This window comes from Mytilus edulis, chromosome 4 (assembly GCF_963676685.1).
Source record: "Mytilus edulis chromosome 4, xbMytEdul2.2, whole genome shotgun sequence".
Taxonomy (NCBI): domain Eukaryota; kingdom Metazoa; phylum Mollusca; class Bivalvia; order Mytilida; family Mytilidae; genus Mytilus; species Mytilus edulis.
In genome coordinates, this window is record NC_092347.1 from 13,712,150 (window position 1) to 13,958,717 (window position 246,568).

The window sequence follows — 246,568 nt, forward strand, 5'->3', positions numbered from 1 at the left end:
GATGTTAGTTATATTACCTAAATTTTAAATGTTGAATAAACGAAAAATACGTTTCTCTTTCCAATGTTTTACTCCCCCCTTCCCCAAATTTCTTTGTATCTACTGTATTAATTTTTAAAACACGTCCATCTAAATGAAGTCTGATTGATCCTCCAGCTAATCTACCTGCTTTCAAACAAACTTAAATATGATCCCCTTAAAATTCGATCCAAAAATATGGGGAATAGATATTCAAAAAGTCGTTATAAATTCCATTGAGTCTAAAACTAATCCAAATCAGATTTCTTTTATTCGGATATTCTTAGATACATTTCGTTTTTGGCGGAAATTACCAAAAAATGTTTTAACTATCTTTCTGACTTTAAAACACTGATTTAAGATTTATGTTGTACGCAAAATATAATAAAACATTTAATGTTCAAGCTAAGATGTAAAAAAAAGAATGAGAACCCTTTCTTTTTTCCTATTTTGAAACTACGATGTTTGTACAAAGTTCAATTGTGTCGTAATTTCAAGGCAGATGGCGGATTCGGGGTGGGGACGAACATGTCGTTCACCCTAGGATTGGACAAAGTATCGTGTTTTGCCTTAAAATCGTCAATATTGTTTTTGGTCTCGCTACACTCGGTGATATATTTTTTTAATTTGATAGAATAACGCCCCTTTCAAAATCTAGGAACCGCCCCTAAAGGTAAAAATAGATTTGAACTGTGCAGTATATCTGAGGTAGTTAATGCACACCTTTGCTGTGTATTATCCAGATTATAGCACAGTAAAAACAAAGTGATTTTACCCATGTCATGTGTTAATTTATTTATATTTCTCGATCAAACAGTATGTTCAAATTTAAAATTTTAAAGTTTCAAAAAAATATTTTCTTGTGCCAAAAACAACCCTTATAATTGTTTGAGCAGTGAATTAGATATTGACAATTCACTGAAACTCAACACATGCTACAACGACATTTATAGGAGGAAATCCTTGAAAATAATAGACTCTTTTTTTGTCCTTTCAATTTTAACCAAAACTGAAGAACTAGATCTTCCTTGACTGTTTTGAATACCTAAATTACATAAGTGTCCTTACAAACAACGTTAAATTACTGGGTTCTCTAAGTCCTTCCCGAAAACTCTTTCTAAATTATTCACATCAATCAAAGCCGAGCTTCAAAGTTATTGTGAAATTAACTATTCTAGAGGCGGCATGAATCCTATGTGGGTACTATCTAAGACTGTTTCATCTTATAGTATTCTCGATAAAATTAGAACATTTGACTTTTCTACACCTTACCTCCCTATCCCATAATTGAAAGGATTTGTCTTGCTTTGCTTGTTAAAAAATGGCCAACGTAGGAACACGTATATTGTGAAAAGGAGGAATTTCTTTCTCTGTTAAAAAATCCACTCTGATTCAATACAAAATTTCTCTAAAACTGACATCATCAAGATGCTTAATTTGTTGATTGATAAAATATTTGTCATATTTGGAGAACGCGTTTATTATCAAATAATCAGCATTTCAATGCAAACCAACTGTGCTCTTCTTCATAACAACATGATTCTTTATTCATGCCGGAGCTTTTTATGAAGAACCGACAGATTAACTACTTATCTTTTTACTGCACATTACGTAATATAGATGATGTCCTCTCACTACAAAGTCCATGGTTTTGTGACTATGTTGAACGCATCTATCCCATCGGACTTGAAAAAAAGGATATAACATAAACAGTTATCTTGACTTACATCTATAAAAATCGACCAACATCTTGAAATGACTTACATCTGGAAATTGACATATAGGGTTGGTTACAAACAAAACTTGCAACAAAAGTTATTATAATAGCTTCCCAATTGTAAACTTTCCACTTCTATGTACACTGACGGATTTATTTTTTAACCGAATCAAGATTGATTCTCAAATAACTACTATTCATGCTTGCATACTTCTTTCTGTTTAGAAAAAAATCAACATCCGACTTTAATACCTGTGGTTTGTGAAGATACCGGTTTATTGAAGTCGTACGAATTTCTTAAGCGAAATGTGAGACCTTTTTTTTTTTTATTGTAAAACAATTATTTCAATCCATACCTATATTTAAATCAGTTTTAAAATGTTGCATCTCCATATTGCAAAGACTTGGCCATGAAAAACAGAATCAGCTCATAAGAATATTGCAGACAGGAACACAAGAACGGGTTGTTACTAGACAATTTGAAGTCAGACACTTGTCTTACTGTCCTTCCAATACCGATACAGGCAGACAGGATTTGTTGATGACCATCAATGACCATACATATCAATACCCAGTGACAATGCCACGTCAATAGAATTTGATTACGCAATTTAACGCCATTTACGAGACATATGTATGGCCGCGCTACCATCTGCTTATAAAATTGTAACATTCCATAGATTAGCACACATATTCATGCCATGAATGTTTCCCATTAAATAGAATGCCAACGATTCGTCTGCAGAAAAAAACTTCTTAAAAAGTCCTAAACTTCCAGGGATTCGGTGCATACCACATGATCTGAATATTTCTAAAAATGACGTAATCAATTCCACTTTCGAACTGCAAATGTTTTTTTAGACAATGAAGTAATGAATGTTATTGATGTTCAAACATTTAGTTTAAGAAAAATTGCATATTTGAAAATGGTGATCAAAAAGATCATTCTAAAGTATGTCAGTATTGTAGCAACATTTCAACAGCGCCTGCAAATGAAGTATACATCTCCCAGGTAATGGTATATTTCAGGGATTGTATTTCCCATCATTAGTTTTTTTTCATTGAGGATTGCTTAGAAGCTATTAATTAATTCAATAGTTCCAAGTGGTGAAGTTGAAATCTGTATATAGCAATAAACATGATAAAGATCAACAAGGTCAACAAGTAGGTAAGTAGGTGATTATGTAGTTCATGTAAAGTCTACTGCAAAAGTGATTACTTGTAACGTTAGATTAGTCTTGTATTTTGAGATTGATGGGAAAACATAGCATACAAGGAAGTACAAAATGTACATTAACGATAATTAAATCATCGATTATCTGTAGACATCGATCTATTCTACACGATCTGATTCCGAAGGTTCAACTACCTTTACAAAATTTAAAACATGTTTATAAACAATCCGATAATACGAGGCTGGAAAAGTAACAGTATGTTTTACAATGAAACTAGACTTAAGCGTAGACAAGAACAAGAACACAAACTAGAAACTTTTTCATGGAATTGTTTATGTTAAAACATACGTCTTTATTTCTACTGAATTATGAATCCGTATTGATTAAGTATTTGTTTTTCGTTACAAGATCGTACCTCTTATGGGAACTGTCTTGAAATTAAAACAAAGTACTGCTAACAGTTTTTCTCATAGAAAATTAAAACATATATATTTGAAAATAGAGGAAGAAAAGACAAAGAAGACAATCAATAAAGGTAGAAAACCCAGACAATACCATGACCAAGAAGAAAGAAAAACCCAAAAGCAGTCTACAAACACTAGCCAGATTGAGAAAGATAAAGACTGAGCAATACAAACCTAAGTGATACTAAGAAGTGTCTCGTGATCTCACATACTACAAAGGTAAGCATAAGACTGAGCAATACAAACCTAAGTGACAATAAGAAGCGTCTCGTGATCTCACAAACTACAAAGGTAAGCATAAGACTGAGCAATACAAACCTAAGTGACAATAAGAAGCATCTCATGATCTCACATACTACAAAGGTAAGCATAAGACTGAGCAATACAAACCTAAGTGACAATAAGAAGCGTCTCGTGATCTCACATACTACAAAGGTAAGCATAAGACTGAGCAATACAAACCTAAGTGACAATAAGAAGCATCTCATGATCTCACATACTACAAAGGTAAGCATAAGACTGAGCAATACAAACCTAAGTGACAATAAGAAGCGTCTCGTGATCTCACATACTACAAAGGTAAGCATAAGACTGAGCAATACAAACCTAAGTGACAATAAGAAGCATCTCATGATCTCACATACTACAAAGGTAAGAATAAGACTGAGCAATACAAACCTTAGTGACAATAAGAAGTATCTCGTGATCTCACATACTACAAAGGTAAGCATAAGACTGAGCAATACAAACCTAAGTGACAATAAGAAGCGTCTCGTGATCTCACATACTACAAAGGTAAGCGTAAGACTGAGCAATACAAACCTAAGTGACAATAAGAAGTGTGTCGTGATTTCACATACTACAAAGGTAAGCATAAGACTGAGCAATATAAACCTAAGTGACAATAAGAAGTGTCTCTTGATCTCACATACTACAAAGGTAATAATAAGACTGAGCAATACAAATCTAAGTGACAATGAGAAGTGTCTCGTGATCTCACATACTACAAAGGTAAGAATAAAACTGAGCAATACAAACCTAAGTGACAATCAGAAGTGTCTCGTGATCTCACACACTACAAAGTTAAGAATAAGACTGAGCAATACAAACCTAAGTGACAATAAGAAGTGTCTCGTGATCTCACATACTACAAAGGTAAGAATAAGACTGAGCAATACAAACCTAAGTGACAATAAGAAGTGTCTCGTGATCTCACATACTACAAAGGTAAGCATAAGACTGAGCAATACAAACCTAAGTGACAATAAGAAGTGTCTCGTGATCTCACATACTACAAAGGTAAGAATAAGACTGAGCAATACAAACCTAAGTCACAATAAGAAGTGTCTCGTGATCTCACATACTACAAAGGTAAGCATAAGACTGAGCAATACAAACCTAAGTGACAATAAGAAGTATCTCTTGATCTCACATACTACAAAGGTTAGCATAAGACTGAGCAATACAAACCTAAGTGACGATAAGAAGTGTCTCTTGATCTCACATACTACAAAGGTTAGCATAAGACTGAGCAATACAAACCTAAGTGACAATAAGAAGTGTCTCGTGATCTCACATACTACAAAGGTAAGCATAAGACTGAGCAATACAAACCTAAGTGACAATAAGAAGTGTCTCGTGATCTCACATACTACAAAAGTAAGAATAAGACTGAGCAATACAAACCTAAGTGACAAAAAGAAGTATCTCGTGATCTCACATACTACAAAGGTAAGCATAAGACTGAGCAATACAAACCTAAAAGACAATAAGAAGTGTCTCGTGATCTCACATACTACAAAGGTAAGCATAAGACTGAGCAATACAAACCTAAAAGACAATAAGAAGTGTCTCGTGATCTCACATACTACAAAGGTAAGAATAAGACTGAGCAATACAAACCTAAGTGACAATAAGAAGTGTCTCGTGATCTCCCATACTACAAAGGTCAGCAATAGACTGAGCAATACAAACCTAAGTGAAAATAAGAAGTGTCTCGTGATCTCACATACTACAAAGGTAAGAATAAGACTGAGCAATACAAACCTAAGTGACAATAAGAAGTGTCTCGTGATCTCCCATACTACAAAGGTCAGCAATAGACTGAGCAATACAAACCTAAGTGAAAATAAGAAGTGTCTCGTGATCTCACATACTACAAAGGTAAGTATAAGACTGAGCAATGCAAACCTAAGTGACAATAAGAAGTGTCTCGTGATCTCACATACTACAGTAAGCATAAGACTGAGCAATACAAACCTAAGTGACAATCAGAAGTATCCCGTGATCTCACATACTACAAAGGTGAGCATAAGACTGAACAATACAAACCTAAGTGACAATGAGAAGTATCCCGTGATCTCACATACTACAGTAAGCATAAGACTGAGCAATACAAACCTAAAAGACAATAAGAAGTATCCCGTGATCTCACATACTACAAAGGTAAGAATAAGACTGAGCAATACAAACCTAAGTGAAAATAAGAAGTGTCTCGTGATCTCACATACTCCAAAGGTAAGCATAAGACTGAGCAATACAAACCTAAGTGACAATAAGAAGTGTCTCGTGATCTCACATACTACAAAGGTAAGCATAAGACTGAGCAATATAAACCTAAGTGAAAATAAGAAGTGTCTCGTGATCTCACATACTACAAAGGTTAGCATAAGACTGAGCAATACAAACCTAAGTGACAATAAGAAGTATCCCGTGATCTCACATACTACAAAGGTAAGCATTAGACTGAGCAATACAAACCTAAGTGACAATAAGAAGTGTCCCGTGATCTCACATACTACAAAGGTAAGCATCAGACTGAGCAATACAAACCTAAGTGACAATAAGAAGTATCCCGTGATTTCACATACTACAAAGGTGAGCATAAGACTGAACAATACAAACCTAAGTGACAATGAGAAGTATCCCGTGATCTCACATACTACAGTAAGCATAAGACTGAGCAATACAAACCTAAGTGACAATCAGAAGTGTGTCGTGATCTCACACACTACAAAGGTAAGAATAAGACTGAGCAATACAAACCTAAGTGACAATAAGAAGTGTCTCGTGATCTCATATACTACAAAGGTAAGCATAAGACTGAGCAATACAAACCTAAGTGACAATGAGAAGTGTCTCGTGATCTCACATACTACAAAGGTAAGCATAAGACTGAGCAATACAAACCTAAGTCACAATAAGAAGTGTCTCGTGATCTCACACACTACAAAGGTAAGAATAAGACTGAGCAATACAAATCTAAGTGACAATGAGAAGTGTCTCGTGATCTCACATACTACAAAGGTAAGCATAAGACTGAGCAATACAAACCTAAGTGACAATAAGAAGAGTCTCGTGATCTCACATACTACAAAGGTAAGCATAAGACTGAGCAATACAAACCTAAGTGACAATAAGAAGTATCTCGTGATCTCACATACTACAGTAAGCATAAGACTGAGCAATACAAGCCTATGTGACAATAAGAAGTGTCTCGTGATCTCACATACTACAAAGGTAAGAATAAGACTGAGCAATACAAACCGAAGTGACAATTAGAAGTGTGTCGTGATCTCACATACTACAAAGGTAAGCATAAGACTGAGCAATACAAACCCATGTGACAATAAGAAGCGTCTCGTGATCTCACATACTACAAAGGTAAGAATCAGACTGAACAATACAAACCTAAGTGACAATAAGAAGTGTCTCGTGATCTCACATACTACAAAGGTAAGCATAAGACTGAGCAATATAAACCTAAGTGAAAATAAGAAGTGTCTCGGGATCTCACATACTACAAAGGTAAGCATAAGACTGAGCAATACAAACCTAAGTGACAATAAGAAGTGTCTCGTGATCTCATATACTACAAAGGTAAGCATAAGACTGAGCAATACAAACCTCATTGACAATGAGAAGTGTCTCGTGATCTCACATACTACAAAGGTAAGCATAAGACTGAGCAATACAAACCTTAGTGACTATAAGAAGTGTCTCGTGATCTCACACACTACAAAGGTAAGAATAAGACTGAGCAATACAAACCTAAGTGACAATGAGAAGTGTCTCGTGATCTCACATACTACAAAGGTAAGCATAAGACTGAGCAATATAAACCTAAGTGAAAATAAGAAGTGTCTCGTGATCTCACATACTACAAAGGTAAGAATAAGACTGAACAATACAAACCTAAGTGACAATAAGAAGTGTCTCGTGATCTCACATACTACAAAGGTAAGCATAAGACTGAGCAATACAAACCTAAGTGACAATAAGAAGTATCCCGTGATCTCACATACTACAAAGGTAAGAATAAGACTGAACAATATAAACCTAAGTGAAAATAAGAAGTGTCTCGTGATCTCATATACTACAAAGGTAAGCATCAGACTGAGCAATACAAACCTAAGTGACAATAAGAAGTATCCCGTGATCTCACATACTACATAGATGAGCATAAGACTGAACAATACAAACCTAAGTGACAATGAGAAGTGTCTCGTGATCTCACACACTACAAAGGTAAGAATAAGACTGAGCAATACAAACCTAAGTGACAATAAGAAGTGTCTCGTGATCTCACATACTACAAAGGTGAGCATAAGACTGAACAATACAAACCTAAGTGACAATAAAAAGTATCCCGTGATCTCACATACTACAAAGGTAAACATAAGACTGAACAATACAAACCTAAGTGACAAAAAGAAGTGTCTCGTGATCTCACATACTACAAAGGTAAGCATCAGACTGAGCAATACAAACCTAAGTGACAATAAGAAGTGTCTCGTGATCACACATACTACAAAGGTAAGCATAAGACTGAGCAATACAAACCTAAGTGACAATAAGAAGTGTCTCGTGATCTCACATACTACAAAGGTAAGAATAAGACTGAGCAATACAAACCTAAGTGACAATAAGAAGTATCCCGTGATCTCACATACTACAGTAAGCATAAGACTGAGCAACACAAACCTAAGTGACAATCAGAAGTTTGTCGTGATCTCACACACTACAAAGGTAAGAATAAGACTGAGCAATACAAACCTAAGTGACAATAAGAAGTGTCTCGTGATCTCATATACTACAAAGGTAAGCATAAGACTGAGCAATACAAACCTAAGTGACAATGAGAAGTGTCTCGTGATCTCACATACTACAAAGGTAAGCATAAGACTGAGCAATACAAACCTAAGTGACAATAAGAAGCATCTCGTGATCTCACATACTACAAAGGTAAGAATAAGACTGAGCAATACAAACTTAAGTGACAATAAGAAGTGTCTCGTGATCTCACACATTACAAAGGTAAGAATAAGACTGAGCAATACAAACCTAAGTGACAATGAGAAGTGTCTCGTGATCTCACATACTACAAAGGTAAGCATAAGACTGAGCAATACAAACCTAATTGACAATAAGAAGAGTCTCGTGATCTCACATACTACAAAGGTAAGCATAAGACTGAGCAATACAAACCTAAGTGACAATAAGAAGTATCTCGTGATCTCACATACTACAGTAAGCATAAGACTGAGCAATACAAGCCTATGTGACAATAAGAAGTGTCTCGTGATCTCACATACTACAAAGGTAAGAATAAGACTGAGCAATACAAACCTAAGTGACAATAAGAAGTGTGTCGTGATCTCACATACTACAAAGGTAAGCATAAGACTGAGCAATACAAACTTATGTGACAATAAGAAGCGTCTCGTGATCTCACATACTACAAAGGTAAGAATCAGTCTGAACAATACAAACCTAAGTGACAATAAGAAGTATCTCGTGATCTTACATACTACAAAGGTAAGAATAAGACTGAGCAATACAAACCTATGTGACAATAAGAAGTGTCTCGTGATCTCACATACTACAAAGGTAAGAATAAGACTGAGCAATACAAACCTTAGTGACAATAAGAAGTGTCTCGTGATCTCACATACTACAGTAAGCATAAGACTGAGCAATACAAGCCTATGTGACAATAAGAAGTGTCTCGTGATCTCACATACTACAAAGGTAAGAATAAGACTGAGCAATACAAACCTAAGTGACAATAAGAAGTGTGTCGTGATCTCACATACTACAAAGGTAAGCATAAGACTGGGCAATACAAACCTAAGTGACAATAAGAAGCGTCTCGTGATCTCACATACTACAAAGGTAAGAATCAGACTGAACAATACAAACCTAAGTGACAATAAGAAGTGTCTCGTGATCTCACATACTACAAAGGTAAGCATAAGACTGAGCAATACAAACCTAAGTGACAATAAGAAGCGTCTAGTGATCTCACATACTACAAAGGTAAGAATAAGTATGAGCAATACAAACCTAAGTGACAATAAGAAGCGTCTAGTGATCTCACATACTACAAAGGTAAGAATAAGACTGAGCAATACAAACCTAAGTGACAATAAGAAGTATCTCGTGATCTCACATACTACAAAGGTAAGAATAAGACCGAGCAATACAAACCTAAGTGACAATAAGAAGTATCTCGTGATCTTACATACTACAAAGGTAAGAATAAGACCGAGCAATACAAACCTAAGTGACAATAAGAAGTATCTCGTGATCTCACATACTACAAAGGTAAGAATAAGACTGAGCAATACAAACCTTAGTGAAAATAAGAAGTGTCTCGTGATCTCACATACTCCAAAGGTAAGCATAAGACTAAGCAATACAAACCTAAGTGACAATAAGAAGTGTCTCGTGATCTCACATACTACAAAGGTAAGCATAAGACTGAGCAATATAAACCTAAGTGAAAATAAGAAGTGTCTCGGGATCTCACATACTACAAAGGTAAGCATAAGACTGAGGAATACAAACCTAAGTGACAATAAGAAGTGTCTCGTGATCTCACATACTACAAAGGTAAGCATAAGACTGAGCAATACAAACCTAAGTGACAATAAGAAGTATCTCGTGATCTCACATACTACAGTAAGCATAAGACTGAGCAATACAAGCCTATGTGACAATAAGAAGTGTCTCGTGATCTCACATACTACAAAGGTAAGAATAAGACTGAGCAATACAAACCTAAGTGACAATAAGAAGTATCTCGTGATCTCACATACTACAGTAAGCATAATACTGAGCAATACAAGCCTATGTGACAATAAGAAGTGTCTCGTGATCTCACATACTACAAAGATAAGAATAAGACTGAGCAATACAAACCTAAGTGACAATAAGAAGTATCCCGTGATCTCACATACTACAGTAAGCATAAGACTGAGCAATACAAGCCTATGTGACAATAAGAAGCGTCTCGTGATCTCACATACTACAAAGGTAAGAATAAGACTGAGCAATACAAACCTAAGTGACAATAAGAAGCGTCTCGTGATCTCACATACTACAAAGGTAAGAATCAGACTGAACAATACAAACCTAAGTGACAATAAGAAGTGTCTCGTGATCTCACATACTACAAAGGTAAGCATAAGACTGAGCAATACAAACCTAAGTGACAATAAGAAGCGTCTAGTGATCTCACATACTACAAAGGTAAGAATAAGTATGAGCAATACAAACCTAAGTGACAATAAGAAGCGTCTAGTGATCTCACATACTACAAAGGTAAGAATAAGACTGAGCAATACAAACCTAAGTGACAATAAGAAGCATCTCATGATCCCACATACTACAGTAAGCATAAGACTGAGCAATACAAGCCTATGTGACAATAAGAAGCGTCTCGTGATCTCACATACTACAAAGGTAAGAATAAGACTGAGCAATACAAACCTAAGTGACAATAAGAAGCGTCTCGTGATCTCACATACTACAAAGGTAAGAATCAGACTGAACAATACAAACCTAAGTGACAATAAGAAGTGTCTCGTGATCTCACATACTACAAAGGTAAGCATAAGACTGAGCAATACAAACCTAAGTGACAATAAGAAGCGTCTAGTGATCTCACATACTACAAAGGTAAGAATAAGTATGAGCAATACAAACCTAAGTGACAATAAGAAGCGTCTAGTGATCTCACATACTACAAAGGTAAGAATAAGTATGAGCAATACAAACCTAAGTGACAATAAGAAGTGTCTCATGATCTCACATACTACAAAGGTAAGAATAAGACTGAGCAATACAAACCTAAGTGACAATAAGAAGTGTCTCTTGATCTCACATACTACAAAGGTAAGAATAAGACTGAGCAATACAAACCTAAGTGACAATAAGAAGTATCTCGTGATCTCACATACTACAAAGGTAAGAATAAGACCGAGCAATACAAACCTAAGTGACAATAAGAAGTATCTCGTGATCTTACATACTACAAAGGTAAGAATAAGACCGAGCAATACAAACCTAAGTGACAATAAGAAGTATCTCGTGATCTCACATACTACAAAGGTAAGAATAAGACTGAGCAATACAAACCTTAGTGAAAATAAGAAGTGTCTCGTGATCTCACATACTCCAAAGGTAAGCATAAGACTGAGCAATACAAACCTAAGTGACAATAAGAAGTGTCTCGTGATCTCACATACTACAAAGGTAAGCATAAGACTGAGCAATATAAACCTAAGTGAAAATAAGAAGTGTCTCGGGATCTCACATACTACAAAGGTAAGCATAAGACTGAGGAATACAAACCTAAGTGACAATAAGAAGTGTCTCGTGATCTCACATACTACAAAGGTAAGCATAAGACTGAGCAATACAAACCTAAGTGACAATAAGAAGTATCTCGTGATCTCACATACTACAGTAAGCATAAGACTGAGCAATACAAGCCTATTTGACAAAAAGAAGTGTCTCGTGATCTCACATACTACAAAGGTAAGAATAAGACTGAGCAATACAAACCTAAGTGACAATAAGAAGTATCTCGTGATCTCACATACTACAGTAAGCATAAGACTGAGCAATACAAGCCTATGTGACAATAAGAAGTGTCTCGTGATCTCACATACTACAAAGATAAGAATAAGACTGAGCAATACAAACCTAAGTGACAATAAGAAGTATCCCGTGATCTCACATACTACAGTAAGCATAAGACTGAGCAATACAAGCCTATGTGACAATAAGAAGCGTCTCGTGATCTCACATACTACAAAGGTAAGAATAAGACTGAGCAATACAAACCTAAGTGACAATAAGAAGCGTCTCGTGATCTCACATACTACAAAGGTAAGAATCAGACTGAACAATACAAACCTAAGTGACAAAAAGAAGTGTCTCGTGATCTAACATACTACAAAGGTAAGAATAAGACTGAGCAATACAAACCTAAGTGACAATAAGAAGTGTCTCGTGATCTCACATAGTACAAAAGTAAGAATAAGACTGAGCAATACAAACCTAAGTGACAATAAGAAGTATCTCGTGATCTCACATACTACAGTAAGCATAAGACTGAGCAATACAAGCCTATGTGACAATAAGAAGTGTCTCGTGATCTCACATACTACAAAGGTAAGAATAAGACTGAGCAATACAAACCTAAGTGACAATAAGAAGTATCTCTTGATCTCACATACTACAAAGGTTAGCATAAGACTGAGCAATACAAACCTAAGTGACAATAAGAAGTGTGTCGTGATCTCACATACTACAAAGGTAAGAATAAGACTGAGCAATACAAACCTAAGTGACAATAAGAAGTATCTCGTGATCTCACATACTACAGTAAGCATAAGACTGAGCAATACAAGCTTATGTGACAATAAGAAGTGTCTCGTGATTTCACATACTACAAAGATAAGAATAAGACTGAGCAATACAAACCTAAGTGACAATAAGAAGTGTGTCGTGATCTCACATACTACAAAGGTAAGCATAAGACTGAGCAATACAAACCTATGTGACAATAAGAAGCGTCTCGTGATCTCACTAACTACAAAGGTAAGAATCAGACTGAACAATACAAACCTAAGTGACAATAAGAAGTATCTCGTGATCTCACATACTACAGTAAGCATAAGACTGAGCAATACAAATCTAAGTGACAATAAGAAGTGTGTCGTGATCTCACATACTACAAAGGTAAGCATAAGACTGAGCAATACAAACCTATGTGACAATAAGAAGCGTCTCGTGATCTCACTAACTACAAAGGTAAGAATCAGACTGAACAATACAAACCTAAGTGACAATAAGAAGTGTCTCGTGATCTCACATACTACAAAGGTAAGAATAAGACTGAGCAATACAAACCTATGTGACAATAAGAAGTGTCTCGTGATCTCACATACTACAAAGGTAAGAATAAGACTGAGCAATACAAACCTAAGTGACAATAAGAAGTATCTCGTGATCTCACACACTACAGTAAGCATAAGACTGAGCAATACAAGCCTATGTGACAATAAGAAGTGTCTCGTGATCTCACATACTACAAAGGTAAGAATAAGACTGAGCAATACAAGCCTAAGTGACAATAAGAAGTGTGTCGTGATCTCACATACTACAAAGGTAAGCATAAGACTGGGCAATACAAACCTAAGTGACAATAAGAAGCGTCTCGTGATCTCACATACTACAAAGGTAAGAATCAGACTGAACAATACAAACCTAAGTGACAAAAAGAAGTGTCTCGTGATCTAACATACTACAAAGGTAAGAATAAGACTGAGCAATACAAACCTAAGTGACAATAAGAAGTGTCTCGTGATCTCATATACTACAAAGGTATGCATCAGACTAAACAAGAACAATACAAACCTAAGTGACAATAAGAAGTGTCTCGTGATCTCACATACTACAAAGGTAATAATAAGACTGAGCAATACAAACCTAAGTGACAATAAGAAGCGTCTCGTGATCTCACATACTACAAAGGTAAGCATCAGACTGAACAATACAAACCTAAGTGACAATAAGAAGTGTCTCGTGATCTCACATACTACAAAGGTAAGCATAAGACTGAGCAATACAAACCTAAGTGACAATAAGAAGTGTATCGTGATCTCACATACTACAAAGGTAAGAACAAGACTGAGCAATACAAACCTAAGTGACAATAAGAAGTATCTCGTGATCTCACACACTACAGTAAGCATAAGACTGAGCAATACAAACCTAAGTGACAATAAGAAGTATCTCGTGATCTCACACACTACAGTAAGCATAAGACTGAGCAATACAAACCTAAGTGACAATAAGAAGTGTCTCGTGATCTCACATACTACAAAGGTAAGAATAAGACTGAGCAATACAAACCTAAGTGACAATAAGAAGTGTCTCGTGATCTCACATACTACAAAGGTAAGAACAAGACTGAGCAATACAAACCTAAGTGACAATAAGAAGTGTCTCGTGATCTCACATACTACAAAGGTAATAATAAGACTGAACAATACAAACTTAAGTGACAATAAGAAGTGTCTCGTGATCTCACATACTACAAAGGTAATAATAAGACTGAGCAATACAAACCTAAGTGACAATAAGAAGTGTCTCGTGATCTCACATACTACAAAGGTAAGAATAAGACTGAGCAATACAAACCTAAGTGACAATAAGAAGTGTCTCGTGATCTCACATACTACAAAGGTAAGAACAAGACTGAGCAATACAAACCTAAGTGACAATAAGAAGTGTCTCGTGATCTCACATACTACAAAGGTAATAATAAGACTGAACAATACAAACTTAAGTGACAATAAGAAGTGTCTCGTGATCTCACATACTACAAAGGTAATAATAAGACTGAGCAATACAAACCTAAGTGACAATAAGAAGTGTCTCGTGATCTCACATACTACAAAGGTAAGAATAAGACTGAGCAATACAAACCTAAGTGACAATAAGAAGTGTCTCGTGATCTCACATACTACAGAGGTAAGAACAAGACTGAGCAATACAAACCTAAGTGACAATAAGAAGTGTCTCGTGATCTCACATACTACAAAGGTAAGCATCAGACTGAACAATACAAACCTAAGTGACAATAAGAAGTGTCTCGTGATCTCACATACTACAAAGGTAATAATAAGACTGAGCAATACAAACCTAAGTGACAATAAGAAGTGTCTCGTGATCTAACATACTACAAAGGTAAGAATAAGACTGAGCAATACAAACCTAAGTGACAATAAGAAGTGTCTCGTGATCTCATATACTACAAAGGTATGCATCAGACTGAACAAGAACAATACAAACCTAAGTGACAATAAGAAGTGTCTCGTGATCTCATATACTACAAAGGTAAGCATCAGACTGAACAATACAAACCTAAGTGACATTAAGAAGTGTCTCGTGATCTCACATACTACAAAGGTAAGAATAAGACTGAGCAATACAAACCTAAGTGACAATAAGAAGTGTCTCGTGATCTCACATACTACAAAGGTAAGAACAAGACTGAGCAATACAAACCTAAGTGACAATAAGAAGTGTCTCGTGATCTCACATACTACAAAGGTAAGCATCAGACTGAACAATACAAACCTAAGTGACAATAAGAAGTGTCTCGTGATCTCACATACTACAAAGGTAATAATAAGACTGAGCAATACAAACCTAAGTGACAATGAGAAGTGTCTCGTGATCTCACATACTACAAAGGTAAGAATAAGACTGAGCAATACAAACCTAAGTGACAATAAGAAGTGTCTCGTGATCTCACATACTACAAAGGTAAGCATTAGACTGAGCAATACAAACCTAAGTGACAATAAGAAGTATCTCGTGATCTCACATACTACAAAGGTAAGCATCAGACTGAACAATACAAACCTAAGTGACAATAAGAAGTGTCTCCTGATCACACATACTACAAAGGTAAGCATAAGACTGAGCAATACAAATCTAAGTGACAATAAGAAGTATCTCGTGATCTCACATACTACAGTAAGCATAAGACTGAGCAATTCAAGCCTATGTGACAATAAGAAGTGTCTCGTGATCTCACATAGTACAAAAGTAAGAATAAGACTGAGCAATACAAACCTAAGTGACAATAAGAAGTATCTCGTGATCTCACATACTACAGTAAGCATAAGACTGAGCAATACAAGCCTATGTGACAATAAGAAGTGTCTCGTGATCTCACATACTACAAAGGTAAGAATAAGACTGAGCAATACAAACCTAAGTGACAATAAGAAGTGTGTCGTGATCTCACATACTACAAAGGTAAGCATAAGACTGAGCAATACAAACCTAAGTGACAATAAGAAGTGTCTCGTGATCTCACATACTACAGTAAGCATAAGACTGAGCAATACAAGCCTATGTGACAATAAGAAGTGTCTCGTGATCTCACATACTACAAAGGTAAGAATAAGACTGAGCAATACAAACCTAAGTGACAATAAGAAGTATCTCGTGATCTCACATACTACAGTAAGCATAAGACTGAGCAATACAAGCTTATGTGACAATAAGAAGTGTCTCGTGATTTCACATACTACAAAGATAAGAATAAGACTGAGCAATACAAACCTAAGTGACAATAAGAAGTGTGTCGTGATCTCACATACTACAAAGGTAAGCATAAGACTGAGCAATACAAACCTATGTGACAATAAGAAGCGTCTCGTGATCTCACTAACTACAAAGGTAAGAATCAGACTGAACAATACAAACCTAAGTGACAATAAGAAGTATCTCGTGATCTCACATACTACAGTAAGCATAAGACTGAGCAATACAAATCTAAGTGACAATAAGAAGTGTGTCGTGATCTCACATACTACAAAGGTAAGAATAAGACTGAGCAATACAAACCTATGTGACAATAAGAAGCGTCTCGTGATCTCACTAACTACAAAGGTAAGAATCAGACTGAACAATACAAACCTAAGTGACAATAAGAAGTGTCTCGTGATCTCACATACTACAAAGGTAAGAATAAGACTGAGCAATACAAACCTATGTGACAATAAGAAGTGTCTCGTGATCTCACATACTACAAAGGTAAGAATAAGACTGAGCAATACAAACCTAAGTGACAATAAGAAGTATCTCGTGATCTCACACACTACAGTAAGCATAAGACTGAGCAATACAAGCCTATGTGACAATAAGAAGTGTCTCGTGATCTCACATACTACAAAGGTAAGAATAAGACTGAGCAATACAAACCTATGTGACAATAAGAAGTGTCTCGTGATCTCACATACTACAAAGGTAAGAATAAGACTGAGCAATACAAACCTAAGTGACAATAAGAAGTATCTCGTGATCTCACACACTACAGTAAGCATAAGACTGAGCAATACAAACCTATGTGACAATAAGAAGCGTCTCGTGATCTCACTAACTACAAAGGTAAGAATCAGACTGAACAATACAAACCTAAGTGACAATAAGAAGTATCTCGTGATCTCACATACTACAGTAAGCATAAGACTGAGCAATACAAATCTAAGTGACAATAAGAAGTGTGTCGTGATCTCACATACTACAAAGGTAAGAATAAGACTGAGCAATACAAACCTATGTGACAATAAGAAGCGTCTCGTGATCTCACTAACTACAAAGGTAAGAATCAGACTGAACAATACAAACCTAAGTGACAATAAGAAGTGTCTCGTGATCTCACATACTACAAAGGTAAGAATAAGACTGAGCAATACAAACCTATGTGACAATAAGAAGTGTCTCGTGATCTCACATACTACAAAGGTAAGAATAAGACTGAGCAATACAAACCTAAGTGACAATAAGAAGTATCTCGTGATCTCACACACTACAGTAAGCATAAGACTGAGCAATACAAGCCTATGTGACAATAAGAAGTGTCTCGTGATCTCACATACTACAAAGGTAAGAATAAGACTGAGCAATACAAGCCTAAGTGACAATAAGAAGTGTGTCGTGATCTCACATACTACAAAGGTAAGCATAAGACTGGGCAATACAAACCTAAGTGACAATAAGAAGCGTCTCGTGATCTCACATACTACAAAGGTAAGAATCAGACTGAACAATACAAACCTAAGTGACAAAAAGAAGTGTCTCGTGATCTTACATACTACAAAGGTAAGAATAAGACTGAGCAATACAAACCTAAGTGACAATAAGAAGTGTCTCGTGATCTCATATACTACAAAGGTATGCATCAGACTGAACAAGAACAATACAAACCTAAGTGACAATAAGAAGTGTCTCGTGATCTCACATACTACAAAGGTAATAATAAGACTGAGCAATACAAACCTAAGTGACAATAAGAAGCGTCTCGTGATCTCACATACTACAAAGGTAAGCATCAGACTGAACAATACAAACCTAAGTGACAATAAGAAGTGTCTCGTGATCTCACATACTACAAAGGTAAGCATAAGACTGAGCAATACAAACCTAAGTGACAATAAGAAGTGTATCGTGATCTCACATACTACAAAGGTTAGCATAAGACTGAGCAATACAAACCTAAGTGACAATAAGAAGTGTCTCGTGATCTCACATACTACAAAGGTAAGAATAAGACTGAGCAATACAAACCTAAGTGACAATAAGAAGTGTCTCGTGATCTCACATACTACAAAGGTAAGAACAAGACTGAGCAATACAAACCTAAGTGACAATAAGAAGTGTCTCGTGATCTCACATACTACAAAGGTAATAATAAGACTGAACAATACAAACTTAAGTGACAATAAGAAGTGTCTCGTGATCTCACATACTACAAAGGTAATAATAAGACTGAGCAATACAAACCTAATTGACAATAAGAAGTGTCTCGTGATCTCACATACTACAAAGGTAAGAATAAGACTGAGCAATACAAACCTAAGTGACAATAAGAAGTGTCTCGTGATCTCACATACTACAGAGGTAAGAACAAGACTGAGCAATACAAACCTAAGTGACAATAAGAAGTGTCTCGTGATCTCACATACTACAAAGGTAAGCATCAGACTGAACAATACAAACCTAAGTGACAATAAGAAGTGTCTCGTGATCTCACATACTACAAAGGTAATAATAAGACTGAGCAATACAAACCTAAGTGACAATAAGAAGTGTCTCGTGATCTCACATACTACAAAGGTAAGAATAAGACTGAGCAATACAAACCTAAGTGACAATAAGAAGTGTCTCGTGATCTCACATACTACAAAGGTAAGCATTAGACTGAGCAATACAAACCTAAGTGACAATAAGAAGTGTCTCGTGATCTCAAATACTACAAAGGTAAGAATAAGACTGAGCAATACAAACCTAAGTGACAATAAGAAGTGTCTCGTGATCTCACATACTACAAAGGTAAGCATAAGACTGAGCAATACAAACCTAAGTGACAATAAGAAGTGTCTCGTGATCTCACATACTACAAAGGTAAGAATAAGACTGAGCAATACAAACCTAAGTGACAGTAAGAAGCGTCTCATGATCTCTCATACTACAAAGGTAAGCATATCATGCTACACCAATGACAACCGTATTGAGTCATCAATAAAGCTAGTGCATGATTGACATAGGAAGAACTATCCACCAAAGTTCCAATAAAGTGGATGTCTGCAATTATAGGCAACCGTACAGCCTTTAATAGTGAGGAAAACTCATACTGCAGGCTCGGTTTTTAAAGACCCTGGCATGAAAAACATGAAACAATTCAACTGAGAAAACTACCGGCATAATTTATAACAAAACAATATAATATTAAAAAAAATAGATATGTAACACAGTACAATGTAACAAATGACAACCACTGAACTACATGCTCTTGACTTGGGACAGGCACATAAAGATTGTCTCGGTTAAACATGTGTGTTAGCGTTCAACCCTCCCCTAACATGGAAAAGTGGAACTATTTAACGAATGCCTATATATTTTTATAGCTACTTATCAATTTGAGTTTTGCTCATTATTGAAAACCGTACGGTGACCTATGATGGTACCTTCTTTGTCGATTGGTCTCTGGTGGAGAGTTGTCTCATTGGCACTTATTTCATCTTCTTTTTTAAATGTTTGACGTTTGAAGGAGTTAATGTCATTGCTAGATTTGAAACTACAAGAAGACAACATTGGTCATTGGTAGCAAACATACCTGAAAGCGCTTTCTAATTATAGACAAAAAAAAACAGGTATTTTCATATCTAAAATTTGCCGTTAATAAATCTGAATTATCATTTCAAGCATCTAACTAGTACACCCCTATATATATTTTGGCTTCTTGTTTAATAGTCGTTAGGTGGTATACTTGCTTCAAATCAAGGTCGAAGGGTTTAACAAACAAGACCGTGGTTATTTAAAAACATAACATGTTTTATACTTTAAATGTTAAAATTTATATAACCTACACAATGTATATTTGTATTTATGAAAAACCGTAAACAATTGACAACATGATATTAACATGATATGATATCAAAACAAATAAAACACAACTAATGAGTGAGAAGGTTGATGATTATGGGACAGTACATACACATGTTTAAGGATAAAACTAGTTTTTACCCGTTCTTACCCAACCAATCCACTTTTAACCACAAATAGTTGAATAAAAACAGGTACTTAAAAATAAAAGAGTGCTCAATAAAAATCCTAACAGGTCAAATACTTTAATATAAAGAGACGGTAATGATTATAGATAATATATAAACACAAACAAGTACAATTTGAATCCGTTCTAAAAATTTCTCTTCAGAACAGTCAGAGTAATCATGTTGTAGACAATCTGACGGGATTAGTAATGTGATAGAACTGCCAAATCTAGTAGGTTATAAATGTAAATATTAATTCTTAATCTATGATTGAACTGTCTTAAACTATTTAAGGATGGAAATGTCAAAATAATTATGTTAATATGTTCTTGGGTAAAACTGTAAAATTTAACTATCAGGATTTAGAACACTTCCAAATGAAGCCAGTTTAAAGGGAGGCCCTCTGGTCATACAACTATTGATTTAGCCTTAACGACTCCTACGTCCCTGCCATAATTTGGAATATTTTGTTGGTGTCTCCTTCTCTCTTTCAGACGATATTATAAAGACACATTTTTACGGTGGCAGAATGCGGCCATGAAAGAAAAAAAAAGTATGTTGTTCCCTCAAGATACTATGTCGTTCCCTCAAGATGCTATGTCGTTCCCACAAGAAAGTTATCTCGTTCCCTCAAGATAATATGTCGTTCCCTCAAGATACTATGTCGTTCCCTCAAGATAGTTATCTCGTTCCCTCAAGATACTATGTTGTTCCCTCACGATAGTTATCTCGTTCCCTCAAGATGCTATGTCGTTCCCTCAAGATACTATGTCGTTCCCTCAAGATGTTATGTTGTTCCCTCAAGATAGTTATCTCTTTCCCTCAAGATACTATGTCGTTCCCTCAAGATACTATGTCGTTCCCTCAAGATAGTTATCTCGTTCCCTCAAGATACTATGTCGTTCCCTCAAGATGTTATGTTGTTCCCTCAAGATATTTATCTCGTTCCCTCAAGATACAATGTCGTTCCTTCAAGATGTTATGTTGTTCCCTCAAGATGCTATGTCGTTCCCTCAAGATACTATGTTGTTCCCTCAAGATAGTTATCTCGTTCCCTCAAGATTTTAGAATTGTATTGATATATGATTCATTTCGCCCTTCGAAGCATAACTGTAGACGTGGCCAGATTCCAAAAGTAGAATATTTGCATAATAATAATGATACAATAATTCTGTATTTAAAGAGAATAACTGAGAGGGGATAGGAGGGGTCCTGGTCCAGAAATCCCGGGCTTAAAAACACGAAATCTCGACGTCCCGTAATCCGAAAAAAAAAATTCCCGGATCCGAAAGGGTCAACCCCGAAATCCCGAGCTTAAAAACACCCGATCCCGGAGTCCCAGTAAAGGTAGCACTCCACAGTTAGTTGTGTAGTTTCGCATTTTGGCCCCTGAGGATTTTTCAAATATAAGAGCTAGTGTGCAATAAAATTCATTTTTGGATAGCTGAGTATTAACATAGCCTTCGTATTGGGTTTATATGAACATCAAGATCATATAATGTATGTAATATAGGCTGTTTTCTGTATGACAGTCCGTATTTGTATGTCCATACCATACATTGGTCCGGCAATTTTTGTAATGTTTTTTTCCAACTTTTTGTCGCACGAACTTTGTGATTAGATGTTACGAAAAAATTAGGCGAAAGACACCCAATTTTTATTTGATCATGAGGAATATTAATGTAAACAGTTTCTAAAAAGGTATCACTCAAAAGCATTGAAATTCTAATTTGATCCAAATTTTGGGGGGATATGTGACATGCATGTTTACCCCCTTTTTGCAATATTTTATGGTAAATAAATGCAGAATGTTGACATGGATACACAGAAAAGGAATTATTTTTCACCCTTTTAACATTCGAAAATTAAATCTAAGGAAGATACTGATTACATACATATGCACATGTACAACACAAACAGTTAGGTTAATGTATTAGAAATCCAGGAATAGGAGATGATAAAACATTTTGTGGCTCATTTTCAATTTTATTTTCTAAGAGGGTGGTAAAGGGTTATTTTCGTACAACGTTTTCGGCCTTTTCATTTTACGTGTTTTCGTGATTTGGTGTTTTATTTCTCGTTTCTCGTGTTTGGTTCGATGTGCGTGCTTCGTATTTCCCCTTATTTATTTTCCGTGTTTCGTGTCGGTGGTCTTAATTTCTCGTTCATGCATTGTTCCGCTTTGATTAAAAAGTGAATTGGAAGTAACTCCACGTCTTTACTCCACCGTTTCGAAGTTGAAATAAAGAATAAATCAATATAATTGTATTGCTATGTTGAGGGAACGAGATAACTATCTTGAGGGAACGACATAGTATCTTGAGGGAACGAGATAACTATCTTGAGGGAACGACATAGTATCTTGAGGGAACGAGATAACTATCTTGAGGGAACGACATAGTATCTTGAGGGAACTAGATAACTATCTTGTGGAAACGACATATCATCTTGAGGGAACGACATAGTATCTTGAGGGAACAACATAACATCTTGAGGGAACGACATAGTATCTTGAGGGAACGAGATAATTATCTTGAGGGAACGAGATAACTATCTTGAGGGAACGACATAGTATCTTGAGGGAACGACATAGTATCTTGAGGGAACGAGATAACTATCTTGAGGGAACGACATAGTATCTTGAGGGAACGAGATAACTATCTTGTGGGAACGACATAGCATCTTGAGGGAACGACATAGTATCTTGAGGGAACAACATAATTGTTTTTCTTTCATGGCCGCATTCTGCCACCGTACATTTTGGATAAAAGATTGAAGATCAAAAATATTTTTTCATTTTTGATGCCGCTTTTCTTGGACTGAACTTCAAAAGAGAATATATATTCATAAAACATAGATTTATAATACATATATACTTTAAAACTTATTAAACAGCCATAATATATACATGTATAATCAAGGGTCGAAATTAGCGCTGGTCCGGTGGTCCGGGACCAGTAGAATGTGCGTCTGACCAGTAGATTTTGTCAGCTGGTGGTCCGGCGACCAGTAGAAATTTGTCGATAAAAATCACTGATTGCATCGCAATCTTCATTTGTACAGTATAATCATACGAAAAAACATCATAACGAAAATAAAAAGGACAATTATTACACTGGGTATCGTGATCTAATGCCGAAGAGCATTTCACGAAAAGCTTGTTACGTTGGGTATATATATGTACATGTAAACTTTGGAACCAAGGTCTTCCGTGGATTTAAATCCAGATTTCACCTACTAAACACTCTGTGCATTACTTACTCATCAGGATTCGAATTCCTCTGTTGATTTAGGATTAGACACCCTTTAAAAGAATATTTCGTATCACTACGGTTTCTTTCTGGAATGTCTTGCATTATATAAAACATTGTCTTGGAATGCCAACCAATAAAATTTGATATATGTTGTTTCAATTATGATGAATGTATTTTTAGTAATTTGAATTATCAGAAATATAGTAATGTATCACAGGCACTTGTTTCAGAAATAAACATCCTATTTACCTGAATTTTTGTTTCTGAGACAAGTGCCTGGGATATGTATGGAAAATCATTTTGTACTTTATAGATGTACGTGTCGTTGTTTACCTTGGATATTAAACGAACATTAATATTTGTACTTTTAAGCTTTCAATTAAAACACATTTTCTAAAATATAAATATCCGTACATGTACTTCAAAGCTGTAATTGAGGAAATAATTATGTTTAAAAATGTTATTTAAATAAGACTACGAGTGGGAAGATATTTTGTGATGCTTTTCTTTGCTCTTCCCACAGATGCTCATAAAATGTTTATCATAATAAAAGCCCCTTTAACTTAAATACACATAGGATATGTTGATTTGTACACTTAAACGCTTATGAGGACGAAACGCGCGTCTGGCGTACAAAATTAGAATCCTGGTACTTTGATAACTATTATTTAGAAATTAAATTATGGTGGCCGGTTAAGGCCATTTCGCGTTTTCGCGTTTTCGCCTTTCATGTTCTATAACGCGAAAAGGCGAAAAGGCGAAATCGCAAAGTCGAAAACGCAAAAACGCGAAGGCGAAATCGATTTTGCGTTTTCGACTTCGCCTTTTCGCGTTTTCGCGATTTCGCGTTTTTCGCGATTTGCGTTTTTCGCGATTTTGCATTTTCGTGATTTCGCGTTTTCGCATATCATTATAACGTAACATTTTAAATATTATTAGTTACATAGTGTGCTAGTGACCTAATACGGTATATATGGGGTCAGTAAATTCCATATGGGACCCCATATATACCGTATTAGGTCACTAGCACACTATGTAACGAGTTTATCTCACCGACTATCTTAACGTGTGAAATTTAGATCTATCAAAATGAGCAAGTCTTTAATGCTGTTAGCATTAAGAAAATACTTCCATTGATCTTACAAAACAGATACCAACAACTAGTATCTCAATTGTTTGTAAAACAATTACAAACAATTGAAAGGTCTTTCCTGTAAAAGTGATGTTTTCGTAAAGTACTTTGTACGACCTTTCGTTTGAGATGCGACAAGCATACCTTATGAAACTTTTCGCTTTTTACACTTAATGACCTCATCCGCCTACATTTTCGAGATCGGAAGTATGATATATGTTACAAAGATTTGATGATCTTTGAAGTTTGATTTTTGCACTTAATAACCCCATCTAGCTATTTTGTTGAGGTCAGGAATTTGATATTTCAAATGTACACATCGTGACCTTTTATTTGATATACAACAACCTTATCTTAAAACAAAATTTATTTTTTGTACTCAATGACCCCATCTAACCAATTTTTGGTGGACGTCAAGTAGAAATTTGAAATTTACGCTTTATGTTCTATCATTTGATATGCGACAACCTTACCTTATGATAAATTTGAATTTTTGCATTATTTGACCCCACCCTCCCACCTGGGATTAAAAGGGGGTTTACAATTTTCATTTTTAAGTAGAGTTTATTGAGACCCTCAGTTTGATATATCGAATGACCCCCTTTGACCAAGTGCCAAAAATGAATGCAATATCAACTATTTAAATAGATGTTATGAAACTTACAAAGTCAATGCAAAACATGAAAATTTCAAATTGATTTTTTTGTGTTTTTTTCCATTGAATGGTTTGGGTATTTGATCAACCATATAACTATGTTAACTTCTGCAATTTCGAAAACATTTTAAGTGGTAAGCTGTTGTTGATTCAGAAATACATGCCTCCGCTCGCAAAATTTCAAACTGCATTATCTCAAAAACGACAATAGATTTTTCAAATATGTTAAATGATAAATGATCTGTAGTTGAAGGACAACATTTTAAAAAATTTGGGACAATTCCAAAGTTCATCAAGGTCACAATGAATCCTCAAATATATGATGCAATACAAAACTTGAGAACCGGAAGTCGTAGAGAGATCGGACTGCCAGCATTCAACTCAGCACTACTAGACCTTTCAAATATCTGAAGGTCAAGGTCATAGTACACTTTGAAGATCAAGGTAAAATTCCATCATGACCTGACATTGATCTCAAATTGAAAGTCTTATAATACTGTTCATTTTTGCAGTTTATAGTAGGTTGCTATCTGTTACCTTTAAAAAGATATTCAAACAATACTATACTTTTAAGAATCATCTCGTTGTAAGTTTTGAACAGACGGTTGGCCATTTTTGAGCTTAATGTATAAAATGTAGAACTCGTCGAGAGGAACATTTTATATGCAGTATGTATGCAGCAAACTCTTATCGTTTTCTTTATATGTAAGCTTGAAATTGCAGCGTAATTTTTTTTGCACTCGGTGACCTTTGACCTTGAATGCAAATTAAAGGGCACATGAACTAAAGATTATTGGTGAAGGTCCCAAGTCTCTACGACTTCCGGTTCTCAAAAAACAAGTTTTCAAAAATTGTGTATAATTTTTCAATGGAAATAACTCCTTTAAATGATTGATAGCAAATAATTGTTTATGTTTATTAATATTGCCATCTGTTCTTGTACATGCTGCCATTTAGAAATCGATTCTATCTCAAAAACTTTTTAAGAAAAATACAAATAAAAGAAATTGCTTCAAGGGGATATAACTCTCTAAATGGATGATGAAATCCTACACAGCCTCATACGGTAATACATCATGATGAAATATACCTATCATCCAAAAAAGGTAATGATATCTTTAAAAACAACGAGAGGGGCCATGTTGAAAAACAACAATAAAATGGAGATAACTCATGAAGGGGATGTAGTACTGCAACTGACATCGAAAAAGACGCTTAGTTAACGAGTTTAATGGTCCGGAATAACACACGGCTGCAAATTGTTTTAAATGATAGAATAATATCTATATTTTAATTTCCGTCGGGTCGTAAAAAGTTTCTATGGTCACATTTTTGTATTTTATCCCTTTAATGGGGGTACCCCTCAATTTACGGTTTTGGATAGTTACCTTAAAATCCAAAAATATATTTTTTGGTTAAATTTCCCGCTATTTTCGTAAATATTTTCTATGCACATATCATCAAGGATCATCGGAATGATGAAGACATAAATATTATACTATCTCCAAGTAAAACTTTCAAACTTAAAGTTGGCTGATTTTTTAGATAGAAATTTAACGCGTTTTTCTTTAAAAAACGAGAAAACATATGATTCAAAAACAGTATTTGACATTTGAGAGGACTAAACATATTATTGCGATACTGCATGCAAATTTTGTTGGGCAAATTCCGAACAATTTTGTCAAAAAATCAAAAATAAAAACATCATTTGTACCTTTTTTAATTACGGAAATTTCCTATCCGTCAATCAGCTCCACCATTTATTTTTTCCTTCACAATCAATTTGATAGTTTCGATGTGATTATGTAGATTTTGTAGGAGAAGTTAATTTATTTTTGAGTGATTTGAATATATATAGTAGTTCTTTCGTGTATTTTCTGTAAAAAAAGTTATATTTTTGTTAATAAAATTTTGACTTTATATAAAAGTTAACCAAATCCTTCGGATAAGAGATTTTTCCGGATAATGACTATAGTTGACATTTTGTGAAAATACATTGTATGTCAATGTTTAACCTTAGAGCAATTAATATGCATGCAAGTGGTCGGGGGAAAAGTACTATTGAAGTTTCGCAGAGATTTGGTGTGTGATAAGGTGATGCTAAAACCAACTTCTTTTGAAATTCTGCTTTCCGTGGGCGAATCATCAGTGGTGTTATGAGACTTGCACCAGAAGGCAAACTGGGTGTGCATCTTTAAATTAGATTGATTGATTGATTGTTGGTTGTTTAACGTCCAGTGGCAAATATTTCATGCATGTTCAGGATGAGAACAAGTTAACAATAAAAACAATAGGTAGGTTTTGCCATAATAGAGGCCATTCGGGATGATGATCGGGAAAATTTAGACTGCCAATGGAAAATGATGGTATATTGGATTGGGACAAAAATTGTCCATTGCAACATGCCACCTACGGACCCCTCAAAGAGTTGATGCAAGGGTTCTTAACGTGCAAAGAACGTGACACTCCCTTTACACGAGGCATCGGATTTAACGTCCCCATTCTGACCGGACGTGACTGCGAACTTGATACATCCCGCACAGCCAAACGGACGCCCCACTTCGTTTTACTGCCGGTCGGGGGAAGACCAAGTGACCATATTTCGTTTTTCCAGTCACCCTTGGGGAACTTTAAATTAGAAACAACAGAAATCCATATATGTGATCAAACTAATCGACATGTATCCTCACAACCTGACACTTTTATACGATCTCGCGCTCAGTTTCTTCCTTGTAGTTTGGATATGAAAACAGGGTTTTTGTGTAAAAGAAAAACCTTTAAAAAAAACCAGAAAACTACGCAAAACTGAATCCTTTAAACGTGTTGACGGTCTTTTAAGTTGTGCTTATTAATGTGAGTAATCATTTATCCATGCATAACCAAGTACTTATTGAAGTCAACACCTGTGCAATTAAGTAAAACAGTTTCTGAAAAATTAGAATTTGAACTTGCTGTCAGTTCATTAATAACGGTTGTTAGTGATGTGATTTGTTCTTCCAGAAGAAAAAGCCTTTCTCATGTAGCACATCCTCTATATATACCGATCAATTTTATCCAATATTTTCTCTGATGCTTACCAAACTGCCAAACTCCAGAACTAACTAGATATTCATTGTGACACCTTACAATTCAGACACAGTGGGGCCAAGGGATATGAAATATAGAGTTTTAGCTCTGAACTCAATTTAGGGGATGCCATATCTGCTGCAGGAACATTGAGGTCTATGTTAAGACTTTCAGAATTACACCAAGGTGTGTCTGAAAATATCAAGGATACATTAAAAGAAGAACAATTACTTCACCCTGCCACCAGTGCTCTTATGAGCTATGTCCTCGTTTTGGTATTTCTATGGAAATGATGCCCGCATAGCTTGTTAATAGATATAGGAAGATGTGATATGAGTGCCAATGATACCATTAAAGGTCACGATCCGGTCTTCAACACGGAGCCTAGGCTCAAAAATTCATTTGTTAGTTAATTGATGAAAAATAACACAAAGGCGCTTCTGAACCGTATATTGTCCCTAAAGATAACAAAAATTCGTAAACGTATGGCTATTACAAAATCAATCGTTTCTGTAGCAACATTCGCCCCATTACATTTGGGATTGGCAGTGCAGATACATCATGCACATGTATATGGGAATATGGGTCACGAACATTGATCGAAACTTTTTACTCACATTTCTTTTGTGTTTCCTATGCAAAGGTAAGACTATATCTGACGAGTTTGACCGAATCATGACGGTATTTACGCTCCAGATAGCATTTGTACTCAAAAACTGTGTTTGCTTTGAACAAACTCTGTTCTGCGCCTAACTTGTTCTTATAAAAAAAAAGGGACCTCGCATTCGCCTCGGGGGACTATAGTATATTTTGTGTTATAACTGCTCTGTCCAGACTTTGCAAAAACACAATATGTATTTATCTATAACTAGATACTAATTTTCACAAAATACACAACCTTTAAGATGCAAAATTAAAAAACACTGTTTCAGCGCTTGAATTTTGTTTTTTTCAAAGATAGAAAAAATATTGAAATAATTTGATAAAGTGGTGTTTTATACTTTAGAAAATAATTCTGTAATATACTATAGTGAAATACTATACACAATATGAAAGTTTATGGATGTGAAAAGGTCAAGGCCACTTCTTCTTTTGTTATGTCTTAAATGGAAAAAAATCAGAAGGTTCCAAATCAACGCCATTTTGTAATGGCAGCTCTTCATATAAGTAGTCAAATTTGTCGTTTTAACATCGTTTATAGCATATGCTTATGATTGAATCGTTTTTGTAGCATTCTATTGAATAAATATCAGAATATTTCTCCTTTTTGTCCTTGTGGTTGAAATATTGATATTTTAGGTCTGACCTTTGACCTCAATTTGACAAAATTGTGACCACTCTGGATTTTTACGACCCAACTTTTCTTATTGTACACGTTTTCCTCTTTCCATCAATATATAATTTAGGTGTGTGTTCTTCCGGACCATTAAAGTTTTAAAAAATGAACTCTGGTTGCAGTACTAATGATGAAATCCTTAACAGGGTCATCTGGTAATACCTCATGATGAGGTCTATCAATGGTCCATATTTGGTTTTGATAACTTAAAAGGAAACGTGCGGAGGCCATGAAAAAAAAAGATAACTAGTATCTCAATTGTTTGTAAAACAATTGAAAGGTCTTTCCTGTAAAAGTGATGGTTTCGTAATGTACTTTGTATGACCTTTCGTTTGATATACGACAAGCATACATTCTGAAACTTTTCTGTTTTTATACTTTATGACCCAATCCGCGTACATTTTCGAGATCGGAAGTATGATAAATGTAACGTAGACTTGATGATATTTCATTTGATATGCAACAACACCATGTTTTCGAAAGTTTGATTTTTGCACTTAATAACCCGATTAAACTCATTTTTGGAGGTCAGAAATTTGATATTTGAAATGCACTCGTTGTGACCTTTCATTTGATATACAACAACCTTATCTTAAAAGATAATTTATTTTTTGCACTCAATGACCTTACCAAACCCATTCTTTCGGGACGTCAATTTGATATTTGAAATGTACGCTTCATGGCCTTTCATTTGATATGCGACAACCTAACCATATAAAAATGTTTAAATATTTTGCACTAAATGACCCAACCCTTCCCCCTGGGATAAAAAAGGGGTTTTAAATTTTCATTTTTGAGTAGAGCTCATTAAGACCTTCAATTTGATATATCAAATGACCCCATTCGGCAAAGAGCCCGAAATGACGCATTATCAATTATATAAATAGAACTTATGAAACTTACAAAGTCAATGCAAAGCATAAAAATTTCCAATGCAATTTTTTGGTGGTTTTTTTCAGGAAATATCAGGTGGTAACCTGTTGTGGATTCAAAAATACATGCCTCCGCTCGCAAAACTTGAAACTGAATTATCTCTAAAACTGCAGCATATATCTCAAATCTGTTAAGTGATAAATGATCTGCAGTTAAAGGACAACATTGTAGAAAAAAAATTTGGACAATTCCGAAGTTCATTAAGGTCACAATAAATCATCAAATATATGATTCAATACAAAACTTGAGAACTGGAAGTCGTAGAAACATGAGACGACCATCATTCAACTCAGCACCAATTGACCTTTCAAATGTCAAAAGGCCAAGGTCATAGTACACATTGAAGGTCAAGGTGAAATTTCATCATGACCTGACATTGACCTCAAATTGAAGGTCTTCAAGTACTGATAATTTTTGCATTATATATAGTAGGTTGACATCTGTTACCTTTTCAAAGATATACACACAATATTATACTTTTAATAATTATCTCGCTGTAACTTTTGAACAGACGGACGGACTTTTGGTCTTAATGTATAAAATGTAGAGCTCGTCGAGAGGAACACTTTATACACAGTATGTATGCAGTAAACTCTGATAGTTTTCCTAATATGTAAGCTTGAAATTGTAGCGTAAATATTTTTTGCATTCAGTGACCTTTGACCTTGGGTGCAAATTAAAGGTCACATGAACTAAAACTTATTGGTGAAGGTCCCAATTCTCTACGACTTTCGGTTCTCAAAATACCAATTTTAAAAAATTGTGTATAATTTTTCAAGGGAAATATCTCCTTATAAAAGAGGGACGAAAGATACCAAAGGGACAGTCAAACTCATAAATCTAAAACAAACTGACAACGCCATGGCTATTTGTTATAAGGGTTGATAACACAAATGTTATTTATGTTATCAATATGGCCATCTGTTACTGTACATGTTGCCGTTTTCAATTTAAATCTATCTCTTATACTTTTTAAGAAAAACGCAAATGAAAGAAATTGCTTCAAGGGGATATAACTCTCAAAATGAATGATGAAATCTACCTATCGTCCATATAAGGTAATGATATCTTCAAAAACAACGAGAAGGGACCATTTTGAAAAAAATCAATAAAAGGGAGATAACTTATAAACGGGATGATGAAATCCTTAACAGGGTCATTCGGTAATACCTCATGATGAGGTTTATCGAAGGTCCATATTTGGTCTTGTTAATTTTTAAAGAAACGTTGGGAGCTCATTACAAAAAATGCTGTAAGAAAAAAAAAGAAAAAAACTAGTTTCTCAATTGTTTGAAAGGTCTTTCCTGTAAATGTGGTGTTTTTTGTAATGTACTCTTTACTACCTTTCATTTGATATACAACAAGCATACCTTCTGAAATTTTTCACTGTTTACCCTTAATGACCCCATCCACCTAAACTTTCTGAGATTCATGTATGATATTTGTAATGTAGACTTGATTACCGTTCATTTGATATGCGACAACACCATATTCTAGAAAGTTTGATTTCTTGCACTTAATAACCCCATCCATCTCATTTCTGGAGGTCAGGAATTTGATATTTCAAATGTACACATCATGTAGTTTCATTTGATATACAACAACCTTACCTTCGAAGACAATTTATTTTTTGCACTCAAAGACCGAACCCAACCCATTTTTTTTTGGGACGTCAATTTGATATTTGGAATGTAGGCTTTATGGACATTCATTTGATATTCGACAACCTAATTATCTGAAAAGTTTGAATTTTTGCACTAAATGACCCCACCCTTCCCACTGGGATGTAAAAGGGGTTTGAAATTTTCATGTTTGAGTAGAGCTCATAAAGACCTTCAATTTAATATATTAAATGACCCCATTCGGCAAAGTGCCAAAAATGATGCAATATCAATTATATGAAACTAAAAGATGAACATTTAAAATTGACTTTTTTTTAGTTTTTCATGGAATGGTAATTCGTCAAACATATAGCCACGTTAAACTCTTCAATTTCTGAAAATTTCAGGTGGTAACCTGTTGTTGATCCAAACATGCATGCCTCCGGTCGAAAAATTTCAAACTAGCATTATCTCTAAAACGACAATAGATATCTCACATCTGTTCAATGTTAAATGATCTGCAGTTAAACTTCTTGGTATCCATATTGATAAAAATCTATCATGGTCAATTCACATAGATAAAGTATGTGAAATATTTTCAAGCAGATTATACCTGCTAAAAAGATTAAAACGATACTTACCCCGCAAAGGTCTTATCCTTTTTTATAATAGTTATATATTACCAATAATTGATTATTGTTGCACCATATGGGGTTTTACCGAAAATTGCAACATTGAGCAGATTCATAAACTACAAAAGCGCACAGCAAGATTAATTTTGAATAAGCCTTTTGATTATCCATTAATATCAATGTTTAAAGAACTTAATTGGATGACCATTTTTACTCGGATAAAATATTTTCAAGCCAGTTTAATATTTAAATGTATGAATGGACTAGCGCCCGATTATCTTGCGAGTAAATTTACTGCGTGCAGTGATCTATATACTTATTCTCTTAGGTCAACAACATCTGGACATCTTCATATACCAAGGCCAAAGTCTGAATACTTTAAAAAGACTTTTCAATATTCTGGTCTAATCATTTGGAGTAATTTGCCAAATGATTTAAAGGATTTAAGACATAAAGAAAGCTTTAAGATGAAATGTGCTAATCTCTTTATCATAAAACAAAATGAGTAGACAAACTTTTTTTATGGCATTCTTGCCATGCTACTTCTACAGTCTGTTTTCATGCTTGTATATATATATATATTTGTAGTTGTGTACATATCTATTGAATATTGTTCTATATGCATTGATTGTTATATGAATTATTCATTTAAATGTGTGAAGGCCTTGTGTGAGATTAACAATTGTATGTTAAATGAGTTACCTTCGTTAAATAAAGAAATTATTATTATTATTATTATAAAGGACAACATTGTAGAAAAAGATTAGGAACAATTCCGAGTTCATCAAGGTCACAATGAATCATCAAATATATCCCGCAATACAAAACTTGAGAACGGGAAGTCGTAGAGACATGGGACTACCACAATTCAACTCAGTACCACTTGACCTTTCAAATATCACAATGTCAAAGTACACTTTGAAGGTCAAGGTTAAATTTCATCTTGACCCGATATTGACCTCAAATTGAAGGTCTTCAATTTCTGATCATTTTTACAGTTTATAGTAGGTTGATATCTGTTACCTTATAAAATATATACACATGTTACTATAGTTTTAAGAGTTATGTTGACGTAACTTTTGACAGCTGGTCAAGAGGAATATTTCATACGCAGTATGTATGCAGCAAACTCTTATCGTTTTCTTAATAAGCTTGACATTGAAGCTTAATTTTTTTTTGCACTCAGTGACCTTTGACCTTGGATACAAATTAAAGGTCACATGAAAGAAAGAATATTGGTGAAGGACCCACGTCTATACGACTTTCGGTTCTCGAAATATAATTTTTCAAGGGAAATAACTCCTTATCAGGGCAAATAACCTTCTAATTTTTAACCGGATTTTTGTGACAAAAAAGGTCGGTTATTGATTTGGGGATGTACGTCGGGCGGTCGGGCAGTCGGGCGGTCGGGCGGGCGGCAACCAAATGTTGTCCGTGCATTTACTCATGACCCGTTCGTCCAAAGCTTTTAAAATTTTAATATGTTGTTACTGACAACAAAATGAAGGTCAAGTTCAAGAATGACGATTTTGACTTTTACCGTTCAGGAGTTATGGTTCTTAAGATTGAAAAATGGCGTTTCCAGTCGTGTCCGTGCATTTATACATGAACTGTTCAACCAAAGCTTCCCAAATTTTAATATGTTGTTACTAATGAAAAAATGGAGGTCAAGTTCAAGAATGACGATTTTGACTTCTACCGTTCAGGAGTTATGGTTCTTGAAAGATTGAAAAATGGCGTTTCCAGTCGTGACAATGCATTTACGAATGAACTCTTCAATCAAAGCTTCCCAAATTTTAATATGTTGTTACTGATGACAAAATGGAGGTCAAGTTCACGAATGACGATTTTTAATTTGACCGTTCAGGAGTTATGGTTCTTGAAAGATTGAAAAATGGCGTTTCCAGTCATGTCCGTGCATTTACTCATGAACTGTTCAACCAAAGCTTTTCAAATTTTAATATGTTGATACTGATGACAAAATGCAGGTCAAATTTGATATTGACGATTTTCACTTTCACCGTTCATCACTGAGTTAGGGTTCTTGTGATATTGCCAGGACACAAATAAATGTTAATAAATCCGGTTTGCTGTCGTTGTGACAGCCTCTTGTTTATGTTTATTAACATTGCCATCTGTTCCTGTACATGTTGCCATTTTCAATTCTATTCTATCTCTTATACTTTTAAAAAAAATTGCAAATATTAGAAATTGCTTCAAGGGGATATAACTCTCAAAGGGGATTATGAAATCCTACACAGCCTCATCCTTTAATATGTCATAATATAGTCTATCGATGGTCAATATTTAGTCTTGATGACTTAAGTACGTAGAAACGAGGGGAGGGCATGTCAAAAACATGCTGGAAAAAAAAACATTAGAAAAACAATAAGGTCTTTCCTCACGTAGGGGAAAGACCTTAATAACAACTTGTTAGGTTTAGGTGTGTTTTATGAATTTATTTCAATCTCCATCATCAATTTCTTCCTCTGTTGAAACCTTTATGTTTTTATCTCAGTTCCGTTTTGTTTTTATAAAGAGACGAAACACCACTACTAACCGTGTATGTAATAAGCCCCGCCTCCCTACTACCTTATATGGAATATAAAGGGACGTAACACATCTACTAACCGTGTATGAGATAAGCCCCGCCTCCCTACTAACCTAATATCAAATATACACGGTCTCCACGAGGGTGCTTTTAACCACATTCCTAGAAATGTATAGGAGGTAAGATAAAATTGGAGACAAGACTACAAAGTGTAAGTCATTCAAGTGATTGCCATATAAATTTCATATCTGTGGTTTACTTTAAATATTTTCATAAATTAGACAATTCCTTAAATACATTCTTTGTTTCAAATACAAATAGCTTTTTTTTTCACAAAAGCATTAAATGAAATATTATGTATTTTAAGTAACCATGGCGATGATCATAATTAATTTCATTTATTTTAAAATGTGCAAACTATAACTTCCAGCAAGTTGTATATTCAAAGGTATTTTATACAAATGCATCTGTTTTCAAATTTGTTCAGTAATTGTCATCAACAAAGAATGAAAAGAAATTGTCTAATTCATGAAAATATTTAAAATACGTCACAGATATGAAATCTATATGACAATCATTTGAATGACTTATACTTTGTAGTCTTGTCTCCAATTATATTTAAAAAGTTATGTTATAATAACATGTATATCGTAAAACGTGAAAAGGCGAAATCACGAAAGCGCGAAAGCGCGAAATAACGAAAACGCGAAATCGAAAAGGCGAAAACGCGAAGTCGAAAACGTAAAATCGATTTCGTATGTTCGACTTCGCGATTTCGCGTTTTCGACTTCCTGTTTTCGCGGTTTCGACTTCGCGATTTCGCGTTTTAGCGTTTTCGCCATATAGAATATGAAAGCCGAAAACGCGAAACCGCGAAATGGCCTTAACCGGCCACCATATAAAATGGATAAATTGCTAAAGTTGTTTTAATAAACATTATCTTCCAAACTTCTAAAAAACATGAAAAAGTCCTTTTAACTTAAATGTTTTAATCATTATAAATAAGAAAATGTTGTACGAGTAGAAATGAGACAACTCTCCATCCAAGTCACTATGCATAAATAGTTTACAATTATTATTCAAAGTACAATATATGGCCTTCAAAACAGAGCCTTGGCTCACACCGAACAGCAAGCTATACAGATTCCCCAAATTACTAGTATAAACCAATCAAACAGGAAAACCAACGGTCAAAACTATTTAAAAGAAACGAGAAACACTTATGAACCACACCAAGTTAACAAACGACAACCTCTGAGCGGGTTTAAACGTTAAAACAATCGCCAACCCTCACCCTAATCTGAGATGTAATAAATGAGATGTTGGAACAAATATTATACATGTAGCATTATTTTTATATTGTTAGGCATGTATATTTCTAACAAATTTTTCGAGGGGAATTCTGTTAACGTATAAGTATATGGTTTTCTCTAAATAGATTTTTTGATTAAGCTTTTGAAGTTTAAAATAACGCTCAGTGTCAGTACAGTTAGGCTGCCATACGTTATGAAAGTACTTTACAAAACAAACAAAAAACAAAACCATTAAGATATCATTGATTGTCATTAATTTCCTCTTGTTATGCCTTGTTTAATGTACATAATTTATCATGTTTTATACGTCTGGTATTTTGTATACTCAATGTGCTTTATCCATCAAATTAAAGAATTGAATATGGTAAATTATGATATATGAAACTGTTATTCAGTGGTTGTCGTTTGTTTCTTTTTGTGTTACATATTTGTTTTCCGTTCACTATTTTGTACACAATTATGCCGTTAGTTTTCTCATTTAAATTGTTTTACATTTGTCATTTCGGTGTATTTTATATCTGACTTTGCGGTATGGGCTTTGCTCGTTGTTGAAGGCCGTACAGTGAGTGAGCTATTATATAATTGTTAATTTCTGTGTCATTTGATCTCTTGTGGAAAATTGTTTCATCGACAATCATGCCACATCTTTTTATACATGATGCATATAGCTTTATGATTTATGTCCTTTATTATAACTTAATTTAGCATAAGTACAAATTAGTAGACTAAGTTTACCAGCACACATTCTAATTGGTCTTTTTTTTTTTTTTTTTTATTTATTAAATACGTTTTTAATGTTAATAAAAAAATAAAATTAAAAAAAAAATCTTTGAATGCCACCTGTAATTTGTCGGCAGATTCAGGGTCTAATTATTTATGTTTATTAAAATTAAATGCATTCAGTTATATATCTATTAAGGAACATGTCTTAAAAAAAAATATAAGATAGACCTTTATAGATAGAACTGGTAAAACCTTATTGATTTTAGAACTATCCGAAAATGTTCCTATGACTTCCGAAGCGCGAATATAAATGTCTTGACTCTTACCCCTGGTATAATACATTTATTGTACTATGAAATAATGTTATATATCGTTTTAAAAATATTTTCTAACGTCAGGTACGAGATCCCAAATTAAACTTGTTCATAAAAATCCCCCGTTAATGACTTCAAAGGAGAGTCGAAAGATACCAGATGGACAGTCAAACTCATAAGTCGAAAATCTACTGAAAACGCCATGGACAAAAGAGAAAAATACAAACAGACAAACACCAGTATTCAAAACACAAGATAAAAAACTAAAGACTGGGCAACATGAATCCCACAAAAAACTGGGGATAATCTCAGGTGCTCTGTTAGGGTAAGCAGATCCTGCTTTTCATGTGGCACCTTTCGTATTCTCATGTAAGTAATTAAATCCGGTGAAAAGTCTAATATGACAGATAACCTTGGACGAAAGGAAGTTACGACAATTGGAACATCATATGTTGTCATCTGTGAAACGGATATTCCATAACGGTCAACCAACTCATGATGGCGTCTATCAAATTTACGACGGTATGATTTCAACTTCAGCACTTGAAACTTTTAGTTTAAAAGTGTCGTTGTGAGCATCATCCCTCCATCCAGGAAATGATGATAGAAATAACAAGCCCTGTGATATTGTATCAACTGGGAGATAAATTATTTAAAAACAAATATTCCGTATGCAGGCGCTGCTTATATATTGCTACATAGAAATGAAAAATTCACAATTGGGAAAGTGAAATCGTCATTTTATTTGTAAAGTTTTGTTTTTAACCGATCCTCATTGTCAATTTCTAGATGTAAGTCAAGATATGAGGCAGACGTAACTGTATCTGTAGTATCCCTTATTTCAAGTTCGATGGGATAGATGTGTTCATGTTTTACTTCTTTAATCAGTAATTGTAAAATCGCAAGAAAATGGTCGTTCTAAAAATATATTCTAAATTTTCAGATGTAAATTTTTATCGGATCAGAACACATAATAGAAAGTGCAGAAATGCATCATATGGCAAGTTTCCGAGAAATATTTATTATTTTCATTTAAAGGGTTATTCTAGTAGAAACAGATAAAATGTGCACTGCAGTGTGCAGAAGTGTGTTTTCCAACGAAAGTACAAAAAACATTTAGATGAAGTAATGAAATAGGAGGGGCAAAAGTTAATCATTTTAGTATTTAGTATTTTAGTATTGTCTATTGTCAAAGATTTTATAAAAGTGGTATAGGAACAGAAGGTCAAACAAAGTGGGACAGTAGGACGAACGACCTGGTGGACGAACGAATGAACGGATTGACACCTCGATAACTATCTAAATATAGATACCAACCGACTAAAAAAGTAGGGGTATAAATAGCTATATTATACAACAGATTGTTATTTATAATTCATTATAAAACAGTGTCCTAGTAACACAGAACTGTCAGTACCCGATAAGTTAAAAGTTCAAACACGAATCAGGAAATACAATATCTAAAAATAAGTTTTTAACAAAGCAAAGATTTCTGTATCATGAACACCGTGTAACAGTGTACGTGATTATACATTTACAAAGGACGTATGACCGAAATACTTTAAATGTCCCCAACAATATAATAACTTTTTGCAACGAGAAGTAGTTGTTAACAATGATATTTCTGCAACACTGGCGGCACTCAATTACAGAATATATGAAAAGTAGCTGTAGTCTGGTTATGATGTCATCGTTGTGAACATTAAAAAAAAACAAAACTAGTTGTCTCATTTATTTTATATCAATAACGTGTTTTATTCGACTAAAACTGTTAAAGCCAAATGTGTCTAAACCTTTTCATTACTGAATCTATTATACACAATTGAGTTATTTCCTGATTGGTTCCCAGTATATGTTTCATGACTCAAAATGGTCTGATTGTGCTTTGCCTTAGTTTTAAAAATGAATCAGGATACTTAAATCAAGTATGTATTCCTGTATCATTTAAAACTGATACTAATAGAAATGGGAGGAAAGTCTTGCTTTCCATGCATTAAGCACCAGTCACACTGTCACGTTTCAAGAGCTACGTTTTACTACGTTCTGTTTAGCGTAGCGAAACGGGAATATACGCAACGAAGCGTATCGAAGCGTAGTGATCCTTTGTTCAAAACGGGACCTGACCCGTATGTTTTGAAAATTCAACAACAAACCTAGCGAAAATTTAAACGAAGTAGAAACTTAGTAAATACGTATCAAAGCCTAGTGGAACGTAACAAAACGTGCTTACTACGTAACGAAACGAAACGTATCAATGCGTGGTGGAAACGTTGGGTCTACACGTAATTATACGTAGCAAAACGTGATAAGAACGTAGCACAAACCTTGTAAAACCTAGCTTTCAAAATAACGACACATTTTTCATTCAAAACGTAGTTGAAACGTAGCGTTTTAAAACGGAATAAAACGCAACAGTGTGACTGGGGCTTTACTTGTCATAAAATAGCCACGGTAATATACACTACCCGTTGACAGGTGAATCCAATATTGTGCTGGCCAGAGGAAGTTATGATAGTAGACACAACCCCCTTGAGAGTTGAATCCGGTATTATGCTGTCTAGAGAAAGTTGCGGTAGTTAAAACAATTCCCTGCGAGGTGAACCCGATATTTTACTGTTCCTATCGCAATCGTTTAAGAGGCGTTACGAGTATCGAGATGTCTGGAGTAAGTATCAACAATTACACAACCTTTTGAGAGAGGATTCCAGCATTGTGCTGGCTGGAGAAAGTTGCTGTAGTGAAGTCAGGACACAATCTATTTAGAGGTGAATCGAGTATCGAGATGTCCTGAGTAAGTAACAGTGGACACAATCTATTGATATATGAATCCAGTATCTTATTTTTATTTTATTTGGCACTGTACATTCAGTCTGAACTTATTGACGTTTTTAGTTTTGTACAAGTTTTAAAAATGTTAGTGCTTCCATCTGATTTTTTCAACATTAACATTATAATATCAAAACTGCATATAGCAATGTATATCTGTGTGTCAACATATCATTATATTACCATGTCTCTTGAGATGTTACACAACTGATGAAATCAATCATCGCAGGTACAATGCCACTGTGTATTTCCTGATTCCAATCAAAACCTTTTACCACAAACGCATGACATATATGTCTTGTTAGTTGTTGTATTTCTCTCTTGACGGTTTTTATAATTTGGACATTTTTTATGGAGCTTAGAATATGGATCGTACTTCCATTTAAGAGAGCATAATCACGTATTGTGCTATCTGAATGAGTTTATGGTAGTTAACACAAAAAATTGGGAGTAGACGCACATATTGTGCTGTCTGGATGAGTTTATGGTAGTTAACACAAACAATGGGGAGTAGACGCACATATTGTGCTATCTGAATGAGTTTATGGTAGTTAACACAAAAAATTGGGAGTAGACGCACATATTGTGCTGTCTGGATGAGTTTATGGTAGTTAACACAAACAATGGGGAGTAGACGCACATATTGTGCTATCTGAATGAGTTTATGGTAGTTAACACAAACAATGGGGAGTAGACGCACATAATGTGCTGTCTGGATGAGTATCCGGTAGTTACACAAACAATGGAGAGGGGAATCAGATATATTGTGCTGTCTTGGGGAGGTTCCGGTAATAAGTACGTCAAATAGTTGTGCTGCCAGGATGAGGATGGTATAACAATCCCTTGAGGAGAGTCGGGTATTATGCTGTTTGAAGGGAGTGGAAATGACCCATGGAGAGGAGAAAATCAAGTATTGTGCGGTAGATATAATCTCTTGAGAGATTAATCCGGAAATTTGATGTCTTAAGAAAGTTACGGTATTAGACAGTTTAAAGACCATGTATTGAAAACCTTCAATGGTAAGTCAATCAATTTGTTTGCAGCTGTATATGAGCGTTTTCACCTCTAATTTAAATAGAGAGAATATAGGTCTAGTTTTTGTTAATTCACTTTGAGACGTTTGCATAGTTTGGACGTTTAAGGTTGAGATTGAGTATTCTGACACAGAACCACGTATACAAGGTCAATGATAGTTCATATGCAGTCGTTTTAGCAATGACATATCTATTTTTTTTTATTAATCACTGGAGATGTGAACCAGGCATTGTGTTGTCTTGAAGAAGTTACAGTAGATGATGCTTTATCTTGAGATGTGAATCAGGTATTGGCCTCAGATCACAATTATTATTCTCATTGGTTGCAATGCATTTTTTTGGTAAAAATGAAATTGAATTAAAAAATTTAATTTTTGCACCGCATCAAACATAAAATAAATTTAACTGCTTACAGACCATAATTATTTGAATAAAAAATGCTTGTCCAAGGACAATCCATTGGCTTTTTCTTTTGACATATTAACATACCAATGGTATGATTTTAATCTTGAATAAATGACGAAGGCTAATTTGTACCATACTTTAATTTTGACCAACTCACTGCCTTCACTTTCAACAATAAATGTTTTCCACATGTTTTACTTTAATATATATGCAACTGACAGGACTACTTAAATAGTTAACATTTAAAAGAAAACAGTAGTTAGAATACTAAGGAAGAAATGCCCCATATATTATATTCCTGACCACTAACAAAGGAAATTAATTGTGGTCTGAAGCCTATTGTGCTGTCTGGAAGAAGTTACGGTAGAGGACGCTTTATCTAGAGATGTGAATCCGGTATTGTGCTGTCTGGAAGAAGTTACGGTAGAGGACGCTTTATCTAGAGATGTGAATCCGGTATTGTGCTGTCTGGAAGAAGTTACGGTAGAGGACGCTTTATCTAGAGATGTGAATCCGGTATTGTGCTGTCTGGAGAAAGTATAGGTAGAGGATATAATCCCAAAAGAGGTGTATCCGGTATTCCGTTGTCTAGAGGAAGTTATAGGGATGGACAAGTCCTTAAATAGACGAATCCGGTATTGTGCTGTTTGATGGAAATTATGATAGTAGACGATCCTGTGAGAGATGAACCTGGTATTTTGATGTCTGGATGAAGTTACGACAGTTGACACATTTCCTTGCGATATGATACAAGTCTTTGCTGTCTGGAGGAAGTTACGACAGTTGACACATTTCCTTGCGATATGATACAAGTCTTTGCTGTCTGGAGGAAGTTACGACAGTTGACACATTTCCTTGCGATATGATACCAGTCTTTGCTGTCTGGAGGAAGTTACAGTAGTGGACATAATCCCTACAGATTTGAATTCGGCATAGTGTTGTATAATTATTAACACCACTCATTTCCATAGAGAAAATATAGCTCTATGTTCTCTGATGAACGTTAACACCTCTCATTTCCATAGAGAGAATATAGCTCTATGTTCTCTGATGGACATTCCGCTCATTTCAATAGAGAGAATATAGATCTATGTTCTCCGATGGACGTTCCTGTCATTTCCATAGAGAGAATATAGCTCTATGTTGTCTGATGAACGTTAACACCTCTCATTTCCGTAGAGAGAATATAGCTCTATGTTGTCTGATGGACGTTCCGCTCATTTCCATAGAGAAAATATAGATCTATGTTGTCTGATGGACGTTCCGGTAGTAGATATAGTCTCTTGAGAGATGAACCATGTAGTTTGCTGTCAGGAGAAAGTTACGATAGTGGACCATCCCTAAAAAGGGGAATCCGACATTGTACTGTCTTGTGAAAGTTGTGTCAGTAGATATAATCTCTTGAGAGATGAGTCCGGTAATTTGCTGTCTGGAGAAAGTTACGGTAGACAACATTTTAATCCCAGCTTAAGGAAAAAGGTAAGTCAATGATATTTTTTTTGCAGCTGTATAAGCATTAACATCTCCCAATTCCATAGAGAGGATATAGCTCTAGTTTTTGTTAATTTACTTTGAAGCTCATAGTTTAGGCGTTTAGGGTTGCGATTAAGTATTCTGACTGAACCCCGTATACAAGGTCAATGGTATTCCGTAGGCATTTGTTTTGTAATGACATATCTTTTTTTTTTATATTAATATTTTATTTTGCATATCACGGTTAATGTTAAAAATATTTCACAGCTTAAATGTTTGTAATGCCATCTTAATTTTTTACACTAGCATTATAATATTAAAACTGCATATATGCGAGGTACATCTAGGTGTCAAAATATTATGAAATTGTTTATATCTCTTAAGATATCCCATAACTGATGAAATCAACCACCACATGTACAACATTTATATTTAAAAATCAGTGTTAGTTTTTCCCTGATACAAATAAATAATAACGTCGATTCCGATAAAAACTGATGACATATATGTCTTGTTTATTGTTGTTACCCTCTCTCTAGGTTTTTGTTTTGTTATTTGGATAGTTTGATTAATAGTAGGGTGCTCAATCAACGTTTTTCATCGATTTGGGGTTAACGGAATAACACACAGCTATATTTTAATTCATTGGAAAGAGAAGAACAAGCCTCACGAAATACCGTTGTCGTCGTTATCTGCAGTGGTCACGTTTTTCTTTAATCAGGGTCAAAGGTCAAAGCAAAAACTCCAGGAAAATGCAGAGTGGAATTAAGATAGCTTGTTTCTCCTACATATATGCGTTTGGGTGCAAATAAATACAACTAATTTATAGAATCTTTTTTGTTTCTACATTTAGAACTTAATTTATATTTTAACCTCCAAAAATGACTTTAGAATGACTTTTTTACGTATAGGGTGCAAATTTTAACTCGTTAACTAGACCCCTTTTTCGATACTGGGCAACCTACTAGAAGATTATATTTAATATCGTACTACCTGTGTACCACTCTTTTTTTCTGAATCATCTGATTCGTGTTCGTTCTGTTTTCCTCCATCATTCAGCCAATTTGTAAAGGGGCAATAGTATAGAGGGCGGTTCTAATTAACTACCTGACTTCAACTATTTTGAAAGTATTAATATCAATGTAAATAAAATAAAATGTAAACATGAAATTAAAGGGAGATCAGAGCATGCCATAAAGTATGCCTTGTATATATCCACATGCGATGAAATAAGCCGTGTATCAATCCGCATGCCATGAAATAAACATCAAATATTCCCGCCCGTCTGTAAGACTGATACCTACAACATTTAGTAACGATAGACAGTATCACATTTGCACATCCTGTTAAATTGGCATCAGCTACGAAATATAAAAAAATATGTTTGAAATCAAACAGACCTTTAAAATCCATTTGCATGTGCTGCTATCTTTTTATATTTATCATGTTTGTATTCATGTTTATCTGCTCTTTGGTCGGGTAGTTATCTCTTTGACATATTCCCCATTTTCATTCTTAATTTTATTATATCGGGTTAGATGAAAGTCGGTAGTTTTCGAGGGTCATCTCGATGGTTATGATAAGATGACGTCTAGACAAAATACATGCGAAATGATGTTACATATCATCGAGTCCATGCATTGTTAATTGTTCATTTTGGACTGTTTAAAATAAGGATAAACCTTTTATCTGGTTATATTAGAATAGCTTAATAGTACGGTATAAGGTAACATATTTGTAACGAAGCGTACAAACCAAAGAATAAAAGCTACAGCTTTCGGTTTTTCATATCATGATAGCATCTCTCTCTCTCTATATATATTTTTATTCTAAATGGTGATCTTTTCAGAAATATATGTTAACTCTAATATGTCAGGCACGCGGATCTATTTTTGTAATATTATTTATTTAAAGATTAAAAATAGTATGACAAGGTTGTGCGTTCTAGGAATATCACAGGTACAAGTATATATATATGTGTAAAAAAAAATCTTACTTGGAGTTATGTGTCATACAACATTTAATAAAATGTGTTATAAAAGTAAATTATTCGATTAATAGTAACAGTTATTTAAATTTAAAACTGAAAATAGACAAAAATATATACTGTTCTCAGTAGGTATTCATTCGATTCAGTTATCTTTTATGATTCATTTTTATCGCCGATTTAAAGATGATATTTATTAACAATTTTTGTCTGTGTGCATGTATAAATATACCACCGTTGCACTTGATAAACCTCATTCGTATTTAATACTACGATTCATTCACTCTTATTTGTTTGAAATCTTCTACCTATTTTACCCTATTTAAAGGTGATTGAATATTAAAATCTTTTATTTAACATACACAACAATAGAGCTTATACTTACTAACACATTACGAACAATTATACAACATTTAAATGGAAAACCATATTTAAGGTCAAAAACAGTATATTATCGTGTATACATACTACAAACAGTGTCGGTTGTACATATTTATTTTTAGGGTAAATTGACCTACAGAGGATGAACTTGAAAAGTTAAATGTGTCATTAGGATTGTTTGTAGGCGGTTCTCGGAGGAAATATTGATTCGTATATAAAATATTTTACGCGTAAAATGGAAATATTATCTATCAGAACACCGAGCTTGTTGCAAGATGCTTATTGATTTAATATACAGCGTGTATTCGTACATCTACAGTTGTAATGTGTTGTATTGGGGTCTGGTTATTGTTGGCTGCTCTGCAATAGTCCATGTGCTTATAAAGTTTTGCTGGAATTATTATATTACCCTGTGGTGCGTGACGGACAATGAACTCAGTCATCTTCCGATTCCACCAGGAACACTAGGATATCCATTTATTGGAGAAACTATTGAATTTATTAGAAAGGTAAGACATATACGACACATAGGACCCCGATTTTCCATTGCGGATCAAGGGGTTAGATATATACGACACATAGGACCCCGATTTTCCATTGCGGTTCAGGGGGTTAGATATATACGACACATAGGACGCCGATTTTCCATTGTGGATCAAGGGGTTAGATATATACGACACATAGGACTCCGATTTTCCATTGCGGATCAAGGGGTTAGATATATACGACACATAGGACCCCGATTTTCCATTGCGGATCAGGGGGTTAGATATATACGACACATAGGACCCCGATTTTACAGTGCGGATCAGGGAGTTAGATATATACGACACATAGGACCCCGATTTTCCAGTGGCTGATCAAGGGGGTTAGGCGTGGAGGCCTGATATATGCACCCCTTTGATTAACATAAAAAAAAATCGTTTGTTTACCCGACAAAATAATATATAATTTTAGTTTAAAATCGTCATACTTGTTTTTTCGTCTCGCTCCGCTCGGTGGTATGTATTAATAAATCGTGAAATAAGCCCAACTTTTCAATGTCCTTGATCCGCTCCCGACTGCACTTTGACTTCACTTAGACTCGATCTTTATTTAAATTGATAAAAACTCCAGTCCATGTTTACATTTGCACAAGAAAGATCGATATCGATCTTATAAAATCTAGTACGTTTACACTCATAGAAAACAGAAACCGGTCTGACCTAATGACCTTACATTAAAAGAAAACATAATGATCCTAAAAGACGTGTTCATATTGAGAGAAAAATCACACACTGCAAAAGTCAGCAGGAAATAGATAAACTTTGGTCAATAGTTAATACTTATCGTTTTGATTATCAAGTCATCAAACAACGAAATGTGAAGAGACTCTTAAAAAAAGAAGGTCAATGACATTGAAGGTGAAGAATTTGCTGCAAAGAAATAGGATTTATCGATTCGTAACCCATTTATTTGAATGCGTTATCTTATCCTCACATTGTAGGAAAGGAGGAAATAATAATAATAATAAAAATGGTTAACTTGGCCTGGTAAGAAAACTTTTCACAACACACTTTGAAAACGTGTATTCTGCGGCAAAAATGCAAAAAACAATTGTGAACAAAAGTTAAAAATATTTTTCGTTCGACTAAAAATTAAGCTAAAGTATCTAACAACGGATGAAAATGAATATCCTTTGTAAAAATCCTCCCCCCCCCTTCCCCAACCAAATCCCACCACAAGAATATCAAATGGTGTCATCCCCTTAAATGGATATGCGACTCAATATATGTCCTCCAAACATGCAAGAGAGAGAGTTACATGTACCATTATCTGAGAAAACCGTTGTATTTTCGAAAAAGTAAAAACCTAATATTTGGAAGCACAAGCTTGTGTTTAATAGATATAGGAAGATGTGGTATGAGTGCCAATGAGACAACTTTCCATCTTAGTCACAATTTATAAAAGTAAACCATTATAGGTCAAGGTACGGTCTTCAACACGGAGCCTAGGCTCCAATATACTGATTAAAGCTGTGAAAATAAAATTAAAATCAGTTTTGCAAATGAACTGAAAATTGTGGGAAAATAAGATAGGTCCGCGATGTTATTTAAAAAAAAAAGACATTTATTGATTTTTCATATCAGTTGAACTCAACGTACGTTAATGAAATAAGAAGTAAATAAGATGCACAGCCTTGAAAAAAGCCAGCGGGAACTGGCCTTAACATGTTAACACACTTCTGAAGTTATTCATTCTTTTTGTCAATGTGCAAATTATGGTTTATCTCAAGGGCACCACATATCTTCTACATATAAAAGATACCACGCATGCTTATTTATTTGAGTTTAAATACGTATTTGCCTCCTATTGCTTCCAAAAACGTATTATACAAAACATGTGAATGCAAGATACAAAATAAAGAATCATAAACCTCATCTGTCTATATCCATGGAAGTATTATATTGTCAATGTAATACTTCCATGTTCTATCTTATTGTCGTATGACTTGTATGACCATGGAAGTATTATATTGACAATATAATACTTCCATGGTATGACCAAGACCAGATATTAACAAAAAGAGGAGAATACAGCTCATTTGTCTATCTTATTGTCGTATGACCGATATTAGAGGTCTCCCAACGACGATATTTTACAATCAATCAGATGGGAGGCTGATAACAAAATGAACTGGATTGATCCTGCATATTTATTTTCGCTTGGAACATTGAATTCGCTGGTGAATAGATAGTCTCATTCGACAAAAAGGATGATTGATTCCCTTTTTCGTATTTTGTTTGTTTGTTTGGGAATTTGAATGTCAGATTTACCCCAAACGTCATTTACGAGGATGGCGCTAAATCGAACATCCTTTCCATTCATCGTCTTAATATTTAAATATCGTGATTAACGAGAACGGTTGCTTAATTTCTATATTATTCCATCCATTCGTATTTTTGCCTGCATTAATAAATATCTTGTACATGGAAGGCATTACTCATGGTTTAGGAAGAAGAGAAAAAAAAAATGAAAAAAAGAAAAATCATTTTATTAAGAAAAAACTCTCTGATTATAGTTATCAAAGGTACCAGGAATATAATTTAATACGCCAGACGCGCGTTTCGTTGACATATGACTCATCAGTGACGCTCAAATCGAAATAATTATAAAGCCAATCAAGTGCAAAGTTGAAGAGCATTGAGGACCAAAAATTCCAAAAAGTTGTGCCAAATACGGCTAAGGTAATCTATGCCTGGGATAAGAAAATCCTTAGTTTTTCGAAAAATTCAGAAGTTTTGTAAGTTAGACAGGAAATTCATAAAAATAGCAACTAAATGGATATTCATTCAAGTCAACACCGAAGTGCTGACTACTAGGCTGGTGATACTGACGTCAAGGAGCTTGCTTTTTGGGGAGAAATTTGTTACTAAATCACACTAGATGACATAGTTAAAATTTAACTTTTTTAGAAGATAACCATCTTACGCCTACATTGGATTAACTATTTTAAGTTGAGCATTATTGTTAAATGGGTAAATTTAACCTTTCTTTTTTTTCTATCATCATTATTTCAAAATTTAAATGAAAGATATTAACTATACACGTAAGCAATGTAAAAAAATTCAAGGAATCTGAGTAATAATATTCCATTTCAAGATGGATTTATCAATATATAGACATTTTTATCAAACGTGGGTAGTATTTAAAAGCTCGAGATTTAAGTAACTTAAAGGTCGATCTATTAATTCGTGTAAGTGCACAGGCACTTGTCTCAGAATTTTTTTTTCCTATATACCTTAATATAACACATATTAAGGTATATAGGAAATTTTTTTTCTGAGACACCTTAATATAACACATATTAAGGTATATAGGAAATTTTTTTTCTGAGACAAGTGCCTGTGTGTAAGTGGTAATTTTTCTTGAATTTGTAAGATCACGCTGATCGTGCAAGTGCGAAAAAGTCTAATGTAATTTTATTAATAAGATCATGTTGTTCGTGCGTACTGGAATAGCTAGGGCCCAATCAATGATGGATTCACGGCAAAACATTGTGCTAAATTTTATAAAATGAAATAAGTTGAAATAAAAACAAAACTTTCATTTCGTATTTTCATTTCCCTCCTCACGCAGCAAACGAAGAGTACAGAATGTTTCTATGCGAATAAATTCCTGGTGTACAAACTTCAATTTATATTTCGACTGGCTGTATACCTCCCTGGAACATGTTGATTATCCGTATATTTACACAGCTAAATCCGAGAAAGTCAGAGGGAAATCCAGAGGAATCGATTGATATGCCGCAAAGATTTAAGTTCCCAAGCAGATTCAAACGGACATTATCGCGATGTAAACATTGAAAGTGAATAGATCGAGGAGACCGCAAAATTAAATCAACTATTGCTATATATTTTTGCTGCCAAATAAGAAAAAACAAACAATTGTACATGATTGGAGCGAAACAACAAACATGTTCTATAGTGACATAAAGTTAAATGTTTTTATTTTATTTTCAGAACGACAGGTTCTACAAATCACGTCAAGATAAATATGGTAGTGTATATAGGACACATGTGCTTGGAAGACCAACTATCCGTGTTTCGGGGGCACACAATCTACGCAAAATCCTAATGTCAGAGAACTCTTATGTGTCATCACAATGGCCACCGAGCATTCGGAAAGTGCTCGGTCCTTATGCACTGTCTATGATGGACGACATTCACGAGCACAAAGAAAGGAAACGATTACTTATTAATTTATTTCTACCTGATGCATTAAATGATCATATACCAATAATTAGAAAAACAATAAAACATTTCATAGATGAATGGTGTCAAAAGGGTAAAATTCTTGGATACCCGCAATGTAGAAATTTAGCTTTTATCATGGCAGCCAAATGCTTGGCCGGTTTTGAATGTGACGATGAAATGGGAAACGAACTTAGTACAATTTACCAATCAATGATCCATAACATGTTTTCTTTGCCGATTGAGTTGCCTGGATTTGGACTTTACAAGGTAAGAACATCAGAATGCTTAAATAATTACAAACCCACAGTCTTTAACATTGAACTGTTTATTGGTTATTGTTCTTGTTCTATGTTCAGAAAACAACGAACCATACAGAAACATGGTTCATAATGGGTAATGTGACATTTGATATTTGAAACTATTTTTGCTTCAAGGCAATAATTTCTGCAATCCTGGATGTGTCAACAAGTAAAATGAGCATTTATAGCTAACTATGCGGTATGGACTTTGCTCATTGTAGAAGGCCGTACGGTGACCTATAGTTGTTAATGTCTGTGTCATTTTGGTCTCTTGTGGACAGTTGTTTCATTGGAAATCATACCACATCTTCTTTTTTATATTGTATCAAATCTTGGCATTGTATAGCGCTGAATATAGGGAAGAATTCAAACTTCTGAATTGGGCCTGCACATATACAGACTGGGGCGGGACTTAGCATTTTTTGGTGTGTAATCAACACCCCCTAACCAGATGATGTAACAGCACACCATTTGAACAACTGTAAAAATGTGTTGCAAATGACTTAGCTTAAAAGATTGGTAATACATGTACACCAAAAACGACTTACATAAAAACAATGGACACAAATCACCGAAATAAGGAGTACTCGCAGTTGCTGAGAGGTAGTCCAATTTGAAAGTTAGTTTCAACAAATAAATGAATCATGTTCTCCAGACATAAATTGCACCTTAGTTTTTCTGATAAAAAACTCAAAACTACTTTTGTAGCTTATAAATAGTCTACATTTTGATTGTCGTATATCAAGGGCGTTACAATCTCAGTCAAGTCCTTCGTGATTTTCAAAAGCATGTAAAACTATTCAAATTAAGGTATTAGACAATAATTTACTACCAAAACGTCTGAATTTTTATCATACATGTAAAGACAAAGATTTTTGAGTTGCTATTGCGTAATCTGATGAAGTCATATTATCATTATATAACTTGGCCTTGTCTCACCTTTCTACACTATCATTTCCTCTTATTTATATAGTGTTTCATTATTTACTGTGTGAAATGAAAAACCAATGTGAATAGATTTGCCAAGTCAGTATGTATATAGCTGATTAAGGGATAATGGCATGGTATCATGTTTAATCGTATTTTTGGATTTGGTCCATTTAAAAAAAATTTAAAGATTTTAGGACGGATCTGCCTTATTGCGGGTGATTCAGTCTTGTTTTTCGTCGATAAAACAGTACAAAAGTTACTATAAACGATGACTTGTTACTTTTTCTCTCGTTGCCTTTTTTCCTGTTGTTTCTGTATAAATCATTAATGTTTCATTTTGATCTACACCCATAACATTAACACGCATTTGTATAGATTATTTGTAGAGAACTAGTATCATGATGGTCTAGATATCTCTTTCGTTCTCAGCACTACATTTCTAAAGGTTAATTAAGAAGAAGTTATTGTTCTTTTACACTGGACGTATAATAGAAAAACAAAGGATATGGTGTATCCATCCGTGACACAAAATCAATGCGGTCTTTTATTGCTTGCTGTTCGATGTGAGCCAAGGTTTCGTGTTGAAGGCCTATAATGGTTTACTTTTACAAATTAATACTTTGATTGAGAGTTGTCTCATTGGCATACCGTATCTTCTTATATCTACACATAAAAAAATCAATGCTTCACGTTTTCGAAGATTCAGACATTCCCACAATATATTATTAAATCTTTCCTATGTTATCAACCTGGTAGATGACAGCATCCTGATAATATACAGAAATAAGCAACTATAGGTCACCGTACGGCCTTCAACAATGAGCAAAGCCCATACCGCATAGTCCGCTAAAAAAAGACCCGAGATGACAAATGTAAAACAATTCAAACGAAAAAACTAGCGCCTAATTTATCATTTATGTACAAAAAATGAACGAAAAGCAAATATACCTGCTTATATTATTGTGATAAACTTTCTTTTGATGATTATAACGTCTTCATTAAGCAAATAACAAATTTATTTGACGACTTCAACACAAATTTTAAATTTAATTTATTGAGTTGTCAATGTTTTTATTGGAATGTTTATTTAGCTCAGAAAATACTTACCAGATCATTCGATTAACATCTCCTTCCATTTCCAACCACTTCAATATTCTAATTTAAAAGACTCCTATATTATAAAGAAATGTTATTTTTATAATTTTTTTTTTAGGCGCTCAAAGCAAAAAAGCAATTAATCCAAAGAATTTCTGAGAATATTCAAAACTTACAAAATATTCCGGTAGATGATAGAAAGGGTGTAAGTGCTTTAGACTTCCTTCTCCGAGAAGAAGACGAAAACTGTCGATTCAAAACATGCGAATCAATTGTTGAACTTATGTTTGCTAGCCATGATACTACTTCGAGTGCAATGTGTTCTTGTCTGATGTTTCTGGGGAAATACCCAAATGTGATTAAAAAAGTACGAGAGGAAATAGGATCAGACGATTTAGATAATCTGACTTTAAATGATCTTCCAAAATACAAATATGCGTACAACGTCACCAAAGAGGTCCTTCGCATGACACCCCCTGTTGGAGCAGGATATAGGAAGGTGCTTAAATCATTCCAATTAGAGGTACACATTTTATTATTTGAAATTATAATTTCTGTCCGTTACTCGTGAGTTCCGGAAATTTTTCATTCAAGTCCGTTTAAGAATGAGGGCCAATTTCCCCCTAACTTAATTTTCCACCATTTATTTTTTAATTTATAGTATAATATTTTAGAATCTTTGACCAAATATTATACGTCTAAAACTGGATCGAAGCTGCAATCACGAAATTAACATTCGCTTGCTATTCATGAAATTGGTACTTAATTGTGAAATAATATCATACTGTATACATGTATACTAGTAAGCAAAAAAGCAAAACAGAGAGCAAAAATGCATTCAAGTTTATTAAAAGAATTTTGTGTTTATTTCATAGTTTTAAACGAAATGTAGTAATTAATGGGTTTACTTAATACCTCTACTTTCAGTAAGAACCGGCTTACACTTACCAATTAGAGAGATTATGCGTTGCTCAAAATATTTACAAAAAAATAAAACAGCCAGAAGATTTACCCTACTTTTTATTTGTAACCTTTCTTATCGATTCTTAACTTTTTTCCCATTTACGCGCAGAATTTTGAACTTTAATTTTTAAGGACATTGGTCCTTCTTTGTTATACAACATTTAACAGTTACGGATCGTTTGTTACACATGTATACATACAATTTTCGAGAAGTTTAAAGAAATTAGAAATCGGTTAAACTTTATTTCTCATTATAACGGCATTGAAATATTTTAGTGTCTTTCTATGTCAACATTACACTGACTATTGAACATATATATGAATAGTACTTGGACTTAAAGGGACTAATGGTGTCCATTGTCACATCCGTCATTTATATATAGAACTATATATTTTTTTCGAAATTGAATTCACATAAATCTTTTTATTTTTTATACAATATTTTTGTTCAGATAAATCATCACATAACGATTTTATACAATTTAAATGATGTTATATTATATTTTCAGGGTTATAAAATCCCGAAAGGTTGGACTGTTGCCTATGGTATACGAGATACCCACCATACGTCACCACTCTATACGAATTCCGATGTATTTAATCCAGATCGGTGGGATGATCTGCCTAATTTCGATAGGATAACTCCAGATAATTTAGAGACCAGATATAATTATGCCACTTTTGGTGGTGGTCCTAGAACTTGTATAGGGAAAGATTTTGCTAAATTAGTATTAAAACTTTTTGTTTTGCACGTGTGTAAAAGTTGTGACTGGAAACTTGAGAATAAAGACGCTGAATTGTACTATATCCCAGTACCCCGAGCTGTAGACGGTCTACCTTTAGTTGTACAAAAACGGAAAAACGATCATTAATCCAATACAAAAGACGCTAGTTCTCAAAATATAAAAATGTCGAAACGGACTTTGACCATAGATAGGTCTCTGTTATATACGATGTGTGTTTCTAATTTACTGTACTTGTTAAATAAAATGTTATGTATTTGGAGCTATTAGTCAGAGTTATTATCCATATCCTTTATGTTTAACCTTTAATGATATAAATAGAGTGTTTTAACAATGTGTTGTCCTCGAAATGTAACTGAAGACGTCGTTTAATATACAAAAAATACAAGCCAAGTCTAAATATACATACAGTTACTAGACTTAAGTAATCAAATGTTATGGTTGGTAGAAAATATTTGAATTAAATGGATTGTCATTGAAAAATCTAGGTAATAAAAGCTATTTTTGTTGCCCATTCCATAAATTGAGGTGATGTACGGATAAGAGACAAACGTACAAAACAGGAAAGGTAAAGTGTTATATAAAGTAACAACATATATTGATTTGATTAAATGCAATGAACCACCATCCTGATATCGCAAAATAAAATGAACTCTATTGTTTTAAGTTTTGATATGCTACATTTATTATGTTTATAAAAATTGCCTCACTTGCCACTCTTTCATGGTATAGTATGGCCACACCAATTTGATTCCTTGTTCGACGGACCCGCACGCACCTATTTTTTTCAAAACAGATTTTTTTTATTATTTTTATATTCCCGCATCCCGCATCCGGAAATGTAATCATGTCTATTTCCCGCACCGTTTTTTTGTAAATCTTATAAAAAAAATATCAACATTTGTTTTTTTTAAATCACAGTCTAACCTGTATATAACGATTTTAAACCTATAAGCACCCCATCACACTGTGTAAATATCTGTGAAAATATTTGTTTCAGCATGAAAGCAATTTATCCCATGTGGATGTGCTCCGATAACAAAGTCAAAGATCAGCTTTCACAGGTACTTGTCTCAGAAGTTTTTTTTATATATACCTCTACATTGTATATAGGATTTTTTTTTTGCTCCGAAATAAATACATAACAGCAGAAATACCTGTACAGAACAAAACATTGGTTTCTTTCCCTTTACTTATATTCCCTTTTAAAACATGTTCGTTGTAAGAACTTCTGAAGGATTTGCCTTCAACTGCAATTATATTGTATGCTGGCGAAACAAAACTATACATAGCCGCTGCATGTGTATGCACCTGTCCTGATTGATTCAGTGGCCTGTTGTTCAGCAGTGCTCGTTTGTTGATGGGGGGCATTGGTATAATATTTCCCGTTTGGATATATAAATTAGATAGTTGGTTTTCCTGTTCGAATTGTGTACACTAATAATTTTGGGGTCCCTGTTTGGTCTGGATCAAAGCCCTGTGTAAAAGTCTGTACTTTGACCTTTTTTTGTTATTATCAGGTTTGGAACAGCCCTCCCTCAGACAAGGGGTCATTTTACTGTTGTAGAAAAGGAAGTAGAAATACCAAGGATTTGTATATTGCTACTATACAAAACCTTTGAAAACTTAGAATTTTTTGCTCATGACAAGAAGAGTACATCATATTTTAAACAACTTTTCTAAAAGAGGGTCCACTTATTTTGAATAATATTAAACTGTTAAAGTAAATGTTTTAATATTATAAAATTCTTGGACATGTTTTCACCATTTAATACACGCTAGATATATAGTTCTTTGGGAAAATATGAGCCCTTTTGTACTTAAAAGTGTTTTTACAAAGAAATATATTACATACATAAGTTATATTGACCCCTCATAAAAGATCATAAAAGAGATATTTATAACATTAAGGGGTTGTTCCCAACCTGATTATGACTTGGATAGAGAATTGTCTCATTGCCAGTCACACATACATAGACCAGATTTAATTATACAATTATTTCTTGGTGAACAGGGAAAAAATACTTCATAAATTAAAGAAATGTCAAAGTACAAGTGATAAATCAAGTTTCAATATTTATGATATTGTCAAAACCTACTATTTTATGTTTACAAAAAAAAATTATAATCGCTCGCCTTTACTTTTCAAGCCTCGCCTCAAAAATTTGCAAATTAATTATTTTTTTATTAAAATTTTCAAATCGCTCGCTCGCCCCAATTTTTGGAGTCCAAAAATCCGTAGAACAAGAAATTAATTGGTGTGGCCTAAGTAAATTAACCTTGCTTGTTTACTTATTATCCATGCATAAAGCCTATTTTATTTTCACCTTTCGCGAACTATGTATAGCACAGATAGATTATAATGTTATAAATGATGTTCTGTTAGCTTCCAAATTAAAAAAGAGACGATATATATATCATAAAACTATGAAATAATTGTGGTCTACAGACAATTTTACCTTGCAGAACCTGGCACGATTTAAACATCCCGCGAGTTTTTGCAATCAAGTGACTACGGCAATCGTTTTATAACACTCGTTTTCTTGTAACACTGAAATTTTCTATCAACTGATGTGAATAAACTCATTATATTTACTAGAATTGAAATTGAGTACGCCACGCGCATGTTTCGTCTTCAATTACGCTCGAATACAAAAAGTTGAAAAGTCTAAATAAAGTACAAATTTAAAGAACATGATGTACCGAAAAATTATAAAAGGTTTTGCTTAATACAGGGTACTATGAATTATTTTGAAATGTTTTACAAACAGTTAATTTATAAATATCCCTATATTTATGATAATTCATGTCAAGTTGTCTCTGCTGAACTTCAGTGTGTGCAGGCGACCTCATGCCAAATAACGGTACTTCATGTCAAACAAATTTTCGATTGACTGACACAGTGTATACACTGTAAAAATCGTGCTTAGAAATCAAACACTTGTGTTACATGTTTAGATCTAAACGTGTTTAGGATTGTGTATAATTTCTCAACACATTTCTCAGTAGGAACATAATATCTAAACGCGTTTAAAAATGAAAGTGTTTAGAAATTAAACACATTTCTAAACTAAACACGATTATAAACACAATCCTAAACACATTGTACTGAGACACGTTTAGACATAAACATGTAAAAAAAAGTGTACCTCATGTCGATACTATATATGATATTATAGTGCGATGGTCACAGTTGACCACATGTCATGACTCAATCTATATGGCAATGGTCACAGTGTAGAAAACATGCTCCTCATTTTCAATCTTTATGGCGATGGTCATAGTGGACCTCGTGTCAATCTATATGGCGATAGTCACAGTGTACCTCATGTCAATCTAAATGGCGAGTCACAGTGTACCTCATATCAATCTAAATGGCGGTAGTCACAATGTACCTAATGTCAATCTAAATGGCGATAGTCACAGTGTACCTAATGTCAATCTAAATGGCGGTAGTCACAGTGTACCTCATGTCAATCTAAATGGCGATAGTCACAGTGTACCTCATGTTAATCTAAATGGGGATAATCACAGTGTACCTAATATCAATCTAAATGGCGATAGTCACAGTGTACCTCGTGTCAATCAAAATGGCTATAGTCACAGTATACCTCATGTTAGTCTAAATGGCGATGGTCACAGTGTACCTAATGTCAATCTTTAGGATTATATAGTGTACCACATGTTATCGTATAAATTATATGTTGACGGTCACAGTGTACTGTATGTCGATCTATATGGCGATGGCTCCTGTCTATTTCTTGTCAATCTATGTGACGACTGCCACAGTGACTGTATTTCGACCTATATGGCGACGGTCACAGTGTACCCAATGTCAATTGATAAGGCGATGGTCACATTGTACCTCGTGTCAATCTACATTTGTATATGGCGACGGTCACAGTGTACCCCATGTCAATGTATATGGCGACGGTCACAGTGTAGCTCAAGTCAATGTATATATCGATGGCGACAATGTTAAGCATTTCAAGGGAAATTAAATCGTGTGAAATATAAATATAGTTTGGGGTTATTATAAAATTGAGAATGGAAATGGGGAATGTGTCAAAGAGACAACAACCCGACCAAATAAAAAACAACAGCAGAAGGTCACCAATGTAGCGAGAAATTCCCGCACCCGGAGGCGTCCTTCAGCTGGCCCCTAAACAAATATATACTAGTTCAGTGATAATGAACGCCATACTAATTTCCAAATTGTACACAAGAAACTAAAATTAAAATAATACAAGACTAACAAAGGTCAGAGGCTCCTGACTTGGGACAGGCGCAAAAATGCGGCGGGGTTAAACATGTTTGTGAGATCTCAACCCTCCCCCTATACCTCTAACCAATGTAGAAAAGTAAACGCATAACAATACGCACATTAAAATTCAGTTCAAGAGAAGTCCGAGTCTGATGTCAGAAGATGTAACCAAAGAAAATAAACAAAATGACAATAATACATAAATAACAACAGACTACTAGCAGTTAACTGACATGCCAGCTCCAGACTTCAATTCAACTGACTGAAAGATTATGATTTCATCATATGTACATCAGGCACAATCCTTCCCGTTAGGGGTTTAGTATCATACCATCATAACTTATATGAGAAGAACATAACCCGTGTCATGCCAACAACTGTTTTTAGAATAAATGTGTTTAGTTCCGACGCAAAGACCTTATCAGTGACTCAATATTAACGCCAAAATATGCAATCTTTAATGACTTGACAACAGTATCGTAATTATATCCCTTCTTAATAAGTCTATTCAAAGGTTTTTTAAGTTTCTGAGGTGAATACTGACACCTTTGTGCTTTATAAAGAATATTTCCATAAAAAATTTGATGTGAAATACCCGAACGTATAAGAAGTCTGCATGTTGAGCTATATTTACGAATGATGTCTTTATACCGATGATAAAATATGACTGTTTTGGAATGTCTATGCTAGTTTTTTTCCTTTAGTTTTGAAAGATTTTCTTGTCGCTAGTCTGACAAACAGAGCAAAGTAAAAGATCTGATTTTAACGTAAACGTGATATATCATTATGATGAACCCATCAATTATTGGTCCTTTCATGTTTAACAGGTGTTTGTAGCTATCATATACATGTAAAAGTGCAGATTACCCTTGACATATCTAATGATCCAATTATTACTGCAAACATAGAAGCCTTCAACTTCAAGGATACTTGAAATAGCAAATTTCAGTCGTTGCAAAGAAGCAGATGAAAGAAAAAAAGGAAGCAAGGAAAGACTATTTGTTCAACAGAAATTAAGAATGTGGTACTCCTATTATAAGTAACATTTAGAACTCTACCATTGTGTATGATAGGCTAAGCTACGATTTTAGTCAGCCAATCAAAACTTATAAGACTTAAACTTCAGAATAACAGAAATTACCAAACATATTGGACAGCACAACTAATAATAAACTACAAACAATAAAGAGACTAACAACCTAAAACAAACATCAATGAAAAACACATGTCCAGAGAGCCTCACTTGGAATGTCATAAAATGTGGTGGGTTTAATCAGTTTTACGTTGGAACAAACCTTTCCCTTTACCTGTCAGTACCATAATATTATCTCGGAAAACAAAACACCTTTATAGTGGAGCTTTTTATCGAATGACCAATAACGCGATCAAGGATTTAAAAGAAGGCAAGCAAGTTTGACAACAGGGTCAAAATATTATTGCTACTGCTACTACAGGAATCTAGCCAATGGCTAGAAAGCAGGGTCAAAACGTGCTCGCTTCTACAGGAATCTAGGTTTGAAACAGGGTCAAAATGTGCTCGCTACTGTAGGAAACTAAGGGTTGAAAGCAGCTTCAAAATGTGCTCGCTACTACAGGAATCTAGTAGATGGTCGGTCGGATACTGCCGCATATCGGTTCAAGCATTTCATTCACTTCTCGGTGTCTTTCAATAGCTTTCGACATCGATTAGATGATCCTTCGGTTAACAAGTGAAATGGAGGTCTTATCAAAGATACGTGCAGTCAAAAAAGTCATAGCCCTAAAACAAGTGTCCTCGGGGTGATATATCTTGTTTCTTTTTTTCTAATATATTTTTTTCTGCTTATTTTATTTTGCTTATCTTTATTATTACTGCATGTACCAAAGTGAAAGTTTATTGACGCACAAATGTGTAAAAATGTGTTTAGAGTGCAAAGCTTTTTGTTTATGTTTTTACCTCTTTCATTTAAGAATTAATGTATGATAATATATAAGAAAGTCACATTGAAATGTAGGAACTTTCATGAAGAAAAATATTGAAATCGGTTCATATGAGTAAAAATATTAAGATATGCAAGCCTTCCACGGAAAACTGTACCTATTGCTTATAACGATTATCTTATTTTTTTGAATGTCTAATTATATTTGTCTCATAACCTTCTGATCCCTTCGCAACAAAGTTTTTTAGGAGATATTGCAAGGAATGTTTGACCGAGTACATATATGTGTAGACCAGAGTGAAATTAGTAATAAATGTGATCAAATCTTGATCATTGGACAAATCAGTCGAAAATAATGTGATGTATTTAGCGTTAGAATTTACAGATTTTGCGTGGGTCTAGTAGGAGTATCCTGTCAAAAGGCGTACAGTAAATGGTACCAGATTTTGAGACTGATTGTAAATAAGCAAATGGTTCATATCACGAAATTTTAATAGTAATATGGTGGATGTATGTGTTTAGTGATTGCGTAATGATGCATTACCACCTACCAACATTAGATATTAATGCGTAAATCAAAAGTACTTTATATTACACAAACAAAATAAAATATTTCATAGGTTTGACTGTACAGCTGGTTACAAGTATTATATGCATTTCTTACAGCTGTCGACTTTTACTTGAAAGCCAGTGACAAATCCTGTCGTAAATACAGTTTATGCATCAACATCATAGATATATATAAGAAGACATTTTTTGCATAGGTTTATATCTTAAAAGTTTGATCGTATCTCACTTCATACAAATACTGCATCAAGTAGTTTAAAAGATTAACTTCGAGAACTCTCAGACCAGATTGTCAGTGCAAAACAGCCGTTTGCCGTCAGAGCAATCTCGGAACTAAGCTGGTTTGTTTGAGTGTAGCATAATACAAGCGAATTCCAGTTTATCTCGGAACGGCCCCAGCTTGTCTGTCAAAACAGGCGTCGGACTAAATTCCGATATTGCTCTGACGTCTAACGACTGTTTTGTCAGACTAGCAGGGAAAGTTCGAGATTACCATGACGTCCAAGGGCTGTTTTGTTCGCGGTTCGGGGGCAGGGGGGGAGGGGAGGGTGCACCAGCTTGTCTGGCAAAACAGCCGTTGGACGTCAGAGCAATCTCGGTCTAAGTGTAATAAACCTTTTGTTAGTTGTGTTTGTTTGTTTTGTGCCAGTTTATAAGTTCCGAATTTTCTGTAGGAACAAAAGCCAAAGGTTTAGTAAATATAGATTAATGAAAAGTAAATTTCCTCAAACCGAAACAGAACTTTTGATATTGCTATTATATTCGCTTATATATTTCAAATATAGCGTAATACTATCCATGCTACATAGTTATATTAACTTGAAACTAGGACATAGCATTAGATATTTACCACTGCGATCAAGTCAACAATCTCATATATTATAAATGTTTTTGTTCATTGTTGATTTATTTAATGTGAGAGAGAGAAAAAAACCATAAGAACTCATTAAAACAAACTAATAAAACACGTTAAGCTCTCGACAAAGTATTTGTTATTATTTCATTTAATTTTGATATAGAACAAAGCTTCGACTTTTAATTATTCGATGTCATTTAACTATTCTTGTTATTAAATAGATGACAATTATGAATATTGTCCATAATTTATAATACACAGGTGACAGTTTTGGAGGTAGCAATGGTTATCCCTTTACATCAAAGGACCAAGATAATGACAATTGGGCGGCTAATTGTGGCTTCCACTGGGGAGCATGGTGGCATGACGCGTGTTCTGACGGTAACTTGGATGGGAGGTATTATCAGAATGGATCAAATACTGATGTAACGGGAGGCCTGGTATGGAAAACCTTCCACATACTTTATTATCTGAGAAAAACCGTCGTGATGATCAGAAGAATTTAGTAAACGTCACACAGATGACCAGCGCTTTGACCACAAACTTTCAAGCAAGACAACAAGCAAAAACCAGTTATTTCAAATAGCTCTTAAGTTAGAATATTTCTTGTAATTTTATTTGTAATGTGAGATTGTTTTATTCATGCAAAATTTGCACTTGGTAAAGAATATGTTATAGTAAATATAGAATCAATCAGCAGTGGCGGATCCAGAAAAAAATTTGGGGTGGTCCCAAATGAATATTGAATGGTATGAAAAAGATTAAAAAATACCTTCGACATTATGGAAGATCATGAATTTGGACAACACCATGCAATGCACATATTCCTAGGTGAAGGAATTTAAAGACATGTAAAACTGATTTTTATTTAAGACTCTTTACAATATCTTGCAATCTAAAATAGCACAACATACAACTGTCATCTAAATTAGGCAAGCTGTAAAAAAAGTTTAGCTAAAATGTTCCGAATCGGTAAAAATAGTTCTACGTAAAATTGGGTAACAATAAGTCTTTTATCAGGTCATTCAACATCATGCGTCGGGGGTGTTTCCTTGCAAAGTGATCTATAATTTGTTTTATATTTAGTTCCGAACTGTAGTGTACATGCATCAACGCAAGTCCGTTTAAACGCGATTGTCCCATTTTGTTCTCAGGTAGGTTTTTAAAAGTGACTATATGAAGGTTTAACAATTGTATCCAAAAGTGACTCCTCAGATGAGCTCCCTCGACTATGACAAACTTCATCTAGATTTGAATTGTGACGTTTTCTAAGCAGAAGATAGTTTGATTAAAAGATAACGCAGCACAAAGTTCGATAACCCATACTGAGATTGAGAAATACACGAAACACTTTCTTTTTGCATGTTATTTTCTTTTCATCTTTCCAATTATTACGAGTTTTGACGTATGAGGTTAGTATTGTGTCGTGTAGAAATGGTTCAAGTTGCAAACTTGATCGCAAAATATCACAACTATAGATGGACATGTGTGGCTTTTGTTATGAATTGTCCATTTTCCGTTTTCTTGTATGGGTTTTGCTCAATAATGAGGGTCGGACAATGATCTAAAGTACCAGCATGTGCCTCATTTTGTTTCATTGTCCTATTGCATGTATATAACATGTATACAACATCTCTTTATTGGTCACACCATACTTTGATGTTTCGTCTATTCTTCATACCAACTCGCAAAAACAAACAATAATGGTATATTATGCTGTTTAACTTCAATGTTTTAAACAGCAAATAATATATATATATATATATCAGTAGGGTATAAGTCGAAGATAGACAACACAGTTGCAGAAAGAAAAGAATAAATTAGACAAACTGCAGTCCAAAAACTCTTATTATATATAAAGAAAAAAAGAAGATGTAGTATGATGCCAATGAGACAATTCTCTACAAGAGAAATGACACAGAATTTAACAACTATAGGTCATCGTACGGCCTTCAACAATGAGCAAAGCCCATACCGCATAGTCAGCTATAAAAGACTCCTAAATCACAATGTAAAACAATTCAAACGAGAAAACTAACGGCCGAATTTAAGAACAAAAAATGAACGAAAAAAAATAATATGCAACGCATAAACAAACGACAACAACTGAATTGCAGGCTCCTGACTTGGGACAGGCACATACATGTATACGAAATGTGGCGGTGTTAAACATGTTAGCGGGATCCAAATCCTCTCCTAGCCTGGAACAGCAGTGAAACAGTACAACATAAGAACGAACTATACAAATCAGTTGGAAAGCTTGAACTCATCAGATGGATATTTATATGGTAAGGAAAGAATCCTATTGATTTTTAGGACAATGATCAATATATTAAAAGGCAAATTCAATGTTATTGAAAAAAGCAGATTTTCAAAAATGGTTTTCAGATGATAACGCGAGTTTCAATTGCTTGTTTATTAATATGAAACTTATACAGATAAAAAAATAGGACAAGGGAAAGGCGTCTATTAAAAGTATGGACAAGATGACTGTTACTAAAACTATATTTTCTTGAATGAAAAATGGTTTCTATATGGTAATGAGTTACCCTTAGTTTTTTTGGATTGAAAAGTTCACTAGTTTTTTGAAGACTTTGTTGAATTCAATCATAGATTTTTCTCTCTCTAATTTTGCGAGTTGTGTTGTTTTGTTGTTTCGTCTATCCGATGAGTCCTGAAAACCTTTTGCTTCAACTTTTCACAATCCGTTAAGTTTTATGTTTAGAAAATTATCAGGTATTGATTGTTTAAAAATTTGGAACTATCTTTTACCAATTTGCGTTTATTTGAAGTTTCGAAAGTTAACATTACTTTTCTGAAGATTGACATAAGGAAATAGAAATGTGTCGTTCCAAATTTCGAAATTTACTGCATGGTTTTGATTAATTGGGTTGTGATAAATAAACTCATCATAATATGATAGATATAAATTAGGGAAACTCAAGTTACCAAGTAAGTAGTAGTGAAGAAACAGAATGTTATAATACCATATTCATACATTATATTTTGTATCATCGACAACTGCTTTAAAGTGAAAGACAATAAAAACTCATTTTACAATTAAATTGATTTAATATTATTTGCAAATCTAAGCAAACGAACAATTAAGGTACATGTAACATCAAAAATCAAACCATATACACACTTGAATACCAAAACAAAAATCATTATTAATGCTATCATATTGCAATAATGTGTCTCATTTCTACATTACACATACTAGGATATTAGATATCAAAATTAATAAACAAAAACGCTAGACAAAAATAGAATTTAAATATAAAACTGTAGTATAGCTTACATTTGTTGTGCAGATTGTTCATACACTCCTCCTTATAATAAAAAAATTATAAAAATAGTTTCAAATTAATTAACATGTTTTCTATCATAATCTTTAACAGCCAACTATGCTGAAAATTATTAATTGTTAATAAGTACCAACAACTAGTTAAACTAATCTAAAAAAAATCTTATCCAGCAATCTACTCCTGTCCATACTATATTACTCAGACTTATCCAAAATTAACTGTTTAAACATATGATCGGTTTGTTTATCGTATGAATACCTATGCAATATCAAAACACCGAAAAGGGCTATACTTAAACAATGATGTAAAATAAAGTGCATGAATTTAATTGTACAAAAACATTAATTGCAATGAAAATATTATTATTCTCATACTATACTTTAAAAGAAAAACAGAATAATATAATCTACATTACAAAAATAAAGCAAACATGATTACTATAAGAAAAACTTCAATTGAGAAAGTCAGCCAGGATGAATAATAACTACGTTTACTAAACCATGATGTCTATAACATAAGGACAACTGTAGTACGTTTCCACCATATATGCGAAAGAACTAGGCTAAGCATTTTCTGAATTTGCTATGTTTATATTCTAGGACAGGAAATTGGAACGTGATAAAAGTACTATATTAATTGTTTATTAAAGAAATTGAAGTAACGTTGTGGCATTACCATTTTCATATTGAGTTTTTTTTAAATGTTTCCATAGCAACCGTCATTCACATAAAATTAAAGAAAAATCATAAATACATTCTTATAATATCTATAAATTCTCTAGTATATAATAAGTAAAGGGAATTTCAAACATGAAGTGCATCTTCGAGAAAAATTTCCACATATTCTTAAGGTAAATCATTTATAATGAAAAAGTTATACTTATAAACTTTTATGAAATGTATAAAACGTACAAAATATATATAAAACATTAACCAAGACAATTATATTAATGTAGAAATTCAAATGAACATTTAAGTAAGTCTTTCTTATATCAATATACTAATCTTTCCCACAGGTCAATGACCTTTGTAAACTTCCTAACCGTTTAAAATACAACCATCATTAATGTGTGTATGTGAAAATGAATTGCAATGATATTTGGACTATGTAAAAAAGATTTTCTTCAGATATGATCAAAGTACAAATAACCTATTGCTGTATCTGGGTCTCTACCGTGTTGTTAGCGTCTTTTAAACGTTAATTTTAACAAATATTTGACTCATTCTCATTGGTGCAGATGTAACAACATTCATGTATTCTATTAATATATTACAAAAAAGACAATAAAAAAAATAACGTGATCTACTCAGCATAAACCAAAATCAATTCTATAGTACTAAGCGAAGTCCATATATGCAAACGGTTTCTTCTAAATTCCACCTACAAGCTTTCACCATCCTTACATCTGAAACAAAAACATGTCTGATGTAATAGTCTGAATCTGTTAGTGTTGAAGCAATATAAAATCATTCAAACGTTAATAAGTGAAGACATCTAGACCAGTGTATTACTAGGAAATCTTTAATATTATCCCACGAGGACGTGGTGTGTCAGTGTATTAAGATCACCCCCTATGGCCGGAGGCCAGAGGGTGATCTAACACTGACACACCAAGTCCGAATGGGATAACTATTTTACATCCCAGCTGTTTTAGATTAGGGAACTACCATTTGATTTTTATGGGGTATTTAAATTATACGTCAGTTACATCCGATGCTCCTTCAACATGAGGTTGTGAACCATTGAAGTGAGATACTTATATCCCTACGGGAATGTAGTTATTAATAGACATCAGCATCGTTCAGGTTGAGAGGTTACAAACTTTCTGAAAAAAAAGAACCCAAAATATCGTCCACCGTCGAAAATAAATTGAAAGGGTGTTGTCAGGTCGTAAAAGATGCTGATCCATCAAGATTTCCGTTTCTATTATAAAAGGTGGCGAAGACGAGAGAAATCGGACAAAAAGAATACGTACTATAGAAAGAATTTATATTTTGAGATCAAATCAATTAAAAAGACAAACAGTCTGAGTTTGACTAAAAGTGTTGCAACCTTAGTTTTAGAAAATAAAATTATTCATGCACCCAACATGGTCTTAATCATGTTGTTATCGATTACCAAGTTCATGTATATATTGAGTTAAGAGTACGACTATATATTTTAAGAATATCTCTTGTTTTATAGATACAATGTAAGATAAGCGCTCTGACAATTTCTTCAAGTCGTATTTTACTCCCAATTGCCATTTTACTCACCTTCAGAGCCTGTCAGAAACATACTCTACAATCTTGTGTGCTAGTTTAATTGCTTGACCTGCTTTTGCTTTGTCGAATTCATCTGCGGGTATCCTGGGAATAGAGTGACGGTCTGGGTATAACAATCCAGCGTGGTTTCCAAGTAATGTCGTCAAAGTAATTACCATATCCTGAAGTTCAATATTCATGCCAGCGACCAAATTTTCTAAGCAGTTTGAATTCGGAATAGTGTTTGAATCCATGTTGTAGTGCATAGCTTTCAATATCTTCTCAACAGACTGGTAATATATAATGTTATAATAAACTTGAAGAAAGTCGTAACACTATTTCTTCTTGAATATAATTTCAGCTTTCTGCTTCTATTACAAAATTGTTTTAAAGTCTGTTTTTAATTTTTGTACCCTTACAATTTACAACCAAATCCAACTTTGAAAATCAATCATAACTGCGAGTAGTGTGTCAATAAATATGTTGAGTCGGACTTATCTCCGAAGTAATAATGTTTATCATTTTTTTTTTATTAATTCTGATCTGACGGTGACCAAAGACAAATGGTGTTGTTATCATAAAAAAAAACACCTGACCATTCAGATATATCAATAATGAGATATTTATCCTATCATAATAGTTGTTAATAATAAATGTTGTCACAATGTGAGCTTATTGAACGAGTTTGGTGTGATGACCGGATAATAAGCTTCATATTGTGACTCGCAGTTGAAATTTACAGTATCAATTAATGTGTACAAATCCTCATAAACAAACATTCAAATGAAAACATAGAAGAAAAAGGTGCGATTTTCTGGTGAAAATGAAAATGTTATATATATATATATAGGTTTAGGTTCTTTTGAAAATTTTACTCAATTGCATAGATATTTATTGTATCACAGTAGATAGTATTACATTTCTTTAATGTTTATTAAAATTTGGATATTCCTTTTGCATTTGTCAATATAATGGAATTTGATGCGGCTTCATACAAGAGGTTTAGCTAGCTATAAAACCAGGTTTAATCCTACTTTTACATGAACAAATGCCTGTACAAAGTCAGGAACATAACAGTTGTTGTCCATTCGTCTGATGTGTTTGAGCACTTGAATTTGCCATTTGATTATGGACTTTCCGTTTTGAATTTTCTCGGTGTTCAGTATGTTTGTGAGTATACTTTTTCAATAGCTAGCTAAACACAGCCATATTATTCAAAGATCCATACTCTACAATACTCCTGTGTGTGTTTATCCAAATTGGATAGCAACCATGTTAAAAAAATAAGGACTGTTAAATAAATAACTATATCTTTTCATTACCTGATAACAAATAAAACATATCCAGTTGAAATTGTGTCCTACTTCCGCTGCTTCCAAGAAATTACTGGCTGCTGTAACATCTCGTTTAGCTTGTTGCATCCACTGATTTGCTTCAGCTAATGATGGAACAGGTTCTCGCATTTGTCGGCCAGCTGTATGTCCTTGAGTGTTACCGCCACCATTGGTGTCAGTCGAGTCACTTTCAGAATTATTAGTTGCATCGTGGTCCCATGTCTGAAAGTGTGACCAGAATGCTGAATTTCTAGAAAAATCAAAATCCTCCGCATTGTTATCTCTGATGCCGTGTCCTCTTTCTAAATTTAAAACAGCTTTTTTGATAAATTTGAATACTTCTGTTGACGCAAGTTCATTTCCATGATTTTTGTCTGGATGCCATTTTTTGTACAACCGTTTGATTAATTTTCGCCTTTCTTCTTCCGGTAAAGTCCACGCTGCAAGAATAGTAGCTTCTACATCCTGACATATGCTTTCCAAGGGTCTGCCGTCAGTAGAGGTATTGGTTATTTCGATAAAAGGTACCAGCTCTTGAGTAGTTTCCTGTTTATTCCGATTAAACTTAAATATATCAAATGCATGTATTTCTTGAAGACGACCATGACCGACATGTACCCTGTACTTTCGTAGAGTACTTCTGATAAAAGATGATGTATTTTGGATAGGATCGCATTTCTGTAAGATCTTAGCATACAAGTAGACTGCTGGGATGTACATGTCGCCTTCATACCTTTCTTCACTCAACAGGACAGCTACGTATTCACCCTCGTCAAACTCTGTAAAATTGTTGTCCAAAAATCTGTACCAATTTGGGTGCACGGTTGTACCAGGAGGTGGAAACAAAGATGACTTGCATTTGATAGAAATAGAAAATTCGTCAACATTTTCTTTGTCTAATAATATTGACATGTCTTCCAATTTGTCGATTTTCAGTAGAGTTTTTACAAGCAAGCCTCCAACGTCGACAAATTTCCTGTCACTACAATGGGAAATTGCATAATCAATAACCCCACTATTTTGAACCAACCAGTCCTTCAATACAGTATTTTGTAGTGCACAATATAGAATATTCGAGTCGTTGTCTTTCTTATGGTAATAACAAGTAACTTCTTTTGATCCTACCTTCTTGTCTTCAAACATTAAATCAAATTCGATCGTTTTAACTTGTAATATCTGTATTTTCTCCATATTTCCAATCCACTGATTAACAATGTTTTCATTCAGATCTAACGCACGTAATCCTTCGAAGCGTTTTCTTGCGTACGTAGCAATACGGAATACTGCTTTATGAAACTGGGAGGCATTTAACAAAGTTGCAATTAAATGTCCTTTTTCATCCATCGGAACGATTTCAAAATTGTCTTTTAATCTTTTTTTTATCATGTGCGACAAAATGTTTGGCTGTAAATGCTTTGGTAATTTTTGAAATTCTGTTGAAAAAGAACCTGTGATTCCTACTCCAAGCTCTTCAAGGTTTACCAGATAGGACAACGTCATGTCACTGCCTATTTCATTTTCAAAAGCTTTATTATCGGAATATACAAGACGTTTTGAATCACATAAGCGGTGTTCTCTTGACAACATATGGAACGTTTTTATTTCTGAAAGTTCTTTGTATTCAACATCGCCAAACAATGGATATCGTAAATAGTTAAACAAATTCTGAACTGCTTGCTGAACAGCGCGTATTTCTTCATAGTGTAGCTCGTCTCGTTGTCCAACATCCGTTTTTAGTTGATTCAACACATGAATGAAACTACAAACATTCACCTGTCTTTTCATACCAAGGCATTCAAATAAATCAAAATAAGAGGCGTATTTGCTCGGAGCCTCCACCAGATATTGCTTTATAACATCTTCATCTTTTATGAATCTGACTACTTTATTGCATGTGACAAACAGTTTATATGCTGGCAGAAAAAGAATAGGTTTTCGATGAAGTGTCTTCATGAGGTCATCTTTATTTGATTCATCATTCATGTTTCCATGCAACCATTTGTAAATTCCAGTCATTAAATGTTCTACGCTGTAGGCAAGTATGTCATCCGTTTGAATTTTGGAAATAATTTCCTTCATTTTGTCACATATATTCTGCACATGTCGAACAACATCTATAAATCCTGGCTCCTTGACTAGTTGTAAATGTGTAAATATTGCATCCCGTTTCTTCATACTTATATCATATAGGTATAATGGATTTGCCCATTCTGGAATTAGTGAACATCTTGTCCAACATATATCTTCCTGTCTACTGAGAGTTGAATTCTGAAAACTGATCAATTCTGCGTCATGTGCTTGTGAGCATATACTTGATTTCCACTTTTCAATAGTATGCACAGGAATAAATTTTATGCTTCTTAAAGAACTCAGCATGTTTGTATCTACATCTTTTTGTACCTCTAGCTGTGTAAAAATATGCTTCACTAACAAACTTGATTTTGATTTCAAATCCTTTATATTCTCTTTTGTTAAACCATTTCGTCCGATTCTTTCAATATCACTTGCAAATTGTAGGACCATTTCTGGTGTAATTTTAGATTGTAGACCAATAATCGACAAGAAATAAATCCACTCATTTTCATAATATTCTGATGCTGGGAATTCCTCGTCTGGAAGCATTAATCGCATAAGCTCATTCGTCGGATCTTTAAACATAGACGCGGTATTTAAACCCCCATTTATATCTGGAACGAACTGAACTCTTTTTAGTATCGATATGAGATCTTTTTGCACTTCATTAAATGCTCCACCAAACGGTTTTGCCAACAAAACATCTCGTGTGTATTGGATGTGCGTAAGATGGTGAACAATAGGTAAAAAACCAAACTTTGGTAATAAATGCTTTCTATAGAGATCAATACTTTTCAGGTTTTCATCTGTATAACCTAACTTTTCATAAAGCTTTGTGAGCTTTGAACTTGTCTGCAGAAGTAATGTAGAAGATGCTTCTGCCCACTCTTCAATTCCATCATGGATCACTATATCCTCTACAATCAGCACGCTTTGGCCGGTTTTGATGTTACAATGCTGTCCTGTAATGCTGACATGAAGTGGTATTTCTTTCAATTTTTCTAAAATTTCTTTTTCTGAATTGTTGTTTAGAAAATCATTTAAATGTTCTGATAAAAAATCCATTATTTCTTTGCAATATACTTTTTTAATTTGTAGACTTGCAATAGTATGTCGCTTTTCAAATAATAAATTCAGCAAAGATATTGGGCTATCTCTTGTGACGACCAAATGTTTTAAAATGTTATCATGCCCAATACGTATTTGTTTGTCAAGACAGGGTATCCTTAATTGATTTACTGCCTCTTTGAGAGTACCGGTAAATGTACTGACGTCTAGTACAAACCGTGCTTCACCGACAGGCATTAACATTTTGCTTTTTGCTTCATTTTCTTGAACTGACGGAACTAAACTCCAGTATTGGAGTTGGTTGAGCACTTTTAAAATGAATTCTTGCGTGATATCTTCAGCAGTGTTTGAATCTGTGTTGTTTGTCATCTGCAGTCTATCATGTCTATCATACACAGCTGAATTAAGAAATTTCCACGTCATTTCTATCCAACAAGATTCTGGAACACAAGAACTATTTGGGTCCCATTCTACGGGTGTATTCATTGTTCGGTATTTCTCTAATTGTAAAGTGTTTGGAAGGTTTTCAACAAAACCATTGATATCAAATGTCTTCAATCCTTTATCAGATGGACTAAAATTGTAATATAAATCGTTATGTAAAAACTGATTCGATGAATTGGGAAGGAGACTAGAGTAGAGTGAGCAAAATACCGGCTGCGCAGTTGAAAATGCTCGTAAGACACCATCATTAGTCAGATTCAAAGGTAAACCTTCCATAAGGTCACCAAAATTTGCGTTTTTCATCTTTTTACAATACTCTATACAAATGTCAAGATTCTGTATTTTACTTATTTTAGTTTCTACCAGTTGCTGTCCCATGTTTCCAATCTTACAACTATCTTCGTGTTCTTCATTGTGTGATCTAAGGAAGGAAACGAAAAATTCTGGTGTTATCTCTGTAACTTTTAGATCAGCATCCTTCATACTTTTCAAAATATGTTTCGGGGATTCCAACAATTTGATTCCTATATCTTTACATATTTGTATTAACAATGATAATCTTTGCAATGCTCTTTTATCAAGAGATGCCCCTGAATGCTCCAAACTTGTAACGCGCTCAGTAATTCCTTGGCTAGTGTGAGAAACAGTCTTGAGGTCTGTTGCTATTGTTAAATTCTTTGTTTTTAATGTGTTAAAGACACAAGGAAAATTAAAGGTTTTACTCACAATCGGGTAAAACGTTGTCGAAACATCTGTTTTTGTAACAAGTTTACAAACAGGAAATATAGCTTCTTCTTGATTGTAAATCCATCTGTATAAACTGTGCGCAAGGAACTTAAAAATGCCTGTAATCTTTGAAGTGTCTGGGAAAAATCTATGATATTCTGCTAATGTTTTCTTCATATTTTGTGCATTAGTTGGTTCTCCAGTATTGATATTAAAATTGGTCTTCAAAGTATGCAAAGCACGGACATAAGATGGAACTATCACGTCTTCCATTAAACATTTGTTCCAAGATAATCGATACCCTTCTTTGTCATCCGACCACAAGTTTCGTCTTGCTTCGTGATCTAATGCGAAATGTCCATTCACGTGAACAGGTAGTCCAGTTTTAACAGGAAGTGGCAGAAAACAGAACGCCTTACAGTTTTCCTTTTTGTTTTCCCCTTCATCAAGTGATAAAGCTATACCTCCTCTTGGAAGCAAGCCAAGATTTCCGTTTCTGTATGAACTGAGAACTTCTTCTGGTAGTTTATGTATTCCTGAAAATCCCATTCGACGAACTATTAACCATTTTGAACATGCACCATTGCAATCTCTGATGTCGGCAAAATATTTAGCTTCAGTTGGATCGATCGAGTCTGGTTCTTGACAATCCCGAATGCGTTTAGCTCCTGTGTCTATCAAGTTATAAAACTGTTGTCTCATTTCTGCATCCTTGTCTGACATTTCCAAATGAACAGAGTATACAGGTTGTAACTGTCCTTCTATTATTTCTGAAACCTTGATCGATTTAACATGGTTGACAAACAGCAACATTTCTCCCATTTCATCTTTGAAGCCATTAACAAGCTCTCTAACATCATCTATGGTTAAGTGTGTTTCAGAAATAGTTGAGCTAAACTGCGATGTTCTTATTGGGAGCCTGAAAATTGTTCCAGTTTCTTTTAGTAGAATTTGATCATGATAACAGCTAAAAACATTAGGATGTTCTTCTTTTAATACTTCAGTATTTATATATTCCCTACCTGGGCATTGAATTGTTGCATCTGGGACATATTTGCAATGTGGATCCATTACACAAAGAACTTCGCCAGTTTGAACTTCCGGACCTCTTGTCAGAAATGAGGGCACGTCTGTCAGATGGTACACAGCATTGAATCCAACTCCATACTGTCCAGTCTTTGTTGGATCTCCACTTTTGCTGCCTATTCCAAGCCTTTGGATACCTTCTATATCAGACTCAGAAAAATAACTGTCATTACATACCAGAACAGCAGGTCCTTGCAAAGGCTTCCATGTTTCGGAAAGTAAATTGTCTGTTGGATGCATAGAAAAGTCCATGACAATATGCACTTCGGTAGCCTTAGCGTCATCTGCATTTTGTACCATTTCTTTCAGAACACCAGAGTCACAAGGATAGCCAGAGAGTAAACGGTTTATCCTAGTGATCAGTTCTTCATGCTGACCAAAGTCTTTTGAATAAATTTTCGTTGGTCTAGAACAGTCGGCTACCTTTCTTTGTCTTTTAGTATTGATTCCTAATGGCACTGCAATTTCAGGTGAGATACTTTGATGTGTAAATCTCATTGAATCTGTGGACTTTGTATCGATGCTGTCAAGACACAACGTATGAATAGGGCTCAAAACTCCATCAGCATCTGGAATATGTAGCTTCCTCAGAGTATCACTATCTACTTCATCGCTGTTTAGTGAATCAACTAAAACCTTCAAAAGTCTAACATAAAGTCTCACTTCATTCTCCTCCATTATATCTGATCCTTGTTTAGACTGATATGATAGTAACTCGTCTATTACCCGTCGGGCAGGACATTGCTTTTCAATTTTAAAGAGATCTACAAATCCTTTTAATTTTCTGATATGTTCTGTCTTTTTAAGGCTGTACAGATACGGAATACAGTCTTCGGACATATTCATAAACACTTGACTAGGTTTTACAAAACTACCATCAAGTAGTAAAATGTTTTTGTCCATATAACACTCAGCTATTCCATGTAAAAGACTAGCCTTCTCTTCTAAATGTAAGTTGTGAATGGAAATGTCATTGATGTACTTATATACACTCAGTGTTGTGTTGTTCAACATTTGTGCTCCATCACCAATTCCATTCTGATAAACATCATTGCTAAGAATGGATAGATTGTCTAATGATTGCCCAAGATCAACTGTGTTATTTACACCAAGTTTTGTAAAAAGTTCGTGGTAACTGTCGCGTGAAAAATAACTTTCATCCAAAACCGGAAAAATACATCCTACAATATCAGTCAATGTTGCGGAATAAATTTCAATTGGACGTTCAAAAAGTACAGAGGTATCTTGTCTGTGCTTCTCATTACAACATGTATAATGCTTACATTCATCTTCAGGGTGTGCAAATGTATCCGCAGCCCAAGTCCATTTCCAGTCATTTGGTTTAGATTTGATTGGCAAAAACTTAATTGACTGCAATTTATTCAACAGTCGTTCGTTTTTTATGATACTCGTGTGCATCTTATTCAGATATTTTACAAATTGTGCACAGCGATCTAGTGCACATTGAGAGCAGACTGTAGCCAGAGATTGTATTGAAACTGCTCTATCTTCAATTAGATCGTCTGAAAGTTGGTCTGTTATCATTCCAAGTCTTTTCAAAGTAGTCAATCTATTTGATGCAGTGTACTCTGTCCCAACCACAAACCGTTCGTCTTCAACACTAAAAAGAACATTCAAAGGTCCTGTTTTGTTTACTATTTCACTAGGACGTCTAAAGAGTTTATTTGGAGCTGTCGGTATGGATGCATGATTTTGCAACAGCCCAAGTAACTTATCAGATGCATTGTCCAATGCATGAAGCATGAGCTGGTCTTTGATTTGTTCGTCCCAAATTTTATTTGAAGAGAGATGAGGTAAAACTAATTCTGAATAAAAGGTAATGATTTTTATTATTCTTGGTTCTATTACTGACTCACAGCCTGCATCTTTAAAACATGAACCTAATCTGCTTGGTAATTGCATCATTGTAGTTGTATCGTTTTCAAGAAGTTGAATACAAACAGCAAATGCTTTGTCACCAAATTCTGTTTCAAGTATCTTCGAATCAAGAAATTTACAATGGTCAATTGATGTAAAGTTTTCTTCTCTCCTAAATACTTCATTACCTTTCTTTTCATCTGCTATTTTTTGATAAAATGAAACTTGCAATTTACCAAAGTTGGTTTGGTTTTCCTCTTTCTTATACTGTACAGGCCATTGTTTGTGAAACTGTTCTTTCGTATCAATGTTTAGGTGACGAAGATTTTTCAGGAACAATATATAGGCATTACAAACTGCATCCATCATCAAAGCTTCATTCCAGTCGCTCTGTAAAGAATCTTTATCGTCTGTTGTTTTACATGACAGTCGTCTGCGATCAGATGTTACAGCAAAAGAGCCATTGATGTGAACTGGAAATTTTGTTTCAACAGGCAATGGGAGGTAACAGAAGACATGACTGGTTTTGTAAAACCCGAAAGGTAATTCTTTCAATTGGCAAGTCCTGTACTTGTCCCCATGTATGTTTTCTACTGGGCAAGCCACGCTACCTAGAGGCAGCAAACCCTTAACAGCTGAATCCATTGCAAGAGTTTTGCTTCTATCTGTACCAGTTGCCCATGTAACAAACCATTTCGTTGATGAAGAACTCCCGTGTATCCCAATATGAGCTAATCCATCTGTTGTTTTGACTGATATTTGCAGTAAAATACTGAGTTCAACTGGAGACAGGTCTTTTTTGGGGTCTTTTCTTACGTCTTCAATACTTGTTGAAAGTTCCTGTAATACTGATTTCCTGCTTTCCGCAGAGGTTATTCGCATGGGTCTTTCAATTAACTGCAAAGTCTGTCTTTGTAGACTATATAGAAGAGTAGCATTTTTAGGATCCTTTTCATTTTCCGGTAGATGATAAAATTCGACGGTGGTTACATTTTGTGTGAATAATAAGAGATTTCCACCAGCCTCTGCAAATATTCTCATCAGACTTATCATCTGCTCATTGTTGTATGGTTTGTCACTTATTTCGCTTAATGATGCTTGTTGTCTAGTTCTTAGTGGCAGCCGAAACAAAGTTCCATTATAACATACATTATCTTGCTGAACATTCAGATTACATCCAAATAAAGGCAACAGTAGTATACCGCTGTTCAAAACTCATAAATCCATGGACAAAAAACAAAATCGGGATAACAAACTAAAACCGAGGGAAACGCATTAAATATAAGAGGAGAACAACGACATAACACTCAAATGTAACACATATAGACAAAATCCCACGAGAATAACAAATATAACATATATATATAACATCAAAACCAAATACATGAATTTGGGATAGACAAGTACCGTGACACGTCTTATCGCAATGTGAATTTACACTCAAAAATAAGAGAAAACAAACGACACAACGTTATAATGTAATACACACAGAAACGAACTATAATATAACAATGACCATATTCCTGACTTGGTACAGGGCATTTTTAAAGGAAAAAATGGTGGGTTGAACCTGGTTTTGTGGCATGCCAAACCTCGCACTTTTATGGCCATGTGAAATATAACATCAAAATGACAACACAGGACTACAATATAAATAAATTGGAGAACACAATTGACAAAGAATTACACGAACAACAGCCAACACAAGGCAACAAGTTCAAAATTTTAATACCCCAGAAGTGTATTTTGTCCACACAAGACCTATGTGTGACGCACAGATACAAAAGTTTGAAAGCCGAAACGAGTACAAAGTTGAACAGCATCGAGGACCAAAAGATCAAAAAGGTTGTGCCAAAAACGGCAAGGGTTTTCCGTTAAGTTACCAGAAAATCCCTATAATTTAGAGTAATTTATACTTTTGCAAACAGTAAATTTAATAAAATGAATATTCAAAAGATGTACATGATAAAGCTGAAGTATTAACTAATTACAGGAAACAACTGAAATACATTTACATAACCAGACATTTGAAACACAAAAGTAGACACATCCGAATACGTTTAAACCTCTACGCCAAGTGACGTCCTATTTGAAACTGAAAAATGACGAAAAAATGACGTCATTAGAATTAGTAAAACAGAGCATCAAAAAATGAAAAATGACGAAAAAATGACGTCATTAGAATTAGGATTAATTTAAGATTATATATTTGAACTAAATACTGATATTGCATTTAATAACAAAGCACATTTTAATTCTTATTAATATAAAACTGAGGTAGCAATTAACTATATTATAAAACTATGTCAGGTTTGTTATGAATCTAACTTCAAACGTAAAATATCGTACTGATTACTTTGAACGAAATCAAATCTGATAAATGAAGGCGGTGATTAATTTTCTTTACCATAACACAGAAATATAATAGAAAAGACGTCAACACATTTGACAAAATCCGATGAGAATTACAAATATAACATTAAACATTTAAACTAAATACATGAATTTGGGATGTATAAGTACCGTACCACGTCTTATAGTAATGCGAGTTCACACTCGGCAAAACATTCACAATCGGGAATAAGTCACGTTTGGTAATTAAAAGATTAGACGACATTATGACAAAACACAATCTACCATGTTATTATATGGCTCGAACTGCGATCTTTTTCTTTCTAATATTTTTCTATTTTTCCGCAAATCAATTTTCAAACCAGGTTGCTTTTTACGCTTGAGTGCATCCCCAAGATAGTCATAGTGGGGATCAAATATCACCATTTGGTCTCCTGTAACAAAACTTGGAACCTCTGTCAGGTTGTAGACTGAGCAAAATCCAAGACCAAATTTACCGATTTTAGTTGTGTCTGTTTCTTTCGTAGCACCACTGACTTTCGTTATACTCTTTAAGTCTTCACCCGAAAATTTTGCGTTGTTGTACGCCCAGAGTGCTGGCCCCTGACATTCAAACATATTTTTATCTAGTAACATCCTCCCATATGTTTCACGATCCCTTTGATCGTACATAAAGCAAACCTTTGTTGCTCCCGCATCATCAGCATTTTGAATAATTTCTTTTGGTACTGAAAGTCCATCTTTGTACGCTCCCAGTAGATTTTTTATTCTTCTGGTCAGAGGTTCACTCTGTCCCCATTCTTCAAGAAGTTCCGCATCTTCGAGCAAAGTGTCTGTCACCGATTGCACACCTAATTTTTCAGCAGTATCAACTGGTACATCATGATGTACAAAGTGCTTTTCATCTCCATATATGTCATCATCATCTTTCGAATAATTGCATTCTTTGGGAGGTTTCAATACGACCTTCAATTTATCTTGTTGCTGGATCGGGAACAATACATCTTCAACCTGATCGTCCGGAGCATCTTTAACAATGTTCAAAATATTTACAACGAGCTGAAGATCTGTTTTTACCCTCTCAATTGTTTTGGTGTTGTTCTTGTATTTTTCCTTGATCATAGATTGAACTCTGATCAATAATCTGTTGTTCTGCTCCTCAATGCAATTCATTTTCCTGAAGAACTGTAAAAAAACAGAATCTTTTAATTCAACCGGCAAGGGTACTAAATACGGAGTGAGGTTGATATCAGATGGTTTAGTTGTCAAATAAACACGGTTGGGTTCTTTAAATCCATTTCCTGTCCAGATCCATTTTTTTGTGTATAAATTCTGAAAGAGAGTGGTTCCATCATAGTGTGATGCCAAAAATCTGTAGATATCATTAATGATAGGTAACAGCTCAGGTTTGTTCTGGTCCTTATATTTCTCAGTAATAATGAGTAGCTGGTTTACTACATCGGACACAGTGGGCTCTACTGTCCAACCAAAACAACAGGCCAAATTAGTCGTAAAGTCACGGTTCAAAACTGGCCTAACACTTCCTACTAATTTTGTGTATTTTGCGTCAAGCAAATCACTAGGTCGACAAAAAGTAATCTCGGACGTTTCTGTGTACCATGGTAGAGACCAGGGGAATTCACATCTCCGCTGGCTAGGCTCGACAAATCGTAAGTTTGAAAGATGATGTGACAGCTTATATCCAGAAATGTTATTATTCAACAGTCCACTAAATCTCTGTAAAAATTCCAACAATTTTTCTGATCGTTCTTTCTCTACGTGTTTGTTTGAGTTACTATGGATGTGTTGTGCACAACAAAGTACATCTTGTGGAGTGACATCGTTAACTGTCTTTAAACCTAGTTTTCTCATTATTTTAAGTTCAACAATTAAATTTTGTTCCTTCGGAAATCTATTCGAATCTAGAATAATCATTGGTAAAATAGTATCTTCTGGATCAAATAATTCTGCTGCTCGTCTCCTCCGTCCATCATTGCTGTATACAAACGGGATTTTTTTAGCAAGGTTCATCATTTGTTCGCTCTTGTGGTAATATGAAATATTGTTCAAAACATATTTCATCATATTTTCCGTATCACTCTCAGAATATTTGCTACTCAAATTTTGCAAAATGTCAATAATAACATCTTCTCTGTCGATGAATGTAGCATTCAGCAATTGTGCTAGCGATCTGTATTTTGAGTCAGAACAGTCTAAAGTTTCCCTAAAGTATTTCAAAGGAAGACCATCAGTGTCAGCAATAGATCTGACTTGGTTTAACGACACAAATCGGCGTGAAGTGTTCTCAACAAACAGTGCCAAAGAAGAAAAAAGACTAATCAAATGGCTGTTCATGTTAGAATATCTTGAAATGTATGTAACAAACTGTGTTCTTTGAGAGTTCGTAACTGCTTCATTGAACTTTTGAATGAATTGGTAAACATTACCATTTGTTTGAACTTTTGTTAACATCTGGAATACATTTTCCACTGTCGGCAAATAAATAAAGCTGCGAATGCTTCTGTGACTTTCAATTTCTGAAGGTATAAAATCAAGAACAACAATATCCATGTATTCCAAACAGCAACACACATCCGAAGGAATATCGAACGATCCACTTGATTTCAAAAGAAATACGGTGGATATTTTGTAAAGTCCGTTGGTCTTGGTATGTGGTATCAAATGCAGATGACTAAAGCAGTTCAGATCATATTTCTGAATGTAAGACCAAACCCTCTTTAGCCAGTCCATCCCTACCGGATGTGATTGGTCCCAGTGGATACATTTTTTGGTTGTCGGTCCAATGTACTTCGCTATAGTCGTTTGTATTAGGTTTGCAACATCGCGTTGTTCGTGAAGAAGTGCTAGCTGAAAGTTTCCTGTAATAAACCATATTTAAATTAATTTATGATATAATAAAAATAAGACTAAATTGTTAATATGAAATATGTTAAACTACGTCCAGATTACCAGTTTCACATTGTCATGTTTTATATAACTGGGTAGAGTTTTTTTTTTTTGATTGGTTAACTATTTTGCCCAATATTCAGTTGAGTAGAAATAGACTATGGACTAAAAGTGGAGTGATCAAACAATTGAAAAAAACCATATTGGAGTGATAAATCTCTAGAATAATCAAGAAATTGCACGTGTTGTCGATCTTAGCATATCCCACTCGTAACTCAAAGCATCTGGCAGATTAGAAAAAAATCGCGTACAATTTACAGATTCAAATGTTTATTTATATAGTTTTAAGATAGATTAATAAATAAACATGCAAAAAAGGGTAACTGTTGTTCAATAAGGGGTTAACTGACGATTTTGTTTATGTTAATTTCTTTGTAAATCTAGCCAATCAAATCATGTATGCTACTAGTACTTGATGTTCTCTCTTTCTGTCATAGTTTCAAGGCAGAACAATTGGTACCGTTAATGTTAATATACTCCACTATGTGAAGTATTTCTATTTGTATCTATCTGATGAGTTAAGCCTTTTTCATCTGATTTTTATATTTCGTTCTTACATTCTAATGTTACAGCACTGTCCATGGTTTAGGGGGAGGGTTCTGTTCCACTAACATGTTTTACCCCGCCACATTGTGTATGTATGTGTCTGTCCCAAGTCAGGAGCCTGTATTGCAGTGGTTGTCGTTTGTTGATATGTTACATATTTGTTTTTCGTTAATTTTTTGTAAATAAAATTGGGACGTTAGTTTTCTCGTTTGAATAGTTTTACTTTTGCCATTTCGGGGCCTTTTATAGCTGACTATGCGGTATGAGCTTTGCTCATTATTGAAGGCCGTATGGTGACCTATAGATGTTAATTTCTGTGTCATTTTGTCTCTTGTGGAGAGTTGTCTCATTGGCAATTATACCACATCTTCTTTTTTATAAAGATACCGTGAAAAGGGAAAAAACGCCACTTAGAAAACAATAATTCGTAAAAGAAGACATCGGACAATTTTGATGTAAACAGATAAAATGTATATCTAATCATTCTGCATATTTTTACCCTTGTAAGATGTTCACTTTATATAGCGGATACATCTTTTAAACTAGATACACCAATGATGATTGTGATCGAGTTTGATAAAATTTTGCCGAAACTGTAAACCAACTTATTTTTGCGTCTACCTCTTTCTAGCCCACATTTCGGCGATTTAATTTCGCATTTTTTTTTAAATTTTGGTGAGTATTAAAGAAAGATTTAGGTTTTTAAATATTCACGATGATTTTTATTCACGTTATTTCTCGTGAAAATCGCGAAAATAGATTGCTCGCGAAAATCAGTTAGTTTACAGTAGTTATACAGTTAACGCATGTGTGGAAAAGAAACTACTGTCAGAGCTCCTGCTTTAATTTTGATTTGTAGTTGGGAGTCAAGTTGATATATAAATATATCAAGCTTGTTTCTTTGAACTATTACATTTCATGTATAACTACCTTTGCTCGCCGCTGTGGAGAGTTTGTTGTAAACTTCGTCCTTCAATCCTTGTCTAACAAACTTCTCCTCTTGTCCAGGAAATAAATGTACTTCTTCTTTACAAACAAACACGTGATTGTTCTGGTTTCTATGATTATACGAACAGAAGCAACCATTGGTCAGGGGAAGTAACTCTAAACCATGTAATATGGAGAAGCCGCTATCAGATATAAGATAACTTAAAATGTCCAGTTTTTCCTCGCTTGTGCAGGATTTGTAAGCTGAATTTGACTTCATGCTCTGGCAAATAAAAGCCGGGGACACAGTTTGAATGGAGAGGTGTTTGCTTTTCAGTACACCAACAATGTGTTCAGGTACATCAACTAAATCAATGTTTAATTTCTGCATTAATCCAAAAATCGTTTTCTTCACATCTGAAAAGTATAAGAAGACAACAATTGTTTTAATTATTCAAGAAACAAGATGTTTTTTTCTGTGCCAGAATGCATCTGTAATAAATTCATTAGATTGGGAAGTTCAGCGAAAACTGATGAACAATCATAAAAGGATGTATATGTATAACACTGGCCACCTCTAGCAAATAATTCCGCTCAAACAGGATGCAAACAGGCGCTCAGCCTGAACCTGTATCAATATGTAATATTTTGCTAGTTGTTGTAGGCCTCGTTGTCGTTTTGATATCAAAAACAGCAATTAAAGCTAGTTTGAGAATGGATTATTGAATTCTATTTGTGGGTGTTAGTTGTAGCAAGCACTATAATGTTAATTCATATGAAATTCAGTTTAACCTGCAGAAATATTGTTTGAAATCTCAAATAATAATACTAAAAAAAATAAGGAAATGTCACGCTTACATTTATACGGTTTGTCACATTATCGAATGTTTATGAGTAAAACCACGGTTGCCAATAAATCCTGGATTTACATTTCAATGTAATAACTATTGAATTTCGGGCCGGGATCACTATTCAATAAGATGAATATTGGCCTATCACTTCAATTCAATGTATTGCATTTCGGCCTGGGACGACAATTCAATGAAGTAAAATTGAAAATGGAAATAGAGAATGTGTCAAAGAGACAACAACCCGACCATAGAGTAGAGAACAGCCGAATGCCACCAATGGGTCTTTAGTGCAGCGAGAAACTCCCGCACCCGGAGGCGTCCTTCAGTTGGTCCTTAAACAAATATGTACATCGGTTCAGTGATAATGGACGTCTTACTAAACTCCGAGTTATACACAATAAATTAAAATTAAAAATCATACAAGACTAACAAAGGCCAGAGGCTACTGACTTGAGACAGGCGCAAAAATGCGGCGGGGTTAAACATGTATTTGGTGATCTCAATTCTCCCCCTATACCTCTAGCCAATGTAGAAAAAAAACGCACAACAATACGCACAGTAAAACTCAGTTTAAGAGTGAAGTCCGAGTCCGATGTCAGAATAGGTAACAAAAGAAAATAAAAAGGTGCATTTTTTAGAACAACAAATCAGCTTGTTTTCTCAGAATTAAAATAAGTCCCCTTTGCATTGGTGGCGATCTTTTTCGAAAGTTTGGCAGATAAATGTTATTATGTAAATTCTTAATAAGGCACCAACATGAAAGCTATGCTTGACATCAGATTCTTCATTTCTGAAATATGATTTCAACTTAACCATGTTAACTATACTTACCAATGGAAACATCACAGCTAAATATCTTAAAGACAGCTTCTTCCGGACGAATCCATTTTCCTCCACAACTATCAGAGAACAAAAATGGTGTCCTAAGAAGTACATCAAACAAAGGATCGGCAATCAGATTCCAGTGACTAGTTATTAGTCTATGATCGGGGATTGTTTTGTACACAAGGTTCAGTAGCTCAATAGTATTTCCATTGTCTTTGCATGTCTGTATCAGATCTCGGATAACTTTATCATATACATCTACTAGAACTTCTTTTAGTAAGCATTCGTTCCACCTATTCGACTTGTCTGTGTGTCCCTTCATCAATGTTTGATCAGCAGAGGGCCATTTGACATGTCGTCTGTTTTGACTCAACGCAAAATATCCATTCACGTGAACCGGATATCCAGTCAAGCTTTCATTTTGTAGGGGTAATGGCATCAGACAAAAAACATGACCTTTGAACTCAGGGTCATTTGTTATAGGCACGGCTATGCTGATATATGGACTATATGACAATGATTCGTCCTGTGAAAGTTTTACTAATTCTTCTGACAGATTTCCACCTTTTAAGCAATGCAAAACGAACCAGCTCTGATCTGATTTGTCTACAGAACCTGTTTGCGTTTCGACTTTTAATTCAAACTTTGTGGAGAACGTTTTCGCTGCAATATCCCGACCAATTTTTATCATGTACTTGTGTAATTCAGACCTTCTTTCGCGTACTTCATCCAGACAGCTTTCTGCAATTTTCACAGTAAAATGGGGTCTGTCTGAAACATTTAATCCAGATGTATCACCCATAAATAGCTCTATTTTCTCAAGACATTTCAGAAATAACAGTTCCACGGATGCCTCTGCTTGAAAAGCATTGAAGAGATCTAATATCTTCTCTTTGTCATACACATTATCTGACAAGTTGGTTTTCTGCTCCCTAACAGGAAAACGGAATAGTGTGCCATCAAAATCTCCAGAATCTAGTGTTCCTTGGGAGAATCCAAACAACCCATCTAAGGCATTCAAACAGTGAGAAACATCAAGATACTTTTTATATTTATGGAGTTTGTTCAGTTTCATATTGATGCAGACACTGTCAGCACTTTTATGAGGGTCAAGCACTAGCATTCGGTTGCCACTTATTATCATAGGATAATCTGAAATATATTTTACATACAAGTATAATCAAAGTAACTGACAGCTTCTGGCAACTTTTTTTAACAGTTACCTACTTAATTATCAAGCACAAAAACAGACACAAAAATCATCTTCACAAACTTTATACCTCGACAATAGGCCAGCTGGTTTAATAGTACAAATGGTCAAGATTCTCAAGAGCGTATCATAAGAACATAACATTCTACTCTACTACACCAAAATATAGACACTTTACATGTAACAGGTGGGCATTCAATACTATAGGTTGCTAATAAGCTTCTACTTGTTAGATAAACAGAATTTTTAACCATGGCGTTGTCAGTTGGTTTTCAATTTATGAATTTGACTGTTTCTCTAGTATCTTTCGCCCCTCTTTTAATGGATTCCACATTGACAGAAAGCAATGAAAAGGCGTAAAAAAAGCAATAACTAAACCTTTGAAAAAGGGATCATAGTTGGATTTATGCAATCATAATGCAATAATCCCTTGCACCCGTAAGGTAGTGTTTAAATATACAATATACTCTGACAAGTCAATATTGAAAAATCATTTTGTCTAGAATATATATCAACCTTACTACAGAATTCATTCACAAAACATAAGAAACAACAAATATACCAAAAATCAAAATAAATCATAAATGGAATTTAATAATACATTATATCACCTGATGCATGAATATAGATTTAAAATCACTGTTCTGCACAAAGTTTGATACGATATTGAGAATAACAATTTAAAACATGAGATTTGCATGTGTTATATGATACAGAAATTTAAATTTTAGTCAGGAGATTTCATGAAAATTACACTTTCTGCAAAATAAAAACCTTTTTTTATCCCTTTATATCCATACCTGGATAAAAGTGCCACTGATTTAGTACAATAGAAAGGAGTTATCTTTTCTTTCCTGCTATATAGAACTCTCAATAAAGTACAAATTGAAAGAAACCATGTGTTAATCACGTTTTTTCTTTTGAACACTCAATTGGGTTTAAATTGAAAGCAATTATTCTATTCTAACCTGTTATATGGAACACAGACTTGAATCCCAGTCCAAACCGTGCAATCTTTACAGGATCAAACTCTTATCTGTTATATGGAACACAGACTTGAATCCCAGTCCAAACCGTCCAATCTTTACAGGATCAAACTCTAACCTGTTATATGGAACACAGACTTGAATCCCAGTCCAAACCGTCCAATCTTTACAGGATGAAACTCTTACCTGTTATCTGGAACACAGACTTGAATCCCAGTCCAAACCGTGCAATCTTTACAGGATGAAACTCTTACCTGTTATCTGGAACACAGACTTGAATCCCAGTCCAAACCGCCCAATCTTTACAGGATGAAACTCTTACCTGTTATCTGGAACACAGACTTGAATCCCAGTCCAAACCGTCCAATCTTTACAGGATCAAACTCTTACCTGTTATATGGAACACAGACTTGAATCCCAGTCCAAACCGTCCAATCTTTACAGGATGAAACTCTTACCTGTTATATGGAACACAGACTTGAATCCCAGTCCAAACCGCCCAATCTTTACAGGATGAAACTCTTACCTGTTATCTGGAACACAGACTTGAATCCCAGTCCAAACCGTCCAATCTTTACAGGATGAAACTCTTACCTGTTATATGGAACACAGACTTGAATCCCAGTCCAAACCGTCCAATCTTTACAGGATGAAACTCTTACCTGTTATATGGAACACAGACTTGAATCCCAGTCCAAACCGCCCAATCTTTACAGGATGAAACTCTTACCTGTTATATGGAACACAGACTTGAATCCCAGTCCAAACCGCCCAATCTTTACAGGATGAAACTCTTACCTGTTATCTGGAACACAGACTTGAATCCCAGTCCAAACCGTCCAATCTTTACAGGATGAAACTCTTACCTGTTATATGGAACACAGACTTGAATCCCAGTCCAAACCGCCCAATCTTTACAGGATGAAACTCTTACCTGTTATATGGAACACAGACTTGAATCCCAGTCCAAAACGTCCAATCTTTACAGGATCAAACTCTTTAACACTGCTGTTAATCATCTGTATTCCTTTCCAATCATCTTCTGTAAAGTTGGCATTGTTATAAACACACAATGCTTGACCCTGTAAAAATTTTATTTGTAAATACACTAAACGCTTTAGCCATTAAAGCCTACACGGAAAGCCCTTAAAGCATTAGCCACGATATATTGAAGAAAAAAATTTTTTTTTGTTCAATCATTACTTTATCTAAGTAAAATAGTAATGATAACTCGCTTTAAGCAGCCAGTTTTGGATTGTATAACCGTCGCCCGCCTTCGGATATACTTTTTTTTATATAAATCAGGCCGTTTTGATCTGTTTTGATCTGTTTTGAATTTTCCTTTCAGGGCCTTTTAACTTTACGGTATGAGTTTATTAAAGCCGTACGGGTGCCTATAAATGCTTCCATGCACTTCATTTGCATAGTTGTGTCATTGACAATTGTGTCACATCTTCTTAACATTAGTTTTTGAAAATGCATTTAAAAATCTTATCTAGATATAAGAAGATGTGGTTTGAGTGCCAACGAGACAATTCTCCATCCAAGTCACAATTAATAGTAAAAGTACACCATAATAGGTCAAAGTAGTACTGTCTTCAACACGGACCCTTGGCTCACACCGAACAGCACGCTATAAAGGGCCCCACAAATAACTAGCGTAAAATCATTCAAACGAGAAAAAAAAAAAACAGACTAATCTATATAAAAAACGAGAAACACTTATGAACAACATCAACAAACGACAACTACTGAACATCAGATTCCTGATATAGAACCGGTGTCCTATAACCATGTTTCCCTCATGCCAATTTTTCCGGGGGGAAACACTGGATTGATCCAATTCCCCCCCCCCCCCGGTAAAATTGGCATGATCCAGCTTTTCCCCCTCAGTGTGATGGGGGGAAACCAGGATCAGGCCAATTCCCCCCCCCCCTAATAGCACGAGAAGCTATGTTTTCCCCCTTGTAATATAACGTCGGCGACGTCAGACTGGTTGTTCTTTTTTTTAAATAACGAAATAACTACGATTTCTTTATGTATGAGACAATCTCTAGTTCATATAAAAAAAAACACGCAGATAGACATTAACTGCGAAAACATGTCTATTTAGTATGGTTGTGAAACGACAGTTTTTCAACCGGAGATATATAAGACTATTTAATTTTGAAGCTTTACTTGCATCAATGAAATACAAGTTTACTCGTCATACTAGCCTGTTGTCAGAAAAACTAAACCTGCAACGTGAATTTTTGTGGCGAAACATATTAAAAATGTTCCTTGAGTGATAATGAACCCCAACGAAAACTGTGTGGCATTTCAAAGCATGAGGGTATTAGTATGGAGTATACACCTACATGTAGTCAGTTGTCAAGTCAAAAGAATGCATCTAAATGTCAGCATGTTGAAAATTCGAACGATCAGACAAAACAACACAAAAAGGCAATTACAGACGGGTAAAAATATAGACGAACTGACGGACATGTAGGCACAATATGGTAAAAATATAGACCGGCTGGTAGTGTAGACATGTAGACAGATTGATGGACACATACACACACTGGTGGAAATGTACACTGACTGGTAACCATGTAGATAGACTATTGAACACGGAGAAGACACTTGTGGACATGTAGACAGAATAGTAGACACAAAGACGGCCTGGTGGATATGAAGTCAGACTATTGAACATGAAGAAAGACTAATAGATACATAGACAGACCGTTAAAAATGTAGACGGACTAATGGACATAGACAGACTGGTAACTATGTAGATAGACTTGTTGACACATAGCCAGACTGTGGAGAATGTAGACAAACTAGGGGACTATTTGAAAGACTGTTGAAAATAAAGACAGACTAGTGGACACATAGACAGACTGACGAACAATTGTGTAATTTAAATGTAAATTGACAATAATATTTGTTAGCATAAAAATCTAATTCTAACTCTGTTGGATCTAATTTTCAGACTTGTATAAGTATAAAGAAATCTATCATATGGGGGAAAGATTGGCATGGGGGAAAAGTGACTATATGTATACGTATTGCCATATTTCCGCGGGGGAAGAACTGCAATAATCCAAAATTTCCCCTTGGGAAAAATTGCCAAAAAACTGACATGGGGAAGAATGGCTATATAACACCGGTACAAACAATTGCAGCGGGTTTACCTCTTCATTAAATAATATCGAAAGAGGGGTTGAAAGTACTGTACCAACGATGGAACTGTTTATTATATATTGTAGAAGTTGAAAATTAATATAATGGACTGGTTATTTTTAAAATAAGAAGATGTGGTATGGTTGCCAATGAGACAACTCTGCACAAGAGACTAAATGACACAGAAAATAACAACTAGAGGTCACCGTCAACAATGAGCGAAGCCCATACCGCATAGTCGGCTGTAAATGACTCCGAAACGACAAATTCAAACAAACCAAACGAAAAACTAACGGCCTAATCTATGCAAAAAAACAAATATGTTACATTGCAACAAACGACAACACCTGAATTACAGGCACTCGTCTTAGGACAAGTACATACAGAATGTGGAGGGGTTAAACTTGTTGTTTCTAAATTTCGAGCTCGGTAAACACCCCAATAAAAATGTGCTATCCCGATCTAAATAAGTTTTTTTTTTCAAAACAAAACTTTAAAAGAATTTAATAATTGGAAGGTTTTAAGTTATTTAGGTAACGAAAACCCTTATTTTATATATCAACAGTTATACATAGATTACGTTCATTAAAATCAAAACGTCACAACAGACACGGGCATAGTGAACGAGTTGTGATATATAACCACCGTAAGATGGTTTCAAAGGAACATTCTCGTCCAACGAAAGGAAAACTAACAACAGGGAACGAAAAAATGTTTCCTTTTGTCGTAAATGTTGAGAAGAGTGTCCTGTATAAAACGAAAACAAAAATGTTTAACAGACTAGTTGTCTGCTTAAGATAGTTTGATTTGAACTACTTGTGATAGACAGTTTGACGAGTATCGAGGCTCTGCCACGCCCCCCCCCCCCCTATGATTTTAAGTAAGTACGATTTTTGAAGCCCTGGCCGCTAGGCCACGGTCGTCGCACCTTACCGGATAGTAGGAACGGACTGCAAACGGATGAAAAAAAAGTTTCCCGTTGACAAAAGAGTTATCCGTTGGGAGTCCGTCGATGTACTGACCAAATAAAACGGACGTGTAACGAATGCATTATGGACACACAACGTACGAGAAACAGAAACGTACCGGACAGAACGGAGGTCGAACGTTCATTCAACGGAAGAGTACCGCTTTAAAAAACGGATAAACAAGATATGCGGAAAAATTACAGGCGACAATAATGATACATTTAAATCGCATCATATTCAAAAAGTTTCCGTGTAACTGTTTTTGGTTCGTTCTTCAAAAAGCCGCAAAAGGGTAGGGTGAACTCAGCATTGTTCTAAGATCAATAATGAATAATAGGAATTCATGACACTCAAGACATCTGACATACCAATAATCGGCATTTTTTACTCGATTTTTTTATTGGTATTTATCCGTTTTATGTCCGTTAATCATCCGTTTTATCCGTTATAAGTCCAGCAGAAGCCCGTTTCACTTCGTCTAACATCCGTTTTATCCGTTAACGTTCAGTAGAAGTTCGCTGGTGAATTTATCAACCGGACCTCTAACGGATGAATAACGGACAAGTAACGGATACAAAACTGAAGCTGAACGGACGAGTACCGTTAAAAACGGACACCGACCGGTTGTACAACGGACACTTCATCCGTTGAACTTCCGTATCAAAGTTTTTAACATGCTCAAAATTTTCCACCGGACGGAACGGACGTCGACGGATAAAACGGACGCTGAACGGACATTAACGGACGCTGAACGGATGAGAACGGACGTCTAACGGACATGAACGAACTGAAAAAAAAATTATCCGTTCGACGTCCGTTCGCGCTATCCGTTAAGGTGTGACCGGGGCTTAAGTTATTTTGATATGAACTACTGGTGATATTCTATTTGCAATTGCATTGTTATCAGTACAATGTGACGACTATTTATGCTAGCATGACGAAAAAAACGCGGATAACTGATTATTTGAGAGATTTTTTTAAAGTAAAATTTGAACTTGATCTGTAACTCAGGGTTCTCACTTAGGCGAGTCCATGAGTCCTGGACTTATCAAAATCTGTCTGGACTCACCATTTTCAAAACTGGTGAGTCCACAGCTGCATCAAGATTGAAATATTTTGTATAAACTGAACAGTTAAACACAAATATCATCATTTTATAGCAAAAGTTTAACAGTGATCTGATTTTAATGTCATTGCATTGCTCTGTTAGGAAATGGAGACTAAAATATTACATTATATAGCAATAAAATATTTCTTCTTGCTGTTGGACTCATCATGGCCAAAAATGACGAGTTTCTGGACTCACCTTCAAAAATCCTTATCAAGAGAACCCTGTTAAACTTGTCAGTGCAAACCTAAAATCTCTTTCGACTTTGTCGGTAGGGGACTAGATAGACGAAATGACATCATTCTAGTATAATCAATGTTCACTTTGAAGCATGTTCATATACTGGAATATAAATGTATATTATATAATGTCACCATTTTGTGCGTATGTCATATTATCCAAGGCCACAATTAAAAATATTTCAGTTTGCCCAAACCCGACCCATGATGACTGGGTGTGGGTAGGTAGGTAGGCAAATTCTTTTTTTTTTTTTTTTTTTTATCAGAATTTGCATGAAAATATTAAAAGATCTTAAAACAGTATATCTTTTTTTCCGTCAAACCTTTGTAGAGAAAACCAAAAGCCATGAATTTAAAACCTCTATAAATAAATTAGTCTACTATATGATTTGTATCCTGAGATGTTTATAACACTGACAATTGCTAGCTGTGTGAAAGGGCTGGTGGATTTATGAAGTGATTTTCAACAGTTCCATCAACACGATGTTTGTGTAAAAAAAATATCAGCTGATTATGTAATGATTAAATTTGTTTGCAGTTATTAAATCCTATTTCTATTAAAATAGATTAAATGTCCTAAAATATTTATATGAATAATTATCTACCATCCTTAGTTTGTGTCTTTTTTTATGTTTTGAAAACAAATTTGTATTTACATTATCACACAGGTAAACTAATTTGGCTATAAATAGATCAAAGCATGTTCTGTAGAATTTCCAAACTAAAAACGTATTTGTTATAATTTGATTTCTTTAAAAAATCAAGTTAAAATTTTTGAAAATAATCATTATTGATAAAATATAATTGCATAAAGTTAACGTTTTCTGAAGACTATTTATTTTTAGGTCATGGTTCTAGAGGCTTCCTCACAAATTTGTATAAAAATCCAATATGGCGTCCATAACATGTTTTTACTTTTGCACATGTGAAAAAAATATTTCTGTCAAAAGTCAGATTTCTCTTGTCAAAAGGGATTTATATTGCAATATGAATAAATTATTCAGAGGGAGTTACATTCAGTTAAGATTATATTTCTGATTCTGTGAACAATTAGTTTTATCAAATTCTCCCAAACAGCAACGTACTGATCTTGTCTAATGAGCCTTGTAAATTTGAACTATTTGAATAAAAGGGCATCTAATTTACATGATAAAGAAAGATTATAATTAAAGACAACAATTTATCAAGAAATAATTCCTTTTTATTCAGTAAAAACAAAATCTTCTTGCAAGATTGTAAATTCGCAACTTCCGGATCCATTTCCTTTCAGAATAACATTGAAAATATTCGATTGCACATGGTTTTGAACAAATCTACCTGAATATTCTTATTAGATATTCGATAACACGATGAAATTAACATTGAGCATATACATGTAGGTAAGGGTTTGGTAGTACAGACAACTACAGCGTAAAAAAAAACTGTGCCACTTCACATGTTTTACTTTACGTTCGTTGAATTAGAAGATAAAAACAGAGAACATCGAATATCGATTAACTGCGTCTCTTATACGCTTTCTTTTAATCTTATTCACAGTTGCTTTCAAACGCAAAGACGACAAACATTAAGTTTTGTACGATGACGGAGCGGACCCAAAAAAAATCCGAAAAAAACTCGGCGGGTTTATTTTGGGTCGGTCGCGTTTGGGCAAACATACAATCTTTTTATTTTGGCCCAATGAATATGAGATATTCATATCAGTTAGATGTTAAACTAGGAAAGCACTTATTTATTTCATTTGGTTAGAGTATCTTATAACTCATATGTCCCGGTTTCGAGTCCCGGGGGAGACAATATGATTTTCAATAAGAAATGTGCTCTCTCTTTACGATCAAATAAGTTAAAGCACAAAAAAAGTTCCGTATAATAAATCAGGTTAATCGTTGCCAATTTCAGAAAAAAAATACCTAAATAAAATTGAGAATGGAAATGGGGAATGTGCCAAAGAGACAACAACCCCACAATAGAAAAAAACAACAGCAGAAGGTCACCAACAGGTCTTCAATGTAGCGAGAAATTTCCGCACCCGGAGGCGTCCTTCAACTGGCCCCTAAACAAATATATACTAGTTCAGTGATAATGAACGCCATACTAATTTCCAAATTGTACACAAGAAACTAAAATTTAAATAATACAAGACTAACAAAGGCCAGAGGCTCCTGACTTGGGACAGGCGCAAAAATGCGGCGGGGTTAAACATGGCTGTGAGATCTCAACCCCCCCCCCCCCCCCCTTATACCTCTAGCCAATGTAGAAAAGTAAACGCATAACAATAAGCACATTAAAATTCAGTTCAAGAGAAGTCCGAGTCTGATGTCAGAAGATGTAACCAAAGAAAATATACAAAATGGCAATAATACATAAATAACAACAGACTACTAGCAGTTAACTGACATGCCAGCTCGATCCAGACTTCAATTAAACTGACTGAAAGATTATGATTTCATCATATGAACATCAGGCACAATCCTTCCCGTTAGGGGTTTAGTATCATACCATCATAACATATGACGGCGTGCACAAAGTTGACGGCAACTATAAAATACGCTTTTAAAAGTAGTTTTATACAACCGTGTTTAAAATATCTTTTACATGGGAAATTTTTTTATGATAAAATTTTGAATACTAGCCATTAAAATCCAAAATACTAGTAAGGCTATCAAAATTGAATCGTTAAAGTATGAAACCAACATAAAGAAAACGGCAAAAATATGTGAAACTTGTAACATTGATTAAGCTTAAAATAGAGATTCTGACATAAAATTTATACAAATTTAACACATTTTCCTTAATTTTCGTATAATAGAATTTTTCGGATTCGGACTATGACGTCCTACAAAATTCAGCGCAAAATAAATCAATAACGACCATCGTTAATGCGTTTAGAATGTAGTAATGTGTAAGAAGTAGTCATTTGGAGGGATTTATATTCGAAAATAGAAGAATCGATAAGCAAAATTATGTGATTGCATTTTTTTTCTTCGAATAACTTGATATTCCAAATGTGCATATCAAGAGGTTTAAAAAAAATCTGCAAAATCTGAATGATTCGATTGTCTGGGCTGAACACCTCAATTTTTTAAATGTCCAGTTATTATGTTACAATTTAAAGAAATGTCGTTTTAACGCTATTTTCTAATTAGGGTCCACGGCATAGTCGCTTATTATTTCCATTAAAGTGCTCGTAGCTTATATCTATTCATATTTTCAGAATGTGCATTTGCTGCACTTTTTGTTCGTTAAAAAAGCAATATGTTGATTGTTTATGTTAAAAGTTATGTGATAAACTGAGTGTCTAGTGTTTTTGTTATGCTTATACTGTCTGGGGGAAAATGACGACGTCGTAAATGATTTTAGTTATTTGAAGACGTTACGTTTGTGGACTCAGCTTTGTGCACGCCGTCATATATGAGAAGAACATAATAATAATAATAATAATAATAAATTCTTTATTTAAAGAGGGTAACTCAATTAGAAAAATTCGAATTTTCATTGAGGCCCTCAAACAAAATACATGCATACAGTTAACATTGATACATTAAATTACAATATATATTACTAGTATATACAACAATTCAATCACTAAAATATACAAAGGGTAATAAATGACAATATTTGATATAGTTTTGTTAGAGAAAAACAAATTATTTGACTTGCATATAATTTTCAAGAAAATGATTATAACTATGTTTCTTGAATAATTCCACATTAGGACATTTTTTTATTTCGAGTGGTAAATTATTCCATACTTTGGTTGCAGAGTAATGAAAAGATTTTTTATAAAAATTTGTATTTGGCCTTGGAACAAAAAGATCATTATTAGGGACAGATCGTAGGTTGTGGCGTTGCACATCATCAATATTTAGAATTGCTAAGTAATCAGGTGTTAGCCCATTTACAATTTTATACATTAAAATTGATTGTTGGTATTTTATTCTTTTGGTAAAAGATAGCCATTTTAAAGAAGAAAACATGAAATTAGATGGAATAGAAATATCGCATTCCAGTATAATTCTTGCTACTCTTTTTTGAAGTTTTATGATTCTATCTGAATCTTTTTGTAATAAATTTCCCCAAACTGAACTACAATAGTCTATATATGGTAGAATATATGCATTATAAAATAGTTGCCTTGTGTGTATTGGCAAATATACTTTAATTTTATATAAAAGTGATACTTTAGAAGAGATTATTTTACATACACGATCAACATGATCTTCCCAGCTTAAATTTTCATCAATGTCAATTCCAAGTAATTTGAAAGAATGGACATTCTCAATACATGTTTCGTTGACGGTAATGCATAATTCTGATAGTTGTTAAAGTTTTGGTTTTGAACCCAATTTCATACACTTAGTTTTTTGTGCATTGATTTTCATACTGTTATTGTTACACCAAGATTGTATAGCATTTAAATCATTTTGCAATATGCTGTTTATTTTTTTCAATGTTTTTATCATGAAAATGCAATGTTGAATCATCAGCATATAAATCCATATTGGATTGTTTAACATGAAGTGGTAAATCATTTATATATATTAAAAATAACAGCGGACCTAAAATAGAACCTTGAGGCACTCCATACTTTACAAACGATTTATCAGATTTAATGTTAGCGTATTGGACTTCTTGTTGTCTGTCAGACAAATATGATTTTATCCAATCTATTATATGTTTTCCGATATGATAAAATTTTAACTTTTCTAAAAGTATGGCAGGGTTAATAAGGTCAAAAGCCTTACTGAAATCTAAAAACACTGTACCAACTATTTCTCCATTATCTAAATATTTTAACCATTCGTCAATTAGTTTAGTTAGCGCTGTTTGGCAGGAATGACCTTGTCTGAAACCTGACTGGGCGATATGTAACAATTTATTATTGTTTAGGAATTCATATAACTGTGTACATACATGTCTTTCGAAAATTTTAGATATGGTATTCAAAATAGAAATTGGACGATAGTTTGAGGGAATATCTCTTGGTCCTCCTTTATGTATAGCAGTTACTCTTGCAAGTTTTAATTTTTGCGGAAAACGATTTGAAGTTATACTTTTGTTTATTAAAAAAGTTAATGATGGGGATATTATTTCTGCACTTAGCTTTAAAAATTTGGGACCAATTCCATCTAAACCTGCGGATTTATTAATATTAAGATGTTTTAGTTGAGAACACACCTCTCCAACGGAAATGAGTTTTAAATGAAAACATAACCCGTGTCATGCCAACAACTGGTTTTTTGAATAAATGTGTTTAGTTCCGATGCAAAGACCCTATAAGCGAATCAATATTAACGCCAAAATATGCAATCTTTAATGACCTGACAACAGTATCGTAACTATATCCCTTCCTAATAAGTCTATTCAAAGGTTTTGTTAGTTTTTGAGGTGAATACTGACACCTTTGTGCTTTATAAAGAATATTTCCATAAAAAATTGGATGTGAAATACCTGAACGTATAAGAAGTCTGCATGTTGAGCTATATTTACGAATGATTTCCTTATACCGATGATAAAATTTAGTAAATGCTTTGACTAGTTTGTGATATTGAAAACCCTGGTGTAATAATTTTTCAGTAATACATAAATTTCTCTCGTTAAAATCTAAAACATTGTTACATACACGAGCGAATCGTACAAATTGAGATATATAAACACCGTAAGATGGTGACAAGGGAACGTCACCATCTGAAAATGGATAATTAACGATAGGAAATGAAAAATCATCTCTTTTATCATAAATTTTAGTATTCAGCTTTCCGTTAGTGATATAGATATCAAGATCGAGGAAAGGGCAGTGGTCATTGTTAGTATTAGCTTTATTTAAAGTAAGTTCAACAGGATAAATTTCTTTAATATACATACTGAAGTCGTCATTATTGAGAGCCAAAATATCATCCAAATATCTAAAAGTATTATTAAATTTGTTTATCAGATGTTGTTTCGATGGGTCTTTGCTTATTTTTGTCATAAATTGTAACTCATAGCAATACAAAAACAGGTCCGCAATAAGTGGTGCACAGTTAGTCCCCATTGGAATTCCAATAATCTGACGATATACGGAATCCCCAAAGCGAACAAAAATGTTATCTAGTAAAACTTCAAGGGCATATATAGTATGAAAGCATGTCCAATTGACATAGTTTTTTTGTTCATTGCTACTAAAAAATGACCTAAAAGAGTTTGAACATATATATTCACATTCTGACTTTTTAAATGCCCATTTAATTAGGTGTGTGCATTTTTTCTTAATGAGAATGTGAGGCAATGTGGTATACAGGGTAGAAAAATCAAAACTTTGAACAGATTTAAAATCACCAATATCACCGTGTAGAACGCCACATGCGGGGTGTCGGCTATGTTTGACATGGGGTGGCAATTTTGAAGCGACGAAAAAGTAACAAGGTAAGTTCAAGCATCAAAATTTCTTTTTTTTAGAACTCTCAGTACCATATAATGTATTGCACGGAAGGAACCGCAAAATAATCTATTTCCTGAAAGCAGAAGCAGTCGTTTTCAATGCTCAGTTTTCTCAAACACTTCGCCCTAGTTTTCCGTGTTGCAGATTTTGAGGCTTTATATGCCAATTTTGGTATAAAAACTACTTTACACAGCTACCCTCCGTATCATTTATATAGAATTGTATTCCTCTCATTGACTTATACCAAATACCAGTTTCTTAGTTAAAATTAATTGGTTTTAAAACTGTTATTCATCAAAATATAAAGTGTCGCTCGGGGTGTCAGATTTTGCGTCGCAAGGGGTAGAGGCTTGTCATAAAAAAGAATACATTTTCTTATAAATCGATCTCTATCTGATACTTTTTAATTCAAACACACCTACACTTTTATGATGACAAATTACAAACTTAAGGTATGTAGTTCTGGCTGGGCAATTACGAACGAAATAACTGTCTTGAATCATATTTTCTTGAAACCTGTTCCGTTATATATATTTGTGAACAAGTCGTTGTTTTCTCATTGACAATTGTAGTATCATCGTCTTCAGGATTACTTGAAGTTGTGTTGTCATTCGCTGAAAAAGATGCCGGTGAGTGTTTCATTGGAGAGAGTGTTCTAATTCTTTTAGGAGTGATGGTTTTTGGCGGCGTGCACGAGTGCTTTTTAGATGAACCTGGTGATGAACTATGATGCATTTTGGCTGGTGGAGGACTATTTTGTGATTTTCCATCATGTTTTGGTTTATTGAGCCATAGCCTTGCCTTTTTTTACCATGATAGTGACTGAAAAGGAAAAGAAATCGTTTACCAGCTTGGAAACTAAATATTTTGAGCCATTTTTTACTATGAATGAAATCAAAATCACATGTTTTATAAGACCAAAAACAGGCAAAATGAAAAACCCTTATTTTGTCATGGTAAAGTAGATGTGAATGAAATCAAAAGCATATCTTTTATAAGACCAAAAACAGGCAAAATGAAAAATCCTTGTTTTGTCATGGTAAAGTAGATGTGTTTGAAATAAATGTATCATATGAAGGCTAATTTACATGCAAATATGTATTTTTTTATGACAAGCCTCTACCCCTTGCGACGCAAAATCTGACACCCTGAGCGACACTTTATATTTTGATGAATAACAGTTTTAAAACCAATTGATTTTAACTAAGAAACTGATATTTGGTATAAGTCAATGAGAGGAATACAATTCTATATAAATGATACGGAGGGTAGCTGTGTAAAGTAGTTTTTTATACCAAAATTGGCATATTAAGCCTCAAAATCTGCAACACGGAAAAGTAGGGCGAGGTGTTTGAGAAAACTGAGCACTGAAAACGACTGCTTCTGCTTTCAGGAAATAGATTATGTTGCAGTTCCTTCCGTGCAATACAATATATGGTACTGAGAGTTCTAAAAATAAGAAATTCTGATGCTTGAACTTACCTTGTTACTTTTTCGTCGCTTCAAAATTACCACCCCATGTCAAACATAGCCGAAACCCCGCATGTGGCGTTCTACACGGTGAATATAAGCATGCAATTTATCAAGTACTTCCAACGAGTTCTTGACACTCCAAAAGTAATTAATTCCACTATTTTCGAAGGCCTTATTTGAACAATTTATTATCAGGTTTTTAATTGTACCAAGTGTGCTGGTAAGAAGAATAGACAATTTAGAAGTGGAACAATGGCTTGAAGACGAAATACATCTATATTTGTAAGGTGTTTTGTGTAGCTTCGGAAGCCAGTACATAGTTAGGACTTTCATTGTATTTGGCTCTGTTTGTAAAGCGGTAGCTAAAAGTTTATGTTTGTTACAGATGTCGTTTTCTGAAAATGGAGTCAGTTGGAATGTTGGTGAATTGGTGATTCCTTTTTTCAGAACTTCAATGTAAAATTTACGTCAAACAACAATAATATTATTAGAAGCTTTATCGGCCGGGACAAAAACAAATTTCTTTGCTAGTTCTTTTAGTTTATGTTTGATACGAGAAATAGGTTTTTTGTGGTTATTGTTAATAGTAAAATGTTCTTTAAAATGTTGAATACGTATATCAACTATCTTCATTACTGAATTAAAAAAAGAGTCCAAAGATTTTTTGTCAGCTTTTTCCCGTTTTATCTATTTCATACAGTAAGTATGGAGTGAGTCGTGGATGATATTACGACACTCATTCCAATTAATAATTGACGGGGGACGATATTTAGGTCCTTTACTGAGGAATGATTTTAACTCTCGGTCTTGAACGATGTTAAGATCTCCTGTTATAACATGGGAAATGGGTCCATAAATATATTCGGAGGTACTACAATTACATGAAGTAGGTGTATTTTCACTGATATTAACATCTTTACACAGTTGACTATAATTAAACACAAATTTCCGGGTAGATTTCTTGTAAATATAACAAATAAGGTAGCTCAGTATTGTCAAAATATCCAGGAATTTGTTCTTTAACAGAATGGTCGTTAAATATACCGGCAATATTTACAAAATCAAAACCTTTATTGGCATACTTTATTTTAATAAAATGTTTTTATGATCTTCAGGGCGATCAATTTTGGGAAATAGTTTAGAATAACAATATACCATAATAATTTGAACAATTTCATACTTAGGACTGCTATATGAAATTGTGTTGCAATCCTCCAAAATTTTATTTAACTTGTTAACCGGTAATGAACAGAGTTTTGTTAACAGATAATGTCTGCCGTTGTTTTTTGAAATAGAAATAAGGTCCGAAATATTAGTATGATTGGTCCGAAATTTTCTTTGATTGCGATTTGTCCTACAACCGTGAGAACGGTTTTTACGAACAGTTTTAGAAACTATATCCAAAATGTTAACGGAATCGGTTCTAGATATATTACCAATTCCCATGATATTATCATTAAGACTGAGAGGGTAGACTGTCTGTAAGTTTTTAATCCAATTTAATTCAATTATTTTCCGTACAAACTTTGAATGAGATTCACCAGGCTGCTTATTTACTACTTCTAAAGGTTGAACTGCTACATATTTAAAAGGATGGTTGTGCTTCTTAAGGTGTTGGTAAATGATACTTTTGAATTTATTGGGTCTTTTAAAACGATACAGATGTTCTTGAGTGCGTTTAGATAAATATCGTCCAGTTTCTCCTACGTACTGAATACCACATCCCGGTTTGTTTCATGTGAGTAAATAAATGATTCTGTTTGTTTTTCAAGTTATATCAGTTTCAAAATTCAAAGAAAATGTGCGACCATTAAACGTGGACCTAACCGTATTGTTGGTGGAAAGACGGGGACATGTAAGTCATTTTTTGGCATGACATTTATCGATAGAAGGGTAACCACGATTTTTATTGTTAAAAATGTTAGCGATGGTAGTATTTTTAGATAACCGATTTTGAAGATTGAGACGTGTAGATACATGTACCCTTTGAACAAGTTTAGTATTTAATATTTTTCCATTTCTAAGCTTCATAATTGTTTTTTGTTAGTGAATTATATTATAAAGGAGCAAAGACTGGCGTCCAGAATATGAACCAGCATACAATAATTTAAGTTATGTAAAATTGATAAATCTGTTCGGCTAAAAATGTCAAACGCTATCAGTATTAATTACCCGAAAAAGATAGGGTATATCAGGGTAGGACTGATGGCTGACTAAATAGTAGAATGGGGCTGAATATTGAAATACTACTTTTTGATAAATATTCCTAAAGTAATGAACTAGAGCAGTTCTCGCTCGGACACACACTCCATAATCTAGTATATTATAAGAGCATAAACCTGAAGCACGGGGAGGCACTCTACTGCCTCCACACGGCACTAAAGACAAACTCTGTAAAAAATATAATTGAGAATGGAAATGGGGAATGTGCCAAAGAGACAACAACCCGACCATAGAAAAAAACAACAGCAGAAGGTCACCAACAGGTCTTCAATGTAGCGAGAAATTCCCGCACCCGGAGGCGTCCTTCAACTGGCCCCTAAACAAATATATACTAGTTCAGTGATAATGAACGCCATACTTTAGATGTCGTCTGACATTTTAGTTTTTACATTATACCGTAACAGTAACGTTGGTGCAGTAAAAAAAAGTTTTAGGATGTATAAAGATAAAAATTTAAACTACAGGCTCTAAAGATCATGTGTCGCTCACCTTGGTCTATGTGCATATTAAACATAGGACACAGGTGGATTCATGACAAATTTGTGTTTTGGTATTGGTGATGTGTTTGTAGATCTTACTTTATTGAACAATCTTGCTGCTTACAATTATCTCTATCTTTAATGAAATTGACCCAGAAGTGACAGTAGAAAATATTTTGTAAAGATTTACAAAAATTTACAAAATTTATGAAAATTGTTAAAAATTGAATATAAAGGACAATAACTCCTTAAGGGGTCAATTGACCATAATAATATTCAATATAATAACCAAAAGCTGCAATTTTTTTTTTAAATTACCAATTCAAGGGCAGTAGCCAAACAACAAGTTGCCCGATTGGTCTGAAAATTTCAGGGCAGATAGATCTTGACTTAATGAACTATTTTATTCCCTACAGATGTTCTCTACATGCTTTGGTTTCAGAGATATGAGCCCAAAACTGTATTTTACCAAATGTTCTATTTTTAGCCATGTCGGCCATCTTGGTTCACGGGCAGGGTCATCGGACCTATATTTCAAACAAGATACCCCAATGAAGATTGTGGACAATTTTGATTAAATTTGTCTTAGATGCTTCAGAGGAGAAGATTTTTGTAAAAGATTACAAAATTCTTCTCCTCTGAAGCTTTCAAGACAAATTTAATCAAAATTGTAAAAGATTACAAAAAATTGTTAAAAATTGACTATAAAGGGCAATTACGCCTTTTAAAAGGGGTCAACTGACCATTTTGGTCATGTTGAAATATTTACAGATCTTACTTTGCTGAACATTATTGCTATCTACAGTTTATCTCTATCTATAATAATATTCAAGATAATAACAAAAAACGGCAAAATTTCCTTAAAATTACCAATTTAGGGGCAGCAACCCAACAAAAGGTTCTCCGATTCATCTGAAAATTTCAGGGCTGATAGATCTTGACCAGATTTACAATTTAACTTCATGTCAGATTTGCTCTTAATGCTTTGGTTTCAGAGATATAAACCAAAATCTACATTTTCCTGCCATGTTCTATTTTTAGCCATGGCGGCCATCTTGGTTGGTTGGCCGAGTCACAGGACACATTTTTTAAACTAGATATCCAATGATGATTGTGGCCAAGTTTGGTTTAATTTGGCCCAATAGTTTCAGAGGAGAAGATTTTTGTAAAAGTTAACGACGACGGACGACGACGACAGACGACGACGACGGATGAAAAGTGATCAGAAACGCTTACTTGGACCTTCGGGCCAGGTGAGCTAAAAATTGAATGAATATACTAGTATTTACCTTAAAATATTTTTTGAACTTCTTTTCTTTAGTTCCATCTTCACTGTTCACCGACCTTTCATCGAACAGGATTTTCATCTGAGACGCCTCAGCATCCTCAGCGTTCTGAATGATTTCCTAAAAACGAAAAAAAAATTATCGATGTGACATAGTTAGTGAACACTGACACAAGAACCCAAAAAGATTTTGGTCGTACATAAAGAGTATGAAACAAGAATCTTCATGCATAACTCTGAAAAACAAAGATGGATACCTCCACAGTGACACACAACAAAAGCCGCTATTCTGAACAACCAATTCAACTCAGTTTACCCACAGGAAGATCTTAACAACATGCCAGATAAAGGTTCAAGCCCATATCCAACCTTGAGATCAATAAAAGTAATTAAGCCAAAACGGAGCTACGCTAAAAGAATGGGAGAGGCAGTGGCAAATGTGTTTCCAGCCAGACAAATGTGGAGTCATCCGGGTCTCTAGACAACGTTAATAACACCAGATGTCCTACTCACTTCATGGACACAGATTAGAAACAAAAGCCAGTGGGAAATATCTTGGGCTCGCCATCTGCAAAGAATTCCATTAGTCAAATCACAACCAGATAACCAGATCATAGCAAAAGCCTCCATGACTCCTGGATTCTTAATGGGAAATTTATGTAGGTTTACTCCAGCAACAAAAGCAACAGCTTACTCCACGTTAATAACTAAGAACAACCCTGGAATATGCTTCCCCGGTATGGGATCCTCACCAAGTTACCATCATACCTGACATAGAGCAGGTACAGAGACGAGCATCTCGCTTTGTCTACAGTTGCTACCAGGACAACTCTCCTGGGTGCGTTACAAAGCTACTCGACCAACTTCAATGGGAATCACTGCAGCACAGACAATGGAAACAGAGTCTGGTGGCGTGTTACAAGTCTCAAAACCAGATGATTGCCATTGATCCAGCCAAATTCTGCTATGCATCAGGTGACAGTAAGACCTGGGGCAACCACAAATTTAGACAGACAAGAGTGAAGAGGGACGTCTACTATCACTCATTATTCCCAAGAACAGCTATAGATTGTAATAAACTCCCCGAATCTGCAGTGGAGTCCTAATCACTAGATGACTTCAGGGCCAGAGTGAACACCATCTTCTGGACCCAGCCACATGTTAAATAGACAGCAGGATAACCAGTGTATATAGTTGTAATTAAGCATATTTTATTGTAAATACCATCCAGTTTTTCCTGGTGTTTTACTTTTGGCCAGAGGAATGGCCTCCTGTCTGTTTGAGATGCGCCCGAGTCAATTTCACTTTTTTTTAAACTCTAACCGGGATTACAGTAGCGGAACCAGAACTTTTTCTAAGGGGGGGCTCTGACTGTCATAAGAGGACTGCTCAAGTCATGCTTCAGTGATTCCCTATATAATCAACCAATTTTTTCCGCGAAAAAGGGCCGGGGGGGGGGGGGGGGGGGGGGCTATGGGGAAGAAGAAGAGGAGATTGAGATTACTAACAAAACTGTTCATTACTTGATCATGCCAAAAGTGGAAATACTTATGAATATTTTTGCAATTGGAGCAGTAATAGGTGTCATTTAATGATTGTGGGACTTTGACGGAATTTTGCAAATAACGTTTGAACAGTTTACGGAACTGAGAACATGATTTTCTAAAAGTTTGGATTGTTAACTGAAGAAACTGTTGTACATTTTAGCACTACTTTGTTTCTTATATCTATACAGGTTTGTTGAATTTTTTTTTATTACTTATTCATCCAAGTATCACACTTCGTTCAGGTCGGAAAATAGTGTGAAAAGGGGGGTCATAATTTTTCTGTACCCTCAATAGGGGGGACTATTTTTATTCACTCAGAAGGGGAAATATTATTATTTTCAAAGAAGAGAAAAATGATTTCTAACGCTGAACACCTCCCTGATAGTAATTGATAAGCCCTAATTATAAACCTTGATAATCTGGCCATCATCCGGGTACTCGTCTAGTATTTTCTTCAGCTGATCGATCAACGGTGGTTGAAAGATTGCATTGTATTCAGGATTATCTTCAGACGACTCATCACTGTCCTCACTTGACGCCATTTCTGTAAAATAAAAACTCAAACATTTTTAGGGTTATTTAATTACTAGTAGCCTTTTTTATCATCGCTTTCATTCTCATCTTGACCCTTGACTGCTGAATATTACGAATAAAGTTAATATAAATTTTTAAATTTTAAGTTTCCATATAATTCTATGTAAAAGGGAGCTTTGATTAGAATTTGAAAAACGCTTCCACTTTGAAGCTTACATTTATTCTTATTCTGTCATGACTGATCATAAAGGAAAGCTTTTGTTTTATCTTTAGAAAATTATCACATTGGCTATCTTGTTATCAGGAATAACAAAATATGCGCTTCGATATCTCTAGATTGTGTCATACTTTAATTTTGTTTTCATGTATGCCATCAACCCCTTTGAGGTATAACAGTGGCACTGTGCATAATTTTCAATCAACTAATTAAACTATTCTTTATACATAAAAAGAATAACAAGAATGAAAATAAATACTATACACATCAAGCTGACCATACCAACTATTCATGCGAATATAAGAGCTATATTTTTTATATGTAGTCTTGTAGTATATTTGTATGTTTGTGTATAACCAATGTTTATTTTCTTGGTATTAATCCTGTAATTTTGGATTTTAAACCAAAAATTATATCTTATCTTATCCATTGTCCGTAGGGGGTCAGTTGTAGCAAACCATATAACTTATTTTAGGGATCAAAATTATTCGGACAAAAATATTATTATTAGGGATTAGGGATCAAAATTATTCGGACAAAAGTTTGGGAATTATTTATAAAAGACATTGCTGAAAACAATCATTTGCCAATCAGGTAATGTCACTTACATGTATTATCTAAATAAAAACCAATTATGATGGAAAAAGCATGTATTTTGAATTTTCTGGTTTCGATTCTATTAGTCCGAAATAACTTTGACGTTCAACGGCCCCAGCTTGTCTGGCAAAACAGCCGTTGGACGTCAGAGTAATCTCGGACTAAGATTCTATAGATCTTTGGTTTCTATACATGCATCGGAATTTTTTGGTTTCAATTCTATACATGTCATGAATTGAAATTTTCTTGTTACGATTCTGTACATAAATACAAGAAAATGTTGTATGAGTGCCAATGAGACAACTCTTTATGCAAGTCACAATTTGTAAAAGTAAACCATTATAGGTTAAAGTACGATCAACACGTAGCCTTGGCTCAAGTTGAACAGCAAGCTAGAAAGGGCCCCAAACATGACAAGTGTGAACTCATTCCAACGGGAAAACCAACGGGCAAATCTATATAAAAAAACGACAAACGTGAAATATTTTTCTTTATTCAATCTAGTCCAAATAATTATGACGTTTTGAAAGGCTATTATAATTTTTTTCTTTGACGCCTTACTTCGTGAAAGGCTATTATAATTTTTTTCTTTGACGCCTTACTTCGACGTAAGGCGTCAAAGAAAAAAAATGTAATAGCCTTTCAAGACGTCATAATTATTTGGACTATATTCAATCCTGTGCATTAATTGGGTATGGTTTTTTTTTGGGGGGGAAGGGGGTCAATTCTTTACATGCACTGAAATATTTTGGTTTCCATTCTGTATGTATACGGATTACAACTTTCGGATAACGATTCTGTACATGTATGCATTGAAATTTTCTTGTTTCTATTTAGAATAATTTTGTACATGCTTTGACAGCAGTATAGTTGTTTAGAGATCACCCAGAGATCAAGCTATATATAAAATTATGTTTATAGTTTTATGTTTTACTCAGTCGAGATATTCAATTCAACAAAAAAAATCTTAATAACTTTGATTATTATATCTCATTTACAAAGGCATTTGTCAAATATGTATGCTATCAACTGTACGATAATCGATTGTTCATATCCTTTAAAATCTTTTAAATATTTTAAATATTGGAAATGATCCTTAACAGTGTTCTATATTAATATAAATATACCTTCACCATGCATTTATTTTATCCTCATAAAATATCAGTTAGTCCAAGAAAAACACCACGTACACGTCGTACAGTTATCAATTGCTAATGTAGAATAAGTTCAGTCTCGGAAATTTTCTAAATAAGTCACGTGCCACTGCAACTGAAACTTCCCGCATGTAATTTTCAAGAAACTTGTTTCGAAAAAATGAAAGTGAAAATAGATTCAATTTTATCCTAAATTTCAGTTTGTTTTCGTGCAACATTGAACTTATCTTCTGTTTATATATTAACCTATTTTGAAGAGTTCATACAATCGTTACAATAGATAAAAACTCACATGTAATAACGTGCACGTGCAAGTTTACCTTTACCTTTAACTCCTCTCCAGAAATTGATTAATGCAGTACATAGTATAATATCCGAATATAGTTAATCATGAAAACAAAATGGTGTAAAGAGGTGTATTATACGATATACAATAATAATACATGTATATGTGTAGTGTGGACCGATTGACCTTGTGCAGTACATCATTAAATTCGTTACAAAATATTACATACAGTCATTAATAAAGGTTAAATTAATTTTCAACCATAAAACTAGCTATAGATTGTTATCATACAACAAACATAAAAATTAACCACCATTGAACTAAATAATATGATTTTGTTTTTGTTTAGATACAAGTGCCTATGGTATAGTCCATTACTAAATCAATGATAAAAAAAAATATTGACCCTACGTGTTTTGAACACTAAAATCAGGGTACGTATTTTTTGTTGTTGTTTGAGTCCGAAAATTTATTTCTAGTTTTTCGTCCCTATCAATTTCAAAAACGGGAAAATCTAGATTCAGAATATTTTTTTGGTCATCAAATTGAGGATCAGAATATATTTTAGGAAAAAACATAACTCACCCCTTAAATTTCATTGTCGTTCCGTTTTTTTCTGCAACTAAAACAGAATACACGTAAAAATGTAGTATCTACTCATATTTTACAGTTATAATAAATATTGAATAAGTGCAAACTGAATGGTATGGTCCGTATATTGTACGTGTGCACCAATATGTCGTTAAGGAAGTTCGCTACTCAGTTTCAAAATAACAAGCTTTTTTAACGCTAGTATATATTGATAGGAGACCCATAATGGAATCGAAAGAGTAAAAATAACGTATATGGCAATGTACTTGTTTTCGAGATATATAAGCCATTGAAATTTTGGCGGGAAAATGGTCTCTCTTGATTTTTCATAGCTTAATCATTGACAAGTCTAATTAAGTTCTCAAATACTATTAAAAAATAACAAAGATTTTTTAAGACTTTACAGATGGCTTATAATGATACATGTACATGTAAAAGATTTATAAAAAGAAAAATAGGGGTCAATGGGCAAAATTTTGTAAGGCATTCAAATGGATAAAACCAGAGGATTACGAAAAACTGACAAAAAATCAAAAAACATGACAAGCGAACTTCCTTAATGAAATTGGATAGTTCTCTGTATTTATCATGCTCTTTAATAAAAGATAGTCATTTGCTGAAAGACCCTGTTTCTAAGTTATTGAAAACAATATATCTATCAAGTAACAGATACAGACAATATATTCATACTTTTGTTAACGTTATACGCGATTTAATATGCTGAATATAACTGAACATGTACATCTTATGCATGATTGTTATACCTTTTCTCTTGTAAAATATTTTATAACAAAAAAAGGAAATAGTTTTTGTTCAAACAACAGGTCCACTTTCTAATTTGCACCAAATGAAGCTTCCTTGTTCAAAGTTTTATCAGTCAATGATATGTCACTTTTTATTTGTTTTATATATAATAAATGTTATCTAAATATGTCGTATTTAGATAAAGTAAATTTAATTTAGTACAGAAGTCACGGTTGGCATATAAACCTAGCTAACCAAACAAGCTTTCATGTGTGCTTCATATGGTTGTGGTGTGAGGTTAGGACCCTGTGATGAGCCCTCTTCCCCTAAATTCTCTCGTGCTATTTGAAGGTTGCTTTCTTCGTTCCAAGGAATTGGGGCTCATGTAAGGAAGAATTTATTTAAAACTTAATACGATATCACACTTTACAAGCAGACTTATAGGATCTGGTACTTCAAACATGCATAACACATTCAAAAAGTTTGTAATAAATGTTCAAAATGTGTTTTGATTAGTTTTCTACTGAAAGTTCTCTTGTTTTTAGTTGATAAAGATGCTAAAGCCGAGTCTCTGCTCGGCCATTTCTTTACGTCTGACATGTTTTTGAATGTATCCCATGTCACGGCCGACACTCGGCTAACCGAGAGATTGGTCGGTTAATCTATATTGAGTATGCGGCTATATGGGCGATTAGTCTGTTAATCGGGTTGGTTATACGTCTGTTAAGAGTAAAACACACAATTTAATGTTAAACTATATTAAATACACAGATTTTTGGCATATTATAAGAACCAAATAAGAAAAAGAAAAGTGTCTGACAAAATGATATCTATCATAGAACATTTTCCACCTGTAAAAACATTCCTTAGTCTGTGCAGTTTTCAGTAAAACTAAAAGGCGTCGCGCAAGTTTGTACATGTAGTATTTATGCTTATACGCATATAGCATTTTTTTTGATAAAAGGCGAAACAAACAATATTAAAGGATACAAAATAGTACTTTGGTTCTAAAAAGTAAATTGACATTAGTAAATATTTCATAATTGCAATATAACGTGAATAATACCACGTTTTAGTGTAAATTATGGGAATAAAATCTGTTAATGGGTTGGACAATTGAAATTGTGTCAGTTAAGAGTTATTTAGCCACGACAATAGTTTTGCTAACTTTATATTTTCCCATTGAAAAAGTTAAAAATGAAATGTTCTTTATATGTAACTTAATATAGGTATATAGGATTTATTTTCTAAGACAAGTGCCTGTGGGTGCAAAAGTATTCTTCTAGTAAGAGTATTTTCATTTTGACTTTCTTTTCATTTTAATGAAGGGTGTGTCACTTCAATATAGCGTGATATGGATTGGCCGCTGGAATATGCATTAATTTATTATTAACGTTTTCAATCAGCCTTAATTTTTGTGTCTGTTCAAAGTAGCACGTTCTCAAATCCGACTGAAAGTGTCTCTCTAATACAACACAGGCCTACACATAACGTGTTGTCGTTCTCGTATGCACATGATATTTGTCACTGGACGTTAAACCCTATAGCTAATTCGTCAGCACCATTCTTTGGTTCTTTTCTTCTATTAATTAATCATATGTTGTTTACAAATCATTCTAAAGAAGTAAATGGAAAGGAGCGAATGCAGCTAGATTTTGTTATCTTAAGTTTTAATTCATTTTATTCCGTCTAGTTCCATTCTGCACAAGTGTAGAGAAGAACTGCAGTTGTCCGCATGTAATCTTCTAGAATTTGTCACCAATATGAGTACATCGCAATCCCTTACTGTTTCAACACCCATGTTTCATGTCTGTATTCTTAAACAATTATTTGTTGTCTCTCTTTTTTAGCAATGCATCACTCTCTACTGTCCTTATCTATTATTCTATATTCTGCGTCTCGATTTAGTTTCTCGTGTATATCGAGAGGGTCCGGATTGGGAGTATTGTTTATTTCTGTATTCTTTAAATTTTTATGTCACTTTTCTCGACATTTTATTTATCTTGCACATTATTCTTTCTCTATTCATTATATTTTAGCATCCCACTATATTTTACTTACTAATGTTTAGTTACATTACGACGTTCATCTCCGCAGCTGATTTATATACTGGTTGTCAATGTAGATGACAAATCAGTGGTGTCATTAATGACAATTATACAGAAACCACATGATGTATGCGACCATTCTTGGATGAAATTAATATTACTTTAGTATTACACTTTTTGAAACCATTGTTATCAATTTTCAGTTTCCATTGTCTAAATTTTTCATTGTTTATGTGTTGTTTCCGTATATCTTATGTTTCATTGTTTATGTGTTGTTTCCGTATATCTTATGTTTCATTGTTCGTGTGTTGTTTCCGTATATCTTATGTTTCATTGTTCAAGTGTTGTTTCCGTATATTTTAGCTGCTCTACATGAGCATACCCATTTGATCCGATAACACTCCATATAGCAATAAAATTGATCTTTTATTGCATTCATAACTCTTAACAAACCTATTAACAGACTGGGTTTTATACATCCGACCCATTAACAGACCAGGTTTTAAATACAAATTGATTAATGTCACCAAAATACAGATTTTCGAGTAGATTTTTCACACAATGATATCAATATGGTTTAAGCTAGGTTCACACTGCCGATCAGATAAACTCGATGATCCCGATTGTCCAAATTTCCACGACCAAGCGTGACCAAATTCTTGATCGGCCCTATTTACGACTTCTACCCGACTGCTATCCGACTGCACACGACCTTAAACCGACCATTCACGACCCCTTAACGACTCCTTAACGACTCCATCACGACTCAAACCCGACCGCTAATTGAATGCTTATTCGATAATTCCGACCAATTCACGATCTCTACACGTTTTTTACTCGACTAGCTAGACCAAATCCGCTATACTCGATCTAAGCCTTATCTCGGCCAGACTAGATCGACTTGATCGTATAGGGGTCGTAGGGATAGTCGGGCATTGGTTGGGTATGTTCAATTTCAAGAAAACATCTGAATTTGTTTTATATCACCAGGACACTGCAGCGCAGGAGTCATTAAGGATGTACACCTCTGAGGAGCCAAAAAATTATAGAATTTAACTACTGCAGCGGAGAAGGCATTAGGGATGTACACCTCTGAGGAGCCAAAAATTTCTACAATTAAGCTTTTTTTCTAAACTTGATTTTTGGGTTGATATGACTGTAAAAAAAATAATTGGTGAAGAAAAAATCATACGGTGGTGCACTTCTTTTTTTGCTACGGCCCTTCGATTTTCCAATTTTTCATCAATTTTTACCTATTTTTTGGCTATAAAAATGTCAGAAATCACAATTGCACAATTAAACTTTTTTGTCATACTTTCAAAAAAAAGATGAAGGGGACCAAACTGAATAAATTTGAAATAAAAAAAAAACTATAGGTTGGTGTTTATATAAGAAAGTTTTATCATATTTTGATGTTTTTTTGTGTCAAATTTACCATGTTGTCAATTTTGTCAATTTTTTATTTTTCTCCGTTTTAAGTACAAATTGCATATTTTTTCAACTTCTTTGTTATAAATGAATGAAAAAATACACATTTAAGAAATTTGAAAAGAAAAAAGGGATGTTGAAGGTACATGTTTCTGGTAAAATCATTTTTTTTTATCTCTCACCCATTTTCTTAAAACTTTGACTATAAAGACTGACTTGATTGGTAATAAAATTTGAAAAATTAATTACTCAAAAACCTCATTGGAAATACCCAATTTTTTCACAGAGTTAAGTTTGATTATATATTTTTTTTTTAATTCATTGATATTTTCCACTTGTATCACATATTTTAGAGCTAATTCAAGAACGAGATTTCAACGAGACTGAAACGTCAGAAGAATACATTCGTAAGTGTTACCCTTGTCCGTCCGTGAGTACGTATAAGAAAGTTCCAACAATTAGTTTCCGTTCTCTAATTCTATTTTGCCTCAACCAAATTTTATGGAACACAATACCATAATACACGAATTTAGGTGGCGTAACTTTTACCATTCTTGAGTAATGACTCTTTATATCGTTATATGCAAGCTGGGGCATTATCTGTGTCCAATGGACACGTTCCCCGTTTATTTGGTAAGATTCAGTAATTCACAGGAGATCTGAGTAACATTTACATTTTACAATAATTATCTACACGGAAATCAAGCAGTTGGATTGTTTTGTAAAGTGGTTAGGGCTCAGATAGACATGTTGATAGCTGTGACGGAGCTTGAAGAGAGCGTAGAAAACAATCAAAAAGGTGCAGACAGCAAAGGGTGCCGAAAATCTAGATATGCAGTGGCTGACGAGGCGACCACTGTGTGGTCAGTATTAAAAGTAATCATAAAAATAATGAACTCCCTAATCAAATGGCAAAATCATAAGTATGAGATAAAATTGAGAAAGGAAATGGGGAATGTGTCAAAGCGACAACAATCCGACCATAGAGCAGACAACAGCCGAAGGCCACCAATGGGTCTTCAATGTAGCGAGAATTCCCGCACCCGTAGGTGTCCTTCAGCTGGCCCCTAAAAATATGTATACTAGTACAGTGATAATGGACGTCATACTAAACTCCGAATTATACACAAGAAACTAAAATTAAAAATCATACACTAACAAAGGCCAGAGGCTCCTGACTTTGGACAGGCGCTAAATTGCGGCGGGGTTAAACAAGAGACTTGCAGGAGCTGAACAAAGAGGACCCCAATGGTTATAAAAACTTCCTGAAAGTAGAGTGGGATGCTGATTTGTTAGAGGAGTTTTACTGGTCTTTTCTGCAAAATGAGATTTGTCACTGCCTAAGTACTGATGTTAGATAGCAATATACATAAATATTACCATCCCCCGTTCCTTGCTTTCTTACAAATTAAGCCTACTGTTTGTGTCATATATGTGCATATGTATGTAATCAGTATTTTCCACAGATCTGATACCCAGTAGTTGAATGGTTCAAGATATTTATTTTTGGTGTATCCTTGGCAGGAATCTGCCTTTTTTACTAACAATATTGCAAAAAGGGGGCAAAGATGACACATATTTTTCCAAAATTCGACTTGTTTCAATCCTGTTTAGGATATCTTTTCTGAAACAGTTAACATATTTCTATCACGACTTCAAATAAAAATCATTTGTCTTTCGTCTCATTTTTTAATAAAATTATTTCCAAAAGCGTATGAAAAAAAGTGTTTGTAAACATTCGACCGTACGGTGATATATATAGTTGTTAATTTCTGTGTCATTTCGTGTCCTGTGAAGAGTTGTCTCATTGGCAATTATACCACATCTTCTTATTTTTATACTACAAAAACGTCTAGACATTCGGAAAATAGAGACAGTCAAACAAAAAGAGCCCATTAGCCTAAAAACTAAATTCGAAGGCTAAATTAGTCATAAAAAAAATGAATTTTAATGCATAAGTTTTTTATACCAGGTTTTATTGGGTTTCGTGTTGCTATGTTTTTATTTTTTTGTTTGATATGTTATGTTCACTTCTGTTTGTCTTCTCGGCGGCTTTCGTTTTTCGCTATGCCTGTGTCGGTTTGAGCTTTGGGATTGATTGTTCCTTTGGTATCTGTGTTCTCTTTTTAAACTTTTACACCTCCTTGCAAAAGTACAGACGCGTATTGTACATGTAGGAATTTTACGTACAGTTATAAATAAATAGTGACAAGATATTTTTGCAGAAGCAAAGTTATGAGAGTTAATCAGAGCTGCACACATTTTTAGATAATCGTGCAGTCATGTATACTCGTGTATGGCCGAGTAGAGATCGAAGAGTGGTCGAATGTGGTCGCGTAGAGATAGGGTATTAGTCGAGTTGATCTGGGATGAAAAACATATAGAAGTCGCAGTGATCATGAAGCAATCGGGTATTATTCGAGTTAATCTTTACCACATATCGTACAGATTGTCGTTGGTCGGGAATTGATCGGATATTAGTCGAGCAAAGATCGAAATGATCGGTAAGCTATTTGTGTTCCGACCAAACTCGACCACTACATGATCCTTTCACGATCAATTCGACCGCTACTCGACGAATTCTCGACCTCTTCTCGAGGGACTGGCTTCTCGATCCCTACTCGAATATTTTTGACATGTCAAAAACTCTCGGGTAGAAAGTCAGATCGATGACGACCAAGGTAGACCACCCCGAACATTATTGTCGATTGAAACTGACCAGTCTCTCGATCGCTTAATTTTGTCTTGATCGAGATTGATCGATTTGGTCTGGTCAGCAGTTTGAACCTAGCTTAACAAACATAATGCCTGTCTTTTTGCGATGTTCAAAATATTGCATGCAAGTAAATTCAACCACTGTGTCATTTTGTGTACATTTTGTGCGTGTAAAATGTGTACAAATTTATGATGAGTAACCTGCCTTTTCATTTTATAGATCGTACATCGAAGCTAGAAAAAAATAATTACACCACTGGATTCACAGTAAATTGAATTGTTTTGTTAGACATAAATATTTTTTATGATAAAAATATATTTTAAAAGTTATACAATGAAACATGTTGAACTTACAATGATTTTCTCGATAACACCTGATTAACAGACTTTAGCCAACCCGATTATCAGACCAACCTCCGATCATGATAGCCACATACTCAATATAGATTAACCGATCAATCTCTCGGTTAGCCGAGTGTCGGCCGTGCATATTTAAAAAATTACGCAAATTTCTGTGTTACGTTTCCATGAATCGGTTTCTATACACAAGAAAGAATGTCCACAGGATGAGCCGCCACTGAAATGTCAAATTTAAGTATTTAACCAGTAGTCAAAATAATTTACTTCGAACTCCATGTCATTGAAAAGCCTTACGGTGCTCAAGAGAACAGTAATTAGATACGTGAAGTACAAAGCCGGGTTAAGATGATTTGCCTGCTATAGAATGAAATTCAAAACAGTGTAGCTGTGGCCATTGATTGACACATTGAAATCATCCATTGACTGGGACAATTTAGGTGAACGTTTGTATGTAACGACCAATGCTCACTATGTACTTTTTAAAGACACTTAAACTGTGGGGTCACCAAAGGTTCTCAACACCTAAATAAAGTAATTCGAAAAATTAATCAGAAATAACACCATATTTTGATTTATATCAATTATATAAATCAAAACACAAAGGTTATTCCTGATTAATTTTTCGAATTATTTTATAATTAAAGGCGTTAAGAAACCTTTGGTGACCCCACAGTTTAAATGTCTATCGTAGGTACGTCGTGAACAGTGGTCGTTACAGACAAACGTTCACGTAAATTGTCCCAGTCAATGGATGATTTTAATGTGTCAATCAATGGCCACAGCTACACTGTTTTGAATTTCATTCTATCAGAAACACATCAAGTATTTTTTAATGATTAGTATTTATATATACTAAGGATTTTCTTATCCCAGGGATAGATAACCTTAGCCGTATTTGGCACAACTTTTTGGAATTTTGGATCCTCAATGCTCTTCAATTTTGTACGTGTTTGGCTTTATAACTATTTTGATATGAGTGTCATAAATGAGTCTTATGCAGACGAAACGCGCGTCTGGCGTACTAAACTATAATCCTGGTACCTTTTATAACTTTTTTTAAATTAGTTTTTTTGGGTTCAAAGGCCAAGAAATGTACATGGATGTTTGGTTTCTTATACATGTATGGTCAGAAATTCCGTCACAAGTTAATAGTTCATTAAAGTGGAACGGCAAAAGCAATCGAGTTGATATGACCAATGATAATCTGTTTATCGCAATTTTCCCTAGAAAGACGTTGTTTATTTCCTTGACAACGGCTTGTGCTTCCTTAGTTTATATCGATAATTTTTATATCACTTGACTCCGTTGTCATATCACTCAACTCCGCTGAGAAAGGAAATTATCAGTCAGCAAGATCAAAGAAAAAATTCTTAAAACAGCGATAATCATTACTCTATATTCGAAAAGCACACGCACAACACTACTATTCTTGTCCTACCTAGTTTTTTTGGGAAATCTATCCACAATGATAAAATCTCATATCTATTATTCGCATTATGGTAAATAATAACAAGTGTGAATAATAAAATAAAGGGTGTTATCGGACCCAAAATAAGGCTTGGCAGGCATAGAGTAGAGTATGTTATAAAATTATGGTATACAAATGGAAAGTTGGATATTCAGCACAAATATTGAGTTTTTTTTAAATTGTTTATCCACATCATATGTCCAAGCGGCTGTGGACATTGAAGTATGCGGGCTACGATAGATTTGAAGTTTAATCAGATTGGCAAATATAAATGGCATTCTCATCTCAAAATGTGTTGATCGCATTTATGTCATTGAATTCAATAAAAGATACAACATTAAAATTAAATCTGTTACAGTATCTAACTAGAGTTTTAAGTAAAGAGAATGACAATAAATGTCGCTTAAGAACTTGGCTCTACGATAAAAAAAAAAAATAAAAAAATTCAACAACGCCTACATATGAAATATATACATATAACCATGATAACGCTTCCGCGCTTCATACAACTTGTACTTCGGTCAATGCTTTTACACCCCAATGAAGTTACAAAAAGAAGCATTCAATTCTTAAATGTAACTTCACGTGTACTCCATTTTGTATTCGCCATGAGTGATATGACGGTAGACCTCAGAGAGATAGACACTAGCAGACCATGAACTTACTGCTTACCTAACTGGTAGCTTTGTTTTTAAGGGATTTCAGTGTTGTATTTTATTTCTACTTCTATAAAGTTGTCAAAGTCTGGTCTAAAATTTGTCCTAAAAAAAATGTTTTTTCATTTCCATATTGCTCATTTGGTAAGGTTAAGGTTACAAAATTGATTGTGACGATGATTTACAAGGAAGGGGCGAAAAATATCAAAGGGACAGTCAAACTCATAGATCGAAAATAAACTGAAAACGCCATGGCTGAAAAAGAAATGGTGATCGCAGGTGCTCCGGAAGGGTAAGCAGATCCTGCTCCACATGTGGCACCCGTCGTGTTGCTTATGTTATTACAAATCCGGTAAATAGTCTAATTCGATATAAATTTGGCGTTATCTTAGGGTTAAAAGGCAATTTCATCAATCTACTATCATACATGTATATATGATGCATTATTCCCTGTTACATAATTTGTGGGACTCATCAATATATAGATAAGAAGATGTGGTTCGATTATCAATGAGCCAACTATTATACCAACCACAGTTCAAATTAATTGCAGATCAACTACTAAGGGTCACCATATGTCCTTCAACAATTATAAAAACCAATATGGTCATCTATGAAAAATCTCCAACAAGACATCATGTGAAACAATTCAAACAAGAAAACCAAAGGCCGAAAGTAATTTTTAACAAAACTTTACGAAAAATAATTATGACAGATATGGAAAAAACCGTGTACTGACATAGAGGCGCCTGGGTTATGACAGACACACATAATGAAGCGTGGTTCAAACTTCTGAACAGGACCAACATGGCGAATGTCTGTAATTTGTCCGTCTGGAACACACAGGTTCACACCAGTTGTGGATAGGGTTGGTCAGGCTTTACCTCTCTGTGTAGTGTTATATCAAATTTTATTTGACTTTTCATTGTTTTTTTATTTAGCCATCATGGTATTGTGTGTTTTTCTTCGATTGATTTGTTTTGATTACCCCCTTGATATATTTTAACTCCTTTATTCAATGTTTTCAAATCTTATTCAAACTTATACGTCCGAAATACTGAATTCAATCTTTTGCAGATATATAATTGATAGTTGTTTGGCTTCTAGTAGCAAATACCTGGTGCACGTTTAATGCATGACAAATAATACGTGAAATAAGTAGGATTGTTACTTGATAGTCTGTTGATTCCCGGGTTGTTGCTGAGCGTAGCATGCTCTCACTTATTCGTAATTAAGTCGCTTATAAATATCAAAATGATGCCATTTGGAAAAGTTATCATATTATCGTGAATGGACATGGATTACCGTTCCTTGAAACGATTGTAATGTTATCCCACTATAATTATCCTGGCTGAGTGAAATCATATCGGTCTGTGTATCAGAAGAAATGTTTCGTCTGTTGTTAAACTGGAAATATGAAAACTATGCATATGAATATGAGATGAAATATGACACGTTACCGATATATTTCCACTAATAAATATTTGTCATAGCACATTGTGGACCTTTGTTTATAAATGAGACATTTACCACTTGAGGATAAAGATTCCTGATTTTTGATGAAATTACTCTGATTTCAATATTGCATCATTCCGGTTGTCACATAAAAGTAACAACTATGGGTCACCATAAGTACCTTCAAAAATGAGCAAAGCAAAGCCCATGCCTCGTCAATAAACTAACCAAAACCTGATATTCCCTGTTAGATGAAGTGAGGTAACTATGTTCGTTTTTTTTATTTGGTATACAATATGTGGAAGACAAGTTCTATTAAATTTTATTTTTAATCATATAAACAACGATATCAAACAAATCAAATATATTATTATGACTTTTGCATGAAACTAATTAACAAAACCTATCCATAACCAAAAATAATTGCTTCACATTTCTCTGTGCAAAGTTATATAAAAAAAAACTATACATTTATATTAAGAAGTAAATTAATATTTCTTTTTTTGAAATAATGCAAATTCTAGGGCTTTCCTTTTCATCAAATCACTAATATATTCATAAAAAGGTATAAAGGCTGAAAAATCAAAGTATATAAGTGGAGGGAGCCTGCCAAAATTACCAATATTTTGAAACAACTACAAGTTGATAAAAAATATTGTTAGTAATTATATAGCAATTAGTTGAGATTTGAAAGAAAACTGAAATGCATGACTGTCATAATTTTTTGTGTTACATGTATTTATTGAGTAATATATAGTTTTCCTATTAGATGATCAGAAAAAACCAATCTTATTATACCATAACAATTATTAAAAAAAATACACGTACATGTGAACAGCAAGTAAACAACAAATATATGTGTTAAACATATTATATGTATGAAATCATATTAATAGCATCATATCAATTAAAGTGCAAGCACACCAGAAAGAAAACACATACAATTTGTTAAATCACTGTCATTCCTCAACTGTGTAAAAACCACATACATGGATGGGGTATTGTATTTTTGTCAAACATCTGCAAGTTTAATGAAGCACTGTAGCAATAAAACAAATAAGAAACATTATGTAGTTCAACCGATTTTTGATATTTGATATAAAAATAGAAAACAAGTGCCCTCCCCCTCCCCAATGTCATTGTGTCTGACAAACATTACACACAACATCTGTAGTCAGGTTGTATGGTCTTTCATGATTTCAATACTTCTCATCCTGTAAGTTTGCAGTTTATATATTCGTCTTATTTTTTCAAATCTACAAAAAGACATATGTTTTACAATACAGATGTTTCAATGTCAATGTATATAGGTTTTAAAGGTTTATATTTTTTACTTTTTACTTTCTAAATATCCAAAAATCTCTCCACTTTTAAAAAAACCAACACCACAGAAAGCGGGAAAAATAATTGTACAATGAAACTAGAGGCTCTAAAGAGCCTGTGTCGCTCACCTTGGTCTATGTGAAATTAAACAATGGACACAGATGGATTCATGACAAAATTGTGTTTTGGTGATGGTGATGTGTTTGTAGATCTTACTTTACTAAACATTCTTGATGGTTACAATTATCTCTATCTATAACAGTACTTTCTGTGGAAAATTGACTATGAAGGGCAATAACTCCTTAGGGGGTCAATTGACTATTTTGGTCATTTTGACTTATTTTTAGTTCTTAATTTGCTGTACATTATTGCTGATTACAGTTTATCTCTATCTATAATAATATTCAAGATAATAACAAAAAAACAGCAAAATTTCCTCAAAATTACCAATTCAGGGGCAGCAACCTAACAACCAATTATCCGATTCATCTGAAAATTCTAGGGCAGATAATATGTGACCTGATCAACAATTTTACTTCCTGTCAGATTTGCTCTAAATGCTTTGGTTTTTGAGTTATAAGCCAAAAACTGCATTTTACCCCTATGTTCTATTTTTAGCCATGCAGCCATCTTGGTTGGTTGGCCGGGTCACCGGACACATTTTTTAAACAAGATACCCCTATGATGATTATGGCCAAGTTTGGTTAAATTTGGCCCAGTAGTTTAAGAGGAGAAGATTTTTCTAAAAGATTACTAAGATTTACGAAAAATGGTTAAAAATTGACTATAAAGGGCAATAACTCCTAAAGTGGTCAACTGACCATTTTGGTCATGTTAACTTATTTGTAGATATTACTTTGCTGAACATTATTGCTGTTTACAGTTTATCTCTATCTATAATAATATTCAAGATAATAACCAAAAACAGCAAAATTTCCTTAAAATTACCATTTCAGAGGCAGCAACCCAACAACAAAATGTCCGATTCATCTGAAAATTTCAGGGCAGATAGATCTTGACCTGATGAACATTATTACACCTGTCTGATTTGCTCTAAATGCTTTGGTTTTTGAGTTATAAGCCAAAAACTGCATTTTACCCCTATGTTCTATTTTTAGCCATGCAGCCATCTTGGTTGGTTGGCCGGGTCACCGGACACATTTTTTAAACAAGATACCCCTATGATGATTATGGCCAAGTTTGGTTAAATTTGGCCCAGTAGTTTAAGAGGAGAAGATTTTTCTAAAAGATTACTAAGATTTACGAAAAATGGTTAAAAATTGACTATAAAGGGCAATAACTCCTAAAGTGGTCAACTGACCATTTTGGTCATGTTAACTTATTTGTAGATATTACTTTGCTGAACATTATTGCTGTTTACAGTTTATCTCTATCTATAATAATATTCAAGATAATAACCAAAAACAGCAAAATTTCCTTAAAATTACCATTTCAGAGGCAGCAACCCAACAACAAAATGTCCGATTCATCTGAAAATTTCAGGGCAGATAGATCTTGACCTGATGAACATTATTACACCTGTCTGATTTGCTCTAAATGCTTTGGTTTTTGAGTTATAAGCCAAAAACTGCATTTTACCCCTATGTTCTATTTTTAGCCATGGCGGCCATCTTGGTTGGTTGGCCGGGTCACCGGACACATTTTTTAAACTAGATACCCCAATGATGATTGTGGCCAAGTTTGGTAAAATTTGGCCCAGTTGTTTCAGAGGAGAAGATTTTTGTAAAAGTTAACGCCGGACGACGGACGCAGGACGACGACGGACGACGGACGACGGACGCCAAGTGATGGGAAAAGCTCACTTGGCCCTTCGGGCCAGGTGAGCTAAAAAGTAACGCATTGTTCGAAGACAAGTTCACAATCCGCTTATTATTTCTTTTAAGAATTGCTTGATTATTTTTGTAATTCCTGTGCAATCGAAATAAAACCACAAATGCTAGTAAACTAGGCAATTTTTAGCATGTGAAATTAATTCTTACTATTTGGTATTTTAAACAGGAACTGCTTATCCTTCTTTATGCTATTTAACGTGATGACAAATGTTACATACATATACATGCCAATGAAGATGTAGTATCACCTTGGTATGGGTTTTAAAATATTAAAGGAGACAAGGGTACTCCTGAATAAATAATAGTTTGGTTTGTACATATATAATGAATTAGTGATCAGTCATTCTAAATGTAAATATTGAATCTGAATCAGGTAAAATCGTTTAAGTAATGACACTAAAGTAGTGACCATGTTTATCATTTTTAGTAAATGAGTTGTCTTGACAAGGGGTCAGACAATGCCATGAATAAGGAAAAAGACACATAATCAGTGAAAGTTCTCTCCAATGTGTACATTCTTGTTTTAGTCATGATCAGCACATACATAGTTTGTGTGTATCTAAAAAAAGACAGACATATTTTTTAGTTGAACAGCGAAAAATAAATTTATGGACTATTTTACCATGATTACAACCATAACATCACTATGTCATTACATGTACATGTGCTTATATTTTGACTAATCTGCATTTTCCTACATTTTGTATATTTTTTTTTATCATTTTGCATTAACCATAGTTTTATTTTTACTATTTTGATGTAAATCAAATACACCAAATCGGACTAAGCTCTAATATGTGTATCTTATACCTAATAATTATACATTTATTCTAAATAGAAGATTAGATAAAAAAAAAAAAAGGATTATTGAGTAATTTACCTTTTTTTATAATCGTGCTGTAGAAAATTCCAAGATTTCTTCAGTAACATCGACCGAACTCGTCGCAGTTTGTTTATTGAAGGCATCTGCGGGTACTTTAGGAATATCCATGCGATCAGGGTACATAGTTTTCTCACGTGGACCTATAACGTCTACCAGAGTTTTCACCATCACTTGTAAGTTTTGATCCAAGCTGGCAGATAGCTGCAGCAAATTACTTGTACTTGGAACATCATTACAGTCTTTGAGGAAATGAAGAGCTTTTAAAACTTTTTCGACCGACTAAAAAAATACAAATAATACACAAGAAACATTTATTCTACAAAAGTGTTAGTCTAGATTTGATATCACACACAATATTGAATATCAAATACAAATTAAAACTGTTGATTTCATACATAATATACAAGTTATTGATGTGCCTATGGACTTAAAATGTTCAATACCACATGTTTGTATTCCAATGACTCAAATGATTTTAAAATATGTATTGTCTTCTACATTAATATTAAAATATCAAAATCTTCTGCAAATATATATTTTTTTTTCTAGTAGGTTTTTCGACAATTTTGAAACTTAAAAATTTGTAAAAGCCATTCCGAAATGCAGCATATTTCAATGTAGTATAGATTCTTTTGCAATATCATTAGTTACATAGTGTTTTTTTCTTTCAAGATATTGTAATTATTCAGCTTGATGTATACGTTATTGTGTAAGTAACTATAACTCGTTAACATAAACTTACGGTAACCTTTAATTGTAAACCTCTACGTCAATAGCAATCATACCACATTCTAATATTAAACATCGAAATTATTATAACTGTAGTATTAAGGTATACAATTGACTGTAGAATATTTTTTTACCTGATAACACATGATGCATATCCAATTAAAATGAGGCCCTGTTTCTGCACTCGGAAGAAATTGTTTAGCAGCAGTAAAGTCTAGTTTTGCTTGTCTCATCCACTGTCTTGCCTCAGCTACTGAAGGAACTTCCTGTTTATGCTGTCGTCTGCCACTGCTTGTTCCACATCCGGATGATGATTGGCTCCTTTGTTCACTACAGTTTTTATCTTCAGTAGTATCACGCTCCCATGTCCTGAAATGTTCCCAAAATGTAGAATTTCTGGGGGGTTGTTTAAAGTTGGAATTAGTGTTGGCATCAACGTCTTCTCCATTTTCCATTTGTAAAACTAAATTTTTAATAAATTTGAAAACTTCTGTTGCAATTTTTTCGTTACCATGGTTTTTGTCTGGATGCCATTTCTTGAAGAATCGTTTTATTATTTTCTTTCTTTCATCTTCCGGGAGAGTCCAAGCTGCTTTGATCTTTTCTTTAACGTCTTTCAAAATATCATCCAATGGTCTTTCATCTTTTTGTGTGTCTGAAATATCAAGGAATACGACAAGTTCATTGGATGTCTCTGGAATACTACAGTTGAATTTAAAACAATCGTAAGCCCGCTTTTTTTCAATACGTTGGTTTCCAACATCAACCAAATAATACCGGAGAGAATTTCCAATGATCGGTATGGTTTCCATACTTTCAACTTTCCCAAAAACAATGGCATAAATGTAAACAGCTGGAATAAATTCATCTCCATCCATTTTCTCTTCGCTCAACAACAAAGCTACGTAATCCCCAACATCAAAGTCAGAAAAACTATTGTCAAGGAAACAGTGCCATTCTTCATGAACAGTGACCCCTGCTGGTGGAAAAACTGAGTTCCTACTTTTCTTTGATACGGAATACTGTTCGACCCGTGCTCTATCCAAGGCTTTTGTTATGCTATTTGGATTTTCTATAAAATTTAATACAGTCATTAGGAAACCTTTGGTATCACAATACAAGTAATTTGTACATTTTGACAGTGCTTCGCTTATGTTCAGAAAACTTTCACTAAGCCATTCCTGTATTTTGTATTCATTGAAAGCACAAAATAAAGTGTGTTGAGACGTTTCGTCTTGTGATTGACAGTATGCTGTTAATTGGTCTTGTCCAACCGTTTTACCTTTATATGTCAACCTTTGTTTGATCGATTCTACCTGTACTATTTGTATGTTTTCTATTCCACTGACCATGGCTTTGATATCATCTTCTTTCATTTTTGGAAGCTTTAAATCTTTTCTGCAGTGTACAGATATCCGAACAATAGCCTCTTGAAACTGAGCAGAAGCTAAATATTCTCTTAATATTTGCCCTCTACGGTCATTAATTTTTGTAAATGATTCCTCGTCTATCTCTGATGTAATCATATCTGAAAGTATGCATGGCTGCATTTTCTTGGGAAGTTGCTTGAATGACGAAACGATGTTTCCATGAGCTAAAATATCAAGTCTGTCAAATCCCATCATATATGGTTTACCTATGTCATTACCTATCTTCTCTTCGAAATCTTCATTGTCCGAAAAGACTAAATCTGATGCATTCATTAACAATTGGTCTCTTGTCAATAGATATAATGCTTCCATTTTTTCAAGTGCATCTAATACGTGTTGGTCAACATCTGCTCTAAAGGACACAATTTCTTCTACTGAACGTTGAACGATTTTAAGCAGGTTTGGATTAAGTTTTCTATCCCCAATATCATGTTTGAGATCAATTAATACTCGAACATAAGTAGAGAGGTCTGTATTCAAGGTCATACCAAGAGTCTGAAAGAGTTTAAAGTATTTCCCGTATTCCTCGGGTGTTTCCAATAGATAAGGTACAATGTCGTGTTCTTTCTTTTTATCTAAACTTTTTACTGTTCTCACGCATGTTATAAACAACTTGCGTTCAGAAATAAAGACGAGTGGAGTATGATTAAGACTCTTCTTGAAGTGATCAATATCTTTACTATGGTTTTCGTTTAGCCAGTCATATACTTTTAGCATCATTTCTTTTATCAAGACAATGCTAGCATCCTGGATGAGGTTCTTGTCTGCGAAACCCTTCAGTGCATCGCATATATTTTGAACATGACTGATGACACTCCGGAATGGTGGTTCATTTAATATACCAAGCTGTGAGACAACACTTTGTTGTTTCTTGTGATCCATGCTGTAGTAAGGTTTTGCCTTATCAGGAATAATATTGCAAGTTGTCCAGCATAGATCAGCTTTATGTCTAGGTACAGATTCACGGTAACACACCGTCAGGCCATGCTTTTGCGGGAAAATCTTATTTTTCCAGTCTGTTATTTTACATGGAACAATAAATTTAATGAAGCTTATTTCATTCAAGATACCTTCCTTTTCAATGTTATGTCGGGAAAGTACATGCTTTGTCAGCAGTTCAGATTTTTTTGAAATTTCTTCTGTAACACCTTTTCGTCCAACTTCTTCTTCAATGCTCCTAGCAAACTGTAAAACCATGTTTGATGTGACCTGTGTTTGAATTCCAGCAATAACTAAAAACTCCAACCAACAATTTGCACTAAAAACACCACCTGGAAAATCATTCGGATCACACATTAGTTTCAGTAATTCATAACGCGGATCTTTGAAGTGAGAGGCCGTAAACAATATGCCATCATTTCCTTCAACAAATGATACTGTTTTTAGAACAGCAATAAGATCGTTTTGTTGCGTATTGAACACAGACGATTTCGCTAAAAGTGTATCTCGAATAAATACTAGGTGTGCTTGATGATTTTCTTTAGGCAAACAGTCAAACTTTCGCAGTAAATGATTGGTATACACGTCAATAGCTTCTAATTTCTCTGCTGTAAACCCAATTTTGGCATACAGTTTTGTCAAATGATGCGTTGCTTTCAGCAAAATGGTATCTGACGTATTCGCCCACTCCTCAACACCATCTAGTACTATCTTATTAGACACATAGTCACTAAGCACTAAAACACTAGCATTAGAATCTAAGCTGATGTTATGGCCACTGACATTAACATGAAGAGGTATTTGTCTTATTTTGTCCAGTAACGCCTCAATGTTGACGTTTTCTGATATTCTTTCAATGTGTTCCGAAAAGTATTCCAGAATATCTGTACAAACTTCCGGTGTTATGTTTCTGTTTCTAATTTCTTCCTTATATTCATACAAAAAGTCTATGAGAGCACATGGATCCTTGTCAGAAACTAACATCGCTGTAAGTATAAATCTCTTGTTCACTTTAAATGACGGATCAAGACATGGTAATGCGAGTCGTTTTAGAGCTTTCTCTATCGATCCATTAAATGTTGACAAGTTCACAGTATATCTTAGTTTTGAGACCGGAAAAAGAACATGTTCTATAGTATCTTCTACAAAAGGCTGTACTGACTGCGTACATGGAATAAGACACCATGGCATTAAAGGATTCATCCTTTCAAAAACCGAATCCAAATTCCTTGTATCAAGTGGAGCGGATTTGTCAACGTTTTGCTGAACTGTATGGTTAATGAAATCCCAAACTCGACTAAGCCATGTCATATTCACAACGGAATCTATGTGTGTGCTCCATACCACTGGTCTGTTATGCGTCCTATACACTTCAGAGGCAAGTGTAGCAGGTAGGAACTCAGCAAACGCATTCAAATCTAATTCCTTCAATCCGTCATGTGTTGTTGTGAATAGTTCAGTGAGGTCATGGTGTAAAAACAAACTAGCACTTTCTTTAAGTATTGTACTATAGTTTGTACAAAATACGGGACTTTCTCGTTTGAATGTTCTTAGGATCCCGTCCTCGGTAAGGCAACATGGCAAACCATTCAGATGTTGTATAAACAAATCGCTTTTTTTACAGTATGATATGCAAAGGACTAAATGAGAAACCTTTTTGAATGTTGTTTCTTCAATGCTACAATCAACTCCACCTAAATTACATGTATCTATTGCCGATGCGTTGAATGATTTCAGGAAACACATGAGAAACTCCGGATTTATTTCACAAACTTCTATTTTGGCCTCTTTTATACTTCGAAGAACTTGTTTTGGTGCATCAAGAAGCTTTATGCCAAGCTCCTTAAATATATGAACCAAGGAAGGCACTCGATCGTCCCTTGTTTTATGGGCTTCTTCCTTCAAACTCGCAATTTTTTCTGATATCCCACTACCAACGGCGCCGATAGTTGCAACGGTTGAAGAGGAAATCTGTTGTTTTTTCATGGTGTTAAACACAGATTGAAATGTGTTTTTGCTGCAATAGAGGGGGTAAAAGTTTACATGTGCCTCAGAATTACTGACCATTTTTGCAGACGCAAAAATTGGAACTTCATTACTGTTGATCCAGCGGTAAATGCTGCATATAAGAAATTTAAAGTAATCATTTTTAGCATTTTCAAAATCTGGAAAATATCCATGAAATATTGACAGTTGTTTATGCAACTGCAACTCATTCACTTGACTGTCAGTCTCGAGGCCCAATAAATCCTTCATTTCAAGCAACCCAGTTGTATAGGATGGAGCAATGACGTCTTCCAACAGATGTTTATTCCATACTACATGATATCCTTCTTGATCATCAGTGTAAAGACTGCGCCTGGCCTCATGATCAAGAGCAAAATGTCCATTAAAATGAATAGGCAGACCTGATTCTAGAGGCAGTGGTAAAGAGCAGAAAACACGTCCATGTTTCATCACACATTCCTGATCTTTTTCAAATATAGGTAATGCCACACCCCCTCTAGGTAATAATCCTATATCGCCTTTCTGATAAGCTTTCTTGATAGTGTCTGGACATGTTCCTTTTTTAGAGAATCCTAGTCGACGGACTATCAACCATTTCATCATTTTCCCGCAACTATCATTAATTTGTACTTGATATTTCATTTCAGTAGACGAAAGGCAGTCTGGGTTTTTAGTTTCGTTCATTGTTTTTGAGGCTTGTCCTATCGCATTGTTAAATTCAGTTCGCTTTGATTCGTCGGCAGATGACATGCTCAACATAACTGAATAGATTTCTTCGAGTTTTCCTCCTACAATTTCAGACAATTTAATGGATTTTACATGGTTTACAAACAATAGCATTTCGCTCATTTCCTTTTTAAAATCATCCAGAAGCCTTCGTACGCCTTCCGCAGTGACTATGCTATTCGATATTTGTGACTTATTAGTAAACTTTTCTGTTCTTAGTGGAAGTCTAAAGATAGTGCCTTGATTGTGCATCAACAGGTTATCGTGATAACAGCTGAAAACATTTGGATGGTCTTCTTTTAATGTTTTGGTATTTACGTATTTTCTCCCGGGATTTCGGCCTGAAGCCTTTGGGACGTAATGACAATGAGGATCGAATACACAGAGGACTTCTCCAGTCTCGACATGTTGTCCTCTAGATAAGAACGATGGTACATCAGTGAGGTGGTAAACTGCGTTAAAGCCAACACCATACTGCCCAGTCTTCGTAGGATCGTCCCCCTTGCTTCCTACACCAAGATTTTGGATACCTGTTATATCCGCTTCTGTAAAATAACTATCATTAAACACAAGAAGTGCTGGCCCTTGTAAAGGTTTCCACATCTCATCAAACAAATCATCTGTTGGGTGATTATTGAAATCAACTACAATGTGAACTTCAGATGCTTTGGCATCGTCAGCATTCTGTAACAATTCTTTCAGTATGCAAACATCAAAGGGATACCCATGGAGAATTCTCTTTATTCTTGTTAAGAGTTCTTCATGTTGTCCAAAGTCCTGTGAATATAGGTCTTTTGAGCACTCTTCAACTTTATGTTTTCGTTTAGAGTTAATTCCGAGAACTTTTGCTATCTCGTGTGATATACTGTCATGAGTAAAGTGCATAGTTTCCGTGGAATTTACTGTACTTTCATCAAGACATACATTCTGAATAGGGTGTAAAATTCCCTTAGTGTCTGGAATAAACAAGTCTTGTACGCTATCTGCATTCAAATGATCTAACTTCATGGAACTGACCAACACTTTCAGTAAGCGTACATAAAGCTTGACCTCATCTTCATTCATTTCTTTTGAGCCGTATTTTGTTTTGTACATCTCAAGTTTAGACAGAACTCGTTCCGCTGAACATCTGTCATCGATTTGCAACAGTTTCAAAAGACCTTTCATTTGTTTCAGGTTGGATGCAACATTTAAACCATAGAAATCAGGACTACAGTCCTCTGAAATGTGTACAACCACTTGGCAAGGTTTGACAAATGTTCCATTAAGTAAAAGTATATTTTCGTTCCGAAAACGATCTGCAGTTTGTATCAAACTCTGTTGTGCTTTTTCGTCGGAATGCATTAGCTTGGTGAATGTTTCATTCAAGAATTTATAGATTGCAAAAACGGTGGAAGCAATCGATTCGGATTTTGTTGACCTTTTCTCAGTTTTGCCAAAATCAGTGCTGATTACAAGTAAGTTCTCAAGAGCCAAAGAAGGTGAAACGTTATTCATTACCCCTAGTTTTCCAAAAAACTGAGCATAAATATCCATAGGTAGGCACAATCTGTCCAACACAGGCCGAATTGAACAAACAAGTTCCAATACCGTATTGGAATATAGTTTTTGTGGACTTTCAAATTGAACTGAAATACTTTGTTTGTGATTTTCATTACTACACTTATATTGAAGTCTTCTGCTTTCGATACTTTTCGTGATACTGTCCCCTCCCCATGGCCATTCCCATTCTTTTGATTTGCTTTTCACTGGTAAAAACTGTATGGACTTTAGCTCCGAAAACAATTGATGATTTTGTTCGATGCTTGTTATTTCTCTGTTAAGGTATCGAACAAACTGTACACATCGATCTAATGCACAATGTGTACAGGTTGCCGCAAGGTTTTGTATTGATTTTGCTCTATCAATCAGAAGATTTTCAGAAAGTTTGCTTGTTATCATTCCAAGTCTTGCCAATGTCGTCATTCGGGTAGGTTTACTATAAGTATTGCTGTCCAAAATAACAAATCTTTCATCTTCTTCTTTAAACAGGCTGTTCAACAATCCCTTTCTATCTACCAGTTCTGATGGATGTCTTAAAATTCTGTTTGGAGCTGTTGGAATACATTCATGTTCTTTAAGTAAGTTGCACATTTTATCTGATGCATTGTCTATTGCGTATAACATGAGGACATCCATTGTATTCTGAGCCCAGACGTCATCAGTCAGATGTGGGAACACCAACTTGGAAAAGAACGCAATATTATTCAAAGTTCTCTGTTTGACTACATCTACACAGCCAGCATCTTGGAAACTATTTTGTATATCTCTCGGTAGCTTCATAATTTTCGTGTTGTCATCTTCTAAAAAATTGACGCAAACATTAAATGCCTCTTCGCCAAACTTCGTTTCCATTAAAGCAGAATCTAGAAATTGACAATATGTAATGCTTGTAATCTTATCATCTCTTCTAAATACTTGTGCATTCCTATGTTTATCTGAAATTTGTTGGTAAAAGGCAGTTTGAAGTTTTCCAAAGTTTCCATCTTTTCCATACTGAAACGGCCAGTGTTGAAAGTATGGTTCGTTTTTATCTAGGCCTAAATGAATCCTATTTTCTAAAAACAGTATATAAGCATTACAAACAGCATCACCCATAAGAGCTTCGTTCCAGTCACTGTCAAACGAGTCTTTGTCATCAACAGTTTTACAAGAGAGCCGCCTACGGTCTGACGTCACCGCGAAAGAGCCATTTAAGTGTACTGGAAAACTGGTTTCAACTGGAAGAGGCAAGTAGCAAAAGACATGACTGCTGCGGTAAAATCCAAATGGCAGGTCTTTCAAAGAACACGTTTTGTAAAGTCCATCTTCAGTTTTTGTAACTGGACAGGCTACACTTCCTAAAGGTAACACCCTTTTAGTTGACGACTTTAAAGCCAAATCCTTGCTCCTGCTGGTCCCAGATGCCCATGTGACGATCCAAGACGTTGATGAAGAACAGCTAGTTATTTTAAAGTTAATCAGTTTGCTGTTTGCTTCAACAGAAACTTGTATCAATATACTCATGTCTACCATGGATGTAATTTTCGCAACACCTTTCTTCACATTTTCGAACTGAAGCGTCATCTCTTTGAGCACTGAGAATGTATTGTAAGGATGTGCTTGATGAATTGGTCTTCCAATTGTACGAACAAAATCTTTACGCACGCTGAACAATTTTACAGCATTTGTTGGGTCTTTTTCATTCCTTGGAAGGTGATAAAATTCAACTTCAACAACATTTTGGGAAAACAACAGAAGATTGCCACCAGCCTCAATAAAGATTTTCATTAAACTAATCATTTGATCATTGTCATATGGTATGTTACTGATCTCACTCGAAACGGCTTGCTGTCTTGTCCTCAGTGGTAACCGAAATAATGTTCCTTCGAAAGTAATTTCCTTTTGACTTGTATCAAGATTACACCCAAATACGCCGTTAAATGGCTCAAACTGCGAGTGTTTCCTGATCATAATTTTCCTATTCTTTTGCATATGTATTTTTAGTCCAGGTTGTTTCTTGTGCTTTAATGCATCTGCCAGATAGTCTGAGTGAGGATCAAATATTACCATGTGATCTCCTGTTATAAAACTGGGAACTTCAGTCAGATTGTAGACAGAACAAAAGCCGAGTCCAAACTTTCCAATTTTTGTTGTGTCTATCCCTTTGGTTGCACCGCTCACTTTTGTTATATTAAGCAAATCTTCATTCGTAAATTTGGCATTGTTATATGCCCACAATGCTGGTCCTTGGCATTCTAACATGTTTTTGTCCAACAATTTTTTCCCGTAATTTTCTTTCTCCCGTTCATCATACATGAAACAGACTTTCGTGGCACCTGCATCGTCAGCGTTTTGAATTATTTCTTTAGGGACTGACAATCCATCTTTGTAAGATTCTAGCAAGTTTTTAATTCTACGTGTTAATGGTTCACTCTGGCCCCATTCATCCAGTCGTTCAGCATCTTCAAGAAGAGTGTCGGTCACTGAAGGGACACCGAGTTTTTCGGCAGTTTCAGGAGACACGTCATGATGTACGAAACATTGTTCATCTCCAAAAAGTTCGTCATCATCTTTGCAATAGTTACACTCACTAGCTGGTTTCAATATTAGGAGTGTCTCATTATCTTGTTTGATTGGAAGAAGAACTCCTTCTACATTTTTGTCATCTTTAATAGAGTTCAAGATATTCACAACAAGCTGAAGATCAGCCTTTGCCGTTTCTTCTGATTTGCCACCACCATAGTATTCCGCCTGTATCATTTTTTCAACTCTAATTAGTAAATTTGTATTTTGACGCTCCAGACATTGTATCTTTCTAAAGAACTGCAACAAATTTGACCCCCGAAATTCATCTGGTAGTGGATATAAATATGGTCGTAAAACGAGATCTGATGATTTGGTTTGCAGGTAAACCTTTTCTGGTTCCTCAAATCCAGTACCTGTCCAAATCCATTTCTTGCTTGACAATCGTTCGAAATCCTGACTGTTGTAGTGATTTGCCATATAATGATAGATGTCGCTTATTACAGGAAGAAGTTCTGGCTTATATTTATCTTCGTATCTCTCAGTAATAATCAGTAATTGGTCTATCACATCCGTTACAACTGGTTCTCTTATCCAACCAGCACTCGCTATTAGAGACGATGAACTAGGTGAAACAACTGGCTTCACACTACCAATAAGTTTTGTGAACTTTGGTGTAGATAAATCGCACGGTCGGCAAAAGAAAGAATCTGCTGTGTCGGTATACCATGGCAGTGATTTGGGGAAATCATCTTTACGTTCACTTGGTCCAATAAAACGTAAACTTGAGAGATGGTCCGATAGTTTTCGCCCACTCACATAGCTGCCGAGAAGTCCACTTTTATTAACTAGCACTTTTAACAGTTCTTCGGAACGTTTGTTTTCTGTACATCTATTTGAGGTATGTAGATACCTTGCACAACTAAGTATGTCTTCTCCAGTAATATCTTGTAGTGATTTCAAACCAAGTTTCCTTAGCAATTTAAGTTCAACTGGCAAATTCTGTACGTTTGGAAATCTATCATTATCAAGTATAATCATTTTCAAAGTATCATCCTCGGGGTCAAACAAATCTGTAGCTTTTTTCATCTGTCTGCCGCTAGTAAATACAAACGGTATTTCCCTGGCAATACGAATCATTTGATCTTTCATATGAAAGTATGAAAGGTTGTTTAGAACATATCTCATCATTTTGTTGATATCAACAGTGCGATACTGATCATTCAAGTTTGTCAGAATGTCAATTATCACATCTTCTTTGGTAATTGTTTTAGCGTGCAGTTTTGTGGCAAGATCTCTATATTTCTGGTCAGAGCAGTCCAGAGTTTCTTTGAAATACAATACTGGGAGCTGATCAGTATCAGCAATAATACTTACTTGACTTGTCGATACATGACGACGTGAATTCTTCTCAGTAAAGAGATGCATTGCTGACAGTAGATTGATTAGCTGGTTGTGAGTTATAGAATATCCAGATATGTATGTAACAAATTGTGACCTTTCTTCTGCAGTGATTGTAGTATTAAACTTATTAACCAAGTGATTAACATTTCCACCAGCTTGAATTTTGATTAACATTCGAAAAACATCTTCTTTAGTAGGCAAGTACACAAAATTTCGTATGTTCTTGTGCTCTTCGATGGCCGAGGGTATTTGCTCAAGAACAACAATGTCTAGGTACCTTAAGCAATCGCATACACTAGACGGTATACCATTGTGTCCTTTTGTCTTCAAAATAAAACCAACACATACTTTATACATCTCATTTGTTCGTGTATCTGGCATCAAATGCAGGTTGCTAAAATAACTCAAATCATACCGCTGAATATAAGACCAAACTTTCTCTAGCCAATTCATTCCAACTGGAGCTGATGATCGCCATTGAATTTCTCTATTAGAAGTTGACCCAATGTACTTTGTTATAGTTGTTTGGAGTAAGCTTGCTATCTCACTAGCTGGCTGGTTTTGAAGAATAACTACTTGGTAAAGTCCTATATAAAATAAAATGAATAAACTCATCATAGATGAAATGAAGGTAGGTGAAAATTAAATAGTGCAAATGACAGAATGAATGTGACATTGTGACAATACAACATTCAGTCTATTTCTGGTATTCTGTATTAGAATGTAATTTGACAATGCTCATTGGCGGATCCAGTAGCGGATCCAGATTATTTTGTAAGGGGGCCCGCTGACTGACATAAGGGGGCCCGTTCCAGTCACGCTTTAGTGATTCCCTATATAATCAATCAAATCCCCCTTTGATCCACCTATGTATGTGCATGCTACCCGCATCAGGTAAACCTAAGCTTGGCAGTTAGATGTTCATTTATTTTAATGAGGTTCTAGGGGAGGTAGAGTTTAGGATTTTATATAACTTGTTTGATCAAACAGATAAAAAAACAGATATACTTCTTGTATATATTTGAATAAAACTTTTTTTTTAATTAGAGTTGTAAACAACGATTTGTCACAAGAAAGAAAAAAACAACCCCAACCCTACAAAAGATAAATGTCGATTTGTGCACAACGTTTTTCTAAAAAGTATAACATGCATTTTAAAGACTGGGGCAGATTATGTATTCTAATTTAATTTCGTAAATGCAATCATGACTCCAAAATAATACAGCGTGCTTACAATAAAAAGCAGAAAATATAAAATGTAAAGTCATCTATTTGACCTGTCAAGGGGTTGAGATTTCTTTATTAACCTTTGCTTCATCAACAATATTTTTATGTAAATTAGGAGCAAGGGAGAAGATTTTCATCTCCTTACGAGTGAAATAGTTCTTTAAAATGAATAGTCACAATGTGGTTCCGTAAATGAATAATTGAAATAAATACCTTTGGATGCCATCATGTAAAAGTGGTTGTTCATTTCATCCTTCAGGCCTTGTTTGATAAACTTCTCTTCCTGTCCAGGGAATAATGCCACTTCGTCTTTACAGATAAACACTCGATTGTTCTTGTTGTTATAAAATGTACAAAAGGATCCATTTTCCAGTGGTAGTAATTCCAACCCACTTAATATTGAATAATTCCCATCCGAAACAAGAAAGTTTAGAATGCTAATTTTTTCTTCACATGAAAAAGATTTGTAAGAAGTGTCTGATGTCATGCACGTTCTAATGAATTCTTGAGACAATGTTTGTACTGAGTATTTTCTATGCCTCAGTACAGCGACAATGTGTTCAGGAACATCAACTAACTCAATGCAACATGCTTGCATTAAACGACAAATGGTTTCCTGGGTAACTGAAAGATAACAAAAATTACCCTTAAAACATTTTAAAATCATTACCGGTATAAAACAATAAACTTCATACACACACACACATAACAAACACGCACAAATAAATCTTGCATCTTTGACACAGAGACCTTTAAAGCACTTGATGGATCATTTATACAAAGTTACATTTATATTTCACATAAGCTTTCATTTAGAATTTGATACTATTGTTTTCCCTTGAAAAAGATTTATTCGGCAAACTATAAAGGGCCCCAAAAATTACCAGTATAAAACCATTCAAATGGGAAAACCAACGGTCTAATCCATATACAAAAACGAGAAACAAGAAACACTTATGAACCTCGTCAACAAAAGACAACTCCTGAGCATAAGATTCCTGACTTACGACAGGTGCAAACAATTGTAGCGGGTTTTAAAATCTTAATGGTAACAAACCTTCATCCTTATCTTCAACAATAGAAAGACCCACTATAAAGTATCTATTGATATGGATTAACTCAATCAAAAGACATATAAACACAAGTGAACATAAACTGGACGAATAAGTTTGATATATGATACAATGAAAATAAAAGTTCATTTAAATAAGGGGTGAATGATGAAAGCAACATATCTATATAAACATGCAAGATGAAAAGGCTAATGAAAAACAAATAGTAAACTTTGAGACATTGAAAATTGTCCAACTGAAAATACAATGTGTACTTATAAATCAAATGCTAGGTAATCACCAATGTTCTACTAACCTTCAGAAACATTTGGGTCAAATATCTTAAAAACAGCATCTTTTGGGTGAATCCACTTCCCTCCGAAACTGTCAGAAAACAAACATGCCGTCTGTAAAAACGTCTGGAAGAAAGGTTCGCAAATAAGATCCCAATGACTAGTTATTGTTCTATGGTCCGGAATCGACCTGTACAAGCGGTCAAGGTCTTCTTTTCTATTTCCATTGGCCTTGCAGGTTTGCAGTAGATCCTGAATGACGTCATGGTAAACACCTGCTAGTACTTCTACAAGTAAACAGTTGTTCCATCTAATAGACTTGTCAATGTGGGCTTTATTTCGTACCTGGTCAGCAGTGGGCCATTTCACGTGTCGTCTGTTTTGACTTAACGCAAAATGTCCATTCACGTGGATAGGATATCCAGTCAAACTTTCATCTTCTAGTGGCAATGGCATTAAACAAAAGACGTGACCTTTAAAGTCTGTATCCATGTCTTTTGGCACTGCTATGCTGACGTATGGACTGTTTGACAGTGCTTCATCTTGTGACAGTGTAGCTAGCTCTTGGGACAGATTTCCCCCTTTCAAGCAATGCAAAACGAACCAACTTTGATCCGCATTGTTTCCAGAACCCGATTGAGTTTCAATTTTCACATCAACTTTTGTGGAAAACGTTTGCTCTGCAATTTTTCTGCCAACTGACTGCATGTGAGTATGAAATTCAGATCTTTTTGCTCGTACATCATCAAGACAGCTTTCTGAAATTTTCACAGTAAAAAAGGGGGGTTCGTCTGATTTATGGAGTTTATATCCATCTTTATCATAAAGTTCGATTTTTTCAATACAATTCAGAAATAAGAGTTCAACGGATGCCTCCGCTTTAAATGCATTGAAGAGATCTGATATCTTGGCTATATCATAAACATTATCTGATAGGTTCGTTTTGACGTCACGAAGAGGAAATCGGAATAAAGTTCCATTGAATTCTCCGGAATCAAGGGTCTCTTGTGAAAAATCAAACAATCCATCTAAAGCATTCAAGCAATATGAAATATCAAGTTGCTTTTTATATTTATGGAGTTTGTTCAGTTTCATATTGATGCAGACATGGTTGGCATTTTTCTGATGAGGGTCAAGCACTAGCATTCGGTTACCACTTATTATCATAGGATAATCTGAAAAAGATGTAATGGTTCTATATATATCTATTATACTATTAAACTAGAAGACCTCATCATGCCTCTGTGTTCTATAGGTACAAATGTACCATGAATAGTCTTATCTGTCATTCATTTTTATGATTATTCAGTGTAGGTTATTTTGGGAGGAAAACGTAGCAAAAGGCGTCCGGATTTTGTTTCCGTCATCAGACCGACTTTTAAGTCATACCCAAGACTTCCGAATTTAAACTTTAAAAGAGGGGGTAAAGGGTTATTTTCGTGCAACGTGTTTTGCCAATTTTTATTTCACGTGCAGCCGTGAAAAAGGTTCGTTTTTCCCCGTGTTTCGTGAAATCGGTAAAATAATCAACGTGCGAGACATTTTTAATTGTTTGTTCATCGTGAAATGGAAATTTGATTTCGCGTTCTTCCGTAAATAAACCCCCTTTACTCCCCTATTTAAACATAATTTTCATAATTACTCGGGATAGGACAATTATTTTCGCCGGTTATTCTGCATTTATACTATGATTATAATCCTATAATATTTAGAGATTCTCTATATAATATAGCATTGATCGCCGTGGAGAAGAATCTTGGAATTGATAGTTAATAGCAAATACACTTTATTTATATTTTATGTATGTTCATAGTATACAGAAACGCAAAAATCATGGAAAAAAGGGAGAGGGCTTAAAATAATTGTCCTGTATCTAAGTGCCTATTACTCAGTTTTATACCTTTTCTGAAATTCTCCAGACATAAAACCTTTTACAAAAATTCATTCTACAACAGTTTACATACTTTCAACCAAGCTCTAAAATACCCGCAATTTCGCTGGTGTGTTCTAGTATATATAAAAGTGCTGTCGGTTTTTTTCCTTCTTTCCTATACATTTAACAGTTGCATAGAGCTGAGCTTCCAAGAACTGTGTGTCTCTTGCGGACAGTTGTCTCATTGGCAATCATACCACATCTTCTTTTTTATATATATACTATAAAGGAAATGTATCTGCTGTTAACTATCAATTCCACCTTTATTATCCAAGCCAATTTAGTCATTATAGAGACTCTCCATATATACTATATCATTGACAGCCGCGGATAATATATATGGAATTGATAGTAAATAGCAAATACACTTTAAATTTGAGTATATGCATAATCATAGAATACAGAAAAACGCGAAATAATTGTCTTGTCCCCAAATACTGATGAAAATTATGTGTAATTTTAAAAACAATTTTTAACGGAAGTTTTGCCCATCATGACTTAAAAGCCCGTCCGTTGACGGACACAATATTCGGACGCCTATATTTTCGTTTTTTCTCTCCCAGAATAACCCAAAGTGCATAAGCGATGACAAATGTAACTATGCAAGGTACCCACAGGACACAGAGGCATGATGATTAATCTATTTTGGAAGGAAGAGAAGCGACACACAAAATGAGGTCTCCCATTTAATAGTATAGATATAATTTAAGTTCAATTTTTATAGAAGTCATCGATGTTGTTTAATTTTGCCAACTTAACCGATCCACTTATTTTTACAACACATATATGGAATGTTTCGTCCCACAAATTGTCGTTGTTATGTAAAGTTAAGCAACAGATATATAATAGACACAAAGAAAATTTACTAATCAAAGTTTGAATTGTAAAAACCTTAATAATTTAACATTTCTGTTCATTCAACATGCATCGTGATTAAAAACCGCACGTACAGTATGATGAACAGTGTCGATTCATACGTCAAAGAAAAAAGAAAATAAAACATCAATTAGAATGTTAAATGTATTATGATTATTTATTTAGATAATTTAAAAGAAAAAATTATTCCTTTCTTATTGAAATATATTCTCATCAAAAGTGTATTTGGAAAAGTTATACCAAAGTTCTAACATGAAAGTAATTGAAATGTTATAATGACGAGTACGCATTCAGTAACACCATATCTATACTATGTAAAATGTATATACCATTAAATAGGCCAGGGTTTGAACTCAAAAGAAAATTCTCAATTTGACTTATCCAAACATTATAAAAAACGGCTAAATTGAAGGTTATTGCTCATTTATATATGATACCCCAAATATATAAATATTCGGTAAATAGGAGGTGGATGAGTATAATAGGTTCACGTAACGGCTTGAAACCAGATTTCTGAACCTCTGGAACATCTTGAAATAAAGCAGACGAAGAAAGGCGAAGAAAGGCATAACTCTAATATCGAAAACTGTATGTCAATAGTCTAGTTGGTAACGAAATATATGTCGCTGGACACATTGTCTGCTGATTTGTCACGAAGTTATAGAATCATGGACTCAAACCCTGCTAAGTGAATAACAAATTTTCTATTGCATATTTGCAGGCCATACATTGTCGGGCTAAATTATATAAGGTATTATATACGATATGTGTAGTTTTAATACAGGTATAGTAAATAATTTTGGTACATGTAATCAATATTTTGACATACCACTGTCCTTCTTTCATGCGATGTTTTTACCTTAATCCGCCAGAGTAAAATTGTATGAATTTGTTCTTGTGCAAAACTATCAAATGTTTAACAAGAACATAGAGGTCACCAAGGTATACGCATACAGATATCTTACATACAGAATTGCATTCAAAGGGATTGAAACCTACAATTGCAACGAATACCCTACAAGACAACCTGCTACATTCCCTATTAATCTTATCCGGAGACATCAAATTCAAAGAAAAGAAGTATGCAGAGTAGGCCGATTCAAACAGAACAGAGTCACTTAATTTAGCTTCGTCTGCTGGAGTCAGTTTCACAAAAAATATTACGACTAAATTGATCGTAAGTATACTGAATTGTTCATGACTTACGACCAATCTTAGTCGTAAGTTTTTTTTTGTTGTTGTGAAATTGACCCCAGGAACTTATTACTACCAAACAGTTTCAAAAAGATTTACTTTTGGGTGCATAAACATTTCGCGTACGATTATGGTCAGCCTCTGAAATATACCAATCAATATACTTGATTTGGTTTTCGAGCACAATTTTGTTATTCAAGTACTAACAAATCGAAAACTAACTCAAGTCCAAATCAAATGATTAAGATTTCTCATACATCGATACACGCATTGAACAAAAGTCGAAGTCTAGATTGTATATTGGTGACTCCTAAATCCTAGTCCACTGGAAAAATAGATGTACCCTGGGATTATTTTACTATGTTCCAGATGTACATGTAGATTTACTGGAAGAAAAGATATCATATGCCCTGTAGATTTCAAACTCAATATTTCAAATGTAAAGAAACTATTATTCTAATGCAACAACGTGTGTAACGTTCATTTTGATTGGATAACATCACTTATTTACATAGCATCAATTGACAATTGGACTAGTCTGTTTCCCGGCCGTTATTGAAATTCTTGACATTTGTATATTCCGAAGGCATACTGAATGTTTTACGGAGGGGACCAACCTACTATTGGACGTACGCGCAAGCGAAGACGGCATATGACATATTTTCAATACATGTTTTAACGTTGTTTTCTGTCAGTCTTAGAATGGAGATAACAATATTGTATATTATAACGCGTCGCCAGTAAACTTATTTTGCGACCATCAAATCCCCAATGGATCCCATCGGAGCTTAAAATACAATACAGTTATCTCCTAATTTGATTTCTACCTTGTACGTGGAATACCAATTTATCCATTTTAATAATCTTATTATAACCTGTTATAAAGAACACTGACTATATCAGTGAATGTTAATCCTACCTGTTATATGAAACACAGACTTGAATCCTAGTCCAAAACGTCCGATCTTTACAGGGTCATATTCCTTCACACTGCTGTTAATCATTTGTATGCCCTGCCAGTCCTCTTTTGTAAATTTAGCATTATTATATACGCACAACGCTGGACCCTGTAAGTAAAAATACTTTTTTTTTGCAAAACCAGTTGATTGTTGGTTCTTTTTAATTCTTTTTTTTAGGGAGGGGAGGGGGAGGGGGGGGGAGATAAAGATTTCTTCGTCAGTCTCGATCATGCTTGATTAGTCCATCTTAAATAGAGATAAATAACTGTTCCTTTTTTTCCAGATAATTTCATTGAAAAACAGTAACTATTCTATCAATGTTATTTATAACTTTAAATGTCTTCTGTGATTTTTTTTAGTAACTACAATGTATACGTTACCACTAACCTTAGTAAAGATAAAAATTAATATTAAAATTCAGATGGCCTTGACATTAACAATCTGTAATATCGGATCAAATCCTATCAATATATTCACCTTGAAATATTTTTTGAACTTCTTTTCTTTAGTCCCACCACTCAGTTCACTGTTCACCGGTCTCTCATCGAACAGGATTTTCATCTGAGATGCCTCCGCATCTTCAGCGTTCTGAATTATTTCCTAAAATAAAAGCAAACAAATTTCAACGAGATTGATCTAAAACGAAACTGTTCATTACTTGTCCATGCATATAAGAATATGTCTGGCCGTTGACGCAGTAACCTTTCTCGTTTGAGACCGTAAATTGACCACCACTTTACATTTTTATTATATATGTCTATCATCTTCCTTTTATTATATTGTTGAGATAGGCGATATTTCCAGATTATCAAAGACTGCAATCTGCTCTTCAGAATTAGCAAATGTAAGAGTTTTCATATAATGTTGATTTCAAATTTATGTTAGATCAAAAGTTTCATCTGCATTGTATAGCAGGTTTTAGCAGCTAAAACGTTTGAACTTGTGCGATTTAAGATAGCTCTCTTTTCTGTCAATATTACCAAATATGTTTACCTTGAGAATCTGACCGTCATCTGGGTACTCGTCTAGGATTTTCTTCAGCTGTTTGATGAGCGGTGGTTGAATGATTGCATTGTATTCGGGCCCATCTTCAGCTGAGTCGTCGCTATCTTCACTTGACGCCATTCCTGTAAAATAATGAACTTTTTGGGCCCTTTAATTCGAAATAAACTATATTCTATCATATGCTATTCTGTTCTATTTTTAAACGTGTAGACCGCCACTTTTATTTTCCCTTGTTCTAATCAAACCAAAAAGAGATACTGCATACCACGAATAAATTACTAAATTTAGAATTTTAAGTTTCTAAATTTTTACAGTAAAAGAATGTTTTTAAATTCCTTTAACCATGCCGGTAACAGAGGTTGACTATTGAATTCAGCCTTAGGATATTAAAGGAAAGTTAGAGGTTGGTCCTGCAATTTGTGGGGTTTGTGTTGCACAGTCTTCAGTTTTCTATTTTGTGTGTGTGTACTATTATTTGTCTATTGGTCTGTTCTCTTTTAAGCCATGGCTTTGTTACTGAATTTTCGACTTATGAGTTTGAGTGTCCGTGATCTCTAGTGTCTTTCATCCCTCTTTACAGTGAAATGCAGTGAAGTTTAGCATTTGATAGTTCATTGATAACATTCTGGCGTATCATAAACAAACAACTTGTAACGTCTCATTTCATTGGCCGAAAGATTCAAATACAACAACAATGTAGTCAGTGTGCACGTGAATTGACACAGGTGACCGACAATGGAATTTACTATGTTAATATACGAACGTAAAAACAAGAATTTGTTTAGTTTACAAACCTTTGGTCAAAAGAATTAAATACATCTTTTGAATTGTTAACTTCAAATAGTGGGGTCGAAATATTATACTGATATTTTGTATTAAGTAATATTCTAAGTTCTTTATGCATGCAGCAACTCAATTATCGTGTACCGCATAATGAGAAATTTAAGGTTAAAATAAAATGCATGTGCCGCTTTTATACGAATGAATATATGAACCACTTTTAATTTCTTTCATACTGACGATAGGTTAATTATAATCCTAACAATGTCGTAGTCACTTATAATAAGTATCTCATAATACTGATCCATTACAATAATTAATGATGGGTTGCACTGACATTCCTCTTTTATTATTTGCATGCTATAAAACATACACACAGCAGCTAAGCGTAACATAAACGGAGGAAATTGTCCCCCAAAATAGAAACAAAATAACTTTAATCGTATCATTTGTGAATGAATTCAGTGAAGGCATGTTGTTGTAATAAATTGAAATGCTACATCGGCGAAGATTATTTCCTTTGCATGTGTTGAACAAAATAATAAATTAATACTTGCGAGAAATGTCGTAGTTTTTAAGGAACAATTCTCGTTTGAATTGTTTTACATTGTCATTTCGGGGCCTTTTATGGCTGACTTTGCGGTATGGGTTTTGCTCATTATTGAAAGCCGTACGGTGATCTATAGTTGTTAATTTCTGTGTTATTTTGGTCTCTTGTGGAGAGTTGTCTCATTGGCAATCATACAACATCTTCTTTTGTATATGTATTTATAGTATACAAGCTAGGTATTATCCCGCAGTTATGATTGTCACTTTTTAAGAACACATCCGTAAAAAAACGGACGCCCACCGGACAGAAGGGATCAGAAGGGCAATCATACCACATCTTCTTTTTTAAATATAAATGTACTGTTTTCGATTTTAAATGGATGAACATCTAATTTTTAATTTTATACTGTAAGAATAGAGCTGCATAACGTTGTTGAACTATTCGCTAAAGTACATGTAGTATATATATATGTATTCGTATTTAACATGAAATACAAAACGAAACATGTATGATAAAATGATAAACAAATATCAAGAAATTAAGAATGACTAAATGCATGTATAAGAAGAAACTCACCTTTCTATTTACATGTACATATTTACAATATACAATTTACGTTCGTTTTTCAACCGAAAATAGCAAAACCTCATGAAGTATATCGCTGGAGTTTATTAACTACATTTAATTCCCCTGTGCCATGGTTTGCCATCTCCGGTTTTTTTTTTTAACAAAGCATGGTTGGTTACATGTTAAGAATTTACTCAAGTAAACGGAATCAGAAAAAAAATCACCATCCTATGTCGAGTACCTAAAACTTGTCAAAGAATATGAAAAGTGTTTGTAGAATAGTACGGTTTCATTTTTCAAGTACAACGCTAATTCGTCGAGTCCATTGAGTGAAAAAAGGCAGGATGAGCAACATGGAGGGGGGAGGGGGGAGTCAATGAAAAAAATATGTGGATTGAGTTTTTTTTTAAATTTTTCATTGAACTTTTGATGTCGTCCCTTGATCCAGAGGACACATTTGAATTAAATATTTCGATGTGAAACCTGTTAAGATTTTAAAGTTTAAAATGTTACTATCAATTATTGCAGAAAATTATAAAACCAATGAATTTCACATGCACATTTATAAAAGCTAGAATTGTGATTGCCTAATCAAGAACACAATCATGTACGCAAATACGACGATGGAAGCTTTACACGACCTTGACCAGCTACGTGAATATTGATCAGTCCATTCAACGTTATAGTACGTGTGTTCTATTTTCGCAGGTGTGAGGTCGAAGGTTTGAATTGACCAATGAAAACGATCATTCATTAAAGAGTTAATCTAATAAAGTTTGTTTGACTGATTACGTCGCAATACCTTTCGCTAAGCTTTACCGCATATGAGTATAACTGGGGACCAACTGACACTACGTACGATAATAACGAGAACCTACTATTGAGTAAGCTTGTCTTCTCAACTGAATGATGTTGTGTTCATATTTTTTTCTTCAAATTTATGCTTATGTTTAGTTTTTATTTAATGAATGACTATTATTTATTTTGAATTTATTGAACCATAAAATTAATTTTTTAACTCTTCTCATTAAATAATCCGCGAACCATAAAATTAATTTTTGACTCTTCACATTGAATAATAAATTCAAAATAAATTATTGCCATTCATTATAAATAAATTTCTATCAAAAATAAGGCTCAAGGAACTTTTTATTTTATTCATATTAACAATAACAACGTACGTACACACATGTTGGCGTATGAATACACAACGTCAGAGTGGGCGTGTCGCCATAAAAATTGACAACATTGAAAATAAAACTAGTACTGTTAACCAATCAGAAGATTTATTTATAAAGGTATGTCTCTAAACAGGAACATACACGTATTAAAGATAAAGATTATTCGTTTGTGATCTGCAAATTAAATGTATCATATTGGTAATCAGGTTATAGAAAGTTTGACAAGGAAGTAAAGGGGTGTCTGCACTTTGATATCTCTATATTTATGTGTCATACATGTACTTTCAATTTTCACCAATACTGCCCACATTTTTTTATAAAATTAAATGAGATTTTTTTTTAACTTGAAGATTGGAGCAACAGCAAATCAAAGTAACCCAGTTGCTTACATAATGTTTATAGTATAAGAATCTATTCTAAAATACTGGAAATTAAAGTTAAGGACAGTAATTTGATTTCTTGGATGAGGTGAGGGCAGAAGTATTTTGAAAATAATAAACTATCTTTGTTAGAACTGAAAATGAATAATCTTGCACAAGACTAATGTATAATGTGTGAAATCAATTTCTAAATGACAAATCATTACGCATGCGTAGAATCAGATGAAATGAATTATTCGTGCTTGTTATAAAGTCTGTATTCTAGACTTTAAGATAGTGCGGGTGTAGATAACAAACTAGAGGCTCAAAAGAGCCTGTGTCGTTCACCTTGGTCAACAAAGGACACAGATGGATTCATGACAAAATTGTGTTTTGGTAATGGTGATGTGTTTTTGGATTTTACTTTACTTAACATTCTTGCTGCTTACAATTATCTCCATCTATAATGAACTTGGCTCAGTAGTTTCAGTGGAAAATGTTTGTGAAAATCTACAAATTTTATGAAAATTGTTAAAAATTGACTATGAAGGGCAATAACTCCTTACGGGGTCAATTAACCATTTTGGTCGTGTTGACTTATTTTTAGACCTTACTTTGCTGAACATTATTGCTGTTTACAGTTTATCTCAATCTATTATAGTATTCAAGGTAATAACCAAAAACAGCAAAATTTCCTTAAAATTACCAATTCAGGGGCAGCAACCTAACAACAGGTTGTCCGATTATCTTGACCTGATAAACAATTAAACTCCAATCAGATTTGCTCTAAATGCTTTGGTTTTTGAGTTTAAGCCAAAAACTGCTTTTACCCCTATGTTCTATTTTTAGCCATGGTGCCATCTTTGTTGGTTGGCCGAGTTACGGGACACATTTTTTAAACTAAATACCCCAATGATTATTATGGCCAAGTTTGGTTAAATTTGGCCCAGTAGTTTCAGAGGAGAAGACTTTTCTAAAAGATTACTAAGATTTACGAAAAATGGTTAAAAATTGACTTTAAAGGGCAATAACTCCTAAAGTGGTCAACTGACCATTTTGGTCATGTTGACTTATTTGTAGATGTTACTTTGCTGAACATTATTGCTGTTTACAGTTTATCTCTATCTATAATAATATTCAAGATGATAAACATAATTTTATAACGGCAAAATTTCCTTAAAATTGCCAATTCAGGGGCAGCAACCCAACAACCGTTTGTCCGATTCGTATGAAAATTTCAGGGCAGATAGATCTTGACTTAATAAACAATTTAACCCCAGTTAGATTTGCTCTAAATGCTTCGGTTTCAGAGTTATAAGCCAAAAAATGCATTTGACCCCTATGTTCTATTTTTAGCCATGGCGGCCATCTTGGTTGGTTGGCCGGGTAACCGAACACATTTTTTAAACTAAATACCCAAATGATGATTGTGACCAAGTTTGGTTATATTTGGCCCAGTAGTTTCAGAGGAGAAGATTTTTGTAAAAGTTAACGACGACGGACGACGCCGGACGACGACGGACGCCGGACGCCAAGTGATGAGAAAAGCTCACTTGGCCCTTCGTCCAGGTAAGCTAAAAAGGGCAAAAAGGGACGGGGGACACCCGGCATTCCTATGATAATAGTTATACTTGTAAAAGGTCTATCTAGTATTTTTCAATATGTAGCTCTATAGCGGAGCTGGACCCATGTTCCCTCTCCCCCAATAAATCCGGCTCTATAAAGTTTAGGTTATTAACAAATATTACAACTGAACTAATTTACAATTGATCGTATATATAGTCATACACTAAGTAAATTAATGTACCATGAGAGCTTTCTTACAAATTGACGAAAGGTACGAACGAACGTAAAGGGAGCACGTATTTCATTTTTACAAAAACAGTTAAAAGAGTCTTTGTTTTATCCAGTAAAACAGCATTCTTTTCTAAATCAAGTTTATTTTTAAAAAAAATAATATCGCAAATAATACACGATTATAATATAATCTAACAGAGAAAAAAAGTGTCAAATACACTTACGTCCGATACGTTATTTACGTAAACCACGAGTACACACATTTCCGCGGGATTTTTTTAAGCACGAGTTTCACGATTAACAATTCAATGACATTATTGAAGATCGTTAGTCTAAATTTAACGACAAGATTCACATTTATTTTTATTTGTTACAGTACACTTTCAGCAAATTATCAAAGTGGAATATCGAGATTTGCTATAAAATGATAATACAATTATTTTAAAAAGTAATGTTGAATAAATCTAAAAAAAAAAAAAAAAAAAGGCTTTGTATATCAAGAAATGAATTTACAGTTTTACACCATAATATATTGTGGATTTTATAATGACGATTTAACAGTACACATGTTTGGAAGATAGACACGAAGTTGTCACTTATCGTCCAGTGGCTAATATTTCATGAATGTTCAGGACTTAGGCAAAACGCAGTTATACGCTAAAATAACCGTTCCATTGCTCCGGTGTATCATATATCACATTAAGGCGATGGTTCAAAAGTTATGAAATGAGCACCAGCATATGGAATAGTATAAAGATCATCCTATTTTTTTCATTTTATTATTTTAAGCGTTGCAAATTATGAATCAAGGAAGTATTTGTATTTCTGTTAGGGAAGAAGACATTTGTATTTGCTTTGATATTTTCTTGGGTTAAACGGTGCAACATTGTAATATTAAAAGTGGGGGAGGGGTCGGTTTTTAGTTTTCTAGGGGGACATTTTTTTCGTCTGACAACTCTATATTTAGAATACTTTGTAGTGTTACCTCCTCCGACCTGGTGGTATCAATAATCATATTCTAACCTATCGTACGTCCCGAAATCCTAAATATATCTCAAGAAAAATCCAATTTAATAAGTGTCGTAGCATGCACGATTATTGTCCGAAGTTCCACAACTATTGTATAAATGTGTCAAAATAAAGGATCCCTAAAACGAGTCTTACGTATGATTCGTCAGGCATACGTACCTTTCGTCAATTTGTAAGAAAGCTCTAATAGGAACACGTCTACAGGTAGAAAAAAAATAAAACATGTACGATGTATAATACTATCATATTAAGATCTATTAATATAAACATACCAATACTTTATCAAAGAGGATGTCAGTATGTAAAATATATATCCACCTCAGTTAACATTGCCAATGTTGTATGAATGTGCACAGCTTTGATACGGTTTAGTAACTGTCAGTCAGTAAAGTGGCGTGTCACCACCACGACTAACCCGTTCCGCAGATAATTTTCTAGAAAAACATTTTCCGAAAATATAAAGTGAAAGTAGATCTATTTCAATTAAAATGTCGTCCATGCTAATCAGTTTAGTTTAACGTACGATCTGATCAGTCTGGGAATTCATGGCAAGCCATAACTCTACAAAGTTATGGTAACCCATAACCTTTCAATGTTTTGAGATACCAATACCTAATCCTCTTTCATTTTATTACGGTGACGTCTTCATTATCGCTTTCGTTATATTCCGGATCTCAAACCGTTACCTCACCGAAGTCGGTATTTTGTTTACATTGACATCCGGGTCACCGTGTAAAAATGGACGAACAACAACCTTCGACATCGCATTCAAGGGGTACGTAAATACGCCGACTGCGGCAATATTATATGTTACACATGAATGAACCTGCATGTAGTGTTATACAAATGATTAATTTACATTTTACAATACTCAAATACGCAATTACGCTTTTATTTAAAGAAATTACGCTTTTTCAAACTCGTTCAAAAAATAAAATATACACGAAAGTTATGGTTAACCCTAACTTTTTTCACCTGAATGGTTACGGTTTACCAAAACAAAAGAAAGGTTACGGATATCCGTAACTTCAATAGGGAGCAGTTGTTTATTTCATTGAACAAGCTGAATGAATAATTGACAAAATGATTGATACCCATAACAGATAAAGGCAGTTCTTGTCTCAATGAAAAAAAGGGGGGTGGGGGTTGCCAACATGTAAATAAAAATGAAATACAGCTCATGTTATATATTCATGGTATCTTGAAGAGTAAAATTTCAAAGAAATACCGGAGAACAGAAAACGTTCAGACTATTAGTATTTTATTAATTTTTAATTTTATTACTGTTAAATTTAGAATAAAATAGCCCTAGATAGACACCTTCATATATATATAGCTGATAACCGTCATCTGATGCAATTGTGATATTTGCACATTAACCGTCACAGGTAACATTAATGTATTGGCACAAATGCAAAGCATGCAAACCATAGATAAACAAACAGTGATATAACTGTGAAATTTAGAGTCAACTAGCCCAAGATAAACATCTTCATATTCAGCATGGCATATTGCTCTCTTAACACAGTCAGCCATTTATCGTCCCCTTCCGACAGACTATCACAGGTATTTGTTTCAAAACTTTAAAGAGGAGGGAATGTACATCCTTTAGGCAACGTAAATCGTTCTCTATTAAAGGAATGTGCAAGAAGATTATATATGAATGTAAGATTTTTTTTCTTTTTCTTTCAGAAGCATGGCACAGCAAGAAAAAGATATAAGACACTACAAGACATTCCAAGTGATTTTGAATAAGACAATTGATTGACTTTTTCAATGTATTCTTAAATAAATCAAATAGTTAATGTAAAATGGTGTTTTGTTCTCATCTCTTAAGCCAATTATCAATGATTATTGACTTAAAATTTACCCCTTTTAGAAGTGTAACGTTTTAGTTTAGAAAGAGAAGTTATAATATTGAAAAATTTGAATTTGGGATACAAGTTTTAGTCAATGTAATTTCAACTTAATGTGTATAATGTTTGCATAATGTCCAATGGCAAATATGGTATGCATGTTCAGGTATTAGATAGGTAATAAAAGTTGAGAGTGAAAATCTAAACATTATACCATTGTGGTAGGAATGTGGGCTTTCTTGCGGTGTCTGTCGTCTGTCCACCTATATTTGTCGATTTTGTCCAACAAATATTTTCATTACTGTTTTTCCCAAAACTGCTGATCAAGAAGAGTTTATATTTGATAAGCTGCTTGATAGTGATGAACTGTGATGTGTGAACATTTTTGTATCTGACACCTGTTTCCTGTTTGCTTATACATTGCATTTCAAAATGTTGAATGTTCTCAAATTTTTCATTACTTTTATTAGTAATGCTGCTGAACAGAATGACTTAATATTTGGTAAGTGGCTACCATGATGAGTTGTGTCTGCCATTTTGGATTAGTCAAAACTTGTAGATATTTCTTGTTTTTAGCATATGCTTAGCAAAACAACTGATTTATTCTTGTTTGTATATAGAATGAATCACTGTGTATAAATTAAACTAATGATTTGTTATTTATTAAAGCAGGAAACTCGATCAAAAGTACAGAAATTTTTATATTGATATGATCTAGATCTCAATCAAAAACATCTTCTAAAAACATTTTGAAAACATTTTTATGGCACAGTCTCACTTGAAAGAAAACATTACAAAAACATGTTTAATAACATTATTTGATATTCATGATGTTTTTCCAACGTTCAGAATTTTTTTTCTAGAAAAATATATTAGAAAACGTTTTAGCAATATACATCCAACCATCCATTTTAAGTTTTTCTCACGTTTTTTTGTGATATTTTCATGACATTAGACACAACATTTTAATAACATTTTAAAGATGTTTTTGTGTTTGCTGGGTTTATACTCCAATCAAATTTTATAGGTTATTTTCTCTAATAATTGTATTGTATTCTGAAACGGATGCCATGATCAGCATGGATCAGGAAGATACGAAATATAGCCTTTTGTTTATGGTATGGACTACCAAAACCTTTTTATGACTGAAGGTTATGATAAACCCTAACTAAAAAGGTAATGGATGGCCATAACCTTATCAAGATAAATGAAAAATAATTTCTCCCACCCTCAAAATGCACAGTTATGGATATCCATAACTATGAAGGTTATGGGTTACCATAACATTGTAGAGTTATGGCTTGCCATGAATTCCCAGACTGCTGATTGTACTTCAAACAACTGAGAAAAAAAAATAGATTAATAATAATTCTTTATTCCGTAAGCAAATATACAGCTCATAGGATTAAATATATACACAAATTTAATACAGTTTACATAAAATATCACCTTTTTAAGTTAGAAAATTAGTTCATCTTTATATTGATTCATGGTGCGCAGTGGCGGATCCAGGGGGAGGGTTCCGGGGGTTGGAACCCCCCTTTTTTTTGGACGATCAATGCATTTGAATGGGGACATATAGTTGGAACCCCCCCCCCCCCTTTTTGTCCTGGGTTGGGAACTCCCCCTTTTTGAAATGGCTGGATCCGCCCCTGGTGCGGTATAGCAAAACATGTTAATTTTGATTGAACAACAATTAAATGATTTATTACGATCATAATTATACGTTTAGTTACAATCTCTTCTGAAATCTGATATTGACAAATTAAACATTCTATTCGAAGAAAATATCCGAAAATACAGATAAATGTAAAAAAAAAAATATACAATTGTTTATACTAAAATATAGAGTTGCCTCTTTAGATAAAAATGACAATCAAAAAAGATGTATACAATAAAACAAACTTTATGTGTGCATTGTGGTTGAACTTATGCATTGGATCATTTATTCTTTCCATAATTACAAAGGTTTTTATCAAATTTAGACCAGTAATCTTGATTATAACCTATAAACAAAGACACACATTAAATACACATCCAGATATGTAGCAAAGCAATTGAAAAAGGTCAAAAACTTAAGCAGCGTGTCTAAGTGTTGTGTGCACTACAATTTATAATAATTATACGGACGGAACTTTAACATGTTTAAAAACGCAACACTTTTTTTGTGAGTTTCAATTTGAAATGTGCAATACAAATGCCTCACTGTGACTTTAAGATGAAAGATAGAAAAATCAATTAAGGCGTGCTCTTCCTTTGCTATGTGTGTTCTTTGCTGTGCTGTATACGGATTTTGTATCATGGATAGATATGCCACAAATTCTGTCTTTTCTTAAGTTCTTGAATATATAAAAATTAGACCGTTGGTTTTCCCGTTTGAATGGTTTTACACTAGTAATTTTGGGGCTCTTTATAGCTTGTTGTTCGGTGCGAGCCAAGGCTCCGTGTTGAAGGCCGTACATTGACCTATAATGGTTTACTTTTTTAAATTGTTCTTTGGATGGAGAGTTGTCTCATTGACACTCACATCACATCTTCCTATATATATAAATTCTTTGAAGGAAGCGAATGACTGTTATATTTTTACATTTTATAATGGGTTCTCAACTGCAAATTTTAATTCTGATATGCCATAACAGAATTATTTGACAAATTAAAAAAATTTAAGGCCAAATGAAAATGTTGTATTCTACTACATTTTTCAATATTTAGACAAAATGTTACTGCCATGTTCCATTAACAATAACAAGTTTGTTTCTCTATGCAAAACAATATTGCACATTTTCGGACAATTTTAACAGGATGAGTACAGAATTCAGGTTAACATGGCTATACCTTGTATGACCACCTCTGGCATTTATGAGCGCCTGACACCTCCGTCGCATTGAATGAATAAGACGTCGAATAAAGTCTTGAGGGATGTTGTTCCCTAAAAATAGCTGTTCGGAGCTTGGCGAGCGTTTCCGGTGGATTTTCGGCTATTTCTGACACGAAAAAAAGAAGTTCATTTGATGACAAATCTGGAGACATTCCTGGCCATGGCAGCACACAAATATGGTTATTCTCCAAAAAGGTCATCAAAATATGTGCCACGTGACAACGGGTGTTTTCTGATGAATAACATGGTTAAAACGATGTCTTCGGAGAAACAACGGAGCCAGAATTTCGTCCCTATACCTTGTTACATATAGGTTACCAACGATGATTGTGAGCTCTGTGCGTTCCTGATAGGTTATTCAGCCATATACCATAATTCCGCCAAACCGATCTCTTCCTGTATGCACGCATCAGAAAATCGTTCATTGCGCCCCTGGCTCTGTCGTCGCTAAATTTCAAGTTGAATTTAGATTCATCGGTAAAATGAACCTGTCTCCATTCCATCGAATCCGTACCCGAGTCCATTGAAGTCGCGCCATTCTGTGACGCTGCGTAAGAATAGATGCATTAAACGGCTCTTAGACAAACTTGACGCAATTGGCTACGAACTGATTGAGCAAATATTCTGTTGTTATGTCTTCCGTGGGTTTGTCGTGCAGTTTGTGACGCGTTTACAAATCTATTCAGGAGATGAATGATGCGGATGTGCCTGTCGACGTAACTTCGTTTCACTTAGCCTGCCAATACGGGAAGCGATCATTTGTCGTACCAGTATCTCAGTCCCACTAGACCACGATCGCACCACGCTCACCGCGATCCAAAATAAATTTAGATCGTGGTGAGGTCGCGGTATGAGCGGCATGAAAATGTAAATTTTCGTTGCTTTCACGATGCTACTACGTCCTCTCTACGCTTCTACAAAGATCCCGCTACGATTATACCACGTTCTCACCGCGCTTATTCTGCACCCTCACTACGCTTATCAAGATCTTTCTACGCTCTTTACGTTCTCACTACGACCATACCACAAGTTATCCGATTGCAACACGATCTTACTGCGATTATTACACGTTCTTACCACGATTATACTACGTTCATAGCGCGATCTTACTACGTTCTCAGCAATAACGTCAACATTGTGTTCCATATCAATACAGTTCAATTCCTTCTATTTCTGATTAAATCGTAGATTTCTCGGAAACAAAACAGTCATGCCACCAAAATCTACCAGAACACGTGGGCATGGTGGTAGGAGTTGATGTAGAGACAGAGGGAGCAAAGTAACGAATCCTGATCAAGCAGAGATGTCGGACCGACCAATCCAACCTAAATTACAACCTATTGCTGGTCCATGAAGCTCAATGACGATATTTTAGTGAACGATAGCAGAGATGACAAAGATGTATCAATATATATAGGAACATGTGGTATGAGTGCCAATGAGACAACTCTCGATCCAAGTAACAATTTATAAAAGTAAACCATTATAGGCCAAGGTACGGCCTTCAACACGGAGCCTTGGCTCACATCAATCAGCACGTTATAAAGGACCCAAAATATTACTAGTGTTAAACCATTTAAACGGGAAAACCAACGGTCTAATCTATATAAAAACGAGAAGCATGGTTGAGCCGTTAGAGCAAATGGATAATTACATTCAAACAAAAACAAAATCTAGGGAGCTTTTCTTATATATTTTATGTGAAAATGACAATGAGAATGATGGTCGTAGTGTGAACGTAGTTAGGTCGTAAGAAGAGCGTGATGAGGAAGGCAAGGGCGTGCTAGAATCGTACTATGGTCGTGAACAGCGTGGTTAAGTCGTAGTGGAAGCGTAGTTGGGTTGCGGTGAGAACGTGATGGTCGTAGTAAGGTCGTGATAACGTCGCTGTACGATTCTAGCACGCCCTTGCCGTCCTCATCGACCTTACTACGTTCACACTACGACCATCATTATTATTGTCATTTTCACATAAAATATATAAAAAAAAATCTCCCTAGATTTTGTTTGTCTGAATGTATTTATCCATTTGCTCTAACGGCTCAACCATGCTTCTCGTTTTTATATAGATTAGACCGTTGGTTTTTCCCGTTTAAATGGTTTAACATTAGTATTTTTTGGGGCCCTTTATAGCGTGCTGTTCGGTGTGAGCCAAGGCTTCGTATTGAAGGCCGTACCTTGGCCTATAATGGTTAACTTTTATTGATTTTTACGTTGATGGAGAGTTGTCTCATTGGCACTCATACCACATCTTTCTATATATATTGACACATCTGTGTCATCTCTGCTATCGTTCACTAAAATATCGTCATTTGGGCTTTATGGACCAGCAATAGGTTGTAATTTAGGTTGGATTGGTCGTTCTGACATCTCTAGATGACAAGTATTATACTACTTATGTGTATAGTATCAGTTTAATTGAAGTCTCTGAAGCTGGTATGTCAGTTAACTGCTAGTAGTCTGTTGTTATTTATGTATTATTGTCATTTTGTTTATTTTCTTTAGTCATATCTTCTGACATCAGACTTGAACTTCTCTTTAACTGAATTTTAATGTGCGTATTGTTATGCGTTTACTTTTCTTCATTGGCTAGAGGTATAGGGGAGGGTTGTGATCTCACAAACATGTTTAACCCCACTATTTTTGCGCCTGTCCCAATTCAGGAGCCTCTGGCCTTTGTTAGTCTTGTACTATTTTTAATTTTAGTTTCTTGTGTACTATTTGGAGTTTAGTATGGCGTTCATACTTTGCTCCCTCTGTCTCTACATCAACCCCTACCACCACGCCCACGTGTTCTAGTAGATTTTGGTGGAATGCCTGTATTGTTTCCGAGAAATTTCCGTTTTAATCAGAAATAGAAGGAATGGAACTATATTGATATGAAACACGATATTGACGGTATTGCTGAGAACGTAGTAAGATCGCGGTATGAACGTAGTATAATCGTGGTAAGAACGTGCTATAATCGCAGTAAGATCGTGTTTCAATCGGATAACTCGTGGTATGGTCGTGGTGAGAACGTGAAGAGCGTAGAAAGATCTTTATAAGCGTAGTGAGGTCGCAGAATAAGCGCGGTGAGAACGTGGTTTAATCGTAGCGGGATCGTTGTAGAAGCGTAATTAGGACGTAGTAGCATCGTGAAAGCAACGAAAATTAACATTTTCATGCCGCTCATACCGCGACTTCACCATGATCGTAATTTATCATAGAGAATAGATATAGGAAGATGCGGTATGAGTGCCAATAAGACAACTCTCCATCCAAGTAACAATTTATAAAAGTAAACAATTATAGGTCAAGGTACGGCCGTCAACACAGATCATTGGCTCACATCGAACAGCAAGCTATAAAGGGACCCCAAAATTACTAGTGTAAAACCATTCAAACGAGAAAACCAACGGTCTATTCTATTTTGTAGTTGTGAGATTGTTTTGTACACTTTTTATTTCTGTTTTTACCATATTTCAAAAAAAATGGCTGAGGAGTAGGTTCAGTAAGACCCCTTTTTGGCCCAAAAATTTAGCAGTTTTATAAAATTGTTAAAATGTAAACTTTGAGTTATTTATTGGAAAGAAAATGCTTCTGCTACATAAATATGGGCTGTTTTTGACAATACAATGCTCATATATCGGGTACTAGCATCATAAGTCATGCTAAATTACTGAAATCTTCACAATTTTAGCAACCAATTAGTTTGGGATGCTGGCATTCTAAAATATGGTGATTCTGGCATCCCATCATATTGGGGTGCTGGCATTCAAATAGTGCTTTGGGATTACGGCATCCTTACCATTCAGAAACACCTTCATTTCTAATATATAATGTACTCTAGATTCTACTGACGAAATGACAGGTATCACCAGGCCATCGAAAGCTGAATGTTTAGTTCTAGCAGCAGAGTCGTAAAGAGCGCTGGTCACGATACAGGCAGTGTTGGCTCGATAACCCAATAGCATGATTTCGAATCCCGGCGCGGGGAAACAAAAATTTGCTTCCGTAAATTTGCAGATTTAAAGTGGCACTCGCTGTCAAATTCATATTCACCGATTTGACTCAAATTCTCATGTTAGATTTATAACAATGTAAAACATTTATGCAAATTATACGAAAGTCTAAAATAAACAATTTACAGGGCAAGGGCTCGATAATATGTAGCTTCATTTCGTATGTATTTTGTTCTAGACGCCATCTAATAAGGTATCGAGATGACCCCGAAAACAAACGCCGGTCACACAACACGATATCAAAATATGAAACATACATTATAGATATATGGACCTCGTACAATTGTTTTTTTCTGTGTCTGTTTGATCTAAATTTTAAGGTTTACAAAAAAAGTTAATTTCCGATGTTTATACTTCAATTTCTCTTGCAAAATGCACATGCGAATTGACGTGGTGTTGTTGTTCCGGGTTGACCTGGTCATTGGTCTCGTCTGTCTGTTCCGAACTTGTAAGTACTGAGAGGATCGAATTTCTGACATAAAATGTCTAGCAACAACATGATGATATTGACTTAGACATGTATTACCCAGATTGAAACTACACTTTTTTTGTCGCCTATTTTTGTTACGCTTGATTTGAAACTTATGCATGATTTTTTCCTGTTTTTTTCTTCTTCGTAAAAAAATTATATTTGGTATCTATGCAATGGAAATCTTAATAAGCAACAAGAATGCAGCCATGAACATATCTGGTGTTAAGCAGGTATTGAAGTGCTCTCGTTGGAAAGTTTAGTAAGCATAATTTAAATAGCAACAATATGAAAATCTTTATTGATTTAAAAAAAGCCGGTCAGTACATCTAAATAGTCTATTAAGTATGGATTGCATTGCATTCTATAATCTGCGTTTGTATTTAAAGGTCATGTTACTATACGCAATTTAAGGTAACACATTTTTAAAACATTGACGTAATACATTAATCATTTAACATTTTATCTCGTAATCAAATATTTCGAACCAAAAAGCAATTTATTATATAGGTTAGACCACAGGTACAATGTACATATGAATATATAAAATGCACTAAGTGTACCTTGTATTCAGTTTATGTCGCATGTTTATTTGTTTTACGAAGGGAAGTATCGATCGCATATAATGAATGCTTCACACAAAATTTAGAGTCATATGAAACGAATGACTGGTGAAAAATAATGTTTATCCATTTTTTGAACCAATGCATGTATATAATTATCATAAACTTAATCTCTTGTGCACGATTTTATCATTTATTACGCATCCATATCGTTTAATCGTAAAAAAATATTTTTTTCTCGGACTGTTATGATGTGAAAATATAGAAGCTAATTCATTGTCGTGTTTTGAAGCCGTAGTTTACAGATTGTCAACTTATGTAAACAATTATCAACAAAGAAGCATGGGACTTGAGCACGTGTATAACATGTACAGTGAGCTAATATAAGGCCATTAGTTTTCTCGTTTGAATTGTTTTACATTGTCATATCCCCAGGTCATATCGGGGCCTTTTATAGCTGGCTAGCTGGCTATGCGGTATGGGCTTTGCTCATTGTTGAAGGCCGTACGGTGACCTATAGTTGTTAATGTCTGTGTCATTTTGGTCTCTTGTGGACAGTTGTCTCATTGGCAATCATACCACATCTTCTTTTTTATAATAGTTTATTTTAATGATAGATACATGCGTATTGCGATCACCGGATTTTTACAATAAAGGTCACGATGAGTTCACTACATACGGAAAACATGTCGGCGAATTGTTTACTGAAGGCAAATAATTTAAAAAATGTAATTTCTTCTAAGTTTTATAATAAAAACTAGCCATTTAGTTATAAAAGACATATGCATATTTTTTTTTAATTTGAAGTTTCATATGACTTTAAAAAAGATATAAAAACAATATCAAAGATACCAGGCTTAATATTGTAAACCAAACAAAGATAATAGGGGTTGACTGACCCATCCACGTTCGTCTCCTTACACTTTCGCCCCTACACGTTCGCACCCAAAGTCCATTTTTGCACCCTACACGTTCGCGCCCAATTCTACCGAGTTGTAGGAAGTGTATTGCTATAAATATTTATCATTATTTCTTAATAGTGTGAGATTTTGACAAGGTTTTTTTTGTATCATGGTAAGTTTATTGCTAAAAAAAAATCATTGTTTTTAATTTAAGTGTGATTCTGACAATATTAAAAGTATTTTATTCATATGTTGGATAATTCTTAATCATGTTTTGGTTAGTGCATTGAAATAAATGATTTTTTCCCCATTGTTTTCAGTCAATTAAGTGCAAATCTGCATGACAACATTTTGAATAAATGATAAGCAAAGTAAGTGTATTGCTATAAATATTTTTTTTTATGTGTTGGATAAATCTTAATCATGTTTAGTTATTAGTAAAGGTTTAGTGTATTACAAAAATGTACTCTCTATATATTTTTCTTCTTGGTTTCTAAATAAAGGGAGATTATGAAAACATTTTTATGTGTTTATAAAATCTTAATCATGTTTTGGTTAATGTATTGCTATAAATATTTCTTTGTCATTGTTTCAAAAGGAATTGGGATACTTACAGAGTTTTGTTATGTGTTGAAAATAGTTCACAAAGTTATCATCGCAACCAATACAAATTGGGCGCGAACGTGTAGGGTGCGAACAGACTTCGGGGTGAACATGTAGGGTGCGATAATATATTGGGCGCGAACGGACCTGATACCGTCTTACCACATAGCCGTACGTAGCTGCTATCAATATCTAGCACTACGTAGCAGCTACGATATTGAACGCGACCCAGTTTGCATGCCCTTTAATTGGCAATGTAGGTGAGCTAAATATTAATCAACATAATGGTCATTTGAGGGCAATAAATCCAACGTCTTGTAAAATAACAGTTCCGGTCATATTCAGTTGCGGATCTAGGATTTTGATTGTGATTGATTTGTTTTTACGCCACTTTCAACACTATTGTTCTATTTGTTGGCGGTCAGTTTTTATTGGTGGATAAATCTGGAGTAACCTGAGAGAAACCCCGACTTTTGGTGGAGGAATCTGGCGTAACCCGAGAGAAACCCCGACTTTTGGTGGAGGAATCTGGAGTAACCTGAGAGAAACCCCGACTTTTGGTAGGACAACTGACATTACTAGTCAAATTAGATTGGAGTCGAATGCACATGCCACGTGCGCGATTCGAATTCCCATCAGTGTTGTCAGGCTAGTAGTGATACAGAAGTTCGACTACTTAAACCACTCGGAAAACGAGGCCTCCTCTAGGATTTTGAAATGGGAGAAGGAGCAGCTATGGCGACGTTCGGAGTACATTGACCATATATATGTACCACTACAGTATTACATTATTGACCAAAATAGAAAAAAAAACACAGGCAAAATTGTCACTAATAAGCCCGAGGATTGGACAAGGGTGTATCAACACAACAAAAGACTTAAATGTATCTTGTTTGTCTGTTTGTCTTTTTCATTTTTAGCCATGGCGTTGTCAGTTTATTTTCGATTTATGAGTTTGAATGTCCCTCTGGTATCTTTCGTCCCTCTTTTTACAGACTAGATAATTATGCTTAATAGTTTTTCTTTTGAATATGAAAGAAATTGTTTTCAACTGTGCGTTTATATAACAACATTCGACAGGTCAATAAATTAGGCATCTCTAGTTTGAATCTATTATATAATATTCAATATTAAACAAGTAGTAATCCAAGCCTGCTAAAAATAAAGATTGTCATAATTTTGTCAGTTTTGGATAAAGTCAAAAATACCTTTTTATGAAAGATTTTTTAATACAAAAAACATATTTCAATCTCAATCAACTACAAAATGTTACATAACATACAAGAATAACGTGCTTCAGGCTTTTTTATATTATAAATAAAAATACTATAGTTTAAATTTTCGATTGCAGAGCTTGACACATGATTGTAAATACACCTGTCTTATCTTTTAGCACATACGTTGACCTTAAAAAAACATTGGGTTACTCTTCTTTTGTGGTGCATCCAACATTAAATTATACAATACACTCTGTACATGTGTTTATTTATGATCTCAATCTGTGCACCCACTTGATAACCTAAACACATATTCAATGTGATTTCAGTAAGAAGTTATCATAACATAAACACATATGTAATGAGATTTAGGTGAGAAGTTATAATAACATAAACACATATGTAATGAGATTTAGGTGAGAAGTTATAATAACATAAACACATATGTAATGAGATTTAGGTGAGAAGTTATAATAACATAAACACATATGTAATGAGATTTAGGTGAGAAGTTATAACATAAACACATATGCAATGAGATTTAGGTGAGAAGTTATAATAACATTAACACATATGTAATGAGATTTAGGTGAGAAGTTATAACATAAACACATATGCAATAAGATTTAGGTAAGAAGTTATAACATAAACACATATGTAATGAGATTTAGGTAAGTAACAATAATAACCTAAACACATATGTCATGTGATGTCAACACATATTCAATGAGACTTAAGTCAGTAATTATAATAACATAAACATATGTCATGTGATGTCAACACATACTTAATGAGACTTAAGTCAGTAATTATAATAACATAAACATATGTCATGTAATGTCAACACATATTTAATGAGACTTAAGTCAGTAATTATAATAACATAAACACATATATCATGTGATTTAGGTAAGTAACAATAATAACCTAAACACACATGTCATGTGATGTCAACACATATTCAATGAGACTTAAGTCAGTAATTATAATAACCTAAACACATATTATCAGATTATTACATGGCATTTTTCATATCGCATGCATGTATTATCAGCCCTAGGTTCAATATCAGCCCAAGAGCCGCATGGCTCGAGGGTTGATATTGACCGAGGGCTGATAATACATGCGATATGAAAAATGACATGTTATGATCTTTTTATCATATGCTTCAACAATGGAGAAAAATAACAGATACATATATTGATCCTTTTACGTGGTTCCCAAATAGAAGTTCAAAGAGTGAAAAGTTCACGGACGTCGGACCCCAAATTAAGTACATTCGATATGAAATCTTTCTATCATATGCCTCAACAGAGAAGAAAAACATTTGAATATGGACGAATCGACAAAAAAAATAATTCAACAATATACATAATGAACACTGGTTGGAAAAGTAAACTTTTTTTAAAGCAACTTTCTAAATTATGTTTGAAACTTTTAAAAAATGCATTTATTTAATAATTTGTTTGGTGTTTTTTTTTGCTTTTTTGTGTAATATACATTCCAGTATCCAAATAATTGTTTTGTACACTACTTTGTAAGGTTTTTCACTGAAAACGTAGCATTGAGGTGTATTTTCCGGAATTTGCCGAGTATCACCGGAATGCCATGCGATAACGTTACGGAAAGGCATGTGATAACAGTCGAAGTATGTGATAAACTTTTCATATCAGCCCGCTAAGCACCAATTTGGAAAATATGAAATTTACGTTAATTTAATGCTATTATCATACAGTAAAAATCATATGTTATTTAGTCTAGTAAGTATATGATAATTAATGTTATCTCAGTAAGTAATTATAATAACCTAAACACATATCTAATGCAATCTCAAATACATAATATTTTACAATGTCTATACAAATTTTTGAAAATTAAACCTTTGAAAATGAATTGTGATGTCATAGAACTTTTCTTACAAATCTTCAATTGCTGGTATAAAAAAACTTACTACCTCCATGCAATATGTTTAATGTACTTCTATTATTCATTATGATAATTAAATCAAGAAAACATTATTTATCTATCATACGTTTATGGAGTAATTCAAGATTAACATATGACAAAAACTTTTTTCTATATCAGATAAAGTCTAATGTCTTTTCAATGAACGATTTATTTCCTTAATTTCCTATTTATTTAGAAAGTAGATATCTATTATAACATATTCAACTGAAATATAATTTATACACTACAACTATTTATAAATACATAACACTATGTTGTTAATCTTAAGACTAAATACATATAGTCAATCCATTTCTATCATAGCTACCATCTATAAAGTGTTCTTCTTCTCTTGTGCTAATTATTTAAACGAATCAAATAACCAAACATGAATAGAATGTCATAAGTTTAAAGTGTATCAGTATGTTTCTACAAATGTCTAATAAATACATTTGTTTTCTGTTTTCATCTGTGAAAACCATTTAAAACCTGCAAAATAAACTGTAATATTTAAGATAATTTAATTGTTAAACAAAATACAGCATTTATAAATATATCTTAAAGGTAAAATATAAAAAAAAAAGTTCCGAGTATTTACGGAAAGATAATCTGGTGTTCAGTGATATTAACATACACCTTAAATAATATATCAGCACCTACAGCTGACATAGATTTTTTAGTGTCATTATAGAAGCCTGTTCATGTGCATGTTTTTTTCTAATAAGTCAGTTTTCAGTGAATTAACTCTTCTACTGTTTTGTAACTATAATGCATAAATTAAACATCAAAGCAAAATACCAATTAATGGTCTATACCTATTTACATACAAAGATACGCAAGTTTTAATACAAAGTTTTTAAGACTTTCAAAAACAAGGTCCACATTGCGATAAACAGCATAAGTTGCTATCTGAATTCCATATGACAATAGGAAGTGTGTTTTTTTTACCGGTCAGTTCAACATTTACCATTAGTTTGATAGAGGGACATAATTCGTGCTCATACATTACACGAAAAAGAGGTGCGAAAGATAGCAGAAGGGCATACAACCTGTATCTAATAATAAAAAGGATTTTGTTCCAGTTACCGTACCGTACAAATACGATTGTACTTCCTCAGCAATAATTGCACTACTGCTACTGATATCACCCGAGGACTGTTTGGGTTCTACCACGTACATATGCATGTACAATAGTTACGATAGCAGTATATGCTTAGGATTAAATATGCAAACAGTCATGACATATGTAAAATGTACAAAATATATTACCAACATTTTTTTTAATGAAGCAATTATGTATCTAAACTACCCCGGCATAAATGTTTAGAGTTGCAAATGTCTAACTTCCAGTAAGTCTCAGATCACCATAAACAGCTATACAGTGTACTAGTATTATTAAAAGATTTCAAAATCATTTTACCTTTAAAGTTATAATAAATCTGCAGCAAACTCAAGAATTTCCTTGGTAATATCTCGAGTGGATTCTGCAGTCTCCTTAGTATAAACGTCTGCAGGTATTTTCGGAATATTCATGCGCTCTGGGTACATTGTTCTATCACGTGGTCCAACCAATACCATAAATTGTTTCACCTTAGTCTGAAGTTCCATATTAAGGCCAAACAAAAGTTTATTCAAATCGTGTGTACTAGGAACGTTGTTGCAATCCTTCGTGTAGTGCATAGCTTTCAATACCTTTTCAACACACTATAAACAAAGATAGAATATAATAAGTAATAATGACCTTTATTGGCCTCATTTAGAAAAGGGCAAACTGTTACCGGAATTATTCTCTCCCACACATCTTTGTATTAAAATGTGACAAGTTTCAAATTCATATATGTATAAAAAAAAAAAAAAGAAGATATGGTACGATTGTCAATGAGACAAAACTCTCCCCACAAGATGACCAAAATGATACAGAAATTAACAACTATAGGTCACCGTATGGCCTTCAACAATGAGCAAAGCCCATACCGCATAGTCAGCTATAAAAGGCCCCAAAATGACAATGTAAAACAATTCAAACGAGAAAACTAACGGTCTTATTCATATAAAAAAAAAGTAAACGAAAAAAAAATATGTTACATATAAACAAACTGCAACCACTGAATTACAGGCTCCTGACTTGGAACAGGCACATACCTACATAATGTGGCGGGGTTAAACATGTTATCTGGATCCCAACTCTCCCCCTAAACTAGGACAGTGGTATAACAGTACGACATAAGAACACACTATACAAATCAGTTGAAAAAGTTGTTACACAAGTGCTGTTTAATGATGATTATCAAAGAGAGATGAAAGATACCAGAGAATTGATGGAGTTTAAGATTTAAGGCTTTACCACTAGAGAAATCAGGTGAACTTTGAAACTAAAAAAAAATGCAAGAAGATGTGTGTAGATCTGACAACAATATACTCAGCCGCCATAATCGCCCAGCATTAATTTTGATACTTTATCATTTATAATTAGTATTATAGAAAAATGTTTCTTTTTTTTGCTTGCCGTTTTTGAAATATTTTATACAACATGTTTTACATCTAAAAAGTACGCATGTTTGCTTCGCTGATTTTTTATTGTATGTTTTTCTAGGTATTGATATTGAAATTTTGGCTCACTAATTAATGAGAAATACAGTAGCTTTGTTTTGTAATTTGTTGCAGAGTTTGTTATTTAGTTACGGGGATTCGTCTGAGGGACGATATTTTATTTTGTTTTTCAATGCTCATCAACTTTAAACTTGTTTGGCTTTCTAACTATTTTGATCTGAGCGTCACTAACGTCAATACCTTTACTAGAATTTTTAAAGACTACAGTAAATTAGAGGGGAATATAATACTGATAAACCATTAAGGATGAAACTTCACTCTTAAAATTTGAAACTTCTTTAGGAAACGTTTTGTAAATACCTGATAGCACATAATGCAAATCCAATTAAAGTGTTGTCCTAATAATGCGTGTGGGAAAAATTGGTCAGCAGCTGTATAATCCATTTTGGCTTGTCGCATCCACTGTCTAGCTTCAGCTACCGATGGAACCTTTTCATCTCTTGTTTGATGTCTTGTTCCTCTTGACCTATTCCCTTGACTGCTTCTGTAGTAACTATCTTCCCATGTATCATATTCCCATCGTCCAAAATCTGACCAAAACGTCGAGTGACTTCCTGCATACCTGCCAGAATTGTCATCTGAATAATGTCTAAAATTCGAATAGAATTTTGATCTGCTTCTGTCATTTGAATGATAACTCTTGAAATTTTCGTAGAAGTTAGATCTGGAGCTTGACGAATCTGAAGTTTTGTCACTGTCAATATCTTCTCCTCTTTCCAGTTGCAAAACAATCTTCCGTAAATATTTGAATACTTCTGTTGCTATTTTTTCGTTACCATGGTTTTTATCAGGATGCCATTTTTTGTACAATCTTTTGATCACCTTTCGTCTTTCATCTTCGGGTAGTGTCCAAGCTGCCTTAACTTGCTCTTTAATCTCCTTTAAAATATCGTCAAGAGGTCGCTCATCTTTTTCTGTACCGGAAATCCCTACAAACTCTTCAAGTTCTTTTGACTCACTGGGTTCTTGTCCGTTAAATTGGTTACCATCTGCGTTTTTACGATTAAACTTGAATAAGTCGTAAGCTTTCCTTTGTTCTATGTTGCCATTTCCAACATCAACCTCGTACATGCTAAGAGTGTTTCCTAGAATAGTATTTGACGTATCACTTTCTATTTTTTTGACAATTATGGCGTAAATGTAAACTGCAGGAACAAATTTTCGATTGGTTACAGTTTCCTCGCTTATTAAGAGAGCTACATATTCTCCGATGGTGAAATTTGTAAAGCTACTGTCAAGAAAACAATGTCGATTTTGATTGACAACTGTACCAGCCGGAGGAAACAAATGTTCATGTGCATTACGAGCAAATTTGTATTCTAGTATACCAGCTTCGTCCAATGCTTTTGATATGCTACTTGGTTTGTCAATCCGTGTTAAGATCTTCATCAAAAGACCACCGGTGTCCTCGAAGCGATCGTCAGTGCATTTCTTTAAGGCTAGCCCTACTGAATCATAGTTGTCGACCAACCATTGTTGTAGACTCTTTTCTTTGAAAGCACAATACAGAACATGCTCATTGTTTGTTTCATCACTCTTCATCTTGAAAAAACATGATTTTTCGCTATGTCCAACTGTTTTGCCATTGAACACTAATCTTAGTAAAATGGATTCTACCTGTACTATTCTTAAACATCTAATACCCTTAACTAGCTGTTCGACCTGATCCTGATTAATATTTATCTGATTTGCTCGAGGATGTTGCTTGCAGCAATGAACGTATATTCTAACAACACCTTCTGTAAACTGATGAGACGTAAAGAAATCTTTTAACCCATTTCCTCGCCCATCTTGTACTCTTACTAGATTGTCGGCAGTAAGTTCTTTAGATATCGTATCAGATAAAATGTTAGGTTGCATCTTTTCAGGTAACTTTTTAAGTCTTTCTGATATACTTCCTTGAATAAAAATGTCAAGTTGACTGAATTCCATAACATATGGCATTCCGATATCGGATCCAATTTTTTCTTCGAAGTCCTTGTTGTCAGAGAGAACAAGAGTTTTTGCATTTTGCAGTGTTTCTTGGCGAGTTAACAAGAACAGAGTGTCCATCTTCTTCAACGTTTCTGTATCAGAATTGCTGACATCCAAAAGATGTTTCAGTAGCTGTTGAGAAGCCATTCGTACTATCTTTAGCTCGTTAATGTTTAGAGGTGCGTCTCCAACTTCCGAATGTAAATACTCGAGTACTCTTACGTAGTTACAGACGGACGTACTAGTTGACATACCAAGTAACTGAAATAATTTGAAAAATTCTCCATATTCATCTGGAACTCGCATAAGAAATGGTCTGATTTCAGTCTCATTTTTTTGATCGAATGATTTTACAGTCCTATCACATGTGACAAACATCTTTGAATCTGGTATAAAAACCACTGGTGTTTTACTGAGATTTGTCAAGCAATCAGAATGTTTTTTCATTTTACCTTTGAGCCATTCGTAAATTTTCTTCATCATGTCTTTGATGCAAACGACATTTGAATCCTCAATAAGATTTAAATCTGCCATTGCATGTAATGCATTACAAATGTTTTGTACGTGTTGTATTACACTATCAATTGGTGGCTCATTGTGAATACCTAGCTGGCTCTGTATTTCCTTTTGTTTTTTGTCTAGGTTTTGTCTGTCTCGACATAGGTCGGCTTCTTGTGGAAGAACGGAACACGTAGTCCATCCCAGATATGCTACGGGCTGAGGTACAGAATCACGGTAGCATATTAGCCACATATTTTTCTGTTTGTATATTTTGTTTTGCCAATCGTCAGCTTTATATGGGAGTACAAATCTTATTGTGCTTATATCCCGTAACACACCTTCAGTTGCTACGTTTTTACGAGACATGATATGAGCAACGAGCATCTTCGACTTATTCCGAACCTCTTCAGTGATTCCATTTTCAGCTAAACGTTCAACTATGTGTGCAAAATCTACGACCATCTTAGGAGTCACTTTGAATTGAATATCAGCAATCTTCAGGAATTCATTCCATTGTTTGTCTGAGAACGGTGCAACTGGGAACTGATCAGGGTTACACATTAATTTCATTACAGTATTAAAGGGGCACTTAAAATGCGACGCTTTGAATATCTTTCCGTCTGTAGCTGGTACAAATGCCGTTTCTTTCAAAATTGAAATCAGTTTGCATTGCTTTGTGTTGAAGATCTGTCCAACAGGAACAGTCAAAAGTTTGTCACGTATAAATACAAGATGATTTAAATGGTATTTCTGTGGCAAACAGCCAAACTTTGGTAATAAAAAGTTAGAATACACATCTATAGCCTCGTATTTCTCTGTTGTGAATCCCAGCCTTATATAAAGACTTTTCAAATGTTGTGTGGACTTCAGTAATATTGTGTCCGTTTTTGAAGCCCAATCCTTCAATCCATCAGTCACAATGTCTTTAGATACATACTGATCCAGTATAAGCACATTGGAAGCTGTATTCAAGCTAACTTTCTGACCACTTATTGTGACATGAAGCGGCAATTCTTTTATTTTACTCAGCAAATCGTCTTCCATTGCGTCTTTTAGAATCTCGTCTAAGTTTTGAGAAATAAATTCTAGTATCACCAAACTATCCTTAGACCTTATGGTTTTATCTTTAAGGTCATTTCTGTATTCATGAAGGTAGTACACTAGACTTCGAGCATTTTCAGTCGATACTACTAGTTTGGAGAGTATGCTGTCCTGTTTTTTGATAAAATTTTCATCAAGACATGGTAATGCAAGACGTTCAAGAGCAATTTCTATTGGTCCTTTGTAAGATTGTAAATCTAAAACATATCTAGCTCTGCCAATAGGAAATAGAACATTAGTTTTACTACCTTCAATTGAAGAACAATCTGATTGTCTACAAGGAACTAAACACCAGGACAGAAGTGGATTTAATAATTTTGCATATTCTTCTGGATTTGACGGACCAGTGATGTACAATTGAGCAGTTTCAGAATCAATATAAGTCCAGACATTTTCCAACCAGTTCTTATTTGGAGTGTTATCATTTTCAGAATTCCACGAAACTGCAAGGTTGTGTGTTTTGTATTTTCTCGCTGATATAGTATTTGGTAAAACTGAAGCAAATGCGAGTAAATCAAATTTTGCCAGACCATTCAAAGGTAGTGTAAAAAGATCATAAATATCATCGTGGAGGAATCGATGGCTTGATTCAGGAACAATACTGCTATAACGCGACCAAAATATAGGTCTTTCACACTTGAACGTTCTTATAAATCCATCACCAGTCACGCAGAGTGGTAAGTCCTCCATTTCATCGTTGAACGTGTCACTGTCTTGACAATACTTTATGCACTGTTCCACATTTACTATGTTCTGGAAAACAGTTTCATTAACCATTTTGTCTACTGCCTTCAGCTGACAAGAACCATTCTCTGTTGAGTTGTATGACTTCAGGAAGGAAATAACGAAAGTAGGTGATATTGCTTGAAATTTGATTTCGGCTTCCTTTAAACCACGTAATACGTGTTTCGGAAAACTGAGTAGTTTGATTCCCAACCTTTTGAATATCTGTACTAAATCACATTGATTAGTTGATGATTTTTCCTGAGATTTCAAGATTTTTAACCGATCTGATATTCCGCTGCTCATATTGCCAGCTGTTTTGAATGATTCCTGGTCTTCAAAATAATTATACACACAGGGGAATGCCGCTTTGTCGCATGCCAGCGGAACAAATTGCACAAAGGCCTCATCTTTGCCATCCGATGTCATAAAGGAAAACAGAGGAATTTCTTGCATATAGACCCAGCGGTAAAATCTGCAAACAAGCAAACGGAAATATTCATTCTTTGCTTCTTCGTAATTTGGCAGATAGCTATGGAATAATGTAAGCTTCATGTCTAACAACTGTTTTCTATACGATCTTTCTGTGTGGATATCCAGAATATCTCTCATTTTCCGCAAAGCCAATGCGTAAGATGGAGCTATTATGTCATTTATCAAATGCTTATTCCATGCTGAACGGTACCCGTCTTCCTCATCTGTCCACAAATTTCGTCTAGCTTCGTGTTCTAATGCGAAATGCCCGTTCACGTGAACTGGAAGACCTGTTTCCAGTGGTAGTGGTAAAAAGCAGAAAATTCGTCCACGAGTCATACTATTCTTCTTGTAATGTTCTTGTATTGGCACAGCTACGCCCCCTCGTGGAAGTAAACCAAGATTTCCGTTTTGGTACGCATTCTGTATACTCTGTGGACATGGTGTGTTCAGTAAAAATCCCAATCGTCTAAATATCAGCCATTTACTCTTCACCCCGGAACTATCATCTATGTCAGCAATGTAATTTATTTCGTCTTGCATAAGGCAATCAAACGTATGGTTTTTACGAAGTAATCTTGAATTTTGTTCAATCTTTTTATAAAATTGTAGGCGATCGTCTTCATCCAGTTTAGAAAGATTCATTTTGACTGAATACATCTCTACTAACTCGCCGTCAGAGATTTCAGAAAATTTAATTGTCTTAACGTTATTGACAAATAGGAGCATGGTCGACATTTCATTCTTAAAATTCTGTAAAATTTCATATGCAAACTCTTTGGTAATTTCATGCTTTGATATTTGAGAACTTTCAGTGAATTTCGATGATCTAAGTGGTAATCTAAAAATAGTACCCTGAGCTTTCCGTTTTCCTTTCTTTTTCTGAGTCATCAGTAAAGTATCATGATAACAATTAAAGACATTCGGATGGTCTTCTCTCAAAGTCGTTGTGTTGATAAATTTTCTTCCAGGATTTCTGCTTGTAGCTTTAGAAATATACTGACAATGTGGATCAAGCACACACAGTATTTCTCCTGTTTCAACTTCTTTTCCGCGTGTAAGAAAAGACGGTACATCAGTAAGATGGTAAACTGCATTGAATCCAACCCCATATTGTCCAGTCTTTGTTGGATCTTCTACTTTACTTCCTATCCCTAGATTTTGAATCCCCTTTAGATCCGCCTCTGAAAAATAACTATCGTTGTAAACAAGTATGGCTGGTCCTTGTAAGGGTTCCCACTTCTCATCAAACAAATCGTCAGTAGGATAACTATTATAATCAAGTACAATGTGAACTTCTGATGCTTTAGCATCGTCTGCATTTTGAAGCAATTCTTTCAGCACTCCGGCATCGCATGGATATCCTGTCAAAATTCTCTTGATTCTGGTTATTAATTCCTCATGTTGACCAAAGTCTTGTGAAAAAAGATCCTTTGAACATTCTTCTACTTTGAATTGACGCTTTGTACTGATTCCTAGAGCTAACGATATTTCATGTGATATACTGGCATGTGTAAAATGCATATTTGCAGTTGAACGGACATTACCATCAATACAAACTCTATGTATGGGATGCAGAACTTCTGTTGTATCAGGAATGTAAAGATCCTTTACTGCACTTGCTTCCAACTTTTCTATCTGCATTGCCTCCACTAGTACCTTAAGTAGCCGTACATACAATTTTACATGAGCGTCAGTCATTTCTGTCTCACCAAAACGACTCTTGTAGGACCTAAGTTCTGACAACACTCGTTCAGAGGAACATCTTTCCTCTATTTGCAGACATTCAATCAGTCCATGCATTGACTTTAGTTTGTGTGAATTCAATGTATAGAAATGAGGACTACAATCTTCTGTACTATGAACTACTGCTTGGCTTGGTTTAACAAACATATCATTCAAAAGTAATATACTTTCATCTTTGTAACGTTCTGCAATTTCTGGTAAGCGTTTGCTACTGTCATTCTGGTGTTTTAAGAACTGCTCATTAATGAACTTGTAAATTGCAAACACTGTACTGTTTAAGAGTTCCAAACTACCAGACATATTATCATCACAAGAAGCACTTTGACTTATCGCTAACAAATTTTCCATTGCAAGAATTGGTGATACGTTTCGTCGGACACCTAACTTGATAAAATTTTGGCGATCAATATCTGTAGAAAAACAATTCTCATCTAAAACTGGTTGAATTGAACACACGAGTTCCCTAATCGTGTGCATATACAGTAATTGTGGTTTTTCAAATCGCAGTTCAAACTTGTCGTTGTGATTTTCAGTGTTACATATGTACTTAACTCCTTTCAAATCTTGTTCCCTTGAAACTTTGTCACCTCCCCATGACAAAAGCCAGTCATTTGATTTGATCTTAATTGGTAGGAACTGTATTGACTGAAGTTTCCTAAATAAGTCTGACTTCTTTTGGATTGAAGGTAGTTCTCTATTCAAATATTGAACAAATTGTATGCATCGATCTAATCCACAATGTGAACATATGGCAGCAAGTGACTGTATTGAAACTGCTCTGTCAATAAGTAGTTCGTCAGAAAGTGTTGCTGTTGCCATACCCAACTTATTCAACGTCTTTAGTCGGCTATCCTTGCAGAACATATTCTCACCATCAATAACAAATCTCTCATCTTCATCTTTGAAAAGCCCTTTTAGCTCTCCTTTTCTGTCTATAAGTTCTGACGGACGTCTAAACAATCTGTTTGGGGCTGTAGGAATACATCTGTGTTCTTTTAACATATCACTCATTTTACCAGAGGCATTGTCTAGTGCATGCAATATGAGCATATCTGTTGTGTGTTCATTCCAAACATTATCCTTCAAATGTGGGAATACTAGGTTTGAAAAAAAATCTATTCTATGCATTACTCTTTTCGCCACCACTTGTGCACATTCTGCAGCCTTAAAACAATCCTGAATTTCCTTTGGTAATTTCATCATTTTAGTGTTGCCATCATCTAGTAGCTTTACACAGACACTAAAAGCTTCTTCTCCAAACTCAGTTTTCATAATTTCATTATCTAGAAATTTACATGGACCAATGTGAGTTATGGTGCTATTTCTTCGAAATACTTTCGTTGGTTTTCTTGTATCTGACACTCTCCGATAAAATGACGTCTGCAGGTCTCCAATGCTGGTATCTTGTCCATACTGCCCCGGCCATTGTTTGTAATATGGTTCATTTTGATCGATGTTATAGTGAGGCAGGTTTTCCAGAAGTAAAATGTACGCATTACATACAGCATCATTCATTAAAGCCTCATTCCAATCGTTGTCAAAAGAATCTTTGTCATCAACAGCTTTATAGACAATATTCCTACGATCTGAAGTAACGGCAAAAGACCCATTAATATGAACTGGATAGTTGGTTTCAACTGGAAGAGGAAGGAAACAAAAAATATGACCTTTTCTGTAGAACCCATCTGGTAGGTACTTTAGATTCAGCGTCTTAAATGTCCCGTTTTCCGATTTTTTAAGCGGACACGCTATACATGCCAATGGTATGACTCCCTTTTTAGATGATTCCAACGCCATATATTTACTTTTGTCAGTGCCACTAGCCCATGTTGCAAACCACGGTGTTGTGGAAGAACTTGCCTCTATTTTGAAATCTGATAACTTGGCATGTGTTGTAATTGATATTTGAAATAATATACTTTTTTGGACTACTGGTATTTCCGTTGCATTTTCTTTCTTTTTATTTACAAGACATTCTGCCAAAGATTTTAGTATTGAAAATGTACTTTCTGAAGACACTTTGCTGATTGGTCTTTCAATTGACGGCTCTATATGCCTACGTACAGTGTACAAAAGGGTAGCCTTTGTTGGATCTTTTTCTGTCCTGGGTAGATGATAGAATTCAACTTTAGAAACGTTTTGTGTAAACAACAAAAGATTTCCTCCTGATTCCATCAATATTTTCATCAAGCTGATCATTTGCCTATGATCGTATGGTACGTCACTTATTTCACTGACACCTGATTGTTTTCTAGTTCTTAGAGGCAAGCGAAATAGAGTTCCATCAAATAAAATTTCATCTTGCTCCACATTTAAATTACAACCGAATACTCCATTGTATGGCTCAAACTGAGAATATTTTCTTTCTAAAATGTTTTTGTTCCGTTTGAAGTCAATTTTCAATCCCGGTTGCCTTTTACGCCTCAATGCATCTCCAAGATACTCATAGTGAGGATCAAATATTACCATTTGATTTCCTGTTACGAAACTTGGAACATCTGTTAAGTTGTAAACAGAGCAAAATCCGAGTCCAAATTTTCCGATCTTTGTGGTATCTGCTTCTTTTGTTGCACCATTGAGTTTTGTTATATTTTTCAAATCGTCAGTGGAAAACCTAGCATTATTATAAGCCCAAAGTGATGGTCCCTGGCAATCAAACATATTTCTGTCCAGTAATTTTCGACCATATTTTTCTCCATCACGTTCATCATACAAGAAACGCACCTCTGTTGCCCCAGCATCATCAGCGTTTTGGATTATTTCTTTTGGAACTGACAGACCATCTCTATAAGCATCAAGTAGAGTTTTGATTCTCCGAGTCAGAGGTTCACTTTGTCCCCATTCTTCCAATTGTTCTGTATCTTCAAGCAATGTGTCGGCTACAGACGGAACACCGAATTTTTCAATAGCTTCACGGGGTACCATATGGTGCACAAAATCTCTTTCATCTCCATATATGTCATCATCATCCTCACAATAACTACATTCTTTTACAGGTTTCAATATAACTTTGCGCTCATCGCGTTGTTGAATTGGAAGCAAAACAGATTCAATATCAGCTTCATTTGCATCTTTCAAGATATTTAAAATGCTAACAACAAGTTGAAGATCTGTCTTTGCCTTCTGTACTGTTTCTCTACCTCTTTTATATTTATCTCTGATCATTGTTTGTACCCGCATTAATAATCTTGTATTTTGATCTTCTATACAATTCATTTTTCTAAAGAACTTTAATAAAACTTGATCGTGGAACTCAGTAGGCAATGGGAACATATACGGATGCAGGTAAATATCGTTCGGACCAGTCTGCAAATAAACTTTATCTGATGATTCAAATCCATTTCCTGTCCAAATCCATTTCTGAGAAGTTAATTGTTGAAACGCATTCTTTGGCTCAGACCGAGAAGATAGAAACTTGTAGATGTCGTTTATAACGGGGAGAAGTTCTGGTTTATTTCTGTCTTCGTAACTTTTTGTAATAACAAGTAACTGATCGATCACATCAGTACAATTCGGTTCTTTGTTCCAACCAAATCTGTCTACTAAATTGTCAGTAGAACTAGTGTTCAAAATAGGTTTAACACTTCCTACCAATCTAGTATAGTTACTGTTAATCATATCACAAGGTCGATAAAACAAAGTTGATGACGTCTCAGATAACCACGGCAGTGATACTGGGAAATTATCTTTTCTTGGACTTGGTGCAATAAATTCAATGTTTAAAAGTTGTTGAGACAATTGTATGCCATCCACATTGCTATTGAGTAGCCCACTTGCTTTATGTAAAAGTTGTAACAATTTGCCCGATCGTTGTTTCTCGTCTGAACATTTTGAATTTTCTTGTATGTGTTTTGCACAAGAAAGGATGTCCTCTGCTGTAATACAATGCCATGATTTTAAACCAAGTTTTCGAAGCAGTTGCAGACTAATCGGTAAGTTCTTTGTATCTGGTAATCTTTTATCGTCTAGTATTACCAGGCTTATAATTTCATCCTCCGGATCAAACAGTTGTGATGCTTTTTTCTTCTGACCAACTTTGTTGTTTACAAATTCTAAGTGTTTGGCTATACCCAGCATCTCTTCCTTTTTATGAAAGAGTGACAGATTGTTTAGGAAATATTCGACCATTGTGTTCCTGTCATTTGAATCATATTCTTTTTCCAGATTCTTCAGAATTTCAATGATAACATCTTCTTTGTCAATGATTTCAGCTTGCAATAGCTTTGCAAGATTTCTGTATAAAAGATCAGAACAGTCTAGCGTTTCTCTGAAGTACCGTACTGGTAGATCATCGGATTCAGCAATCGTCTTTACTTGATTTATCGACACAAATCGACATGAATTCTTCTCTTTAAATAGATTCAGATCAGACAGAAGGCTGATCAAACTATCGCTCATTTTCGAATAGTTCGAAATATATATTACAAACTGCGATCTTTCAGTTTCTGTTACAGAGGAATTGAATTTGTTTACAAACTGTCCGGTATTTTCACATTTCTGGACATTTGCTAAGGTTTTGAAAACATTTTCTACGGTTGGTAGATATACAAAGTTACGAATGTTTTTATGATCCTCAATTTCATCAGGAATTTCATCAAGGATAACAATATCAAAATACCTCAAACAATTACACACGTCAGACGGGATATCACATGATCCATTTGACTTCAAAAGAAAGATGGTAGATATTTTGTATAACTCATGTGTTCTAGTGTCAGGAATCAAATGCATATGACTAAAATGACTCAAATCATATTGCTGAATGTAAGACCATACTTTCTTAATCCAGACCATTCCTACTGGGTCTGTCTGTCGCCACTGATAAGATCTGTTAGATGTCGCTCCTATGTACTTTGCTATGGATTCCTTAAGTAAGCTGGCTATATCGGTCGGAGAGCGATCCTGGAGACTAACTAATTGGTAAAGACCTGAAAAATTACAAGAACATAATCAGTATAACAGACTCAAGACAAGCTTATGCTAGAATGGGTAAGGTCTGAATTAAAAACGATGATGTTTTAATACTTTTCCTTAAAGTACTTTATGTTGTGTGTAAGCCAACTACATTTTGTTCAAGCTACAAGTTGTGTAAAATAGTCAAATTATGTCATGGGAATAGTATTTTTGTTTAAAAAGACAGAAAACTAAATGATAAAATTTAAAACAAAAAATATGAGAAGATAGCCTTCAAAACGTGTTTCCATGAAAAAAAGGAAAAGTAGGGGTCTCCTTCTGGTTTTTTAGCTGCATATTTAAAAAAAAAGGGACATTTACTGTTTATTCGTATAAAACAAAAAGTTCGGGGTAATCTCTCCTGATCTAATTAAGTTTATTTACTTTTTCATATTCATGATAATATTTTATTTTCCCGTTAAATAAAATACACTGACCTTGGATAAAATCGTATTTTTTTCCATTCCAAAAAAGTCAAATTTTGCATCAAATGTGTTAATTTCATTAAAGATAATATCCAATTATTTACAGCTATTATATACAAATAAATATAGACCACAAATAATATTCCTTAATCTATTTCATGTGTCATTACAGTTAAAATTATTATTTAACGTAAATGATAGCTTTTATAAAGACGATACTTCAATTGAAGTGTGTTGTAATTTAAATGAGTTTAAGAAATAATTGATGCAAGCTATACTTTATTGTAGTTTTAACATGGGTAGGCATTATATTCGTGATTATTTTTACCCGAGCGAAAGTGAGGGCTAAAATAACACGAATATAATGCCTACCCATTTTAAAACTAAAATACAGTATTGCTTGCATCAAACATTTCGATTCTGATTAGGACAATTAAGGTAATTTCTATGTCCGATGTTTTTAATTGTGGACCTTTGTGTAGACTCTTCCATTAACCTACTTTTTTGTATATAATCACTAAACGACTGTCAATGTGATTTTTCAGAGCGGAGAGTTTTGAACAGCCAGCTTTACCGGTTGTCGTATCATGTGAATTTCGAATTACAACATCGTTTACAGTCATAATAAATGAATAAGTAACAACATGTGCATCATATAAGAGGTTGGAAGTGATTTAAGTTAAACAAATATATTAAATGCATGCCAATTTGATAAAATTCATTATTCTGCAGTAGTCAATATACGCATGTGCATACAAATTTTATTGGACTTAGAGCATGGGTTTATTAACAACGCGAATGAAGAACGTCATATTAGAATTCATCTTTAATCTGTCAAAAAAAATTTATGCTAAGATAATCCCATCAATGTATAACATTATTTGAATTGATTTATTAAGTGTTTTTTCTGTTTATGGCGATGACTGGTAAACAATCATCAATTAGTGCATTAAAGGCTTTACAGTGTCTGTATCGCGTACCTGGCATGTTTGCATACAACTATTAAGGTAGCAAAGCACAGTTAGAAGTGTATCTTCCCATTTTGGTCGAGATGAAATTTTCACATATAATGATGGACATCGTGCAATAAAAAGTATCTTCTGATGGTTGAAGAATAATATATCCTTAAAAATGGGTTTGGTTTTTATACGTTTGATATATTATTTCGTGGTTTGTCCGACCGTATCCACATATCAATATCCGATATTTGTCCTAAAATTATTCTTAATACGTTTACAATCACTTTTTCACGCAAACTTTGAAAACACTTTATGACAAAATGTGGCGAAAGGCATTTGATTTATACTTCATCACTTGGTAAATACATGTATTATTAAATTGTTTTAGAAAAGTCAGTACTCAAATGCATTAAAGTTCTATTTAGGTCCATCTGTTAAAAATAGCCTGAAATCGGCATGTTTTTTGCAATATCTCTTTAGAAGATTGTTGTTATGGATAAACCAAATCGATATTATGTTTACATAAAATGGGAGTAAATTGCTTACTACAGTTACTATCTATTATACTCAGTACTATTTCTGCATTAATCACAAAAAATGGATCGAAATGAGGTTGGGGGCTGATGATTTCAGTCATGTTAAATGTGTGTAATTCTTGATCTGCTGATAGGTTTAGTTAGTATAAGATATAAATTAAACAATAGAAGAAACGCACCACTAAACAGTTTCTTTCTAAACTTTCTAAAGTTTAATTCTTTCTAAACTTTTCTCAAATATAGTCCAAAATGTGGGTTAAATTTGTCACTCAATGTCAATTACTTTCTAATATTTAGGAGATAAATGACGGTATCGGCCATGTAGCCTCCGTATAGAAATTGTGCTGTCTCTCTATCTTCTATATGTTTCATGACAACATTAAAACAGAAAAATATGGATAAAAATCATCATTTAAGAGCAATAACTCTTATAATGAGTGATCGTTTAGTCTTAGTCATATTTAACAGTCGACATTTTTAAAGTATATGAACTGTCAATTTTTTTTACGATCATAACGTGTAATAGACACAACAAAACTTGTATAAAGTAAATTCACAAAAATACTGAACTCCGTTAGTTTTAATATATTGCTTGGCATATTATATAGACACCAGGAATGAGTTCAATATCGTAGCTGCTATCAATATCTATGTAACAACTAGTCTATATTTTTTTCGGAATTTTGGATCCCCAATGCTCTTCAACTTGTACTTGTTTGGCTTTCTAAATTTTGATATGAGCGTCACTGATGAGTCTTATGTAGACGAAACGGTTACGCGCGTCTGGCGTACTAAATTATATTCCTGGTACCTTTGATAACTATAGCTACACGTTCAATAGTCAAATTCTACGTAGCACTACGTAGCTGCTACGATATTGAACGCAGCCCAGTTAATATTTACAACGGCATGTTGACTTCTACGTTGTTTTTTTTTTTTTTTATCTTACTCATTAATGGATTAAGCATAAACTATAAGTCATATTTCAGTGTCTCGATAATATCATTTTGAAAGATAAACTGGCATACTTTTTTCCGACTGAAAAGGAAGTACTATTCGGTATAAAAACACTAGAGACTCTAAAGAGCATGTGATGTTCACCGACATCTTCGACAATGGTCACTTTTTTTTTAAATCATCAGCTTACAATTTCGATCATATCGACTGATTTGTAGATCTGATCTTGCTGATCTTTTTGTTTCCTTTTTAAAGTTTTCTTTTTACTATTATAGTTTTCAAGACGATAAGCATCTTTTTTTAAATTACTATTAAAGGCCAATAACTCTAATAGCTAATCTACTGTAGATGCTGGCCACTATGGTTTATTTGTGGTTTTTGTCTAGCTGACCTTCGTGCTTTTAAAAGTTTCTATCGATCTATTACAGTTTTCAAAATAATAGGCAACAATGGGGAATGGCGACGACGACAAACGTCGGATGTCAAGTGGTGAGAAAAGCTCACTTGGCCTTTAGGTCAAGTGAGCTAAAAAGTAGAAAACAAAAGAACTCTTACCTTGCTTAGCCATTGTCCAAAATTTGTTGTAAATTTCTTCTTTCAGTCCAACTTTTACAAACTTATCTTCTTGACCAGGAAACAGTAATACCTCTTCTTTACATACAAATACACTGTTCGTTTGATTCTTCTTAGTGAAGTCACAGAAAGTGTCGTTGTTCAAAGGTAACAGTTTTAATCCTTTTAATCTTGAATAATCGCCATCAGAAATCAAATAGTCTAAAAGGTTAATTTTCTCCTTGGTTGAAATGCTTTCGTATGAAGAATCTGATTTCATGCAGCTGCTTACGAATTCTCTTGACAATGTTTGTACTTTTTGAGTCCTCTCTGTCAGAACAGCAACAATATGACCAGGAGCATCAACTAAAGCTATGCTGTACTTCTGCATTAAATTGTATATTGTCTGTTTAACTTCTGAAATGTAAAATATAAACTTGGTCAATTGGATTTCTTTGACATTTACATGGATATTTTTCGATTTCTGCATTTAACATACTACATTCCTTTTCGGTTTTAATGATCAGGGTATAAACATGCTCGGCTGTGATGCATAAATTCGTGACTTCAATTACCTATCTATATAATCGCAATCGGCGTTTAGGAGTACTGGAGAACAAACAATATTATACACTGGTCTATCCAAAAACCGTATTTGTATCGGATAAGTAACATATTTCCTGAGATTCAGTTTGTTACCGTGTAATAACACGTTAGAACGAATGGAATGTAGAGTTACTTGTTTCCCTTATTATGAACAAACAAGAGGCTCCTTAGTTCTATTTCTGCCATGCTGGTTGGCAAGCAGGGTCTTCAGGCATTTCTTTTAAACAAAATACCCTCGTGATGATTTTGGCCAAATTTGATTACATTTGTCTCATTTGTTTTTGAGGAGAAGACTTTTGTAAAAGATAACAAATATTTACGAAAAATGGTTAAACATTGACTTTTAAGGGCAATAACTCCTTATGCGGTCAATTGACTACTTTGGTCATGTTGACTTATTTGAAGATCTTGCTTTGCTGCACATTATTGCAGTTTATCTCTTTCTATAATAATATTCAAGATAATAACCAAAACCGCAAAATGTCATTAAAATTTCCAATTCAGGGGCAGCAACCCAACAACGGGTTGTCTGATTCGTCTGAAATTTTCAGAACAGATAGAGCGTACATGTAACCTGTTGAACATTTTCATCTACTGTCAAATTTGCACTTTATGCGTAAGTTTCAGAGATTTAACAAATTAAACAAGAATGTGTCCATAGTACACGGATGCACCCCAATCGCATTATCATTTTCTATGTTCAGTGCACTGTGAAATAGGGGTCAGAACTCTAATTTGGCATTATAATTAGAAAGAGAATATCATAAGGATCATGTGTACTATGTTTCAAGTTGATTGGACTTCAACCTCATTAAAAACTACCTTGACCAAAAACTTTATCATGAAGCGGAACAGACAGACGGACAACGAACGAACGAACGGACGGACGAACGAACAGACGCACCGACTAGAAAACATACTGCCAATTAATGGGCCATAAAAACTGAATTTTACCCCTATGGTATACTTTTAGCCATGTCGGCGATGTTGGTTGGCTGGCAGGGTCATCGGACAAATTTCTTAAACTGGATATCTTAATGATGATTGTGATTAAGTTTGGTTAAAATTGTCTAAGTAGTTTCAGAGGAGAAGATTTTTGTAAGATTACAAAAGTTTACAATTTACTATAAAAGACAATAACTTCTTAAGGGGTCAATTGACCATTTTAGTCATGTTAACTTATTTGTAGATCTTACTTTGCTAAACATTATCGTTGTTTACAGTTTATATATATCTATAATAATATTCAAGGTAAAAACCAAAAACTGCAAAATTTCCTTAAAATTACAAATTCAGGAGCAGCAACCAACAAACGATTGTCCGATTTGTCTGAAAATTTTAGGGCAGATAGATCTTCACATGATAAGCAATTTAACAACATGTCAGATTTGCTCTACATGCTTTGGTTTCAGAAATATAAGCCAAAATCTGTTTTCAACCCCTATGTTAAATGTTTAGCCATGGCGGCCATCTTGGTTAGTTTGCCGGGTCATCGGACACATTTTTTTAAACTAGATACCCAAGAATGATTGTGGCCAAGTTTGGTTAAATTTGGCACAGTAGTTCCAGAGGAGAAGATTTTTGTAAAAGTTAACGGACCACGACGACGGACTACGGACGCCAAGTGATTAGAAAAGCTCACTTGTCTCTTTGGGCCAGGTGAGCTTAAGGAAGTACACCACTAATTCATGGTCCCATTACTTTCTATGTTAAATTCCTCCATTTCAACCAGGCACACCTCTTTCATTTTAAGTTCAAATAAAGTGGCAATCATTGCACGTCAAAGCAACACTTTATGGTGTCTTCTACTGAAAAAATCAACATACTTTACATGGCATATAAGAAAGAACTGGTTCCCAGAACTTCGGATGTACCAAAACAGGTACTTCAGATCTGACAAACAGACCAAATGTACCCTCTTTTCAAAATTTGCTGCAGTTTTTTAAATATTTAAAATTAAAAGTCCAAAAGTGTTCTACAATGATCACCAGTCCTTCAGCTTTCATTTGATGTCAAAACTACCTAAATATCCTACATATTTTGAAAGTTACACTCATGCGTAGGAACTATTTTGCGTTAAATATGTACTACTTTCTGGTATGTGCTTTCTGGCCGGGCCAGAATTAGTGGTGTTACACCTATAACAGAACCAAACTTGCTATATTGACTTGAGCATTACTTTATTTCATTCTATGACCTATTTCAAGCAATAAAAAACACATAAAGCTTTAGTCCAAATAGTATTTTACTAATTTAAAGCTCAAATTGGACTGGTAGTAATATTTGGGATATTCAAAGAAAACTGCAAAAGGATATTAGATTTTGGTCAATATACTTTTTTATTCTCAATATCATTGTTTTATCTATTAATATCTTTTAGGAAGGCTATGTGCTTACCAATAGTCATATTCTTATCAGAAGTTCTTCATTAAATAAAAATATATTAGTCCAAAGTTCAGACATAATTGAGAATATTGTCCCCCCTTTTTTCTTTAATTTGGAAAAAGGCATTTTTTTTGTATAAACCATACTTATGTGGTTAAACATAGATTATTAAGAGCAATTTATATATCCCTCAGCTAGATAACTTGCTTAACTGGTTCAAAATTGCATGTACAGTAAGATTTTGGAATTCTAATATTAGTATATACCATTTGCTTAGATTGTAAAAGGCTACCATAAGAAAAACAATAAAACTTAAAAATTCATAGGATTATTTGATCAAGAGCCTTTTTTGTACCATATACAAGTCATAATATACATGTTTTATTGATTTCAATCACAAATAATGCTAAAATATGAACTTGGAGTCAAGTCTTAACTGCATGCATGTTGTATGACCATAAAAGGCTAAACTACCTTAGTATGCCAATTTAAGAGCTGAAATTTCCCTTAAATAAAATTGTTAACCAAAAAAAGATGACTGAGCATGATTACTAACATCCAATTTGACTTGTTTTCATTGGAATAGGTACAACTTCTAAAATTTGGATTTCTGATGATTCTCTGTAATAGGAAGTACACCACTAACTCATGGTCCCATTACTTTCTATGTTAAATTCCTCCATTTCAACCAGGCACACCTCTTTCATTTTAAGTTCAAATAAAGTGGCAATCATTGCACGTCAAAGCAACACTTTATGGTGTCTTCTACTGAAAAAATCAACATACTTTACATGGCATATAAGAAAGAACTGGTTCCCAGAACTTCGGATGTACCAAAACAGGTACTTCAGATCTGACAAACAGACCAAATGTACCCTCTTTTCAAAATTTGCTGCAGTTTTTTAAATATTTAAAATTAAAAGTCCAAAAGTGTTCTACAATGATCACCAGTCCTTCAGCTTTCATTTGATGTCAAAACTACCTAAATATCCTACATATTTTGAAAGTTACACTCATGCGTAGGAACTATTTTGCGTTAAATATGTACTACTTTCTGGTATGTGCTTTCTGGCCGGGCCAGAATTAGTGGTGTTACACCTTAAAAAGTGTTACGGGGAGGATAAACTAATGCACAGATCAGAAAAGAAATGGTATCTACAATTCTATGCAATGCACATCAAAACAAAAAAGAAGCATTCGTCCCCTTTTCGAAAATGCTTGGTTCGCCAATAAAAAACATTATAAATAAGCATTAACAATATAAATGAAAATGTCGCAAATTAAAGATAAAAGATCGAACATTTTAAATACACGATATTTAGGATATCATTATGGAAAAACTTACCATCTGAAACCTCGCCCTCAAAAATTTGAAATACAGCTTCATCTGGACATATCCATTTCCCTCCACAGCTATTAGAGTATAAAAACGGTGTCTTCAGAAGTTCCTCGAAGAAAGGGTCAACTATAAGATCCCAGTGACTAGTAATATTTCTATGATCGGGTACTGATTTGTACATAAGTTGCAGTTGATCCGCGGCATTTCCATTTTTTTTGCAAGTTTGAATGAGGCCTTGAATAACTGCATGATAAACATCTGCTAAGACTTCAACAACTAGACGTTTGTTCCATCTGATTGATTTATCTATGTGAGCTTTATTACGTGTCTGGTCAGCAGTTGGCCATTTTACGTGTCGTCTATTTTGACTCAAAGCAAAATATCCGTTCACGTGAACAGGATATCCGGTCAAACTTTCATCTTCCAGTGGCAATGGCATCAAACAGAAAACATGTCCTTTAAAATTCTGATCTGTGTCCATCGGAACAGCTATGCTGACATATGGACTGTATGACAATGATTCATCTTTTGAAAGATCAGCCAGTTCTTTCGACACATTTCCTCCTTTCAGGCAATGTATGACAAACCAGCTTTGTTCCGTCATATCGCCTAATTCAGCTTTGGTTCCTATCGTTACATTAAAAGTCGTCATCATTGTCTCATCTGCAATATTTAGACCTACCGATTTCATATGACTGTGAAATTCTAATCTTCTTTCGCGAACTTGGTTGAGACAGTTATCTGTAATTCCAACAGTAAAGAAGGGTTCATCAGATGTATAAAATCCATCTTCATCTTTGAAGCATAGTTCTATCTTCTCAAGACATTTCAGAAATAAGAGTTCCACGGATGCCTCTGCTTGAAAAGCATTGAAGAGATCTAAAATCTTCTCTTTATCATACACATTATCTGACAAGTTGGTTTTCTGCTCCCTAAGAGGAAAACGGAATAGTGTGCCATCAAAATCCCCAGAATCTAGTGTTCCTTGGGAGAATCCAAACAACCCATCTAAGGCATTTAAACAGTAAGAAACGTCCAAGAGCTTCATGTATTTACATGTATGTAGTTTGTTCAATTTCATATTGATGCAGACTCGGGTAGAATTTTTCTGATGAGGGTCAAGAACTAGCAATGTATTGCCACTTATTATCATAGGATAATCTGTAAAATATAAATGAAAAGTGGTATAAAATACAGACGACCTCAGTAAATCAGTTTAGGAATATACCGAGAGCGGATTAAGATTATTGAAATTTATTTTTTATAGTCAGCAGTTGCATAATCATATTAACACATACACACATAAAGAAGACACAAAACTTAAGAAACACAAAAAAATACTAATATCAGGAAACAAACTGAGATTACCTATACACATTTGACCAAATTTAATGAAACTATAACATGTAGGTAGTTGTAAATTTTCTACAAACACATTAAGGATTCATTTATAACATACTAAACCGTATCTCCAAATTATAAAATGTCTAAAATATACAATTAACAATGCATGTGCTCGATAATATGTATCAATATTTCGTGTGTACTTCCGTCTAGACGCAATCAAATTAACCATTGAGGTGACCTCGAACATTGCCGACGGTTATATAACCCGATATCAGCATAAATATAGATATATAAATATATATGTAGAGAGCGAACTCGTGCAATTAGATTTCTTAATTAATATTATAGGTTAAAAATATATATTAACCATCGCTTTTACCAGTATCAGAATAAGTTTTTGTGGATCGAATCAGTCAATCAAATGGTTTACCTTTGTTTGATTTTCAATGTTAACATTCTTTTCCTACCTGTTATATGGAAGACCGACTTAAATCCTAGTCCAAAACGTCCAATTTTTACAGGATCAAATTCTTTAACACTGCTGTTAATCATCTGTATTCCTTCCCAGTCCTCTTTTGTAAAGTTAGCATTGTTATATACACACAATGCTGGACCCTGAAAATAGTCACAAATATTTAAACCGCTATCTTCTTATATAGAGAAACCCCAAGAGGGACTAGGGAATAGAATTATGATAACTCTTTGACTTCTTCCGACGGTCAGTAAAATCCTTGCCAAATTAACGACGAAAAAAGGTTGTTGAAAGGCTAGATTTCTATCCCTATCCAACTTACCCTCATATAATTCCCAGCACCTTCATCCTGGTCAATCCCTATCAAAGGTCATACTAATCTATTAGTAAGAGAATTATTGATTTCACGTTGATAATGATATATACACAAGAAGTTTTAATTAAGCCTGATGTTATATGTTCATATAAAACACATTCATCGTAGAATTAAAAAGTTTCTGCAGTTCGTTCCTGTCATAATAAACTATCAAAGTCGTAACAAACATACCGAATTAGCTGTATTTGACATTCTTTTCCATATTAACACTCTGACAGGACCCGTTTTTTGTTAAGTTAAAGATATATATATAATGCGATATTTAAAAATAGAGAGTCATAAAATATCATCAACCAATGTGTCATTCACATATGTAGGCAGATCACTATCCACAATTATTGTGGAGATGCTGTATAACAAACCTTGAAGTATTTCTTGAACCTTTTCCCTTTAGTTCCATCTTCAGTGTTTACAATTCTCTCATCAAACAGGATTTTCATCTGAGACGCCTCAGCATCTTCTGCATTCTGTATGATTTCCTAAAACATTTCAAGGAAGTTCGCTGCTCAATTTCAAAATAAATAGATTTTCATAACACTAGTATATATTGATAAGGGATTAATTGAGGAATCAAAAAAGCAAAAAAAAATAAAGGGGTCAATGTGCTTGTTTTCGAGATATTAGCCATTGGAAATTTGGCGGAAAATCTTCTCTCTTGATTTATAGCTTTATCATTGACCAGTTAAAGTTCTCAAACACTATTAAAAAATAAATTAGATTTTATAAGACTCATACAAATGGCTTATAATTATACATGTAAAAGATTTACAAAAAGAAAAATGGGGGTCCATGGGCAAAATTTTTTAAGGCATTCAAATGGATAAAACCAGGGGATTTCGAAAATCTGACAAAAAAGACCAACACATGACAAGCAAACATCCTTAAGTATTGATTTCAAGAAACTGTCAACAGTTTTCATTGATCAATTGTAGTTTACTTTTCTAAATTGTGACTTTGATGGAGAGTTGTCTCATTGGCACTCATACCACATCTTCTTATAACTATTCATTCTTGTATTTCAAGTCAGCTTAGATAAACCTGGCCTTCTCTTCTCTATTTTACGAATGCACAATTTTTTCTATCTTCAGTTCGTACATTTATATGCAATAAAGCAGATTTTAAGTTGCCAGTTGTGACAGACGGATATAGTTATTGTAAATAAACAGCTGCGCCATGAGCGCATAATACGCCCTTCGTATTGTGCGAGAAGGTGGCACGGTAGTATTTCCTGGCCCATAAGGGATAATGATAGCCTTTTTAGAATTTTCACCACTTTCTAACACTGCAAAAAATTCTACATTCACAGTTAACTGAAGTACTTTCATTTTACTATTCAGAAATGAATTTGAATATGTATCATGACCGTTTACTTTTTTTGCTATTTTTAAAAACCTAAGGCCACTAGTACTTTTAGGTATTTTATGGTGCAGTGAATACAAAATTAAAAAAAATTCTCAAAAATTCATTTTCATCTGTATGTAAAATTATTTCATATTTTTCTACACCTGATTCATCCCTCAGTTTGGGAAAGTATGTTCAGTTGATACTGTATTTTTTGTCCAATCACACTGTTTAGATACATTTACCTAAGTAGGGTACACAAAAGAGCAACCTAAATTCTGGAATGCAAATACTACCGTGCCACCTTAACCAAGACATAACAAACTTGAAACCAGTCATGACACCTATGATTCATAGACTTCTTACTTTGGAACATATTACAATAAAGAATACTAGTCTGCACTCATTTCTTACCCAAAAAAATGAAACATTACATCCCTACCCCATCTGGCAGATTTTCACTTTTTTTTCATTTTACCATTTTTACTTAAGGAGTGAACAAAACCCAAATATAGTATGTTTCAAATCAACACAGAAGTCAAACGTGGTGATTCAGGAGGAATTATTGGATTGCCAACTATGTTTATGGTTAATCTGACTAAAAGAAACAGTTTAAGCACCAAATCATGAAAACTGATATTAAAGTCCATTCCACATTTTACAGCATGCCTTATATTACTTTAAACATTTCCAGATTATGAGGGCAATACAACAAGAGTCTTTAGATTGCAGTTAACTATTATTCCAACATCTGTTTGACAATACATGTACTAGAATACATCTCTAAGTTGACTGTTTGTCTATTTCTCATGTATGCATAAAGTTAAATTATGTCCCCTTACATAATCAATTTGCCTTTATTGTGCTTTTCACTGTCAGAAAATATTAACAACTAATGGTATTTGCATGGAAAATGAATAAACCATTTAATCTTACTGATATAGCATCATAAATACATTCTTTGTCAAAAATAATGTCTAGTTAATGTACAGAAACCCCTATTTCTATCTCTTTTTCAGACCAATATGAGAGATAAATGACTAAGTAAGAACCCCTTAACCACTTACTGGTTCCCCAAAAGCTCCTTCTGGTGTCATTTTACATTAGAACTACAAATTAAACCTCAAGAAAACTAGTATAGCTGTACTTGTGTTGAAAAAAATAAGAAATTATGCAATTTATTTATTTCGGTGAAATTAATAGGATGTACATGCAACGAAGAATGTCGCGTCTCAAATTTCAGTGGTTGCACATGTGTCAGACACTGCGAAAAGTTAAAGCGAGCATTTATAATTAAAAATATTTTGCAAGTTACATAAAAATAATGAAGTTCTACTTTCTAGGTAAATTTTTACATTATTACCTACACATCAGCCAAAATTTGCTGAATCAGCAATTTTTACTCTCAGGGGTGGAATTTAAGGCTTGTTTTTATCATAGTTGCTCTTAATCAACTTTTTATTGATAAACTTACAAATTGCATGGGTAAAAAAAGTTCCTTTATTGATTTAGTGTAAAAATATATATCCCCCTTAACCAAGACATAACAAACTTGAAACCAGTCATGACACCTATGATTCATAGACTTCTTACTTTGGAACATATTACAATAAAGAATACTAGTCTGCACTCATTTCTTACCCAAAAAAATGAAACATTACATCCCTACCCCATCTGGCAGATTTTCACTTTTTTTTCATTTTACCATTTTTACTTAAGGAGTGAACAAAACCCAAATATAGTATGTTTCAAATCAACACAGAAGTCAAACGTGGTGATTCAGGAGGAATTATTGGATTGCCAACTATGTTTATGGTTAATCTGACTAAAAGAAACAGTTTAAGCACCAAATCATGAAAACTGATATTAAAGTCCATTCCACATTTTACAGCATGCCTTATATTACTTTAAACATTTCCAGATTATGAGGGCAATACAACAAGAGTCTTTAGATTGCAGTTAACTATTATTCCAACATCTGTTTGACAATACATGTACTAGAATACATCTCTAAGTTGACTGTTTGTCTATTTCTCATGTATGCATAAAGTTAAATTATGTCCCCTTACATAATCAATTTGCCTTTATTGTGCTTTTCACTGTCAGAAAATATTAACAACTAATGGTATTTGCATGGAAAATGAATAAACCATTTAATCTTACTGATATAGCATCATAAATACATTCTTTGTCAAAAATAATGTCTAGTTAATGTACAGAAACCCCTATTTCTATCTCTTTTTCAGACCAATATGAGAGATAAATGACTAAGTAAGAACCCCTTAACCACTTACTGGTTCCCCAAAAGCTCCTTCTGGTGTCATTTTACATTAGAACTACAAATTAAACCTCAAGAAAACTAGTATAGCTGTACTTGTGTTGAAAAAAATAAGAAATTATGCAATTTATTTATTTCGGTGAAATTAATAGGATGTACATGCAACGAAGAATGTCGCGTCTCAAATTTCAGTGGTTGCACATGTGTCAGACACTGCGAAAAGTTAAAGCGAGCATTTATAATTAAAAATATTTTGCAAGTTACATAAAAATAATGAAGTTCTACTTTCTAGGTAAATTTTTACATTATTACCTACACATCAGCCAAAATTTGCTGAATCAGCAATTTTTACTCTCAGGGGTGGAATTTAAGGCTTGTTTTTATCATAGTTGCTCTTAATCAACTTTTTATTGATAAACTTACAAATTGCATGGGTAAAAAAAGTTCCTTTATTGATTTAGTGTAAAAATATATATCCCCCTTAAGGTGGCACGGTAGTATTTCCTGGCCCATAAGGGATAATGATAGCCTTTTTAGAATTTTCACCACTTTCTAACACTGCAAAAAATTCTACATTCACAGTTAACTGAAGTACTTTCATTTTACTATTCAGAAATGAATTTGAATATGTATCATGACCGTTTACTTTTTTTGCTATTTTTAAAAACCTAAGGCCACTAGTACTTTTAGGTATTTTATGGTGCAGTGAATACAAAATTAAAAAAAATTCTCAAAAATTCATTTTCATCTGTATGTAAAATTATTTCATATTTTTCTACACCTGATTCATCCCTCAGTTTGGGAAAGTATGTTCAGTTGATACTGTATTTTTTGTCCAATCACACTGTTTAGATACATTTACCTAAGTAGGGTACACAAAAGAGCAACCTAAATTCTGGAATGCAAATACTACCGTGCCACCTTAACCAAGACATAACAAACTTGAAACCAGTCATGACACCTATGATTCATAGACTTCTTACTTTGGAACATATTACAATAAAGAATACTAGTCTGCACTCATTTCTTACCCAAAAAAATGAAACATTACATCCCTACCCCATCTGGCAGATTTTCACTTTTTTTTCATTTTACCATTTTTACTTAAGGAGTGAACAAAACCCAAATATAGTATGTTTCAAATCAACACAGAAGTCAAACGTGGTGATTCAGGAGGAATTATTGGATTGCCAACTATGTTTATGGTTAATCTGACTAAAAGAAACAGTTTAAGCACCAAATCATGAAAACTGATATTAAAGTCCATTCCACATTTTACAGCATGCCTTATATTACTTTAAACATTTCCAGATTATGAGGGCAATACAACAAGAGTCTTTAGATTGCAGTTAACTATTATTCCAACATCTGTTTGACAATACATGTACTAGAATACATCTCTAAGTTGACTGTTTGTCTATTTCTCATGTATGCATAAAGTTAAATTATGTCCCCTTACATAATCAATTTGCCTTTATTGTGCTTTTCACTGTCAGAAAATATTAACAACTAATGGTATTTGCATGGAAAATGAATAAACCATTTAATCTTACTGATATAGCATCATAAATACATTCTTTGTCAAAAATAATGTCTAGTTAATGTACAGAAACCCCTATTTCTATCTCTTTTTCAGACCAATATGAGAGATAAATGACTAAGTAAGAACCCCTTAACCACTTACTGGTTCCCCAAAAGCTCCTTCTGGTGTCATTTTACATTAGAACTACAAATTAAACCTCAAGAAAACTAGTATAGCTGTACTTGTGTTGAAAAAAATAAGAAATTATGCAATTTATTTATTTCGGTGAAATTAATAGGATGTACATGCAACGAAGAATGTCGCGTCTCAAATTTCAGTGGTTGCACATGTGTCAGACACTGCGAAAAGTTAAAGCGAGCATTTATAATTAAAAATATTTTGCAAGTTACATAAAAATAATGAAGTTCTACTTTCTAGGTAAATTTTTACATTATTACCTACACATCAGCCAAAATTTGCTGAATCAGCAATTTTTACTCTCAGGGGTGGAATTTAAGGCTTGTTTTTATCATAGTTGCTCTTAATCAACTTTTTATTGATAAACTTACAAATTGCATGGGTAAAAAAAGTTCCTTTATTGATTTAGTGTAAAAATATATATCCCCCTTAACCAAGACATAACAAACTTGAAACCAGTCATGACACCTATGATTCATAGACTTCTTACTTTGGAACATATTACAATAAAGAATACTAGTCTGCACTCATTTCTTACCCAAAAAAATGAAACATTACATCCCTACCCCATCTGGCAGATTTTCACTTTTTTTTCATTTTACCATTTTTACTTAAGGAGTGAACAAAACCCAAATATAGTATGTTTCAAATCAACACAGAAGTCAAACGTGGTGATTCAGGAGGAATTATTGGATTGCCAACTATGTTTATGGTTAATCTGACTAAAAGAAACAGTTTAAGCACCAAATCATGAAAACTGATATTAAAGTCCATTCCACATTTTACAGCATGCCTTATATTACTTTAAACATTTCCAGATTATGAGGGCAATACAACAAGAGTCTTTAGATTGCAGTTAACTATTATTCCAACATCTGTTTGACAATACATGTACTAGAATACATCTCTAAGTTGACTGTTTGTCTATTTCTCATGTATGCATAAAGTTAAATTATGTCCCCTTACATAATCAATTTGCCTTTATTGTGCTTTTCACTGTCAGAAAATATTAACAACTAATGGTATTTGCATGGAAAATGAATAAACCATTTAATCTTACTGATATAGCATCATAAATACATTCTTTGTCAAAAATAATGTCTAGTTAATGTACAGAAACCCCTATTTCTATCTCTTTTTCAGACCAATATGAGAGATAAATGACTAAGTAAGAACCCCTTAACCACTTACTGGTTCCCCAAAAGCTCCTTCTGGTGTCATTTTACATTAGAACTACAAATTAAACCTCAAGAAAACTAGTATAGCTGTACTTGTGTTGAAAAAAATAAGAAATTATGCAATTTATTTATTTCGGTGAAATTAATAGGATGTACATGCAACGAAGAATGTCGCGTCTCAAATTTCAGTGGTTGCACATGTGTCAGACACTGCGAAAAGTTAAAGCGAGCATTTATAATTAAAAATATTTTGCAAGTTACATAAAAATAATGAAGTTCTACTTTCTAGGTAAATTTTTACATTATTACCTACACATCAGCCAAAATTTGCTGAATCAGCAATTTTTACTCTCAGGGGTGGAATTTAAGGCTTGTTTTTATCATAGTTGCTCTTAATCAACTTTTTATTGATAAACTTACAAATTGCATGGGTAAAAAAAGTTCCTTTATTGATTTAGTGTAAAAATATATATCCCCCTTAACCAAGACATAACAAACTTGAAACCAGTCATGACACCTATGATTCATAGACTTCTTACTTTGGAACATATTACAATAAAGAATACTAGTCTGCACTCATTTCTTACCCAAAAAAATGAAACATTACATCCCTACCCCATCTGGCAGATTTTCACTTTTTTTTCATTTTACCATTTTTACTTAAGGAGTGAACAAAACCCAAATATAGTATGTTTCAAATCAACACAGAAGTCAAACGTGGTGATTCAGGAGGAATTATTGGATTGCCAACTATGTTTATGGTTAATCTGACTAAAAGAAACAGTTTAAGCACCAAATCATGAAAACTGATATTAAAGTCCATTCCACATTTTACAGCATGCCTTATATTACTTTAAACATTTCCAGATTATGAGGGCAATACAACAAGAGTCTTTAGATTGCAGTTAACTATTATTCCAACATCTGTTTGACAATACATGTACTAGAATACATCTCTAAGTTGACTGTTTGTCTATTTCTCATGTATGCATAAAGTTAAATTATGTCCCCTTACATAATCAATTTGCCTTTATTGTGCTTTTCACTGTCAGAAAATATTAACAACTAATGGTATTTGCATGGAAAATGAATAAACCATTTAATCTTACTGATATAGCATCATAAATACATTCTTTGTCAAAAATAATGTCTAGTTAATGTACAGAAACCCCTATTTCTATCTCTTTTTCAGACCAATATGAGAGATAAATGACTAAGTAAGAACCCCTTAACCACTTACTGGTTCCCCAAAAGCTCCTTCTGGTGTCATTTTACATTAGAACTACAAATTAAACCTCAAGAAAACTAGTATAGCTGTACTTGTGTTGAAAAAAATAAGAAATTATGCAATTTATTTATTTCGGTGAAATTAATAGGATGTACATGCAACGAAGAATGTCGCGTCTCAAATTTCAGTGGTTGCACATGTGTCAGACACTGCGAAAAGTTAAAGCGAGCATTTATAATTAAAAATATTTTGCAAGTTACATAAAAATAATGAAGTTCTACTTTCTAGGTAAATTTTTACATTATTACCTACACATCAGCCAAAATTTGCTGAATCAGCAATTTTTACTCTCAGGGGTGGAATTTAAGGCTTGTTTTTATCATAGTTGCTCTTAATCAACTTTTTATTGATAAACTTACAAATTGCATGGGTAAAAAAAGTTCCTTTATTGATTTAGTGTAAAAATATATATCCCCCTTAACCAAGACATAACAAACTTGAAACCAGTCATGACACCTATGATTCATAGACTTCTTACTTTGGAACATATTACAATAAAGAATACTAGTCTGCACTCATTTCTTACCCAAAAAAATGAAACATTACATCCCTACCCCATCTGGCAGATTTTCACTTTTTTTTCATTTTACCATTTTTACTTAAGGAGTGAACAAAACCCAAATATAGTATGTTTCAAATCAACACAGAAGTCAAACGTGGTGATTCAGGAGGAATTATTGGATTGCCAACTATGTTTATGGTTAATCTGACTAAAAGAAACAGTTTAAGCACCAAATCATGAAAACTGATATTAAAGTCCATTCCACATTTTACAGCATGCCTTATATTACTTTAAACATTTCCAGATTATGAGGGCAATACAACAAGAGTCTTTAGATTGCAGTTAACTATTATTCCAACATCTGTTTGACAATACATGTACTAGAATACATCTCTAAGTTGACTGTTTGTCTATTTCTCATGTATGCATAAAGTTAAATTATGTCCCCTTACATAATCAATTTGCCTTTATTGTGCTTTTCACTGTCAGAAAATATTAACAACTAATGGTATTTGCATGGAAAATGAATAAACCATTTAATCTTACTGATATAGCATCATAAATACATTCTTTGTCAAAAATAATGTCTAGTTAATGTACAGAAACCCCTATTTCTATCTCTTTTTCAGACCAATATGAGAGATAAATGACTAAGTAAGAACCCCTTAACCACTTACTGGTTCCCCAAAAGCTCCTTCTGGTGTCATTTTACATTAGAACTACAAATTAAACCTCAAGAAAACTAGTATAGCTGTACTTGTGTTGAAAAAAATAAGAAATTATGCAATTTATTTATTTCGGTGAAATTAATAGGATGTACATGCAACGAAGAATGTCGCGTCTCAAATTTCAGTGGTTGCACATGTGTCAGACACTGCGAAAAGTTAAAGCGAGCATTTATAATTAAAAATATTTTGCAAGTTACATAAAAATAATGAAGTTCTACTTTCTAGGTAAATTTTTACATTATTACCTACACATCAGCCAAAATTTGCTGAATCAGCAATTTTTACTCTCAGGGGTGGAATTTAAGGCTTGTTTTTATCATAGTTGCTCTTAATCAACTTTTTATTGATAAACTTACAAATTGCATGGGTAAAAAAAGTTCCTTTATTGATTTAGTGTAAAAATATATATCCCCCTTAACCAAGACATAACAAACTTGAAACCAGTCATGACACCTATGATTCATAGACTTCTTACTTTGGAACATATTACAATAAAGAATACTAGTCTGCACTCATTTCTTACCCAAAAAAATGAAACATTACATCCCTACCCCATCTGGCAGATTTTCACTTTTTTTTCATTTTACCATTTTTACTTAAGGAGTGAACAAAACCCAAATATAGTATGTTTCAAATCAACACAGAAGTCAAACGTGGTGATTCAGGAGGAATTATTGGATTGCCAACTATGTTTATGGTTAATCTGACTAAAAGAAACAGTTTAAGCACCAAATCATGAAAACTGATATTAAAGTCCATTCCACATTTTACAGCATGCCTTATATTACTTTAAACATTTCCAGATTATGAGGGCAATACAACAAGAGTCTTTAGATTGCAGTTAACTATTATTCCAACATCTGTTTGACAATACATGTACTAGAATACATCTCTAAGTTGACTGTTTGTCTATTTCTCATGTATGCATAAAGTTAAATTATGTCCCCTTACATAATCAATTTGCCTTTATTGTGCTTTTCACTGTCAGAAAATATTAACAACTAATGGTATTTGCATGGAAAATGAATAAACCATTTAATCTTACTGATATAGCATCATAAATACATTCTTTGTCAAAAATAATGTCTAGTTAATGTACAGAAACCCCTATTTCTATCTCTTTTTCAGACCAATATGAGAGATAAATGACTAAGTAAGAACCCCTTAACCACTTACTGGTTCCCCAAAAGCTCCTTCTGGTGTCATTTTACATTAGAACTACAAATTAAACCTCAAGAAAACTAGTATAGCTGTACTTGTGTTGAAAAAAATAAGAAATTATGCAATTTATTTATTTCGGTGAAATTAATAGGATGTACATGCAACGAAGAATGTCGCGTCTCAAATTTCAGTGGTTGCACATGTGTCAGACACTGCGAAAAGTTAAAGCGAGCATTTATAATTAAAAATATTTTGCAAGTTACATAAAAATAATGAAGTTCTACTTTCTAGGTAAATTTTTACATTATTACCTACACATCAGCCAAAATTTGCTGAATCAGCAATTTTTACTCTCAGGGGTGGAATTTAAGGCTTGTTTTTATCATAGTTGCTCTTAATCAACTTTTTATTGATAAACTTACAAATTGCATGGGTAAAAAAAGTTCCTTTATTGATTTAGTGTAAAAATATATATCCCCCTTAACCAAGACATAACAAACTTGAAACCAGTCATGACACCTATGATTCATAGACTTCTTACTTTGGAACATATTACAATAAAGAATACTAGTCTGCACTCATTTCTTACCCAAAAAAATGAAACATTACATCCCTACCCCATCTGGCAGATTTTCACTTTTTTTTCATTTTACCATTTTTACTTAAGGAGTGAACAAAACCCAAATATAGTATGTTTCAAATCAACACAGAAGTCAAACGTGGTGATTCAGGAGGAATTATTGGATTGCCAACTATGTTTATGGTTAATCTGACTAAAAGAAACAGTTTAAGCACCAAATCATGAAAACTGATATTAAAGTCCATTCCACATTTTACAGCATGCCTTATATTACTTTAAACATTTCCAGATTATGAGGGCAATACAACAAGAGTCTTTAGATTGCAGTTAACTATTATTCCAACATCTGTTTGACAATACATGTACTAGAATACATCTCTAAGTTGACTGTTTGTCTATTTCTCATGTATGCATAAAGTTAAATTATGTCCCCTTACATAATCAATTTGCCTTTATTGTGCTTTTCACTGTCAGAAAATATTAACAACTAATGGTATTTGCATGGAAAATGAATAAACCATTTAATCTTACTGATATAGCATCATAAATACATTCTTTGTCAAAAATAATGTCTAGTTAATGTACAGAAACCCCTATTTCTATCTCTTTTTCAGACCAATATGAGAGATAAATGACTAAGTAAGAACCCCTTAACCACTTACTGGTTCCCCAAAAGCTCCTTCTGGTGTCATTTTACATTAGAACTACAAATTAAACCTCAAGAAAACTAGTATAGCTGTACTTGTGTTGAAAAAAATAAGAAATTATGCAATTTATTTATTTCGGTGAAATTAATAGGATGTACATGCAACGAAGAATGTCGCGTCTCAAATTTCAGTGGTTGCACATGTGTCAGACACTGCGAAAAGTTAAAGCGAGCATTTATAATTAAAAATATTTTGCAAGTTACATAAAAATAATGAAGTTCTACTTTCTAGGTAAATTTTTACATTATTACCTACACATCAGCCAAAATTTGCTGAATCAGCAATTTTTACTCTCAGGGGTGGAATTTAAGGCTTGTTTTTATCATAGTTGCTCTTAATCAACTTTTTATTGATAAACTTACAAATTGCATGGGTAAAAAAAGTTCCTTTATTGATTTAGTGTAAAAATATATATCCCCCTTAACCAAGACATAACAAACTTGAAACCAGTCATGACACCTATGATTCATAGACTTCTTACTTTGGAACATATTACAATAAAGAATACTAGTCTGCACTCATTTCTTACCCAAAAAAATGAAACATTACATCCCTACCCCATCTGGCAGATTTTCACTTTTTTTTCATTTTACCATTTTTACTTAAGGAGTGAACAAAACCCAAATATAGTATGTTTCAAATCAACACAGAAGTCAAACGTGGTGATTCAGGAGGAATTATTGGATTGCCAACTATGTTTATGGTTAATCTGACTAAAAGAAACAGTTTAAGCACCAAATCATGAAAACTGATATTAAAGTCCATTCCACATTTTACAGCATGCCTTATATTACTTTAAACATTTCCAGATTATGAGGGCAATACAACAAGAGTCTTTAGATTGCAGTTAACTATTATTCCAACATCTGTTTGACAATACATGTACTAGAATACATCTCTAAGTTGACTGTTTGTCTATTTCTCATGTATGCATAAAGTTAAATTATGTCCCCTTACATAATCAATTTGCCTTTATTGTGCTTTTCACTGTCAGAAAATATTAACAACTAATGGTATTTGCATGGAAAATGAATAAACCATTTAATCTTACTGATATAGCATCATAAATACATTCTTTGTCAAAAATAATGTCTAGTTAATGTACAGAAACCCCTATTTCTATCTCTTTTTCAGACCAATATGAGAGATAAATGACTAAGTAAGAACCCCTTAACCACTTACTGGTTCCCCAAAAGCTCCTTCTGGTGTCATTTTACATTAGAACTACAAATTAAACCTCAAGAAAACTAGTATAGCTGTACTTGTGTTGAAAAAAATAAGAAATTATGCAATTTATTTATTTCGGTGAAATTAATAGGATGTACATGCAACGAAGAATGTCGCGTCTCAAATTTCAGTGGTTGCACATGTGTCAGACACTGCGAAAAGTTAAAGCGAGCATTTATAATTAAAAATATTTTGCAAGTTACATAAAAATAATGAAGTTCTACTTTCTAGGTAAATTTTTACATTATTACCTACACATCAGCCAAAATTTGCTGAATCAGCAATTTTTACTCTCAGGGGTGGAATTTAAGGCTTGTTTTTATCATAGTTGCTCTTAATCAACTTTTTATTGATAAACTTACAAATTGCATGGGTAAAAAAAGTTCCTTTATTGATTTAGTGTAAAAATATATATCCCCCTTAAGGTGGCACGGTAGTATTTCCTGGCCCATAAGGGATAATGATAGCCTTTTTAGAATTTTCACCACTTTCTAACACTGCAAAAAATTCTACATTCACAGTTAACTGAAGTACTTTCATTTTACTATTCAGAAATGAATTTGAATATGTATCATGACCGTTTACTTTTTTTGCTATTTTTAAAAACCTAAGGCCACTAGTACTTTTAGGTATTTTATGGTGCAGTGAATACAAAATTAAAAAAAATTCTCAAAAATTCATTTTCATCTGTATGTAAAATTATTTCATATTTTTCTACACCTGATTCATCCCTCAGTTTGGGAAAGTATGTTCAGTTGATACTGTATTTTTTGTCCAATCACACTGTTTAGATACATTTACCTAAGTAGGGTACACAAAAGAGCAACCTAAATTCTGGAATGCAAATACTACCGTGCCACCAGAAGTAATATGCAATTATTATAAATAGTTTCTGAGAGACGGTGCACCATGTGAAAAAAAACTCAATAACTATAAAATAAAATTTTGAATCATTACTAAAAAATAAACTTTAGATCTTTAGATTAATATAAATAAGAAGTGTGTAAAGTTTTAAGCAATAGGCACTAATGGATTTTAAGATAAGGTGCAAAATGTGAAAGCTCCCCCTCTTTTTTACAAAAAAATCAATTACTCCAAAATAAATTTTTAAATCATCACCAAAACGTATACAGATCTTTAGATTAATATAACTAAGAAGTATGCAAAGTTTTAAGCAATATTCATAAATCGTTTATGAGATAGGGTGCGATATGTGAAAACCCATCCCCCTTTTTTACAAAAAAAACTCAATAATTCTAAAATAAATTTTTGAATCATCACCAAAAAGTATACAGATCTTTGGATTAATATAATTAAGAAGTGTGTGAAGTTGAAAGCAATAATCAGAAATCGTTTTTGAGATACAGCACGACATGTGAAAAATACACCCCCCTGTTTTAGTTATAAAATCCAGTAACAAGTTTAAATCCTATTTTCACCAAAAAGTATACAGATCGTTTGACTATCATAAGAAACAACTATGTTAAATTTGGATAAGCGGTTCTCAAGTTATGGTGCGACATGTGGACGCTGGACAGACAGACGGACAGACGGACGCCGGACATTGTATACCATGTCAAAATTTTGACGGGCGTATAAAAAACAAGACAACATCCTAAACATTCTGGACTGGAAAACAAACTTAGCAGATCTAACATAAAAAGGAACAGTACCTAAAGTTTTACATACCTTAAGAATCTGACCATCGTCTGGATACTCATCTAATATTTTCTTAAGTTGATTGATTAGCGGTGGTTGTTTTATAGAATTGTACTGGGGACCATCTTCGGAAGAGTCTTCACTCTCTTCACTTGACGCCATCTGAAAATAAGACGTAATGTATAATAGCCATTACAAGGTAGGGTACTGGGCTAATACAAAATAAGACGTAATGTATAATAGCCATGTCACGGTAAGGTACTGGGCTAATACAAAATAAGACGTAATGTATAATAGCCATGACACGGTAAGGTATTGGGCTAATACAAATGCGTGTGACCATCCACAAGAACTCAGGGCCGTAAATTGCCTTCCCTATAAGGGGAGGCAGTTGAGGTTCGCCGAACGGAGCGAGGCGAAAATTTTGTGGACCTTTTTATGCAGAAAATGCAATGTACTTCCCCAGAATTCACCTCTTGTTAAATTTATGTAATATTTCAATAAATAAGCGCCTGGAATATATTGAAAATATTTATTATCCAAAGTTAGATAACGTGTGCGGTTAAAGTAAGATTTTTTTATCCTTTGTCCTACTTTATGACTCTTCAAAAGCTATTATTACTAAGTTTTAGGGAACCAATTTGCGTACTTAAAATGAAATGCCACTGAAGTTGACTATTTTTTTATGGTTTATCAGGTTTTTTGGCTGTCCAAATGGAGCTATTTTACTTCATTTCAGAGACACAGTTTTCAAACCTTAAAATGAAAATGCATACTTAACAAAACTTTAATTATCAAATTCAAATTATTATAGCGTCACACAGTTTGTTTACACTGAAAGTTTTATTCGGTTAGGCTTTGTCATTCAAATGCTGAAAGGATTTTTCTGTGCCTGGTCGAATCCCATCTCTTTAGCACTTGTACGCATTCAATATTGCAACATTGTGACTTCTATGTAGATACGGTATGGTTTGCATAGAGAGACTACACAATCTGCTTTCCGTCATTGTTCACTTGTTCCATGTTTTAATTGCATGACAAAAAAAAGTTGCGTTTGAATGCTTGCTCTATCGAATATGTTTACCCAACCTCCTTAATAAGCGTAAGAGTAACAACCAGTACTATTAAAATAAAGCATGATTTAAAAGTCATAAGAAACGAGTGACTGGTGAAAAATAATGTTCATCCAATTCTTGAACCAATGCATGTATATATCATAAACTTAGTCCTCTGTGCACGATTTTATATTTTTTTACTCAAATATATCGTATAATCGTCAATTTTTTTTATATCTGTCTGTTATGATTTAACAAATATCATAATGGCTACTCATTAAATGCCGCGTTGTGAAGCCGAAGTTTACCGATTTATAGTAAATAATCAACAAAAAGCATGGGTATTTAGCACGTGTTTAACATATACAATCAGGTAATTGTTTATTTTAATGACAGACTCATGCGTATTTCTATCACCAGATTTTTACGAGGAGGGTCACGCTTAGGTCACTATGCATACGGAAAATATGTCGGCGAATTGCTTCCTGGCAGCAAGCAATTAAAAATAAGTAAACTTCTTCTAAATGTGGACAAATTAAAGAATTTTCCTCAGAAAAAAGTTTATATACATAAGTTGTATATTAATGAAAACTATCCATTTAGTTTTAAAAAACATATGCATATTTTTTTTTAATTTGAGGTTTCATATACTTTAACCATTTGTTTGGGTTTTTTTCAGTGTTTTTTTCTTTATTTTTTCTCTCTTTTTTTTTCGGTTTGCAATAGGAGGCAACTGCCTACATGCCCCTATGTAATTTACGGCCCTGCAACTTGCGGACATCCGATGTTCAGTACTTCAGTAATTGGATTACTTTTGTGATGGTTTGTCAAACAGTGAGGCTATTTGTTAAGATTCTATCTTATTACAAACTGATCAACCTCTGAGAAATATTATATACATGTTTAGGTCAATATTAAAGTAATGGCGTCAAATTCCGTCAATAGAAAATGCCGAAATTGTTGATTGTAGACACATACACGAATTTCTGTTGTGCATCTTGATTTTTCTGCGATTAATAAATCTTACAGAAGTGAAGCAGTGGCGGATCCAGGAATTTATATAAGTGGGGGCCCACTGACTGCCTAAGAGGGGGCCCGCTCCAGTCACGCTTCAGTGATTCCCTATATAAGCAACCAAATTTTTTCCCAAAAAGGGGGGCCCGGGCCCCCTGCCCCTACTAAATCCGATTCTGTGAAGAATGGTCTATACTTTACTCATAATTACAACTTAAGCCTTTATCTATTAAAATTAGACACACATGATAGATTTATATTTCAAAACTAAGATGCTCGATCTTAAAATTGGTAATCTGGGAGATGGTTTAAAATACAGACAAGAAAGAATGTTGTGTTTGTAAAAACTGTTTGGGTTACGAACTTCCTTATTTATTTCTTCAAAGCAAAAGCGAAATTAAAATCAAAAATCTTCGAGCTAGATACATATATATATTTACCATATTGTGATCAAATAATCATTGGGTATAATAAAATGAAGTGGTTGTTATCTTGTGCATTATAATAATGATTGTAAAAAAAAAATCTGCTTTTTTGTAATAATTCATTATTGATTTGTGATTATCTGATACAATAATACAACTATACACCTACTTTCAAGTTAATAAATGTTCAATTTCCAAAACACGTCCATGTTTTTTAAAGCTTGTAATAAAGCTTGTAATTATCTAAAGGGTCTACTCGATTATTTCAGTTGTTATCGTTTTGTTTGTTTACATGTCCGTCATCTGATTATTGTATATATTTATATGATTGCCGACTTTTTCGTCTACAAATCATAACGAATTTAGTTGTTGGGGAATAGAGTGTATGTCTGAGTACCGACAAAACTGTAATTTTAAAAGTTTTAAAGCCTGGCAGAACCTAGATAAATGAATGTTTCATCCAATTTATGTTCTGGTAAAATAAACAAACACCTGAAATTTCTTTGATACGGTCCACTCATTTACACTATTTAAATCACCTTTGTTGTGAGAAGATTTCTATCGTTCCTCTGTTGTCCCTGAGCTTGTTAGAGTGGCACTAGCTGTCAAATTCCTGGTCCCCGATTTGACTCAAATTCTCATATTTGATTTATACAATGTAAATCATTTATCCAAACTATCATAAGTCGAAAATAACCAGTTTACAGAGCATGGGGTAGATAATATATAGGTTCGTTTCGTGTTTATTTTAGTCCAGACGCCATCTAATTAACTGCCGATTTGACCTCAGATGACCATATAAGCGATGTAAACATAAATAAAGACATGAATAGATTAAACCGACACGTGCAATTGGATTTTTATAGGTCTGTTTGATTTTATTTTATAGATTAAAAATAGATGTTTCTCATTGTTTTTAACCGTATAAGAATGATTTTATGTGCATCGAATTAGAAATCAAATGATTTATCGTAGTTTCACTTTCATTGTTGACATTCTTTTTCTTTAAATAACCAGTAAACGTACAATGCATGCGTTGTCAATTTCTAGCTAGGGGTTAATTTGAAGTTCACATGAATACGGATTTAAAGAGTTCGACTCATTCACTTGCAAGTGAATATCTAATTATCAATGTTTCTTAGCGTAATTTGACAAAATAACCTTTTTGGATGCAAAAAGCGAATTGTTATTTCATTATTTCACTTTCCTTATTGATTGAATAGAAAAAAATCAAACTTTAGATTTTTTATATATCTCGTAGCTAGTGCCCCTTTTTAAAGAGGGACCATCTCAAAGATTTAACCAATCTTTGTTCAATTTTACACCAACTGAGGCAAGGTAAGAAAATGTTTAGCTAAATTCACGAAAGTTTTTTATCTTTTTAAAACACAAAACGAATACAACTTGTATATATCTAGGTGCTGCCAGGCTTTAAAACTGTTCAAATTACACAGTTTTGTCTGTACTCAGAGAAAAATGCATGGTGTAAACACAGCCGTTTTTGTCAAAGTGTATAGATAAACCGGCTATTACAGACTACCATGCCCCTTTTTATCCTCAAATCCTTTGTAAGCCCTTGTGTCTTGTTATAATGTCTTTATTCGGGAAAATGTGCAACATGTCTAGTTGGACATTGATTCCTAATCGCATGTTATAAAACCAATGAACTAAATATTTTTTAAGAACATACATAAATAATATGAAAATGTTTTGTCGTGAAAAATACATATATTATATATATGGGTAAACCACTCACTAATATTGATGCACTTATACGAAAATTGTGTTTGCGGATTGATGTCATTTATAGCATACATGTATGTGATGAATAATTGTAAGGTGTCATATCTGTCGGGTAGATATCATATTATCGCCTGTCATTCATAACAAGGGGTCATCCGATGTTCAGTACTTTCATAAATTTTGTAGGACCGTAGATCGATGTCTATGTTTCACCAAATTTTATCACATGTATAAACAGCTACACTAACGCTTAATAAACAATAGGACAAATAAACTCATCATAGATACCAGGATTAAAATTTCATATTACGCCGACGCGCGTTTCGTCTACAAAAGACTCATCAGTGACGTTCGAATCAAAAATGTTTTTAAAAAGGCAAAATAAAGTACGAAATTGAAAAGAATTGAGGACCAAAAATTCCTAAAAAGTTTTGTCAAATACAGCTAAGGTAATTTCAACAACAACAAAAATAAAATAAAACGGATTGATTTGAATCATAGTTGGGGGGCAAGGGGTTTAGCTGTTATGCTGTTATGGTGCATTTTAATTCTTTGTTATCTGTTATTCTGAAAATATATTTGCTGTTAGCTGTTATTGTCTTATTCTTTGTTAGCTGTTATTGGGCTTTTATTTTTTTTGTTATCTGTTATTGTGATAATGTGTTTGCTGTTAACTGTTATCGAAAATTGGAATGTTAGCATCAAGTTTTTGACAGCCACGAACGAACATATGAAATTAGAACAATTCTTAATATGACAATAAGGAAAACATATGGCCAAGAATATCTGACAAGGATCTCAATTATGGACTAGGTCCTTACATCCAGTTAACCTTTTATATTATATGTTACATAGACTCAGCTCTTTTCATAGCAGAACCAAATACATTGTACAATGAAAGATCCCACCATGTACTGGGTTCCGAAGCTGCACATAACTCATTACAAACAAAGATTTATTTCGACTTCAAGCCATCGTTCCACTACTAAATTATGTATTCTACTTATTAGTAGACTTGGTGCAATAAAAAACCTGATAAAAATTGTTCAAATAAGGCAATTGAAAACTGGAATAAGTTACTTTTGGAGTGTCAAAACTGGCTTGAGGTACTTGATAAATTGCATGCTTATAATTGGGGCTTTTGATTTTTCTACCCTATATACAACTTTGTCTCATAGTCTTATTCAGAAAAAAATCACACACCTCATTAAATGGGCATTTAAAAAAGTCAGAATGCAAATATATATATTCAAACTCTTTTAGGTCATTTTTTAGTAGCAACAAACACAAGAACTATGTCAATTGGACCTACTTTGATACCATAACTGTCCTTAACTTTTTTATTAGATATCTTTTTTGTCTCTTTGACATATTCCTCATTTTCATTCTCAATTTTATTACCATTATTATTCACTATTTAAATTACAAGCATGTGTGAGTTTCTATAACTGTACAAAAAAAAATGCTGAAAAATGTATACTATAACAAATAAACAGCTACGCCACGAGCTCATGATAAGCCCGTCACCTTTTTGAAATATTCAATAACTTCTCAATGTCATATCAGATATTTATAAAAATCAGTCAATATATATCATGTATATAAACAATATACCAACGTTTCATGAGAACTGCTGAAAACATTTTTGAGTTATTGTCCGAAAACTGGAAAATACCATCTTTTTTAATGAATCAACCCATTAACTGAATAACATAAAATCGAAAAAAAAAATAAAAATCGAAAGGTTGCTTACAACAACAGATATAAACAATTCAGCAAAGTTTCATGAGAACTGCTGAACACGTTTTTGTGTTAATGTCCGAAAACTAGAAAATCCCCCCTTTTTAATTAATAAAACCCTTAAACTCGGAAACGTAAAATCTAAAATTTATAAAAAATTGAAAGGGAGCTCATGTCATTAGATATAAACAATTCACCAAAATTCCATGCAAATTTGTGATAGGATTTTTGAGATATTATCAGAAAACTGAAGAAAAAAAAACACCATTTTTATTGAATAAAACCCCATTACTCAGAAACTTAAAATCTAAAATTTATAAAAACCGATAGGGAGCTCACGTCAATATATTAAACAATTTCCCAAAGTTTTATGTAAATTGGTTAAAGAGTGTTTGAGTTAATGTCCGACATGTTGACGACAGACGGACAAGAATAGTATACCAAATACATATCTAGATACATAATTCTAAAAACCATGTTCATACAAAATGGAATTCATTACAAAGGATTATACCCGTAATAAGAAATACTGGATTTGTCAAGTCGACTCTACTTATTTTAATATTTCATTTACTGTTATCTGTTTTTGTCCATTTAAATTCCTTGTTATCTGTTATAAGCCAAATCAATTTGCTGTTTTGCTGTTATTGGAACCCCCTTGCCCCCCCCCCCCTCATAGTTATATATATGTATAAACAGATTACTTACCGAGTTTTTTCAAGTAACGGTTGTTAATAAAGCAACTCGTCCAACTTTTCCATTATCTTAATAATTCTATAACCTCCTTTGTTGTTGTTGTCTAGACACTTTTAGCATACACGTAGGCCTTCTGTTTACATTGCGGAAGTTTAATTAGTTTAGATTTTCAGAAAACTAAAAGTGAAACTAGAATATAGATAGTAGGTTATTTATTACCTGTTACTTGAAAAGACTAATGACCAAAAGAAATTAAACGAGGCGAACAGATCTATATATATATAATAATTATAATATTGTCAAGCAAAAATCTATAAATGCATTAAATGTCGCACTCTACATATTTTGAAATACATAATTTGCATACATAATAGGTCTTTATCATATTCAATCAATAACATACACTTATTATCAGACCTGTTTGAAGGAGTTTATCATATTGTAAACACCGAGGGTCAGCATGATTTGTACACATGTGTAGGCCACGCCAATTCATTTCCGAGGCTTAGAACGGAGTACAATTAAACTAAGGAATTATGTGTGCCTTAAAAATTCTCTAATTTGAAAATCATACGCCTCGATTAAAGACAGACCCTCCCCCCTTTCCCAAACACACACCCTACTCAGAAAGAAAAAGAGAGAACATAATTTATAGGTGAAACCAACAGCCATCTATTTATGAATATTTATTTATACCTAGTTATTATAAATGGTTTAAGATAAATATTATTGATAAAGATCAGCAAAACATGGTCTCCTATTTCTAATGATCGAGCACCCCCAACTTTTATTAATGTGGCTGCATTACCCGCATTAGTCCTATGACTTTCATTTGTTTACGTTTTGAATATAGTCTGTACCTGTGGTTTATAATGTACTCGATGTAAATTCCCAATGCTTATAGAAAGATGCAGAGATCTAGCTTCTTTGATATTAACAGTTATCATGATTGGTATATTTTAGATCCTTAAAAATTCTTTTCCAAATCTAAAAAGTATATTTTAATTAATTTCTATACGTTATAAATAGATATTTTTTCATATTATATGCTCTATCTTATAAGAGAGAATTAATCATCCATGACTAAGTAAGAAAGTAAATAATTTATTGACACGGACCAAACATGGAACACAAATTGTAAAAAAAAAAACTGCAGTACTAGAAACAATATGACGAATCCTCAAACGTTTAACGTTTATAATGTTTTGCTATTAAAATTATAGGCCTTCAAGTTAATCGGTAAAACATGTGTTTTGCTTTCAATTGAAAACATGTAAAGATATTTTACAGGTATTATATAACACACAAGTGCGTATACACGATCAAAGTTCATTAATTTTTATTAATGTTACTTTCGTTTTCATAAAAATGAAAGTTATATAATCATAGATTTGTTCACAAGCTTCTACATACATGTATATATGGCGAATTACCGTAACGTATTGAACAAAGAGTATAAAGTAAGTTCCTTTTTCATTTCTACACTTACTGTCTCCCTAAGGAAAAATATTTTTACAAGACCCAGAGGACGAATTTGTTCCTTTCACTTTTATTTGTTTGTGGTAATTAGTGAAGTTAGATATAAGTTTTTTTCTATACAATTGGTTATTTCAGGCTTTATGGTTACTTTATAAAATTCAATGTCCGATGCACTACTTCCCTGATTCTAAGTTTTAGAGGAAAATTTGAGGAATTTAAAATTTTCATTTCTTCTGTATATAATACATTGCTTTTTTGCTCTGCTACCATTGGAGGGTATTGATTTTGTGATTATATACAAAAGTTAAAGGAGTTGGGGTGCATATATCAAAGAGACAGAGATCAAACGACAAGGAAGTCAGTTTAGACCATACTCGCATTGTTACAGTATCAATCAACAGATACGCAATGAACTGATATATATATATATATATATACAACTCGTCTAAACATCAACCCAACAATGTTAGATCTGTAAATTTGCTTTCGCAAATTTTTGGTTCTTCCCTCGCCGGGATTCGAACCCATGCTACTGTGATATCGTGACACCAAATCGCCTGCACTGCAGCCGTCCCGCTAGACCACACGACCACCTGGGCTCTCATAAAAGAGCTTTCGGTGGGCATGTGTTACCTTTCCACGTCAGTTTTAATCTAGCGGCGTACTACAGTACATGATATATAAGGCATGAAGATGTTATTGTTACAGATCAGCTAAATTATCTATGGTAAAGGATCCTACAAATTAATGTAAGATACAGTCACAGAAAATAATTATATTCATAAGTACGTCTGAGTCAGTGACAACCCTACAACAGATGTATCCATCGGATCGCCATCAATGATGGTGATACATGGCTGTGTACATAATGTATATACAACTCGTCTAAACATCAACCCAACAATGTTAGATCTGTAAATTTGCTTTCGCAAATTTTTGGTTCTTCCCTCGCCGGGATTCGAACCCATGCTACTGTGATATCGTGACACCAAATCGCCTGCACTGCAGCCGTCCCACTAGACCACACGACCACCTGGGCTCTCATAATATATCATTATCACTGAACTAGTATATATATTTGTTTATGGGCCAGCTGAAGGACGCCTCCGTGTGCGGGAATTTCTCGCTGCATCGAAGACCTGTTGGTGACCTTCTGCTGTTGTCTGTTCTATGGCTGGGTATATAATATATATATATATATGTATTTTGTACTGTATTTTATCGATAGGAAATAATATATCATATCATTGATGATCAATTATCTCCTATATTTATGACTAATGAGATTAAATCCCAAATATTTTCTTTTCATAAGAAATACTGTAACAGTTTAAATCTCAAAACAGTGTTATGATATAACTTTATTTTTTACGATAATCATTATTCGAATATCATGGCATTTGTTTTCTTCCAAACAATCTGGCTTGACATAAAATTGAGAATGTAAATGGGGAATGTGTCAAAGAGACAACAACCCAGCCATAGAACAGACAACAGCAGAAGGTCACCAACAGGTCTTCGATGCAGCGAGAAATTCCCGCACACGGAGGCGTCCTTCAGCTGGCCCATAAACAAATATATATACTAGTTCAGTGATAATGAACGCCATACTAAACTCCAAATTGTACACAAAAAACTAAGATTAAAAATAAAACAAGACTAACAAAGGCCAGAGACTCCTGACTTGGGACAGGCGCAAAAATGCGGCGGGGCTAAACATGTTTGTGAGATCTCAACCCCCCCCCCCTTATAACTCTAGCCAATGTAGAAAAGTAAACGCATAATTATACGCACATTAAAATTCAGTTCAAGAGATGAGAAGAGTCTGGTGTCAGAAGATGCGACCATGCAAAGAAAATAAACAAAATGACAATAATACATAAATAACAACAGACTACTAGCAGTTAACTTATAGCTGACTATGCGGTATGGGCTTTGCTCATTGTTGAAGGCCGTACGGTGACCTATAGTTGTTAATGTCTGTGTCATTTTGGTCTTTTGTGGATAGTTGTCTCATTGGCTTGGCAATCATACCACATCTTTAATGACCTAACAACAGTATCGTAACTATAGCCCTTCTTAATAAGTCTATGTAAAGATTTTGTTAGCTTTTGAGGTGAATACTGACATTTTTGTGCTTTTTAAAGAACATTTCCATAAAAAAATTGGATGTGAAATACCTGAACGTATAAGAAGTCTGCATGTTGAGCTATATTTACGAATGATATCCTTATACCGATGATAAAATTTAGTAAATGCTTTGACTTGTTTGTGATATCGAAAACTCTGGTGTAATAATTTTTCAGTAATACATAAATTTCTCTCGTTAAAATCTAAAAAAAATGTTACATACACGAGCGAATCGTACAAGTTGAGATATTTAAACACCGTAAGATGGTGACAAGGGAACGTCACCATCTAAAAATGGATAAATAACGATAGGAAATGAAAAATCATCTCTATTATCATAAATTTTAGTATTCAGTTTTCCGTTAGTGATATAGATATTAAGATCGAGGAAAGGGCAGTGGTCATTGTTAGTATTAGCTTTATTTAAAGTAAGTTCAACAGGATAAATTTACATAGAAAAAAGAAAACATGTTTAAAATTGAGAATGGAAATGGGGAATGTGTCAAAGAGACAACAACCCGACCAAATAAAAAACAACAGCAGAGGGTCACCAACAGGTCTTCAATGTAGCGAGAAATTCCCGTTTGTTTTTATAGGGTAGTATCATAACACAATGTTGACTGATGTACCCCTATTTTCTTATCAAGATCGAGGAAAGGGCAGTGATCATTGTTAGTAATACCTTTATTTAAAGTAAGTTCAACAGGATAAATTTCTTTAGTATACATACTGAAGTCGTCATTATTGAGAACCAAAATATCATCCAAATATCTAAAAGTATTATTAAATTTGTGTATCAGATGTTGTTTCGATGGGTCTTTGCTGATTTTTATCATAAATTGTAACTCATAGCAATACAAAAAATGTTCGCAATAAGTGGTGCACAATTAGTCCCCATTGGAATTCCGATAACCTGACGATATACGGAATCTTCAAAGCGAACAAAAATGTTATATGAATATTAATAGGTAACTTGTACTTGTTCTAAATCATTAAAATCACATGGTCAGAGAGTCATTTGTAAAAGTAATTTTATGGAATTTTTAATTTGTAAGCAAAACCTGTTCTATTTTCAGCTACCAGTTCGAATATATTAAGTTAACAAGTATTTGAGTATTGAACATTTGCATTTACATTTTGCCATGTATTGTTTTGGGGTTTTGAACATCATGTTTAAATTATTTATTCCCTTTTGCAATTCTTATTATGGTGTTCAATATGATAATTAAAGAAAAATAAACCATAGATAGCCTGAGCAATTTTCAAGACTTCGCCTCAGTTGACAATGTTTCCTGGGGGGCAACAATCTTCTCATCACCCCCTCAGCTATGTGTTGCAGGCTGTTAATGTTAATGGGTTCCTGAAACCCGTGCGAGATTTTTACTGCCAATTTGACACATAACCCGTTCTTATTCTCTCTTCTATATGACTGTTTTCATTGGTTTATAGGAGAAATAAGGGAAATCATAAATTATTATATTTACAATCCATATCAGACGTTACATATAAAATGAAATAGATGAGGTGAACTCTGAAATCATCGCGCGTTTCTTAGCTACCTAAATGATATGTACATGTATCTAGCGCAATACATAACATATGACTTGAAACTATAAAATAAAAACAGTTTTTTGGCAATCTTTCTAGCCAGGCATAATATATTTTATAAAAGTGTTTACCATTTGTTAGTCGTATATTTCAAATAATATTTATCTCAAATTTGTTTATTTCAGCTTACAATGTACATGTAGAAGTAACGCATATTTTATAAAGATCATTTTTATCCAACGACAACGTAAACGTTGAAAATGGCTTTTTCGGTAAGTTTAAACTGTTGGAACAAATTAATCGGACACATTCGCTTAAGTTTTATGTTTGACGTAGTAGAGAATTGATAAGAACATTTATATTTAACTTAATATAAGTTCAATTTAACTTAAATGTGTAGTTATCTTCCCTTTTTATTACCAGATTTTGTATGTGTAAATGATTATTTCATTCAATGTTGAATCCTAACAAATTATTAATAATGATTAGATTTTAGTATTACAATTCATTCATATATAATAGACATATAGCTAATATATGGATTTTTTAAAATCTTTTTTGGAAAAATCTTTTTTTTTAATTACCTTTAGAAACCTTTAATATTTACATATTTAGTATTTAGCAACCTAATGATCAAATACCGACCGTGCAAGGGCTGTATAGACAGTCAAGGGCGTTACAAACTTCCATTTGTTGTTTGTATGATGAAACCAATGGCCCGTTTGATTGAATTTACAACACACATTCTAATTGAAGTGTAAAATTCACAACAACACCACTTTACTAAACACCAGTTGTTGATAAAATAGATACTATGATTGGTCATAATTGAAATATTATATATACATTTTGTGTAAACTGGTTCCCTTTTATTTTGTTTTGATTATTTTAACGTTATTGCATTTGTCATCCATTGTCAATCAGTTATTGAACTAGTATTATTTGTGGTACGCATCCTAAAACCCAAGCAGAATTGCTTTTGCTTCAAATGTACAATATATAATCATGTCAATTTTGCAATGTTCCTGTAAGCTGTTCATAACCGTAATCGTCTAGTCGTTGGCACCGAAAGAAAAAAACTGTGATATTAACAGTGCCAAGTTCAAGCCTAGTACCCGGAATGATTATTTTTTGTAATGTTTTTCTCTACCAAAATATGTTTTTAATCTTAGAGGTATCTATATTTCATGTTTACTCTAAAATTGACGATTTTGTTTCTGGTTTCATCGTCATTCAAAGAAGTAGTTTTACAGTCGTAGTTAATCACACTTTATTCACATAAGAGTCAGTTAAATGTTGATGTATATTTGAACCATTTATAATCAAACAAAGATTAACTAAGTGATCATAATGATATCATTATATTCATAAAACCAAAAGATGATGAAAAGGGAAAGGCCTTGTACCTTAAAAGTAATAAGTGTAATGTGTACATGGATGTTTATTTTATCAAGGAATTGTACAAGTAAGTAATATATACAATTCCTTGATTTTATAGTGTTTATTTATTTAATTAGATAACAAAAAAGACAGAAATACAGTTTATTGACATGCATTGACAGATATACGCTATAAGAGTGATATTTAAATAATATTTTATATCAGCACTCGTGGTCTAGTGGTATCATGCATAGACTACAGACTTAAGTGTCGAAAATACGCGCGAGTGCGAACCTATATAATTCACTTTTTTTTAGAGGATAAAATATCGTAAGTTAAAAGTTATGATATAAGTTAAGTAAAACATGGTTGTCAGTGGATTCTTTAAAAATAATCCACCGTTAGAACAATAGACTGACGTCAGAGAAATGGGTTTATTGTTAACAACCCTACAAGTAGTTTGTATTTGTAGTACACTGTAAAAACAGCGTTTAGATTTGAAACGGATTTACAACATGTTTTGGTCTAAACGTGTTTAGGAAAGCGTTTAGGATCTAAACGGATATTTATCTAAACACATAAAACCCTAAACGTGTTTAGAATTTAAACGTGTTGCAGGGTTATTATCAGTGAATGTTATCATTAAGCTAAACATTAAATGGCATCTAAACACTTCTGAAACACTTTCCTAAACACCTAAACACTTTATAATATTTCAGTACTGGTTCCACCTTTTTACCCGATGTTCCTACATATTCCAGCATATTCTGTGAAACTATGATATCGTGGCTGTCTTGAAATTAAAATTATTTTCAAACTTCAGTCCCAACCCAGTATGCGGAGCTTCTATATTTATGAGAACAAATCATATCATCTTCCCAAACTGAGTTTCCCTTTTTTGTGTTGTAAGATTATTAAATTACTTTCAATTATTTTTTTTATAAGTTAAGCAATTAGTTGTTTATACCAGGGACATATACAATAATCTTTTATAGTATTTATAAGGAAGATGTGAGTGAAATTTTCTCTAATTTCCGGAGTCGTTGTCCGAATATGATCTTATACTAATTAACGAACAGAGTTATCTATCGTGGTAATTTGATACGGACGCCTTCGGACCCGCCAAAGACAAACAACATTTAAAACAATGGATCCCATCTATCAAGTATATATATCTATTGACGATGCAACAGATACAGAACTTCATATTAGAATATTGGCGGAATCAAAAGCCATCTTAACAGTTATTACAGCAGCGGAAGGTAAGCAGATCCAGATTTCGTAAAAAGGGGGAGGGGCACAAATCATAATTTATCAGACTAGTAAAAGGAATATGTGCGTTAAACTGTTAACCTATGCTATTTCAAGTTCACTATTGTGGTATGAATCATATAATATACACACATAATCAGTCTCAGGGACCAAGCATAAAATAAGAATGAGCTTGTTCGAAAATTTAAAATGAGATTAAATAGTCTAAACTGTCACTGTACATAATGTCATAAAATCATAGTTTCAAGTATTAACTTTGCAGGGAATAAGATGATCTGATCCCAATGGTCCATAGAACAACATCCTTCACACAAACACTGAAATTATAGTTTCACTTCATTTGTAAAAGAGAAACAAAGAATACCAAACATCCAAAAGGACATTCAAACTCATTACTTGAAAATAAACTGACCACTTCATGGCTAAAAATTTGAAAATAAATTGACTACGCCATGACTAAAAAGTTGAAAATAAAGTGACATTCAAACTCCTATGTCAAAAATAAACTGTCAAGTTGGTCTTTTTCATATAAACCTATAATAATTATTTGTATGTATGCATTTATAGGACTGTGACACTGTACATGTAGTGGGAATGAAAAGAGCTAGAATAAATCCATATCATAGATCAAATTGAAGAACAGATCAGAAAAAAAGCAACGAAGAAAGAAAAGGATGACTTAATTTCAAGAGCAGATGTAAGTAAAATATATAAGTATATTATTATGTTGCCAATAGAACGTACTATACTATATGATTGAAAAAATGGAGGTTAAATCATCCTCTAATATTTATCCTGTTGAATAGGTAAAAAACAGGCAATTTGAAAAAATATATATTCATAATATTAGGATAAAATAGGAAAAACAGGCTGTAGTTCTCAGAAATCAAGGATTTTGTTTTATAATATTATAAAAAAACTTACATGCTTGTTTGCTCTATATATTGTTCCCTTTGATTTGTTTGTCTTTTGATGTGTACATTTGTACAAGGTGTAAAGTATTGTCTTTTAACTACAATTTGTATTTTTCTTTTGTAAGAATCTTTTTTCAAGAAGCTTGTTTAATGTATTTTAATAAACATGATCTAAGAATAAGTGACTGTTGCATACAAATGTACATGAAGGTTTAATTTTTTCATTTCAGGATACAAAAGTTCACCTGACAACCAAAAGGAACTGCACACCTAGAGCCTTTATCATTCAAAAGAAGATTGTTCCGCAATGAAAAATTCCTGTATGATAGAAGATGGACTGAACTGACAATTTCTGTTTTGTTGAGGATAAAAATCATCAAATTTTATAATTTTATTTTTTGTTTGCATTTAGTGAGACTTAAAAATAAATTATTGAAATATCAAATTTTATAATTTTATTTTTTGTTTGCATTTAGTGAGACTTAAAAATAAATTATTGAAATAATTTGAATAGATTGTATGTTATGTTTAAGACTAGATCAGAAAAAACAAAAACAAAAGAACCAGACTCCAAGTTGTATAAAAAGGTGGAAGGTCCGGTCCATGAAACATAAAAAAAATCAAACGCTTGACTACATAAACAATCAAAAGGAACGGAAAAAAAAGTCCTATTCCTGACTTGGTACAGGCTTTTCCTTACAAAAAAATGGAGGGTTAAACTTTGTCTAATTGTTTACAGACTTTTCAAAACTTGGTCTTATTGTTTACCACAGACTTTTCTTAACTTGATCCTATTGTTTACAAACTTTTCTTTGGTCTCCAGGAAGAATAAAATGTGTAAACCTATTATTGTTAATATTATTATTATCATTACTGAAGTTTTCCAGCTTTAATATACTATATAGACAAGTCAAATAATTTTATTATGGTAAAACTCATTGCAAGAACATTAAGCAGAAATGTGCACGTGCATTGTATATTCTACAATACCGTGTGGACTATGTACCTGGAATGCTGTACCAGAAGTAGTTCCTGTGAAATCATAGTACTAGTAGGCTAACTGTTGGAAGGTCTAAACACCATAAATTTCTAAACATATAACATCTAAACACTTGTTGAAATCTAAACACTTGTTAAAATCTAAACATGTTTAGATGCTAAACGCGTTTCAAAACGTACACAGAAAAAGTGTTTAGATAAGTGTTTAGGATCTAAACACTGTTTTTACAGTGTATTTGTATTTAAATCAATCTGATGAGTTAAGCCTTTTTCAACTGACTTTTATAGTTAGTTCTTATGTTATGCTGTAGACCACTGTCCCAGGTTAGGCGGAAGGTTTGGATCCCGCTACGATGTTTAACCCCTCCGCATTCTGTATGTATGTTACTGTCCCAAGTCAGGAGCCAGTTATTCGGTGGTTGTCGTATGTTTACGTGTTATATATTTGTTTTTCGTTAATTTTTTAACATAAATTAGGCCGTTAGTTTTCTCGTTTGAATTATTTTACATTATCATTTCGGGGCCCTTTATAGCTGACTATGCGGTATGGGCTTTGGTATTGTTGAAGGCCGTACGATGAACTATAGTTGTTAATTTCTGTCATTTTGTCTCTTGTGGAGAGTTGTCTCATTGGCAATCATATCACCTCTTCTTTTTTATATCTACAACACACATCAGATATTTTATTCGACTCTTCTGGCATAATTTCGCATAATCGGCATTTTCCTCAGCCAAAGATAAAAATAGAGGTTGGTGTGTTTTGAACCCCGGCTGATACGGTTCAATTTTGAAAGAACATTTAATAATGCTCTGCTGCTATGTTATTATCTCCCCTTGTTATACATCACAGTGTTGACAACAATGATAGGGTTAATCTTATCACTCTGTCCAAACACTCACAAAATGACCTTATGAACTCAATAATGAAAAAAAACTAATAAATAGGTAATACAAATTTTAACATGATTGTTTAATTACTGTTGATACAAATAAAAATTAGTCAATTATTTCATTATTATATATGTCCTTATTTTCATTTCATACAGTTTTGTTTCTGTTTCTGTTTCTGTTTCTGTTTTGTTTTAATTTTATTAGTTACTTCTATTATCATTAAGTCTGATTATGTATACATAACTTGTAAAGATTGTTTAATATCTCGGGATATAAAAATATCTAACAATGAATAAAAACAACCTTTCAGAAGAAAGAAACTCGTTCACTGCTTCAGTAATCAACACTGATTTATTATTCTAGAAAAGATATAATATAATTGAAGAACTAAACTTCCGTTTTCAAGAAATCTAGTGTTGTCGACTTTCGTCAGGATTTCTGGAAATGTTGGCAAACTATTTTTTTGATTTAGAACTTATCAAAGGGAATTTAGGTCGTGACTTTTCATAATTTACCAATGAAATCCCTGTGTCCATGATATAGAGGTATGGTTGTTGATAAGGTTTAAATATAATTAAAATAATTCTTACTTCATATTCGCTGAATTTTTTTATATATATATTTGATATTTTTTTCAGTCACCTTTATACCAACAGCCATTTCTGAGCCGGCAACACAAAGTTGTTATACCTTACTCAAAGCTTGGTAAGTTTCATCTAAATTAGATATGTTTTTATGTGTTTTGATATAAAACACGCAAAAACTTAATACGGTAGCATAATTCGTTTATTTATTGTTGTAAATATAGTTGTTTTCGGGAAATTGAAGAATACTTTGGTATGGCTTAAAGGCGAGTCGGTATTATTTCAATTTTAACGCCTTTTTTCTTTATTCTATTTATTTTTACCATTTATTTCTATTATTAATAATCTAACATACCATTCTTTTCTTTTCTATTCTTATTTTATACTATTTTCTTTTTCCTTTTTTTATTCTGCTCTATATTGTTTTTTCTTCCATTAATTTTTTTAACCCCATTCAGACCTGCAATAAGACTTTCTAAAAAAAAAAAATAATAAGACTGAACTGACTTGTAAATAATGCCATTGGCGAGTTTTCAGTTTTATGACAGTGTTTGTTTTGTTTTGTTTTGTTTTGTTTGTTTTTTCGCTTTACCTTTTTTTTTTTTTTTTACAATTAAGAGATGTTTTAAACTTGTAAACTGCTTATTTTGATAAACACATCTTGCTCAAAATCCTACTTTCATATCCCAGTGATTGTCAGAGTTAAAACAGATAATATCTGTCGCACAGATGAAGTACTCCTTCGTCATTCTCGGGGTTTTTTTTCCCGCTCAAATGTCCTATGCTTTTTTTTTTTAAATGTCCTTAAACTCCGACACTCAAAGGTCCTATACTTCAATATAAATGGCACTGAAACGTTTGTATTTTTTGTCGCTCAAATGTCCATTGTCGAGATAGTACTATATATTATATTAAAATACACAAAGCTGTTATTGTGATTTATATAACACGAACTTAGCAAATCATGATCACTTTGCAATGTAATTACTCACTTCAAATATTTCTTCATTATTACTGTGCAAGAGTTTTGTCATTTCAAATATTTCTTGGTTGAAGTTCTAGATAGCAGTAAATAAAAAAATCATAAATTGTTGATACCTTATATAATGAATGGCCGTGAATGCGGCTTTCTGTCTCAACGTCTGCCGTGCGGTCTTTTAAGCGCCCTCAAGTGTACAATTCTTGCAAGATTTGTTTATCAAACATTTTCATAATGTCTCGGACACTTTCCAAAGTTCGTGCCGATTGTCGTTCTAAAAAAAATGTAGGCTCCTCCCTTGGAAATATCATTTAAATGGAAAATTGCATTGTAAAGGTTCCAACGTATGAATTTGTTTTTAGATTTTATTGTCTCTTTGGCACTCATACCACGTCTTCTTATCTTTGTTTTTAAAATCAACATTATATCAAATGGTTGTATCAGCAATGTATCAAACAAGTCCGAAAATAAACGCCAATGATCTTTAAAAAAACAAGCCTCTTGGAAATATCATTTATATATGGAAAATTGTATTGTAAGCGCTCTGAAATGTACAATTCTTTCCAGATTTTATCAATTTTATATCAAAGGTTTTATATTCTAGCAATATCTCAAACAAGATTGAAAATCGGAACAAATCAAATATTTTCAAAAGATCTATGCACCTCGTAAATTATGTCTGAAAATTGCATTGGCGGTAAGTGCTCTTCAGCCAACTACATTTCTATATTTGTAAAAGTTTTTAAGAATCCCCCAAGTCTAAATACTTATGGATTGCCTCTAAAAAAAAGAAAACAAATACATGTACGTGCAACGTGGGGGAAATCGAATCTCTGTTTTGTCATGGTTTCTGTATTGGCGGGTTACTGTCTGAGTGACGTGTTTCCTACACCAGAGTGACAAGCTTGTTTACCGTTGAACTATTAATGACCTTTCATTTGATTTGATTTGTCTGCTTCTTATTAGAAATCCTCGACCTTTCACACTTCGGTCGACTTTTCATTGGCTATTTATTCGAAGACGCCGTCGCATTTCATTTGCACCAATCTAAAAGAAAATATATGAACTTTCATTTGAGCCAACAAAAACCCGTTGTATGATTTATTCTGAGAACTACTAGCATGTTGTCATTTTTTAAAGCTTGTATATGGAAGATACATCTGCATGGATTGGTATACAGGTAGAACTCATTGATTAAACATGCACTTTTCATATGCAAAGGTATTGTTGCACCCTAGTCAAACCAAGGATAAGTTTTATGAATCCTATTTTTGAATGTGTTTATCTGTATCAAAATTGGTGCAAATGTCGTACATGTACTTATTAGCGCAACTTGTAAAGGGAAGCCACATGTACGCCCTGTACAAGTCTTTTTCTGGTGTTAAATGAAACCGTTTTAATACCGTTTGAGGAGAAATTGAATTTTGACTGAAGTTTGCTCTTTTGTAAGTCAGTTATAAAATTTATAATTAGCAGGGTGCTTTTATTAATTCGACACAAACTGAGAAGGTTAGTTTATGTTTTTTACCTGGCGATCCACTTGAATTACAATCCCCAAAATTAAGCATTAAGACCAATAATTGCCTCTATCATAAACAATAGTATACGTATAAGTTTCCGTCTGACGTAAACATTTAGACGGGTCTTTAATATACTATATGACATGTTTCTAGGTTGTGAATACATTAATGTAATTTTTAGAAAATCTATTTTATAAAAATTCAGGACAGAAGAGAAAATCAAACACATCGGTTACATCTGAGTTCAAGGAAAACAAAAGAGTCAGGTTTAATGCAAGTCAGCAGTTTTGCATGAACAATCACGTAGGTGGTTTATTATAGTAAATTAAATATTTTCTTTCTACCAGGTGACAATCATTTGTTTCTCTTCTCTTCCCCTTTTTTCTTCATCGAGATGACCGTGATAGGGACATTCCGATGTATTGCTGTTGCTTAGATTTCCATTACGTAACTTTCGTGTTTGGTTTGTAACCGATCTATACATTTGATAAATACGCGGACATGAACGAATGCAAAATTCTTTATCGTTTGTTATAAATACATCTCTACAATGATTACTGATAAAAAATGTTTTGTTTAGAACATTAATAAATAATATGAAAATGTTTTGTCGTTAGATATATATATAGAAGAAGAAGAAGAAGAAGAAAAAGAAGAAGAAGAAGATGCTTTATTTCCATAATATATATATATAAGTAAAATATCATTGATAATATCTGTGTTCACGTACCGAAAAAAATTGTAAACGCATGCGGAAGAATATCTCAAGAACGTTTTGCGGCAATCCCCTATGCAGAGTCACTGGTCCTTGCTCTCTCTCTCTCTCTGCATAGAAGATTGGTTTTGCGGGAAAATGTGAATGGCTACTCAAATCTAATCTGTTAGAAAAAAATCGATTTTTACAGAAGAGTGTCCACCATGCACTTGCACTGCACTATTATTAGAATAGAATAATAGAGTGATATACACATGGATGAATATTATGTAAACATGTAACTGTTATATTAATATAATATAGAACAACAAACCAGCGTATATATTATACTGATTTGTATCACCACAATATAATAGTTATTACGGTGAGGTTGGATTTCCTGTCATTTAGTCATCATCCAAGCACAAACTTGTCCTAGAAAAAATATTTATCTGTACACTAACCTCAGTTTAAGGTATAGAGATGTGATTTTTTTCTGAGACAAGTGCTATTGACCATCCACAAGAACTTGCGGCCATCCGATGTTCAGCACTTCAGTACTTTGAGTAACATTAGATATATAACATTATTTCTTTAAACTAATTGTGATGTTACTTCAGATGTAAGAAGGCAGTTATAAAACAAACATGACATTGGATCACAAGTGAAATAAATATTTTACATTTTGTGTAAAAGAAGTTTACTTTTAACTTCCTTTTAGTGAGATTTTGTACATTACTATTGTAAAGTTAAAATATAATGTATTTAACAAGGAAAAATTAATTCATTTTATGGGGGAAATCGTGTGTCCTCTTTTAACGACAAATATTACCGGACAAGTAAGTATTAATTTTGTTTATTTAATACTCAATTTTTTATTTTTTTTAATTGACCGCGAGGACCGTTTACAAACGGCTTTGGCTGAAAGGGCACTGAGAATTTAAAATTTCGGAGTCAATATATATTTAAAGCGTATTCGGATGAAAAGACTAGAAGCCTTTATTAAGCAGGAAAGTTAAAACAATGTATGGTCATAATCATGATAATGTGTACATCATTGAAAGAAATACCTAGTAGATGTACTTTAATCTAGCTTACCGTAATTTGGAACTAATAAAGGAGACTAATGGTCAAATTTGTAATTTTACAGGTCGTTCTTATTAAAATTACTTGTCTTTATAATTTGGATTAATGGTCAGTAACCTCCTTTGGTAAACTTACTAGCTTGACAAGTTGTTAATATAGAAAAAAAAAAGATGTGGTATGATTGCCAATGAGACAATGAGCAAAGCCCATACCGCATAGTCAGCTATTAAAGGCCCCCAAATGACAATGTAAAACAATACAAACGAGAAAACTAACGGCCCTATTTATGTACAAAAACTGAACGAAAAAACAAATATGTAACACATATAAACAAACGACAACCACTAAATTACAGGCTCCTGACTTGAGACAGGCACATACATAGAGAATGGGGCGGAGTTAAATATTTTAGCGGGATCCCAACCCTCACCCTTTCCTGGGACATTGGTGTAACAGTGCAATATATGAATGAACAATATGTTAGTTTACTTTCTACCTAGTAAGTTATCTAGAATAGTAAGAAATGTTTACTTTCTACCTAGTAAGGTACATAGAATAGTAAGAAATGTTTACTTTCTACCTAGTAAGGTACATAGAATGGTAAGAAATGTTTACTTTCTACCTAGTAAGGTACATAGAATGGTAAGAAATGTTTACTTTCTACCTAGTAAGGTACATAGAATGGTAAGAAATGTTTACTTTCTACCTAGTAAGGTACATAGAATGGTAAGAAATGTTTACTTTCTACCTAGTAAGGTACATAGAATGGTAAGAAATGTTTACTTTCTACCTAGTAAGTTATCTAGAATAGTAAGAAATACCAAGGACAAGAAATGTACTTTTTGACAAAGTAAATTCTACTAGATATCATAAAAGTAATTCTTGGAGTGATGATAAATATTCGTTGTAAAGATTATGTAATTTGTGGTGTAGACTTATTTGTTTTTGGAAAAGGAAAATCTGAAAACACCACGGATATTTCAAATCGCAACTCGTAATTTTAGCTAAAAAGATAATTCAACAATCTAAACGTATTTTTTTTCAAGAAAATTGTCTTTCTTCGGGTGGCATACACAGGTTATAGCTAAATGTGGACCGTACTAAATTGTTTTCTGTCGGGACCACTGAAGCATCACATCTGTGTTCACTTAAGGGTCAGTCTGTTTTCGTTAACAATTTATGATTTTACTACTCTTAAAACGAAATTGAAAACGGAATAATCGTTAATCTGACCAGACAGTATACTTCCGGTTCAAAAATAAACTCAAAGTCTTTAAAAAAACATTTGTCAAATCAAATGTTCTACCATAATGTATAATTCATATTAGTTAGCAACTGAACAATGACGACATTTAATAACCTAAAACAGCAATACTTTTCTCACGAATAATCATCAACCACAAAATATATTATGTAACCGACGTGTAAGATCCCTTTTAATCAACAGTTATATCCAAAATAAGTTGTAATAATAAATATAGTAATACCGAACAACGAGGGAAATGAGAACCGAAGTCTAAAATCAAAATAAACAAGGAAATTCAAATATATATGTTTTAATATTTGTATTACTCCTCAGGGCACTTTAAAAATCACGTATTGTGTAAATGAATATTTATTTTTGAGGTAAGATGTAAATAGTGATGTATTGAAGATGTATATTTATATATTTTACTGTATATTTATATTAGATAATATGAATTTGATTGACAGCATATAACATCAAGGGACGACGTTATGAATGCAAAATGCATTCTGAATGAATGGAAACAACAATACGAGAAAAATATAGAGTATGATGCACAGGAAAGTGGTCCAGATCATGAAAAGTGGTGAGTAACATTTGTATATGTCGATTCATATTCATTGTTTTAATTTATTTTCCTTACAATTCGAAATACTTATTATATATTGAAGTACTCCTTTTAATTAAGGTACGTTGTATCTAAATAAGGTTGAAAGTATTGATAGTGTGCAAGTTTCTTTTTCGTCATACCTTCTTCAAATTGATTGCCACCATTGCAGAGGCGGATCCAAAAGGGGAAAGGGGGGTCCGGGGGTTTAAACCCCCTTTTTATAGACGTTCAATGTATTTTTATTTAAATTGGGACATATCCTTGGACTCCCCCTCTTTTGTCCTGGGTTAGGACCCCCTTTTAAGAATGGCTGGATATACCCTTGCATTTAGGCTGTATCGTTTTCTCTTGTTCCTCAAAAAGATCTTCTTGTATATAATTGTTACTTCAATCATACAGGATCTATTTTTCAGTTTTAGGGTAAATGTATATGTTGATGGTGCACTGTGTGGAACTGGTATTGGGTCTAGAAAGAAGGAAGCGCAACAGCGAGCAGCAATTTCTGCGGTTCAACAACTCGGGATTAATACAGATTTTATTGCTTTTACCAGAAAAATGAACGGAGTAATTATTTAAAACTATGTTGCATTAAATTGTATGTAGTTATTTTTTTATTACAAATGTTTTCTAGGTATAATTTTTTGTTTGTTTATGAGACAAATGTTTCAATATGCGTAAATCTTTGTGGTCTCTTTAAAGCATACAAGTTACATAATTGTGTTCATAGTAAAAGTGATCATACATTTATGTCAACGAAATGGAATTTGATTGTCAAATGTCCTCATTTGAACTAGTCTAAGAGTTCATAAATCATATGAATAATATCATCGACTTAAGTGTATGCCAGAATGTGAATATGTATGCTTTATTACACCCTTTTCGTTTACATATAATATTTATTTTAAGAAAGATTTAGAATTCGAAAACATAAGTACATGTAGTTGTTTGTATCATTGTCGTGGCGGCCCACCCGTCCATCTGCTGGTTTGTTTCGAAAAAAAAAATCATTTCATCTTAAATCTTAAAACACTTGATAATTCATTCATCACTTGTTTATTTAGATTGAAGCTGATCCGAAATCACAGCTAAATGAAAAATTACAGGAGCGCCATATCAGGAATATCAAATACACAGAAATATCAAGGACAGGTCCTGCTCATGAGCCAACGTTAGTAACTGTTGCAAATATTCTATCGCTTTTTTCATTTGAATCTGAGTGTTCTATATTTTACATTAAATGTGATACTTTTTCGCACCGCGGGTATATTATCACGTTGTGATTGGTTTAACGCCGTCACGTGGTTATGGTTAGTAAATTTCATAGGGGGTGCATGACGCGTTAATGGTGACGTCATCTGTTAATGTTGTGTTTCATTCTTTATTTTTCATTAAGCATGCGATAAATTCGTTATACGGTTAACTACTGACCCCCTACAGATACATAGAGGGTGAATAAAATCCATAGGGTATTCGGCCTCCGGCCTCACCCCTATGAATTTCTCGTGCCTCGTTCACACGGACACTTAATTCGAATTGAATTCGAATCGAATGCGAATCGAATTCGCTTATCTCGTTCACACACTCTTCTGTTTTAATTCGAATTGATTCGAATTGGCTAATTCGAAGTACCCAATTCGAATTAGAAATACGTGTTTGTTAATACGAATTAAAGGTTAACGTCGTTTGGACAGTAAAGCGAATTTGACGCGCATTGTAATTCGAATTAGAATTGACTTTAGGATACGTAAAACGTTTCCAATGCGAATTAAACTAATTCGAATTAGTTAATGCGAATCGAATTCGAATTACATGTGAACTCAGCATAATCCTCTATGAATCCGTAGGGGGTCAGTAGCGAACCATATAACTTATATTATTATCTTATAGTACCATTTACCTTCTAGGTTTCAAAATTACAAATTACACCTTGGGCATAATTATCTAAGTGATCATATTGTCCGCAGCTTGTTTATAATATAACTAGAACACATCCGCGAAATCGCGGGGAATTACAGCGTATGTATACTGTAAAAAAATTAACTGGAGAATTTCAGGAGAGGAATCAAAAGTCAAAGGTACTTCGGGGACTGGGCACAGTTCTTTGCCCTCCCCCTTTTTTCCAATTACCGATTTTTATTCCTTCTGTTTTTCTGTATACTATGAACATACATATATACTATAATTGCAAATACCATTTATTCAATTTCATATAGTATATGTATGTAGTATACAGAAATATATCAGTGACCGCCGTGGTTAGTAAACTATTGGAATGGATAGTAAATAGCAAATACACTTTATTTATAGTATATATGTATAATCATAGTATACAGAAAAAACGCGAAAATAATTGTCCTGCCCCAAGTACTTATGCGCACAAGTTACATGTATGTTTAATTTTAAAACAGGCCTTAAGGGCAGCGGAAGTCTTTTATATTTCATAAAAAGTAAGTTAAATAACCCAAACTGAAATACTTTAAGCACGGGCATTCAGAGTTTCGTCCAATGACGGAAAAATATCCGGACACATTTTTTTTCGTTTTTCTCCCAAAATAACCCAATCTGAATAATCATAAGAAAGGGTGACAAATGCGACTATACATTGTACCTATAGGACACAGAGGCATGATGATTAATTTATTGTGGAATGAAGAGAAGCGACACACAAAATGAGGTTTTCTCGTTTAATAGTATAGATAGGTGTGGTGTCCAAACTGTTACAGTAATACACCAGCTTGCTTGATGATAATTTAAGTTACAAAAACACAGTTTGCTTGTTTGGTTCTGCTTCAACGAAATTATTTGGTTTATAATAGTATTTGTCTCTTATGGCTATTGAAATTAATTCAAACTTCTTTCTATATATTGCCCTTCAGATTCACAGTACAGCTTTTTATAAACGATACAGCGTGCACAATAGGGACAGGCAATAGCATACAGAATGCCGATCGATCCGCAGCACGACAAATATTAAAAAAATTTGACGAAGGAAGCCTTAGTTTTTCTGATATATCGGATCAGGTTTGATATATATACAATTAAATAAATATAATAATCAAACCACTAATTGTATTATTCAACGAGTCACAACTCATAATATTAAACAAAACAAAGAAATTGGCATTTGTTTCTTGGGATGAGTAGTGATATTAACATTTTTTTAGGAAATACAATTTAAAACAATAAGTTCCGTTGTTGTATAGTCCTATTTTGGAAACATGAAAAATTATCGATGCCTAGCATGAATCGAGTGAAATAGAGGTGAACGATACCTTAGGAACATTCAAACTCACAAGTCGAAAATAAACTGATAACGTTATGTCTTAAATAGCAAAGATCAACAGATAAACATTTAGTACACAATCAATTCGTTAGTCGAAGAAAAACAGAAACAACGAAATGACACACATGCAGAAGCCGACAAAACACCACGCAAAAAAACGCAAGATTTAGTACCATGAATTCTATCAAAGATAAGAGGGTAAAATATTGTGCTCCGGAAAAGTCTGCAACTTTTGATTCACCAACGACGCACACAGTATTAATCTTAATAAAAATATCCGATAAATATGCAATCATCGTACAGTAAGTAGCATGATGGTTAAGGTCTCTGTCTGACTCTTAGACATCAACGATCCATAAACTGTTCACAGTGCTTTTTGATTCGCTAACCTTTAAAAATGAAAGAAAACGAAAGCTTGAAAGAAAATACAGAATCATAGGACAAATAAGAACATAAAAACATACTATAGTATACAAACAACACTCAAACTAAAGCTTCTATATCTATGAACTGAATCAAGAATTTTTATTAAAGTCTTTTATGTCTTTATGCATGTTATGATTGCACATATTAAAAGAAAGGAAACCTATAAATAAAGTAAGCAAAATAATTCTAGCATTCTTTTTTAGGATAGCAACGATGAAAACAGTAATTCAATTCCTAAAGATGCAAAGTGTATACTGAATGATTGGGTCCAGTCGAGACGAAAGTCTATTTCTTATGAACAGGCTAACAAATATGGTCCTGACCATGCTTTAAGGTATGACGCATTTCCATTCATATTCACTTCTTTAAATATTAAAACGTTTAAACCAGCTGCATTTGTTTGCACCTGTCCTAAGTCAGGAACCTAATATTCAGTGGTTGTCGTTTGTTGGTGGGGTTTCTCGTTTTTACCACCTACGATAGTAGAGGAGCATTACGTTTTCTGGTCTGTGCCTCCGTTCGTCCGTCCGTCCATCCGTCTGTGCCTCCGTTCGTCCGTCCGTCCATCCGTCTGTGCCTCCGTTCGTCCGTCCGGTTAAAGTTTTTGGTCGAGGTAGTTTTTGATGAAGCTGAAGTCCAATCAACTTGAAACTTAATACACATGTTCCCCATGATATGATCTTTCTAATTTTAATGCCATATTATAGTTTTGACCCCAATTTCATGGTCCACTGAACATAGAAAATGATAGTGCAAAGTTCAGGTTAAAGTTTTTGGTCAAGGTAGTTTTTGATGAAGTTAAAGTTACATTAACTTGAAACTTAGTACACATGTTCCCTATGATATGATCTTTCTAATTTTAATTCCAAATTAAAGTTTTGACCCCAATTTCACGGTCCACTGAACATAGAAAATGATCGTGGGAGTGGGGCATCCGTGTACTATGGACACATTCTTGTTTATAAAGATTTGACAGTTGGTTTTCTTATTTGAATGAATTTAAACAAGTCATTCGTTGGCCCTTTTTAGCTTGCTGTTCAGTGAGCCAAGGCTCCGTGATGAAGACCGTACCTTGACCTACAATGATTAACTTTCACAAATTTTGAATTGGATGGAGAGTTGTCTCATTGGCACCCATACCACATTTTCTTTTATCGATATAGCATGACCATTCTCAAAACTGAACTATATCAAATAAATAAAATGTGAAACAAATAAATAAATTCTGGACATTTTAAAACCCTATAACAATATAGAACATCATACTACAGGCAGATTTAATATTTAACTCTGATCAAATCTGTTGTTCACAATTGTTACTATAGATCCATTACAATGACAGTGGAAAACGCAGACAAAGAAATACTGAACACTAATAAAAGTAAACTTTTTAAAAAGGCAATCAGGTACTGTATCATATCCTACATTTGGATTTCAGTATAGTACCAGTAAAGTTTTTTTTTCATCTTTTTTATTGTAATTGCTGCACAGATAGCCAACAATGTGTATAGTTTAAGTTATAGTTATAGCATGCGTTAAGAGACATTTATTCTCGAAAATGTGGATAGTTTGTAGTTAAATTGATACCGTGTTGTGATACAAAATAAACCTTAAAAAAATTCAAATCATAAAAGAATTAGCACCTTCTTGCATGTATACATTAAAAGAATTTCAATGCAAAGTCATACTACATACTATTTCTTATGTCTGTTCCACCATAGAAACTATGTTTGATCTCTGACAGTACTAGTAAGTTGAGAGACTGTGAGAATGCTACTTAAAATAATACAACGTGTATTTAAGATGACCTGAAGGGAATCTTTGAAAAAAATGTTGGAGACTTTAATTTGCTGATAACAAATATTTTCAGATTTAAAGTTGACCTGTACATAGGTGGGAAAATGATATCATCAGGATTTGGGACTAGTCTACAAAGGGCAGAACTGGACGCTGCAAACAAAGCTGTAAAACAGATATCAAAAGAATTTATGGATTGTTATCCTGAAACGGTTAGTAAAAATTACTATCTTGTTGATATTTTGATCTTAAAATCATTGATTGCTGGCGGATTCAAGAGATCGGCGCTATTTTTTGCATACTTTTCCGGCGGCGGGTGTGTGTAGGGGGAGGGAAAAAAAGTTGTGGTATAGATAGTATTCCATACGAAGTACTGAAGTATGAACCTATAGTGGCCGTGATTCATTCATTGTTCCAACTGATTTTTGAAACCGGTATAATTCCGTCCGTTTGGAGACAGGCTATACTTTTTCCAATTCTAAAAGACAAATCTTCAGATCCACGTGTACCTCTCAATTACCGAGGAATTAGTTTACTTTCTTGTATATCAAAACTGTACAGTGCATTCATAAACAGTCGATTATCATCATATATTCATACCAACGATATTTTAGCAGACGAACAAAATGGTTTTCGCTCCGATCGATCGTGTGAGGATCATGTATTTACTCTTAATGCTGTATTGAGAAACCTGAAGACTTCATTTGCAACTTTTATTGATCTTAAGAAAGCGTTCGATTTTGTTGACCGAGATTTTCTGTTATATAAGCTTTTGTTAAATAACATTGATGGGAAAATGTTATTTTCGATTTTTATCAACGATCTGGTAGAGGAAGTAAACAGTCTCGGACTTGGTGTAAATGTTGGCGACTCAACGCTTTCATTTCTTTTATATGCGGACGACATAGTCTTATTGGCATCATCCGAAACTGACATGCAATGCATGCTTGATAAAGTTCATGAGTGGTGCAAGCGATGGCGTGTTTTGATAAATACAGAGAAATCAAAAGATATTCATTTTCGTCCGTCTCGATCTAAAAGAAGTGAATTCCAGTTCAAAATCGGTGACAATCTACTTCAAATAACTGACACATACAAATACCTCGGTGTAACTTTTCACGACCTTAAGGACTTAAAGGATAATGCAAATAGACTATCAGAAGCTGGAGGTAAAGCTTTAGGAGGAGTTATCTCCAAGATTCATCATCTAAAAGACTTCGGAATTAAAACTTTTGAGAAACTTTTTACCTCTTGTGTAGTACCAGTGCTTGACTACAGCTCTTCGATCTGGGGATACAAAGACTTTGCTTGCTTGAATCAAATCCAGAACAAAGCAATTCGTTATTTTCTTGGCGTCCATAAATTTGCACCGACATTGGCAATAAACGGTGAAGTTGGTTGGGTGAACTCAAAGGAACGACGATGGTGCAATATGATAAGGTATTGGAACAAACTTATATCAATGGACGACACTCGTATATGTAAACGCGTCTTCAATTGGGACTACGAAAAATGCATGAACAATTGGTCATCCGAAGTGAAAAACATTATGTCAGTTATAGGACTAGAGAGCAATTTTATTACAAAAAACACATGCGATTCACTGATGTGTAAAACATTGCTCAAAGATAAATGCTCCGCAGATTGGCAGAAAGGTTTCTAAATCAAACTTTCCGAAACTACGAACATACAGGCTCATAAAATCTGAATACTGCTGTGAACAATACATTGAACTTAATCTTAACCGTACTGAAAGATCCATAATAGCGCAACTCAGGTGTGGCATTCTTCCTCTCAGGTTAGAAACTGGTCGTTTTGTAGGTGAAGACGAATGTGACCGTTTGTGTAAAATGTGTAGCGATAACTGTGTGGAAAACGAATTTCATTTCCTTATAAACTGTAACTTTTATAACAATCTGAGACTGCAACATTTCTCACAAATAGACAATTTATGTATACTATCAAATGAAGAACAGTTTAAATATTTACTATGTCAACATCCGAGAAAAACTGCTAAATATCTATTGCAAGCTTTCAGTAAGAGAAAAAACTTTTTATATGAAAATTTTCGATAACATTTATTTATTTTTGTTCGTCGTACCATTGAAACTTATGTTTAAAGTGACTTATAGACCCAAAGGGTCGGGTGTTCTAATTATTGTTTTTATATCTCACTGTATTATATAATACTTTGTGAAAAACACATGTCACTATAATAAATAATTTACTTATTTACTTATCTGGTTAGATTAAAGTGTTTGAAAATATTGATACTTGGCATATGAAAACATGATAAGTTTTTTGAGTTAGACAACAATACTACATGTAAAAGTACTAGTAAAGTTAAAATGATATGATTTAATATTGACGAGTCATGATAACCTCAGTAGTACCACCTACTTATTTTACATAACTTTTTTTGTAGAATTTCCCCAGATATATACACTTGCCACATTATGATGAACTAGCGATGATAACTCATAAAACATTTGAATCCGTAACACACAATGTCATCGTCAGTATCGATAAAGAATCGGTGGTAGCATCGGTTATCATGGAGAATTGTCTGACTGGTCAGAAAACTGTCCTAAGTCTTGGATCTGGTAAGACTATACATTCTAGAATAAAACAGTTTAAAATACATAATTCTGAGGCTGCAAATTGCATAACTTGTTTTGTCAAAAAAAATTATATGTAGAATTTAAATGATACTGTACACACCATTTTGAAAACAATTTAGATGTTATCACAATGTATTCTACATGTATGTATAAAAACTTGATTTGATAAACAAATCTTGCGCAACAATTAAAAAAAGGTGAATGATACAAAAGGCCAGCTCATTCAAACTCTTGGTCGAAAATAAACTGACAATACCATGGCTAAAACAGGAAAAAAGACTTTTCTTATTTCTGAAGAATTTTTAAGTATATATATTTGCATATCTTTTTTTCATTTCTGTTATTTTATATTATTTCTATAGGCAATGTTTTTGTGGATGAGGAATCTTTGGAAAATAACGGAGAAACTGTTATTGACTCTCATGCTGAAATTATTGCTAAAAGAGGATTTCAAAGGTACCATAAGTATTTTCTATAACAGATTTATTAAAAGTTGCAAATCCGTTTTTTCTGATTCAGGTAAAAAATATTCATCATTGAAAAAAAGTTATCTAAATGTGAATATCACACATAAAAGAAATAAACCCTCTATTAGGATTTATTTTGAATGTAATTTAAGGGATAGAACATATTCGTTAATGCTTTCATTATTGATAATGCAATATAAAAAAATGAAAATCAACGCAGTATCAAAAATCTTTCTAAGTACCTTAAACATGCAAAATATACTACAAATTATTGTATCAACACGGAATATTTTTTTTTTCTTGCACTCAATTTGACAAATATCGGCTGCTGCACTTTTAAATTAATTTAATTCTGTGATGTTTTATTTTCTAAAAGGAATTTTCTAAAAGGAAAGATGTAGAGTTAGATGATTGATCTTTAGATAAAATACAAAATTATTATTGTCAAATGTACAAGTCTTATAGTAAGATGAATAAGTTGTAATATTTTTTTTAGAGATATATACGTACATGGCTTAATTATTTTATTATATAGGGTATTATATCAAGACGTATGCCGATTAAAAAAAGAAGGAAAAGATACACTTGGAATGCTGAAAGTTCTTCCCAATAAAAGGATAGCTTTACAAAATGGTATAAAACTCCATCTATATATATCAAAGGCTCCGTGTGGAGACGGCAGTGTCTTTACATTAAGGTACAATCTATTATTATGTTATAATGTGTTATTTTGTTACCAAAACAAATATATAGCAAAAAGAACATTAAAACGTCACTTTAATTTTAATTTTGTTTATTTTGTAAAACAAATACTCATACATATATCTATTTTTTTTTATAGTATTTAATTTATAATAAGAATCATTTCTAATTTTTTTTTGCAAATCAGTCAGCCTGGTTCCCATACTGATACTGGAATTATCCATCTTCCAATTCAATCAGACAAGAAGCAAGGACTGTTACGAGCAAAAATCGCCAAAGGTAAAGGTCTTGCACGATATTAGTCGATCATTCACTAAGTCCACACTGCAATTTCGTATCTGTATTTTAATTTCTTCAATATCTGCACAATATATAAGTCTGCTTCTCAAATAATGATTAAACAATTTAATGTGATCTACATATAATATGAAATTTGGCACTGTATATTAACTAGCAATTTATTACATTGGTCAGTACAAACAAATCTTTAAAACACACAACCCACGTGATCCAAGGCTGAAGCAATTAAAAAGACTAATATTTAATACAGGTGAAGGTGCCATACCTGTAAGTGAGTTACCAGATGATAGACTACATAAGATGTCTTGTAGTGACAAGATCTGTAAATGGAATGTACTTGGACTCCAAGGTGCTCTCTTGTCCAGTGTAATAGACAGACCACTCTTTCTTTCCTCTGTAGTTGTTGGTAAGTAAATAGAAATAATTAACACACCTCTTTATTTGTCTACACTTGTATTCTATTTGTCAATAATAATATTCTTATTGTAAAACAAACAAAAAAACAATTTTGGTCATAGCCATACAGGCACAAAACAAACATAAGAAAAACTCAGCAATAATAAGAAACATGTTATTGGTCTCCTTTTCTAAGTTCTAATGACTTTTGATAAAAGAAACAACTGCCAAATGACAAGTAAGCGGTTATGAATGCAAATTCAATTACAGAATAAAAACTGAATATATTTCAGTGTTGCCGATTTGCATTCAAGAATAGATCATAATAGAGTAAAACTTTGAAGTAAGTTATGTATCTATGAACAAATAAAAGGAAGAAGTAGGGCATACATAAGAAAGACTGCAAGCCAACGACACTTTGAGCCAAGTATTTTTTACTATCTTCACCAAACGGCAATACAAATCAAATCGTGATTTTGGTAAATTAAACAATAACCGTGGAGGTCTGATATCAACATTATATTCTCTGACGGCCATAGACATTGAAATATAACTATAGAAATATTTTTTGTTTTGTCTTTTAAATTAGGTGATGTCTACAATTTTAATCATTTATCCAGAGCTTTGTGCTGTCGAGTAAAGAGACAGTCTCCGTGTATATCTAGCGAAACGAGCGCCGTAACAGTTAATCACCCAGACATTGCTATATCTACTATTTGTGATTTACCTGAGATAGGAAAATCAAAGCCAGTAAGTGTGAACTGGAACATTGTTGATGGCTCCACTGAAGTTACGAATGGTAGAACTGGAAAAGTTAGCCCTGATTCATATTTAAAGTAAGTCTTTCACTACAATCTTTATAACAATATAACAAACGACATTTTGAAGAACAGAAGAGTTGGTTCTCATAATGTTTTATTTTTAGTTTATTTAGCCAGAACAATTCATTTTTCATATTATGAACAGTCTTTTTCATATCCTTAATGACCATTCATAAAATCGAAGAAGATGTTAATCTCGTGACATGTGATGTGATCTGAACTCTAGTATATTTTTTCAACATTTTCTAATGACCAACAATATCTTGTACAATACAATTATATACACGTTGCACTAGTTAATTTTCTTTCTTTTAATTGTCAAATAAAGATGAAGCCACAATTTTAATTTTCATAATGTTTTTAGGTCACCGCCACCAGATTCGTGTATTTATTCAAGATTGTGCAAGAAAGAACTGTTTTGTCTGTATAAAACAATTACAACGAGTCAACCCAATTACGAAAGTTGTTATCAACGACTGAGGGACAGCCATATAGTGATAGACAGACAAATAAACTACCATGAGGCAAAACTATCATCTGAACAATACCAAAGAAGAAAAACTGAGTTGTACCGTACTTTTATTGAGAGAGGTTATGGTATGTGGGAAGAGAGAGAAGATGTGGATGAGTTTAGTCTTTAGAATGTAATCTGAACCACTTTTATCACTATGACTAAAATGTCGAACTGACTTGTTTTACTTGGCTGTGTCACATTTTAATTCGTTTTGATTAATGCTTAAGTCAAGTTATTTATATACAGTACAAGAACAATACAATGTAGAATTGTAAGTGTTTGAAAGTGCTGGTCTCTTAAAGGTGTTTGAAACATCGTTAATTTATATAATAGCATATTTACGTGGTTGTACCTAATTTCAAATACTATTACTTATTAAACGTGAATATTAATAATAACACGAAGAACATTCCCTTTACTTTCAACACCTATGACGGGCTAGAAGTCTTGATATTCATGGACTTTAATGGGCTGAAACAACTTTTACTTTCTTTTTCATTTATAACTGTTCTGTTTGCTAGTATAAAAAAATGAAAACAAACAAATTTTACAAATTCCGTTCTCCGTTTATCCAACATAAAGGCTTTTCAAGATGAATGGAAAAAAGTTATTTTTGTGATATATCTTCACGTTCTATTGATCGTCTAATTATTCTATGTAGTGAATATTTTGGTATAAATTATCCCCATCAAAAAGACATAAAGGATGCTACAAGCACATTCGTATGTCGTTTTTTGAAATATACCTAGAAATTGAGAGTAGTTTGACCAAATGTTAAACTTATACTGTTGTCATGCAATCATTCTAGCATCATAACGCTAATTTATATATAAAAACAAGACTAAATACTTCTCTTGTTATCTGTATTGAATTATATTAAAACATATTTGTCCCAAGACATTGCGCAATATATGTGTCTTCCATTATTTATTACGGTGCTGCTCTGAATTTAGCAAGTTTATTACTTGTAGCTTGTTTCCAGTAAATGTATTAATTCTTTGATATGATATTGTTTATGTTGTTTTGATTGTAGTTGTATTATTTCTTATCCTATGAATTAGTATTACATAGATACAAGTATTTAAATGCGTTGTCTGTACTAGTTCGTAATGTACGCTAAAGTGTGCACATTTAATCCACATTTTTTTTATATTTCAATAAGTAGCATTAATATCTCATAAAACAATCATGTTTGGTTCTCCACTTGAACACATAGCCGTGTAAGACAGGAGTCTCGTCAGTGGATGTCTTCTGTTGTATCAATGTTTTGGTCGTGTCCGGTGTTTGGTATTTTTAATTGCAGGCATTTGATAAGCCATCAAATTGTTCTAGATGCGAATCGACAAAGAGACTGACATAATTTGTATAGGCTTTTCATTTTGTCTAATGTAAGAGAGTTGTGTTGACTGTTTTGTGTCATTTTTATGCTATGTTGTTGTTTGTCTTTTTGTTCACCACTTTATTTTCTTGCTTGAATTATTTTATTTATTGAACTTTATTACAACATGTAATTTTGTAAGTTCCATGTTTCTCAAATGAATTTTACGATAAGTCTTATATTGTCTGCAATTCTTACTGTATCAGGTAGATACATCATATAATGTTTGTATTTAGATATGACGATTTCAGATAATAAACATTGCAATATTTAAACATTCGGATTTAACTTTTCATTAGAGTGGGGCGCTCATATTCGCCGGGGACACAATATCGCCGTTTTATGATTTTGAGGTGTAAAAACTTCAAAAATGGTTGAAATGGAAGAAATATGCCGGTAAATTATATTATTATAACAAAAATGATTTTTTTTTAAATTTAGACAAAATTTCGGCACTTACCGCAAAGGACCGAAAAACAGACTTGTAACGATTTTCAGCCAATTTCCTGAATGAAAAAATAATTTCAAAGAAGTATTTCTTTGTAATTCTTTGACTGATTGCCCTAAATTTCAGTTCCTAAGACCTTTGAAATGTCTGCTAATCATCTATAACGAAATTGATTTCACAAGGTCATGTTTTTCTCTGGCTGTTTATGACATCTTTACACTAAATCCATTGGATGTTGGATGTGTACAGATTGATAGTTTAGTCTAAGATGTATGATTTTTTATTAGTTGTAAGTGGCTTTGAACTAGCTGTCAGATAACTACGAGTACTCTCAGATCTGTTTATTGCGTCTTTTTGTGTCGGGATGTATAAGTACCCGGCCACGTCTACTTGTAGTTTTGTCCTTCTGATGAGTTAAGCCTTTTCAACTAATTTTTATAGTTCGTTCTTATGGTGTACTGTTATACCACTGTCCCAGGTTAGGGGGAGGGTTGGGATCCCGCTAACATGTTTAACCCCACCACATTATTTATGCATGCGCCTGTCCCAAGTCAGGAGCCTGTAATTCAGTGGTTGTCGTTTCTTTATGTGTTACATATTTGTTTTTCGTTCATTTTTTCACATAAATAAGTTGCCGTTAGTTTTCTCGTTTGAATTGTTTTACATTGTCTTATCGGGGCCTATTATAGCTGACTATGCGGTATGCACTTTGCTCATTGTTGAAGGCCGTATGGTGACCTATAGTTGTTAATGTCTGTGTCATTTTGGTCTTTGGTGGATAGTTGTCTCATTGGCAATCATACCACATCTTCTTTTTTATATTGATAAAAATATTTAGAGCTGCAATTATTTGCTTTTAAATAGATGTGTAAAAACGGCGAATATGTGTCCCCCTTTGACAAAACATTAGGCAATTTCAAATAGCTTTTAATCTAACTTTTTTAATGTTATCTACATATAGAAATATCAGTATACTTCAAAAAAATAAAGACCTGAACGTTAACTGCATAAAACATGGAAACTTATGCCGAAAATGAGCACCCCTACTTCAAGGAGTGGGATGGTTTTATAACTAAGTTTGAACTTATTTTTTACTAAAATATTTAACAAATTGGGAGTCAGAACGTATCTTTTAAGAAAAAAACATAATCCATACTTTTTAAAGTTAAATGCTAATTCCCTTAGTTAGGTCAATTTTTTTTAAAGAAAATGTGACTAAGGAATGTTGACTATTTCCTCTGCTGCTTGACAGACCATCTTCTAAAACAAATACGCTTTATACAATCCAAAAATATATTTTCAAAAAGTAAACGTTTATATAGAAACATCTTCAAAACAGATAGCTTCTATCAATTCAGAAACCATTAGGAGTTAGTTTATGACACGCAATTGTTTAGGCGTTATGTAATAGCAAATACAATTTGCACATCACACATGCTTGACCATGTTTGAAGAGGTAATTGCTTGGGGACTTTTGTTAAAGCAATTAAGATTCGAAACTACGAAAACTAATAGACGACTGAAAACAACAGGTGTATGCTTACAACACGCAAATGCGTTGAATTTTGTTACATATTGTTATTGCATAATTGCTTTTTTTTATACGAACAGAATTGCCTATGTCAGTTTTTTTGCAAAACTTAATGTCTACTGTATATCTTCATTCTGAAGCCGTGTTATGCATTCGTGAACTTGTCGCATTAATCCAAACTCTCGTTTAGTAGCTACATTCTGTAATGGTATTAAAACTACATTTTTCCTTAAAATGTCCTGTACCAAGTCTGGAAATGGCAGTCTTTCTTTGTGTGTTGCATTATCGTTTGTTTTTTGTTTACTTCTGTGTTTCTGTTTTTTCGCTATTTTCCTCTAATGGTTGATGTGTTTCTCTCGGATTTAGTGTGTAACTGGGATTTGTTTTTGTCTTAATCGATTTCTGACTGCCGAACAGCAGCATACTACTGTTGCATTTCTTAACTCTCTCCATCAGGCAACGTTTTAGTTGGGTTTTTTTTTTACCAACAGTATCACTAGTGAGCAGTATTTTGTCTAAATATTTTAAAAATGGATTCAAAATGTTAATGATATGTCTTTTTGTGCCACTATATAATCCATTTATCCTTTGACTCCTATTCTAAACTGATAAATTCTTCGATGATAAATACAAAACAAATCGAAATCCGTTCAAGTTTTCTTTGATAAATGTCATTAGATCTGCTAATTGCACACACAACACTGGATATGCTACCAATCAAAACCCTAAAAATATAACGTTGCTGTCTGCCATGAAATAGTAGCTAATGATGATTAGCAACATGTGCTAATAGAGATAATAATTTAATATCAAAATATTTATAAAGTCAAACAAGAACAAAGTTGAAGAGCATTGAGGATCCAAAATTCCAAAAAGTTGTGCCAAATACGGCTAAGGTAATCTATGCCTGGGATGAGAAAATTCTTAGTTTTTCGAAAAATTCAAAGTTTTGTTAACAGGAAATTTATGAAATTGAACACATTATTGATATTCATGTCAACACCGAAGTGTTGACTACTGGGCTGGTGATACCCTCGGGGACGAAACGTCCACCAGCAGTGGCATCGACCCAGTGGTGTAAATAGTTATCAAAGGTACCAGGATTATAATTTAGTACGCCGACGCGCGTTTCGTCTACATAAGACTCATCAGTGACGCTCATATCAAAATATTTAGAAGCCAAACAAGTACAAAGCTGAAGAGCATTGAGGATCAAAAATTCCAAAATGTGTCAAATACGGCTTAGTTGATTAAGTTTAACCAATCTAATGTGATAAAATGAAACAATTCGAGGATAATGCATTCATATTATAATCCAATAAATCAAAATACATTCAATTATTGAAATTAATTGCAGTAACTTGTGCATAAAAGCAATCTATTTTCGTCAGAGAAACACAAATAAGTAGAAAATCATTTAAAATATTGTAATTACTTATCAAATTTCTATAAAAAAAAAATGAAAACATTCTTCAAACAGTAAACATAATATGGATATTTACCGAAGTAGTGTACTTTAATATATAACTCCTACATTTAGGTACAAAAATCTTTAAGTCGTAAAAACATTGTCAAGAAATGGAAATAACATAGGTCATACTTTTGACGATGTAATCCAACATGAATGATTTTATGTGTTACACACACTCTTGCATAAAAACAATATAAATAAAAAGTTACATAAACGAATGTGAAAAATATAAACAACAAATACAGAAAGAAAGAAGAAAAAGAATACACTTCCTTTCATTCTGAAGTAAACATAGTACAAATCATAAGTTTTGTTGCAAACGAAAATTAAAATTCACAATAATTCTTATGCTCGGTAGATGTTGCTGCTTTGTTTATGCCATTAAAAAACTTCATGTAATAATTTCTGATAAATATGGATTTTTTGGGGTTATTTTACTGAATACTTATACAGAGGTATCAAAATTTTCCCATTTCCTTGTTTATGTATATATTTAATTTATTACAAAAAATCAAAATCACAAAGAATGACAAGGCTACGAGAAAAAAAAATGAAGACCAAAAACAGTTCACAAAAAAAGTTTGAAAAGGGAAACGAAATCTTTTAAATTTCTTACATAACACAAACAACATATCACAAACCTCTACAAAGAAACCAAATCTCTTAAAACATATTCCCCGTGTGTGTTGGCATCATTCTTTTTTTTGAAAATAATAACACAGTATATTTCTCATATCTTAATTACAATTTGCTCAATTTATAATTGCTATAATAAGAGTTAATATAAAAAAAAAGGATTGTTTATCAAATCTAATAAATTTAAACCTCCATCATACAATAATGATAATAATGATTTATTTCAATAGACAACAAAATTACTAATGCAAAATTTAGATACATGTATTTCAGAGTAAACTATAGAAATGATTTAAAATCATTTAGTTTAAACTTTGTACAGGGAAATACTAAAAAGGACTTAAAAACACTAACAACCTTCTGTTCCAATATCACAAACGTGCTATTATAAGTTTCATAAAATATTCATATTCCAAAAAGACTAACAAAATTAAAACAATTGTTTGAAATTTATAGTTATCTCTTTTAACTTGTGCGTTTTTTCTGTTGAGACTACTTATATCTCAAATTTGACACTAACACAATGTTGATTTGAGCATTTCAATGTATCAGAGTGTGAAATTGATACATTTTCGTGCAATATAGAAAGATGCAGAACTCTAGCTTCCTTGATGTAAACAGTTATCATGATTGGTATTTTTTAGAAATTTTCGATGACGCTTCTTAAAAATATTTTTCAAATCTAACAAATATTTCAATATAATGATTAATTTTTATACATAATGCATAGATATTTTTTCATATTATATACGCATTTCTTTAATATTAAATTTAATATGATTATGAGAGAATTTATCATCCACGATTAAGTAAGAAAATTAATAATTTATTGACATAGACCAAACATGTAACAAAAATTGTAAAACAAAAACCTGCAGTATAGTAGAAACAATATGACGAATCTTTAAACTTTTAACATTTATAATGGTTTGCTTTCAAAATCATAGGCCTTCAAGTTAACCGGTAAAACATGTGTTTTGCTTACAATTGAAAACATATAAAAGAAGAGGGACGAAAGATACCAAAGGGACAGTCAAACTCATAAATCTAAAACAAACTGACAACGCCATGGCTGAAAATGAAAAAGACAAACAGAAAAACATGCAATAGTACACATGACACAACATAGAAAACTAAAGAATAAACAACACGAACCCCACCAAAAACTAGGGGTGATCTCAGGTGCTCCGGAAGGGTAAGCAGATCTACTCCATATGTGGCACCCGTCGTGTTGCTTATGTGATTACAAATCCGGTAAATAGTCTAATTCGGTAGGTCACATTCATGAAAGGGAAGGGGATTGTAGTTACGACGTAAGGAACATATCCGATATCATTTGTGAAACGGTTATTCCATAACGGTCAACCAACTCGTGATGGCGTCCGTAAAATTTAAGTTATTATATAGGTACATGTATTATATAACATACAAGTGCTGAATCAAAGTTCATGTTGATGTTACGTTCGTATTGATAAAAAGTTATATAATTAAAAATTTGTTTACAAGCTACTGTGGACGTGTATATATAATGAACTACGTATTGAACAAAGAGTTTACTATACTGTCTAGTAAGTACTTGTTCTTCATTTCCACATTTACTGTCTACTTTTAGAAACAGTTTTTTACAGGATTCAGACGACGAATTGTTCCTTTCGCTTATATTTGGATCATATTTGTTGGCGGCAATTAGTAAAGTTAGGTATAAAGCTACATTCTATGAAATTAGTAATGGTTACTTCATGAAATTTATCGATGGTATTTTCACGAATTCCTCTATTCTGAATTCTAGGGGAAATTTGAGATATTTTTAATTTCTAATTTCTTCTTAATAAATTTAATTCATTGCGATTTACTACTACGTCATAATGGAGGGAGCTGATTATGTGAGAACATATTTAAGAAAAAGGAGATGTAGTGCATATATCAAAGAGACAGCCATTAACGACAAAGAAGTCATTTTAGACCATACACACATTGTTACAGTGTCATTCAGTAGTATTATATATGCTATGGACTGATAT

The 246,568-nt window shown here is 33.7% G+C and overlaps 5 protein-coding genes and 2 long non-coding RNA genes across 10 annotated transcripts; 4 read left to right on the forward strand and 3 right to left on the reverse strand.

Moving 5' to 3' along the window:
* Positions 1 to 46,401: 46,401 nt before the first annotated feature.
* Positions 46,402 to 55,444, forward strand: LOC139519017 (cytochrome P450 26A1-like). Its single transcript, XM_071310730.1, has 4 exons — positions 46,402 to 46,925; positions 50,919 to 51,419; positions 53,595 to 53,999; positions 54,949 to 55,444. The coding sequence occupies exons 1-4, from the start codon at positions 46,692 to 46,694 to the stop codon at positions 55,309 to 55,311; spliced, it is 1,503 nt and encodes a 500-aa protein (XP_071166831.1). The 5' UTR covers positions 46,402 to 46,691; the 3' UTR covers positions 55,312 to 55,444.
* A 10,396-nt stretch (positions 55,445 to 65,840) lies between these two features.
* LOC139521265 (sacsin-like) lies at positions 65,841 to 109,130 on the reverse strand. Its single transcript, XM_071314734.1, has 10 exons — positions 108,990 to 109,130; positions 106,925 to 107,058; positions 104,972 to 105,088; positions 88,547 to 88,694; positions 85,423 to 86,568; positions 83,744 to 84,157; positions 79,572 to 82,179; positions 69,662 to 78,152; positions 68,352 to 68,629; positions 65,841 to 67,501 (listed from the first exon to the last, which is right to left on the reverse strand). The coding sequence occupies exons 1-9, from the start codon at positions 109,000 to 109,002 to the stop codon at positions 68,354 to 68,356; spliced, it is 13,347 nt and encodes a 4,448-aa protein (XP_071170835.1). The 5' UTR covers positions 109,003 to 109,130; the 3' UTR covers positions 65,841 to 67,501; positions 68,352 to 68,353.
* A 12,708-nt stretch (positions 109,131 to 121,838) lies between these two features.
* LOC139519019 (sacsin-like) lies at positions 121,839 to 151,433 on the reverse strand. Its single transcript, XM_071310731.1, has 9 exons — positions 151,180 to 151,433; positions 144,633 to 144,766; positions 144,117 to 144,239; positions 143,600 to 143,747; positions 138,701 to 139,852; positions 137,546 to 137,956; positions 125,690 to 136,692; positions 124,824 to 125,105; positions 121,839 to 122,023 (listed from the first exon to the last, which is right to left on the reverse strand). The coding sequence occupies exons 2-8, from the start codon at positions 144,762 to 144,764 to the stop codon at positions 124,830 to 124,832; spliced, it is 13,245 nt and encodes a 4,414-aa protein (XP_071166832.1). The 5' UTR covers positions 144,765 to 144,766; positions 151,180 to 151,433; the 3' UTR covers positions 121,839 to 122,023; positions 124,824 to 124,829.
* A 163-nt stretch (positions 151,434 to 151,596) lies between these two features.
* On the forward strand, positions 151,597 to 152,719 carry LOC139519020 (uncharacterized). Its single transcript, XR_011663502.1, has 2 exons — positions 151,597 to 151,682; positions 152,600 to 152,719. It is a non-coding gene; the product is annotated as an uncharacterized lncRNA (long non-coding RNA).
* A 10,758-nt stretch (positions 152,720 to 163,477) lies between these two features.
* Positions 163,478 to 210,620, reverse strand: LOC139519021 (sacsin-like). 2 transcript variants are annotated; one of them, XM_071310732.1, is made up of 9 exons: positions 210,437 to 210,620; positions 203,782 to 203,913; positions 189,745 to 189,861; positions 189,002 to 189,149; positions 187,194 to 188,348; positions 182,861 to 183,274; positions 168,257 to 179,403; positions 166,767 to 167,050; positions 163,478 to 165,835 (listed from the first exon to the last, which is right to left on the reverse strand). In XM_071310732.1, exons 2-8 carry the CDS (start codon positions 203,911 to 203,913, stop codon positions 166,775 to 166,777), a joined length of 13,389 nt encoding a protein of 4,462 aa, XP_071166833.1. In that variant the 5' UTR covers positions 210,437 to 210,620; the 3' UTR covers positions 163,478 to 165,835; positions 166,767 to 166,774. The 2 variants fall into 2 exon arrangements, with proteins under 2 accessions (XP_071166833.1, XP_071166834.1); XM_071310733.1 differs by lacking the exon at positions 210,437 to 210,620 and adding an exon at positions 206,415 to 206,489.
* A 1,096-nt stretch (positions 210,621 to 211,716) lies between these two features.
* LOC139519022 (double-stranded RNA-specific adenosine deaminase-like) lies at positions 211,717 to 240,640 on the forward strand. 3 transcript variants are annotated; one of them, XM_071310736.1, is made up of 18 exons: positions 211,776 to 211,884; positions 214,382 to 214,461; positions 215,767 to 215,853; positions 221,676 to 221,742; positions 224,326 to 224,423; positions 227,614 to 227,732; positions 228,170 to 228,320; positions 228,818 to 228,924; positions 230,633 to 230,777; positions 231,669 to 231,799; positions 233,336 to 233,474; positions 235,688 to 235,865; positions 236,246 to 236,339; positions 236,886 to 237,047; positions 237,240 to 237,331; positions 237,603 to 237,758; positions 238,338 to 238,584; positions 238,934 to 240,640. In XM_071310736.1, the coding sequence occupies exons 3-18, from the start codon at positions 215,842 to 215,844 to the stop codon at positions 239,208 to 239,210; spliced, it is 2,175 nt and encodes a 724-aa protein (XP_071166837.1). In that variant the 5' UTR covers positions 211,776 to 211,884; positions 214,382 to 214,461; positions 215,767 to 215,841; the 3' UTR covers positions 239,211 to 240,640. The 3 variants fall into 3 exon arrangements, with proteins under 3 accessions (XP_071166836.1, XP_071166838.1, XP_071166837.1); XM_071310735.1 differs by lacking the exon at positions 214,382 to 214,461 and having other exon boundaries at positions 211,717 to 211,884; XM_071310737.1 differs by lacking the exon at positions 214,382 to 214,461 and having other exon boundaries at positions 211,775 to 211,884; positions 224,326 to 225,653.
* On the forward strand, positions 217,491 to 219,592 carry LOC139518379 (uncharacterized). Its single transcript, XR_011663325.1, has 3 exons — positions 217,491 to 218,223; positions 218,801 to 218,930; positions 219,378 to 219,592. It is a non-coding gene; the product is annotated as an uncharacterized lncRNA (long non-coding RNA).
* Positions 240,641 to 246,568: the final 5,928 nt, after the last annotated feature.

Bases quoted from the DNA above. Each gene is read 5' to 3' on its own strand.
- LOC139519017 (XM_071310730.1), top strand. From the start codon at position 46,692: ATGCTTATTGATTTAATATACAGCGTGTATTCGTACATCTACAGTTGT. The intron at 46,926-50,918 runs GTAAGACATATA...TTTTATTTTCAG, and splicing joins CTATTGAATTTATTAGAAAG to AACGACAGGTTCTACAAATC. The intron at 51,420-53,594 runs GTAAGAACATCA...TTTTTTTTTTAG, and splicing joins CTGGATTTGGACTTTACAAG to GCGCTCAAAGCAAAAAAGCA.
- LOC139521265 (XM_071314734.1), bottom strand. The intron at 84,158-85,422 runs GTAAGTATAGTT...TATACTTTTCAG, and splicing joins TAGCTGTGATGTTTCCATTG to ATGTGAAGAAAACGATTTTT. The intron at 68,630-69,661 runs GTAATGAAAAGA...ATATATTACCAG, and splicing joins TATGTTTTATTTGTTATCAG to TCTGTTGAGAAGATATTGAA.
- LOC139519019 (XM_071310731.1), bottom strand. From the start codon at position 144,764: ATGGCGTCAAGTGAAGATAGCGACGACTCAGCTGAAGATGGGCCCGAA. The intron at 137,957-138,700 runs GTTAGTAGAACA...GTTATCTTTCAG, and splicing joins TGACCCAAATGTTTCTGAAG to TTACCCAGGAAACCATTTGT. The intron at 136,693-137,545 runs GTATTTATTTCA...TATTTTATATAG, and splicing joins TTACATGATGGCATCCAAAG to GACTTTACCAAGTAGTTATT.
- LOC139519021 (XM_071310732.1), bottom strand. From the start codon at position 203,913: ATGGCGTCAAGTGAAGAGAGTGAAGACTCTTCCGAAGATGGTCCCCAG. The intron at 189,862-203,781 runs GTATGTAAAACT...GAAATGTTTTAG, and splicing joins ACGATGGTCAGATTCTTAAG to GAAATCATACAGAATGCAGA. The intron at 183,275-187,193 runs GTAAGTTTTTCC...TTTACATTTCAG, and splicing joins TGAGGGCGAGGTTTCAGATG to AAGTTAAACAGACAATATAC.
- LOC139519022 (XM_071310735.1), top strand. The intron at 221,743-224,325 runs GTAAGTTTCATC...ATAAAAATTCAG, and splicing joins TATACCTTACTCAAAGCTTG to GACAGAAGAGAAAATCAAAC. The intron at 233,475-235,687 runs GTTAGTAAAAAT...CTTTTTTTGTAG, and splicing joins TGGATTGTTATCCTGAAACG to AATTTCCCCAGATATATACA.